General features: G+C 36.6%; 5 protein-coding genes and 1 non-coding gene across 15 annotated transcripts; 4 read left to right on the forward strand and 2 right to left on the reverse strand.

Annotated features, from left to right (window-relative positions):
- Window positions 1–12298: 12298 nt before the first annotated feature.
- On the reverse strand, window positions 12299–147527 carry CDC73 (cell division cycle 73). 2 transcript variants are annotated; one of them, XM_012772412.3, is made up of 17 exons: window positions 147215–147527; window positions 144709–144814; window positions 140447–140516; window positions 132874–132936; window positions 132741–132793; window positions 128784–128872; window positions 123086–123302; window positions 114583–114681; window positions 110830–110908; window positions 108771–108835; window positions 53670–53727; window positions 45658–45693; window positions 44714–44801; window positions 28265–28426; window positions 25517–25617; window positions 14972–15113; window positions 12299–14089 (listed from the first exon to the last, which is right to left on the reverse strand). In XM_012772412.3, the coding sequence occupies exons 1-17, from the start codon at window positions 147343–147345 to the stop codon at window positions 14053–14055; spliced, it is 1596 nt and encodes a 531-aa protein (XP_012627866.1). In that variant the 5' UTR covers window positions 147346–147527; the 3' UTR covers window positions 12299–14052. The 2 variants fall into 2 exon arrangements, with proteins under 2 accessions (XP_012627866.1, XP_012627867.1); XM_012772413.3 differs by lacking the exons at window positions 12299–14089; window positions 14972–15113; window positions 25517–25617 and adding an exon at window positions 25624–26615.
- Window positions 72204–79153, forward strand: B3GALT2 (beta-1,3-galactosyltransferase 2). Its single transcript, XM_012772415.3, has 2 exons — window positions 72204–72821; window positions 77612–79153. Exon 2 carries the CDS (start codon window positions 77736–77738, stop codon window positions 79002–79004), a length of 1269 nt encoding a protein of 422 aa, XP_012627869.1. The 5' UTR covers window positions 72204–72821; window positions 77612–77735; the 3' UTR covers window positions 79005–79153.
- A 28887-nt stretch (window positions 147528–176414) lies between the features above and the next one.
- GLRX2 (glutaredoxin 2) lies at window positions 176415–185334 on the forward strand. Its single transcript, XM_012772409.3, has 4 exons — window positions 176415–176756; window positions 180908–180971; window positions 183977–184153; window positions 185052–185334. The coding sequence occupies exons 1-4, from the start codon at window positions 176665–176667 to the stop codon at window positions 185184–185186; spliced, it is 468 nt and encodes a 155-aa protein (XP_012627863.1). The 5' UTR covers window positions 176415–176664; the 3' UTR covers window positions 185187–185334.
- Window positions 185335–190715: 5381 nt separating this feature from the next.
- RO60 (Ro60, Y RNA binding protein) lies at window positions 190716–218221 on the reverse strand. Of its 2 annotated transcripts, none has more exons than XM_012772400.2 (9): window positions 218137–218221; window positions 208451–209052; window positions 203318–203538; window positions 202718–202864; window positions 202304–202441; window positions 198392–198508; window positions 197375–197488; window positions 196974–197120; window positions 190716–196370 (listed from the first exon to the last, which is right to left on the reverse strand). In XM_012772400.2, exons 2-9 carry the CDS (start codon window positions 209028–209030, stop codon window positions 196218–196220), a joined length of 1617 nt encoding a protein of 538 aa, XP_012627854.1. In that variant the 5' UTR covers window positions 209031–209052; window positions 218137–218221; the 3' UTR covers window positions 190716–196217. The 2 variants fall into 2 exon arrangements, with proteins under 2 accessions (XP_012627854.1, XP_012627853.1); XM_012772399.3 differs by lacking the exon at window positions 218137–218221 and adding an exon at window positions 217931–218088.
- Window positions 218222–218289: 68 nt separating this feature from the next.
- UCHL5 (ubiquitin C-terminal hydrolase L5) lies at window positions 218290–268542 on the forward strand. 8 transcript variants are annotated; one of them, XM_075997010.1, is made up of 13 exons: window positions 218290–218504; window positions 222376–222489; window positions 225800–225867; window positions 227975–228075; window positions 247118–247179; window positions 247795–247920; window positions 248006–248067; window positions 248144–248274; window positions 250493–250556; window positions 257065–257167; window positions 258253–258366; window positions 261081–261179; window positions 268281–268542. In XM_075997010.1, the coding sequence occupies exons 7-13, from the start codon at window positions 248006–248008 to the stop codon at window positions 268323–268325; spliced, it is 618 nt and encodes a 205-aa protein (XP_075853125.1). In that variant the 5' UTR covers window positions 218290–218504; window positions 222376–222489; window positions 225800–225867; window positions 227975–228075; window positions 247118–247179; window positions 247795–247920; the 3' UTR covers window positions 268326–268542. The 8 variants fall into 8 exon arrangements, 6 of the variants coding, with proteins under 6 accessions (XP_075853125.1, XP_012627857.1, XP_012627859.1 ...); XR_001155908.3 differs by lacking the exons at window positions 218290–218504; window positions 222376–222489; window positions 247118–247179 and adding exons at window positions 218511–218644; window positions 261821–261967 and having other exon boundaries at window positions 225800–225863; window positions 227970–228075; XR_001155909.3 differs by lacking the exons at window positions 218290–218504; window positions 222376–222489; window positions 247118–247179 and adding exons at window positions 218511–218644; window positions 261821–261967 and having other exon boundaries at window positions 225800–225863; window positions 227970–228075; window positions 258256–258366.
- LOC142864047 (small nucleolar RNA U109) lies at window positions 219937–220073 on the forward strand. The gene has a single exon (XR_012914640.1). It is a non-coding gene; the product is annotated as a small nucleolar RNA U109 (small nucleolar RNA).
- Window positions 268543–288358: the final 19816 nt, after the last annotated feature.

Raw genomic sequence — 288358 nt, forward strand, 5'->3', positions numbered from 1 at the left:
GGCCGGGCGTGGTGGCTCACGCCTGTAATCCTAGCACTTTGGGAGGCCGAGGCGGGCGGATTGCTCAAGGTCAGGAGTTCGAAACCAGCCTGAGAGAGACCCCGTCTCTACCAAAAATAGAAATAAATTAATTGACCAACTAAAAATATATATACAAAAAATTAGCCGGGCATGGTGGCGCATGCCTGTAGTCCCAGCTACTCGGGAGGCTGAGGCAGTAGGATCGCTGAGCCCCAGATTGAGGTTGCTGTGAGCCAGGCTGACGCCACGGCACTCACTCTAGCCTGGGCAACAAAGTGAGACTGTCTCAAAAAAAAAAAAAACAAAAAAAACCCTACCTATCGGTATAATGTCCACTATTCTGGTGATGCCCACCCTGAAAGCTCTGACTGCAGCATTATGCAATTCATCCATGTAACAAAAAACACTGTACTCCCTAAATCTACTGAAATAAAAAATAAATTTTTTAAGAACAAGACAGAAAAAAGCTGAAGCGATACACAATGATTTCCAAGGATAATACTATCAAATGAACTAAGATGCAGAAGAATGCTAATATTTGTGTGTGTGTGTGTGTGTGTGTGCGTGTGCACGAGAAAGGAGACAGATGTGGAAGACTGGGAGAGAAACTTACATACCAGTTCATTTATCAACAGAATAGCCCTGGAAGGTTCCTAGGAATCTGGACACAGTACTTAACTCTAGAAAGAGAAATTGGGTGCCTTTTGAATTTTGTAGCATGGGATCAAATCAATTTTTATTAATCTAAAGTTCTTTACTACCATCACCATGGTTTTATACTCATGCCAGCCACCAAAAGTCTATCAAATTGATATTTCCCCCCACCCTCGTTTCTATGCAATTGCTTTGCCAATGTTGTTTACCTCTTCACTTGCTCCTGACACTATATTTATTCATGTAAACCATAATTTTAACACATGGCCCTTCCTGATGCAACACAGCTTCTGGGACATGTTTTATTCACCACTCTGAAAGAAATCTCTTTTGAGCAGCATACCCCTTATCAGTTAGGATCCAATCAGGAGACAGAAACCACTCCAGTAATTTGAATAGAGAAAATATAGAAATTTGTTAATAAAAGATCATTTATTAAAACTGATATAAGATTCTAAGGGAGAAAGCAACCACTTCCTCCATAGTGTGGGAGAGTGAAAAACAAAGACAAAGAACTTAAGAGTCACCTGTACCCCAGGGCTGAGATTCAGAACTCATAGGAACTCAGCGTGTAGATGGAAGAAACCTTCTGCCTATAGTTAGTGTCTCCTGAGGTGGAGGAGTCACTGGAGGTGGTGGGTGGGTGATAGGTATTCTGTAAGAATGGTTTACCAGGTAGCAGAGAACCTGCAGGAAGGTTTAGGCTGCAGCTGATCTATGAAGGCTACTGAGGTGAGTCCCTACGAGGACTTCCGTAGGCCAATCTGCTGGTAGCCAATCAAATAAGCACACCATAACCCGAAAGCCCATTCCCCTGCTACTGCCTTATTGTGTCCTTCCAGTGACAAAACCTCACACTACCCAGCTGGCAAAGGAAAACCTGTACAGGGTCCAGTTTCAACATTACAAAGCAAGGCAGAAAGGGTAGATTTGGAGCTGGGACATGACAAATTGGTAACTGGTACATCCTACAATCTTGAAGTAAGATGAATTACAACACAGTGAGTGCTGTAATTGAAGGGTGTGCTAATGCTATGCAAGTTTAGAAGAAAGGAAATGGGGATTTTTAATTACTAGATATTGGTATGCCTTTGCTTAGTCTTCCATATAGATTTCATTTTTACTGTGTTTCATTTCTTTAGAGATAATCCCCATACAGGTAGATTTAAGCTACTTAAGTGAGTTGTGTCACATGTATTGGCAATGAAGATTTGTTTTTCTGTCTACAAATCAGTCAGAACATGGATAACACTAATGCAAACACATCTTTGCTCAAATAGTTTTAAGAACATTAATTCTGGTCTGATTTTTTTTCTCATATAGGATGATACTAACAATGGCAAATACCTTATGCTACTCATAATATGCAAAAAGAATCACAAAATCTGTTATTTGATATGTACAAATACTAAGGTAGATTTCATAGGTGTGAATTTAAGCTGAGGCTTAAAGGGTAAGAACACATTTCCCAAGCAGGGAAAGGAACACCTACTAAGGTATGGAGATGTGAAAAGGAATGGAATGTTGAAAGACTACAAACTGGAACCTAAGTCTTTGGGAGGCTGAAAAGATAATTAGGCCTTAGGGTTTCAAACTTGATATCTCTCAAAATAGTGCATCTCGAACCACTTGAGAATCTTGTTAAATATGTAGATGCCTACACTATATCACACAAAAGCCTATTTATTAAATTTGGGAGGTGGCCAAGGAATCTGCATTTTAACAATCACACAACCAGTCCCCACCACAGGACGCTAACGCTGATGATCCATACACTACTACTAGATAAATACTGTATTAAAAGATTTTTACTTAGTGCCGTATGTTTCCAAAGTAGGGCATACACACCTCAGGGAGCATGCATGATTCAGTGGAGTTCTGTAAGAATACATCTAAATATGTATTTGCATTTAAATTAAGCTTTATTAATAGTCAATATATGGATACAGATGCCTTCACTTGATCTGTAAACGAAGTGAAGTGAGGAAGAACAATACCTAACAGTGAAGTCCTCATTCCCTTATCTAGCATATTGTGACAAACAGCTTATAGACATTTCACAAAATGGAAAAGTGACACAAAAAGATCTCTAAGGAAAAAAAAAAAAACACCCATAAAGATAACAGTAATAATGCAAGCCCACAGGAACAAAGAAATGGCAGAGTTGACTCTTTTCCCAAACCTAAACTAGCTCTTTGCCAAATTACAAGGTTAAAAATTATTAAAGCAGATAGCCAGAAGTCTGCCTTAATGAATTAATAATTACTTTTAGAAAATAAAACTGTGCTATGGAAAGAACACTGTGAAACATTTTTAGTATTATTGAAAATATTTTGTGCTTTTGTGGCTGAAAACATATTACCTATCAAAATTTTCAAAGCTACACAACTTGGAAATAATTTCCTGACCTATTTAAAAATCTCCAAAACCTCACTACATTTTGTAACATATTCCACAGTGCTTCAGTGGGTTTAAGGCTATTTATTAAAAACATTCAACTTCTGATTAGTTGCAAGAACTAATGTTTTTCATCTTCCATGAAGTCAAACATTTGTTCTCAGCAGGGATGAGAAATTCAGAATGCTTTTATTCCCTGGATTCCCTGGCTCAGCCCTCACGGCAAAGCTTTGCGGGAACAGCTTGCTTGGTACTGATGGCTACTAGCATGAGACTTCCCGTGTAGTATGTCTTTTCTACTTGAAGAATACTCACTTAACACTTACTATTTTAAGTTCCCAGTCACTTTTTCATAGCGCACAGGTCTTTGTTTAATTTGTTGCTTGTTTTAAGCACTTGGGGCCATTTTCCTTAGGTGAGGTCGCATAGGGTGTGTAGTCTTTGGATCCTTGCATATCCATAGAATGAACGATCTTGCCTGGGAAAAGGATTCTTGGTTGCAGTCTATGATTTTCTATTCTTTTTCCTTTGTAAATTCCTCTTTGTACCCTGAAATTCGAGGATTTGAATATCTCCTCCTGCATATCTAATAAGCATCTCAAACTCAACATTCCGAAGGTAAACTGATTCCCCCAGCTGCTACCATCCCAAAATCTGATCCTTACACCATCTTTCCCATCATAGTGAGCAAAAACCCCATCCTTTCAGTTACTCAGGAAAAAAATAAATAAAACTTGAAGTGCTGTTGACTATTATCTCACACACCATGTCCTACACATCTACTTTCAAAATATTCCCAGAATCTGACCATTTGCCATTCCTCCACTGATACCACACTAGCCCAAACCCATATCATTTATCTAAATTATTGTAATATCCAATGATCTTGTCTCCTGACTTCTCCTGTAATAGTCTATTGTTCAGCAAGGTTCAGTCAGTCTTAAAACTGAAAACCACATGGGTGTTGCTCTGCTGAAAATCCCTCACACGGCCTCTGTATGTGGTAATGAACAAAAGCCAAAGGTTGTACAGTCGGCTACAATACTGTGCATAACCTTGTTTCCTGCTGTCTCTCTGCACTCATCTCTTATTGTTCTTGTTCCCTTATCACTAGCCAGGGGATTGTCAGTCCTTGAAAAAGCAGGCATGATTCTGCCTCAGGGTTTCTAAACTTCCTGTTCCCTATCTGGAGTGCTTTCTCCATAGATATTTACAAGGTTAGATCCACTTCCTTCAAATTGCTGCTCAAATGTCACCTTGTCTGTCTCTGACCACCCATATAAAATAGTAAACCCTGCTACTGCCTTATCTCAACATAGCCTAGTCACTCTACTCTGCTTTAGTTTTCTATATCGCTTATTACCATCTGAGACATATTTGTTCATTTACTTATTATCTCTCTCTTCCCACTCAACAAAGGTATGGCCAGTGTTTGTGTTCCGTGCACCTCCAGCAACTGAAACAGTGCTTGCCACTGGCAGGAAGTAAACAATAAATATTTGAATCAAACATCTGCCCAGGTGTCTTTCCCCCCCCCCAGTGTTGCCTGGAATCTACACAGTGAGAGCTCTTTCAGACTAATGAAAATTTCCTCCAGTATTTAGTAATTGTGCCCTCCTAATATGTTTCCTTTTCTCCTTGTGGTTATGTTATTCACTTAGTCACATTAAACATCCTAGAATTCTCTTCTAGATGTTTTCAATTTTGAAATCTTTGTCTTTGGGTTTTGCTTTCCTAGAGATAACTACTTGAATATGATATTCTAGGCCACTAATTTTGTCCTCAGTAGAGGCCATCCCTCTCTTTTTCTACATTTTAATGTATTTTAATCGCCAGAAAGCTTTTATACTGCTTTTCTTTGCTTTTTCAAAATTAAAGTTGCTATCTACCTCCACCAGCAATTCTTTTTCATCACCTATTCCTTCTCTCTCAATGGTATTTTTCTTTAGGTTTCCTTAGACTATTTTCCTTTGTTCAGTCATTCCTCCTTTAGCACAAGTCGAACTATGGGATATTTTGACTGGCAATAAATTCATGAGCAACAGAAGCTTTCTGTAGGGTGATGATCTGTCAATCAGCAAGTTGCCAGTCACCATCACAGATGACAGGAGGAAAATCTCTTTCATCTTGTTTTCTCTATTTACAAGTACTTGTCCTCCCCCAGCCTCACGGGGAGATGCAGAACTGAGCCCACCATGCTGCAACCAAGCCAGTCAGTCTGCCTAGGACCACACGTGCCAGCTATGCCACTTTTTCTCTAAGTCCTTGGATCTTTGAAGCGGGGATCTTTTAGTTCAGACCCTTGCTGAAGATATCATAGCTGCTGCTCTATAGGCTCCCATCTGGACTAGACAGGAAGAATATCAAAGACAAGCTCCCCCCTCTGTGTTCTGGTAGAATCTGAGGAGCAGTAACACGCTACTTGCCCAAAGGTCCCAGCCCCACAGCAACTATTCAACAGGTAGCTAGCAGATGGAATCACAGTTAGAGAAGACAGAGTTAAAGACACATGATCAAGCCATTTCCCTAGAACATGGTTATGTTTAAGAGGAAAAGGTGCAACCAAGTTTAAATGTGAGTGGAAAGGGATAAATACAGAGTGACAAGACGGCAATACAAGGAAGAGGAAACAGTAATCATGCAAAATATGTGACAGAGTAGAAGTGGTAGGAGAAATAGATATGAATGAACAAGTTCCTGATGGGCGACAGGATATTTAAATGATTGAAATAGGAGAAAAGAAAATAAAGATACATATTATATGCATCCAAGTTTTTAAGGTTTAGTATTGCAAAGTCCACGGCTTCTGTTTCCTTTGTCAAGAAAAGATAAGGTCACTTCTAGGTGAAGACAATGGAGTAAAGCTGGATTACAGCTGAATCACAACTGAAGAATTAGCAGGAGAGTGAAGGAGGAGGAAAAACTCGAAAATCAATCACCAAACAAGAAAAGGTATACAACTTAATGCTAACAAGGAAAGAAATGAGTTCAGGTAAGATTTAGACAAGGCTCAGAATAGCATCTAACCCACCTCACTGAAGGAAAAGAAAGGTAACAACCTCCTGAGAATTCTCCCCCCAAACCTAGAACAAAGCAAACTATGGATAAAAGAAGTAGCTCATAGAAAAAGCCAAAGAAAAATCTTCAAGAATGAAAAACTCTTTGTTTCCACCAGTATTTGCAGGTATTCCTTTTTTTCTAGCACCCCACCAGTTTGGAAACCATTTGGGGTGTTTCCCCTTACTAATGCATTGCGCATACAAGTAGGGAAGTGACCCCAGTATTGACTATTGGCACTTAATGAAAGCTCAAAATAACAGTAGCCTTCGGGGGTTTCCAACAAAGGCTTTACCTACCCCCAATATCACTGAGCTACAGAAGAGGCAAAGAATACAAAAGAAATAGCCTCACATGGGAGCAAATTGGGGGGAAAAAAGACTTGGTATAGCAAAAGCCCTTAAATCTGGGCCACAGGGACAAGCACACAAAATTTTTTTCCAATTTGGATGTTGGAAGGCATTAAAATGATCTCTACCTTTAACATTTTATTAATTTATCCTGGAATATCTAAATGTACATTCATGTGCTGATCTCGATATAAAATCAGGTGTTTGGTTTTTTTTTTTTTTTACTAAGTATGGATCCTGTAAAGCTCATGCTATTTAGTTACCATCTTACCCATACTCTTGTCATTCTAAGTTATTTCAACACTCACATGATTAACCACAGCCTTGTAGATCCTTGATTCCTCATTTCAAAGATCACCTCCCTCTTCTCTATCACAGCTACTTTTTATTTTTTAATTTTTTTTTTTTTAATTTTTTTTTTGAGACAGTCTTGCTCTGTTGCTCAGGCTAGAGTGCCATGGCATCAGCCTCGCTCACAGCAACCTCAAACTCCTGGGCTCAAGTGATCCTCCTGCCTCAGCCTCCTGAATAGCTGCGACTACAGGTATGCACCATCATGCCCGGCTAATTTTTTCTATATATTTTTAGTTGGCCAATTAATTTTTTCTGTTTTTAGTACAGACGGGGTCTCACTCTTGCTCAAGCAGGTTTTGAACTCCTGACCTTGAGTGATCCACACGCCTCGGCCTCCTAGAGTGCTAGGATTACAGGCATGATCCATTGCACCTGGCCTATCACAGCCACTTTTAAGGGCTTGACTTTTTCTTGTCAATATTAGATCACCTCTGAAATTTTGATTTTACACATCTCATCTTCTAATCACCTCCTCCTCAAATCTTTCAGGCTCACTTCACTGAAGCTTTCAGTTCATGGGACAGCATCACTGTCTCATCATCCATCTCCTTTCTATCATTTATTCTTTCAACTTAGCTTCCATGTTCTGGTACTACAATTATCACCTTGCAAGTATCTTCAACTCCCTGGCCTGTGTCCAATTCCATCAAAATAGTTAAAAGTCTAACTGCAATTCTCTACACCTTGCAATCAAGCAGCTAACCACTGCGGGAGAAAAGTCATACCATAGGTTTGCTTAAATTCATGAGCACAACCCCCAAAGTATGTAACTGTCCAAATCCTACTATATTTTCCCATTGAGTTGGAGTTCCCACATAATTTTTTCACTTGAAATTCCTACATCAAACTGTTTTAGCCTTAAACTACTTTAATGCTCCTCAATTTATTTTATTTCATCATTAGTGACCCTTATACTTCCGTTTTATACTCAACGGTGCATTATGGAATAAAAATACATTATGTAAAACTACAAATATTTTTTAAAACTGTTTTATAGTCAAAACCACCATAAACATTAGTGATGCTCAACTGTGCTAAAACAATTGAATGAGACATAAGGAAGCTCACTTGATCTTCCCCATACATTAGACACACTTAATAAACATTTTCAAACTCATTATAAAAAAACTGTTTACATCATTAATCAATTTAAAAAAGAAGAGATGCCATTACCACATTTGTAATTTTAATACTGTAAACTCCATGAAGGCAGTTCTTCTGAGAGTATACATTAATATATTATCAAAGTGAATGTTGTCTAACACATCGTGTTTCCACTTGGAATTTGTTGGCAAATAAAGCACAGTCCAATAAAATATCCAAATGTGATAAAAAGAATCTTTCAAATGTCTTCTGCTTCACTATGGTCTCAGCCCTATTTATATTAGCTATATAATATAAATCAGCATTGTCTAGATAACGGTGAATTATAAACTATAATTCTGTGTCAAAGGAACTACAAATAATTATTAGACTCAACAACACAGCTTTTTCCAGAGCTTCATTATAATGTTTTCTATGGTCACTTAAGAAAATTAAGAGAAAACAGTCTTTCTACTCACCATAAATGCTGATCATTACATGATAAATATAAAAATGTTTCAGAAAACAAGAGGAAAAAAGCTTATTTGGCAATGTGCTTTTATTTATATACTAACACCTTTAAGCCTTAAAAACATGCAATAGCATGTAGAACTCATGCTGTGTCTATTTTAGTTATGTGGCTGCTCCCCCAAGGGCAGATGATCAAAGGGACAGAACAGCAGAATAAAATACATATTAAAGTGGGCACTTACGAATTAAATGGAAATTAAATTTGAATACAGCCTATTAAATTGTTCATTAAAGAAATTTTGTTGCAAAAGATTCACACTACTGGTACCAATGATACGATGCTGCTGCTAAAGATCTGATTATATGAGAGTACAGTTTGTTTTGAAACTATAAAATGTTAAAATCTAGATGCTCAAACTGTAAAGATGATGTATAATAATTTACCAAGACACACTCTTAATTCTATTACAATAATAACAGAAAATTTGAGCATAATCAAACTCAAGTTCAGCAAAGTTTGCAGCTTTTGCTACCATGCTATTATGAACTATGATTCTTCACGATTTAACTCAATAACAGAGACCGTATATGGATTTAGCTCATTAGTTTTCAAAGTGAAAACTTGTATTTCACTTATTCCCAAAACAGAGAAATACTATGCCTGACAAATCTCAAGATTCACTTCATGTTAAGATGACATTATACAGCCCATAATACAGCTTCTGCCTTCCTGGTATGAACACTTTTTTGGTTAGGGACAAGGAGAGAGTGGAAATGTCCCTAAGATTCTTAAATATAAAGTACTAGAAAATGTTTTATTTACAATTAAACCTAAGACTTAAAAATCTGCTGAAGGCTGGGCGCAGTGGCTCACGCTTGTAGTCCTAGCACATCCTAGGAGGCTGAAGTGGGAGGATCACTCAAGGTCAGGAGTTCGAAACCAGCCTGAGCAAGAGTGAGACCCCGTTTTCTCTACTATGAATAGAAAGAAATTAATTGGCCAACTAAAATATATAGAAAAAATTAGCCGGGCACGGTGGCACATGCCTGTAGTCCCAGCTACTCGGGAGGCTGAGGCAGGAGTATCACTTGAGCCCAGGAGTTTGAGGTTGCTGTGAGCTAGGCTGACGCCATGGCACTCTAGCCAGAGTGAGATGAGACTCTGTCTCAAAAAAATAAAAAAATCCGCTGAAATGGAATCAGAATGAGAAGAACATTTTATCAGGTCACACAGCGCCCAACACTTAAGCTCTCTTCAAGAACCACTGTTTGAGAAACATTACCAATTTGTGGTAAAGCAATCATTTACCACTCAATACACACGAACTGCATTACTTATTAAGCACTATTATCAAACCTGGAAGTTAAGTAGCTTTTAGTGAATTTAAAGTGGATGGAAACAGAATTCAATGGCAAACAAAATCCTTGGAAAGATAGATCATTTGCTTAAATTTGACATAGTATAACCTCACTTTTGAAATTTTGGCAATAAAACTAGTTTTATTTCATTAGCTTTATACATATAAAAATGCGTACTGCTTTTCAGTAAATGGCACATATTTATATCTTCCAAGATACTTTTGTAAACACTACCTAAAATAATACACACAAACCCAAACAGATCAATAACCTGCAAGTATTATTACCTTTTATATATTTACTAAACATAATTCTTTATACATCTTCTATACATTTTCAATTTTTCCTCAGTTATTATTCCAACATATATAGAAACAATGCTGGGGCACATATACTTCCAAATGTGGCAATGAATATGCCAAAATATATAGGACTTCAAATTTCCTAATCTAATTCTTAATTTAAATCTAATTCAGTCATTTTCCCCCCTTTTGTTTCTAAAGTTAATATATTACCATTAGAATAACTAGGTGAATCTCAAACACAAGTAAATAAATAGTGGAAATTCAGTCAAATAATATTAAGGCTAATGTAATTAATTTTCATGTTGTCTTTTCTTTTAATTTTAGAAGAACAGCAGCTGCCAACTTTTCGGTTGAAAACAAATTTCTATAGTTCTTATTTTATAAATTATTTCTTCTCAGGATTCTATATGGGCTTCAACCAGAAAGACCAACAATCTCTTTATTAAGAATCTGTGTTTAAAAAACATGGGTGTATGAAGGCTTTAATAAGGTTCTCTGAAAAAAATTAAAAATAAAAATTAAAAAAGTATCTGCCTTAGTTATAATTTTGCATTTAAACAAGCAATTTCAAAACATATAGTTTAAAGCTACTTTCTAAGCCATTAACTTTGGCCAGTTTTTTAAACTATATTTGTAATTTAGCTGTATTTGTAATTTTACAAAATATAAGGCCAGTCTCAAAGAATTTTATTTACTACATTAAAGTTCAACAAATGTTTTCTCCCACCCTTCAAAAAAGAACAGTGTCATCAATTTAATTTTGTTAGGAGTCACAAAATTTTTATTTAGGAAAAATATTCCCTTCAATGTTTATTAGATAATAAATCTTATTTAAATGAATAGTTTACTTTTAGTTTTCTGCTAGATTAAAAAGTATGCCTCTTTCCTTTCATAAGCAAATTGTGTTTGTCTCACTCTGCATGGCAGATAAGAAATTAATACTTTACCTCTTTCTACCTTAAAAATTAATGAGATTTTTCTCATTATGAAATAGCTGTTGCTGTATGGATTACTGTTGTATTGCTAAAAACAAAAAGTTAGTAAAGGATATGGATACCTGGGGAACAAATCATAAACTATAATACTAGTTAATAATGAAATATATTAAACATTGTTTAAATATTAAACAGCAAAATACTCATCCTATATTAAATAAATAATTAAGATTTGAATTTGTCATATGGGAATATAAGCCAATATCACCAATAATGTGGATGATCTAGTGCAAAGGGTAACCAAAAAAAAAACAAACAAACAAACAAACAAAAAACCAAACACACATACACACAGACAAGAAGAAGAAAAGGAGAAGGAAACAACATTTAATACTGGTATTGTTTTGAATAACAAATTAAACCAGTGATTCTGAATCCTTCCTGAACATTAAAATTACCTGGAGAACTCTGAAAAAATACTGATGATCAGGTCTCATTCCAGACAAATTAAATCAGAATCAGAATCAGGATTCAGGCACAGGTGTATTTTAAAACTTCCCAAATGATTTTCTATATGTAATCTGGGTTGAGACCTACTAACTGAAACCTACATGCCTCTTACTATTTATTATCTGACTCAGAAGAGTATCTTTGAATAAATAAATAGAGCTTTCCTTTACAGACAGGGCAAATAAGGGTGTCTCCAGTTAATAGTAACTCATGGGTACGTCAAGTTATTAATGCACACTTCATTTCCATTAAAATATCTACTTATGCCTCTTTACTGCCTGTAATTCTGTATTCACAAACTCCAAGACGAAGTACAAACTACTTTCTGTAATAAATCAGCTATACTGAAAATACATTGTTCACTCACGCATGCATTCACTGAGCGCCTGCTCTGCGCAAGGCGCTGTGCTAGATGTTGCTAGAGGATCGAGTCATGGGACAATGAAGAGTGATTGGCTGAAAATTTTGTTTTCTGTTTTTGATTTTTAGAATTAATGGCTATAAAATTAACCTCATGGACTTAAATAAGGGACTAAACTGTCCAAAACAAACAAACAAAAAGTACATAATAAGGGTTAGATTTTAAAATACATGGTAAAGCATATTTGTACTTTTCTTAATGTTCCATACAGTATCTCCATAAGCTTTCGAACATACATAAGGCAAATTCAAATTAGAAAAATAAACCCTGTTTCAAAGTAGATGCTCCCAATTTTAACCATACTCTGTTATCAAGTAAATTTCATATATAAGTACAAATACCAAAAATCTTTACGGAAAGGTAGTTCATGTCCACTTGTAGTAGTAGTCTTAACAAGTAATCTTACATAAAAATATTACAGATTCTAGTCCTTGACAATTTCATCATAGAGAAAGTTTACACAATACATAATTTATTTTGAAAACAGATTTATATGCTGAGAAAATCTAAGGTGAACAAAGTTTGAATTTTCTTTTATCCTCAAGGAATGGGGATGCAGGGAAGAAAGGAAAAATGGGAGCAGAATCTGTTCAAACCTTATAAATACACCAAAATATAGTAATTTAAAATGCTAACTGTTTTCTTCTGAAGAGCCTTGTGCATTCCATGTGAACAAATATCTTTTCTATTTACTATTCGTATGGACTTTTGTGGTGACTTAAAAAATAAATAATAATTGTTTCTCACTTTTATGATAGTATTAAATTTCAAAAAGAGATTTAGGTAATGTCAGCTGAAAAAAGAGCTAACTGTTTACCAAAAACGTTAACCTAAGAGGAAATCACTGGGGAAAAAAATAGAGGAAAAGATGAGGTAAGACTGAATGATTAACAAAAATTCTAATGGCAAAAACAGTTAAGAAGAGTTAAGGTTCCCAGTTGCTTCTAAGTAGTAAAAGGCGAAAATCAAGACTCAAGGAAAATGGTCATTCATTGTACCTTGGATGCAATACTCTATCTAAAGTAGAGAAATAGTAAAATATTTTACTAGGTTAAAATATAAGCTTTATATTTTATACCATATTGAATACACACATAAAAATACCAGTGATTTCATCTTGCTTCTGTTCAGACGCTTAATTAAGCAATTGTGTTCTTTGGTGCCTGGGAGTTTATCAATATTTAGGGATAATGGAAGATAAGAACTCCAAGATCAACAAGCCTAGAACTAGAAGACTCAAAATCCTATACCATATAAAATAAGAAATCAAAGGTAGACTTATAAGAAAAATTAAGGAACGTAAAGTTATACTGTAATAGGGCTGATACATATTCCTTCCCCCAAATCATACTCTGGCTTCTCAAATAAAAAGTACTACAGCCTATTATTTTTTTAATTTGTTTTGAGATTTTGAGTGGAAAGATATTACAGATAGAAATATATCATTCTAACTTTTAAAATCATCAAAGTCAGTGAAAAGAATGTACATTCATTAAATGTATTCATTTATAAGAAGTTTTGAAAAGGCTGAACAGTTCAACCAAAATTGAAGAATTGTTCTTGATTTTTCATTATTCCTTTTTAAATAAAGAGTAAGTGTAGATATAGTATACATAGAGGTTGACATTTTGATTCACTCAAAATAGTCACATCCTTTTGCTTGGTTTTGGAAGTTCCAGAGACTAAAATGTAACACCATTCATAGCACAGTATTTTCAGTAAAAGGAATTATAGAGCAATGAAAAATCAGAAGCAAGTAAGGCTCAGAGAGCCTTATATCCTCTAAATATACACACATTTATAACCTGCATTTATTTTCTAAGGAAACAAATTTTAAGTAATGCTTATTTAACCAATGGAGAAAAAATTTCTATCAAAATATACAATTTCCATTACAGACTAGAAGGCTAATATTAAAAAAATAATTGTAAGCCAAAAAGTTTGCTTATATGGATGACGAGCATCACCCCTTTGAAGAACAAAGAATCAAATAAGGTCTTATAAAAGATCCATCTATGACCTTCTTCATTTGTAAGTTCCTGATAATTCATAAAACTTGAGTCTCAGTCTTTAGATCAAGGTATATCCACCATGCTTCTTAATCCAGATTTCCGGAAATAGAGGAACCAAATAACTCAGAATCTTAAGTGGGATTTATGCTTTACCATGTACCTGGAAAACAATATTATAATAGGTTATAATAACTATAGGAATTTTAGAATTTTACACATAAAAACAAGCTGACATTTCTTAAAACTTCAAATCAGCAACATAACAGGATGTTTTGTTCTATCAAAAATTGGAAATTTAGTATTGTGATCTTTGGGAATTTAAGGATTTCTGAAATAAGCTAGAAAATACATTCCTCTTACTAAATTCTATATAAGCTTCTAAGCTAGAATGATAAACATTTCTCTTAATCAGTCATAATTAGACTGGATTACCTCAATCATTTATGACTTTGAGGAAACCTATAACATCCAGTGAGAAAATTACAGCAAGAAAGTTAACAGATTTTAAGGAGTACCTTAAAGAGAACAACAGATTTAGTGTTATTAAATACGATCATATGCTGTTCTGAAATTGCCAATTACAAAACTTATTAATGTAAATAGCTTTAAGAACTTTATTTGTACTAGCAATTAAAATAAATTTTAAAACTGAAATCTTTCATGAGCTATATAACTCAAATAAATCCAGAGTTTTTCAGTGGTTGCAAAAATCATAGGGATCACTTAAACCAAGCTCCTTGGATAGACAGAAAATAATATTCAAAAGGGTCACACAGTTCATTTGAACCAGATCATAAAACCAAGACTAAAATCTAGGTTTTCTGGCTCAGTTTAGTGTTCCTTCTACCAGGATATAAACCCTTTATTTCTAAAGTAAATATATCAAAGACATTTGTTAATTGATCAGCATCAAATGAAACAATCTTCAAGGAAGGGAATTGGGAAATAAGGTTAACAACTTAAAGAAACTTAAAATTTAAATTAAGGAGCCAGAAAAATTACTACAATAAAGCGAACAAGCAAACTTTAGACTCAGAATTACCTGTCTAATGTTTCCCAAAACCGTAAGAAAACTGGTCTATCCAAATGCCGTTTGTGATAGCTGAGTTCTAATACTGTTACATCCCATTTCTGAACATTGGGATCTAGACGAACTTCATCATACTTGAGATGGAAGGCTTTAACTATATGGGGGAAGGGGGGATGGAAAGATAAGTAATTATTTTTTAGTCAAACTACAATCAAAATTACGAAAACATAAACTAAAAAAAAAAAAAAAAACAAAAAAAAAAAACTTAAAAAAAAAAAAAATTACGAAAACATTTTATAGGTAAATTTTTAAAATTCCAATCCAGATATTAACCAGAAACCTAAAAAACAAAAAAATTCAATCTCTCTTCCACCAATTAAAGCAATATTATAACCAAAGTGAATCTTTTAAATAGATGCAAAACACTATAGTATACTCAAAAATAATAAATATTTAAGTGAGGGTTTATAAGTGCCAGCCACTGGGGACTGAAATGAGGTCTAAGGGAAAGATACAATGTATATGGTCTGGTAAAGGAATAGTAAGAAAAAGATTATTCGTACAATAAGGAAAGTAGGGTAACACAGATAAAGAAGAGTATAGAAGCATACCCTGGAGATTATTGCCAGTTGAGTTCCAGACCACCACATTAAAGCCCATATCACAATAAAGTGAGTCATACAAGTTTTTTGGTTTCACAGTGCATATAAAAGTTGTTTACATTACACTGTAGTCTATTAAGTGTGCAATAGCATTATGCCTAAAAAAACAATGTACATACCTTAATGAAAAAATATTACTAAAATATGCTAACAATTATTTGAGCCTTCACGTAAGTAATAACCACATTGGTGGTAGAGGGTGATGCCCTGATGTAAATGGGTGGTGAAGGACTGCAGTGATGGTTGCTGAAGGGTGGCTGTAGCATACCCTGGGGAAAAGAATCCCTATTCAAGAAGTGGTGCTGGGCAAACTGGATAGTAATATGGAGAAGAGTGAAACAAAATCCGTATATCTCACCACTCACAAAATTAATTCACAATGGATAACAGACTTAAACCTAAGGCATGAAACCAATTCTAGGAGAAAATGTTGGAAAAACTCTTATAGATATTGGCCTAGGCAAAGAATTTATGAAGACTCCAAAAGCAATCACGGCAACAACAAAAATTAATAAACAGGAACTGATCATATTAAAAAGCTTCTGCTCAGCCAAGGAAACTATCATTAGAGGAAACAGATAACCTATAGAAAGGGAGAAAATATTTGCATGTTATACACTGATAAAGGGCTGATAACTAGAATCTATCATCAAGAAAAAAACAACCCTATTTAAAAAGTGGGCAAAGGACATGAACAGAAAATTTTCAAAAGAAGACAGAAAAATGGCCAACAAACATGTGAAAAAATGCTCAACATCTCTAATCATCAGGGAAATGCAAATCAAAACCACAATGAGACATTACTTAACTCCAGTGAGAAGGGCCTTTATCAAAAAGTCCCAAAACAATAAATGTTGGCATGGATGTAGAGAGATAGAATACTCCTACATTGCTGATGGGACTGCAAACTAGTGATACCTCAAACTAGTGATACCTCAAAGTAGATATACCATTTGATCCAGCAATCCCATACTGGGTATATTTATCTAAAGGAAAAGAAGATATTCTATAAAAAAGATATCTGCACTAGAATGTTTATAGCAGTATAATTCACAATTGCAAAAGTGTGAAAACAATCCAAGTGCCCATCAATACATGAGTGGATTAATAAAATGTGGTATATGTATACCATGGAGTACTACTCAGCCATTAAAAACATTGTGTACTACCTCTTGTACTATCCTGGATGGAGCTGGAGCCCATTCTTCTAAGTGAAGTATCACGAGAAGGAAAAAACAAACAGCACTTGTACTCACCATTAAATTGGTGCTAATCGATCAAAACATATGGACACATATGGAAGTAACATTCATCAGATGTCTAGCAGGTGGGAGCGGGGAGGAAGAGGGGAGGGGAGGGGTAAATTCCCACCTAACGGATGCAGTGTGCACTGTCTGGGGGATGGGCACGCCTGTAGCTCTGACTTGGGCAGTGCAAAGGCAATTTATTTAACTAAAGCCTTTGTACCCCCCGTAATATTCTGAAATTTAAAAGTCATGAAGTTTGTTGTATTGACACTTCCTTATATGAAAGACATCTCTGTAGCATATGATGCTATTTGACAACATTTTATCCACACAGCAGAACTTCTTTCAAAACTGGAGTCAATTCTCTCAAACCCTGCTGCCAACTATTTAAATGTATTCTTTCTTGTCATTTCAACAAAGTTCACAGCATGTTCACCAGGCGCAGGTGCCATCTCAAGAAACCACATTCTTTCTCTCATCCTTAAGAAGCAACTCCTCTCCATTTATGTTTTATCATGAAACTGTATCAATTCAGTTCCATCTCCAGGCTCCATTTCTACTTCCTAGTTTTCTTGCTGTTTCCACATCTTTAGTTACTTCCTCCATTGAAGTTTTGAACTCCTTGAAGCCATGCATGAGGGTTGGAATCAATTTCTTCTAAATTTCTGTTAATGTTGATATTCTGATCTCCTGCGATGTATCATGAATGTTCACAATGGCGTCTAGAATGGTAAATACTTTACAAAGGTTTTCAATTTACTGAGATTCATGAGAGGATTCGCTATCTATGGCAGTTGTGGCCTTATGAAATGTAATTCTTAAATAACAGGGCTTGAGAACTGAAATTACTCGTTGACCCATAGGTTGCAGAACAGATGTTGCATTAGAAGGAATGAAAACATTAATCTCTGTGTACATCTTCATCAGCACTCTTGTGTGACTAGGTGCACTGTCAATCAGCAGTAATATTTTGAAAGGAATCACTTACTCTCAGCCTCTGAGCAGCAGACCTCAACAGTGGGCTTAAAATATTCAGTAAACCATGTTGTAAACAGATATACTGTCATTCAGGCTTTGATGTTCCATTTCCAGAGCACAGACAGAACAGATTGAGCATAATTCCAGACAGGGTACTGCTCTGTTGCCCAGGCTAGATTATAGCAGCCCAATCATAGCTCACTGCCAGCATTGAAATCCTGAGCTCAAGCCATCCTCCTGACTCAGCCACCCAAGTAGTTGGGATTACAGGCACATGCCACCATGCTTGGCTAATTTTTCCTAGAGACAGGGTCTCGCTATGTTGCCCAGGCAGTCTCAAACTCCTGGCTTCAAGCAATCCTCCCATCTAAGCCTCCCAAAGTGCTGTGATTACAGGCATGAAGCACCATGCCTGGACAGATTTAGCATGATTCTAAGGACCCTAGGATTTTCGGAATCGTAACTGGCTTCAGCTTAAAATCACCAGCTACATTAAACCCCTAACAAAAGAGTCAGCTTGTCCTATGAAGCTTTGAACCAGGCATTGACTTCTCTTTTTTGGCAATGAAAGTGCTAGATATAATGTTCTTCTAATAGAAGGCTATATTATCTACACTGAAAATCTGCTGTTTAGTGCTGCAAACTTTACAAATGATCTTAGCTAGATATTCTGCATAACTAGCTGCTGCTTCTACATCAGCACTTGCTGCTTCACCTTGCACTTTTATGTTATGGAAATGGCTTCTTTCCTTAAACTTCATAAACCAACCTCTGCTTGCTTCCAACTTTTCTTTGCAGCTTCCTTACCTCTCTCAGCTTCCACAGATTTAGAGAGTTAGGGCCTTGCTCTGGACCAGGCATTGCTTAAGGGAATGTTGTGGCTGCTTTGATCCTTCTGTCCAGATCACTCAAACTTTCTCCCTATCAGCAACAAGGCTAATGTGTTCAGTGGAGCAGCACTTCTATTTCTTTCAAGAACTTTTCTTTTGCATTCACAACTTGGCTAAGTGTTTGGCTCAAGAGGCCTAGCGCTTTCAGTCTATCTTGGTTTTTGACCAGTCTTCCTCACTAAGTTTAATCATTTCTAGCTTTTGATTTAAAATAAGAGTTGTATGTCTCTTCTTTTCACTTGAACACTTAGAGGCCATTGTAGGGTTAGTAATTAGTTTAATTATAACATTGTTGTGTCTCAGGGAATAAGGACACTCAAGGAGAGTGAGAGGGACTGTCAGGTTGGTGGAGCAGTCATACGCACACAACATTTACCAATTAAGTTCACAGTCTTCTATGGGCATGGTCCACAGTGCCTTAAAACAACTACAATAGCAACACCAAAGATCACTAATCACAGATCACCATAACAGATATAATGAAAAAGTTTGAAATATTGTGAGAATTACCAAGATGGGACAGAGACACCAAGTGAGCACATAATATTGGTAAAATGGTGCCGATACACTTGCTTGACACAAAGTTGCCACAAACCTTCAATTTATAAAAAACACATTATCTGCAAAGCACAATAAAGCAAAGCATAATAAAATGAGGTATGCCGTTACCTTACACAGACCATAATTCAGTCAGAACACAACTGCATAGGCGGTGATGTTGATCTAAGACCTAAAGGTCAAATAAGAATTAAGCAAGCACAGAACAAAAGTAACCCAGTGAGCTAGACAACTATGCTCAAAGAGAAAATGGATTAGCCTAAAAACTGAAGAAATTTCACAGAACTGCATCATGCAAAGAAATGTAGGGAAGGGATTCATAAGACCACAGAGGTTCAAAATGTTGGGCTTGTAGGCTACAGTGAAGAGCTGACTTTTATCTAAGTGACATGGAAAATGATTGCTTAGCAGAAACTAATGATACAAATGAATAATCTAGAAGATGAAGAGACTTCTTCAATAGGGTAGAAAATATAAATGGTAACAGAATATTCAAGAGATAACTGGGGAATGAGAACTAAGAGAACTTAGTTAAGAAACTGCAAGGTATTTCTTTCTTTTTTTTGGTACATATTGTATATGAGATTTCCTTCTTGATTTCTTTTTCAGCTAGTTTGTTGTTTGTATATAAAAGCTCTACTGACTTTTGTATGTTAATTTTATATCTGTAACTTTACTGAATTTATCACTTCTAATAGCTTTTTGATAGTCTGGAGGACATTATGTTATATGAAATAAGCCAGAACAGAAAGTTAAACATTGCATGTTCTCATGCATATATGGAAGCTAAAAAAACACTGATCTCATAGAAGTAAAAAATAGAGCAGAGGATACAAGAGGCTGAGAAGGGTAGGGGGAATGGAGGGATATGGAGAGACTTGTTTAAAAGATACAGAATCACAGCTACACAGAAGGAATAAGTTCTAGGGTTCTATACCACTCTATGGTGACTATATATTTAATAATAACAAAGTTTTGGCTGGGCGCGGTGGCTCACGCCTATAATCCTAACACTCTGGAAGGTTGAGGCAGGAAGATAGCTCAAGGTCAGGAGTTCGAAACCAGTGTGGGCAAGAGCAAGACCCCATCTCCACTATAAATAGAAAGAAAATTAATTGGCCAACTATAATATATAGAAAAAATTAGCCAGGCTTGGTGGCACATGCCTGTAGTCCCAGCTACACGGGAGACTGAGGTAGAAGGATTGCTTGAACCTAGGAGTTTGAGGCTGCTATGAGCTAGGCTGACGCCATGGCACTCTAGCCCAGGCAACAGAGTAAGAGACTCTGTCTCAAAAAACAAAACAAAACAAACGATAACATAAAGTTTTAAATAGCTAGAGGGAGAATATTAAGTGTTCCCAACACAAAGAAATGAGAAATGTTTGAGATGACAGATATGCTAATTACCCTGATCTGATCATTATATATTATATGTATCAAAACTTCACTGTGTATGCTATAAATATGTACAATTGTTATGTGTCAATTTTTAAAATTGCAAACAGAGATATACCTAACATTTAGTGAGTGCCTGCTACATATCTGAGTGCACTATTGTAGGCACTGAGAATACAACAATGACCAAGACAAAGTCTCTGCCCTCAGGGAGTTATATTCTAAGACTCAACAATTAAACAGATAAATTTACTATATTCAGACAGTACATATGCTACTGCAAGAAAATAAAACAGGAAAAAGGAAATACATAAAAAGTGTGTGAAAGTTTCTTTCAACAGAGTGTTCAGGGAAGGCCTCTTAAGGTGATCACCTAGAAATATAGATAATCAAAAAAGTCTGGACAAGATATGGGAAAAGGATTTCAGGAAGAAGAAAAAGCTGACACAAAGGTCTGAAGATGGGGGTAAGCTTGGAATGTCCTATGAACAAGTATAATTTTTAGAGACAGGATCTCACTATGTTGCCCAGGCTAGCCTCAAACTCCTAAGCTCAGGCGCTCCTCCCACCTCAGCCTCCCGAGTAGCTGGATTATAAGTGCACGTTACCACAGCCAGCTTAAGTATAAGAAATCTGAATTTTATTCTAAAAGTGATAATAACCCACTGGAAAGAAGGTAAACTGATGTGATTTTCATTTTTGAAACACAGTTTAGTGTTGGGCAGATGACAGACTCTAGGGCAAAACTTTTCAACTGATGTGTGTTGAAAACAGTTAAGAGGTGGCCCATAAAATAATGTTTATAATCTTTCTCTGGGTAATAATCCAATTCAATCATCCCACCAGTTTGTCATTACATTTCCCTTCAGTTTATCATCAATGAAGCTTTTATTGTACATGGATACATGTAAAATGTTTACTTTTTTCCAAATTTTTATTTTTTTACCAGCATACGGTCACTATTATCACCTGGTATTAGGGGTTTCTAAAGAGAAAACATTTTACTGTGCATTGTTTCTGATAGCTACTTTATGGATTGCTTGTTACATATTGGTTTTTGATGTTAACAATGAAAAATTCTTGATGAAAGTTTAAAATGAATAATTTGTATGCAGAAAAAACACATAAACATTGTTTCTATATTATTTACTTTTAGAAATAAGTATCTCAAGGACACAAATTATTCATTTTGAATTTAAACAAATTCTTTAAAGTAGCTACATGTCATAAGGTTCAAACACCCATTTTTAAAATACTTATTTTATAGGTGTAAAATAAATAATTGTCAATTATTAAGTTAAACGTAAATAAACATTTTAATACTTTCTATACTCTTACTACATGTTTTCCTTTCTAATTTGTTTGATGATTTGCTTTAATTCATTCTTAAGAATTCATATAAGATACATTTTAAACAATGACTTAACTGCTACTACCACTGGGGCCTGAAGACTGTATCAGCTGGCATCCAAGTCCCTAGCGAAACTTTACCAGTCTCAAATAATAACCGTACCTAAGCTATCAAGGAAATCATAGATACCACTGACCCCGTGTACTTCTGAGGAAATCATATAAAGGTCACACAACTGCTGCACCCAAAATCAAATCCAAAGTGTCCTACTCAACCAACAACACATATACATCTTCAGGAAAAAAATTCGTCCCTATGAAACCAATTTTAAAAAACTGGAAGAAGTGAGTGCTACACCAGATGTGCAGATATCAACAGAAGGAAAGAGGAAACTTGAAAACGCAAGGAAACGTGACACCACCAAATGACCACAACAATTACCCAGCAACATATTGGAATCAAAAAGAACTCCTCGAAATGCCAGACAAAAAATTCAAACTACTGATATTTTAAAAGTTTATATGAGATGCAAGAGAAATCTGAAAACCAATACAAAGAAATCAGAAAATCAATTTAGGATATGAATAAAAAATGCATCAAGGAGATAAATACTTAAAACAAAATTCTGGAACTGAAAAACTCATTAAAGGAAATACAAAGTACTTTTTTTTTTTTTTTTTGAAACAGAGTCTCACTCTCTAGCCTGGGCTAGGGTGCTGTGGTGTCAGCCTAGCTCACAGCCACCTCAAACTCCTGGGCTCAAGCAATCCTCCTGCCTCAGCCTCTCAGGTGGCTGGGACTACAGGCACGTGCCACCATGGCTGGCTAATTTTTTCTCTTTTTAGTTGTTTGGCTAATTTCTTTAAATTTATAGTAGAGACGGGGTCTCGTTCTAGCTCAGGCTGGTCTCGAACTCCTGAGCTCAAGCAATCCTCCTGTTTCAACCTCCCAGAGTGGTAGGATTACAGGAATGATCCACTGCACCCGGCAGGAAATACAAAATACTTTTGAAAGCTTCAATAATAGACTAGACTAGACCAGACAAAAGAATGAACCTCAGAACTTCAAGACAGGTCTTTTCAAATAATCCAATCAGACAAAAATAAGGAAAAAATAATAAAAAAGAATGAAAAAAGCTTTTGAGACATCTGAAACTACATAAAGCAACCAAACTTAAAAATTCTATCAGTATTTCTGAGGGGGAAGAGAGCTCAAAAAGAGTATTTAGAATTAAAGGAGAAGAAAAATGGGAACATAAACATATGCAGTTGCCCTTGAACAACAGAGGTTTGAACTGCCATGCCCACTTACACACTGATCTTCTTCTACCTCTGCCAGCCTGAGACAGCAAGACCAACCCCTGCTCTTCCTTGTCCCCTGCTCTTCAGCTTACTCAATGTGAAGACTATGAGGCTGAAGACCCTTTATGATGATCCATTTCCACTTAAGGAATAGTAAATATATTTTCTCTTCCCTGTGATTTTAATAACATTTTCTTTTCTCTAGCTTGCTTTATTGTAAGAATACAGTATATAACACATATACAAAATATGTGCTAATCAACAGTTATCAGTAAGGCTTCTGCTCAACAGCAAGCTACTAGTAAGTCAGTTTGGGGGAGTCCAAACGTAGAGATTTCAGATGCACAGAGAGTCAAGTCAGTGCCTCTAACCCCCACGCTGTTCAAGATTCAAGCATGGTAGATAGCAGAGAAAAAGTAGCGAGGGAATCTGAGATAAAGTACAGCAAATACTTGGAAAATAACTTTCAAAAAGGAGGGCATGAGTCAACAGAGTAAATTTCTAACAAGAGGTCAAAAGTATTCAATACTTAGGTCACTAGTGGCTTTAGTGGGAATAGTTTTAGTGGAAAGCAAGGGCCAGACTATAGCGGATTTGAATAGAAATTGAATAGAAAGTGAGTTAGTAGAGACAATTCTTTCGAAAGCATAGTTGTAAAAAGAAAAAGAGAAAAAACTAGAGGGAAAGGGTAAGGTCAAAGGTAAGGGTTTTGTCTAATTTGTTTGAAACTGGAAGGGGAAAGAGTATTCTTAAATGCTGAAAGAAAAGATCTAGAACTGAAGGAAGGTTGAACAGAAACAACTGTTCATAAAAGAAAATCAATGATTACTGTTGAAAAAATTCTCTAAATTCTTATCTAAATTTTGGAAGACGAACAATTTGAACAAAAACAAAACATGGTTATATTCTTACAGAAATCCAGAAAGCATCTACATCTTGAAGACATTCTAATTTTTTTGTTATAATACTATTCAACAAGGCAAGCAAATAGGTAAAACACAGAATTTGCATTCAATGACATTTTACTTTCATTAAAATTCCCATTCTATTTAAGCTTTCTATTTACCAACTCCTTATGTATTGCTGAAGTTTCAGAAATAACATTAGAAGCTATTACAATGTCACTAATATTCAAATTCATTTTTTAAAATGAATGAAGGTACTAGAACAACAAACGATTTAGAACTTTCAAGCTTGGGCAGTTTCTATGGAGGAATGGTGTTATCACTAACAAAACTGGGGCTGCTAAAAATGCTGGATATTTCACAGTTGACATTCATAATAACAAAATTTATAATTTCTAATAAACATTTATTAGAAGTCATAAGAATGACTTTTTGAAATTAAATTTGCCAATGCTAATTTAATTGAATACTCAAATAATTGTTAGAATACTGCAAATAAACAGGCTAAATTAATCTACTTTTGTTACATCAATTTATGCTAATATGTTTAATAAATATATAAACTGCATGAAATAATTTACTCAGCAGATATTTAGTGAAAATATGCCAGATACTCTTCAGTGCTAAGGACACAAAGGTGCATAAGGCAGAAAAGGTATTTTGTGGAACTTACATTCTGGCTAGGGAACACTTACAAAGAAGATATCAAAATTAGAAAATGTCAAGGAACAGTAAGTGCTATCAAGAAAATAAAACAACTTAGAGAGCAACTGCAAGTAGGTGATGGCTACTCTTTAGAGAAGGATTCTCTATACAGAGAACACTGGAGCTGAGATCCGAATGAAGAGAAAAAGCCATTCGTGCTGCCATCATTCCAAATGATGGGAATAGCTAGGAAATGTCATTATGGCACTTTAAGTTATGGCTAAACATTTCTGTTCAACAAAAGTCAATCCATTTAAAACTGGCATCAATTTTAATAACAATGTATGAACATGCAACAATATTGATTTTGAAGTGACCTAAAAAATAATTATTAATGTTGCAGGATAGGCAATACTCACTTTTAGATGTAACCATAAAGTATTAATGGACAAGAAGACTTTTTATTAAATATTTCACAGGTGCTGAAAAGTTCACATTATATGATCCTTAATAGCAATTCATTGATATACATGTCATATATGCAAAGCCATATGGCTTTTTCTCTTAAATAAAGTGAGAACATTTCTATATTGGATAAACAGTAAATACAAAGAGAATCTTACTTTTAGCAAATATGTCAACTGGTGATCCATCAGGCAAAAGCCATGGCCAACCTTTGAACTGCCATGCAGGACCCTGCACAAAAACTGCTACAACCCGGTCCCTACAAGTAGAAAAGGGGATGGTGGGGGAGAGAGGGAGAATATCCCAAACTTTAGCTTTAAGTTACTATAAATCCCTAAGGAAAGAGTTTCATAATTATCCACGTGATATAATCTCCTATTGATCCTTCTGTGAGACAAAAACAATAAGTACATGACCAACTTTTCAAGGTGATGTTACCACTACAGCACATTAATGATTGCTACACTTCCACTCCCATGCATGTACACCTAAGTCACCTAGTATGTTTAAACATAATTATATAGACAATACTTTTGTGTAATCTTTTTTGCCTTTTCTCTTCCCTTCTATTAATTAGAGTAGGTGCCCACTTTTCCAATGCAATAGGAACAGTATTTGATCTATTAATCAAAGTTTGGTTTTTTAAAAAAATCATTTAAAATTCAAAAACATCTTAAATATTGTACTTAATTAAAAACATGACATTACACTAACTCAACAACCGCTTTATGAAGCCCCAAGGCCTTATTTTAGAGTTCTTCTGATTACTTGGGAAGTAATCTTCTGATTACTTGGGAAGTAAACTGAGGACAGAAACCCACCATGTAGACTTTTGTAATTTTCCAACTGTTTTACAACTGTCTCACTCATTCTAAATTCTTTAAGATTTTTTTTTAAATCACTTGTTTTTCCAGCCACTCAACCAAGTTTTCCTGGAAAGAACAAATCTTTTTGTAGGCCCTCATATTTCATTATTTTACATAGTATTTAATTAAATTGAGAAGTTATAGTAAGTACTGCCATAAAGAGTGTTTAAGCCTACAAGTAAAGAGGTGGGAACAAAACAATAACATCAACAATGATTATTAACATTAGTAATATGTATTATGAGCATTTACTATGTGCTAGTGCTGTTTTTAAGTAATGCTTTACACATTACTCATGATGTTAACACATTTAATCTTCAAACAATCCAGTGAGGTGAAAACTATTACTATCCTCATTTTACAGATGAGAAAACAGAAGTGCACGGGCATACTAGACAACAAAACAGGAAGCGAGGAAGAAATAAGAGGAGAAAAAAGGAGGAAAGAAGGTAGGGAGGGAGGGAGGAAAGAAAGGAGAAGAATAAATTATTAATCTTGGCACTATGTATGGTATTATTTCTACTTGAGGATGGATAAATCATGAGAATAGCCACCTTAAGTATTACCATGAAGACAGTTTTGACCTTGCAACTCTGTGGAAGGGTCTTGGGAATGCCTAGGTCAGTAGGCCACACTTTGATAAGCACTGCATTAGATGAAAATTCTATTCATCTAACAAAACATTAAACCAGGGTTACCTTCCATTCAAGTGAAAGACCTATAGCAGCTATCAAAACTGCTGAAAAATGGAGAGCTTAAAATTCTTAACCTGCTCAAAATCTCTGAGGCTAAAATTAAATCTTAAGTAAAAAATGTCCCCCTTTCACTGACACATGTCCCCAAATTGTCGAAATCATCTTTGGTAATGGAGCACACTATTAAATAATCTCTCAGTTTTGTGATGTAACTTGTGCCACACAAACAGGTGCCTGCCAAACTAAACAGAATTTGCTAGACAGAGGTCACCAAGATCCTATTAGGTCCCATAGGATCAACAGGGGAGAAGGATAACATAAATGCTATTCCCCATGAATTCTTTAAAGGACCATTAAAGGAAAAGAAAAGGAGGAGGTAGGGGAAATGTTATTCCTAGGGTATGACACCAATGGCTGGAGACCTCAGCTAATATAGACAAGTGGTATTTTAAATCATGGTAATGGCAATTATACACACTGTCTGTATTATCATTTTCTACAAATAACAGCAAACATATATTAATGCAAATGGTGTAACTTTCCTACTTGGTTTTAAGCTTGATATCTGAAATTCTCATCTTATTCACTTTATATATTACTCAAAGTACCTGTTGGGTACCAGTAGAAAATTATACTAAAAGAACCCTTTATTCATTAGTAAATTTTTAACATACTAATATTATCAATGACTGGACTTTCTAATGTCTGATAACTAACCAGTACTAACTACAAAAAGGTACATTTCATCTAATGTGCCATGTGTTGCATTTCTCTGTATCACAGAGACCTACTTTCACACTTTGAATTTTTATTCCATCTTAGATTAATGAATAATTTAAAAAGTCATATATCTGAATTTATAGGTACTTTATATTATATTATAAAGAGCTAATATTTTGTTAAAGAATATTTTAATGTAATAAAAGAGCTAAACCATAACAAAAGAGTTTATCAAGTTATTTTTCTTAAATTATTCCCTTACAAGAAGTAACTATGCCCTCACTTATCATTTCTTAGCAGAAAATTTGAATTCTCCAAACCAAAAATCTAAAATATAGGACCTTAAAACACTAGTCTAATCTGTTGCGTTCTAAAAGCTGATACAAAACAAATGAACGAGCAGAAAGAATTTTTTGTATGTATGTTTTCCAGAAGTTAGAGTGTTTCTTCTCATAAGATAAAGTTTACCTACCCAAAATAAAAGGTAATTTAGGTGTTACTAGAACATTAACATTATTGATGACCCAATTAGGTCTATATACATTAACCCAGTTTTCAAGGATAGTTTCTATTTAGAATCCATGACAAAAATTAATGAATATTTTAAAAACACAGAGTATCTTACCAGTCTTGAGGCATGAGTTTAAGGGGCTGGTCTACTACTCTATAAGGAACTGTGACACTGATTGCAGTGCCCCCTGGTTGCATCTGGTCTTTTCTTCTCTGTATTAGAGTTTCATTTTCTCGTTGACAACCTTGTTTCTTTTTTTCATCTGATGGAACAAATCTTTGAAAAATAGATGAGAAAAAGTCAAATGTATTCAATGTGATGAAAATGGCAAAATAAATTATATTTTGAAATAATTTCTAAACCTTATTTTAAACTAAAGACATTTATTTTTAAAGAAACCTACTCTGCATATACATACCATAGTGCTCAAAGAGTATGGGTCTCTCCATTGCATGCCAAATAGAACTCAAGCTCACTTAGACTCTAAGTCGGGGTGTTGGTGTGTGTGTGCGCGTGTAAACACACAATTTATATTCCTTCAACTAACACTTCGCATTCTCCACACTAATCCTTAATTTCTCCAATGCTATTTCAGGGAAACTATATGACAAAGGGAAACTTTATTAAAAATCAAAAGGTCACTTGAAATGAAAATATTGTTATGGATACTACGCTTCTTTACTGCTTTACTGGTTGACTCAGCCAATTCAGGAGCTTCACAAAACACCCTAAATTCTTAAGTATAATGCTGCAAGCTTTAGAAGCTTTTTCAAGCTTCTAAAATTATAATATTGTGTGAAAGTATAAATTTACCTATATAAAATTACTTATAAATTTTAATAAATGATAAAATACAAATATATGAGTGATCTAGTATAATACCCAACTAATAAAAAAGTCTATCAAACACCTAATTCAATTTCTGATGCCTAAGTAATAAGAGTTACATAGGAATGCATGTTTATACAGTGGTTGATATGTCTTATTAAAGTTCAGAGTCATTTATCATGGTTTTTAAAATTAACCATAATCCTAGAATTTCTACATGATTTAGCATTTTAATTTCTGCAAATATCTATGTATTTTCTTAGCATAGTACCCTTCTCTGTTAGCAGAAAAAAATTTTCAAAATGCTTTTCAGCTTTGATCCCATTAGATAATCAAAAAGATTGATCTTATGACCTCTTCTCCTAAATTTAAGTCCACTAAAAAGATTAGTATTACACATCTAGTCAATATAAATTTTACCTGTTCACTCTACAGTAGCTCATCAAATCTAAAACACCAATGACTGTGAGATACACCATTATATTGTACCACTATGAAAGAAAAAACCAATACTGCCAATTATACTATGACAATGCCTTAATGATATTCTACATTAATCACAGTCATCATCCCTCTAGAAAACTGGCTGTTTCTCCTAGCTTGGAATGCACTGCTTGATGTGTGTGATAGACAATCATTTCGCATGTGTCTCAGGAACAACAACAACAAAAAAAACAATACAGCTTCAACTACTGGTATCTTTCTTTCTTACGTTCCCTAAAGCACCTGGTTATTACTTGCTTTGCAAGAAAATATGGGATTGAGGTCATTTCTCCAACAAGGAGGAATTTAGGTGTATTTTGCATATACAACATTCTCGCTGGCATAAAATTTACATACTGTGAAATGTGCAAACAGACCAGTATAAGTAAGAATCATTCCAGTCAAGATAAAGAACATCTCCATCAACCCAGAAAGTTTCCTTATACATTTTTCAGTCCATCATCATCCCCCTTCTCCCAGTAGATAACCACTATTCTGCTTTCTATCACCACAGATTAGTTTTGCCTGTTTTGGGAATTCCTACACAAAGAATCATAAAGGATGTATTCTTCGGCACTTGACTTGTTTTCACTCAATTTAATGTTTCTGATAACCATACATGCTGTGGGGTATATCAGTAGTTCATTCTTTTATTTATTTGTTTGTTTGTTTATTTTATTATGTTTTGAGACAGAGTCTCACTTTGTTGCCCAGGCTAGAGTGAGTGCTGGGGCATCAGCCTAGCTCACAGCAACCTCAAACTCCTGGGCTCAAGAGATCTTCCTGCTTCAGCCTCCCGTGCAGCTGGGACTACAGGCATGCGCCACCATGCCCGGCTAATTTTTTCTACATATATATTAGTTGGCCAATTAATTTCTTTCTATTTATAGTAGAGACAGGGTCTCGCTCTTGCTCAGGCTGGTTTGAACTCCTGACCTCAAGCAATCCGCTCGCCTCGGCCTCCTGGAGTGCTAGGATTACAGGTGTGAGCCACCGCGCCCGGCCCATTCTTTTTTATTGCTGAGTAGAATTCTACTGTAAGACTACACCATTTTCCTGCTGGTGGCATTTGAGTGGTCTCAATCCATACGGGATGTTGTAACAAAAATAACATATGCTGGGTGGCTTATAAACAACAGAATTTTTTTCTCACAGTTCTGAAGATTGGGAAGTGCAAGATCAAGATGCTGACATCTTTGGTGTCCAGTGAAGGCCCACTTCCCATTTCACAGACCACTGTCTTTTCGCTGTGTCCTCACATGGCAGAGGGGGCAAGGGAACTCTCCAGGGTCTCTCTCATAATCCCATTCACACGGGCAGAGCCCTCATGACCTGATCGTCTCCCAAAGGTCTTATCCTAACATTGATGATTAGGTTTTAATATAAATGGGGGGGGCAACAAACATTCAGTCTAAAGCAGGGAAGTTACAAAATCTGGGTTATTACAAATAAAACTAATATAAACATTTCTGTATAAGAGCTTTTTGTGAACATACGCTTTCATTTTTCTTATATAAATATCTTTGAGTGGAACTAGTTTTCCAAAGCAGCTGTCCCATTTTATACTCTAACTAAAATTGTATGACAGTCCCAGTCTTTTGAATGTATCTTTCTAATGAGTTACGAAGTACTATCTCATCATAATTTGAATTTTTTATTTCCTCAAAGACTAATGACGCTGGCCATTTGTATATCTTCTTTTGTGAAGAGTCTTTTGCTTATTTTTAATTGGATTGTCTTTTTAATACTGATACATAGGAGTTCTTTACAAATTCTCTCTATAAATCTTTTGTTAGAAATATGCAAGGAAAATATTTTTTCCCAATATGTAGTTGGCCTTTCCATTTTCTTAGTGGAGTCTTTCAAAGAGCAGAAGTTTTAAATTTTACTGAAGTCTAATTTATCTTTCTTTTTTCTTTTATAGTTCATCCTTGAAAAAAAAATTTGTATATCCCAAGGTCACAAAGACATTCTCCTATGCTTTCAGAAACTTCACAGTTTTAGCTTTTAAGTTTGGCCAGATGATCTGTCCTAAACGTTGTGTATGGTATTAAGTAATGGTTGAGAATTATCCCAAACCCATCAGTTAATCCACTTGTTCCAGTACCATTTGTTGATATCATTTTTCGTTTCTCAACTGAACTGCCTTAACATCTTTGAGAAAAATACTATAGGTCCATTTCTGCATTCTCCATTATTTTTATTCATCTACCTGTCTATCTTTACATCATTATCATAATGTGTTGATTACTGCAATTTGATAGTATATCTTGAAATCAGGTAGTTTAAGTCCTCCATAATAATTGTTTGTTTCAATACTTAGTCAGTGTATCTTTCTGAAGACATTTTAAACTACATTTAAACTCATATATAGTACCATCTATGCACACATCTAAGAAGAACTGATGAAACTATGAATTGCCATCACAATTTTATGCATGTGCATATAATAAAAACTATGTCAGGACTGCCACCTAGCCATAGCAACTCTAAGATACATCAATTACGAGACATACTCCAATTTCAACGTAGTACATCATGAAAAATAATAGTGTTATCTTAGAATCGATAAAATATACAATGCTCTAGCTAACTAAAGAGTGTGACTAAAGTGCTATATAATATAGCACTACCAATTCAGCTGCTTTATGTCAACTGTCAATGTATCCTGTTCCATTACAATTCTACTCTCAGCTTAGAAGCATCAGCTAACAGCAATGGCCAATGGAATAGACTTAGGATGCTAAAGAGTATGAAAATTAATCTTATCAAGTACTGCCCACACTTGGGTCTTAAAATAACACACAGTAGTACTTTATGCCCATGCCTCCTCTTGCATAAGAAGTTTGAGTAAATCAGTTCTGGTCTATCAATATAAATACAGCTGTCAAGTTTATAAGATGGTATCTGAAGGAACAATGCACCTGACATTCAAGTAAGATAAATATAATTTTGGTTTTTTAACTTATCAAACTTTAAATATATCTCTATGGATGTATTTAGACATTTATTTAACTCTAAATTTAAGCCATATTTGTTTCATTATGAATTTATCTACTTTATTCAAAGTAGAATTCAAATTTTTACAATTTTATAAGAGTTTTTGTTTTATTATGGTAATTTCCAAAATCTGTCACCTCCCTGCTAGACTTCAGGTTTCTTTAGGGCAAAACCAGTCATTCAGATCTATGGTACTCATACCAACTAGCATGCTGCTTTACATTTAGCATCCTCAAATACTGGTTGAACTGAAAAATCAGTCTGAAACACTTATTTAGATAAATCCATGATATTCCTGAGACTTCCATTCAGGATTATTACAATTATCTTTTTATATACATTTTTAAAAAGATTTAAGGAGTAATGGCATGAGTCAACACTATTCTGTTTCTGGTATGATAATACGGCAGATCCCTACGTAACTGGAACAATACTTCCAAAGAAAACTAAAAATTGTAAACCATAAAAAAAATCTCAATTCTACCCAAAGCAATTTATAGATTCAATGCAATCCCTATCAAAATACCAATGACATTCTTCACAGAAATAGAAAAAAAAGTACTAAAATGTATATGGAATCACAAAAAATGATGAATAAACAAAGCAATCCTGAGCAAAATGAACAAAGCTGGAGGCATCACACTACCTGACTGTAAAATATACTAAAAGCTATAGTAACCAAAACATGATGGTACTGGCAATGAACAGAATCAATGAACAAAATAGAGAACCTAGAACTAAATGCACGCGTCCACAATCAACTCATTTTGACAAAGGCAACAAGAACATACATTTAGGAAAAGGACAGGGTCTTCGATAAATGGTGCTGGAAAAACTGAATAACAATATGCAATAAGAATAAGAATGAAACTAGAGCCCTCTCACCAAATTAAAAAAAAAAAAAAAAGAAAGAAAGCAAAATGGGTTAAAGATCTAAATCTAAGACCTGAAACTATGAAATCACTAGAAGAAACATTAGGGAAATGAAACACTCCAGGACATTGGTCTAGACAAAGATTTTTTGAATAAGACCTAAAAGTATAGGCAACAAAAGCAAAAGTAGATAAATGGGATTATATCAAGCTAAAAAGCTTCTGCACAGCGAAGGAAACAATCAGCAAAGTGAAGAGACAACCTACAGAATGGGAGAAAATATTCATAAACTATGCCGTGAACAAGGGATTAACAACCAGAATACATAAGGACTTCAACAAGTCAACAGGAAAAAACAATCTGATTGAAAAATGGGCAAAAGATCTTAATGGACATTTTTCAGAAAACAACATATAAATGGCCAACCAGTATAAGGAAAAATGTCCAATATCACTAATCATGATAGAAAGGAAAAAAGAAAAAATAAAAAAATAGAAAAAAAAACCCATCTTACAAGCATCTCTGAGCTAGCTAGCAAGAAGTGAAGAATCCTTGTGCCAAAGATGGAGTAAAGAGGGGGACTCAAAGAAGTAAAAATGACACTGCTGGTTGCTATCCATGGAAGGCATTTGTCAATTAAACTTGAGCTTTCTTTTTCACTATATTTCACTGGAGTCCTGGAACAGAAAACAAAGTCCAAATTCTGGCCAAGGTAGGGATGCTAAAGGAGTTCTCTCCCTCATAAAGGGGAGTCTCAGGGGTTAAGTTTAATATAATGGCAAAGTAGAAATAATCTCATTGCCCAACCTCTTTCCTCCCATACTCCTAACTCCTACTCTGGCAACTACAAGTAAAAACAAATGTCTCAAAACTGTAAAGTGGACCTCATTCAAATTTGCAGCAAGAACAACAGTATCTAAATGTTAAAAATCTCAAATACAGAATTTAATTTAAAATGATGATAGATTGGTAATGCTCCCGGATGCTTAGCAGACACAAATACAAATATTATTTGGTGTCCCCTTATATTTACTCAGAGTTAAAAGATTTCCACAGGAAGAAATTCCAAGAAAAATGAACAATAAATGAGTAAATGAACTCAATGAAAAATGAACAGTAAAATGAACAGTAAAAAACAAAATACAGACGGAAACAAAGTATCATGAATGAAACATTAAAACAGAACATAACTAAGGACTGCAAATGCTACAAATATTAAAGATCAAAGCTTATAAAACAATCTTGCAAATATATATGGGGAAAAACAAATTATGATAACAGACCAAAGATTTGAAAAAGAACTAAACAGAGCCATTAAAATTGAAAAATAAGATAACTGAAGTTTAAGATATAAAGGAAAGGCTTAAGATCAGATTAAGGCATGACCAAAGAAAGATAACTATAAGTTAAATCTAAAGAAATGATCACAGCCAGGCGCAGTGGCTCATGCCTGTAATCCTAGCACTCTGGGAGGCCAAGGCGGGTGGATTGCCTGAGGTCAGGAGTTCGAAATCAGCCTGAGCAAGAGCAAGACCCCCGTATCTACTATAAATAGAAAGAAATTAATTGGCCAACTAATATATATAGAAAAAATTAGCTGGGCATGGTGGCACATGCCTGTAGTGCCAGCTATTCGGGAGGCTGAGGCAGAAGGATTGCTTGAGTCCAGGAGTTGGAGGTTGCTGTGAGCTAGGCTGATGCCATGGTACTTACTCTAGCCTAGGCAACAAAGTGAGACTCTGTCTAAAAAAAGAGAAATGATCAAAAATGCAGGCAATGGGAAACAAAAAGATGAAAAATAGAATCACTTAAGAAACATGGAAGATATAATAGAATGAAGTGCTCTAAGTATAGAAAGAGAAAAGAGGGATGGGGAACGGAAGTAATAACGGAAGAGATTAAGGGCTAACATTTTCAGAACTGATGAAAAACACCAATACACAGATTTAATTCTAACAAATCCCAAGGGAAATACATAAAGAAGTCAATATGGCTATACCAGATAACATGATCTTTAACCACACAGAGATTTCACAGGACTGATTTATCACACTAATAGCTAACTTATCATCATCAACAGGAAATTATAAGACAGTGCAGTAATATCTTCAATGTGTTGAGGAAAAAATAAGAAACTACCATATTCTTTTCCAAAGTGGCTGTATCATTTTGCATTGCCTATGGCTGTTGAGAACAAGAACTATACTCAGCCCACCGTAAGCTCCAGTAATTTTCCTGCCTGCTTCTTTCACAGTGGTTTGTTTCCCAGGCCTCCAGTAGTTTTTTCACATGTGTTGAACAATATTTAGAGAGTACAAGAGGAACCCCTTTGTACAGCTTCTGAGCACTCTCTATGCACAATCTCACCTCTTTGGAACTCTGCCCTGTGAGGCTGCCATCATGACCAGAATCAGGAAGTTGCACCCAATCAGTTTATTTTTAATAACCTTACAGTCCCACTAAACTCCTCTCATGATCATGTTTACAGATGTAATGGGTATTTTTTTAATACTTCCATAATATAACCTTAATTTTGTTATTCAGGATGTTAAAGATTAAGCTGGGTTTCATTTTGTTTTGTTTCATTTACTTACTGAAAGGTTAGAAAACTAAAGAATCCTCAATTTTACATAAAACCAAATAGAATCTATGCCAACTTGAGCTATGGGTTACAGCCAGTACTGTTATTGTGTGGAGGAGGTTTCAATTACGCATTAATTACATAGCAAAGCCTCCAGATAACTCAAACTGTAGAGGAGATGTCAGCTGCAATGAGGTGTTAAACAATGGAGTGTTTTAAACTTGGAAGAAAAATTAGGCATGGTCTATCCTAAGAATGTAGTCTGTTTAATTGTTTGGCTTCTCTGTAGTAAATAAATAAGATTAAAGAGAATAACAGTAAAATTTACTTTGTGATTTCTTTGCAGTATTTACTATCTTCTACTTAAGATAATATTTAAATATTAGATTTATAATACATTCAGATGTACACTGCAAAGGTTCTGGAGAGTAAAGGATTAAGCACAGAATTTCTTTTTTAACATTTTACAAAGTTACTGTGAAATTTTTGTAACCAACCAAACACATTTATAAAAAATATAAAGAGATATAAATTATTAAAATTTGTGAGAACTAGATCATACCAATTCACAAATCATAAGAATTAGTTAGAAAGAGCCTGAAAGAGCCTTGAAGATCACCATACCCAAATACAGTAAATGCAAAAATCCAATACCAAATGTAATGAAGCTTCATGAGAACTAAAATCAAGTCCCAGGTGTATGACTACTATGTAACAAAAACAGAGTTCCAAGTTGTAGATAAATGCATTAAATTAAATTCACAGGTTGTACAAACACACAAATTATGAATTTCAGGTACACAAGTCTCCTATTCTCCAATTTTCTCAGTGTTTCTCCCTCCTTTTTTTCTCAAGCATTTACTTAATACTCATTATTAGGCAAACTGTTTTAAACAATGTAGCTACAAATAACAATAAAACAACAAGCCCTTGACTGTGAGGAAATTGTAATTTAGCTGGAAAGACTAGTGATAGATTGCAAGACACAGAAACTATCACAAAAACAAAAAACAAACAAAAAAGGCATTTATTTCACAGATTAAAAAATAAAGTATGAAAGGTGGAATGCCCATAGAAAACTGAAACAATTTTTTAAAATAATGCATTCTGGCTGGGCGTGGTGGCTCACGCCTATAATCCTAGCACCCTGGGAGGCTGAGGCGGTTGGATTGTTTGAGCTCAGGAGTTCAACACCAGCCTGAGCAAGAGTGAAACCCTGTCTCTACTAAAAATAGAAAGAAATTAGCTGGACAACTAAAAACATATATATATATAAAATTAGCCGGGCATGGTGGCACATGCCTGCAGTCTCAGCTACTTGGGAGGCTGAGGCAGGAGGATGGCTTAAGGCCAGGAGTTTGCAGTTGCTGTGAGCTGGGCTGACACCATGGTTCTCTAGCCCAGACAGCAGAGCAAGTCCGTCTCAAAAAAAGAAAAAAAAAAAAATGCACTCCACTTTGGAGTGAGTCTGACCGTTTTAATTATACTTTCAAATCTATTTCAAGGACCAAAATTATTGTATTTCTTATGCACTCAGTGGTAGATCATTTGAAGAATCTCATCATGTGACATATGCTATCAAAAGACACACATCTGCCAGAATACTAATACTATAAAAGCCTAATATAAAAATTTCTTCTTTCCATACTATCAATTGAAAAAGTTCATTGACTATTTTGATTTGAAAGTACTTTAAAAAAATCTTAATGTATGAATATACTTATCAACGTGCCAGGCTACCTAGATTTTATAAAGAAAGCTATTTAAGTTAGAGGCATTTAAAACTGAACTCTGCATTTAAAAGAATCTGAAATCAGCAAGTATTGCAACTTACTCTGTTTCTCATTTTTCATCTGTCATAAGTTACTTAAAAGCAGTATGATTTTCTTTCTTAAAGAATTGTTACTCTTGGCCGGGCACAGTGGCTCACGCCTGTAATCCTAACACTCTGGGAGGCCAAGGTGGGCGGATTGCTCAAGGTCAGGAGTTCAAAACCAGCCTGAGCAAGACCTTATCTCTACTATAAAAAAATAGAAATTAATTGGCCAACTAATATATATAAAAAAAATTAGCCGGGCATGGTGGCACATGCCTGTAGCCCCAGCTACTCGGGAGGCTGAGGCAGTAGGAACACTTGAGCCCAGGAGTTTGAGGTTGCTGTGAGCTAGGCTGACGCCACAGCACTCACTCTAGCCTGGGCAACAAAGTGAGATTCTGTTTCAAAAAAAAAAAATTTGTCACTCTTACTTTATTGAGAAAAAAGCCAGAGCACTCACATTCTTCTTTTAGATATTATGTTACTAAATAAAAGTATTTTTCTAGTTACCACTAAAAATATTTAATAAGAAATTTTCAACAGGAGACCAGATTATAAAATAATTATCCTAATACTGAACTTAGGCCTTGAATTTTGTATAAGAGTTTGTTTTGTTCTTGATTGTTATCAGATAACAATCAGAGCCAGAATAAAACCCAAATTCATAATTCTGAATGTTTGTTAGGTCTGTCTCTCTGCTGTCCAAATGATAAGACTACTAAATTGGTCATCAGGAAACCTGGATTTATTTCCTGCTCTGCAACTAACTAGCAGAGTTAAAAGGTTCAGATAGTTTATGAGATTCTTTTATCTGTTGGTATTTTCACTCAAGAAAAAGAGTAGATCAAGCTAAATGTATTATATATCCTTTTTAGTTCTCAAATTGTAGAAAAATAATAAATTTCAAGTATTCTTTAGATTATGAAAATCACTCTTATGTACATTTTCATCAATACTACATAATCCATGAGAGGAACTAAGTAAAGCTTTTAATGGCTGATAATTGTTGAGGTTCAATTCGGTTTTGAACTTATCTTCAGGATGTGATTCAAGTTTGTAAAAAGCCAAAGGACACTGTATTTTTCACTTTGAATAATAAGGCGTAAAGCTGGTGTAGGGGAGGAGGCAGAGATCACCCCCAATCGTTCTTGTAGTTCTTTAAGTGTGCCCTTCAGCTGTATATAGAAACCAAACTGACAGCAGCAGATTAACAAGAGAAAAGTATATACATTAGTTTTACATGTGCATGGGGAACCTCACAAGACAATGAAGTACAAAGAAATGACCAAGCAAGATGCTTTTATACTTTTTAGACAAAGAGAAATAAATATAATAAGAAATGATAGGACATAAGGCAATAAAATTTTCTACCAGAGTCAAGAGGAGATATACAGGGGTAGTGCGGGAATGTAAACCAGGTATAAAACAAGGGTTATTTCATTAAGAATGTTTATTTAGGTCCACTGTGCCTTCAATTCCTGGTGATAAAGGCTATTTTCTCACCCCAGTATGGAAAGGGTACACCCCATCCTGAGTAATCCTTTTCACTGACTGCATATAGGAAAAAATAGGTCAGCTTACCCGCTTTCTTTTTAATTTCAAAATATTAAGGGGGTACAAATGATTTTGTTACATGGATAGTAACAAAATGCTTATAATGCTTAAGTCAGGGCTTTGAGTGTGCCCATCATCTCAACAGTGTTCATTGTACTTGATATGTTATTTTTAATCCCTCCCCTTCACCCCTACCCCCCACTTCTTGATTTCCTATGATCTTTACATTTCTTTGTGCCCATGTGTGCCCATCGATTAGCCCCCAATTGTTACAGAGTACATGTGATGTCTGTTTTTCCATTCCTGAGTTATTTCACTTAGAATAATGGTCTCCATTTCATCTAAGTTGCTGCAAAAGATATTTCATTCCCTTGTATGGCTGAGTAGTACTCCATGGGGTGTATATATATACACCACATTTTCTCAATCCACTCATGAATTGATGGGCACGTAGGTTAATTATACATCTTTGCAATTGCAAACTATGCTGCAATAAACATTTAAGTGCAGCAGGCGTCTTTTTGATAAAATGGCTTCTTTCCCTTTGGGAAAGATATCCAGTAGTGGGACTGCTGGTAAGTGTACACTTATTTCTTTGAGGAATCTCCATACTGTTTTCTATAGAGGCTGCACTAATCTGCAGTCCCAGCAACAGCATATAAGTGTTCCTTTCTCTCTGCATCCACACCAGCATCTATTGTATTTGACTTTTTAAAAATGGCCATTCTGACAGGGGTGATATCTCATTCTGGTTTTAATTTGCATTTCCTTGATGATCGGTGATGTTGAGCACTGCTTTCTGTGTTTGTTGGACATTTGTCTATCTTCTTTTGAAAAACTTCCATTCATATCTTTTGACCACTTTTTAATGGGCCTATTTTTTTTTCTTGCTAATTTGTTTGAGTTCTTTGTAAATTCTAAATACTAGCCCTTTATCAGATGTATCATTTGTGAATATTTTCTCCAATTCTGTAGGGTGTCTATTAACTCTACTGATTATTTTCTTAGCTGTGCAGAAGTATTTTAATTTAATCAAGACCTATTTATTTATTCTTGTTGTTTTATTTGCTTTTGGGGTCTTAGCCATAAATTCTTTGCCTGAGCCAAAGTCTAAGAGAGTATTTTCTACATTGTCTTCTAGAATATTTATGTTTTCATGCCTTACATTTAAGTCTCTTATATAAAATAATCACCATGGTCAAGTGGGATCCCATCCCTGGGATGCAAGGATTGGTTCAACATATGCAAATCAATTCATGCAATTCACCACATAAACAGAAGCAAAATCCAAAACCTATGATCATCTCAAAAGATGCAGAAAAACCATTCGATAAAATACAGCAACCTTTCATGATAAAAACCCTCAACAACCTAGGCTTGGAAGGAACATACCTCAAAATTATAAAAGCCACATATAATAAACCCATAACCAACATCATACTCAATGAGGAAGAGTGGAAAGCCTCCCCTCTAAGAGGTGAACAACCCAAAGGTGCCCACAGTCACCACTTCTATTCACAACAGTACTGGAAGTCCTAGCCAGAGTAATCAGGCAAGAGAAAGAAATAAAGGATATCCAAATCTGAAAAGAGGAAGACAAACTATTGCTTTTCACTGACGATATGATCTTATATCTAGAAAATCCCAAAGACTCCAACGAAAGACTCCTAGAATTTATAAATTCAGCAAAGTCTCAGGTTACAAAATTAATATATGCTAATAACAATCAAGCTAAGAGTCAAATCAAAGACTCAATACTATTCATAATAGTTATAAAGAAAACAAAATACTTTGGAATTTACTTAACCAAGGAAGTGAAAGATCTTTACAAGGATAATTATGGAACACTGAAGAAAGAAATCACAGATGACACAAACAAATGGAAAAACATCTTGTGGATTGGAAGAATCATCATTGTTAAAATGTCCATACTGCCCAAAGTGATGTACAGATTCAACCCAACCTCCACCAAAATACCAACATCATATTTCACAGATGTAGAAAAAATAATTCTATGCTTCATTTGGAACCAAAAAAGACCCTGAATAACCAAAGCAACCTTAAGCAAAAAAAAAAAATCTGGAGGCATCACATTATCTGACTTCAATTATATTATAAGGTTATAGTAACCAAAACAGCATGGTACTGATATAAAAGTAAAAATAGAGACATACACCAAAGGAACAGAATAGAGAACCCAGATATAAAACCATCTGCCTAAAACCAACTGATCTCCGACAAAGCAGACAACAACATACATTAGGGAAGCGAAGCACTATTCAACAAACGGTGCTGGGAAAACTGGATAGCCACATGCAGGAGAATGAAATGGAACTCCCCTATCTCTTGCCATATACAAAAATTAATTCAGCTCACCATTCTGAAACTAAAATTTCTCCAATGTTTTCAACTCGAAATAATCAATATACCTATCTGGCATATTTTGGGATGGTGTGTCCTTCACTCCTTCACTGGGTTTTATACTAAGTGCTGGAACAAATTTTATTTCTCATCAGCTACAATTAGTAAATCCTAACATATCAACACCATTATGATGTGACCTCCTAGAAGGTTGGGCTTGTGGTATATTTATCTACAGACTGGGTTGCTTTTTAGTTACTGCTATATAGATCTAGTTTGTTTAATGAACAAACTCAATATAAACAGCAATCTCCCCGAAATGAGTGTTATCACTAAAATCATCCGAATCTTTCTCACAGCTGAAGCATCAGCATGAATGATTAGAGAAAGATTAAAATTTATTTCTAATGTTGAATTTACCCCAAACTCAAACAATCTATTTATAGCCAAGTAGGCAAATATTTTATGAAACATTCCGTATTTTTAATTTTCCTCCGATACCACTCAAACACTTACAGAACAGGACTTAAGAAATTTGCTGCGTTGCCTTAATAGATTAATACATTTGGCAGATTAATAACTTACTATTAAGAGGTTAAATATACCTTATAAACTTCCAATTCCAATAATACAGTATACCAAAAGTATAAAATCCTCCAACTGTAAACACCTAGAAATGCTAAATACAATATAACATACACACGAAATGCATAGCTGATCTAAAACGGAAATAGTCAAGGTCTACAAACAAAGAAAAAAGTGATAATCAATCAAGCGCACTGGTGTTTCAGAGGAGGAAGGTATATGCATTCTCGAGAATTGGTTCTTTACTACCCACACAGGGAAAGGACACAAAGAAGCTAGAACTAGAACTCACAGAACAGTCACACAATCGATAAAAGGATAAACTAGGGGAAAAAACTGTTTCTAATCAAGTGACAGGGAAGCATATCCATCTTGATCTGGCTCTGGAGTAGGGCCAGAAAAAGGGTTTCTGATTAATTTGTCAGCCAAGGGCCAACTCCAATATCCTTCACTTCTGACATGAATTTAAATTTATACCGCCCTAGTGGACCAGAAATCCCCAAGTTGATATTTAACACAAAAATCAACTTAAGGCTTGGGATATTCTTGGAGCATGTGGCAAAAGCAATCACAAAATCACTCCAGAAGGTCATGCCTTCCATCCAAGATTTCTTCAAAAAAACCACATTAAGAGTAGTAAGCAACAGTCCAAACTCATAACATACATCAAGATTAAACAACCAGATACATGACACAACCGGACAATTTGAAAATTTCTATTTAATAACAAGTACCATAAGAAAGTATCAAAACAGTATTAAAATACTATAGCAGAATACAGTTAACTCCCTTCTCTCCAACTAGGGATCACAGCACCTCCCTTATCCCTCAAAACACTGTTATTAATATAATTTTGAGTTCTTCCATTTTCTTTCCCCTATTCAACGAAAAGCATTCTGGCAGAAGGAACTATCTAAAAACCCAGTATCAGCCACCAGTGTTTAACACATTACCACACTAGAAAAAAAATTTTTTCCTTGCAGCCATGGTGTTTTATTATAAAAATAGAATAAAAACTTCAAAAACAATACAATCCTTTCTAATATAATGAAACATTTGTTATTTTTTACTGTTTTCTGTGTGTGAATTATATAGTTCTCATGGTTCCCAAAGTGAAACACTTGTAAGGTACATATGCTTCACAAGGCCCCAGGCTCAAAATGAGCCTGAGTTAAATACAACTGACATGGCAGTTAACGTGCTAACTGAACGTGTAACGTATTTACCTATTTTAACAATCCATATGACTGAAAAAACTCTATTGAAAAAACTGCTTGCAATGTTGAGTCTAAAAAACTTGACGGCATTCTGAAAATCATTTAACCATGGCTCATTTAAAAATTTGCTAATGTATATATCACTGAAAATTATTTAAAATAATTTTAACATTTCTATTTTTCTTCTGTAAACAACCACCAATCCAAGAAGTAGTGTAGTTTTTTAATAGTCATAATCTTTAAAACTGTTACACCTACTCATATTCATTAATATAAGGAGAAATGCTGCTGGAAAACATATGTAAACCACTTAAATTTTAAGTCTGAAACTGGCTGGGTAGGGAAAAGATTATTTTTATACCCATCGCTGTGATACCTGTTTATTAGAACAATTGAGCACAAGTCCAACTGTATTCATTTTAAAAAGGAAATGGGGAAAGAAAAGAGACATTAAAAATTTCAAAAGGTTAAGCAATGGAAGTTTTAATGTAGAGTATAGGTTTCATTTTCACTTTTTTTAACTTTTACTTTTAACTAGGTTAAATAATTATGTCTCCACCTACTGACCTTCTCCTCCTTGGAAATACATCAAATATACAGAAAAAAACATGAATTTGTTTTATAAACTCCTCAAACTTTTCAGGAAAAAAGAAAAACAAAACAGTTCACATTAAAAGTTAATACAATGGTACCCTTTTCATTAAGATATTAGCCAGAAGTTTTTGTAATTTTCCCTATAGGATCTAGATATAAAATAAGGTACTCTGGGCCGGGCGCGGTGGCTCACGCCTGTAATCCTAGCACTTTGGGAGGCCGAGGCGGGCGGATTGCTCAAGGTCAGGAGTTCGTAACCAGCCTGAGTGAGACCCCGTCTCTACCAAAAATAGAAATAAATTAATTGACTAACTAAAAATATATATACAAAAAATTAGCCGGGCATGGTGGCGCATGCTTGTAGTCCCAGCTACTCGGGAGGCTGAGGCAGTAGGATCGCTGAGCCCCGGAGATTGAGGTTGCTGTGAGCCAGGTTGACGCCACGGCACTCACTCTAGCCTGGGCAACAAAGTGAGACTCTGTCTCAAAAAAAAAAAAAAAAAAAAAAAAAATAAGGTACTCTGTTTTGAAAAATTATACTTCAGACTATCTGTAAAGCCTATAGCATAGAAACTAAAATTTTGTTTTCTGTAAATGGGTAATACTTAGTTAACTACTCCTCCTCAATGATATCTCAAAGTCCTATGAAAATAGTTTAGTAAATCACTTACTTCAGGTCCTGCAGAAGGTCTTTTGCATTAAGCATGGTTATTAAAGACGTGGTAGCTGCAGGAATGATGATAATGGGTGTTCGTGATCCTGTAAAGACAAAATTTTACAGGTAGCAAATATATTATTATTACCGTGTTTCCCCGAAAATAAGACCTACCCATAAAGTAAGCCCTAGCAGGATTTCTAAGCATTTGCGCAATAGATGCCCTACCCCTAAAATAAGACCTAGTGATGGGCGTGGCTACGCAGCGCATCTGCACAACCCACGCATTTCCTCACGGAGCGGGAAAGAAGATGAGCAGCCCTTCTCATCTGCCCCATCGTGACAGCTACTATCCCAGAGGTGACCAGAGAGGTGCAGGCAGCCCCACCAACAAGGTCGGCTCCCCCTGTCAGGTCCCGGCCATCCTGTGCGTGCTGCAAGCTGAGGCGTTGAGGGGAAAGTCTCCTCAGTGAAGTGAGGAGCGAGATGCTGCTTCAGGTATTGTGTGTCCCCAGGGGGAAGGAGGAAACCTGTGGCTGCCATATTACTATGATGATGTTCCAGAAGACGACAACTTAACTATATTTGAAAAATAACACATCCTCTGAAAATAAGCCCTAGGGTGTCTTCTTGAGTAAAACTAAATATAAGACACTGTCTCATTTTCGGGGAAACGCGTTATTATTTTATTAAAAGGAATTACACTTACTTTCCCTACTAAAAGTTAAAAGTTTACAAATTGTAACTTTTAATTCTTTTGAGCTAAAAACTATTTTAAGCCACAGTGATATTTGAAAACATTTAATAATCAGTGTGGTTTGAACAGTGACTAATCAGAATGGATACCATGCACAAACATTCAATATAGCTATAAAAACATAACAACAGCGCTGGTTTTGCAATCTAGTTCATCCATATTTACTTTTTAAAGAAAGTTTAAAATCACATGCACAACCTCACCTTTCTTCTGATTTGGGGGAGGTCTTGCTTGAGAAACTATAAAGAGGGGGAAAAAATAATAATTGAATGTTAAAAACCACATTCTTATTTTCACACTTACAAATAAGGCCAAAAATTACTTGTATTCACATATGACTAGTTGTAAAATAGATAAACATAACTGTAATCTTCTCAAATTTCTCTGCTTCATAAAAATATCAAAATGTATAATTATTCAACAACCTGTAATCACAATGAAAGTGGATATACAGCATTCCTCCCCCTTATTTCAGTTTCATTTCTGCAGTTTCAGTTACCTGCAGTCCTCTGTGGTAATATTACATGGAAAAGTCCAGACACAAACAATTCATAAGATTTAAACTGAATGCCTTTCTGAGCAGCGTGATGAAATGTTACCCTGGGATGTGAATTTTCCCTTTGTCCAGCTTACTGCGGGGCTCTATGCCACCTGTCCTTTGGTCACTTAGTAGTTATCTTGGTTATTCAGAACCACTGTCCCAGTTTTGCAGTGCCTGTGTTCAAGTAGCTCTTATTTTACTTAAGAATGGCCCCAAAGTGCAAGAGTAATGACGATGGCAATTCAGATATGCCACAAAGTGCTTCCTTTAAATGAAAATGTGAAAGTTCTCGCATTCATAAGGAAAGAAAAAAAAATCACATGCTGAGGTGGCTAAGATCTAGGATAAGAATGAATCTTCTATACATAAACTTGTGAAAAAGAAAAATTCATGCTAATTTTGCTGTTGCACCTCAAACTGTAAAAGTTATGGCCACAGTGCATGATAAGTGCTTAGCTGAGATGGAAAACACGTTAAATTTGTAGGTGGAAGGTATGTACAGAAACGTGTTCCTACTGACTTAAATCAGTGTTTGGTACTATCTCCAGTTTCAGGGATCTTGGAATCTATCCCCTACAGATAACGGTAGACTACTGTACCGTTGCCAGGCACTACATTGCCAGGCACTGAGTATCTATGTTCATGGACATTCAAGTCTAACTAAAAAAAAAAACACAAATAATTTCATAATAAACTTATTACCACTGTAATAAAGGTAAAAACAGAGTACTACAAAAGCAAACATAGTGCGGGGGGAATGTGTTTAACCATTTTGGAGGAAAGAGAAAGGAGTTAATGGAAACTAAGACCTAGAATAAGTACTTCTTATATTTTTCTCTTTTAAAAATTGTTTTTTGTATTTTATTAGGAGAGAAAGAGTGCATTAAAGATAATGAGTCAGGTATATATTATCTGGAAATCACCATATCATTTATTGTGATGTTATAAAAATGCAAATATTGGGCCAGGAACAGTGGCTCATGCCTATAATCCTAGCATTTTAGGAAGCCGAGGTGGGAGGATCCCTTGAAACCAGTTTGAGACCAGCCTGAACAACATAGCAAGCCCCTGTCCCTGCAAAAAAATTAAAAAAAAAAAAATTAGCAGGGTGTGGTGGTATGTGCCAGTTGTCCCAGCTACTCAGGAGGCTGAAGCAGGAAGATATTGGGCGTAAGCCCAAGAATTTAAGGTTGCAGTGAGCTATGACGACACCACTGCACTCCAATCCAGGCAACAGGGCCAGGTGTGGTGGCTCACGCCTATATTCCTAGCACTCTGGGAGGCCGAGGCAAAAGCTCAGGAGTTCAAGACCATCCTGGGTAACAGTGAAATCTGATCTCTACTAAAAATAAAAAAAATTAGACAGGTGAGGTGGCATGCACCTGTAGTCCTTGCTACTCAGGAAGCGGAAGCAGGAGGATCACTTGAGCCCAGGAGTTTGAAGTTGCTGTGAGCTAGGCTGACACCACAGCACAACACACAACAGAGCGAGATTCTGCCTCAAAAAAGAAAGAAAAAACAACAACAACAACAAAAAAAAAACAACCCAAGCAACAGAGAAAGACCCCATCTCAAAAAAAATTTTTTTAAACCCATAAATATATGGGTTTAAACCCATAATATATGTTATTATCTGTATATACAATGAACTTTATAATGCATAGAGATATTTATTGGTATGAGGGTAATCCAAGAAAAATATATTTTAAATTTCAGCATAAAAAATGCTACATATTCAATTATCATTATTTATCCATACAGTAAAAATTTATTGATGGCCTTCAATGTGCCACATGCTATGCTGGAGTTTTGTTTTTTAAAATCACACACACACACAAAAATTAGGAGATTTAAACTGCTAATCCAACATCATTCTGAAAAACATATACCACGTTTAAAGGGCCTCACACGGGCACACACATTTTTGGAATATGTTCCATTTAAAAGGTAACAAAATGCTACATTTTAACTAATGCTTTGAAATCCTCTATAGTGCTATTTATTTCATTGTGATAAAATATTATAGCATTCAGTAGTGTGATCTTTCCAGCAACATAAATACAAGCCCACAATTATATGTATCTGTTACAGTTTTCTCATCTTCCTTCTTGCTGAAAAAATACTAAACTTTCTCAAATCATTTTGAAAAATAGGGTTCATAGATAAATGAGATTAGCTAGATAGTGTCATCTATAACAATATAGTCGCAGTAAATATTTGGCATTTGTTGGCAAGATCAAGGGATGACAAGATGGATAGATAAATGGATAAACAGGAGACAGGAGCTGCTATGAAAATGACTAATGGGAACAACAGAAAAGAAAAAAAGAAAGGAAAGAAAACAGAAATTTGTGACTCAAATAACCATTGATTTGGTAAGGAAACCTACAAATGGGATCAGGAATTCACACAAACATTTACTAAATTCAAGGCTGAGAAGACCCAATATAAGCAAAAGGCAAAATATAAAAGCTTTTATTTAAAAATAAAATTTAGAAGTTTACAGATAACTGCAAAGGAATATAAACAGATTCCCTAGTATCTAGGGACCAAGGCTGAGACACTGTGGCAAACATGAGAATGACAAGCTTGATTTTAATGAGGGTCAAGGTTACCGGGTGGGTAGCATAACACAAGGAATTTGCATGACACAGTGATCAACAGCAAGGGTCTGTACTCCTGATTTTTAGTTCATATCCCTATTTTGCCACTTCCTAGGCAAGTTAATTAACTTTGCTCCGCCTCAGTTTCCTCAACTGTAAAAGAGAGAGAATAGTTTCTATACCTTGATATTGTTGTGAAGATTTTTAAAACAATAATGAACGTTAAGTCTTGGCTGGTATTTACCATTTACTGAGCCCTGCAGCTACAGCTGATGCTACCTGCTGCCGCTTCTACTACCACCACCACTACTTAAGCAAATGCACTGTTCATTTGCAAGCTAAGAATAAGCCATAAGAAAAATTATTATTATTGCTTTGTTTGATTTCAAATATAGTTATAAAGAAATATTTATTCAGAGCTTATATGTACAAGGCACTCTGCTAGGTTATTATTAAATGGCAAATAAAACAGAAGCAATCCCTGCCCTCAAAGAGCTTTCAGTAGAGTAGGGGAGCTACACCATAAACAAAAACACAAACACATAAATAAATCTATCTGAACACATATTAAGAAACAAAATGAGTATATACTGGCAGAAAAGTGTCCTTTAGATAGAACACTTAGAAAAAGCCTAAAAAAAGTGACATTTAAGATGAAATTTGAAGGATGAAAAGAAGCCAACTTGCAAAGAACAAGTGGGCGAACAGTCCAGATAAGAGGTGGGAATGTGGCAAATGCCAATGGCAGGAAGAAACTACTATGTTTTGTGGAATTGAAACAAGGCAAATGTGTAAGCCATAGGGAAGAAGAAAGGAAGAATGGCAAAAGATGAGGTTAAAAATATATGCAGAGATCAATTCAAGTGGGGCCTTTTATGCAATGTTAAGTTTGTATTTAAGTGCCATCTGAAAGTCCTATAACTTTTAAGCCAGAAAGTAACATGATTTGATTTTCATGGCATACCTTCTGTAAGGGAAAAACGATGAATTTAGACAAGGGATCAAAAGGAGTGTAAGAGTGAAAGCAGAAAGCACAGTTAGGACTATTACAGTAGTGCTATTCAAATTGTGTGTGGTTAAGAATGAGTTTTTGTTTTCATTTTAAATTCCAATCCAAAGCAGTAGCAATGAACTTCTAGAAAAATGATCATGTTACTTAGATGCCGTGACAGTATTTTATCTTCCATTTCTATATGTATCTTGTTAGGGACCAGAAATAAAAAGGCTGCAGATTGACACTGGTCTGCAAACCACACTTTAAGATGTGCTGGTCTACAAAAATAATGATAGTTTCAACTTGAGTCATGGTAGTGGAGTTAAAGAGAAATAGACGAATCTGGGATACAGAAAAGTTAAATCCGACAGAACCCACTGATAAGAAGGAAATGCGATAAATGAAAAATAAGTCCTAAGTTTTTTACATAAACGGAGCTGATGGTAGTGCCACTTATTTACAAAGAAGCAGAAGAGTGTGGAGTAAGAGATCTCAGGGAAAATATCAAGAAAAAAACGTTTTTTATCTTAGTATGCAGATGGCATGCCCACATGTTACACAGACAGTTAATGTAAGATTCTAGAGATAACAGATGTCTGAATTGGAGATAAAAATTTGGAAATCATCAGTGCATATATTTAAAACTATGAAATGAGAGTAGAAGTACTTCGACCAGGACCTAGGTTATAAAATTGGATGATTGACTAGCATTAGAAATCTGTATAAAATATAGAGGGGCTAACTCTTTTAATCTCACATGAGTGGCATTAAGCACATAAATTAGAGCTATAGGCCAACTAATTATCTCAGAAGATCTATGAGTTAGAAGAATTAAAGCTGAAAAAGTATGGACTGTGTATGCATTAGAAAGAGGGAGAAGAAAGATAGGGATATGTGTAAGAGATTTAATCTGGCTATACAAAGGAAATGACAGTGAAGTCTAGGACTATGGCTTATCAAATGCTTGTATTTCTAAATCCATTGGAAAACATGTGCCTCATGTTAGTCACAGTCCCTAAATGAATTTTTAGAGGTTGGGAATTTTTAGAAATTTCAAAGTTTAAAGTGTTTAGCTGTGAACACCTTAAAACATTAAATTTACCCAGGGACTTGCCTGGCACAAGAGCACTAAATAAAAAATATTTGATGAAAAGGGAAATAAAAAGTTTTAAATGGTCAAAAATGGAATTCCATCTAGATTTATCTCACTCACGGAGAAAATAGGAGGTTCAGTCCCCCATTTCTAAATGATCTAAAACTCTAAACCAACAAACAACAATTATAATTCTATAATCCTTCATCTTATACTGCCAGATATATTTTGGGCACTCGTATTTTTTCAGATTTTAAAAAGGTGAACATGCCAGATATTAAACAATATCCTTTTAAAACTGGGCTGCACCCCATAAGCAGATACATTTAACATCTCTGCAACAAAATAATACACTAATCAGGACAAATAAGGACTTCAAACTATTACCACCTATTCAAATCAGGTCTTACTGCCAAGTAAGAGCTAAAAACTTAATTTCTTTTAGAATGGAGGATAGAAATGTGGAACTATGAATGTCAAGTGGTTAAGTGGAAAAAGAAAAAGGAGAGTTTTCATGGATGAGCATCGGAATATCTGAGATACTAAGAGTTCAGATTAATTTCCATCAGTTTAATCCTCAGTGTACCTTGGCAGAGTGACTGAAAAGTATGATAGAATATTAAGAGTAGAAAAAGACTCAGAACCCCTTTACATATAATCTTCCACTACATCATATAACTGGCTAGTAAAACCTAGCCCCTTTAATTTCATTTTATCACAAGCACACCTGAGCATAATCATTTGTTTAGATATCAGTGCCTCCCCCAACCCCTTTCCTTAGTATGCTAATTTTGAGAAAATGGGAAATTGAGACAAGTTTACATCACAGATCAAAAATGGGAAAGGATCCGAAGGTGGTGATTTTTCCCCTTTTATGGCATTTCTGAATTTCTCATGAGATCTTCTTTAGATTGATAATCCGTAACCTCCCATCCCTCCCTTCCAAAGAAAACAAACAATTCTGTATCTGTGATTCAACTGCCTCCATAACATTCCTACATTTCATAAGCAGTGAAATGGGCCCAAGCACATCCGTCCATACCTATTTCCTTCACTTTTTTCTTCCTTCCTGTAAAAGGCTCCTTTAGCTTCTCCTAGTTTCTGGCAAATAACCTAGTACATGGAAGGCATTCAAACAGTATTTGTTGAATTGAACTGTTCCTCCTTACAATCTAATGATGGCTTTTGGTAGAGTCATCTCTACCTAAATTACATACAATCTGTACTCCTCTTCCCCACTCCTACTCAAACATAAAAATGAAAAGGATATCCAACAAACCCACTATCCAAAAAAAAAAGGAAATACTAGCCATGTCGAAGGGCAGTATAGATATACAGGTTCAGGACATAGTGAAATTGACTGCAAAATCACTCCAACATATACCCCACATAATCTTAACATCATACTTGTGAAGTGCTTTCAGAAATAATATTTATAAACTACATTTTAGAATTTGCCTGTGTGCAAACATACTGTGGAAAAAAATATACCCAAGGACATTGGTATTTTGGAGACAGGAATCTTCCAACCTCCTCATTGGCTGGCAAATTAATAAACTCCTCTTTCCTTCTCCTCAAAAAAAAAAAAAAAAAAAAAATTCCACATTCCAAATCTATACTACTGATATCATCAAATTTATGGGCAAGACTGCCCAGTTAAATTTTTGCCTGTGCCTTTTCTAGTCTTATTTTCTTTATACTCACTTTCAACATCACTGATGGGGCTTAAAAAAAAAAAAAAAGGTAGTACAGCATCATACTGAAATTATGCTAAATGTAAAAATAAAACAAACAACAAAAACCAAAATCAAACTCAAAAGACCTCAAATAAATAGTGTTGGTATCTACATGCATCTATAAAGATCAATCTTTTTAGGTACTAGGAAGAGGGAGGAAAATCTTTCCATAGTAACTTTAATACTATCATTGTTTAACACATTTTTAAAAAATGGTACAGAATTTAATGTACTCAATAACACAGATATATGAAATTGTAAGCATCAAAGGAGCATATCAGTCTATTAAAATTATAATGTTGTGCTTTTGTTGGAAAAATTCACATCTGCATGTACTTTCACGGAACTAGGACAGGGAATTGGTGAGAGGATGAATACACATAAACAGCCTATTAAAACATCTGTAATAAAGTCTTTTTTTTTTTGAGACAGAGTCTCGCTTGTTGCCCAGGCTAGAGTGAGTGCCATGGCGTCAGCCTAGCTCACAGCAACCTCAAACTCCTGGGCTCAAGCAATCCTGCTGCCTCAGCCTCCCGACTAGCTGGGACTACAGGCATGCGCCACCATGCCCGGCTAGTTTTATATATATATATATTAGTTGGCCAATTAATTTCTTTCTATTTATAGTAGAGACGGGGTCTTGCTCTTGCTCAGGCTGGTTTCGAACTCCTGACCTCAAGCAATCCGCCCGCCTCAGCCTCCCAGAGTGCTAGGATTACAGGCGTGAGCCACCGAGCCCGGCTGTAATAAAGTCTTAACCAAAATAAAAACATATTCTTAAAAATTTTAACTCTTCAACTATACTTATTTAGTCAAGTAAATGTTCTTATGTTTTAAGTTCATTATTCAAAAGCAGTGTTTTATAATCTATTTTATCAAGAATCTTTGAATCAAATTAGGGAAAATAATATTATAGTAAAGAATATTACAAAATCCAGTTGAGCTATTTAATGCAGTACAGAAAAATAAATAATTCAACATGGTTTTCATTTTAACTTCTTTAAGTTTTTCTAAGAATATAAAGTTTTATTAATGGTGTTGATTGAAGTTTAACAAGCATTTTATGTACATTATCATAGTTTTGAGATCCGCTTAAGCAATATTGACAATCTGAAGAAAAATAATTTTTCAATGTATTTTAAGTAAAATTTCAATTACTTCAAAGTATTATACATACCAAAAAGGGGAGGGGGCACTGTTATCATCATTTGGGGGGGGAAAAAAAACACCAAAGTTTTACATTTTTACCTGGTCTTGGTACTGGCTGGGCTGCAGGAGTCTGAGTCTTACGGGCAGATGCACCCTCCTTTAAAAGAATTAAAATTGATACATGACATTGAAGTTCCTTTACATAACAGTTCAACACTTTAGTTACTGTAAAAAAAAATTTCTTATCTCTTACGCTCTTTCTGCTTCTATTACGCAGTTACTCCACCGAATATGCTATGACCCAAAGAGTTGTTAAAAAAAAAAATTCTTCTAAATTTAAACAGTTAACATATAGTAGTTACTGTAAGAACATAATTTTTTAATGATTTGCTTAATTGCTGACAATTTTAATATTCTCAGAAATGCCATTATCTGTTTTCAAATCAAGTCAACCTTTTTCCCTTAAACCATCTCAAAATGAATAAATGATACATAACCTCATGTTAGAAAAATCTAAACAACGCTACTTTGGAGTGCATAAAAAAAACACAAGCATTTCAAATAAATGCCTACCAAATAATCAAAAAAGTCACGTTTATAAATATGAGATTTGTTACATTTGAATTAAGAGCAGATGAGAGTATCTTAAAAGCTAAATAACAAATCTCAACTAATTACTGAGCATGTAATATGCACAAGAAAATATGCTAAGTGTTGAAGTATATCAATTATATACTCAAGAACAGATGCCTCTGAAATGCTTAAGATACGCAGTAAGTCTGTCATTAGTGCAATAGTTTCTATCATTCACATTAATTTTTAGTAACACATTTTTCTTTAAAGAAAGCTGCAAATGAAAATTTTTTAACAACTATGAATTCACAAAGATTTTACTCTAGTTGTACTTAATATAAGGAAATTTGATAAATATCAGGGAGTTACATGAGTCCATAATAATAAAAATCAGTACCAGCATCACAGGAAACATTTCCAAGGAAATATTGCTAAATAATATTTATTGTAATTATACTACATTCTTGTCAAAAATTTGAGATTTCATATAGTAAAATCATTTCACCACAGTATATTTTTTAAATAAATGACTATAAAAATTAGTGCCAACAGAAAAAAATACTTTCACTTCAATGTTGAAGCAAATACAGTGCTTAGATATTCCTGGCATTCAGTTAGAATGTCACAAAAACCATTCTTTACTAGAAAAAACAATAAATAGCCAAAGTGGCAACTAGTAAAAACTCCTTGAAGTTAAAAATAAATCAATAAAAATAAATAAAAGCACCTGAGGACAGTAAAATATTTTTTCCAATATTCTCATTATTATGCATTTAGTTATATACTGCTATATTTAATATTGAGTCATTTTGTGTGCTGGTTTCATGGATATATTGTTTGTAAAAATTCATCAACCTTATTTAAAATATGGACATCTTTCTCCAAAATAAAAAAAATTTAAACATAAGAAAAGGTGAGTCATAATTAAGGTGGAAAGCATATCAAATATTTAATATCCCTATAATGTGAAGAAATTTTCTGATTATATTTGTTTCTAAATCCACGTTGGGGACCTGTAATCCCAGTACCCAGAGGCTAATAGGTACTCAACACATGTTGGTTGAACTGAACTGCATCTAGATTTTTTTTTTTTTTTTTGAGACAGAGTCTCGCTTTGTTGTCCAGGCTAGAGTGAGTGCCATGGCGTCAGCCTAGCTCACAGCAACCTCAAACTCCTGGGCTCAAGAGATCCTTCTGCCTTAGCCTCCCAAGTAGCTGGGACTACAGGCATGCGCCACCATGCCCGGCTAATTTTATATATATATATCAGTCGGCCAATTAATTTCTTTCTATTTATAGTAGAGACGGGGTCTCGCTCTTGCTCAGGCTGGTTTTGAACTCCTGACCTTGAGCAATCCGCCCGCCTCGGCCTCCCAGAGAGCTAGGATTACAGGCGTGAGCCACCACGCCCGGCTGCATCTATTTTTAAAAATCAAAAACCAAGGAATAATCATTAAATAGGAATCAAAGTAAAGAAACCCTAACCCTACCCCTGCATAAAATCAACTAGACATTATAATAAAATAATACAGTGAACTTTAATCATATTACTTATCTATTCTAGTAAGTATAATAAATACCATCTCCTGAGAGTATGGTCTAACTGCAAATATAAAGGAGAGGAAAAATAAAGGAAATGAGACAGGAAGAACAATGCACAAACACATAGGCAGGCATCTTCTATCCACATTTGATTGTAAATCTGGATAGAATCAAATCAAATACCTTCTTATTTTGGAATACAGTGGACTAAATCACCAAAATACAACATTATGTACATATAAAGAGAACTACACAAACCAAAAGTGATCCACTTGACTACTGAAATATACCTATAATATTAATATATGACCAAAGAGTATGGCTTTTATAACAAGGGTCAGGCAAAAGGTGCAAGCATATGTAAGTAATAAAAAAAAAAACCCTTTTCCATTACAAATTATAACTCTTAGGAATTTTTGTATACTTCTGAATAAGCTCAAAACTTGATCCCTTTAAATACCAATAATGGGTATTTTCTGTTTGTGCAGTAAGCAATCTTTGCTTGATGACCCAACCACTCCTTCCTGGCAATAAATCCTATTGCCAGGTCACTGGGGAAGGTACATGTTATAAACTAGGCCAATCAAGTGTCCTTCTTCTCTCAGATTACTTTTTTATAAACTAGAGCTAGGTGGGCAGGCTCATACATCACAAAGCTACAAGGAGATATGCCTAAAATTATGGATGATCATATGCCCCTTCACTCATAGAGAAAAACTGACTGGCAGAAGGAGAGAATGGAGCTAAAATGCAAGAAAAGAGGTGGAATACAACACCTCTTATATTAGGTTATTAAGTATGGAATGTCCGATTTCCTTAAGTATTATATTTGACAGTTGATATCTCTGACATTTCACTTTGACACTTCTTTGGTTTTTGTTATTGTGAAGGTACATCCTCATTCTTTCAAATGCACTTTTGGCTTGTAATTATCTTTCAAAATTTTTTGTAGTAATTTTTATGAACCCATGGATAAGTCAAAAATTCATACTATATTTGAATATGAGTTCTGTTCTGGAACCAATGCAGTGCAGACAGTTCAAAATATCAACTAAGTGTTTGGGGAGGATGTGGCTAATGAATGCACAGTACATCGATGGTTTGAAAAGTTCCATTCTGGTGATTTTAATCTTGAAAATGAGCCATGTGGGTAACCTGAGAACAAGGAAGATAATGATGAGCTGAAAGCTGTAGTGGAAGCAAATCCATCTCAACCTACGCACGAATTAGCATCAAGGTTTGACATTACTATTCCAACAATATTGGACCGTTTGAAACAAGTTGTCGGCAAGGCAAAGAAGCTGCATAGATGGGTTCCACATGAATGAAACAAGCGTTAAAAGAGAAATCATCTCAAAGCTTGGCTTTCTTTACTGTTATAACATAAAGGCAAAACATTCTATACCATATTGTTACATGTAATGAAAACTGGGTTCTTTTTGATAACTGCAAGTGTTCAGCACAATGGTTGGATAAAGATGAAGTGCCAAAACACAGTCCAAGCCTGGCGCGGTGGCTCACGCCTGTAATCCTAGCTCTCTGGGAGGCTGAGGCGGGCGGATTGCTCGAGGTCGGGAGTTCGAAACCAGCCTGAGCAAGAGCGAGACCCCGTCTCTATTATAAATACAAAGAAATTAATTGGCCAACTAATATATATAGAAAAAATTAGCCGGGCATGGTGGCGCATGCCTGTAGTCCCAGCTACTTGGGAGGCTGAGGCAGGAAGATCGCTTGAGCCCAGGAGTTTGAGGTTGCTGTGAGCGAGGCTGACGCCATGGCACTCACTCTAGCCTGGACAACAAAGCGAGACTCTGTCTCAAAAAAAAAAAAAAAAAAAAAACACAGTCCAAAACCGAATATTCAGCAAAAAAAGCTAATGGTGTCGGTTTAGTTGGTCCAGCATCAGTATTATCCCCTACAGCTTCATGAAACCTGGTCAACTGATGACAGAAAATTCACCAATTGGATGAAATTATGAGGATGCTTGTGATTAAGCAGCTGAGACAGGTCAGTAGGAACAGGCCAATCCTCTTGCAAGATAACGTCAACCACATGTCACACAAACAACATCGCTCAAACTAGAGCAGCCGGACTTGGAAACTGCCATAAACCGTATTCACCAGATCTTGCACCAACTGACTACATCTTCCAGGCTTTGGACCACTTCTTGCAAGGAAAAATATTCAATTCTCAACAAGCTGTGGAAAGTGCCTTTTGCAATTTCATTGCCACTTGCTCTCTAAATTTCTTTGCTGTTGGCATAAAAAAGCTACCATGAAGATGGCAAGACTGTGTCAGTAGTTTAGGCACATACTTTGATTAATTGTACTGCTTCTTGTTTGAAATATAATAAACCACATTTTTATTCAAAATCAGACATTTCATATTTAATAACCTATTAGCCACTGTGTAGTTCTAGTGGCCTGCAAGGCCTACTTTATCCCAAACCATTCTGATTATATGAGCCATTAAAACTCCCCATCTCACCACACTACACATCCCATATACACCTTTTCTGCTCTCAACAGGTTGAGACAAATTTCTGTCAACTGTCACAGAAAGTATTTTATCTAATTATTTTCTTAGATTTACTGAAAATACGAGTTGTCAAAGTCCCTATAGTAGCATTACTTTAATTTTTGAGTTAGTACACACATACACAGAGAGAGAGAGTTATACAGCTATGACATGACAGCAACAATGAGCTTTTTGAAAGAAAATTGGGAAGATCCTTGCTTATCATGCCATTAGTTTATAGCCATTTCTAGGACACCCTAGCTAACATCAACCCAAGGGCTAAAAGCACATTCTACTTTGATTTCCATTATTTTGAAATAAAGTTGTAGCAGTCACTGCATAAGAGACCTCAAAAACACTTAACACAATCCCGCCCTGCTTCACTCTAAAGATGAAGAGTCAAAAGTGAAATAGTTTTTCAAAGGCTACACAGCAGTTATTACTGGCATGTATTAAGAAGTAAGAATAATAACTTGGCAATAACACAGAATAGACTGACAGTTATATTTTAAAGATATCTAGATTGGGGGAAAAAAATACTACCCAGCCAGGAAAAGAAAGGTATCAGCACAAAACCACCAAAAGAGCTGACAACTTGTGCTAACTGGAGAGGAAAACTTGCTTTCTCTTGGAAAGTAAGGAGCATTACAATTTCACCAAGACTTGAGGCATTCTGGAAAAGAAATAACTGAATTAAAATGGAAGGGGAAAAAAGTGATAGAATAGTATTTGCAACGCATAAACAACACAAAACAAAGTATGCTGTTTACAAGCAATCCTTGCTTGCCTTATTCTAGCAAACAATCTAAAATCTTCTGGTACTGGGAGACAAAATACAAGTATCTGTTGCTTAAACAAGTAGGAAAAATATCTAATATCATAAGAAAAAAATATTTGTAGCAAGTGTCAGTCTGAAAAAGAATACATTGTATTTAGTTAATTTTGAAAAGTTCTGTTTAGATGAAACAGTGAAATACTGAAAACTTTTAATGAAGAAAATACACAGAATATATGTGCAGACTCTAGGAGTTTATAATTTATTTTCCTGACTTGTATTAATGAGCAAAAGTCACATGCTTTAAAAATTACATAAATACAAACTATACCCTTGTATGCCTTTGCCTTTATTGAAAAAGTAACTTATTCCTATGAAATATCAGTTTGATAAATTAGAATTCCCAAATATGAGGATGTTTAAATAAGCATGTGAATTTCTAAGTATAATATACCGAATAGGTCTTTTTTTTTTTTTTAAAGAGTGTTTTGGAAAACCTGTTGTAGTAAGGAAATCTGTTGCGGCAATTCTGGGGCATATTACAACAAGGCTAAAAAACACAAAAGATTTCAGACGCGAAACACAAAAGATTTCAGACGCAAAACACTTCAACACAAATTGTAAGCACAATCTTTTTTTTCAGACTTGTTAAAACCCAGAGGCATGTGAACACAGTGTTTGCCAACACAGAGAATGGTTCACATATTTAGAAAGCACAGCACTTCTTTCCCTTTAAACATAAGGGGCTCTGGAATTTGAAAATAAATAAATAATGTTCTCTTTCCTTGCCTATGCCCAGCAACCCTCTCCAAAGATGTAACAACTTAAATGGCTGGATTGTGTTCTATCATCCAACCTCAAAACAAACTGATTAAGGTAGATAATATATCTATTTTAAGGCCGGGCGCGGTGGCTCACGCCTGTAATCCTAGCTCTCTGGGAGGCCGAGGTGGGCGGATTGCTCAAGGTCAGGAGTTCAAAACCAGCCTGAGCAAGAGCGAGACCCAGTCTCTACTATAAATAGAAAGAAATTAATTGGCCAACTGATATGTATATAAAAAATTAGCCGGGCATGGTGGTGCATGCCTGTAGTCCCAGCTACTCGGGAGGCTGAGGCAGGATTGCTGGAGCCCAGGAGTGTGAGGTTGCTGCGAGCTAGGCTGACGCCACGGCACTCACTCTAGCCTGGACAACAAAGCGAGACTCTGTCTCAAAAAAAAAAAAAAAAAAATATATCTATTTTATAGATAAGAAAAATTAAGCTGAAAAAGCCAAGTGACTTGCCCCAGGTCACATGGCTAGTAAGTACCAGAATAAATCTGAGCCTTTTTTATTCCAAAGCCTATGCTTCTAAATACTGTACGTCATTACCTCTGGTTTGAAAAATTTTCTCAGCAAACTTTAGTTTCTCTCCTTCCTCATTCTCTCTTTCCATAATGCAAATGTTTCTCCCTTGTGACCTTTCAGTATTCTGTATGTACCTCCATCAAATCGCTCATATCTTAGTCCATTTGTGCTACTACAACAAAATACTCCAGACTAGAAAATTTATAAATAGAAATGTATTTCTCATAATTCTGAAGATTAGGAAGTCCAAGATCAAGGCACCAGGAGGTCTGGCATCTGGTGGGAGTAAGCTCTCTCTTATTCCAAGATGGGCCCTGTCATTGCATCCTTTGGAGGGACCAACACTGTGTCCTCATATGGCAGAAGGTAGGAGGGCAACAAAGGGCCTAAGCAAGTTCCCTCCAGCCCTTTTATAAGGCACCAATTCATTCATGAGGGCTCTGTCTTCACGACTTAATCACTTCCCATCTTTTACTACCACCACAATGGGGATTCAGTTTCAACATATAAATTTGTGGGACATTCAGATCATAACACCTCATTATGCTATATAATTCTTGTCTGCTTTCCCCAACCAGACCGTAACTACTTTAGGTCAAGAGTTATTACTCCTCCAAAGCCTGACACAGAGTCATGTGCATGGCAGGTGCTTAATCAATATACACTAAAACAAATCCATTTGCCTTTGAATCACTGATTTACCACTATTAAGCAGAGTAAATTGTTTTTATCTATTAAAAGAAGATGGCGAAAATAACTATCATACAGGATTATCAAGAGAATTAAATAGCACTCATTCATTTCACATACATTTATTGAAAGCATATTATGTGGCAAATAATAAAATGGGAATACAGAAGGATAAACAAGAGCAATGAGGTCCCTGTCCTCATGGGGCTTATAATTTAATGGAGGAGACTGGTAAAAATAAACAATATAAATAAATGAAAGTTAAAATTATAAATACAATTACATACATATCTAGTAATTTGTAATGTACAAGAGCATTTGTCTTTATGCCTTCAGCTCAATGCCAAAAACAAAGTGGGACTACTAACTGTTAAGCCATCTTCTTTCCATAAAGAAACACTCTTTGTATGAGAATAGGCAAAGAACTAGCAAACTGAATTCAGCAGCACATTAAAAGGACATATACCATGACCAAGTCAGATTTATTCCAAGAATGTTAGGACGGTTCAACATATGAAAATCAATCAATGTGATATATACTACATTAACAGAATAAAGGAAAAAAAAACTCATGATCATTTCAATTGATAGAAAAACAGCATTTAACAAAATGCAATCACCTTTTAAGAACAACAAAAAAAATTCAACCAACTAGGAATTGAAGGAAATGTCCTCAACATAACAAAGGATACATATGAAAAACCCACAGCTAACATTATACTCAATGGTGAAAGACTTAAAGCATTTCTCCTAAGATTAGGAACAAGACAATGATGCCTACTTTTGTCACTTCTACTCAACATAGCATTGGAAGTTTTAGCCAGAGAAATGAGGCAAGAAAAAGAAAGAGAAGGCATCCAAATTGGAAAGAAAGAAGTAAAACTATCTCTGTCAGCCAGGCATACGCCTGTAGTCCCAGCTACTTGGGAGGTTAAGGTAGAAGGATCACTTGAGCCCAGGAGGTCAGGCTGCAGGGAGCTATGGATCATGCCACTAGACTCCACTCTGGGCAACAGAGTGACACAACATCATCATTTTTGGGGGGGAAAAAAAGAAAAATTATCTCTGTTTGCCAATGATGATATTGGTATGTATAAAAGCCTAGAGATGCCACAGAGAAAAGTTACAAACAAATGCTGCAAAGTTGCAGAATACAAAATCAACACACAAAAATCAGCTCTTTGTGTACATAGACAATGAACTATCCAAAAAGTATCCAAAAAGTAAATTAAGAAAAAATTCCATTTACAAAGCGTTAAAAAGAATAAAATACTTAAGAAAAATTTTAACCAAGAAAGCAAAAGACTTACACACTGAAAACTATAAAACACTGCTGAAAGAAATTAAAGATACAAATAAATAAAAAAAAATCTATGTTCATAGGCTAGAATTAAGATTTCCCTGAAAAAACCTGTAAATTCAACACAATCCCTATAAAAACACCAAAATTTTTACAGAAAAAGAAAAATCCATCCTAAAATTCACACAGAATCTCAAGAGACCCCAAATAGCCAAACTAATCTTGAAAAAGATCAAAGTTCAAGGACTGAAATTTCCAGATTTCATAACTTACTACAAAAACACAGTAATCAAAACAGTGTAGTACTGGCATGAAGACAAACATATCGATCAATGGAACGGAAAAGAAAGCCCAGAATAAACTCTTGCATATATGGTCAACTAATTTTTGACAAGACCTTTCCTTATCAACGAAGAAAGGACAAGTCTTTTCAACAAATGAAAAGACTTTGGGAATATTGGACATCCACACACAAAAGAACAAAATTGGACCATTAGTTTATAATATACCATATACAAAAACTAACTCAAATGAATTAAAGGCCTAAATTTAAAAGCTAAAACTATAAAATTCTCACAAGAAACAGAGAGGAAAAAGCTTCATGACACCAGATTTGGCATTAATTCCTTGGATATGAAACCAAAAGTATAGGTAACAAAAGAAAAAATAAATAGACGTCATCAAAATTTAAAACTTTTTTGCAAAAGACACTCTCAACACAGTGAAAAACAAACTCATGAAATGGGAAGAATATTTGTAAATCAAATATATAATAAGAAATTAATATCCAGACTATATAAAGAACTCCTATGACTCAATAACAAAATAAACCAACCAATTTAAAAATGGCCAAAGGACTTAAACAGACATTTCTCCACAGAAAATATACAGAAAGCCAATAAGCACATGAAAATACACTGGACACCTCAGTAATCACTAGGGAAAAGCAAATCAAAAACCACAAGACACCACTTCAAACTCATTAGGATGGTTATTATCAAAAAACAGTAATAAAATAAAACAATATCAACCTCCAAAAATAAATAAATAAGCATAGATAAGAATACAGAGAAACTGGAACTCTTGTGCATGGCTGGTAGGAATGTAAAAATGGTACTGCCATACAGTACCTCAAAAAATTAAAGAACTACCATACAATCAAGCAATTCTGCTTGAGTGTATATCCAAAAAACTGAAAGCAAGGACTTGAACAAATATTTGTATACCCAAGTTCATAGCAGTATTAGTCACAATAGCCAAAAAGTGAGAACAATCCAAATGTCAACACTGACAGATAAATGGATAAACAAAATTAGATACATACAATGGAATGTCATTTAGCCTTAAAAAGAAATAAAATTCTAATGCATACTACAACATGGATGAGCACTGAAAACATGCTAAATGAAATAAGCTAGACATAAAAGGACAAATACCCTACCATTCCACTAATATGAGGTACCTAGAGTAATCGAATTCACAGACAGAAAGTAGAAAGGTGGTTACCAGAAGCTAGAAGTAGACAGGAATGAGGGGTTTTAATTGGTTAATGGGTACACAGTTTCAACTTGGAATGATAAAAAGTTCTCAAGATGAAAAGCAGTGATGGTTGCACAATGTTGTGAAGGTAGTCAATGTCACTGAATTATAAACTTAAAAAATAGTTAAAATGATAAATTTGATATATACTTTACCAAATTGTTTTTAAAACAAACAAAAAACCCACAAAATATGCTTAAAAGAATAAAGTCCAATTATAAATTGTAGTAGACTCATTGAGGAATATCTGCTCAGAGTGTGAGGTCCCTTTTCTCAGAAGTATCTATGCTCACAAGGGACAAATATATGAACTAAGTTTACCCAGTCAGATTTCTCTCCCTGGAAGTTTGAAATCCATACTGAGATACGCTGAACAAACTGAACTGCAGTTATATGTGGGCTTGCTAGCTATGAGGATGGCTATGTACACAAAGAGTCAGAGAGTTTATTATGTACAGATACAGAAAGGGACAAGTAACCATGTGGCACCAGACAGAAACAGAGAAAAGCTTCTTTGACTCCTAATAGTTTTCCAATTTCTGTGTTGTTTTAAAGGCTAAGTTATACTTCTCAGTCTTGGGTCTTATAAAATATTCCTATAGCACTATAATGTATTTCTTTTTCTTATTTAAGCAGACTTGAGTGAGTTTCTGCTACCTAAAATACAAAAAGCCTAGGCTAAAATAAATATTTTAATCTCAATTAAGGAAAAAAGAAAAATTCCATTCACACCCAAATGGAATCACAGTAAGTAAAACTTTGACCTGGAAATACAATATTCATTTTCTTTATAGTCACAGACAAAATTGGAATACATAGGTGCCAATCAATAACATTACAAAAAAGCAAGATATTTATCAATTAAAAACTTAAATTAACACCAGTTTTCCACGCATCATTCTTTAGAATGCTTTCTTGACTGAAAATTAAGCTGGTTCAAAAATGAACAGATCGCACAAAAAGAGAGATTTGTAAGTAAATTCTGTTAAAAATTGGAAGAAGAATTAGGGGGATCATGAAAATCTTATCTCCACAGATTCACTAAACACATTCTAAAATGTTTGGCATGCTGAGCCAGTCTTTATATGCGTCACTGAATCAAGTGTACATTCTTCTAGCTGGCAATAAGATGAATGAAGACAATTATCATGATTAATTTTAATGTGTCAACTTGACTGAGCCATGGGGTGCCCAGATATTTGGTTAAACACTCTGGGTGCGTCTGTGGGGGTATTTCTAGAATGAGATTAACATCTGAATCATTAGCCTGCATAAAGCAGATTGCCAGCTCTAACGTGGGTAGGCCTCATCCAATTCGCTGAAGGTCTGAATAAAACAAAAAGGTAGAGTAAGAGAGAAAGCACTCTCAGCTTACTGACAACAGATCCTGGGACTCTATAGGCTCTATAACTGTCTGACCTAATTTCTTATAATAAATCACTTTATATACACTATATATAACCTACTAACATACTAATAAATACTAATAACTAATATACTAAATCTCTTTACACATATATGTAACACACAAAGAGATTTATTACATAAATTATAAACAGATATAGATACAGATTCCATTGGCTCTGTTTCTATGGAAAACCCAGAATATAGCAAATAAAATTTTAATCAAAACAGAGAAAAAGAGTTAGACAGATTACAAAATCTTTAAAAGTATTCTTCTATATAGGAAAATGCCCTTTTTTTCATTTATTTATCTGATATCTTGATTATTTATTCATTTATTTGTCTGATGACATCCATGTGAATGTAGTTGAAATGTTTTATCACAGAATTGCAATTAGTGACAATTCAAAGAATGTGCATTGATCTCTTTTAATATCAAAGTCTATAATGATCTCATATCTTCTGGCACAAGCGAACAATTCTTTTATACATCTCTCTGAGGTTTAATAAAAGCACTATCTTTCTTCATTTAAAACTGGCAGAATTATTTTTATAGTGGCAGAAAGATGTGGGTAAGGTAGATGGTCCACAACATCATTTGTGTAACTTATGGGTCCATGAACTAAAAGAATAAATACAATGATATAACTAGAGGCATTTTCTCAAGATCTAGGTTCTAGCTTTGGCTCTGCCATATTAAGTGTGGAACACTGAGAAAACCACAACCTCTTAGAGTCTTAGTTACTTCATCTGTAAAATGAGGAAAATCAATTCTTAGATGACCTCAGAGGTCCAATTCTGCTCTGAAATTCCATTTTTCTAATGTAAGCAATACCTTTTCACTAAGAACAATGTGATTATAGTACAACTTTAATGTCTAATTAACTGATCAAGTGTGAAGACATAATCCAATATGGGTTTCTTCAAAGAAGACGGTATAATGATATAGGCATATAAACTTGCTCTTCTTTTGTTCTATGTGAATAAAAACATATTCCCTGCCCAGCTCCTTCTTTCAAAGGACACGTGTTTTCAAATCTGTTATTAATTTGGTTGTTTGGGGAATCACAGAATAACAGTTACTGGTAATACAGCTAGAAAGAGAAATAGCAATACTGTAAGTTTTAAAAGAAAACATTTACTCTGATTCAATACACTGACTGAGGAAGGTACACTGTAACAGAGACTTAACTACCTGAACCTCCGCCAACACACACACACAAACACAACAGTCAACTTAAGTGTTTTCTGGAACATCATAAATTCTAGAAATACTAATAAATACAAATTCTGTAAAAAGTCAGGAAGGAAATATAGATAAAAAAGTCAACTATGAGAAAATTAATGAAAAAGAAATAGATAACATTATTTATAAATAATCAAGGAGATAAAAGGAGGATACAAACAAATACAAGAACATTCATTTTATTTTGCTAAAACTCAGCAACTGTATTTTCTGTGAGATCTCATCTTATTTGGAGGAGATTAAAAATATTGGAACTTCATGAGAAATTAAAAGGATAAAAATGTTAATACTAACCAAGTACAACTGGAAAGACCAAAAGTATCAAAACCTTGTGAAATTTGGGTGACACCATCATAACAGATGGCAAAAGAGTTTTTACATGAAGGCAAAAATTTAAATAACTATATAACATTTATTTCCAGTTATTTTACATCAAGGCTATCAATTCTTGAAAGAAAGGAACCTAATGCTGAATCTCACCATCCCCCTGCAACCTGCATATAAAAATTGCTCAATGTATTTGCTGAATATAAGTGAATCCCTTACAAAGCCCAAGAATGGGGTAAGGGTGTCGCAGAGATAAAACAATAATCAAACATTACCTTTCCATTATCCTATAACCTTTGCATGCCTCTTTTCTGCTTTGCAAAAGTTTCTTTATATTAAAGTCCCTATTTTCAATCAGACTATAAACAATTATACTGAATATAGCTACAAGAATTTAGAATCAAGTAAACTCAATGCTCCCTTCTTTCTTCAAAGAAGCCCTTTGGGGAAAACATCCTTTTACTTACTTTCAACACTTACTTTCTTATCTATTACAGCTATTAAATTAAGGAATATTTTCTGATACTAATAACTTATTTTTGGGTAATTACGCTTCTTTCTGCAGTTTTAATGGAGTTTTTTAGTTTGAATATTTTATGTCTACCTTGATTTACAATTATTATTATACTGTGTAATAAATTAATAGTGTTAAAGTTTTTAAAGATAGACAATGTGTTGGGTTTGCAGGGAGTTGGGGGGGAAAGTGTCTGAAATAATTTATTCAAAGATGCTGACCCAGCAGTCATCACAGCCCTTTCAAATTTAATACATCCCCTTTATATAAAAAATACTTTACACTGACCCCCTCTAAGTACCTGAAAGAAAACACAAAGGTAATATAATCAATCTACACATCTATTTTTTAAAATCAATATACTAATACAAAGAAGAAATTTTTAAAAAGAAATTTATGATAAAAATATGTATTTTAGTATGTAAGTCTTAGACATGATTAAGACATAATGAACTAACCAGATGCTAATTACCTACACATAAAGTCACAGTGAATATGACAATTACAAATGCCCACAGACTAGTATATTGTATTGGTGATTTAATTATCACGAACATCATTTGGTTTCTGAAATGGTGCACTACCGGCCAAGTTCAGAACAATTTAAAGTATAAGCTTCCCAGTTACATTCCTAAAGAATTTAGTACATGTTAAAGCTGTGCAAAATATACTTTATATTTCAATTACGTTTTAGATCACTTAATTATAAAGGTCTTTCACCCACACAGATATCCAACAGGAAAGTCAGAAGTCCTGCAGAACACAGAACTAGTCTTTGTTTACAAAGACTGTTCCACAAACTACAGGACTACTACCTACCCTGGCCTCACTCACTAAATGCCCTTAAATCATTCTAGTAACCAGAAACACTCTCACAAATTTCTAGAATACTTCCTTAAAAGCAGTACTACTACCTCCAATACTACCCCCATTGAGAACCATATCTCTAACCAAGAACAGTCCTGACTGAAATAGCTATGCTACAGAGAAACCAAAGAATATACAAGTATAATAAAGTATTTTGCCAAATCACTGATGATTTTAAATGCTTAATTACTGTTAATAGTTTGCAAGGATTAAAGCAGATAAAGGTGTCTATAATTGGTCCTGAAAAAGATATTTAAATTTAGGTTTGTTTTGAAGCTCAAAGAAATTCTTAAGCAACATGAGTATCTGCTGCCTAACTTGGTAAAAACTGGAGGAGAAAAGTAAGGCAGGCAAACACTGACACTTGTGGCCATTCTGAGATTGCTAATTTGCACTCTGTCTAATGTCTTGCTTTGTAAATTCAAAGAAACATTAAACTGGTTCACAAATTATCTATTGACTTTAGAGGAAAATCATAATCTTTTAATAAACAGTTTTCTTCAAAAAGGAAAAACTATTTACTAACAATAAATAATCAAAATAAACAATTTGTCTAGATGTAATGAAACAAGACTGCATCTGGTTCTAAATCAAAACAGTTAAGAGGGATAAACTCCAAGCAAACATTACTATGCAAAATTGTTTAGTGACCTCAATAAAACTAAAACTATTCTCTAAATAACTGTGTCAAATGAGTTTTCAGAGTGATATGGTGGAAAGCACACCTAACCCAAAACATTAAGACTTCTGTTCAGCATTGGAAAAGATAGCTAGGTCTTGTGGTGAGCACAAGCTGAAATAAATGAATTCAGGAATTCAGTAGCCAATTACTCATACTAAAGCACAAACAGGAATGGAGACCAATGTAGGTAAGACCAGATTTATGGCTCCCTTCTCATATTACTCAAGGATATTTGTTTATTCCCACTAAATGGGAATCACCACCCTAGCTGAAGTGTTCTCCCCCTACCTGTTTCTCTTGCAATCTTTTTATCATGGACATACAGTTGAATTTATATACCTATATAAAAAGATGATATAACTCCACGAGTGACTATTAGTGAGTACTGGAACAGAAAATTTGTATCTGATTCATCATGATGAATCAATCATTCAGAAACAATTAGCTCTCTGAGTAAAATGGTAATTATTTCTATACCCAGTAAAAATTGAGAATTAGGAGGCATTACAAATCCTGTCCTTAAATTCTGGCTACTTAAGGGGTATTCTAGACATGCCCAAGAGAATCCTAAAATTAGCCTGGAGTTCTAGCCATACTATATCTATATCTATAGTAATGGCTACCTCTTTTTCCCCTGGGGATGTGTTGTAAGATTAAAAATAGACTATTCAAGTAACAATTACAAGCCATTTATAACCATAAAACTTAACAAAATAGCTGCCAGTTTGCAGAGTCTGACAAAGAAACCTGTCACATTTAGTGACTTAGTTTAACCATAGAATTCAGATGTTAAAAGAAACCAGACTAAAGGAAGAACTTCTACAAGCTTGCCTGTCATAAGATTTTTACAGTTTCTCTTGACTGGAACATGTAGGTTGCTAGAAAAACTCACTAAAGGAACTTTTATCTCATGCCTGCTCTGTTATTCTGTACTTTTATGTAAAGTTCTTAACCAGCTTAACTTAAACTTAAAAAATAGGTTGCAGTATACTTAGGAGTTTAAAGTAAATTCCAGTTAAGTACACAGGCAGCTTTTGTTAAGCAATTTTTAGAAGGCTCTTGCTGTATAAACACTTGCCCCATAGCAAACATAGGTAAGAAAAACTTACTGGAAACTCAAGAGTTCAAACCAATACTGGAGGGAACCACTAATGAACAGATTACCCATATAACTCTCTTAATAATCAAGATCCATAATAAACCCAGTAAGGCATCAAAAAAATAAAGTCCCATCAAAAGAATTGGCAAAACTAATTGTTTTATCTCTCCCTGGATAAAGGGGTAAGGAATGTGTCAAAATCATCTTTATATCCCCAACATTTAATAAGCTGTGCTTAAATGCAAATGTTGACAGGCAGTAATTGACCAATACATATTTGTTTATAAGGGTGAATAAAGTGAAAATATAAATATGCATTTATATTAATAATTCTATTTATGATTCCTGGGTATGTTATACCAGTGTTATCAAAAAGAAAAATTCCCTCAATTTCTCCAGCAGTGCCATGTACTGTAATGTTTAACAACAGAGGATAATAACTTAATCTTGTTTCAATTCCCAACTTGGCCTCTTTCTCATCACTATTTAGCTGATATTTGAGTTAATTAGTTAACAACTCTACTTAATGGTTCTTCATCTTTTAAATGGGTATTACAATAGTAAAATTATTTTAAGGAAAAAGTCACTTACATAGCAGGTAAGCTCAGGTAGGCTTAGTACACAATCTGATTTTAGGTAAACAATAAATAGTCACTGCTGCTAGCTTCATAGTCAAATCCTATATAAGGAATCACCAATAAATAAATATGGTCTACAAAAATCCATTTGTACTTTTGGAAAATAAGTTATTTTAAGTGGATTCTTAAGCATTACTCTGTTACCTAATTTATCTAACTTAAAAAAAAAAGCTGTGAGCACTGTAGTATGAGTGTATATAGGGACTTAAGCTAAGAAATCTGAGTTTTAGTCCTGTCCTTCAAACTTAACTAGGAAAAGTCAAAGCTCTAGGGCCTTAGTTTCCATTTATAAAATTATCTGTTTTTTCTGTAATATTCATTCTAACATTCCTAAGAAAGTCAAACAGTCTTGGGGTTCCTAAAACTACAAAGCACATTTCATCAGCAAAGCTCAAAAATATAATTAGAACATGGCTAGTGGCCACTGAATTAAAAATAAAAAATATGAGAATAAAGATATCTAGAATATTAGAGAAAATATAAATCTATATTCACTTGAAATAGCAGGCAATATTGGGAGAGACAGATGAGATGAAGAGTATGTACAACTATAAACATAGCTTCAGCTCCAAAACCATAAATTTCTACGAGTTATTTACTGTCCCTAGAGTCTCAGAGGAAAAACTGATAATAATAGCTATTTAAGAAACAGACAGACACACACACACACACACACACACACACACACACACACACACACCTGCACCAATGCTCTGCAGGAAAAAAGAAGCAAGGTGCCAAAGTGCCCAGGAAACTAACCTTATTAAAGAAAGATTTCAGAGTATGTCGTGCTTACAAAATCTGCTTCATGGTAAGTTACTAAATCATCTTGAAATATTAGAGTAAGTAAACATAATTAGTAAAATTTCATTACTCACCGAAAAGATTCTGCATAAGTGTTCTATATCTATTATATTATTTTGTTGAGTTCTGCTATTAATAGATGTAATTTTAAAGAATAGGAAAAGTAAATAAAAATTAAATGCCAATGATTTAAACTAATCTTTACTCGTTTCAAGAACACCAGAAACCACATAAAAGCAAAAAAAAAAAAGGGCTGTATCACATCACACATGAGTAAAGCAATCCACAGCAACTGATTTATATAAACCCCAGAAAACAGGGGAAAGTCTAAATTACAAAGATAAATGATTTATGAGTCTTAACTAGATGTTATTAAAACCAGAGCAATTTGAGGAAAAAAACTTCAGGAGGAGGGGGTGCACTGAAGGGGTTAAATTATATCAACTTATATATAAAAGCTTATATTGCTTATACCCTATAAAAGCATGTAAGAAACATGAAAAACAGCATCTAACAGAAAACATTAAGTCTGTACTTAAGCATAAAGTAAAAAAAGGAAATATGCGGCAAAAAATAAAATAGCCATTCATTTCATAAATATCCCATTTTCATATTATTCACTCATCACTATACTTGTACTGAATGTATATAATTTATCACAGGGAAGCAAAATCTCTACACTTCTCCCTACCTTAGATTTTTAGTCAAAATGAATGCAAACAATCACGTGGGATTCAGCCAAGCAGTGACGTTAAATTCTGCTCTGTCAGAGAGAGCATCTGTCAAGCCCACATTTAAACTGCTGCCTGCCTGTGCAGCAGCGGAGGAACCGTGGATTTCATATTATAGACTAAAACCTCAGCAAAACTGCTCAAAATCCTTCCTGCAGCTGCCAGGCAACAACGAAAGAAAAGAGGTAAATCCTATTCTTTTCCAATACAATCGAAGCACTACAGTCTAGCTCTGGCTGCTTTACATTGCAGCTCAGTGTTATTACTAGAAATATGGATACTGAGAAGAGAACACAGCACTGCATTGTCCAGCCAGGAAAACAGCAGATGTAAAAACCTTCAATGCATCAACTGTCGGGAAGAGTCAACAGTGCTCCAAATAGAACAGACAACTACAGCTCTTTTGTTTAACAAAAGAGAGAGAAAATGAAAGAAAGGGAAAATTTCGGACGTCTAGGACCCATATGAACAAGGAGGGTAACTGGAAGACAAGCAGACAGATGGACACTTTGGATACTGTGAAAAGCAATCGCAGGAGGCAGACTGTTGGGGGATGTGCGCATGTTCGATAGCATCTTTTTTGCTGAAGTGATGGCGTGCCAAAAGTATTTTCAGTGGGCATAATCCTCTGCACATAAATGGCCTGACCAAGAAAGGTATGTCGATATCTTGTGTATGATATTCATTTAAATGTGTTACCTTTTTATAGCCCTGGAGGCACTGAAATCTGATAAACAAGTTTATACAGTTCACTGCCCTTGAAAGTATGAAAGGGTTTCTTAATATATAATTTTAAAAATTGTCATTGTTCAGAAGACAAGCTGTCACTGCTTTTATTCAGCTAAATATGTACCTTGGAGTAATTCCGTATTATAGACATATAAGAGGGAAAAGGTAAATAATAATAGTATGTGCTTAAACGATTCTCTGAAAAATTAAACTTAAAAAAAAAAATCTGTAGCCCCCCAATAGAAAACATAGCAAACCTTTATCAAATTAAGTCATTCAGAATCCTTATCTAGTAAATTAAAGTGCTCTCTTAAAAATGGCTATCAAAAGAGACAATGCAGTGAAATTACATTAAATAGTATCTAGGATAATCTTAATATTGAGTTTTTCCCAAAGTCTTTTTAAAACAAAATCTTAATATAAAACAGCTTTTAGCAACAAAACCTCCAATATCTCCCTAAATAAAGATAATGAATACAACCTCATAGTATCAACAAATTTTAAGTATTCCTGAGCTATAAGAAGATACTAAAAGGAAAGCCTTAGCATAGGATCACATAAGGTAGTGTAAGTTTATGCATAACCACAATAGAGTCACATGTTATTACAGTGTCCATGAATACAACTTTCAACAAAGAGATATCAATAGTTGCTAAAAATTCCACTATCTGATATACTGAGGTTTTATTTTAGGTAATAGACTGATCTAAAAGACTATACCTAAGGCTGTTCCTGGTGATCATTTTAAAAGTGAAATTCAAAAATATAATATGAAAATACTTTGAAATATAAATATCCACAAACAGTAATACAAGGTCAAAAAAATTAAATATAAATCTAGCTAATGTACTTCCAGGCTACATTAATATGCAGTCTAACTGCTGCCACTATACGTGTGTGCAGGACAGAGATAAATCAAATAAACTATTTTAGCAACAACCATAGTTAGAATAGCAACTCAGAGCTCAAGAAATCAAAGATATTTCTAAAATTTTACAAACCTATCAAAGATCCTGATTTTTCCTCAGTTTCACACCAGAATTCAACAGCTTATTATTTAATAATCACAAAAGGCAAACATTTTTAAGACATACGTAAGCACTGCATTCCGAAATCAAGATGGAACAAGTTTACCAGGCCCTATTACATCTCAACATCAGCTCTCACTCATAACCATGAATTTTTATTCTAATCTAAACACTAAAATCAAATAGTACTGGAAATATATGGTTGTAAAAAATCTCAAGTACCTCTTGATACCTTTATCTCTCAATGGTAAAGTCATCAGTTCAGTAGTTTTATAAACTAGACATCTCAAAACTAAAGTGTATAAGTTTCTCTATTAAAGCATCACTTAAATCTAGGACTGTTTGTTCCAATAGACTAAAGATATCAACTTTTTAAAAGCCAAATGATAAAAACTGTAGTTATGTATAATGAACAGCATTTTACAGTGACAATATCTCCATGAACTTTAGATGTAAATATACATTAATAACTTGAAAATATTATCAAAAAAGAATAAGACAGAATCAAAACTATTTCTATTCTGAAAATGTAAGAAGTGCAAAAGTATTTTGCATACCAAAATATTTTAACTTTCTTTCTTGTTCTGTTCTCACTTTTCAAGAATTAAAATAAAATAGGCAATAACTAGAGAATAATTTTATCATTTAATAAAAGGAAAAAGTTATTTCAATTTTTTTCTTTTTAACAGAAAAATTATAATACCTGAGAAACTTTTAATAAAGAATTTTTAAAAGCTAGAAACACAGACTTCATTTAGCCTCAACAGCTTAATATTTACAAATGTACAAATATCACGAAGTTTAATTAAGATGCATATTTACCACACAATGTTATAAAATACTAGGACCAAAATTACGTATGTTAGATTACAATATATAATAATTTGCTGTTTTCTGTAACAATGAAATACTTTAGAGACATCACGTCAGATATACTGTTTTCATAAAAATAATTATGATTCTTTTCCTCCATTCATTTTAGTCCTTTATTCAGTCATTCAAACATCTAACCTTATATTTATTGCTTTTTAAACCATCAAATTTACACTTTCAAAAAATCTAAATGATTGGACTTCAACCAGATTCCAAGCATTATTATATCAACAGAAAGCTAATACATTTATCTCTGTAATACTTAGACCAGATAGATAATCAAATAAATTTAAAAAGCAGCTTTTCTTTCTTTTAAATTTACACACATAACTCTTATATCTACTGGTCTCTTTATGAGGTAGAGGGGGAGTCATTACTATTTATCTAATATACCATTCAGAAATAAAAGCTTAAAAATAGTTCCCTGGTCTAAACAGAACGGGTAACTATTTACAAGTACAAGAAGGAAAAAATTAGTTTCTAAATCAGAATGCTCAGCTGTATTATTTGCAGCTTAGCTCATAGAAAAACTATGTTTTGTTGGTACAGTGAATAGCCTTGGTCTTCATTATAGTAATGTGAGATTAAAATTCATGTAAATAAACTCTAATAAATAGCAAAATAGATGTTTTTTAAATCCCAAACTTAAAAACACTCAATTCATATCTCTCAAAATGATTAAATGATTTTTTACATTTGAGAAATATTATAACTTCTAAAAGTACTATGTAATCTCAGAAACTAGAAATTTTTAAACGCTGGTATCTATACTATAACACGTTAGAAATTCGTTCAAATTCCCACCCACTTGCTCCTCCTAGTGGCTGCTACTAGAATAGTACTTTCATTCATTTATGCCTAACACTTTCAATTAGTATTTTCCAAGTACTTAACACTATTTATGAGTTTTACTCTGTAACTACTCAGTTACATGAAAATTTCCATGTTAATTAAATATTATGTCAGAGTTAAACAAATTTTTTTAACCATGAATCTCTCAATATCACATGATACTGAATGTGATTATTAAATAATAAGCTGTTGAATTCTGGTGTGAAACTGAGGAAAAATCAGGATCTTTGATAGGTTTGTAAAATTTTAGAAATATCTTTGATTTCTTGAGCCCTGAGTTGCTATTCTAACTATGGTTGTTGCTAAAATAGTTTATTTGATTTATCTCTGTCCTGCACACACATATAGTGGCAGCAGTTGGACTACATATTAATGTAGCCTGGTGGTACATTAGCTAGATTTATATTTAATTTTTTGACCTTGTATTGCTGTTTGTGGATATTTATATTTCAAAGTATTTTCATATTATATTTTTGAATTTCACTTTTAAAATGATCACCAGGAACAGCCTTAGATATAGTCTTTTAGATCAGTCTATTACCTAAAATAAAAGCTAAATGAACACATGTATATACATATATACTATAATTTCAAATAAGCAAATGATTCTGCATTAAAATTATTTAATTAGTTTTATTTTGCTTAAAGACATAATTTTCATAATAAAAAGTTGAAAAAAATAAAAATTACACATTCATTAGTCCCTCTTCCCAAAATGCTTTTTTCTCTTAATGGAATTCAAACTACAGCTCTTTGCCCACCTCTACACCCCTCATACCTTGGTCCAGAAAAACTAAGAACAAACAGAAAAAAGTAAGAACAAACATATACAACTTTGTGCTGTGCACAGAAAACCTTGTTGCAAGACAACGTAACCAGTTCTTCATATGTGGCATCATGAATCTCCCATATTGACATCTTATAACCTTTTTTAAAATCTTGAGCACTATTGTGCTATTTTAGAAGTCCTAAAAATTTAACAAATTCTTAGAAGACAGCATAACTCAAGAACTTAAAAATATATTTCAAATAAATGTCAAAAGTTAAGTACTTAGATATATCAGTAGCTATTACCTATATTTTGTAGGAAACCTGGAAAGACTGTTCAAGGTAGTTCTTGGCTTAATTCTAACACAGAGATAAGTGATAATGTTCTGGCAAAGCCATAGATATAGATAATTACATGCTTTATTTTATAATCAATTTTAAGTCTAAGTAAGAACAGTGATCTCTTGAATACTTCATACATGCATAAGGTTAAAATCAGAGAGGAGTACTTTAAAATGTTCATCATTTCTTATTGTCTAAAAATCCTACACTGAAGTTACTGGACCCTGAAAATTAATTTTGACAGGTACATCTTCTCATTGACTTTCTCAACACAGTAGGAGCCAGTGGAAACATGCCAAGCAGTGCACTGTGACTAACAGAACTCTGCCACAACCAACCTTGCACCGTCTGTCCCACAACTGATACATGACCATTTTACAAAAAAGGCCACTGACTGTGCACCATACCATCAATGGTATGTCAAATCAATTTTAATTAATGCCAATAAAATTTCCATCTGCTCTCCAGGCCTTCCTACGTGGCCTTTTTCAGGAATCCAGAAACATTTTTCTTCTCTACATGCATACAACTTTTAAATCTTTAACTTGGGTCAAAAGTATAAATAACTGGAAGTACTAAGACATTGAAATAAGTAGAAGAAAATTAATCCAACATATCTCTTTTAAATGATCCTTTTGCAACAAAGGTATATTGTTAAAGAAATTAATCCTGTTCTCAGTGATGTTGTTATGCTGCCACAATGGGAAACAAATTATAAGTTTTGTTCCTGGGTTATCATATTTCCACAGCTTAAGAAATTTGTATTTGCCTTAATTTTATTAGCATCCAAAGTCCCTTTTAGGTAGTTATGTAAGATTTAGCATTTTGTAAACTTTTATGCTTCATCTTTATAGCATGACTGCGAGGGACACGACGTGATCAAATTAGAAAATGATTGCCAAAGAACAGTATTGATTCAGAAGAAGATAACATTTTCAGTCACCAATATCTCATATACCACTACCAGACATTTACAACATGCTTCAGTGCAGGAGAAGACACTGCTGCTTTGCAAAGATGACCTGGAATGCCAAAAGGTCTCTGTTCCGTACCCATCTTATCGGAGTACTTTCTTTAGTGCTTCTTTTTGCTGTGTTTTTGTTTTTTAATCATCATGACTGGCTGCCAGGCAGAAATGGATTCAAAGAAAACCCTGTTACATACACTTTCCGAGGATTTCGTTCTACAAAGAGTGAGACAAACCACAGCTCCCTTCGAAACATCTGGAAAGAAACAGTCCCTCAAACTCTGAGGCCTCAAACAGCAACTAACTCTAATAATACAGACCTGTCACCACAAGGAGTTACAGGCCTGGAGAATACACTTAGTGCCAATGGAAGTATTTACAATGAAAAAGGTACTGGACATCCAAATTCTTACCATTTCAAATACATTATCAATGAGCCTGAAAAATGCCAGGAGAAAAGCCCTTTTTTAATACTGCTAATAGCTGCAGAGCCTGGACAAATAGAAGCCAGAAGAGCTATTCGGCAAACTTGGGGCAACGAAAGTCTAGCACCTGGTATCCAAATCACACGAATTTTCTTGTTGGGCGTAAGTATTAAGCTAAATGGCTATCTTCAACGTGCAATACTGGAAGAAAGCAGACAATATCATGACATAATTCAACAGGAATACTTAGATACATATTATAATTTGACCATTAAAACACTAATGGGTATGAACTGGGTTGCGACATACTGTCCACATATTCCATATGTTATGAAAACTGACAGTGACATGTTTGTCAACACTGAATATTTAATACATAAATTACTGAAGCCAGACCTGCCTCCTAGACATAACTATTTTACTGGTTACCTAATGCGAGGATATGCACCTAACCGAAACAAAGATAGCAAGTGGTACATGCCACCAGACCTCTACCCCAGTGAACGCTACCCTGTCTTCTGTTCTGGAACTGGCTATGTTTTCTCTGGAGATCTGGCAGAAAAGATTTTTAAAGTTTCTTTAGGTATCCGCCGTTTGCACTTGGAAGATGTGTATGTAGGGATCTGTCTTGCCAAGTTGAGAATTGATCCTGTGCCCCCTCCCAATGAGTTTGTTTTCAATCACTGGCGAGTTTCTTACTCAAGCTGTAAATACAGCCACCTAATTACCTCTCATCAGTTCCAGCCTAGTGAACTGATAAAATACTGGAACCATTTACAACAAAATAAGCACAACGCCTGTGCCAACGCAGCAAAAGAAAAGGCAGGCAGGTATCGCCACCGTAAACTACACTAGAAAAGACAACTTTTTTTCAAATGTGCAATCTGTAAATATTGCTAAAAGCATGTATAATTAAAATTGATTATACCCATAGGACAAGTTTTAGTTAAAATTCATCACATAAAGGAGTTCAAAAATTATTTTTTTCATTTCTGGAAAAGGTAATTCTTAAACTACAACATTATATGACAAAAAAGTATCCCAAAAGAATCTATAAAAACCTGTGTAAGGGGATTCTGTGTATTAACATGCAATAACAAGCATGCATAAATTAACAGTTCAAGCTCCATGTTAGGGGCCAATAAAACATATTTGCATATATTTTCCACATAAATTTTAATTTAAAAAATGAAGATAGTCAAAAGACTCTCCATTTTATATTTAGCTTTTTGTTTTAATACATAATTAAGTGTAAATAAAACATTAATATCAATTTTAAGGAAACTTTGTAACTGAGCAAAGGACAAATTTTCTGACCTGACTATTCTAGGGTTCTAAAAACTGTATTCCATGCAATAAGATTTAGTTGAGTTATTCCATAAATACATTCATAAAGCTCAGATGTTTCGTCAATGCACTTCTCATCAAAGTATTTACTTTTTGAAAGTAATTGAAATATTCATTTTAATTTCCTTTATCAATCCACATATTGGGGGAAATTATTTTGACATGATGTGGTAAAATGTAAAAAATGTGTCTCAGGCTCAAGTTTTTATAAAAAAAGTTATTAAATGTTTCAAAATAGACAAACTGTTTCCTCATTGGTGTTAAGGGCCAAACTAGTTTTTCAATGAGTTATTCAATTAGATCAATCATTGCACTCCTAAAGAGTATCACCATTTAACTTCAAGTATATCTGACTTCAAGTACATCTACAAAAATAACTGAAGCAAAAGCAATCACCTAAAGGCACAAATAGGTTGTATTGCTGAAAAAAAAAACAAAGAGGGCAGGTGCAATTTCATTCAATACATTTTTAAGATGCATGTCTGCCAAACTGCAACATACGGGAAGTTTATTTCCTGACAGCAGGGGTACAAATGCCAATACTTAATCGTTTTATGGCACCTATTTCTTTATCTGAGTGCCGAGTTTACAAACCTGTAGTTTTTAATTTGGTAGATGACAAATATTCTGCATCACCAGTTAAAAACCTTCCTGGGAGGGATGGGGGAAACTACAAATGTTTGATGAACACTTGATTCTAGGATGAACAATGTATACAATGGACTTTTATCAAGTTTTTAATAAAAAATGGTAAACAAAAAACTTTACTGAGTGTTATAATACAAATATTTTCACAGTAATTTTGTTTGGCTCCATCATAAATTTTCAAATCAAGAAATACCAACCCAGTAACTTTAAAATAGTGTTTTTATTCTATATAAGTATGTAAATTTATTCATCTTAATTTAGAATGTTTCTTAGTCTAATAATAATCATTTTTATCCCTGATTCTACTATGAAGGAATAAAACACGAGAACAGAACTGTTAACATCTGTTAAGGTAGAAAATCAAAAAAACTATTTAAGTACTTATTTACTATGTTGAATTCTATTAACATTCAATTTCTCTCTGACTTTCAAATCAATAGCCTAAGTGTTCTATTCTATTATATGTCCAGTAATCCTGAAACCTGATATATAACACCCCCTAGTTCTTGGTTCAAGTCTGTTTCTCTCTCACTCTATATGATTACAGAAACATCAAAATCACTAAATAAAAGTTACACTGAGAAGGTAACACCAAATTAGATCAGTAAGTTTGATGAAAGACAAAAGGAATCCTTCTCTCAAGGTAATGTTTTCTGATTTATACTTCAGAAGTTTAAAAAAAAAAAGGAGTATTTGTGTGTGTGTGTGTGTGTGTGTGTGTGTGTACACAGAAACAAGAACCCAAGTGCTATTTGTACAAATTATGATTATAGTGCAGGATCTTTCAAGATAGTAATTTCCTTCTGGAAAAATTCAAGTTTAAAAAAAATTGGCTTATGAAAAACAGATTTTTTAACAAACACCTAAATTCCTCCTATCTCAGGTATCAATTTAAAATCATTTCTATATTCCTAATAATACTGTCTTGGAAAATAATGATAACCTTATGACATTCCGAGTCCTCAAAGGGGTCTGGATCAAATAAAGTCTGAGTACTGTTGAAAATCCTTATTTTAAAATAAATATTCTACTATTAATTTATTTTTGACTTTTCACTCTCAACAATATGCAAGTTGATTTCTTGAGCAAAATGCTCAAGATAATGTATTTAAACATCTCACCACTTTTTAATTGTGCCTTCTTCATCCCAGTACTATGTAGTTTTTGCAGACATAAAAATATAAAATTAAATGACAGTATTACCATTTGGTAAAAGGAAAGATTACAGCAACAACTATGTAATTTTTTGCTCAAAGTGTTAATAGGTATTTTAGAAGATGAAAACACCAAAAACCTTCAATACTTACAACACTAGTTTATTTCAATCAAGGTTTGAAGTAATGAAATTGTAATTCGACCAAATAATTTTTTAGATTTCTCCTCACTTCATTGTATATAGCATAATCACATATAATCTCAACTGAAATTTTATTAATATCTATTTCCAGCAAATCCTTCAAAAACAGTACCAATAGCAGCAGCACAGTCAGCAATTTACTGTGTAATAAGCAGTGTGACTGTACTGTATTAAAACACTTCACATATATGATCTCATATAATCCTCATAAACAACACTAAGAGATAAAAAAGAAAGATTCATGGGAGAGGTTAAATATCTAAGATCACACAGCTAGTAAAGCAGCAGGTTTCCATTTCAAAGACTATGTTCTTAATAATTATGCTGTTCTGCTACATATTTCACATATGACAGTTGCTAAAAGTCTAAAGAGCTAAGCAAAACGGGCCTGTGCCTCTATTCTCCCACTCTCTGCTTGTTCTTCCTCCTTTGCCAGGGCCTCCAGGCTTCACAGCCATTTTCACATGATGGAAGGGCACCTGAGGCGCAAACAAAGAGAAGGAAAAGGGGAGAATATCTGATCCCCAGGTTATTTTTCTCTTCTTTTCAGTTGTTTATAAATGGTAACCAGAACCTTTGAAAGGCATGTGCATTACTTGCTTATCTCTTGCTACTTAGGGCCCTAAGGTACATCTGTAAACACAGACAAGTGGCACTTAAAAAATATAAAATGTGGTTCCTTTAAAGCACAATTGATAATTTTTAAAAAACAAAAGTGGCACTACATTTATTCATCCTACTGTTATTCACCTACTGTTTTGCTATGAGGTGGTAAAGCCTGTTTAGCTTATTTAGATAAAATTTTTTTCCTGTTTATCTAAGAAATTTCACTATTTAAATTTATCTAGGTTTTAAAAGCTCCTTCCCCCAAAATCCCTATCTAAATATATTTCTAATATACCTCAGAGAATGTCAATGTGGCATTACTCCCATAAAGCAGGTAATGTACAGCAAATATTAAAATGGGACAGAATCCCTACCACCAGCAAATTTTACAACAATACAATTGTTCCTAGCTCCTGTGAGGATTCCATAATGTTCTGTAAGACAATGCCCTCTGTGTGCCCTGCCAATTGAACAAATCAGGGTGTGAAGGGATCTAAGAACAACTTCTCCGTTAAAGACCAGCTGAAGATTTCATTATCTGTTCATAATCAATATCCACAGCAAGCCTCAGAAAAGCAAAAAAGAGCTTGTGTATACAACATAATGGAGCTGAGACTATGTTGCAATAAATGCCTTATTATTAGGAAGAGATCAGGGAAACAAGAGTTTGGGGCTTGTGTTCCTAAAGTCGTGCCACCATGAAGGAAGGCCAACATATCCCCAAAGTAACCACAAAGATGATGGTCTGGGCCTGATATAATGTAAAATGTTGTTGGAGCCTAGAAATTAATGAACAGAAAGAACTAGCCCATTGTTTCACATTTGCTTAAAATTTGTTTAAAATTGCATTCCTTTGGCCGGGCATGGTGGCTCACCCCTATAATCCTAGAACTCTGGGAGGCCAAGGCAGGAGGATGGCTCGAGGTCAGGAGTTCGAGACCAGCCTGGGCAAGAGCGAGACCCCGTCTCTACTATAAATAGAAAGAAACTAATTGGCCAATTAATATATATAGAAAAAAAAATTAGCTGGGCATGGTGGCACATGCCTGTAGTCCCAGCTACTCAGGAGGCTGAAGCAGGAGGATCACTTGAGCCTAAGAGTTTGGGGTTGCTGTGAGCTAGGCTGATGTCATGGCACTCTAGCCAGGACAACTGAATGAGACTGCCACAAAAAAAAAAAAATATATATATATATATCACACACACACAAAAATTGCACTCCTTTATCAGAGATCTGGTTGTATTATGACAAGGTTAAAAAAAAACAAAACAATAGCTACAGCCTTTTTCCTGACAGAAGAGAATGTCTCCTATACACCTAAGAGAGAAAGCTAATAACTGGGCAAAAAAAAAAAGATGAGTAAATATGAATTTTACAAAAATAAAATAAAGCTTGTAATTAAAGTTTGTAAGCAAAACTTCTAATTTAAAGTACAGTTATTCCTTGTTATCTGGGGGAATTGGTTCTAGGACTCCTTGTGGATACTAAAATCCACAAATGCTCAAGTATCTTATATATAATGGCAAAGGGCCGGGAGTGGTGGTTCATGTCTGTAATCCTAGCATTCTGGAAGGCTGCAGGCGGGTGGATTGCTCAAGGTCAGGAGTTCAAGACCAACCTGAGCAAGAGTTGGCCCCTTCTCTACTAAAAATACAAAGAAATTAGCCGGCCAACTAAAAATATATAGAAAAAATCAGCCGAGCATGGTGGCACATGCATGTAGTCCCACCTACTCAGGAGGCTGAGGCAAGAGGATCGCTTGAGCCCAGGAGATTGAGGTTGCTGTGAGCTAGGCTGACACCATGGCACTCTAGCCCAGGCAACAGTACAAGACCCTGTCTCAAAAATAAATAAATAAAATGGTATAGGGTTTGCATATAACATATGCACATTCTCACATATGCTTCAAATAATCTCTAGGTTGCTTATAATACCTAACATGATGTCAATGCTATATAGTTGTAATACTGTGCTGTTAGGGAATAATGACATGCAAAAAAGTCTGTACATGTTCAGTACAAATGTTTTTGGGTTTTGTTTTTGTTTTTTAGTATTTTTGATCCACAGTTGGTTGAATCCACATGGAACCTACGGACACAGAGGGTCAACCATATTTGTATGTCTGCATGAATGTCTGTAAGTATATGAACATTTAAAAAATATATATATATAAACCCAAGTTATCTTCTCTGATCCCCAAATTTAATACTTTTTCAGCATTCCTCATCTCACTGAATGGCTAATGCCAGACAACTGATCACAAAGGAATACTAGAAATCACCTTCCATCTATCCCGAAGACCTGGATCCTTACTGGAAGCTACCTGCTTTCTTCATCTTACCCCTCTAATACAGCATCTCTCACTTTTGAACTACTACAATACCTTTATAACAAGTTTCCTCATAGCCACATAATCTGTTGCCAGTATTACAGCCCAAACGGTACTTTCAAAACACAAAGTTGTCAAGCACAATGGCTCACACCTGTAATCCCAGCACTTTAGGAGGCCAAGGCAGGAGGATTACTTAAGGCCAGGAGTTAGAGAACACCGTGAGCAACATTGCGAGATCCCATCTTGACAAGGGGGAAAAAAACACACCCAGGCATATACTCTACTTCTAGCTACTTGGGAACTAAAGCAGGAGGATCACTTGAACCCAGGAGTTTGAGGCAGCAGTGAGCTGTTATGCCACTGTACTCCAGCCTAGGCAACACAGCAAGACCCTGTTTCAAAATAAAAACAACAACAAAAAGCTGTTCATGTCATACACTGCTTCAATAGCTTCTCAATGCACTTAGGATAAATACCAAAATCCCTAAAACCCTTGGCCAGCTACAAGGCTCATAAATGATTATCTTCCTTGTTAAGGCTAATCTCTCAACCTAATCTTTTGATCCCATATCCATCTTCTACCTCATTCTAAATTATTGTCTGTCTCCCTCAAGATTGATTTTAAAAGCAAAAAACAAAAAAATCCTGAATGAGGAACAGTGAACTAAAATCTGACTCAATAAAACAGTCTCACACTTTTGTTTAAAGGAAAGTTTTTATGGTATCAAATAAAATTCTCTCTGTAGTGAGAACAAGTATAATAGTGATATGGAGAGAAGGGATCCCAGAGATGTTAGGAAAAAAGGTTTATAGGTCTTAATGATGCCTAGATCTTACTGGAGATGAGGGAGAGAGTACACAGCAAGGATGAGGCCCAAGATTCTGGCCTGAACATTGGAGAGATGACAATGCCATTTACCAAAAGAGAAAACACTGTATTAAGAACCTGATTCACAGGAGGATAATCAAGATGGCAGACGAGAAACACCGCCAGACAGAGTGTCTCTGCAGAAAAGACAGATTCTAGCAGAAATTAGAAGAAAGAAGCAAGCAGACGAGCATACATGGACGAGGGTTGGAAGGAGGGGTACCTGAGACCACAGGAGACTCCACGGGAGGAGGTTTCGGAGGAGAACTGGAAGCAGAGACCTCCGGGGCAGCCAGGAGACCAGCGGCAAGGGTAGGTACAGTGGTTAACTTTCCCCTCCCCTGCATCTGGGACTGCTGGTGGGCTCCGCAGCGGGTAGAGAGACCTGCGGATACCACCCCAGAGACGGCCACCACCAGTGAGCGGTAAGCCTGTAGCGGAAGCGGCACCAGGCTCCCAACTCCCTTGGGGCACTTCCCTGTGCACAGACTGGAGCCCCGTGGCAGACGCCATATTGCTTCATTCTCCCCTCCCCCATCACTATTCCAAGGCTGCCTACAGAGACAATATAGCCACCAGCCAGAGGCAACTCCAGGAAAAGGGACCTTACCTTTTGGGGCCCTACAGCTGACTGAAAGGAACTCAGACGGTGAGCTCCCTACCCACCAGCCCTCCCAGGAGCTGCTGGCCCATTGATCCCAGGAGAACACGGGGCAGACCCTGAGGCTGACAGACACAGACCCAGCTTGGGCTCCCTGTGGGTGAATTCTCTCCCTGGTGGGGATATAGTTTGAACTCTGGGGCCCAGAGGTTAGACCTCCAGAACAGATCCATGCACCCAGGTCTCGCATTGCCCGGGGCACAGAAGGGATATACAAGAACAGCCTACTGAGGTGTGTGTGCCTTCAGGGGCAGATCAGCATCCTAAAGGGCAACCCTCCTCCCAAAGGAAGGCCACACGCCCAGCCCAGGTGGCGTTCCTGCGCAGGGAAACTCCCAGCCAGCATCACAGTCAGGGGAGGCCCGGTGGCATGAGGTCTGGCCTACTGGCAGAGGTCCAGGATTAGCCGCAGAGTTGGGGAAGGTAGAAAGAAGCGAGGCCTGCCCCAGAGGCCACCCCCACACGTAGACTTTCTGACTGAGCGGGGCCATTCCAGCCCCTCCGTGACAGCTTTTCCTAGAAGCAGAGAACAGAATTTTGACCCTGCCAACGGCACTGGTGGTGCCTGATGGCAGCCTTAACCAACCCAGCTCGGCCCAGACTGACTCCCAGAGCAGCACTCACTGAGGGGGAGAAAAGGACACACCTGGAAGTCCCACGGCCCCACCCACCACCTGAGGCACTAGAGTGCCTCTCCAGAGGAACTAGAGCTGGTTAAAGGACACAAAAACAACAGCATAGCCTGTTCCCCCAAGCTAGTGCAACTACTGACAGGGAAGACATTCTGCACAACCTTTTCATGGAACCTACTGACTCATCATACAGGGAGTGGTCAAATCTCACCCACAGATACCACCTACCGGCTCAGAAACTAAACAAGGCATGTGAATACCCAAACAAAAACCTAAAGGAAAGAAACAACCACTTATCGACATGGGAAGAAATCAGCAAAGGAACTCCAGAAATATGAAGAACCAAATGGAAAACATACCCCCCAAAGAGGAGCACCAACCCCTTAGAAACGGACACCAACCAAAATCAGGCAACCAAAATGACAGAAGAGGAATATCAAATGTGGATCATAAGAAAATTCAACGACCTGCAATACCAACTCAATAACAACACAAAGAAACCACAAAAAGACTCCAGGACCTGGAACAAAAATTCACTAAAGAAATAGACACAATGAATAAAAGTTTAACCAAACTCCTGGATATGAAGAATCAATTCAGGGAACTACAAAATATGGTGGAAAGCCTCAAGAACAGGGTAGATCAAATAGAAGACAGAATCTCAGAGATTGAAGATAACACCTTCCAATTAAATAAAGCAGTCACAGAGATATAGCACAGAAACAAGAGAAAAGAGCAAAGCCTACAAGAGATATGGGATTATGTGAAGAAATCTAATGTGATGGTTATAGGGTTACGAGCAGGGGAAGAGTAAGACACTCAAGGGTTGGATAAGCTATTTGAAGATGTAATAGAGGAAAATTTCCCAGGCCTTGCTCAAAATCTCGATATACAAGTTCAAGAAGCTCAAAGGACCCCTGGGAGATTCAATGTAAACAGGAAGATGTCACGACATGCACTCATCAGACTGACCAAAATATCAACTAAAGAGGCCCTCCTAAGAGGTATAAGACGAAAGAAGCAAGTAACATACAAGGGAAAGCCAATTCGAATTAACACCAGACTTCTCTACTGAGACTTTACAACCAAGGAGAGACTGGGGCCCCATTCTCACTCTTCTGAAACAAAATCATGCCCAGCGTAGAATCATATTTCCTGCAAAACAAAGACTTATATATAAAGGAGAAATCAAGACATTCTCAGATAAGCAAAGACTGAGAGAATTCACCAAGACAAGACCAGCCCTTCAAGAAGTACTGAAAACAGTGTTACCCACAGATCAGTACAATAAACACTCACGAATGTAAATCTACTCAAAAGCTAAAGATCAAGGCCCATCTGGGGCTTTGAGCCCACAATGGCTCAAGAGAGAAAACAAAGCAACAAAGTTAAACCCAACATAATGAACAGAAATCTGCCCTACCTATCAGTTATCTCAGTAAATGTTAATGGCTTGAACTCCCCGCTCAAGAGACATAGGCTGGCCGAGTGGAAAAAAATATAGGCGAAGTATCTGCTGCCTTTAGGAAACACATCTAACATGCAAGGATGCAATTAGACTAAAGGTAAAGGGGTGGAGAGCAATATTTCAAGCAAATGGAAACCAAAAGAAAGCTGGCATGGCGGTGCTAATCTCATATAATTTCATTTTTAAATCAACAAAAGTAATAAAAGACAAAGAAGGTCACTATATAATGGTAAAAGGAACAGTTCAATAAGAAGACATAGCAATTCTAAATATATATGCACCCAACCTTGGTGCACCGAGATTCATAAAGGAAACTACTGGATCTAAACAAAAGAATAAACAACAACACCATAATAGTTGGAGACTTTAACACCCCACTGACTGCACAGGACAGATCCTCCAACCAAAAAATCAACAAAGAAATAATGGACTTAAACAGAACCCTAGAACAAATGGGCCTGACTGACATTTACAGGACATTCTACCCCAAAACCACTGAATATACGTTCTTCTCATCACCTCATGGTCATTCTCTAAGATTGACCATATCCTGGGACACAAAGCACCTCTCAAACAATTTAAAAAAGTAGAAATTATACCATGTATCTTTTTCAGACCACAATGGAATTAATATAGAAATCAATCCTAACAGGAGTCCTCATTTCTACACTAAGTCATGGAAACTAAACAACCTTCTGCTGAATGATCACTTCATAAACCAGGAAATCAAGATGGAAATCAAAAGATTCTTTGAACTAAACGACAAAGGTGACACAAGTTACCAAAACCTGTGGGACACAGCTAAAGGAGTCCTGAGAGGAAAGTTTTTTTCCATAAATGCCTATATCCAAAAGTCAAAAAGATCACAAATGGACAACCTAATGAATCGTCTCAAAGAGCTGAAAAAAGAAGAACAGACCAACCCCTAACCCAACAGAAGAAGTGAAATCATTAAGATCAAATCAGAACTAAATGAAATTGACAACAGGGAAACTATAAAGAAGATTAATAAAACAAAAAGTTAGTTCTTTGAAAAAATAAACAAAATTGACATACCTTTGACTAGACTAACGAAAAGCAGAAAAGAAAAGTCTCTAATAAGCTCCATCAGGAACAATAAAGGAGAAATTACAACTGATGCCATGGAGATACAAGATGTAATTTATGAATACTACAAAAACCTCTATGCACACAAACTGGAAAATGTGGAGGAAATGGACAATTTCTTAGGAAACACACAGCCTCCCTAGGGTTAACCAGGAAGAAATAGAACTCCTGAACTGACCAATATCAAGTACTGAAATTGATACAGCAATAAAAAAAACCTTCCTAAAAAGAAAAGTCCTGGACCAGATTGTTTTACACCCAAATTTTACCACACCTACAAAGAAGAACTGGCGCCTATCCTGCAGAAATTATTCCACCACATCAAGAAGGATGGAAACCTCCCCAACACATTTTATGAAGCAAACATAAACCTGATACCAAAACCAGGAAAGGATGCAACAAAAAAAGAAAACTGCAGACCAATATCCCTTATGAATATAGATGCAAAAATTCTCAACAAAATCCTAGCCAATCAAATCCAGGTGCTTGTCAAGAAAATAATTCATCACAATCAAGTGGGCTTCATCCCAGGGATGCAGGGATGGTTCGACATACACAAATCTATAAATGTAATTCACCACATAAACAGAAGCAAAAACAAAGACCATATATGATCCTCTCAATAGACACGGAGAAAGCATTTGACAAAATTCAACACCCTTTTATGATAAGAATGCTAAACAAAATAGGCACAGACGGGGTTTACCTAAAAATGATGCAAGCCATAAATGAAAAACCCACAACCAATATCATACTGAATGGGGAAAAATTGAAAGCATTCCCACTTTGAACTGGAACAAGACAAGGTTGCCCACTATCTCCACTTCTGCTCAACATAGTGCTGGAAGTACTCGCTACAGCAATAAGACAAGAGAGTGGAATTATGGGTGTCCAAGTGGAAGCAGAAGAGATCAAACTCTCACTCTTTGCTAATGACATGATATTATACCTAGAAAACCCCAAGTATTCAACCATGAGACTCCTTGGTCTGATAAATGAATTTGGTAAAGTCTCAGGATACAAAATCAATACACAGAAATCAGAGACATTCATATACACCAACAACAGTAAAAGTGAGAACCAAATCAGAGACTCAATTCCCTTCAAAATAGCAACAAAGAAAATAAAGTATCTTGGAATATATTTAACTAAAGAGGTAAAAGACCTCTACAGGGAGAACTATGAAACACTGAAGAAGGAAATAGCAGAGGACGTAAACAGATGGAAGAGTATACCATGCTCATGAGTCAGCAGAATCAACATCATTAAAATGTCTTACTACCCAAAGTGACCTACAGTGTCAACACAATCCCGATCAAAATATCATCATTTTTCACAGATACAGAAAAAATAATAGTACGCTTCGTATGGAACCAGAGAAGACCCCGTATAGTAAAATCAATCCTAGGTAATAAAAACAAAATAGGAGGTATCAATTTACCAGACTTCAAACTATACTACAAGGCTATAGTCATTAAAACAGCTTTTTACTGGCACAAGAACAGGGACATTGACCAGCAGAACAGAACAAAGAACCCAGATATAAAACCATCCTCATATAGCCAACTAATCTTCAACAAAGGAGACAAAAACATACACTGGGAAAAGAATCCTTATTCAATAAATGGTGCTGGGAAAACTGGATAGCCACATGTAGAAGACTGAAACAAGACCCACACCTTTCACCTTTCACAAAAATCAACTCACGCTGGGTAAGACTTGAACCTTAAGTGTGAAACTATTAGAATTCTAGAGGAAAATGTTGGAAATACTCTTCTAGACACTGTCCTAGACAAAGAATTTATGAAGAAGACCCCAAAAGCAATCACAACAGCAACAAAAATAAACAAATGGGACCTGATAAAATTAAAAAGCTTCTGCACAGACAAAGAAACGGTCAAGAGAGCAAACAGACACCCCAAAGAATGGGAGAAAATTTTTGCAAGCTACACATCCGATAAAGGGCTGATAACTAGAATCTATTTAGAACTCAGGAAAATCAGCAAGAAAAAATCAAACAACCCTATCAAAAAATGGGCAAAGGCCATAAACAGAAACTTCTCAAAAGAAGACAGAATAATGGCCAACAAACATATGAAAAAATGCTCAACATCTCTAATCATCAGGGAAATAAAAATCAAAACCACAATGAGATTATCACTTAACTCCAGTGAGAATGGCCTTTATCAAAAAGTCCCCAATCAAAAATGCTGGCGTGGATGTGGAGAGAGAGGAGCACTCCTGCACTGCTGGTGGGACTGCAAACTAGTTCAACCTCTGTGGAAAGCAATATGGAGATACCTCAAAGCGATACAAGTAGATCTACCATTTGATCCAGCAATTCCACTACTGGGCATCTACCCAAAAGATCAAAAGTCACTTCATGAGAAAGACACCTGCACTCGAATGTTTATAGCAGCACAATTCACAATGGCAAAGCTGTGGAAACAACCCAAGTGCCCATCAATTCATGAGTGGATTAATAAAATATGGTATATGTACACCATGGAATAGTACTCAGCTTTAAGAAACAATGGTGATATAGCACCTCTTGTATATTCCTGGATAGAGCTGGAACCCATTCTACTAAGTGAAGTATCCCAAGAATGGAAAAACAAGCACCACATGTACTCACCAGCAAATTGGTATTAACGGATCAACACCTAAGTGGACATATAGGAGTAACATTTATGGGGTGTCAGGAGGGTGGAAGGGGGGAGGAGGGGATAGGTAGGTACAACCACGAGTAAGATGTACAACATTTGGGGGATGGACATGCTTGAAGCTCTTACTCGAGGGGGGAGGGGGACATGGGCAATATATGTAACCTTAACACTTGTACCCCCATAATACGCTAAAATAATAAAAAAAAAGAACCTGATTCACCACGAACATAATAAAGAACCATCAAGCAACATATAAAAGGACTGTCAAGTGGCACTGAGGACCTATATACTACCAAGCATCAATAACAATGATAATAAATTATAATTACCACTCCAAACACATGAAAGAATAGGAAGTAACTAAAAATATAATGCATAATATGAGTTTGAGATTCATTTGATAAATACTTTTCAAGTGACATCTATATATTGAAGTACTCTGTTCTTAGCTCTGAAGATACAGAGGAAGGCAAAAAGGACATGGTTTCTACTTTTAGACTCTTATTTTAAAAAAAATAGTCAAAACAAGAAAACTACTCTTAAAAAGTGACTACAAAACTGAGATCTGAATTATGAGAAGGAACCAATCTTATTAAGAGCTAGCAGAAGAATGTTCCAAGAAAGAGATCTGGAAGGATGAAAGCCAGGAGATAGAGAAGAAATTGACAAGTTGTTGAAAAACTTAGAAAAAGCCAGTGATTGCTATATTTGCCTTTGGGGTCTTAGTCATAACTTCTTTGCCCAACAGAAATAAATAAATGGGAGTTAAATTTGAAAAGTTTCTGAGCTAAATACATAATCAATATAGTTAATGAACAACCTACAGAATAGGAGAAAATATATGTAAACTATACATCTGACAAAGGACTAATATCCAGAATCCACAAAGAACTCAAACAAATAAGCAAGAAATAAGGAAACAGCCCCAGTTAAAAAGTGGGCAAAAAGGTCAGGCTCAGTGGCTCACACCTGTAATCCTAGCACTCTGAGAGGCCGAGGCGGGAGAAAGGCTCGAGGTTAGGAGTTTGAGACCAGCCTGGGCAAGAGTGAGACCCGGTCTCTGTGAAAGAAAGAAAGAGAGAGAGAAAGAGAGAGAGAGAGAGACAGACAGACAGACAGACAGAGAGAGAAGAGAGAGAAGAGAGAGAGAGAGAGAGAGAGAGAGAGAGAGAGAGAGAGAGAGAGAGAGAGAGAGAGAGAGAGAGAGAGAGAGAGAGAAAGAGAGAGAAAGAGAGAGAAAGAGAGAGAAAGAGAGAGAAAGAGAGAGAAAGAGAGAGAGAGAGAGAGAGAGAGAGAGAGAGAGAGAGAGAGAGAGAGAGAGAGAAGAAAGAAAGAAAGAAAGAAAGAAAGAAAGAAAGAAAGAAAGAAAGAAAGAAAGAAAGAAAGAAAGAAAGAAAGAAAGAAAGAAAGAAATTAATTAGCTGGACAAGTAAAAATATATAGAAAATATTAGCCAGGCATGGTGGCACACGCCTGTAGGCTGAGGTAGGAGGATCACTTGAGCCCAGGAGTTTGAGGTTGCTGTGGGCTAGGCTGATGCCATGGCCCTCTAGCCATGGCATAGAGTGAGACTCTGTCTCAAAAAAAAAAAAAAAAAAAAAGTGGGCAAAAGACATGAACAGAAGTTTTTTGAAAGAACATAGACAAATGGTCAAAAAACCTATGAAAAAATGCTTAACATTACTAATCATCAAGGAAATGCAAATTAAAACCACAATATCACTTTACCCTTACCAGAATGGTCATTATTAAAAAGTGGAAAAAATAATAGATGTTGGCATCGATGCAGAGAGAAAGGAACACTTACACACTCTTGGTGGGATTGCAAATCAGTACAACCTTTAAAGAACACAGTATGAAGATTCCTCAAAGAACTTAAAGTAGTTTTACCATTCAATCCATCAATCCCACTACTGGGTATCTACCCAAAGGAAAAGTGTATGTCTTATTGACACCTGCTTTCGAGTGTTTATTGCAGGACAATTCACAATTGCAAAGATGTGCAATCAACTAAGTGCCCTTCAATTCATGAGTGGATAAAGAAAACATCATGTGTATATACCGTGGAGTACTACTTAGCCATAAGAAGCAATGAAATAATGTCTTTTGTGGCAACTTGGATGGAACTGGACACTATTATCCTAAATGAAGTATCTCGAGAATGGAAAAGCAAACACTATATGTTCTCACTAGTAAGTGGGACCCGATAATAGATGGATACACAGAGGCACAAAGCAATATAAAGGACATGAGAAACCAAGGGGGGAAGGAGGGAGAGTAGGTGCAAGATAAAAACTTACCTATTGGGTATAATAAACACTATTCCGGTGATGAGCACACCAACAGCCCCAACTTAAGCATTATACAAGAACATCCATGTAACAAAAACACTTATACCACCTTAATTTTTTAAAATTAGAAAAAACTAATCAACTTTTTTTTTTAAAAAAAAAAGGCAGTGAAGCAAAACTGCAACCAAGACTTTTCTTAATAAGTAGTGTCCCTTTAATTAAGAGCACCTACTTGCACATAGAATTCAAAAGGTCCTTGAATTTTCAGGAGAAAAAAAATTATACAATTTTATTTTCATCAGCCTCTAACTGAAATTAACATTTCCCTCCTTCATGAATGTAGATAAACAAGCCACAGAAATATGAGTAATGAATGGTTGAGACTTTGTCACCAACAGAAATCAGATAATGAAATCATATGATTTCATTAACAATAGAAATCAGATAATGAAATCATCTGAAATCAGATAATGAAAATTATTTTCATTATCACCTTACAACAGTTACAGATATCTTGGTATATTATGTATGCTCACCAAATTTTAAAATGTTGGCATTTGTCAAATTTGCCACCAGATCTTGTAATTTAATACATTAGTAAAGAAGCACAAATTATTATGTCATAAATGTGTATTTTTAAAATATCTGGATAATTTTACTTCAGTATAATTGGTTTTCTTTATCATATGCATTCTATTTTATGCATTAAAAACAGCATTCAGAGAGAAGATTCATAAGATTCAGCAATCTGCCAAATAGGTCCATGGCACAAAAAAGATTATGAACTAGAATAAAAGAAACAAGATACCTCACAACCAAATGCAACTTATGGTACTTGATTGGGTCCTATTTTCAATAAATTAACTACAGAAACAGTTTTTAGAAAAATCAAAGAAACTGGGAAACTATTTGATAATAAATTTGAGAACTATTTGATAATATCAACATGTTTATTTTGTTGTGTACAATAATGGCACTATGGCTATGTAAAAAAAGTCTGTATGTTTTAGAGACACAAAGTATGCAGTAACAAAATGACAATGTCTGGATTTTGCTTTAAAATGTTTCAGGAAAAAAGGAAGAGGTAGAACAGATGAATAGTTTAAAATGGTAATGACAGAATCTCTGTGATGGGCAGATGGAAGATCATGTGCTATTTTCTCAAATTTATGTTTGAAATTTTTCATAATTAAGGCATTAAGAAAACAAAAATAAAAAAGCATCCCCTTTTGGTAGCTGCTTTGCAAAAAGGAGCCCCTCTAAAGGAAAAAAATAATTACAAAGAGGCATTACCTGTCAGAGAACAAACTAGAGAATGATGCTCCTTTGTCTAAGCTGATGTCCTATGGCAGGTTGCCTGACGCGAGGAGTGTGCAAGCTAACTAGGGATTTTCCTCTTTCCTGTTCCATTACGTTCAGGGAAGACAAGAACCCTTAAAATTTGCTATGGTATTATTTATATTTTATGAGTATGCACATACAGCAGGCACTCAAGAAACATTTGTTGAATGAATTGCAAATAGCATTTTGTGTGCCATGCATTTTGCCATACAGTGATGTTTGAATTTTATTTTTTTAATTACCAGTGCATATATATATCATATCAAAACAAGAAAAGTACTGTGTTCTTAAGGCAGAGTGAAATGTAGACTTTGTTAATGAATTAGATGGCAAAATACTATTTGTAAAGACACTAAAACTGTGCTAAAAGAATACAAAATATAGGCCGGGTGCGGTGGCTCACGCCTGTAATCCTAGCACTCTTGGGAGGCTGAGGCTGGCAGACTGCTCCAGGTCAGGAGTTCAAAACCAGCCAGAGCAATAGCGAGACCTCGTATCTACTATAAATAGAAAGAAATTAATTGGCCAACTAATATATATAGAAAAAATTAGCCAGGCATGGTGGCGCATGCCTGTAGTCCCAGCTACTCGGGAGGCTGAGGCAGCAGGATCGCTTGAGCCCAGGAGTTTGAGGTTGCTGTGAGCTAGGCTGATGCCACGGCACTTACTCTAGCCTGGGCAACAAAGCAAGACTCTGTCTCAAAAAAAAAAAAAAAAGGAATACAAAATATATCAGTATTACCAGACTAAGTACCCATCACAACATTCCCAACTCACGGAAAAGCAGTGGTCAGAAAAATTAGGGTGAAATATCTTATCACAGTAGAATTTTTTACAAAAATCAAAAATTAAAATTAGGCTGCAAAAGCAAATTTGAAAGGTTCATTTGTTAGCCATGTAAGAAAAATAGTTTACCCAATGTAAGTTAAATAAGTTCTATCTGAAAGAAGCAGGCAAAAAAAAATGTAGCCAGAGAAAATAAACTTGTTTAAGACTATTAGCCTTTCATCAAGAAGTACTGCTTAAAGAGTTGAGGACAGTGGGTGAAAGAGCAAATGTCAATCAAAAGTCAAGACAAATGATTGTGTAATTTTCTTTGGCTATTGCTGAGTTAACAGATGTTATTACTACTACTCAGTTGTTTATTTGAGGAGTCAATGTTATGTTTTGAAACGACTGAGGAATTAGTCCCTATTAATACTCTACATGAAACAACTATAGGCAAAAATAATTTCATAGTTCAGAAAACACTAATCAAGTACGACCTGCAGTAGAATCTGTTAAGATGTATTACAACAAATAGTGGTGAATATGTGAGGAGCAGAAAACAGTTTAGATGGACAAATTTACAAAGCTTGTAAAAATGTTAGGCATCTATAGCCTACAATTATATTTATCAGCAAGTATTTTGAAGAAAATACTTTTATTTATCATGTGCTGCCAAGCCATTACCATTTGCAGTGACTTTATTTGCTCTCATAGATTAACCATCACAAGTTCTATGAATTTTTGTTAGAAATAATTGATGTGCCCTACCACACATAAGTCCAATGGTTTATTAGTAGTAAAGTTTTATTGTGATTTTTTTGAGCTTAGTGCAAAGATTAAATTTTTCTGAATGAGAAGAATGAGAAGCCTCAACCACTATTACTAAACACTGAATGGCTTTACAAATTAGATTTTGCTACAGATTTGATGGTTGTTTTTAATGAACTCAACTTAAATTACAAGAGAAAATAGTGATTATATAAGAAACTATTATTGTTGTTTTGAGGACAACTAACGTTGTTTGCATTACAGGTAATCTCATGCTACTTTATATACTTCCCATGTTGTCAAAAATTAAAACAAGAAATGAGAATTCCATTCTCATACAAATCAGCACTGGATATATTTTCCAAACTCATCGTAGAGTTTAGGCCTCATTCTTCAGACCTTAATACAAATGCAAAAGACATTTCCTTATTTCAAAATCCATATAACTGTGCAACTGGAGAACTTCCACCTAATCCTCCATTGACAATACGTCTCTAATGATAAAAAAGGCAGATATCAAGAAAATAATCTAGTAGAAGTCTAGAAATGCCTTCCAAGAGACAAATATGCTCAATCAATAACATATGCTCATGAAATGATAGTATTTAGCAGTACCTATCTGTATGAAAAGATATTTTTTTCAAAGATGAAATATACAAAATCTCATTATAGATCATTAATAGATGAATACAATCAATTTGGACTAACTTTGAAACCCAATTAAGCAAAATATCATCCCGTTACAAAAGAAATTTCATTCTTCTCATCAGCAAACCAATATTACACATTGTTATCATATATATTTGTCATTAAAAATTTGTGGAAATTTGATTTATCTCTTGTTACGTAAGTAGCTAATTTCTTTGATTTTTGTCTACTGGCCAATAATCCTAAAATATTTACTAGCTGTAACCGGGCATAGTAGCTCACTCCTGTAATCCTAACACTTTGGAAGGCTGAGGCAGAAGGATTGCTGAGGCCAGGAGTTTGAGGCTGCAGTTGGTATGATCCCACCACTGCACTTCAGCCTGAGCAACAGGGCAAGACCCTGTCTCATTGGTACCTGACCTTTTAAAGAAAATACTTGCCAATCCTCAATTTAAATAATTACACTTAAACCTTCTTAAATCACGTGTAGATTAAAAAATGTAAGATAATAATGAAAACACAAACTATACAAAATCCTGCTGTAGTACCTATCTTCGTTCATATCCAATTCTTCATTTGTGTATTCTCATTAAAAACACTTTGGCACTCAAGTTTTTAAGAATTCAGCTAGAAATTAGCTTTTATTACAAACTTGATAATTGTTTTTTAATGAATTCAACCTAAAATTACAAGGCAAAATAGTGCTTACATGTAAATTTCATACTGTGGTAAAACATGGCTTCTTTATTTTAATGTGCTAACACCGAAAATCAATATAGCATAAGTAAATAAAAGTCCAAATAAAAATGGTAGATTTTCATTACAAACCAAATGCAAATGTTAGCATACTTGGTTTAAATGTACCAGTGGAGACATGGTACATTTAAACATTGAGGATGTACCTCGATCATATTTTTATCAGTTGTATACATGTATGGGACGGGGAGGGAAGTATATGTACATGGAGGGGGAAATGCAGGGGGGAGAGAGTAGGAGAAACTTTTCCTTATTACTGAAAATAGTTTTGCTAACTTCACTAAATGAAATTTATATAACCAATTAAGTAAAATGTGAACAAACTATATAATCTACCAATTATTCTTATTAAAATACTCATACTTTGTAATTATGCTATATATGTATCTTCAGATTTTCAAATGAATGTCGAGTAGAATTTTTTACTACTGCTGCCACCCCGAGGCTGTGTAAATGTTCGTCCAAACACAAAATGATTATGTCTATTTATAATAAAGTCTTCTACAATGGTACTCATATTAGTACTTCTCTATTTGTGCTTTATATGGTTTTATACTCATTCTGACTGCATTCTAAATCTTAAGTACTTTTATACAATGCTAAGAAAACACTTAAATTGTAGTGTCTTTGTACCACTGAAATTATGGAATTAATCAAGAGGGTGAGATATAAATTTGATCATTGACCTGCAATAAGTGAAAGGTAGAAATAAGTGATTTCTGTGCCAGGCAAGGTGGCGTGTGCATATAGTCTCAGCTACTCAGGAGGCTGAGGCTAGAGATCAGTTGAGCCCAAGAGTTCACATTCAGTGGGGCAATATAGCAAGACCTCATCATAAGAAAGAAGGGTGTGGGGAGGGGGAGAGGGAAACAGGGAGAGTGAGAGAGGGGGAGAGGGGGAAAGAGGAGGGCAGAGAGAGAGAGAGAGAAAGAGAGAAAGACAGACTTCCAGAATCCAGTAGGAATTTCTTGCTCTTCTCTTCCCTTCCAAATCAGCAAAACTAAATGGAATCCTAGGAATACAGTTCAAACTTGAAGCATGATCATTCTATAACTCCTACCCTCTCTAATGACAAATCAAATCCCTTGGATACCTACATTATGAATTTCAAATTCAAAAGAGCTGGCTGCCTCACCAACACCTTGTAACAAATCAAATAGAACAGAAAGAGATGTTAATCCTTAAGCTGAATTGGCAGTCTACACATCTAAAGAAATAATACACCATATATTCATCTGGAGAGGGATTTTTCAGGACAAGGAATAGAAGTCACAATGGCAAATGATGACAAAGTCTATCTATCTAGGCAGTCCCCAAGGAGAAAGACACTCTGGCCTTAAAACAGGTCTTTCTTTAATGAAGAGATGCAAATATAAGACTACTCTAATACCATTAAACATTTAAAGTATGTAATTTATTATGTGCTCATTGTGCAACTGAACTGTGACTTCCAATGTAGCTTCTTTACATGGACAATGTGTATGTTCTAGATAGAAGTGAGTATTCAGTGCCCTTGGCAATTACATTCTCACTGTAAATTAATAAATCAGCTTTTGATTTCAGATGCTAACTCTCATAAACTTGATTAAAATGATTCAATTTCTCATGCTATACTAGTATCACCAAGTTTCTCAGCCTTTCTTTGGGCCATGGTAAATCACTAAAGTAATGCCACCTTACAAGGCAACTTGGAATCCAAGCTGACCTTCCCCAGGCAATAAAACCTTCTGTACTGCTGCTCATCACCAACAGTCATTTATCTTTTGATCTATTACATAACAAAAAGGCTAATAGAAATTATTCAGGCACTCAGAACCAGATTCTATGACGATAAATTGGTGTTCAGTAACCTACAAGACAGTTCCAGTATAAAATGTAAATAACAGGCAGGGTGCGGTGGCTCACGCCTGTAATCCTAGCACTCTGGGAGGCTGAGGCGGGCGGATTGCTCAAGGTTGGGAGTTCGAAACCAGCCTGAGCGAGACCCCGTCTCTACTAAAAATAGAAAGAAATTAATTGACCAACTAAAAGTATATATACAAAAAAATTAGCCGGGCATGGTGGCGCATGCCTGTAGTCCCACCTACTCGGGAGGCTGAGGCAGGAGGATCGCTTGAGCCCAGGAGTTTGAGGTTGTTGTGAGCTAGGCTGACACCACGGCACTCACTCTAGCCTGGGCAACAAAAATGAGACTCTGTCTCAAAAAAAAAAAAAAAAAAAAAGTAAATGACAGTATAACATACTAAAGCATTGTTTTCATAAAATCTACACTATAGCACTGATTGTTAAAGCTTTAAAGGTTTATATAAACTTTTAAAATATATTAATGATGACTCAGAAAAGTTAGAAATAATTCAAATATATCACAGGTCTCCCCAAAATTGACATCTATCAACTTATTATAAAGTATTAGATCATTTATTATATTTAACCCAGATAAAGAAAAAATATTTCCCAATACCATTTATTTAGTTTTTTAATTTTTTTCATAGTCATTGATCTATATAAAGTTTTTAAAGTCTATTCTCTTGTTACTGTTAGAGTAACTTTTATCGGAAAAAGGTAATATATATATGTGTGTATACATATATATATTTATATATGTATATATACACACACACACAAAGTTCTTGATCAATTATAATGTACCTGCAAGCTTACTATAAGAATGATTAGTTATTACTGCTACTCTACCTATTTGAAATTCAATAATTGCTAAGGACACTGAAATTATTTTGTATAGACTTTTAAGATAAATTATTAAAATATTATAATCATATCAAAAGCTGAATTTGGGGGCTTTTGTTTTTTATAAAGAAAACTAAAAGATATCTACAGAAGAGAAGTTAGAATCAGTAATTTCTGAAAGATCAAAGAGCTACTTAATTTTAGTTCTTAAATTTGGTATACTGAAATATATTAGGAATTTCATTCTAGAGTATTTAAGGCAACACATCTAAAATAGAAATGACAAAAAGATACTTCATGAAACTGAAACAGGTATTTAAAAATATTAAATTTGGAAAATTAAATGATTACAGAATTGATAGTATACCCAATTCACTATTTATAGATGATGAAAGACTGAATCAATTCTAACTGTAATTTGTAAAACTTAAATTGATTTCCAAATAACTCTACTTGATCTTATAAACTGTTACAAAAAATTTAAATGTAAAGAAAAGCTTTTTCAATGACACAATAAAATATGTCAACTTCAACAGTGAGACGATTATCCAAGTTCTATAGTAAGACCTTTTTTTTTTTTTTTTTTTTTTAAGACAGGGTCTCACTTTGTCGTTCCAGCTAGAGTGCAGTGGCTTCAACATTGCTAGCTGAAACTTCAAACTCCTGCACTCAAGTGATCCTCCTCCCTCAGCCACCTGAGTAGCTGGAACTACACGTGTGTGCCAATGAGCCCGGCTGATTTTTCTATTTTTTGTAGAGATGGGGTCTCTGTTTTGTTCAGTCTGGTCTCAAACTCCTGAGGTCAAATGATCCTCCCACCTATGCCTCACACTGTTCTAGGATTATAGATGGGAGCCTATAGGCCACCACACCTGGCCTATAATATGACTTTTGTCTCTAGAACAAAAAGAAGATCTTAAAAAGTTTTAATTTCTAAGTATTTCAAATGAATGTCTTCAACTTACTCACAGTTTGAAATTTCAAATAAAAGCTTAGTAAATAGCAAGATTTGTCCAGACCAGAAGCAAGTAAGAATTTAAAAACAGATATTTAAAATAACCATGGGGGCCGGGCGCAGTGGCTCACGCCTGTAATCCTAGCACTCTGGGAGGCAGAGGCGGGCGGATTGCTCAAGGTCAGGAGTTCGAAACTAGCCTGAACAAAAGCGAGACCCCGTCTCTACTATAAATAGAAAGAAATTAATTGGCCAACTAATATATATAGAAAAAATTAGCCGGGCATGGTGGCGCATGCCTGTAGTCCCAGCTACTCGGGAGGCTGAGGCAGGAGGATTGCTTAAGCCCAGGAGTTTGAGGTTGCTGTGAGCTAGGCTGACACCACGGCACTCACTCTAGCCTAGGCAACAAAGCGAGACTCTATCTCAAAAAAATAAATAAATAAATAAAATAAAATAACCATGGGAACAGTCACTCACAGAGAGGAACATGAGAAGCAGGAAAAACAAGAAGAACAACACTAAAATAAACATCTATCAAGAAAAAGAGGACCAGGCGCAGTGGCTCATGCCTGTAATCCTAGCTCTCTGGGAGGCCGAGGCGGGCGGATTGCTCGAGGTCAGGAGTTCGAAACCAGCCTGAGCAAGATTGAGACCCCCGTCTCTACTATAAATAGAAAGAAATTAATTGGCCAACTAATATATACAAAAAAAAAAAAATTACCGGCCATGGTGGCGAATGCCTGTAGTCCCAGCTACTTGGCAGGCTGAGGCAGCAGGATTGCTTGAGCCCAGGAGTTTGAGGTTGCTGTGAGCTAGGCTGACGCCAGGGCACTCACTCTAGCCTGGGCAACAAAGCGAAACTCTGTCTCAAGAAAAAAAAAAGAAAGAAAGAAAGAAAAAGAGGCCGGGCGCGGTGGCTCACGCCTGTAATCCTAGCTCTCTGGGAGGCCGAGGCAGGTAGATCGCTCGAGGTCAGGAGTTCGAAACCAGCCTGAGCAAGAGCGAGACCCGTCTCTACTATAAATAGAAATTAATTGGCCAACTAATACATATAGAAAAAATTAGCTGGGCATGGTGGCGCATGCCTGTAGTCCCAGCTACTTGGGAGGCTGAGGCAGCAGGATTGCTTGAGCCCAGGAGATTGAGGTTGCTGTGAGCTAGGCTAAAGCCACGGCACTCACTCTAGCCTGGACGACAAAGCGAGACTCTTGTCTCAAAAAAAAAAAAAAAGAAAAAGGACAAAGACCTGGAAAAGAAACCAAAACTTACAATTAAAGATCAAATGAGGTTTGGTAGGATGGGTAAGGGGAATAAAGGAGTGGATGAACTAACTAGACAATCCATGAATACTAAGGCTAAAATACTAAGACAGCTAAGAAAATAATATTTGAATGCAAGATTTATATAAAAGATTGAAAATCCACTGAAGATCTAAGTCAATTCACAAAGACCTGGAAACTGACATAGCAAATTAAAGCTCAGCCAATGGAAAAGTACTCATCAGGAACCTACCTAAACACCAAAATATAGTAAGCATGTTATTAAATAGACTAGGTATTTTTTCATATGAACAAATTGGTTCAAATTATGTCATGAAGGCCGGGCGCAGTGGCTCACGCCTGTAATCCTAGCACTCGGGGAGGCCAAGGCAGGTGGATTACTCAAGGTCAGGGGTTCAAAACCCCCCTGAGCAAGAGCGAGATCCCATCTCTACCATAAATAGAATGAAATTAATTGGCCAACTAATATATAGAGAAAAAAATTAGCTGGGCATGGTGGCACATGCCTGTAGTCCCAGCTACACAGAGGCCCGTCTCTACTATAACTAGAAAGAAATTAATTGGCCAACTAATATATATAGAAAAAATTAGCCGGGCATGGTGGCGCGTGCCTGTAATCCCAGCTACTTGGGAGGCTGAGGCAGTAGGATTGCTTGAGCCCAGGAGTTTGAGTTTGCTGTGAGCTAGGCTAAAGCCACGGCACTCACTCTAGCCTGGGCAACAAAGTGAGACTCTGTCTCACAAAAAAAAAAAAACACAAAAAAAACCAGAACATATATAATGAAACAAATTTCACAGTATAAATTTTTATTATGTTGTTAACAAAACACTATCACACTTCCAAACTAGTTTCTATTTTCTCCTATTATTACAATGATCAATATTAAAACACTTTGAGCAAGGCAATGTTAAAATTTATTTAAAATTATACAACGGTTTCCAGATTACTCCTGACATATGTGCCAAAAATAACTGTGTCTATGCATCTTTCAACAGTAAATCTCAGGTGTTATGTGATAGTGGCATTAACTATATATGGTCTCTGGCTGATTAATTTTAAAAGGTATGCTACAGATATTAACTAAAATCACTAAGATGTGTTGAGTAAAACACCTACCCTTTAATGAAATGCAAAGCTAAATTTATGGAGTTTAATTGTATAGGCTTATACCAAAAGTACATACAGTATGCAATAGATTTTCAATAAATCTAAATAAGATATATAAACTGAAAAACATTATAAAAATAACATTCACTTTATATGTATTTAGATTCCCTGACACCTGTTAGTATGCTCTTTTGCTATAATTCATTTATCTTTAAGTATATTGCCTCAAAATGCTGATTATGCTCACCAAATATTACACTTAAATAAGATTCTAACACCTCTCACCACAAAGGTATAAGTGTAATGAAATTAATATCTACCCATCTAAATAAGTCTCAATTCTAAATACTAGCCAACTAGGAAAAAAGTATTATCTATATCATTCAGTATGAAAAGTTTACACAATAGTTTATAAATTTAATATAAAGACATTTCTGCAATAGCCACAATTACATGTTACAATGAAAAAGCACTAAAAAGAACAATGCTAAACAAAGTATAACCGTACGCATTTTAACCTCAAAACAAATCCCTAAGGAAATTGTACCATTTTTCAGACGAGAAAAATAAAACTGATGCTTAATTTGCCACAACAAATAAGCCAATACATCATAATAGAAAGTTCTCTCTTGTACCTCTCCTATATAAGATATGGTCCGAGTCTATAACTAGAACATTACCAAAAAAAAAAAAAAAAGCTGGAATAATCAAAAAGAAACTAACTATAAAAGGGACATAAGGGATGTTTTATGAGTACAGAGGAAAAAATACTGCTTATTCAATTCAGTGATGGCTTCTAAAAAGTCTATGAAAATGCAGATCTAAGAACTATGTACAAAACATTATGTTAATACTGACAAATTACTTCATGTAACAAGTATATAAACTTCAAAAGCTTACGAGATATATGTTATATATTATTATATATATTTTAATTTTTATATTTTATAAACTATTTATATATAAGAAACCAAATAATGTTGTTTTGTTTAGGAGGCACACCTTAATACTGTTCAGGCTGGCTTAGGATAGAAAACCCTGTTCCCTGAAATCAAGACAAATATCAAGACAACCAACAGTTTTGAAAATTATTTCAAATGTAATATAATATTCTCAAGCAGAATAATATTCCCATCTAAATGCAGAGTGCCCAAAATCACATATTATAAAACTAATATTCCTACTTATAATTGTGACTACATATTTAAATACACTTTATATTACCTAGTTCAAAGTAAATAATTTAATCTAAATAAGTTACATTTCTTTCTATATATGAGCCCTAACAGATGGAAAAGGCTAACCTAGTTATTCTCCTCTTTATAAAACTTCTTTGTAGCTATTTTCTCTATAAGGCAAAAACTCTTTGCTATATGATAAACATACACAGCTATAGTAAAAAATACCCCAATTACCTGAGAGGAAAATAATTCTCTTAGTATTTAAATAAGTGAGTCTTCATAACTTTGAATGAGAATTGAATCATCAAACAGGTAATGTTAAATACATCAATGAAGCTATAGCTGCCTACATTAACATATAAGTTAAAATAAGATTATTTATAGAATCATTAACTCATAATATATAAGTAGCCATCATTTGTTGAGCTCTCATTGTGTTAAGCATTTTACACACAGTGACTCCTTTACTCTCCAACATTACTATAAGTTATATTATATTTACTATAAAATAAAAACACCCCTAATGGAAAGGTTAAATCACCTTCTTAACCTAATCAGCAGCAGAATGAATCGCAGAGCTGGGATTCAAAGCCAGGACTGACTTCAAAGCTTTACATTTGTAGTGTTTCCAACTGATTAACTTCTCTTTAATAATCTGGCACTGCTTATCAGGAATTTCACACTGAAAGGCCAATAGCACAAGTAAGTGAAGAGGGCCAGATAAAGGACAACACAGTAATGAGGCCTCTGGCAATCTAGAGAAATCATCTGATCTAGAGAAGGTAGCCACTACTTAGGCGGATGTGGCTGTGGCCATGCTGTCCCTGTGAACCCAGCACCCTGTCATGCCAGACAGCTTCTTGAAAGAAGCTAGAAATCCAGACTGTTCATGTGACAAACTCTTATTTTTAAATATTGGTGAATAAAATAAAAATTTAAATTATAATGGATGACTAATAAACATGTCTGGGGCCACATTTAGATTGGCACAATGAATGATTCCAGAAGTATGCTAAAAGAGACACACTGTGTTAATGCACTGACATTTATGAATAAGCAGGCTGCACCTAACCCTAGAAGAAGAAACTGTCCCACACCCATGCCCTCAATCTACACAGCACAGTCTTCTTTCAAATCTTCTTACTTGCCATGCTCTTCCCATCACAGGGCCTGTACCCTTGCTTTTTGTTCACCATTCCTAAAATGTGCTTTCCTGTCATCTTCACCAATTTAACTCCTACACAGACTTCAGATCTTACCTCCTCAATGAAGTATTCTGACTAATGCAACAAAACTCCTGATTTTAGGCTCTCATGACACAGCATACCTCTACATACTTGGCATAGCCACAATCTTACATCTGAGTGACTGACTAATGTGTGTCTCCTCAATCAGACCATAAATCAAGTCCACAGAACACATCTGGTTTTGTTCATCTTTGATGTTCCAGCACCCAGCACGGGGCATGGCACATAGCATATACTCAGCAAGTATTTGCTTAAGGAAGAGAGCAAGGAAAAACAGGGAAGAGAGCACTAAGGAAGAAAGCCTTAACCAACCAATTCCATCTTCTGCAGACCTGGGGTTAGACATGACTCCAGAATACTGCTGCTACTACAGCACTCCCTTAACACTTCAGTCAAAGATGACCAACAAATTAATCAACAACCAAATAAGAATGAAGGAAGGTTTATAAAAAGGATGTATAAAAGCTTTATAAAAAGGTAGGGTGAGGAAGTTACTAATGTATGGATTCCATACATTAGTACATGTATGGAACATATATACTTTTAAGAATATAACCTAGTTGAGAGACTGAGACCCTCCTGAAAGTGAGAATTGATGGTGATATTATTACACCTCTTAACATACATATTGGAAATCTAGATAAGTTTGTTGCCCAGGCGGGAGTGCAGTGGCACAATCATAGCTCACTACAGCCTCAAATTCCTGGGCTCAAATAATCCTTCCACCTCAGCCTCCCAAGTGTCTGGGACTATAGGCGTGAGCTACCATGACCAGCCAATTTAAAAAAAAAAAAATTTGTAGAGATGGAAGTCTCACTATACTGCCCAGGCTAGTCTCGAACTCTTGGCCTCAAGTGATACTCTCGTCTCAGCCTACCAAAATGCTACCACACCCAGATTCATACAATTTTAATAATACAGAAACATATCTGATGATATTTTAAAACAAGTACATTGACAAAATAACTTGAAACCCCATCCCAATTTAAAGTCCAAATAAATTTTTTAAAAATTTTAACTTTTAAAATCAGATACCGTACTCCTATATGCTATCTGCTTCTGGAAATGAGTAAATAAAGCATGGTAAATTCCTAGTAGGTATTATCTTAATTCTGAGAAATCATGTCAAATATATAATGATTCCATGTCATATAGAGTCCACAAAGATCTGATAATTCACAAGCAAAGACAAAGTTTAATATTAGTGTTTTAAGTATATATACACACTCTAATTAATACATATACATAGTATTTTATTTAAGGTATAAAAGGCATAATACTCTAGAATATAAATATGCAAAATGAGGTCAACAGAATTCCTGCTCTACATTACCATGTCCTGTCATTGACTAAATAAAACTTAAAACTGTTAAATGTGGCTTGGGCAGAACATCTAGAAACAAACAACCTTAGGGTTTAAAAAAGAAAAAAGAAAAGTTTGCTAAAATGAACCGAAGACTTATATTCATGGACATCCAAGTATTTGATTCTGTCAAGTATGTACTTTATAAGCATTACATCAACCACTGCAATCTGCCTTTTTAAAGAACGTAAGGTATTACATTTTAAAGAACATAAGATATTACGGCAAAGAACCCTCCCAAATTGACCTTCTATCTCAAAGGCTTTAAATAATCTAACCAGATAGCATCACCCTATTTGTGAGTTAATCAAAACAGCTTTTATTTACACAGACTCAACTCAATTTGAAAAAAAAAACAACAAAACAGGATACCAATGAATCAAACAATACACTAAACAGATCAATCACCACAACTGATCATTAAAGACAAATGCTCAAATACGAAATACTAGAGAACAAAGATTTTTTTCAACATCTGCTATCAGACATAATACCTGGAACAAAAGAACATGTGCAGTCAAAATAACTTACCGTCACAGATTTCAGTGTCATACCATGGTAGGTGCCCATAGTGTCAATTTTGAAGCCTTCCGTTTCTATAAATAAAAGGGGTTTCCTGTTAGATTTTATAAATCATGCATTTTGTGATCTATAACAAATATAAAATAATAATCTACATTATATCTGACAGTCCAACAGTATACAAAGCCTATATATAAAGTTGAATTATATACTTGTGAAGATACTAACTTTAAAAAGGACACCAACCTCAAAATATATTTCATATACACCAATAAGCCTATTGTATAGAGCTGGTTAAGACTATCTCTGCAATGATGTTCAAAAATTACATTGAATAAAATACTTTATAACCTCCAAATTGCTTACTACTAATACTCAATGATAGTATAACTAAAAGTATCTAAGATAATAAGAAGTTCCTGAGTTATAAAAAGTTGTGTTCAAAAACTATAATAAGGCACACATTATACATTTTGTAGAAAGCAATGTTGTAAATAATAATGGGAGTTCCAGGGCAGAGTCTCAATATTCCCTTCTGTGAAGGGTTATATGGCAAATATTTTACACATTGTGGGCCATAAAGTGTCTGTCACAACTACTGGATTTTGTAGTTCTAGTGCAAAAGCAGGATAAACAATATGTGTATTCAACTGAGGGCAGCCCAATTTGGCCCACAAAAGGTCAAATTTGGTCTTTGGGCTATAATCTGCCAATCTCTGCTTTTTATAAATTCATCCGAAAAGAAAAACACTGCAGTGAATAGTGCACTGTTTTTCTATGACACATATTCAGCAAGTGCCTTTATCTAGTAATGAAGTCAGCACACAAAATTTGCTGCATCAAGACAACATATCCTTTAAAGAAACTTAAATGGAGATTTCAGGGTATGTGGGAAAAAATCATAATTTTTTCTCCTTTTTTTTGAGACAGAGTCTCACTATCTTGCCCGGGCTAGAGCGCCGTGGTGTCAGCCTAGCTCACAGCAACCTCAAACTCCTGGGCTCAAGCAATCCTCCTGCCTCAGCCTCCCAAGTAGCTAGGACTACAGGCATGTACCACCATGCCCGGCTAATTTTTTTTATAAATTTTTAGTTGTCCAGCTCATTTCTTTCTAATTTTAAGTAGAGACGGAGTCTCGCTCTTGCTCAGGCTGGTCTCGAACTCCTGAGCTCAAATGATCCTCCTGTCTCGGCCTCCCAGAATGCTAGGATTACACGCGTAAGCCACCACACCACACCCAGCCAAAAATCATAAATTTTAAACTTCCACTTGCTTCTATCTCCCATTTTCATAAATCAAAATCAACATGAACGAAGATCTCAAGAAGTTATGCTCCTGTTGGTCCCACCTCAGCAATCACCTATTACAGAAATGGTTCATTACTGCCATAATACCACCTAGGCTATCAAAAATAAGTCCTTACATCATTGCTCCAAGTCTATGTTTCCCAAGTTCTCAATATATACATTTATAATTTGGGAAACATGATTTGATATATAGAATCGCCACTCTAAAATAAATTTTTTAGAAACCGAACTAGTATTAATAACAGCAAACATTTACAGAAAGCTTATTACATAATAGACACTATTCTGGAGAGTTAATAATTATTAACTAGTTCAATCCCCACAATAACCCTAAGAGACAGGTACTAATACTATTAGTATTGTAACACAGGAGAAAACTGAGATGAACGCAATTAAAGTAACATTAAAATGTGCACAAAAAGTAACTGTGACATAAGCTATCCAGATCTAGAATCCATGCTACTAACCAAGAGTTGGCTGTATTTTTCTATAAAGAGCCAAATAGCATTTTTAGGCTTTGCAAGCTATGCAGACTCTGCTGAAACAACTTAATATTGCTGTCACAGAGCTCAAGCAGCCATAGAAAATACATAGATCAATGGGCATTGCTGTGTTCCAACAAAACTTTATTTACAAAAATATGCAGATTTGACCGGCAGACATTAATTATTTTGTCAAACATGCTCTTAAACATCAGGCCACATTGTCTCTTAAGTTCAGCACAACCACAGTAAGGGCAAGATAAAAATTAAGCAACTTGCCTTCTTTTCCTTTGAATCTTTCCTGGTCATATCTGTTATAGGCAGCTGGGATAGGCTGTTTAGTACGCAATGTGGGATCCTATAGAAAAATAAGAGTTAGATATTAATATTTTTAAATGATACTTAATACTCATAATTAGAACCATAATAGGGATATTTATTTTCTAAGCTTTTTTTGTTACTAGAGACAATAAGACAAAAAGTTGGAAGTACACCACTAGTCATTTGATGCTTATTTTCATGATACTCTTTACTGCTAGAAAATTAGCATCCCTATCAGGAACAAGGGCAAAGGATCCTAAATATACTTACACCAAGGCAAAAGGCAAAACTCTCAGCAGAAATAAAACAGGTGAGTCTAATAATTTCATTCTGGTTACTTCAGTATTCTTATGAAATAATATTCTCCAAATTATGATTTTTAACCAAGAAAGAAAAAAAAAACCTTTAATTCAAAGTTAATTGAGCTACATTTTAGGGTCTTTTAAATGAATTACACACCGAGTTGTTAACCCTCAAATTAAATAAATATGAAAACGGTAACAATAAACCCATTATAAATGTATAGGGTATGACTCTAGTAACAAGTGTTATTTTTTAAATACTTAGAAAGGGTTGGTAACCTAATGATGCATTATTTTATTTACAAATACTTTATCCAAAACTTATAGTCTATAAGAAACTAAAAGTGCATATTTAAAGAATAATCCCAAAGTTGCTTGGGAAATTCATGAAGAATGAAATACTCTTCATTTTGTTATGGTAGAATTCCATCCCGAGTATTATTCCAAATAAAAGATACTTATCAAGACAGTAACTAGGTATACACTTCAATAATCAAGTACCAAACATTACAAATTTCAAGTATTCTAATGATTATGTAAATACGCAAAGAATATTTATAGTGACAAAGATGATGCTTAAAGTGTTTTAAGGTTTGACATTATTTCCCACCAACTGCTATTTAAAATGTCAACCAATTCATAATTATAAGTACCCTGTACTTACCCGACGTTTTTTTTTACATCTAGTAAGTCTACCTTACTAGACTATAAGCCCAAAGAGGGCAGAGACTGTGGATCTTTCTCACCACATCTCTAGATCCCCAGCATACTGCCTGACAAATATTACACTGGAATAGTTACTGCAGAGTCAACTAGAAGTATTTATCTAATCATCAGCAAAAATTTAATACCTCTAAAAGTTAAATACCAATGATTTCATGAATAATACAACCCCATCAATAAATGGGCAAAGGACATGAACAGAAAACTTTTCAAAAGAAGACAGAACAATGGCCAGCAAACATATAAAAATAATACTCAACATCTCTAATCATCAGGGAAATGCAAATCAAAACCACAATGAGATATCACCTAACCCCAGTGAGATTGGCCTTTATCAAAAATCCCCAAACAGGCCGGGCGCTGTGGCTCACGCCTGTAATCCTAGCTCTTGGGAGGCCGAGGCGGGCGGATTGCTCAAGGTCAGGAGTTCAAAACCAGCCTGAGCGAGACCCCGTCTCTACTATAAATAGAAAGGAATTAATTGGCCAACTGATATATATATAAAAAAATTAGCCGGGCATGGTGGCGCATGCCTGTAGTCCCAGCTACCCGGGAGGCTGAGGCAGAAGGATCACTCGAGCCCAGGAGATTGAGGTTGCTGTGAGCTAGGCTGACGCCACGGCACTCACTCTAGCCCGGGCAACAAAGTGAGACTCTGTCTCAAAAAAAAAAAAAAAAAAAAAAAAAAAAAAAAAAAAATCCCCAAACAACACATGCTGGCGAGGATGTGGAGAGACAGGAACACTCTTACACTGCTGGTGGGACTGCAAATTAGTGCAACTTCTGTGGAAAAGAATTTGGAGATACCTTAAAGAGCTAAAAATAGAAATACCATTTGATCCAGCAATAGCACTATTAGGCATCTACCCAAAAGAGCATAAGACATACTGTAATAAAGACATATGCACACGAATGTTTATGGCAGCACAATTCACTATTGCAAGGATGTAGAAATAATCCAAGTGCCCGTCAATTCATCAGTGGATTAATAAAATTTGGTATATGTATACAATGGAATATTAATCAATTGTAAGAACGATGATGATCTAGCATTTCTTATATTTTCCTGGATAGAGCTTGAGCCCATCCTCCGAAGTGAGGTATCACAAGATCAGAAGAATAGGCTCCACATGTACTTGCCATCAAATTGGCACTAACTGATCTACGCTATGGTGCTCACGTGGTAGTAATATTCTTCAGGGACTGGGGGATTGGAGTGGGTAAACTCACAACTAATGGACACAGTGAGCATTGTAGGGGGGAAAAGGCACACCTCAAATCATGGTTTGGGTGTGGCAAAGTCATAACATGTAACCAAAAATGTTTGTACCTCCCCCATTATATCCTGAAATAAATAAATAGAGAGAGAGAGAGAGCGAGAGAGAGAGAGAGAGAGAGAGAGAGAGAGATAGTACTCTACCATATTTCAATATGCTTTTTAAAACTCTATATAAAATAGAAATGTGATTTTTTTTTCCTTTGTTAACTCACATGGAAGTATAATAGCTCCAAGGATTTAACAAACTTGAAGGGTACATTTGAGTTTAAATATAGGCTATTACATAACACGTAAAATTTACTTTGGGAGGGTCTTTTGTGGCATCTCAAAGAGTAAGGCAGTCAATCTTCAGAGCAGTTGAAACTGAGGCACAATGAAAGGGCCACATCAGTAGAAATACATTCACCAAAATGTCACAGATAACAATCATATCAAAGGGAGCCCCAAACTGGAAGGTAATAGGGATCTATATTTTTACCAATGGTTAGTGATGTTCCCAAGCAATGAGCAGGCCATATACATTGTGCTTAAAATAATTACCCAGAGGGCTTTTTCCTAATTAACCCCTTTCAGACTTAGACCCAGGTAAGACTTCAGTTAAGAATTACTGCTGGGCTGGGCGTGGTGGCTCACGCCTGTAAATTCTAGCTCTCTGCTGCCATAAACATCCGTGTGCATACGTCTTTATTACAGAATGTCTTTTGTTCTTTTGGCCAGATGCCTAATAGTGCTATTGCTGGATCAAATGGTATTTCTATTTTTAGCTCTTTGAGGTATCTCCAAATTCTTTTCCACAGAGGTTGCAGTAATTTGCAGTCCCACCAGCAGTGTAAGAGTGTTCCTGTCTCTCCACATCCTCGACAGCATGTGTTGTTTGGGGATTTTTGATAAAGGCCAATCTCACTGGGGTTAGGTGATGTTCCATTGTGGTTTTGATTTGCGTTTGATCGCTCAAGGTCAGGAGTTAGAAACCAGGCTGAGCAAGAGTGAGACCCCATCTCTACTAAAAATAGCAAGAAATTAACTGGCCAACTAAAAATATATGAAAAAATATATGAAAAAAATGAACTGGGCATGGTGGCACATGCCTATAGTCCCAGCTACTGAGGAGGCTGAGGCAGGAGGTTCACTTGAGCCCAGGAGTTTGAGGTTGCTGTGAGCTAGGCTGACACCAGGGCACACCCAGGCAATACAGGGAGACCCTGTCTCAAAACAAAAAAAAGAATTACTGCTGAAGCAAGTAACTTTGAATGCTGGGAATGGCTTTCACATCTTTCAGTGACACTGAAGCAGCAAAAGGTTTAGAACCTATTGATTTTAAAACATTAAGATGTCTTCAAAATTACAACACTGAAATATACATGGCACTTTTATTAAATTTACCATAAAGCAATAAAACACCCTTACCACAGGTGCTGTATTTGGGGCTGGTCGCTGTTCAGGTGCACGTCCTTCTTCTCTGGCTTTTACAGATTGAAGAATTGCAAAGATATTCTTCGAAAAATTCTAAAATATAAATTATTTTAATTAACTCCACTTGAACATAAACGATAGTAAATTTATTTAATAAGTAATTTAGAACTACATTTTCTTCCTATTAGTTCTTCCTTCCTAGTGTATCATGATGATGTATCATCATTCTACACATCAGTAAAAACAAACTACTAAGAAACTGACCCAGAAACTGTTATAAACCCAGTACTATTCATTTTATTATTTGTTTTACTTAAACTGCATTGGCTACAACACTCACCTCGTCCACTAGTTATGAGTTTACCCACCCCAATCTCCCAATCCCTGAAGAATATTACTAACATGTGACCTCCATGGCGTTGATCACTATGTATTCATATTCTGTATCTATTCATATATGTAACTAGGAGACAAGTTAACATTTAAATAAAAATATAACAGACTTATCAACAGAGGCTTCCTAATTCAGAAAGAAATCAACTACTATATCCTTCTCTGTATAATAAACTCCAGTGCTAATTTGAGATTGCTACAGATTACATGAGATGTTGAAAGTTTTGGGATACTGTTAAAAGTCAGTACTATCCTGTGGAAGTAATTCTTCTGGCTGCCAGCTGCCCCAGTACCCAAAGGGGCAGGCAGCTGGAGGTTGAGGGGGTGGCCCCGGGGAAGGGGCTGTGACTGTACACTGGGACTCAGCCGTGGTGCGTACAGGGCTGATAAAGATGGGGTCTCACTGTGTTGCCCAGGCTGGTCTCAAACTCTAGCCTAAAGTGATCCTTCCACCTTGGCCTCCCAAAGTGCTGGGATTTCCGGCATAAGCAACCATGCCTGGCCACGGAGAGTTGTTTTTAAATAAGATAATGCAACTACTAAAGTTCCTAAGGAAGTAAAGTAGAACTTCCTAAGAACATAATGGATGGATAGGAGAAAACCTTTCGTTGCTGTGAAGGCCCTGATGCCATGTATGTCAAATTGGTATCTCCTGATTGTCATGAATTTATTGTTATAAGGGAACAGCACTAACATCAGGAACAACAAAACCACATTGAGTAGCTCAGGTCAGTTTGCTGAGAACAAAACCAGTGAAGTCAATTTTAGAGGGAGCCCTTCAAATGTGCTATCAAAAGTATATATGTGAGGCCGGGCGCGGTGGCTCACACCTGTAATCCTAGCTCTCTGGGAGGCCGAGGCGGGCGGATTGCTCGAGGTCAGGAGTTTGAAACCAGCCTGAGCAAGAGCGAGACCCCGTCTCTACTATAAATAGAAAGAAATTAATTGGCCAACTAATATATATATATACAAAAAATTAGCCGGGCATGGTGGCGAATGCCTGTAGTCCCAGCTACTTGGGAGGCTGAGGCAGGAGGATTGCTTGAGCCAGGAGATTGAGGTTGCTGTGAGCTAGGCTGACGCCATGGCACTCACTCTAGCCTGGGCAACAAAGCGAGACTCTGTCTCAAAAAAAAAAAAAAAAAAAAGTATATATGTATTTTACTACAAGGTTAGCTATACTAACAGCTCTACTGAGATTCCTGAATTCACAATTCCACCTAATATTGCACTGGAACTAGTAATGGCTGCAAACTTTTTATACTGTTAAATAAATTATAATAAAAGAAAAAAGTCAGTGTGTACTTTTTAAAGATTTCCAAGTTGGAAGATGTAGGTGCTCTTCAACTTACAATGCAGTTGCATTCCAACTCTAAGTCAAAAATATCACAAAGTCAAAAATGCATTTAATACCCACATAAACCTACTGTAAAGTTGAGGAATTTCAAATCAAATCATCCTAAGTCCAGATCCTTACCTAACAATGGGTTTACTTTCTGATAAACACACTGTAAAATCAAAATATCATAAGTTGAACAATCGTAAGTCCATCTATATTTATAAACAAACTTCAAACAAAATTTTGCATAAACAATCTCAGCAACATTCAACACAGCTAACTAATCTGATTATCCTTTCCTTCATGAAATATTCTTTCTTGGGCTATCATTTGAACATCCCCTCCAAAACTTCAATTACCACTGTTAACAGTAATAAAAGGTTATCAGAGCCCTCATGAATAGATTAATGCCATTACTTGCAGGAGTGGTCTCCTGTCAAAAGAAAGTTTGGCCCCATCTCTCTCTTGTCTCACATGCTTGCTTCTGCCTTCCGCCATGGGATGACCATCAGATGCTAGCACCACATTCCTGAACTGTGAGATAAATTTCTTTTCTTTATAAATTGCCCAGTCTGTGCATCCAGCAGCAAAAAATAGACTAAGACACTTGGCCTCTAAGACACAGCTCTTTCTTAGTTTTCCCCCCTAATGTCTAACAGTGTCTTTGGGGCTCTTCACATTCTGCCTATCAATCACCAATTATTTTAAGGAATATGTATTGAGAATATATTACAACCCAAACATCTTACTTGGCACTTCGATACAGAGATGATCAAAAAAGTCATGGTCCCTACCCTGATGAAACTCAAATATAACATTATTTCTCTTATCTAGACAAGCATTTGATGCTCCTGGTTTAGATCACTCTTCCCACCTTAATACTTCACCTACCTCACTTGTCTTTCTTTTTTTTTGCATATTCATTTTTAATATTTTTATTTCAGCATATTACACAGGTACAAACATTTAGGGTTGTATATATTGCCTTTGCCCCACCTGAGTCAGAGCTTCAAGCATGTCCATCCCCTAAATGGTGCACACCATAACCATTAGGTGTGTATATACCCAGCCCCTCCTCCCTGCTCTCATCTGCCTGACACCTGATGAATGTTGTTATTATATGTGCACTTAAGTGTTGATCAGTTAATACCAATTTGATGGTGAGTACATGTGGTGCTTGTTTTTCCATTCTTGTAATACTTGACATAGTAGAATGGGCTCCAGTTCTATCCAGGATAACACAAGAGGTGCTAGATCATCATTGTTTTTTGTGGCTGAGTAGAACTCCATGGTATACATATACCACGTTTATTAATCCACTCTTGTATTGATGGGCACTTGCGTTGTTTCCACATTTTTGCAATTGGAAATTGTGCTGCTACAGACATTCTAGTGCAGATGTCTTTTTTATAGAATGTCTTTTGTTCCTTTGGGTAGATGCCCAGTAATAGGATTGCTGGATCAAATGGTAGTTCTACTTTGTAGCTCTTTGAGGTATCTCCCCATAGTACTTTCCACAGAGGTTATAGAGGTTTGCAGTCCCACCAGCAGTGTAGGAATGTTCCCATGTCCCAGCATCCATGCCAACATTTATTGTTTTCTGGCTTTTGGATAAAGGCCATTCTCACTGGAGATAAGTGGTACCTCATTGTGGTTTTGATTCACATTTCCCTGATGATTAGAGATGTTGAGCATTTTTTCATCTTTCTTGGCCATTAGTCTATCTTCTTTTGAAAAGTTTCTGTTCATGTCCTTTGTCCACTTTTAGATAGGGTTGATTTTTTTCTTGCTGATTTTTCTGAGTTCTTTATAGTTACCAGCCATTTATCGGATAAGTAACATGCGAATATTTTCTCCCATTCTGTAGGTTGTCTGTTTGCTCTAATGATAGTTTCCTTGGCTGCGCAGAAACTTTTTAATTTGATCAGATCCCATTTATTTATTTTTGTTGTTGCTGTCATTGCCTTTAGGGTCTTCTTCATAAATTCTTTGCCTAGGCCAATGTCTAGAAGAGTTTTTCCAACATTTTCTTCTAGAATTCTTGTATGTATCATTCTCTCCCTTTACTCTCAATTAAGCTAACTGCCCTTGCTGGATGTCCACCCTATAATGCATGTCATAATTATGGTTTATTTAATTTCTATCTTCTGCTAAAGAATATAACCTTTGTGACAACTAGGACCAATGCATCACCGGTTAGTGCCTAACACTTGCCTGGTTGGTAGATGTTAAAAAAATATTATACAAATAAATATGTATACAACATAAGAGGGCAGCTTGAAACATAACTATTACCACTGTACCAGTTATAGTAGTAACTAGTTCCTACAATTCTTTACAGCAGCAAATACAGGTCTCTCAGAAATTTTACTAAAGACCCCAAAGAACTTTAGTTTGTGTAAGGTACAATATTTATTGCATTAAAGATGAAATCTGGGCCAGGAGCGGTAGCTCACGCCTGTAATCCTAGCTCTCTGGGAGGCCAAGGCGGGCAGATTGCTCAAGGTCAGGAGTTCAAAACCAGCCTGAGCAAGATTGAGACCCCGTCTCTACCACAAATAGGAAGAAATTAATTGGCAAACTAATATATATGGAAAAAACTAGCTGGGCATCGTGGCGCATGCCTGTAGTCCCAGCTACTTGAGAGGCTGAGGCAGTAGGATCGCTTGAGCCCAGGAGTTTGAGGTTGCTGTGAGCTAGGCTGACGCCACGGCACTCACTCTAGCCTGGGCAACAAAGTGAGACTCTGTCACAAAAAAAAAAAAAAAGATTAAAACTGAAAAAATTCTTAAATTCCTTTAAAAATAAGAAAAAGAGATTCCATGTAAACATAGTATATCTTATGAAAAATTATTTTCCAAAATGCACAAAAAGTAGTGACAAGAAAGAGTGGCAATGTTTTAAATTTTTTGCAAAGTCCCTTAATGCCTGACTTAATAGAAAACAGCTGTATCCTTGTTATCTGCTTTCACATTCCACATTTGTTGTGCTATCTTGTTTTGTCAAAGAATATGAAGAAAATCTATACACACACAGTTGAAAAAGGGAAGAATAATGTAATAGCTTTTCAGATACTTGTGGATAGTCATCTTTACTATCATACTAAAACACAATAAATGCCAGTTTCTTAAAGGTTAATGCAACGTGGAAGCCACATCCATACACTTTCTTTATTATTATTTTAAAATCCTTTAGTCTTGGCCGGGCATGGTGGCTCACGCCTGTAATCCTAGCACTCTGGGAGGCCGAGGCAGGAGGATTGCTCGAGGTCAGGAGTTCAAAACCAGCCTGAGCAAGAGCAAGACCCCATCTCTACTATCAATAGAAATAAATTAATTGGCCAACTAATATATATAGAAAAAATTAGCCGGGCATGGTGGCTCATGCCTGTAGTCCCAGCTACTCGGGAGGCTGAGGCAGGAGGATCGCCTGACCCCAGGAGTTTGAGGTTGCTGTGAGCTAGGCTGACGCCATGGCACTCACTCTAGCCTGGGCAACAGAGTGAGACTCTGTCTCAAAAAAAAAAAAATCCCATCACTACTAAAAATAGAAAGAAATTAATTGGCCAACTAAAAATATATAGAAAAAATTATACAGGCATGGTGGCACATGCCCGTAGTCCCAGCTACTGAGGAGGCTGAGGCAGAAGGATTGCTTGAGCCCAGGAGTATGAGGTTGCTGTGAGCTAGGCTGATGCCACAGCATTCTAGCCTGGGCAACAGAGTGGAGACTCTGTCTCAAAAACAACCACAACAAAATGGTTTTCTGTGAAAAAGCAGGTAATTTAGCTTGCAGCTCAAACAATGGCACCAGTGCTATTTCATGCAGATAACTATCATATTTCGGTATGATGCTTTATACATTCCAATTTCATCATATAAAAAATTAAAAAGCCATATTAAAGGGTCAAGATTTAACAAAATTAATAAATTTTAAAACTTCATAAAGGACATTACTAGGAAGTGAAGAATACAATTTCTAGTAAAGTTCAGTGACACTGCCTTGGTTCATGTCACAGTGCCAGCAGTTTCACCAACCCTTGCTTTCGCACCATCACTGCAAAGGCCAACACAGTGAAAAAGACAAATAAAATCTTAGTCTTACTATAAAAGTAGTCCAAAATATGTGAAAAGCAAATCTCACTATTTAAAAAATATTAATAATAAAGTACTAAGAGACACACTATATAAATGTCAATCAAAATGTTATTATCTGCTATCATATGGTAGAATTACAGGTGATTATTATCTTTCTTTTACTGATACCTTTTTATCAAATTTTCAGCAATGAACATATACTAATTTATACAATTTTAAAAGTGTGTTTTGTTTGTTTTTGAGACAGGGCCTGTCACCCTAGGCTGGACTGCGGTGGTGAGAGATCATAGCTCACGGCAGCCTGGAAGTACCGGTCTCTGACAGTCCTCCTGACTGAACCTCCCAAGTAGCTAGGACTACAAGCACATGCCACCACACCCAGATTTTTTTTTTTTTTTTGTAGAGACAGAGTATCACTATGTTGCCAAGGCTGATCTTGAACTCCTGGCTTCAAGTGATCCTCCCACCTAGGCCTCCCAAAGTGCTGGAATCTCAAGGATGAGCCATGACCTCCATCCTAAAAGTATGTTTTTTAAATGTCATTATAAAATCTGGTTGTTTTATTTGGGGTGCTTACACTAATAACATAACAGTATAAAGGGACATATTTATATTTCTTACAGAATCTTGAAACTGTCTTTTGTTCCTCAAACTCAAAAAATAAGAAGGCCATAATAACTGGTAATAATAAAAATTAGACTAAAAACTATAGGGCTGTAAGTACCTAAGAGTATTTCTAGATTTTAGTGGATAAAAACAGCACACAGACTATCAGTCAAAATATTTTTTTTTATTTTTTTAAATATTAATACTCATAGAGGTGAACCTAGTTATCAAAAAATTCTTAAATTATTAACTTATCTTTAAAAAGATACAGTGGTACCAACAATATTAAATTAAATGAGAACACTGTTTTGAAATGGTGGTACAATCCTGCCACCTAGAGCTCAAAGAAAATTGTTCATCTCAGTTACTTGAAAATTTAAATGTTTGGTCTAAGAGCAAGGTAATGTTTATCACCTGTTTTATTCCCTTACTATGAGTTTCAGATTTTTCAATAATTATAATGAACACTGGTGAATCAACATAAATCACAGTAGCATTCAAGTATTAGGCATATTAAGCAGTGAAAATTAGTATCAGCAGACCATTTTACTGTAAATAACAAAAATGGACATTTATTCATAGCCTCAGATTTTCTGTAATTCTAAACTTTGGAGACTAATTCCTAATATCAACCTTCTACGTATTGTGTAAAACAAATCAAAGTACAAAAGAAATTTCTTTAAATGCTCTTTGCTAGCAGTTTTATTCCTAATAGAACAGCACAATAAATTTAAAGATAAAAATCCCAAAATTCTACAACTAAAACTTATCTACATATAGCAATGTTAAAGCTCAATTTCATCAGTAATCTTGTACACTTATTCAAGCATTCTTACCACATCATTACTACTAACAACTGTGCATCAATTGAAAATTAACAGTTAAGAGAAAATTAACATTTATGGGAGAGAAAAAGATGGATGAAAATAAGTATGTGCAATAGAATCAATGCATTCTTTTTGGAGATCCATTAAAATAATGGATATCACTATCTTTCAATTTTTTTTTTTTTTTAGACAGAGTCTCGCTTTGTTGCTCAGGCTAGAGCGAGTGCCGGGGCGTCAGCCTAGCTCACAGCAACCTCAAACTCCTGGGCTCAAGCGATCCTCCTGCCTCAACCTCCCGAGTAGCTGGGACTACAGGCATGCGCCACCATGCCCAGCTAATTTTTTCTATATATATATTAGTTGGCCAATTAATTTCTTTCTAGTTATAGTAGAGACGGGGTCTCGCTCTTGTTCAGGCTGGTTTCAAACCCCTGACCTCGAGCGATCCTCCCACCTCGGCCTCCCAGAGAGCTAGGATTACAGGCGTGAGCCACCGCGCCCGGCTATCTTTCAAATTTTTATTTTTCAAAATTTAAAGCATACATCTCCTTTGACCAACAATTCATTTCCAAGAATTAATCCTTTGGCTATACACACATATAAATGCACAAAGATATGTACAAGAATTTTTTTAATGCATTACTTGTAAGAGGGGAGAAAAGGAGAAAGAGAAAGGGATGGAGGAGAAAGGGAGGAAGAAAGGAGAAGGTAGGGAGGAAAAGGAAGGTCAGAGAAAGAGAGGAAAATCCCACAATCCTGGAGGCACAAAGAAAACGAAAAAATCTCCATTAATAACAAACTAATAAAAAAATTAGTTGCTACAGAATTTATAAAATACACTCAAGTGTTTGTTAACTGATTTCCATAAGTTCTCTACTTTATGGAAAAATATTAATGATGATACTAATAACCAGAGAACTTGCCATCAATATTCCCTGTTCACTAAGTTAAGCAAAAATCTGATACAACAAGAAAACTGGCCCACTCTTTGATTTACAAATGATATGTGAAGGGGCTTGCATTTTGATTTCAACTTTTTCATCAGCTTCTTTCATGACCAACAACCATATTTAAGAATGGAATGGTAAATATGGCCATTTAGAAATCTATTATTACAGATCTTTCAAAGAGATAAAACTTGAAACCTCTTCCTAATGACAAACTTTAACCAATTCTATAATTAATCAAAGATTAAACACACACACTCTAATGAATAAGCAAAACAGTTTAATTACCTTGCCTGTGCTCTGTAAGATAGTTGTTCGTGTCCTCCATACTCTCTCTCTGCTAACAATATCTCGGGTCACATCTACCTCAGCATCCACAAAACTCCTCTGTTTAAGGGCAGTTATATCATCATCTAGATCAGTCTTGATAGTAGATCTTTTCTTAGCCATAATTTTGGCTTTGATTGCAGCAATTTTTTCCACCGACATAGCTTCAGACAAAGACCTAAAAGCAATTTCTTTTTTTAATTTTTACAAAAAGGATTCCTGAACACATCAGAAATACATTTTGTTACATTTATAAGTTTCTGGTAAAAACACCTTAATGGCAATAATTAAGGTTTCCTTATCTGTCAAATTGACTTGATATTTTGTAATCATATAAGATTTTTATAAAGAAATCATGTAAAGATATTACTCTACGAGCAAATCTATAATTTCTTAGAAGGGTCAATGCAATAAAATTCTTCACTTTTTTTCATCTCTTCTTCCCAAAAAAGGACTCATAAATATAGGTGCTTTTCTTTATATTTTTTGAAACTTTGTTAGCTAACCCACCTCTATGTATGGAAATTACACACACAGACGCCACCTTGGAAGGAGGCTGAAAAATTCATTCTGTAGAAAGCTGAAAGTTTAGGTTTTCTTTGAAATTTATTTCAAGGTGTCAAACCTGTATGTCATAGTGTACAACATATTTTATAGGTGACAGAGACTTTTACATGCCACAAAAACACTACTCCTTTTAATCTCTGGAAGATGAAATCATATTTTGAACAGTTTTCTTTTTCTTCCCTTACTTAATTTTCAAATAGGCAAAACAGCAAAGAGAAGCTATGCTTACAGAACTATAAAAAAAGATGTAACACTGAAAGCACAGATTTCATAAGATGATAATCTCAAGCAACATATCTTTTTTTATCATATAATATGAGAAAAAGAATTAAAAAGTGTTTGGGTACCTTAATAACAGTAGACAAAAATATTACTTTAGTCACAAGATGAAAATCTTGAAATATGTTACACAAAAGCTGGAAAAAGGATGAAAATTCCTGCAGGTTTAAATACAGTAGTATTATATAGTATTCTAATTTTATTTAGATTAGGTCTGAAGGTACTTTATAGCAGATGCTCAATATGCATCTGGTATTTGACTCATTATGTATAATACTGTGTAACTTTCTATTAAAATCTAAAGCATACCAGCATACTTTAAGCCAAATCCAAATACACTAGTCCCCCAGTTTTCCACAGTTTTGGTTACCTACTGCCAAACACAGTCCAAAAATATTAAACAGAAAATCCAAGAAATGAACAATTCTTTAACTTTTAAATTGCCTGCCATCCTGCCTGGGACCTGAATGATCTCTTTATTAAACATATTCATACTATACACACTCCCTGTCCCATTAGTCACTTGACAGCCATCTTGATTATCAGATAGACCACTGCTGTACAGCAGTGCTTATGTTCAAGCAACCCTTATTTAATAATGGCCCCAAAGCACAAATATAGAGACGCTGGCAACTCAGATATGCCACTGCCAAAGAGAAACCATAAAGTGCTTCCTTTAAGTGAAAAGGTGACCCTGTCATTCCTTGATAAGGGTTAGATACTATCCAAGGTTTAAGACATCCACTGGAGGTCTTGGAGCATATCCCCTGAGGATAAAAGGAGACTATGGCACTTTCCTAAACTATAATTAAGCCTGCATTGAACTTTCAATCGCAGGACTTTTACTTCCAGCCAAGATGAAGTAACAGAAACTGGATAAACCATCCAGCCTTGAAATGACTAGTCAAAATACATAAAACAATGGTTTATTAGACACTAGATATTAAGCACTAAAGGACGATGATTCTCCAACAAATGAGAAACAAACAAGGAGAGCCCTACTACCTCAGCTTACTGTCTAGAAAGTTTCCAAGACATGATGTAAGGAGGAAAACCCAGGTGGAATTAGTAGACTCCCTGACTTGAGGAAATGGAGCTGAGATTACAGCAAGACCAAGGTGGTTGGAATTCATAGGCCAGGGTACCTGAGTAGAGAGCTGCACACAAGATCTCCCTCAAGTATTCCAACAGAACACTGATTAGCACATAAGTATGAGGAAACTATCTAAGACTGGGTAAAGAACCACCCAAGAGAATTAGAGGGAATAATGCCCAGTGCTCACACCAAGTGAAGAATGGTACCTGCTCCCACCAGCCAGAATGAAACCTCATATCCATGGGCCATTAGACAGGGTACTCAGAATGGTCTGGTGTCAGTGGAGTGAGGAATAATGATCCAAACCGACCACTGCTGAAATAACAAATCTTAAAATCAACACCTAAAAGTAACAAACTGTTTTCAAGTGATGTAACTATGTCCCAAAGCAAGGCTAAAAAAAATGTGGAGGGAAAAAAATGTGTAAAAATACAAAAATATTTAGCACTCAACAAGGTAAAACACACAATGTCTGGTATGCAATCACAGATCACAAACCATGCAAAGTAGAAGGAAAATATGGACCAGAATGAGAAGAAACATCAATCAAAGATATTAAATACTGCAAAGACATTAAAATAAGTATAACTATATTCCGTATATTCAATAAGTTGAGACTTTGAATAAGATTTTTTTAGAGCAAAAGCAAATTTCTAGAGATAAAATCTACCATGTTTGAAACCAAAACATGAGATTATAGAAAAAATAATACTCACTTGAAAATAAAACAAAAACCTATCAAAAATAATTTTTTTAAATTCAAAAGAATATAGGTTAAAAAAAAAATTCAAAGAAGAACATAATGAGCTTCAGACAACTTCAAGCAGCACTTGAGTCCAGAAAGATGGAAATAGAAAAAAAAAAATTGAAGAAACAATGCCAAATGTTTTCCAAACCTAACGAAAATTATAAACTCAAAAATTATCCCAAGAAGCTTAATGGACCTCAAACACAAGAAACATTTAAAAATAAAAAATAAAAAACCCAGGGACATGACATAATTAAATTGCTTAAAACCAGCAAATGAGAAAAATTTTAAACAAGCCAGAAAAAAGGATACATTTCATTAAAAAATAAATAAGGATGACAACACACAAGCGAGCTAGGAAGCAGATCCTTCCCCAGTCAAGCCTACAGATGAGGCTTGGTCCTGGCCAACATTTAACTGCAGCCTTCCAAGGGACTCAGAAACAGAGCCCAAGCCATGTAAAAACAACAAACCCACAAAAAACCATGAGATACTGAACGTGTGCTATTTAAACCACTATGTTTTGGGGTAATCTATTACATTGTAATAAATAACTAACAAAAGGAGCAATAGAGTTTATCCATGGAATGCAAACTTTCAAAAAAATCAATTTAATTCATCATATTGACAAAAATGAAAAACCATATGATTTCAACAGAACCAGAAAAAGCATTTGGCAATATCAACATTCATTTCTGATTTAAAAAAAAAACAACCCTTTCAGCAAATTAGGAATTTGCCCTCTCAACCTGATAAAGAGAATCTACAAAAATCCAAAGGCATATCATTATACTTTATCTAAAAGACTGAATGCTTTCTCCCAAGATCAGGAACAAGAAAAGAATCTCTAATATCTCACTACTTCTACTTAACATTAAATTAAATAAGAAAGCCTAGCCAGTGCAATAAGAGAAGAAATCAACAGACTTCCAGTTTGGAAATAAAGAAATAATATGTTATTTATGTATAGAAAATGTGACTGAGTACTTATAAAAACTGATAGAATCTACAAAAAAGTTACAAGAACTAATCAATGAGTTTATCATGAGTGTAGGATACAAGAATACATAAAAATCAATTGTATCTCTATATTAGCAATAAGCAACCAGAAATCAGCATTTTAAAAAAACACCACTTACAACAGCATTAAAATATGAAATATTTATGAATATGACAAAAAGTAATACATGTACACTGAAAATTATGAAACATCGCTGAGAGAAATTAAAGAACTAAATATGTCTCCACTAATAAACAAATACACCTTGTTTGTATCAAAAGACTCGATATTTTTAAATATCAATTCTCCCTAAAATGATCTATAAATTCAATGAAATCTCAACCAAAATCCCAGCAAGCTGATTTTGTAGAAATTGACAAGATAATTCCAAAACTCATATGGAAACACAAAGAACCTAAAATAGCAAAAACATTCTTCAAACAGAAGAAAGTTGGACAGCTAATTCTACCTGAATTCAAGACTTACTATAAAGATATAATAATTAAAACAGTGTGATATTTACTATAAAGATACAATAATTAAAACAGTGTAGATCGATGGAACAGAATGGGGCAAAAAATAGACCTAAACATTCATTGACAATTGAACAACTGATATCTCACAAAAGTGCAAAGACAATTCAGCAGAGATTCCATAGTGCCGACACAAATGACTTACCCATATGCACGAAATGGAACTTCAACCTCTATCTCGTTAATAATAAATGAACTTTGGTCAATACCACATACCATATATCAAAAAGTTAACTGAAAGTGGATCACAGTTTAAATGTAAAACTTAAAACTGTAAGTACTATTATTAATAGAATCACTAAAATTATAAAGCCTGACCATACCAACTGTTGGCAAGGATATAGAAAACTAACTCTTTTACACTGCTGACAGAAACATAAAATGGGACTAGCCCTTTGAATGATAGTTTGGCAGTTTCCTAAAAAGTTAAATCTGCACTACCATATGATCCCACTATTCCTCTCCTAGTTACTTACCTAAGACAAATGAAAGTATTATGTCCATGCAAAAACTTGTACACATTATGTTCAGAGCAGCGTTAGCTATAATAGCAAAATTTGGTAATGGGCAAAATGACTATGACCAGGTGACTGGGGAAACTGTGGTACATCCATGCAATGGAAGAGTATTTATTTGGCAATAAAAGGAATAAATTACTGAAACATCCAACAACATAATGAATCCCAAAATAAACATGCTAAGAAACCAGACCAAATAAAGAGTACACACTGCACAATTCCATTTACATACAATTCTACAAAAAAAAAACCTAATCTGTAACAGTAACTGGTTGCCTGGGGAAGAAAGGATACAGGGATAAGCAGAAGCAGGGAATTACAAAGGTACACAGGTAATTTAAGGGAGTGAGGTTATATTCTTTATCTTGATTTGGATAAAACTTCCACAAGGATTATACTGTGCTAAGGAAATATTATGAAGTGATTCTAATTACAGTAAAAATCAGGGGTCAGCAAACTTAAGGCCACAGGCCAAATCTAGCCATTCCCATCCATTTCTGTGTTGTCTATAGCTTCTTTCCCTACCAATAAAGAATTGAGTAGTTGCAAAAAAGACCCTATTACCTGTAAAGCTAAAAATATTTAACATGTGGCACTGTGCAGGAAGCTTGCTGACTTCTGCTATAAATCAACAAGAGTTTACATGATAAAATGACTGTCAGATTATGAAGTAATTTTTAAAAAGACTAATATGGTAACAGAATCAAGAAGGCTTTCCAGAAAGCATGATAAGCACAAAGGCTTCCAATCCACCCGCCATCATAAAACATGTCCACATGTATTCATATGAACTTAGGGCACAGAAATATATAATGGATGAAGAGGAAAATGTAAATGTGGATAGCATTTTAATATACCCTTTTCCATATACATTTATATATACCTAAATTAATTATTTTCTACTTTAAAAATCCTTACCTAATCTGTTCAGTCTGTACAATTCCTTCCTTGTGACCCTCCAAACGAGCAGCCAATCTCTCTTTATCAAGGCGCACACACTCTTCATCCTGGAAAAAATCACTGGTGAGTATTTTCAATTTTTATCTAACTTGTAGAAAGAAAAACACTACACATAACTTGGGTTCCCAAAATTCCCACCTATACAATTCCAGGTATCACTGTCTTTAGGTTAACTTTAAGACCACTTTTAGTTACATAAAGATAATAATAGTAAATATACGTTGGATCATATATAAGACTGAAATCAACTAGAAGCTTGGAAAAAACTTGCTTAGTCACTTTTTTCCTACGATTAAGTGTTTTTCCCATAATAGCTACCTTTCTTCAGAAAGATAACATACAACAAATAAATTCCTTCTCTTTGAGAAAAATTGTAACCAAATTATATGAGAAGCATTCACCAGGGTCAAATATTTCATTGTGAAACTTGATTTTTTTTGTCTGTTGCCCAAGTCCTGTATCCATCAGCATAGATCCAAATAATATAAGTGGAACTTTAATGGTTTTCAAAGCATGTTCCTTAAAACATTAGAAGTTTCATACAAAGTGCCCCATGGGCTACTTCCAGATCTTATCTGAAATTTAACCTAGGTTAAACCTAGGTTTAACCTAGGTTTTTTTTAACTCAGCTTTTATCTAATCTACGTATTAGGATGACAGGTAAAATTTAGTCTGAAAAGCATTTGGTTGCTTAAAAACGAAACTTGGTAACTGATCTAGCGTGACATTCACATTCAATAAATAAACTGAGGAGCTGAGTCAGTATCTATAGCTAATGGAATATGAAGCTGTATAGCAAGCATCAGCACGCTCAATAGATTCAAAAAATGTTGAACCCCAATTCATGTCCTATTATTAATCTAATGTAAAAATCTTGGAACACTGTAATCCTAGCACTCTGGGAGGCCGAGGCGGGCGGATTGCTTGAGGTCAGGAGTTCGAAACCAGCCTGAGCAAGAGCGAGACCTCGTCTCTACTATACATAGAAAGAAATTAATTGGCCAACTAATATATATAGAAAAAATTAGCCGGGCATGGTGGCACATGCCTGTAGTCCCAGCTACTCGGGAGGCTGAGGCAGGAGGATCGCCTGAGCCCAGGAGTCTGAGGTTGCTGTGAGCAATGCTGATGCCATGGCACTCACTCTAGCCTGGGCAACAGAGTGAGACTCTGTCTCAAAAAAAAAAAAAAAATCTTAAAACAGACATATCACCTGAAATGAATGTAAGGGTAATATTTCGGCAAATGCATTACATTTTTCCCATTTGTAATAAAGCTTACTGTAATTACTTGAGAAAATGCTGATTTTAAAGACAACTGTGGCCTAGATTTTAATCAAACCAGAATCTCTGCTGTCCTCAAAGTTTCCCTCTCCTAGCATAGTGCCCTTTAAGTCCTCAATGGACATATTCTGGGAATAAAAACTTTATGTAATACAACTGTATTTAACCCATTTAAACTCTACAAATGATCTGGAAAGAATTTTATTATGCTATTTCCTGCTGATTTTTCCAGTTATCAGAATCCTACCAAATTAGCATCTCTGCCGTATTGAATTTTTTCAAATAATTAGACTGTGATGTTCAGGTTTTTCCAAGTAAATGGTATCCCTAGACTCTCTCACTTTGTTCATGGTGGGCCACAACTGCCTTTCATACAAGCGAAGTTGGGGAATTTTCAGTTTTACCGCCACAAAATTTGTGCCCAGTATAGCAAAATGGCTAGGAGCCGGACTGCCCAGGTTCTAATCCTGGTTCTTTGAACCTCAGCAATTCACTTACTCTGTCTGCACCTGTTTGCTCACAGGGGACACGCACAGTACTACCAACTTCAGGAGGTTGTGGTGAGGATGAGTTAATATACACAAAGTACTTAGAACATCACATAGCACACACATAGCAATAATAATGAGTCAGTTATTACTATCATTACTTTTTAAAAAACAGCTCCATGTCTCAGAATACACTTAAAATTACATTATGTTAGCATGAAATTTTGTCACTGATTCTACTGTACGTATATGCAAACCAATCTTGTCCCTTCAAGTTACCTTTCTTATCCTTAATTGTGGATGCTTTGCTGTTTATGTGACAGACAAAATGTATAGACACTTAACTGTTTGATTTTTATAGGAGTCTGAAATGAAAAGATTTATGGTTTCTAGTAACATTAACACTAGTGATGACTATAAATGTTATTCCTTTATCTGTTTTAATTGACATATGACAAGTTTAATCATTTCTCAGATTTTAAGTGTGCCTGTAGTACATTTTTCACTACTTCCAGGGGGTTTTATGTGTATGTGTAACTGATGGGCTTATTACATATTTATATAAATGATATCATAAGCATATAATTAAAAGGTTTAATTGTCTTATGTAGTATAGTAGCCGATCAACAAATTTTTCTTCCAAAGGCAGTGGCATTCTTTTTAATTGACAAATAAAAAATCTATTTATCATATACAACATGATGTTTTGAATATGCATATACTGTGAATGGCTCAATCAAGCTAATTAATATATGGGTTACTTTACATAATTAGCATTTTTTATGAGAACACATAAAATTTACTCTTCTAGCAATTTTCAAAATACAACAGACCGTTATTAACTATAGTCACCATGTTATACAATAGATCTCTAAAGGTAACAGTATTTCTTTTGCGGCTTCTATTACCCATGAACTATCCTTATGAACAAATATTAATATTCTACTTGTTGGCTATAAAATGCTACAAGAAATCTGGAACCTGCTATGTCAATATTCTAATGAAGTAATAATAATAAGTACTTCATGTTCACAGCTCTGAAAAGTAAAGCAAATCCCCATACCACCTAATTCCAGAGGTAAGCAAACTACATCCCAAAAGCCAGTTATGGTCCACTACCAGTTTTATAAAGTTTTACTTAGACACAGCCACACCTGTTTGTTTATGTATCGTCTATGACTGCTTTCACACTGCAATAGCAAAGTGGAATAGTTGCAACAGAGACTGTGCTGCCCCACAAAGCCTAAAATATTTACTATCTGGCCTTTTATAGAAAAAGTATTCTGATTCTTGATCTAGTCTAATATTTTGATTAGTAAGGATATAAAAGAAAAGAAAATGATTTGCCTACCATATAGCTTGTATGAGAGAGAGCTAAAATTATAGCTCAAGCTACTTATTAATCAACTGTTCTTTCTACTATACAAAGTTTTCCAGGAATACAAAAGGCTCACTCCTACAGCCAGGAAGGGTGGCACAGGCCTATAGTCTCAGCTTCTCAGAAGGCGGAGGCAGGAAGACGGCTTGAGCCCAGGAGTTCAAGGCCAACCTAGGCAACAAAGCAAGGCTCCTGTCTCTTAAAAAAAAAAAATTTAGGCCAGGGATGATGGCTCACACCTGTAATCCTAGTACTCTGGGAGGCCGAGGGTGAGCTCAGGAGTTCGAGACCAGCCTAAGCAAGAGCAAAACCCCATTTCTACTAAAAAAATAGAAAGAAATCAGCTGGACAACTAAAAATATATATACATACACATACATAAAAAATTAGCCTGGCATGGTGGCGCATGCCTGTAGTCCCAGCTACTCTGGAGGCTGAGGCATGAGGATCGCCTGAGCCCAGGAGTTTGAGGTTGCTGTGAGCTAGGCTGACACCACGGCACTCTAGCCCAGGCAGCAGAGTGAGACTCTGTATCAAAAAAAAAAAATTTTTTTTAATTAATTTGTAGCTGGGTGCGATAGTAGGCACCTATGGTCCCAGCTACTTGAGAGGCTGAAGTGAGAGAATAGCATGACTCAGGAGTTTGAGACCTGCCTAAGCAACAAAGAGCAACCCCATCTCAACAAAAACAACAGAGAATTCTTGTTACTACACAATTCCAATTTGAGTAACAATATGTACCACCTTTAAAATAAAGTTCCATTACCTCAATTCGTGGTTTCTTTGCTTCTGCTAAAACTTCATCTGCAGCTCGTTTGACTATAAGAAAAAGTAGTGAATAAATGTATAGTTTGGGATGGGTTTTACAAAGTTCAATATAAACATGTGACAAGACATACCTTGAGTAGATCGCTGAAGACCTATTTCTAGGGGAGCACTTCTATCTATACTTGCCGATGTTGCTGAAGATTTAAAAAGATTCATATAAGAATGTTAATATTTGAATACACACAATGGATATTATTATAAGTGAAATGCTCAAGGTTATATTTCTTAATTCTAAATAGTGATTTCCCTTACAAAAATATTAAGTTTTAAAGCAGCTTTGTAAAAGCATTTTATTAAAAATATTAATCTGTATTAGAATGTCTCTAAGACGACAAACTGTTTTTGACATTTTAGCTTACCAGTTACTGAGATGATCTAACTGAAATTAACTGGTCACTTCAAAGAATACACTCCAATATTATAGCACACACACAATAGTGTATCTAAACATAAATATTAGGTTATTAAGTATGAAATGTCCAAATCCTTAAATACTAAGTATGACAGTTGATATCTCTGATATTTCACTTTGACACTTACTGTTTTACATTTATCGTGAAAGTACATCTCAGTTTTTCAAATATATGGTTTGGCTTGTGATTAGCTTTCAATTTTTTTTTTTTTAAGAGCAATTTTTGTTAAATCATGGATACACCAAAACTTCGTTTTATTTTGGAATATGAGTTGTCAGGGAACCAATGCAGCACAGACAGCTTGAAATATCAATGAAGTGTTTGGGAAGAATGTGGTTAATGAACACTCAGTACGTCAATAGTTTGAGAAGTTCCATTCTGGTGATTTTAATCTTGAAAATGAGCCACCTGGACGACCTGAGACCAAGGTGGATAATGATGAGCTGAAAGCTGTAGTGGAAGCAAATCCATCTCAACCTCGGTGTGAATTAGCACCAAGGTCTGACGTCACTATTCCAATAATATTGGACCATTTAAAACATTCTGTACCTCAGCAAGGTACAGAACCTGGATAAGGCCGGGTGCGGTGGCTCATGCCTGTAATTCTAGCACTCTAGGAGGCCAAGGCGGACAGATTGCTTGAGGTCAGGAGTTTGAAATCAGCCTAAGCAAGAGTGAGACCCCATCTCTACTATAAATAGAAAGAAATTAATTGGCCAACTAATATGTATAGAAAAAAAAAATTAGCTGGGCATGGTGGCGCATGCCTATAGTCCCAGCTACTCAGGAGGCTGAGGCAGGAGGATCGCTTGAGCCTAGGAGTTTGAGGTTGCTGTGAGCTAGGCTGACACCACGGCACTAACTCTAGCCTGGGCAACAAAGTGAGACTGTGTCTCAAAAAATAAAAAAGAAGCTGGATAGATGGGTTCTACATGAAGTAAATGTCAGAAGAGAAATCATCTCAAAGATTGGCTTTCTTTGCTGTCATGACATAAAGGCAAACCATTTCTACATTATATTGTTACATGTGATGAAAAATGGATTCTTTTTGACAATTGCAAGAGTTTGGCACATGGTTGAATAAAGATGTAGTGACAAAACACAGTCCAAAACCGAATATTCATCAAAAAAAGCTAATGGGGTCTGGTGGTCCGGTGCTGGTATTATCCACTACAGCTTCATGAAACCTGGTCAACTGATTGCAGATGTCTACAACAACCAACTGGATGAAATGATCAGGATGTTTGTGATTAAGCAGCCAAAATTAGTCAATAGAGACAGGCCAATCCTCTTGCGAGACAATGCTCGACCACATGTCACACAAAAAGTGCCGCTCAAACTATAGCAGCTGGACTTGGAAAGTCTCTGTCATCCGCCATATTCACCAGATCTTGCACCAACTGACTAGCACTCCTTCCAGGCTTTGGACCACTACTTGGAATGAAAAATATCCAAGTCTCAACAAGCTGTGGAAAATGTCTTTTGCGATTTCATCGCCACTTGCTCTCCAGGCTTCTTTGTTGCTCGTATAAACAAGCTACCATTTAGATGCCAAAACTGTATCAATAGTTTAGGTACATACTCTGATTAACTGTACTGCTTCTTGTTTGAGATATAACAAACTATACTTTTGATTAGAAACCAAACATTTCATATTTAATGACCTAATCAGTAAATACATAAATGTATATACATGATAAAAAGTTTTAAGTTAGCATTCACTTTATTTTTTTATTTTTTTGAGACAGACACCATTAGCTTTTTTTGTTTTTTGGTTTTTTTTTTGAGATAAGAGTCTCGTTTTGTTGCCCAGGCTAGAGTGAGTGCCGTGGCGTCAGCCTAGCTCACAGCAAAGCTCTGGCTTTGTTGCCCAGGATAGGTGAGTGCCCTGGCATCAGCGTAGCTCACAGCAACCTCAATCTCCTGGGCTCAAGCAATCCTCCTGCCTCAGCCTCCGAAGTAGCTGGGACTACAGGCATGTGCCACCATGCCCGGCTAATTTTTTTCTATACATATTAATTGGCCAATTAATTTCTTTCTATTTATAGCAGAGACGGGGTCTTGTTCTTGCTCAGGCTGGTTTCGAACTCCTGACCTCAAGCAATCTGCCCGCCTCAGCCTCCCAGAGTGCTAGGATTACAGGCGTGAGCCACCACACCCGGCCTAGCATTCACTTTAAACATGCTTAGTTATTCACAACTGGTAGAAAACTAAATTATTTTTATTTTTTTTGAGACAGGACCTTGCTTTCTCTCCAGACTAGAGTGGAGAAGTGTCACCAAAGCTCACTGCAACCTCAAACTCCTAAGCTCTAGTGATCCTCCTGCCTCAGCCGCCCAAGTAGCTGGGATTTCAGGTGCCTGCCACCATGTCCAGATAGTGTTTCTGTATTTTTGTAGAGACTTGGTCTCGCTCTTGTTCAGGATGGGCTCATACTCCTGGCCTCAAGTGATCTTCCAGCCTTAGCCATAGTGCTAGGATCACAGGTGTGAGCCACCACACCCACCCCAGATTATTTTAAAATTAATCATTTGATTTTTGAATGGCTCAAAATAATTAAACTATAAAAAAGAGGTGTACCTGTCCCCATCCACCTAGTTCCTACCACCCTAAGTAACCAGTTAATCTCCTGTATATCCTTCAAAAGTTTCTTTCTATAAATACGAGAAATACAAAATTAGACTTTTATTTTTACTTTTTATACAAAAGGTAGCAGGCTATACACACTGTTCTGAACCTTGGTTTCTTTCTTACCTAACAATTTTTCTTTTTGAGACAAGAGTCTCACTCTGTTGCCTGGGCAAGAGTGCCGTGGCGTCAGCCTAGCTCACAGCAACCTCAGACTCCTGGGCTCAAGCAATCCTTCTGCCTCAGCCTCCCAAGTAGCTGGGACTACAGGCATGTGCCACCATGCCCAGCTAATTTTTTCTATATATATTTTTAGTTGGCCAATTAATTTCTTTCTATTTTTAGTAGAGACAGGTCTCGCTCTTGCTCAGGCTGGTTTCAAACTCCTGCCTTGAGGGATCCTCCCGCCTCGTCCTCCCAGAGTGCTAGAATGGCAGGTGTGAGCCACCATGCCCAGTCCTTTACCCAACAATTTGTCTCCCACATCCTTCCATATCAGTACACGAGGCATTTCCTTCACTCCCCCTTTACAGCTACTTATTATTCTATTACATGAATTATTATGATTCATTTAACTAGGTTCCTATCAATGAGCAGTTCAATTTTAAGTCTTGTCATCACAAACCATGGCACCATGAAAATATATATACACATATATAGACACACACATATATGTCACTTCATACATTTTCAAGTATACCTCTAAGATAAAGTCCCAGATATAGGATTTCTATGTAAAATTTTTAATGACAAATCACTGCCAATTTCTTCAACAAAGGTTGTATCAATTGACATTATAACCAACAATATAGTATAACACCTGTTTCCTCATACCTTTACCAGAGCATATTATCAAATTTATAGTTTTTTGTCTATCAGGTAAAAAAAAAAAGATGCTATTTCTGTATAGTTTAAATTTGCAATTCTATTATGAACAAAATTAAGCATCTTTCATATGATTTTATCATCTTTTCTGTGAAATGTATGACATAATCCATTTTATTGTTGGTCTTCTCTTCATACACTAGTGAGATTAATCTTTAGCTTTGAAATCATTTGATATATCTATATGTAATATTTACAATATGTGATGTGAGTTGAAATACCTTTCCCCAGTCTTATTTTTTTATAATATAGAACATTTTTACTTTTATCAATTTATAACTAAATAACCCTATCTTTCCCTCCATTATTTGACATGTCTCTATACTCATATATAAAATTCACATATGTGTTTCTAATCTAACAGATAAAAAAATTTTATTAGTAAATCTACTGATCACAGTTTTTAAATTTGGGGGGTTTTATTACAAGTTCTAAACTCTAGAATGGCTTGTCTTTTCTCATTACACCTCTACAAATATTTAGGATGCTTACTTTAACAAACAAACTTTAGAATCATCTAGTCTAGTTCTGCCCCTTCCTCAAGAAAAACTAGAGAGTTTTATTGAGACCTGGCTAAATTTATAAATTAAGAACTAGTATCTTTAAGCTGCTATGTGTTATGTGTTCTTATCTAAGAACATGGTCTTATTTGTTCGATCTTTTTATTAAACTAATAAATTAAAAATTTTTTTAAACTGGCAAAGCAAGATACTTGATGACTAAATGTATCTGTCCTATAGAAATTATAGGAAATGAGATGCATGGATAAATGACAATTTATTTGGGGGTTCTAAAAAGAAAAGCCATTTGCTCTAAAGAACTCCCCCAAAACTAACCTATTTCTCAGGCCCATCTCCCAGGATACTTACCTATTAAGAATAGAGTACCCTAGACCCACACCAGATCTTCTAAAGCCAAAAAAACCCCACTAATTTTAACACCTGTATCACACAATTCTCATGATTTAAAAAGTTAGGGAAACACTGCTCCAAAGAGTTAAATTAGCTCTGATTTTAAAAAAAGGCCTTCCCCTATTCTCCCCAACTCCATCCTCTTCATAGGAGAATTGAAATTCCCTTCTCAACCCTCCTCTAGGGTTCTAACCTTCTGTGTATCATTTCCTTTGCATGAGAGTAAGTATGTTTATATGTTTACAATAGGGATTCTCCAATTTATATAGCACCTAGCATAAGGCCTTTAAGAAAAAGCACTCCAGGCCAGGCGCTGTGGCTCACGCCTGTAATCCTAGCTCTTGGGAGGCCAAGGCGGGCGGATTGCTCAAGGTCAGGAGTTCAAAACCAGCCTGAGCAAGAGTGAGACCCCGTGTCTACTATAAATAGAAAGAAATTAATTGGCCAACTGATATATATATATAAAAAAAAAATTAGCCGGGCATGGTGGCGCATGCCTGTAGTCCCAGCTACTCGGGAGGCTGAGGCAGAAGGATCACTCGAGCCCAGGAGTTTGAGGTTGCTGTGAGCTAGGCTGACGCCACGGCACTCACTCTAGCCTGTGCGACAAAGCGAGACTCTGTCTCAAAAAAAAAAAAAAAAAAAAAAAAAGAAAAAGAAAAAGCACTCCATAAATACTTGCTGAATGAGGACAGCACAGGAAGAAAACATGCCTTTAATCCTAGCACTCTGGGAGGTCGAGGCAGGTGGATTGCTCGAGGTCACGAGTTCGAAACCAGCCTGAGCAAGAGCGAGACCCCGTCTCTACTTTAAATAGAAAGAAAGTAACTGGCCAACTAATAAATATAGAAAAAATTAGCCAGGCATGGTGGTGCATGCCTGTAGTCCCAGCTACTCAGGAGGCTGAGACAGGAGGATCACTTGGGCCTAGGAGTTAGAGGTTACTGTGAGTAAAGCTGACGCCACAGCACTCACTCTAGCCTGGGCAACAAAGCAAGACTCTGTCTTTAAAAAAAAAAAAGAACCTACTATGTACCACTATTCTAAATGCTTGATGTTTAACAATAAACAACACAAACTACCCCCTTAGTGTTTACCATCTGGTGGAGAAGACAGACAATAAGTATACATCAACAAATGTATGTAATTGCAGGTCAATGGATGGGATTTGATGAGAAGTAATCAGATGGTACTCTAAAGACGGGGAGGAAGGGAAGCAATGCTATTTTATATTTTAGACAGAGTGGTCAGAGAAGCTCTCTCTGATCGAACAACATTTGGAGCCACATTTGAGCACAGATCTAAATAAGATAGTAAGGAAGGAAGCCAAGTAACAATATAGAAACAATTAAAAACAGAAGAGCAAATGCAAAGACTCTAAGATTAGAACAGCTAAAAGACCAATAAGACTGACTGCTGAAAGCAAAGGAAAATTGGTGGAATATGAGGTCACAGAGATTTAGGCAGAAGCAAGACCATATAAGCCAGTACAAGGAAAAGGAGCTTTATTCTAAGTGTGATGGGAAGCCATAGGATGGCCTTGAGGAGATGAGTAACACAATCAAATTTACATGCTTTTTCAAAAACAGGACACTCTGAATGCTAGGCAGAACTACACTGTAGGAAATAGAGTGGGGACCTGTGACTAAGCTATACAATAACCTAAGGAGGAAGGAGAAATAGGGTAGAGGTGGAATGGTAAGAGGTCATCATACTTTCAAAGTTAGAGAAAAGGACTTGATCATAGAAGGGGTGTGAGATGTGAAAGAAATCAAAGATTTGACCACAGTTCTGGCATAAGCAGCTGCATGAGTAGGGTGCCAACTAAGATGGGAACACTGCAGGAAGAGCAGCCTCATTTTGTTTAGTGTAAGGGGAGATGGGAAGGAAGTAACTGGGCATTCTATTTTGGATAGGTTAAATTTCAGATGCCTATTAAATATCCAAGGGAAGATTTAACAGTGAATTTATAAATCTGAAACTTAAGAAGAAGTTAGTGCTAGAGAAAAACGCTTGGAATTTATCAGCATACATAAAAGATATTTAAAGCATAAAACTGGAAGAGGTCACCAAGAGATTAAGGATTTAAAAAGAAAGGAAAAAAATCAAGTCCTGGAAAACTTCAAGAATTAGAGGTCAGGCACAGCAGTAAGCAAAATAAACTGAAAGGTGGACAATGAGTAGAAAGAAAACCAAGAGTCTGGTGTCTAAAAAGCCAAATGAAGAAAGGCTTTCAACACAGAAGTGGTCAATAGTTTAGAATGCTGTTTAGAGGTCAAGTATGGTATGAGAGACGAAAAACTGTGGTAAGCCTTAAGTTAGTGTTGACTTTACAAACAGTTATTTTAGTGGGATGGAGTGGCCTCACGAAAGAATGAGAGGTAAAGAAGAAGCAGTGATATCACAGCAACTCTTGCAAAGAATTCTGCAGGAAAAGGGAGAAGACAAATGAAGCAGCAGACAGTGGGAATGTAGGGTCAAAAATATCTTTTAAAGATGAGAGATCCTATGTATTCTAAAAAGAAATGATACAGAAGGAAGGAGAAGACTCATGATGCAATTTACAAAGACAAAGCCTTTGAGACTGTCAAAGATGGAATCTCTACACAAGAAATGGGTGACTGGCCTTAAAGAGCAAAGAGTGCATTCACTGTAAAAAGAAAGAAAAGTCATATGGACAAAGCTGAAGTGGGTTAATTTTTCAGTGGGAATATAAATTCTCTTCCCACTACTCTTTATTTCACAGGGGTGAGGGGTGAAGAAACAATGTGTATTTAAAAGGGGGAGCAATTTAAAAAAATACTCACATGCTTCACCATTGAGATATCCAAGTAGATCTTTTCGGTCAGGTCTCCTAACCACAGGAATATTTTCAGTCTGAAGACAAAATTTTAAATTAAATATCAAATGAATAACTATATAAAACTTGATAAAAATCAACATCATATAATGTCTGAATTTTTTTTTTTTAGAGACAGGGCCTTGCTCTGTTGCCCAGGCTCCGGAGTGCAGTAGCATCATTTATAGCTCACTGTAACCTCAAATTCTTGGGCTCAAGCAATTCTCCTGGCTTAGCCTCCCAAGTAGCTAGGACTACGGGCATGTACCACCATACCCAGCTTTTTTTTCTTTTTATAGAGAGACAGGGTCTCCCTGTGTTGCCTGGGCTGTTCTTGACTCCAGGCCTCAAGTGATCTTCCTGCCTCGGCTTCCCAAAGTGCTGGGATTTTGAGCCACTGTGCCTGGCCTAATTTTATTCCAATGTATTTTGGTAATGTATATTTAAAATCACATTTGTAAAAAGTGAGTAGGCTAAAAGAAACTAATAAAAATCTTGAAAATTTTTCAACATGTTAATTTTTAGTAATTTGATTTTTAAAATTCTAGGAAGATATACAAAAGATAATCATAAGAAATGAAGCAATGACTCTATCCCTTTCAAAATATCAATTCCAGTCTATTTTCTTTTCTCCTTGGCTTACTCTAAGTATTTGTTTTTTAATCGCACACATGATGGTGCACACATGTGGACTGATCTCTTTTTAGCCCCACTGCTTTCTCATTTACTGCAGTGTCTCCAAAATGTTTTCTTTTCTCACACACAAATAAGGCCTCTTCAAAATATTCTACTTAAACTCTTTCAAATAAACTAAATTCACCACTAAAACTAAATTTTGATAATAGGCACATGTTTAGGCATAGGAATAAGTATAGGAGAGTATATAGGAAAACATCAGTGGTGGTTGTTTAATTTCCACATTACATATTTCTTTTTTTAGCCTTGAGTGTGAATAAATTCTGTAAGCAGGGAGAAAAAATTAAAAACTTAAATCTGAAAAAATATCCTTTTTACCAAAATGTGTGATTTTCCTTTAATTGCCTACCTTAGTTATTTGTAAAGAAGAAAGCACCAAGTCATCTTTGGGCCATGAATTAATGAATCTTGTCTTTACCACAATTTTCCACATCATTTTTCTAATGCCAATAAACAACACAGAGCAAGAAAAACTGGTGGCCAGGGGATTATATAGTGTAAATCCTCTGTCATCTTACACAGCAACAAGGAAGAAGAACCCTTAGTATCTTTGGCCAATTATCTTATATTGAATACTAATTATATTTCACTGCACCAAACCTGCACTGACTCCTTGATGATTCACATAAACTATATTTAATCAATTAAAAATTTACCTTAAAGCTTAGGATAAATTTTAGGTTCTACTTATGAGTATGAAAGTTTAAGTGTCCATAGTTTTTGTGTGTTGTATCTTTTTTAAACCTGTCTACATAAATAGTTAAAATATTTGAACTAATTTTCTTTTTTTATGGGACAGGGTCAGTGGCATCAGCATCAGCATAGCTCCCTACAACCTCTAACTCCTGGGCTTAAGGGACACTCCTATCTCAGTGTCTCCCAAGCAGCTGGTACTACAGGCATATGCCACCACACCCAGCTAATTTTTTCATCTTTTGTAGAGATGGGGTCAGTTTTGCTGTGTTGCTTAGGTTGGCCTCAGACTCCTGGCCTTAAATGATCCTCCCACCTCAGCTTCCCAAAGTGCTAATATTACAGGTGCAAGCCACTGTGCCTGGTCAAACTTACATTCTTTACTGTTCCTACATCTGATATTTCATCATTTGGTTGCTACTGAGTTATGTACACATTATAGCTAACTGGAAAGGAAGTACATCTACTCACACTAAAATAGGAGGTATGGATTAAGAATACCCATTTCAGGAATGAATGGTCTGCTCACAAGAAAGAGCAAATAGCACAAAATAATTAGGAAACGACCACCTCAAATTCATAGAACCCTAGGTTTTGGAACTCTGTCCTTTCAATTTGGCAACTATTTAAGAAAAATAAGAGTTAAATTATGCAACTAAGGGTCCTAAGGACCACTGTAACAATTATAGCTATCAATTATGTGCTACAACCATTCCTCTAAAACATAATCTGAAAACCTAAACCAACTATCTGAATCTTTATTAACACAAAATGAATGGCTATATCCAACAAAACATTCTAATTACTGCCTAATTCAGTTTTAAAGATCTAATGAGTTAAAACAATCTTAAAGAGAGAGATGTCACTATTTTTTCCCCATTATTTCCCAAGTAGTTTCACTCTAACTTTATTTTTTTAAATAAGTATTTAACACTAAATATGTATTTCTTGTTCAAAAAAGCAGAAGCCTTACAGTTTAATACTTACAAAGCCCATTACATGATGGGATATTTTTCTCAGATACTTTAAATAATAAGGTACTGTTTGAAAGACACCTCAGATAAGCCAGAAACCTCAATTATTGCTAGCAGGGAGGGAGGGAAAGGGTATGGAAGTAAATTTCACACAGCTTAATGAGTGATCTAGCAACTGCGTTAGATAACTCAAAAACTGGCTCTAGTGATGACAGGATAATGATGCTTGTGAAAATTTGAATAAAATTGTTTTAAGAACTGTAGGAAATGGGAAAAAGTAGTTATTTGTAAGTTAATACATTTCATACTTAATTTTAAGTATGGACTTATAAAGTAAAAATGATAAATAGTAAAACCAGACATTTGATTATTTCAATTATGTCTCCAAAAAGATTTTATGTTCAACTCTACCAAAATTAATCTGAGGGATGGTCTCATTTAGAAAATTAAATATCATCTTTTAAGGGCACTTTTGGTAATTTGCCATGTCATACAGCTATCATATCCAAATAATTCTGAAGCCCATTTACTTACTAATTATAATACACTGCTTCCCTACAGATGAAGAATCTCACCAACATGAAATCAGTTATTTTCTGTTATTTCTAAAGATTTCCTCTGAGTAATAAATTTCCAAACACTGAGAAATCAGGAAAAATTAAAACCAATGTATCAAGAGTATGAAAATAGTTGTACTGAGTTGATTAAAAAAATAATTTCAAGGCCAGGTGCGATGGCTCACACCTGTAATCCTAGCCTTCTGGGAAGCCGAAACCGGAGGATCGCTTGAACTCAGAAGTTTGAGACCAGCCTGAGCAAAAGCAAGACCCATCTCTACTAAAGATAGAAAAAGTAGGGCCTGGCACACTGGCTCACACCTACTCTGGGAGGCCCAGGTGGGAGGATCGCTCAAGCTCAGAAGTTCGAACCAGCCTGAACCACAGCAGACTCTGTCTCTACTAAAAATAGAAAGAGGCCCGGAGCCCTGTGCCTGTAATCCTAGCACTCTGGGAGGCCAAGGTGGGCGGATTGCTCAAGGTCAGGAGTTCGAAACCAGCCTGAAAAACAGTGAGACCCGTCTCTACTATAAATAGAAAGAAATTAATTGGCCAATATATATAGAAAAAAATTAGCGGAGCATGGTGGCACATGCCTGTAGTCCCAGCTACTCGGGAGGCTGAGGCAGAAGGATTGCTTGAGCCCAGGAGTTTGAGGTTGCTCTTGGCTAGGCTGACGCCATGGCACTCACTCTAGCCTGGGCAACAAAGTGAGACTCTGTCTCAAAAAAAAAAAAAAAAAAAAAATAGAAAGAAATTAATTGGCCAACTAAAAATATATAGGAAAAATTAGCCGGGCATGGTGGCGCATGCCTGTAGTTCCAGCTACTCAAGAGCCTGAGGCAGAGGGATTGCTTGAGCCCAAGAGTTTGAGGTTGCTGGGAGCTAGGCTAATGCCACAGTACTCTACTAAGGTCAACAGAGTGAGACTCTGTCACAAAATATAATAATTTTAAAAAGATGTGTGTTAATTTGATCCTTACAACCAAAAAAAGTTTGCTTCAGATTAAACTAGAGTTCTGAAATATTAGAGTCCTTCCACAGGCTTGTAAATTTTTAAATCATCCCTATAAATGCCTATAAAAACTTCTGTTGTTATAAACACTGACCACATTTTACATGAAAAAAAAATCACAGATTAAAAAATTTGTATAAATCACACAATAGACCAATTTTGACCCTCCAAGAGACTAATAGAAACCTTTCACTCTTTTGATTTGAAACCCATGAGGGAAGTTATCCACACTGAATGATACCTACTATCGTGAAGTAAAACAAAACAAAAAAGCTTTAAAATGAATTCTACTTACAGCTGCACGTCGGACATAAACAGGATGAGAAAGGTGTACATTATTAAGTAAAAATAAGATGGAATCCAATGTGTAGTACTCTCTGGGTTGGCCTTCTTTTCCAGTCCTGAAATAATTAAGGCAAGATTTTTTTTACTCAAAATTCTAATTCAACTCTTTGTGCTTAATTACATATATTCATTAATCTATACAACTTTGCTATTCAACAATGGATCTAACACAGCTAATAAAGATACAAATAAAGTATAAAATCTAATAAGTGGAATGTCATTAGGGCAAAAGGAACACAAAGGAAGGCAATGACAAAAAACAAAAATAGAGAAGGTACACAAAATTCATTCTCTAAGGTACTATATGCTTTTTAGAACTAGGCCCAATTTATGCTCTGCGCTTTGTCAATAAAGAGAAAATACTAACCAGTTACAGACTGATGAGGATACATCAGAGAAAACAAACTACTTAGGAGAAGCACAACCATCACTGGTGCTAAATGTATTAAAAAAACTTATCCTGTGGCTCCCTCAAAATAAGATACTGCTGAACAACATCCTTAACAACATTCTTACAGTAAATATAACATTGAATTTCACAAGTATGATTCTTAGGACATCCCTCCAATTAGACCAATGATACAAAATCAAAATGTAATTCTACCTGTGATAAAACAAGTAGTCTGGGGGTGCAAGCTCTCTGATCCAAGCACATATATTACCTAGTATTCAATCCCACCCTACTCCTACATTCTCCCCATCTAGAAATGTCAATGTATTATCAGAATTCATCTGAATATAGCTCATTATAATCTGCCCTAAACCTACCTGTCTAATCTCTATTCCCACTTTTTCTCTAAACATATGCATTTTAAACCACACACCACTATCAATTATTGTACTGTGAAATCCAATACATGGGTAACAACCATACCTTGGAGAATGCACTGCATGCATAAATGTCTTTAGTGTTTTTTATATATGCACATATTTAAATGTGCACACAGCATACAGAAAATAAAAATAATTTCTTGGTGTGAATCACTGTTGAAAAAGTTTGAAGTCTACTGTTCTAAGTATTCCTTTTTCACTGGGTTCACTGAATTTCTGTCAACCCATTTCCTTTCCAGATCTTATTCCTTTAAGCATAGAGTTCACTTATCCTGGAAGACTTAATCCACCATTTCACCCAGAGAATTCCTATTTATTCTTTAAAGCTTATTCATTTGTTCATTTATTCAAGAAAACTTTGTTTGATACAAACATGTCAAACACATTTCTACAGAATCTTCTCTAAACACCTCCAACAAGAAGTGATTGTTCTCTTCTTAAAAGCTAGAAAACATTTCATATCAAGTTATCTGTTTAATCTCCTCAATTCAGATTAAGTTCCTGCCTTTCAGGCAGGAATCCCCGGATGTTAGAATTTATTTTTATTTCTCAGAATGAACTCTGTATGGAAATACACTCTAGATACTCCTTAACCAATTTTTAAAGAAAAAAATCCACTAAAAACCCAATCAAATGTAATTCTATCTATGCAAATTCTTTCAAAGAGTAAAAACACAGGAAACTCAGAATAACATCAATCAACATTTCACAGAGCTAACTAAATCACAAGGCCAAAAGCAAACAAACAGAAAAACCACAAAACCAACCAACAAACAAAAATTTCCACTAGTTTTCATCGAGTCTTAAAGCTCGCTCCATTCAATCAAACAAAATGAGCAGGGAATTCTGGCTAAAGGTTCTAATGAACCAAATGAAGCACCAATGAAAGTGACTAGATGTTTTTCTTGAATGACTTAAATTCATAAAACTCCACGTGGACCAACATTCCAAAACACTTCCCTTTAAAATACACTTCGCAAAATCACACTCATTATCAATTTCTTAGATCTGAAAAGCTCACTCTGTTTCACCAGTAACTTTCTCCCGAGAAACTCCTGCCTTCACCTCTAACACAGATTTTGACGACTCTTCCCAACACACCAAATTTCCTTCCCGTCCTGACTTCACATAGTTGATGCCCTTCTCTCTTGTCGAGAGGCAACCCCCTCCCCACTAACCAAAGGAGAAACAGACCAGAAGCTTCAAGGACCAGCGGAGATGGTTGCAACACATGGCAGCCTCTAAAAAATAAAGACGAAAAAGAGACGTCTCCGGCCCGAGACGGCGCGCCCTTTGTGCACCTCTGCTCAGGTACACGCGCGCACCAGCTCCACTCGCCGCCCGCACCTGGTGCGTGCGCGCAAAACCGCGCTGGACAACTCGGAAACTCGCGGGGTACCTTTCCCTTTGACTTCTCAAAGATGTAAAGGGATGGGCCGCTCCAGAGGAGCTCCTAGTCCTCTCCCTCCTCACCCTAGAAGTGCAACTTTCGCTCCGGAGAGAAACTTTTTCCAGAGCACCGTTTCGGCCCATCCCTAGGGAAACGGGGGGAGGGGTTACAAAGAGGTCGCCTGGGGGCGCCGCACGCCGCGCTGCCACCCAGACCTCGGCCACGCCGGACTCACCCCCAAACCACGTAGTTGGTCTTCACATTCTTGGGCCAGGAGAACTCCCCGAAGATCACTTCGTCCCCTTTCACCACAATCTCCTTCTTCTGGATGTTGTACTGTCGCAGGACGCTGAGCACGTCCGCCATCTTCCCGCCGCCGCCGGCCCGGCGTCCCCGCCGCCGCCGCCTCCTCCTCCCGCCGCCTCGCCCTCTCCTCTCCTCCTCGCCGCCGCCGCGAACCAACAGCAGCAGCACCCGCGGCCGCCCGCGCCGACGACAGCAGCGGGGAACTAGCCACCCGGGCCGCCGAGGACCCCGCGCGATCGGGCGAGGCCCCGCCGCCGGCTGCCCGCGGAGAACGCCTGACTGCGCTCCTGCGGCGCGCTCGCCTGCCGCCAGGGGGAGCCGGGCCGCCTGGAAAACGCCGCCCGGGCTCCGCACGCGCCCGCCCCCGGCCCGAGCGCCGCGCAGGACACCGCGCCCGCGGACGGCGCACGTACGCGAACACTGCCGGGCGCGCGCCCGCGCGGAGCTCCTGCCCTCTGCCCCGCGGCGCGCGCTCGGGGCGACAGGTGCGCGCGCACCTGCGCGGGCTGGCGAACTGCCGTCGCGGGAGCGCGTGCCGAGTGCTCAACGATAGAGCTCGCGGCGGCTGCGGGTTGGGGCCGGGTTGGGGACCCCCCTGGCCAGGGTGCGGTTTAGCGAAGGATTTGCGGAGCGCTAGCCTTACCTAGCCTTCCGGACAGGACCCAGGCCTCGCCAAGGCCTCCGGGTCTCGGTGCTGGGACGCGCCCTTCAGAAGGGGGGTGGGGGATGGAGTGGGGTGGGGTGGGGTGGGGTGGGGGGCATGGGGAGTTGGGGGGCGCGGAGTGGGGGGTGGAGTGGGGTGGGGTGGGGGGTGGTGGAGTGGGGTGGGGGGTGGTGGAGTGGGGTGGGGGGTGGTGGAGTGGGGTTGGGGTGGTGGAGGGGGGTGGGGGTGGAGTGGGGTGGGGTGGGGGTGGAGTGGGGTGGGGGGTGGTGGAGTGGGGTGGGGGGTGGAGTGGGGTGGGGTAGGGGGTGGAGTGGGGTGGGGGCAGAGGGGGGTAGGGGGTGGAGTGGGATGGAGTAGGGGGTGAAGTGGGGTGGGGTAGGGGGTGGGGTGGGAGTGGTGTAGGGGGTAGAGTGAGGTTGGGGGTGGAGAGGGGGTTGGGGGTGGGGTAGGGGTGGAATGGGGGGTAAGGGGGTGGAGTGGGGGGTGAAGGGGGTGGGGTGGGGTAGGGGGTAGAGGGGGGTGGGGTAGGGGTGGAGTGGGGGGGTGAAGTGGGGTGGGGTAGGGGGTGGAGTGGGGTAGTGGGGTGGGGTAAGGGTAGAGTGAGGGGTAGGGGGTGGAGTGGGGTGGGGGGTGGAGTGGGGGTAGGGGGTGGAGTGGGGCGGTGGGGGGGTGAAGTGGGGTGGGGTAGGGGGTGGAGTAGGGTGGGGTGGGGGTGGAGTGGGGTAGTGGGGTGGGGTAGGGGTGGAGTGGGGGTAGGGGGTGGAGTGGAGTGGGGGTAGAGGGGGGTAGGGGGTGGAGTGGGGTGGGGGTAGGGGTGGAGTGGGGTGGGGGGGTGGGGGTGGAGTGGGGTGGGGGGTGGAGTGGGGGTAGGGGGTGGAGTGGAGTGGGGGTAGAGGGGGGTAGGGGGTGGAGTGGGGTGGGGGTAGGGGTGGAGTGGGGGGGGTGGGGGGGTGGGGGTGGGGTGGGGGGTGGAGTGGCGGTGGAGTGGGGGGGTTGGGGTGGAGTGGAGGTAGAGGGGGGTAGGGGGTGGAGTGGGGTGGGGGTGGAGTGGGGGTGGAGTGGGGGTAGGGGGTGGAGTGGGGGTGGAGTGGGGTGGGGGTGGAGTGGGGGTAGAGGGGGGTAGGGGGTGGAGTGGGGTGGGGGTGGAGTGGGGGTAGAGGGGGGTAGGGGGTGGAGTGGGGTGGGGGTGGAGTGGGGGTGGAGTGGGGTGGGGGGGTGGAGTGGGGGTAGAGGGGTAGGGGGTGGAGTGGGGTGGGGGTGGAGTGGGGGTAGAGGGGGTAGGGGGTGGAGTGGGGTGGGGGGTGGAGGGGGGGTGGAGTTGGGTGGGGGGTGGAGGGGGGGTAGAGGGGGTAGGGGGTGGAATGGGGTGGGGGTAGAGGGGGGTAGGGGGTGGAGTGGGGTGGGGGTGGAGTGGGGGTGGAGTGGGGTGGGGGGTGGAGTGAGGGTAGAGGGGGTAGGGGGTGGAGCGGGGTGGGGGTGGAGTAGGGGTAGAGGGGGTAGGGGGTGGAGTAGGGGTAGAGGGGGTAGGGGGTGGAGAGGGGTGGGGGGTGGAGTGGGGGTAGAGGGGGTAGGGGATGGAGCGGGGTGGGGGTGGAGTGGGGGTAGAGGGGGTAGGGGGTGGAGTGGGGTGGGGGTGGAGTGGGGGTAGAGGGGGTAGGGGGTGGAGCGGGGTGGGGGTGGAGTGGGGGTAGAGGGGGTAGGGGGTGGAGCGGGGTAGGGGGTGGAGTGGGGGTAGAGGGGGTAGGGGGTGGGGTGGAGTGGGGTGGGGGGTGGAGTGGGGATAGAGGGGGTGGGGGTGGAGTGGGGGTAGAGGGGGGTAGGGGGTGGAGCGGGGTGGGGGTGGAGTGGGGGTGGAACGGGGTGGGGGTGGAGTGGGGGTGGAGGGCGGTAGGGGGTGGAGTGGGGTGGGGGTAGAGGGGGTAGAGGGGTAGGGGGTGGAGTGGGGTGGGGTGGAGTGGGGGTGGAGCGGGATGGGGGTGGAGTGGGGGTGGAGCGGGGTGGGGGTGGAGTGGGGTGGAGTGGGGGTGGAGTGGGGTGGGGTGGAGTGGGGGTGGAGCGGGATGGGGGTGGAGTGGGGGTGGAGCGGGGTGAGGGTGGAGTGGGGGTAGAGGGGGTGGGGGGTGGAGCGGGGTGGGGGTGGAGTGGGGGTAGAGGGGGTGGGGGGTGGAGCGGGGTGGGGGTGGAGTGGGGGTAGAGGGGGTGGGGGGTGGAGCGGGGTGGGGGTGGAGCGGGGTGGGGGTGGAGTGGGGGTAGAGGGGGTGGGGGGTGGAGCGGGGTGGGGGGTTCCTTTTCGATGCAGGAAGACTCAGCTTTGTTTCTGCCGGTTTGAGTGGAGAGCCGTCGCGCCGCTCTTCATCAGTGCAGTGTGCCCTGGTCAAGTCGCGAACCTTCTCACCGCGTCCGCTGGTTGCTGGAGAACAGGGGTTAACACCAGCGTAAGGGGAAAGCCTCTGGCAAGTCAACAAAGTATCACAAATGTTGGATCTTCCAGCTCGCTTTCTTACATGTTTTTTCCATCGCGGTCTCTTCTCTGCGCCAATCACAAAAGGTGATGGCCCTGTTCCAAGGTGTCAATGGGAAACTTACTCTAACAGAACCCCAAATTTTCCGAATTAGAATACTTTCTGACTACCCAGTTTTTTTATGGCACTCAAAAGGCTCAGTGGTGCCCTTACAGTGCTGAGAACGCTGAAGTAAATTTATGGCCTGTGTACGTTAATAATCCATCCCACGGGTCCCATTTTTTCGAATACCTTTTACTATATCAAAAGAAAAAATATGACAACTTTGTTGCTTATATAACCAAATTCCTTGACATGTTTTGGAAAAAGAATTTTTATGTGCAGCACAGAGAAGTGTGGCTATAGAATACATCGTTCATTTCCTGTTATCTCTAGCGATTTTGCAACTGTGAATTGGCGAAATTTTTCTGTTCCACTAATGTTCTCACCTCTGTGGAATTTTCCTGAACCTCACCCCAAACACACGCATTAGAAAGAACTGACTGCTCTTATCTTTCCCCCACACTGTGTTCATACCAGTAGTGGGGCACCCAGATCCACATTGCTTGATTGCCGGTATTAGTTTACTTGCCCGCCTCCTCCTACAAAACCGAAGGGCTGTAGACTTATGCCATCGTATCCCAGTGTCTAGCACAGCATTTGGGTACTAGGAACCTAGTAATATTGATAAATGGATGAGGTTAATAAATGGGTAGAGGCTCCTAGTAAATGTTGAAGTAATAAATGGATGAGTGCAAGGAAGTCAAGGTTTTGTGATAGGAGAGTCAACTATAGCCCTCTCAAATGATATTTAGTTTTATTTCATACTCAAGTAATAGCCAAATAATCTCTCTTTTTGGATGAATTGTGTTTTTGAGATTGATTCTTAAAATAGTGAGATATGTCGTTAGTAATTAGTTGCTTTTAACAGCTAAATGACTGAAATTTGCAGATCATTTTTGTTTTTATATAAATATCTATTTAAGTGACCCACTACTATTGGTTCAATGGAGGATGTCAAGATATAACAAAAGATAGTATTAGTAGTAGCAGACCCCCCCCCAAATTAGAAAAATAGTCTTGTTTCTTTGTTTTGGGAAAAAACTGCCTGCTTCTCCAGTCATCAGCTCTGGAAGAATTCCTAACAATCCTTAGTTTGAATTCTTCTGATAGAATAAATGTCTGGCAATCAGAAGAAAGTGGTAAGTTAGATCCAAGATCATTACCTTGGAGTTTAATCACTACCTCAGTTGTTAATAGTACTTGATAAGGTACTTTATGTCTATGCCCAATGGCAGTTTTATTCTGGCGCTGTTTCAGATGACTAGATCCCCAAATTTTAGATTAATTATGGTCTGTTTAGGCAGTTATTTTGGAAATACACTTGAACCTGCTAGCAATAATTCTAGAAGTAACCTAAGTCTCATGAAGCATTTATTTACATTAGTCTGTAATGAACAGAACCTAGAATTGGAAGAAAATTTTTCAAATACATGGGTGGGGAAAGGCTATTGATTGATGAAGATGTAAACTGTGGGTACCAAAAGGGGTAGATTATTACCATCAAGGCTAATGGCAGCATGAAAGACCATGAAAGTTCAAATTTTTGAGAACTTTGATAATTTTAGTTTTAAGACTTCATTAGTTCTTTTACTTTTTCTAGACTTTGTGTAAGGGCATGATGTTATAGCTCTCCAACAAGGAGAAGCCTCAGCCCATTTAGAGAATAAGCAAACAATAACTTGGACATATTCATAGCTTATTCCTGGGTGAATTGGTGTTAATACATTTTGCAGTGTTCAAAGGGCCCTCAAAGACTTGGCTTCTTTCTGTGTCCTACCTTTAGTCTTGCCTGCATTATGTCCTTGGCCAATAGAATGCTCATTGGCCAAGGACATCCTCAGCAAGCCCCCTACAATTGCCCCACTAATGTCGGTTCCAGATCATTGGCAATTTATTTCTGATACTGTATTTAATATCACAAACTATAATCATTAAGATCCATTTTTATTATGGCTTTGTCCTTACATAATAACAAAGCATCTGCAAATTTTCGTTATCCATTTTATAGGACTTTTTACTGTCTCCATAGTTTCACCTCTTCCACAATGTCAGTTGGTACCATACAGTCTACAGCCTTTTCAGATTGGCTTCTTTCACTTAGTAATGTGTGTTTCAATTTCCTCCATGTTTTTTCATGGCTTGATAGCACATTCCCATTTAGTTCTGAATAATATTCCATTGTCTGAATGTACCACAGTTTATTTAACCATTTACCTACTGAAGGACTTACTGGTTGCTTCCAAATTTTGGCAATCATGAATAAATCTGATATAAATGATCTGTGTCCAGGTTTTAGTGTGGGTGTATTAATAAATTTTCTATCCCTTTAGGTAAGTACCAAGGAGCAAGATTCCTGGATCATATGGTAAGAGAATGTTTAGTTTTGTAGGAAACTGGCAAACTGTCTAACAAAGTGGCTGTACCACTTTGCATTCCCACCAGCAATGAATGAGAGTTCCTGTTCCCATTCATTGGGTGTTGTCACTGTTTTTGATTGTAGCCATTCTAATCAGATTGTAGTGGTATATCATTGTTTTAATTTGCATTTCCCTGATGGCATATGATGTGGAGCATCTTTTCATATCCTCCTTTGCCACCTGTATATCTTAGTGAGATACCTGGTGAAGTCCTTGGTCCATTTTTAACCAAATTGTTTGTTTTCTTATTGAGCTTTCAGAGTTCTTTGTATATTTTGGATAACAGTCCTTTATCTGTTATCTGATATCTGTTGCAAATATTTTTCTCCCAGTCTGTGGCTTGTATTCTCATTCTCTTGACAGTATATTTCACAAAGGAGGAATTTTTAATTTTAATCAAGTCTGTCTTATAATTTCTTTCATGGATCACACCTTCAATGTTATATCTAAAAACCATCAACAAACTCAAACTCATCTAGATTTTCTCCTATGTTATCTTCTAGAAGTTTTATAGTTTTGCATTTTAGATTTAGGTATGTGATCCATTTGGGGTTAATTTTTGTGAAGAGTGTAAGGTCTGTGTCCAGATTCATTTTTTTGTGTGTGTTTCTACTTGTTCCAGCACCATTTGTTGAAAAGACCATCTTTTCTCCATTGTTGCCTTTGCTTCTTGAAGATCAGTTGACTATATTTATGTGATTCTATTTCTGGGCTATCTATTCTACTCCATTGACCTATTGTTTATTCTCTTGCCAATACCACACTGTCTTGATAGTAGGTCTTAAAAACAGGTAGTGTCATTCCTCCAACTTTGTTCTTCTTTTTCAACAATGTGTTGATAAGTCTGGGTCTTCTGCTTTTCAGTATAAACCTAGAATCAGTTTGTTGATATCCATAAAATAACTTGCAGGGATCTGGACTGTGATTGCATTGAGTCTATAGATCAAGTTGGAAAGCACTGACATCTTGAGAATATTGACTCTTCCTATCCGTGAACATGGACTAGCTCTCCATTATTTAGTTTTTTAAATTTCTTTCATCAGAGTTTTGTAATTTTCCTCATATTGATCTTGTACATATTTTGGTAGATTTACACCTAAGTATTTCATTTTGAGGGATGCTAATGTAAATAGTATTGTGTTTTTAATTTCAATTCCACTTGTTCATTGCTGATATATAGGAAAGCAATCAACTTTTATATATTAACTCTGTATTCTGCAGCCTTACTATTAGTATAATTGCTAATTAGTTTCAGGAGTTTTTTGCTGTGATTGTTAATTCTTTCAGATTTTCCATGTAGACTACCATGTCCATCTGTGAACAAAGATAGTTTCTTCCTTCCAATCTAACAAGACTTTTATTTACTTTCTTATTGCATTAGCTAGAATTTCCAGTATGATGTTATAAAGTAGTGCTAACAGGGGATATCGTTTGCTTATTCCTGATCTTTGTGGGAAAGATTTCAATGTCTCACCATTAAGTATGATGTTATCTATAGGGCTTTGTGTGTGTGTGTGTGTGTGTGTGTGTGTGTGTGTGTGTGTGTGTGTGAATATTCTTTATCAAGTTGAGGAAGTTCCCCTAGTTTACTGAAATGGTGTTTGATTTTTGTTAAATGTCCCCCCCCCTCAGTCCATTGATGCAATCATGTGATTTTTTCCTCTTTAGTTTATCAATGCAATGGATTACATTAACTGATTTTCAAATGTAGAACCAGCCTTCATACTTGGGATAAGTTCCATTTGATATTAGTTATGTAATGCTGGCCTCATAGAACAAGTTATGACTCATTTGACTCTTCAATAACAAGGAGGTTAGGGGTGCTGACCCCTCGCATAGTCAAAAATCCTTTTATAACTTTTGACTCCCCCAAAACTGAACTACTAATAACCTACTATTAACAGGAAGCCTTGCTGATAACAAAAACAATCAATACATATTTTGTGTACTATATGTATTATATATGTTCTTACAATAACGTAAGCTAGAGAAAAAATGTTAAGAAAACTATGAAAAAGAGAAAAATGTAATTACTATTTATTAAATGGAAATGGATCATCATAAGGCCTTCATCCTCATTGTCTTCACACTGAGTAGGCTGAGGAGGAAGAGGAAGAGGAGAGCTTGGGCTTGCTGTCTCATGGGTGGCAGAGGCAGAAGAAAATCTGCAGTGGATACACACAGTTTAAAGCTCTGTTGTTCAAGTGTCAATTGTATTACCTCTGCTTCTGTCTTCTAAACGAGACTGTAGAGAATTGGTATCATTGCTTCCTTAAATATTTGGTAGAAGTCACAAGTGAATTTGTATAGATCTGGTAATTTTTGTTTTGAAAGGTTAATTTTTTTTTTTTTTTTTTTTTTTTGAGACAGTCTCACTTTGTTGCCTAGGCTAGAGTGAGTGCCGTGGCGTCAGCATAGCTCACAGCAACCTCAAACTCCTGGGCTCAAGTGATCCTCCTGCCTCAGCCTCCCGAGTAGCTGGGATTACAGGCATGCGCCACCATGCCCAGCTAATTTTTTCTATGTATATTAGTTGGCCAATTAATTTCTTTTTTATTTATAGTAGAGACGAGGTCTCGCTCTTGCTCAGGCTGGTTTCGAACTCCTGACCTGGAGCAATCCGCCCGCCTCGGCCTCCCAGAGTGCTAGGATTACAGGCGTGAGCCACCGCGCCCGGCCCTGAAAGGTTAATTATTTATACGATTTCTTTAATAAACATAAGTCTATGCAGATTGTCCATTTCCTTTTGTGTGAGTTTTGGCAGATTGTGTCTTTCAACTAGCTGTTCCATTTAATCTAGGTTGTCAAATTTGTGGGACATAGTTGTTCATAGCATTCCTTGATTATTCTTTTAATGTCTAAGAGATCCATACTGATGTCCTTTTTTTTTTAGTTTTTATTTATTTATTTATCTTGAGAGACAAGGTCTTGCCCTGTTGCCCAGGCTGGAGTGCAGTGGCAATGGCATGATCATAGTTCACTAGAGCCTAGAATTCCTGAGCTCAAGAGATCCTCCTGCTTCAGTCTCCTCAGTAGCTAGGACTATAGGTGTGCACCACTATGCCCAGCTAATTTTAAAAAATTTTTGTAGAAATGAGGGTCTTGCTATGTTTCCCAGACTCATTTCAAACCCCTGGCCTCAAGTGATCCTCCCACCTTGGCCTCCCAAAGTGCTGGGATTACAGGCATGAGCCACCATGCCTGGCCTATTTCTGATGTTAGTAATTTGTGTCCTCTCTCTTTGTCTTATCTAGCCTGCCTAGAAGTTCATTGATTTTATTGATCTTTTCAAAGAACCAGCTTTTGGTTTCCCTGATTTTCTCCATTGGTTTTCTATTTTCAGTTTCACTGATTTCTGCTCCAATTTTTACTATTTCTTTTCTTTTGCTTCCTTTGGATTTAATCTGCTCTTTTTCTAGTTTCCTAAGGTGGAAGTTTATTTTATTTTATTTTATTTTATTTTTGAGAAAGAGTCTTGCTTTTTTGTCCAGGTTAGAGTGCCGTGGCATCAGCCTAGCTCACAGCAACCTCAAACTCCTGGGCTCAAGCCATTCTCCTGTCTCAGCCTCCTGAGTAGGTGAGATTACAGGTGTGCACCACCACACCTGGCTAATTTTTTTCTATTTTTAGTTGTCCAGCCAATTTTTTCTATTTTTAGTAGAGACAGGTTCTCACTCTTGCTGAAGTTGGTCTCAAGCAATCCTCCCACCTCTGCCTCCCAGAGTGCTAGGATTACAGGTGTGAGCCATCACACCCGGGTAAAATGGAAGTTTAGATTATTGATTTCTAGATTTCTTTTTTTTCAATATATACATTCTAATCTATAAATATTCCTAGAAGCACTGCTTTTGCAGTATCCCATGAATTTTGGTAAGTTGTGTTTTCCTTTTCATTTAGTTCAAAATATTTTAAAATTTCTCTTGAGATATCTTCTTTTGCCCCATGTGTTATTCAGAAGTGTGGTGTTTAATCTCCACATATTTTAGAATCTTCCAGCTATGTTGATTTCTAGTTTAATTCCATTGTGGTCTGAGTGATTTCTATTCCTTTAAATTTGTTAAGGTATGTTTTATGGCCCAGAATGTGTTCTATCTTCGTCAGTGTTCCATGTGTGTTTGAGAAGATTGTTTATTCTGCTGTTGTTGATTGAAGTAGTACATAGATGCCAAATATATCCAGATGATTATGGATGATATTAAGTTCAACTATATTCTTACTGATTTTTTGCCTGCTTGTTCTGTTAATGTCTGATACAGAGGTGGTAACATCTCCAATTATAATAGAGGATTCATCTGTTTCTCCTTGTGATTCTTTTAGTATTTGCCTCATAATTTGACTATCTGCTGTTAGGCACATGCACATTAAGGACTGTTATGTCTTCTTGGAGAAATGACCACTTTGTCATGGGTAATGCTCTTCTTTATCCCTCATAACTTTCCTTGCTTTGAAGTCTGATGTATCTGAAACTAATATTACTTTGCTTTCTTTTGATTAGTGTTAGTGTGGTGTACTTTTCTCTACCCAATTACTTTTACTCTATATGTATCTTTACATTTAAAGTGCATTTATTATAGACAACATGTACTTGGGTTTCATATTTTAATCCACTCTTACAATCTCTGTCTTTTAGTTGGTGCATTTAGACCATCGATGTTGAAAATGATAATTGATATAGTTGGATTAATATCTACCATATTTGTTACTGTTTCTATTTGTTGCCTTTGCCTTTGCCTCTTCTTTATGTCTGCCACTCTTGTTCTGCCTTTTATGGTTTTAATTGAGCATTTTGTATGATTCCATTTTCTTAGCATATCAGTTATACATTTTTTACTTCTTTTAGTGGTTGCCCTAGAGTTTGCAATATACATCTACAACTAATCCATTTTCAAATAACACTATATTGCTTCCCAGGTAGTATGAGTACCTTGTAACAATAAAGTAATCTTAATTTCTCCCTCCTGTGCTTTATTATCATTGTTGTCATTCATTTCACTTCTATATAAGCATACATAAGAATATATACATATACATATATACATAAGATATCTGCATAAGCATACATAATCATGTACATTTTTCATCTTTTCTTTATGAAGAACTGAGTTTCTGACCTATATTACTCTTATTATTGCTAAAAAATTATTTTACCATTTCTTGCAAGGCAGACCTGCTAGTAAAAATATTCCCTCAATTTTTATTTGTCTGAGAAAGTCATTATTTCCCCTTCATTTTGAGGGATAATTTTGCAAGGTACAGAATTCTAGGTTGGTGGCTTTCTTTTGCCTCAGCACTTTATTTTTTTCCCTTTTTTTTTATTTTAGCATATTATGGGGGTACAGATTTTAAGGTTTCAATAAATGCCCATTTCCCCCCTTCCCCCACAAGTCTGAGTCTCCAGCATGACCATCCCCCAGATGGTGCACATCTCACTCATTATATATGTATATACCCGCCCCCCTCCCCCCTGCCCAATACCCTATTACTGCAGTACCTATGTGACCACTTAGGTGCTGTTCAGTTAATACCAATTTGCTGGTGAGTATATGTGGTGCTTGTTTTTCCATTCTTGGGAAACTTCACTTAATAGTACGGGTTCCAGCTCTAACCAGGAAAATATAAGATGTGCTATGTCACCATTGTTTCTTAGAGCTGAATAGTACTCCATGGTATACATAGACCACATTTTATTAATCCATTCTTGGATTGATGGGCACTTGGGTTGTTTCCACAGCCTTGCAATTATGAATTGTGCTGCTATAAACATTTGAGTGCAGGTGTCTTTTTTGTAGAGTGTCATTGGATCTTTTGGGTAGATGCCCAGCAATGGGATTGCTGGATCAAATGGTAGATTCACTTGTATTGCTTTAAGGTATCTCCATATTGCTTTCCACAGAGGTTGAACTAGTTTGCAGTCCCACCAGCAGTGTAGGAGTATAGAATTTTTTTTTATTTCCATCTTGATTTCTTCATTTATGAAGTAATCATTTAGTAGGGAGTTGTTTAATTTCCACGTTTTTGTGTAGAAATGTGTGCTTCTGTTAGGGTTGATTTCTAGTTTTATTCCACTGTGATCTGAGAAGGTACATGGTATGATTTCTATTTTTTTAAATTTCTTGAGATTTACTTTGTCCTAGGATATGGTCAATCTTAGAGAATGTCCCGTGAGCTGATGAGAAGAACGTATATTCAGTGGATTGTGGGTAGAATGTCCTGTAGATGTCAGTCAGACCCAGTTGTTCCAAGGTTTTTTTTAAGTCCATTATTTCTTTATTAATTTTCTGTTTGGAGGATCTGTCTTGTGCCGTCAGTGGGGTGTTGAAATCTCCGGTGATTATGGAATTGCTATTAATCCATTTGCTTAGATCCAGTAAGGTTTGCTTTATGAAACTGGGTGCACCTACGTTGGGTGCATATATATTTAAAATTGTTATCTCTTCTTGTTGAAGTGTGCCCTTCAACATTATATAATGACCCTCTTTGTCTTTCACTACTTTTGTTGCTTTAAAAACTAAATCGTCTGAAATTAGAACAGCCATGCCAGCCTTCTTTTGGCTTCCACTTGCCTGGAATACTGATCTCCACCCTTTTACTTTTAGTCTATATGCAACCTTGCAGGTTAGATGTGTTTCCTGAAGACAGCATATACTTGGCCTGTATTTTCTTATCCATTCAGCCAGCCTATGTCTCTTGAGTGGAGAGTTTAAGCCATTCACATTTATTGAGAGAACTGATAGGTAAGTTAGATTACTGTTCATTCTGTTGGGTTGGATGTTGTTGCTTTGATTTCTCTCTTGAGCCATTGTATTATCTGGCCTTTAATCTTTGGGTTTTGGTTGTTTTTATATTCGTGAGTTTTTATTATGGTGTTCTGTGCATAACACTGTTTTGAGTACTTCTTGTAGGGCTGGTCTTGGTGAATTCTCTGAGACTTTGCTTGTCTGAGAATGTCTTTATTTCTCCTTCATATATGAAGCTTAGTTTTGCAGGGAATAAAATTCTAGGGTGGGCATTGTTTTGTTTCAGAAGAGTGAGAATGGGGCCCCAGTCTCTCCTTGCTTGTAAAGTCTCATTAGAGAAGTCTGGTGTTATTCGAATTGGCTTTCCCTTGTATGTCACTTGCTTCTTTTGTCTTACAGCTCTTAGAAGGGCCTCTTTAGTTGATACTTTGGTCAGTCTGATGACTGCATGTCGTGACGTCTTCCTGTTTGCATTGAATCTCCCAGGGGTCCTCTGAGCTTCTTGAACTTGTATATCAAGATTTTGAGCAAGGCCTGGGAAATTTTCTTCTATTATATCTTCAAATAGCTTGTCCAACCCTTGGGTGTTGTCCTCTTCCCCTTCTGGTAACCCTATGACCCTCCCATTAGGTTTCTTCACATAATCCCACATCTCTTGTAGGCTTTGCTCTTTTCTCTTGTTTCTCTGCTCTATCTCTGTGATGGTTTTATTTAGTTGGAGGGTGTTATCTTCAATCTCTGAGATTCTTTCTTCTGTTTGATCTACCCTGTTCTTGAGACTTTCCACTGTATTTTGTAGTTCCCTGAATTGATTCTTCATTTCCAGGAGTTCGGTTAAACTTTTCTTCATTGTGTCTATTTCTTTTTCCAGGTCCTGAAGGCTTTTTGTGGTTTCTTTGTGTTGGTTATTGAGTTGTTGTTGCAGCTCGGTGAGTGTTCTTATGATCCACATTTGAAATTCCTCTTCTAGGCCGGGCGCTGTGGCTCACGCCTGTAATCCTAGCTCTTGGGAGGCCGAGGCGGGCGGATTGCTCAAGGTCAGGAGTTCAAAACCAGCCTGAGCAAGAGCGAGACCCCGTCTCTACTATAAATAGAAAGAAATTAATTGGCCAACTGATATATATATAAAAAAGTAGCCGGGCATGGTGGCGCATGCCTGTAGTCCCAGCTACTTGGGAGGCTGAGGCAGAAGGATCGCTCCAGCCCAGGAGTTTGAGGTTGCTGTGAGCTAGGCTGACGCCACGGCACTCACTCTAGCCTGGACAACAAAGCGAGACTCTGTCTCAAAAAAAAAAAAAAAAAAAAAAAAGAAAGAAATTCCTCTTCTGTCATTTTGGTTGCCTGATTTTGGTTGGTGCCCATTTCTAGGGGGCTGGGGCTCCTCTTTGGGGGAGAGTTTTCCGTTTGGTTCTTCATATTTCCTGAGTTCTTTTGCTGATTTCTTCCCATGTCGATCAGTTATTGTTTCTTTCCTTTAGATTTTTGTTTGGGTATTCACACACCTTGTTTAGTTTCTGAGCCGTTAGATGGTGTCTGTGGGTGAGATTCGACCACTCCCTGTATAATGAGTCAGTGGGTGCCGTGAAAAGGCTGTGCAGGATGCCGTCCCTGTCAGTAGGTGGCGCTTGCTTGGAGGAACAGGCTATGCTGTTGATTTTGTGTCCTGTTATCAGTTCTTGTTCTGGGTGGAGCTGGGTTGGGTAAGCCTGCCCTCAGGCACCACCAATGTCGTTAGCAGGGATCAAAGTTCTGTTCTCTGCTTCCAGGAAAAGCTGTCAGGGCGGGGCTGGAATGGTCCTGCTCAGCCAGAAAGTCTGGGTGTGGGGGTGGGGCTGTCTGAGACCCGCAGTCTGGAGCGGGCCTCGCTTCTTTCCACCCTCCCCAACTCCGCAGCTACTCCTGGGCCTCTGCCAGCAGGCCAGACCTTATGGGACTGGGCCTCCCCGGACTGTGATGCTGGCGGGGAGGTTCCCTGCGCAGGAACGCCACCTGGGCTGGGCGCATGGCCTCCCTTTGGGGGGAGGGTTGCCCTCTAGGACACTGATCTGCCCCTGGAGGCACACATACCTCAGGAGGCTGTTTACAAATATTCCTTCTGTGCCCCAGCAATGCTAGACCTCGGTGCACGGGATCTGGTCTGCAGGTCCGACCTCTGGGTCCCAGAGTTCAAACTGTATCCCCACCAGGGAGAGGAGTGCCGGTCCCAGTTCACCCACAGGGAGCCCAAGCTGGGTCTTTGTCTCTTAGCCTCTGAGTCTGCACCGTTCTCCTGGGAACACCGTGCCAGCAGCACCTGGGAGGGCGGGCGGGTAGGGAGCTCACAGTCTGAGTTCCCCTTAGTCAGCTGTAGGGTCCCAAACAAAAGGGAAGGTCCCGTTCCCTGGAGGTGCCTCTGGCTGGTGGCTGTATTGTCTCTCTGGGCAGCCGCGGGTAGGGTCGTGGGTAGGGTCGGCAGAGGGTAGAAGGAGGTAATATGGCGCCTGCCGTGCGGCTCGGGTCTGTGCACATGGAGGTGTCCCAAGGGAGTTGGGAGCCTGGTGCCGTGTCTGCTACAGGCTCACCGCTAGCTGGCGGCGGCCGTCTCTTGGCTGGTGTCCGCAGGTCTCTCCACCCGCTGGGGAGCCCACCAGCAGTCCCAAATGCAGGGGAGGGGAAAGGTGATTTATCCGCCTACCCTTCCCGCTGGTCTCTGGGCTGCTCTGGTGGTCTCAGCCTCCAGTTCTCCTCCGTAGCCTCCTCCCGTGGAGTCTCCCGGGGTCTCAGGTACCCCTCCTTCCGGCCCTCGTCTGCTGTATGCTCGCCTTCTTGCTTCTTTTTTCTAATTTCTGCTAGAATCTGCCTTTTCTGCAGACACACTCTTTCTGGCGGTGTTTCTCGTCCGCCATCTTGATCAATCTCTGCCTCAGCACTTTAAATATTTCACACCACTCTTTAGCTTGCCTGGTTTCTGAGAAGTCAGATAAAAGTCTTTATTCCTCTACAGGTAAGGTTTTTTCCCCTCTGGCTTTTTCCAGGATTTTTTCTTTATCTGTGTTTTTCTGTAGTTTGAAAATGATATGCCAAAGTGTAGGGTTTTTGTTTAATTTCACAATATTATGGGGGTAAGATCATTTTGGTTACATATACTGCCTTTGCACCACCCAAGCCAGAGCTACAAGCAAGCCCATCCCCCAGACAGTGTGCTCCGCACCCATCCCCTCCACCCCCTCCCACATGCCCGACTCCCAATCAATACTACTTCCATGTGTGCACATAAGTGTTGATCAATTAGTACCAATTTGGTGGTGAGTACATGTGGTACTTATTTTTTCATTCTTGTGATACTTCACTTTGAATGGGCTCCAGCTCCATCCAGGATGACACAAGGGGTGCTATAATATCACCATTGTTTCCTATAGCTGAATAATACTCCATGGTATACATATACCACATTTTATTAATCCACTAATTATTGATGGTCACTTGGGATGTTTCCGCATATTTGCAATTGTGAATTGTGCTGCTATAAACATTCTAGTGCAGATGTCTTTATTATAGAATGACTTTTTTTCCTATGGGTAGATGCCTAGTAGTGGGATTATTGGATTAAATGGTAGTTCTATTTTTAGTTCTTTGAGGTATCTCCATGTTACTTTCTATAGAGCTTGTACTGATTTGCAGTCCCACCAGCAGCGTAGGAGTGTTCCTACCTCTCTACATCCACGTCAGCATTTGTTGTTTCGAAGTTATTTTGCCTGGTGTTCTCTGAGCTTCTTGGATATGCAGTTTGGTATCTGATGTTAATTTGGGGAAATTCTTGGTTATTGTTTGAAACAGTCTTTTTTTCTCTATTCTTCTGAGATTCCTATCATATATACATTACACCTGTTGTAGTTATCCCACAGTCCTTAAATATCATGTTCTGTTTTTTCAATCTTTCTTCTCTTTGCTATTCCATTCTGGAGGTTTCCTCTGAGAGATTCTCAAGCACAGAGATTCTTTCCTTGGCCATGTTCATTCTAGTAATAAACCCATCAAAGGTATTCTTCATTTCTCTTAAGAGTGTTTTTGATCTCTAACATTTCTTTTTGGTTCTTTCTTAGGATTTTCATTCCTTTACTTACATTGCCCATCTGTTCTTGCATGCTGTCTACATTATCCATTAAAGCCCTTGCTTATTACTCATTGTTTTCAATTTATGGTCTGATAATTCCAACTTCCCTGCTATATCTGATTCTGATACTTGCTCTGCCTCTTCAAGTCTGTTTTTTGCCTTTCAGTAAGCCTTGTAATTTTCTTCCTGATAGCTGGACATGATGTACCAGATAAAAAGAGTTTATGTAAATAGGCCTTCAGTAATGCAGTAGTATGGTGTGGGGGAGGGGAAGTATTCTATAGTCCTGATTAGGTGTCAGTCTTTCAGTGAGCCTGTGCCTCTAGACTATGGATTGCACAAGTGTTCCTGAGTTCCCTCTCCTCCCACCACCTATCAGTGGGACAAGATGACTAGAGCTGGCTAGAGCTGGGTATTTCCCATCCCATTGTTCAGTTAGGCTCTGATAAAACCCCAGCAGCTTAGACTCTGGTTGACTAGTTTTTCCTGAGGGCAGGCCTCGTTAAGAAGAACAGTGCTCTGGTATATTTCAAAATGGTTACTCTTCTCCTCCCATACATACTGTGAGAACCTGGTCAAGCTCCTGGACATAAGAATCACAGAAGTATGAGGCTGCCACCATGACTGGATCACTCTGGAATTTTCAACTCTCTAACTTGTCCACACTGAGCTTCCAACAATTCATCAATTACAGTTGAAATTTCCTACTCTGGCCCTGGTTCCTGTGGCCATTTCCACACATGTGTCTCTGCTTAGGTGAGCTGTGACTCCCTGTATTCACCTGTCTCTTCCATCTTGGGACAGTGTTTGATTTACATCCTCACTTCTTTTATCGATCCAAGAAGTTATTAATTTTTCAATCTGTTCACCTTTTCATTTGATGTTAGGACAGAATGGCAACTTCCAAATTCCTTACGTGCAGAACCTGACATGCCTATATTTTACTTAGAAATTGTTCAAGCATTGAAAGATTATTTATTGGTTAACTTTTCAGCTAAACATCCTAAAGATAGTTAAGTGTCTGGAATTCACAATTTTAGCTAACACATTAAATCCTAATGTTTTTAGCACTGTAAGATTTTAATAGAATTTAACCCTTAAAAAGGATATGTTAATCCCCTTTCATTTCATTGAATACAATCTTATATATTTTATTTATATATGTATATACACATATATACATTTGCATATGTAAATTTAAACATGTTATAGAAACAGTGATAAATTATTCAATTCACAAAACCAACATAGGAAACTTAGGAAGCTCAAATCATACGAAATTTAACCATGGTCCTGTTCGAAACAAAATATTTTATTGACATTTTTTATATGGTATTAAAATTTAAAGATTCTGAATCATGCGAAAAATTTCTTTCTTACCTTGGAATTAACTAAATCCTTGTTTTCTTACCTTGTAACTATGGTAACCAGAGCTATTCAGTAAATATTATTTTCAGAGTTCACAACATCAACACAAAGAGTTTGACAACTTATTTTACTTTTATACATTTTGACTTTATCTAAACTAGATATTCTTAGAGTGAGCACATAGTAATTGAAAGTTTTTGTTTTTTGATCCATTAATCTTTAAAATTTTTGAAGACAGAGCTAAAATAGAGAAAGAGAAACAATACAATGAGAAAGAGTTGGCTTCAGACAAATATGAAATTATCACTATAAAAAGCTAATTATGCTTTTTCTGGAAAAGACAAAAAGGAGAAAGTTTAGATACAGAAATACTCATTGTAGCAAGTACACACACACAAAAAGCATAGTTATAACTGATTTAAATAATAACTTCATTTCTTGACAATTTTATAAAGCCATACAATGAAAAAGCCAGCACTTACTAATTTTCAAAATAAGAACACAAAGGAGGAGTTGTCTCCTACCTTAAAATGTTCTTTCTCTGTTTTAGACAAACAAGAAAACTTCTTCATGAAAGCCTCTTTCTTTTTTGTTCTAAAGCACCTCTTACATGAACAATCTTGTTCTTTTTTTTTTTTTTTTTTGAGACAGAGTCTCACTTTGTTGCCCAGGCTAGAGTGAGTGCCGTGGCGTCAGCCTGGCTCACAGCAACCTCAATCTCTGGGGCTCAGCGATCCTACTGCCTCAGCCTCCTGAGTAGCTGGGACTACAGGCATGCGCCACCATGCCCGGCTAATTTTTTGTATATATATTTTTAGTTGGTCAATTACTTTATTTCTATTTTTGGTAGAGACAAGGTCTCGCTCAGGCTGGTTTCGAACTCTTGACCTTGAGCAATCCGCCCGCCTCAGCCTCCCAAAGTGCTAGGATTACAGGCGTGAGCCACCGCTCCCGGCAACAATCTTGTTCTTGTCAAAAGTAGCTAAAGTGGCTACTGTAACCCCAAATTGTCCTTGTTAAAACTGTGCTGGTTAGAGTAGTAAGCATACAAGTTAACATAACAGTGTGAAGACATAAGGCATATAGGTTTTTGGCAAAGAAGAGGCAGGTTGGTTTCAATTGAGAAGACCCTATGAGTACTACAATGTTCCCCAAAATGGTAGTTGTGCACTTCATATCTCTAGAAATTGGCCAAAGGCTAATAGTCACCAAATACAGATTGGACAAAACTCCTGATCAAAGCAGATAAAATTAAACAAAGAGACACAAAGGCAAGACCAAGGAGGATGTCTTTGTATAATCTATAATGGAGACTCAAGGCAAAGTTGGCTCAAAGACACTGGTCTGGGGAGACCTGAACTTCTCAGCCGTCAGGACCAGCATAAGGGTAGACTTATAGGGCCTCTGCCCGATCTCTTTCTATGGACTTTTCCTCTAATCAACAACTAGACAAGCAGACAGATCATAGGAGAAAATGTTACAAGGCTAGAAAAAAATTTCACTGAGGAACAATACAAGTCTGATAAGATAATGGAAGGATCCCAGAGGACCTTATTTCTAGGAAAACCGAAATAAAATCCAATATGAAGGACTTCAACGAAACATTGGTGCTCAATTCAGTGTGAACTTTTCTTCAGACTTTGGGCCTGGGAGGATATGTAAGATTCCAGACGTCCACATTAGGGAGTTTAAGGTCCTACTCTGCAGCGGCAAGGGTCTCAGCTGAATCTTGGTGGAAACTTTACTTCTGTCAATGACCTACAAACAAACACAACTAGATGCACACTGTGGGGAGAGGGAGTCTATCATCGGCCCTGAGCATCCCTGCAAGTTCTTGCTGAGGGTGCCAAACTGCAAGCCAATCTATCTCCTGATCCTGAGTAGTTGTAGCTAGTCACACAGGGTAACTAAACGCATCAAGGCGAACTTCAGCATGACTACTGCTCATTCCTCAGGAGAGGAGGGCTAGCTTGATTGCATCTTGCTGGAATATTTGCTGCTTGCTCAAAAAGTCCTCAGCCTTTGGCCCTGCTTTCTTCTTTTGTAAAGCAACCTGCTGTGTATGCTGGTGTCGTCTGACCCTCCATGTCTTCCTGTGGAATTGGGACTCAGGAAACCAGTGCAAATATGTCAACACTCTGGCTACTGCTTTCAATAATAGAGTTCAGCCGGGTGTGGTGGCTCACGCCTGTAATCCTCGCACTCTGGGAGGCCGAGGTGGGCAGATCACTCGAGGTCAGGAGTTTGAAACCAGCCTGAGCAAGAGCGAGACCCCGTCTCTACTATAAATAGAAAGAAATTAATTGGCCAACTAATATATATAGAAAAATTTAGCCGGGCATGGTGGTGCATGCCTGTAGTCCCAGCTACTTGGGAGGCTGAGGCAAGAGGATTGCTTGAGTCCTGGAGTTTGAGGTTGCTGTGAGCTAGGCTGATGCCAGGGCACTCACTCTAGCCTGGGCAACAAAGCGAGACTCTGTCTCCAAAAAAAAAAATAATAATAATAATAAAGAGTTCTTCATTGTTGACCCAAGAATCTTGTGTCTTTGCCAGCATCCACGAAACTGTGACAAACTAACTTGTCAGCTTGCAAGTAAAATAAAATCTCAGACTCTTCACAGTTCTTGACTAAGTGGTGGCAATTTTTTTCTAAAAAGGGCCAAATAGTAAACATGTTGGGGTTCATAAGCCATACCTGGTCTCTGTCACATATTCTTCTTTGTTTGTTTTGAAACAACCCTTCAAAATGTAAAAATTATTCTTAGCTTTCAGGCCATACAAAAACAGGCCACAGACAGGATTTGGCCCCAGTTTGCTGACCCCTGTTCTTGACACACGTCTTAGTCAAACAAAGTCGGGTTTATTGACAGATTGCTATAAAGGAGACAGCACAGGCCGGGCGCTGTGGCTCACGCCTGTAATCCTAGCTCTTGGGAGGCCGAGGCGGGTGGATTGCTCAAGGTCAGGAGTTCAAAACCAGCCTGAGCAAGAGCGAGACCCCGTCTCTACTATCAATAGAAAGAAATTAATTGGCCAACTGATATATATATAAAAAAATTAGCCGGGCATCGTGGCGCATGCCTGTAGTCCCAGCTACTCGGGAGGCTGAGGCAGGAGGATCGCTTGAGCCCAGGAGTTTGAGGTTGCTGTGAGCTAGGCTGACGCCACGGCACTCACTCTAGCCTGGACAACAAAGCCAGACTCTGTCTCAAAAAAAAAAAAAAAAAAAAAAGGAGACAGCACATTATGTGTATCTGTGCAGTACTGCTGTAGGAGGATGCTAGAGTGCACTCACTCAACTTTGAGTCTGTGATAGGTAATTCTGAAGAGCACTGGAAGATGTGGGCCTTTGATCTGCATTGGTTCCTGTCACAAAGCAGAAGTAATTTTATAATTGGGTATCTTCATTTTCTCTACAACAGAGATTGGCAAACTTTTTCTGTAAATGGCCAAATGGAAAACATTTCAGGTTTTGCAAGCCACATATAGTCTCATTCACATATTCTTTTTTGTTTGTTTTAACCCTTTAAAAATGTTAAATCCATTCTTACTCAAAGGTTGTTAACACTTCAAGTTAGAAGTTACCTCCTACGGTATGCTTTTTCAAATCCTCAAATTCAATCTAGGCTCTCCTCGTATGCATTCTCCTAGATTTTCATAAATGCTAATATCATTTCTGTACTATTCACTACAGTGCCTGGCATATGGTAGGCACATACAATTTATTGAAGTCAGGAACAAAAGTGTAACTCTTTGTGGAATCCCATCATTTAATGGTGAGAGACTGAAGATAGAAACGGGTAATGGCCAGACTACACAACAATAGAACTCTGGCCCATAACTGCTACAGCAAACAAACCAGAACAGTCAGGACTGTCCAGTCATACAGGATGCTTCCCTTAGCTTGACTCCAGCTTCCTCAAGCCAATGACCTCTAATCAGTGCATAATGAATCCTTCCTTTTTTCTCATGATGAAGCTTTCCCACTCCCTTGCCACCCTTTGAGTTGCTGTCAACCTGCAAGTTATGATGGCCTCCCTTGCAATAGCAAGCTCTGAATAAATTGTCTCTTCTTGTCTTATTGGGTAGTCTTCATTTATTTTCACAGTGGGAAATTACTTTTTGAGTACAGGCTCTTTGGTTTTAAATCATAACTGTATTCTTTTTTTAAAAAAACTATTTTTATTTTATGTTTGAAAAAACATAAAAACTATGTTATGAAATAAATGAAGAATCCATACTAAGTGAATTCACCTTATATCAAGGCAAATAAGTAAAAAGGTATAAAATATATGTCATGACAAGAGTTATTAAAGGAAAAGAAAACATCACAGTTGAATGTTTTCAGTTATTATTACTAAAGGAGATTTTATTTGTAACAGAATTTTAGTTTGAGAATTATACAGTTGCTTAATTGTAGGAACCATCTCATATATGCTTAATATCTTTCTACTTGAATATAGCTTTGGGTCCACACAAAATCATCTGCTGTGTTTAAAAAAATCACATTTTTTAATCCAACACTAAATAAGAGTAATCATGATGATTATTAAGTAGTGTGTGTTTTTTTAAGCAGTATATGTTCTTAACTTTTTTTTTTTTGACAATTTAAAGGAGATTCTACAGCTACTAATGGCATTGATCTCACTTTACACATTTTGAGATAAAAGGAAATAGGGCAGGGGTGGGGAGCCTTTTCATGTTGAGAGGCCATGTTACTTTAGCTATAATCAATAAGGCCCCATTCAAGAAGCTTCAGTTAGATATACTTAAAAATGTACATTATTTTGTAAAAATCTAACTACTATGCACTTAATAATTTCAAAAAATTAAAACTATTTGTTACTTTTAAAGTTAACTAAACTTTTTTTTTTTTTTTGAGACAGTCTCGCTTTGTTGCCCAGGCTAGAGTGAGTGCCGTGGCGTCAGCCTAGCTCACAGCAACCTCAAACTCCTGGCTCAAGCAATCCTCCTGCCTCAGCCTCCCAAGTAGCTGGAACTACAGGCATGCGCCACCATGCCTGGCTAATTTTTTCTATATATACATAGTTGGCCAATTAATTTCTTTCTATTTATAGTAGAGACAGGGTCTTGCTCTTGCTCAGGCTGGTTTCGAACTCCTAACCTTGACAATCCCCCGCCTCGGTCTCCCAGAGTGCTAGGATTACAGGCATGAGCCACCACGCCTGGCCTAACTAAACTTTTAATGACTTTATGTCTGCTTTTTGTTGGAAATAATTTGAATATTAATATTTGGTTGCAGCATGGATGTCCACAGTTTCAGCTGATCCTCTGCATGGGTATTAGTCATTTGTGACCTTAAGGGCATTTTTTATTTGGGTGAGGTAGGAGAATATAGATTCATAGCAATAAGTGGTTGAAAAGCAAGAAAGCATTTTTTGGGGATGTTGCTAAGGTGTGGATATTCCACTACATTTTTCCAAATTTCAGCTGGATCTTTCTTAGCATCAAACAATGAAATATCATCTACTTACAGCTCAATCAAGTCCATCTGTAGTTCTTTAAGTGCCTTGGTGATATCAAGTAGGTGAGGCTGAAATGCTGATCTGAACGTGGTGTCATGATTCTCAAGGTCAATGAAACTTTCATTGTATTCTCCAATTAATAAGTCTGTAATAGCTGTGTATTCTTCAAATAATTTGCATATATCATCCTGCTCATCGATGACCTTTGATGACTGGAAAAAATGTTCATCTGAAATTTCCTTTTGAAGAAGTGTTTTGAAAAAAGATAGCTCTTTTCAAAATGCTTGGATTTGGGGCCATATATCATGTATAGACTTAATTTTACCTTGCAAAGAAATATTCAAGTCATTTTGATTTGACATGATATCATACAGAAATGCTGCATTCCTATACAAATCTTCTTTCAATAATTCACATTGCTGATTCTGTTCCTCATAAAATTTAACTATCTTTTCTCACAGAGATAAAATTTTGGCTAACTCCTGTCCCAGCAATAGCCAATGCACTTTAGAATAATAGGGCAAATCCACTCTAAATATGTCATCCTTAAACTTTAGCATGTTATGAAACTGAAGATGCTGTGTTGCATTGTGTCACTTAAAATAGTAGCTTTAACACAGAGATTTGGCTGATGCAAGATACAATGAAAAGAATTGAGAGCATCTGGATCTGTTAATAGTTTTTTTTATCTGTGCAATAAACCCTTCATGTTTTTCTGTCCTGAAAGGTTCACCATCTGTACATACACACACTACATTTACCAAATTCAGTCCAACTTCACATTTATCTTGAGAGTTGTTGAAGATGCCTATCCCCATGTTCAGTTCCCAAGAGCACCCAAAGAAAATCTTCTGTTATGACCCAAGTGAGGTATAACCTTCATCGAGTCAGTAGTATCAACTCATCCAAAACAATTGAATAGTATATTTTTTCCTTTTGGAGTACTGCATGAAGTTGTTCTGTTCAGTCAAAGGCTAATTCATGCTTCTGATCAGTTATGGTTCTCCTTGAAAGATGCAGTTGTTTGTAGTTCCGAACGTCGTCAGGGTGTCAGCATCCTACAACTTCACCAGTGCATCATTCTTTCACAGTTTCTACATCACTGAATGGCTTCCCTTTTTTCCTCTGAGTATATAAGCTACTTTATAAGTTGCTTCTGTGGCATTATTTCCGGGTCTTACTCTTGCTTGAAATAATTGTCTTTGCTTTTGCTTTTCATCTTTTAATTTCTGCACTATAACCTTTCACATCTCTCCAATTTAAAGTATTTGCAGTCCTTATGAGTGTTTTAATGATGATGAACATTGAATTTTTTAATGTTGATATTGCAGTATCAGACAGCAAGCAAATAATCTTATTTTTAGCAGAAACAAGATAATATTGCAATTGCCAATCCCCATTTAAACATCTGTTTTCTTCCTTCAGTGTTCTCTTCATCTGCTTTGACAGGATGGGCTGTTAAGTAGACAGAATTAAAAAATGCCATAGAGCTCTGCATCTATTCACAAATTCCACTTTCAACAGAAACATAGTGCATTGTTGTCAAAAGCTGATAAAAGACTGGCCTACTCGACCGCCATAAACTCTGGTCAACAAGCCTTGTGTGGTAGTGGCGCCAGTCATGAGGGGGAAGTTAGAACTAAACCATTAGCATAGCAGTCGCCAAGTTCTCCCGTATATGGCTTACTTATGTTCTAATTGTTCTGGTCAATCTGGGAGGATTATTTTGTTGAAACTTATTTTATTCTTTAGTATTTTAAATACATTCATTTAAAAAATAATATAAAAATATAAAAGAACAAAAATGTGTTAATAAAAATAAAAGGATTTGTTATGTAAAATTTGGATTTAGTCAAAAGTCTGCACTTATGGACCTAGAAGTCCACATGTGGCCTTAAGGCCACGGGTTCCCCACCCCTGAACTAGATGATCTAGTTTGGATAAGCAAATGATAAAATTTTCATTTCTTGAAATGTTAGAGTTAAATACTTCTTTTTCTATGATTTATGTACTAGAACTAAATATTAGGTTAACCATAGTAAAATAATTACATTATATAAGATATTGTAATGAAAATTCTATCATTTTTCAATAGATAGCAGTGAATTTGTTTTTGATGACTACTAAATTAAAATGTTATGTTCTAGGCTGGGCACAGTGACTCATGCCTATAATCTTAGCACTTTGGGATGCTGAGGCTGGCAGATCGCTTGCGGCCAGGAATTTGAGACCAGCCTGGGCAACATAGTGAGACTCCATCTCTAACAAAATTTAAAAATTAACCAGGCATGGTGGTGCATGCCTGCAGTTCTAGTTATTTAGGAGGTTGAGGTAGGAGGATAGCTTATGCCTAGGAGTTTGAGGTTGCAGTGAGCTATGGTGATACCACTATACTCCAGCCTGAGTGACAGAGCAAGAATCTGTCTCAAAAAAAAATATATATATATATTCTATACTAAAATGCAATGAAATAAGTCATGTATTTATCAAGTACTTATTGAATGTCTGCAACATGATATGCAAAGTTCTGGGACCTGGAAATCTGGTAGTGAACCAAATAATTGAGGCCCTTGCCCTTAGGGAGCTTATATTCTTTGGGGAAGACAGATAATAAATATAAATACAAACAAGCAGAAGAGATAAAATAGTCTGGAGGAATATAAAGCAATAAGAAGTATAGGGAGTGTAGAATGTGTTAGCTATTTTATGTAATATTACAAGAGAAGGCCTCTTTGATAAGCAGTTCGATTAAATTAAAAGGAGCTAGAATGGATTCAAAGAGTTTGTCTAGGCCGGGCGCTGTGGCTCACGCCTGTAATCCTAGCTCTTGGGAGGCCGAGGCGGGCGGATTGCTCAAGGTCAGGAGTTCAAAACCAGCCTGAGCAAGAGCGAGACCCCGTCTCTACTATAAATAGAAAGAAATTAATTGGCCAACTGATATATATATAAAAAATTAGCCGGGCATGGTGGCGCATGCCTGTAGTCCCAGCTACTCGGGAGGCTGAGGCAGGAGGATCGCTTGAGCCCAGGAGTTTGAGGTTGCTGTGAGCTAGGCTGACGCCACGGCACTCACTCTAGCCTGGACAACAAAGTGAGACTCTGTCTCAAAAAAAAAAAAAAAAAAAAAAAAAAAAAGAGTTTGTCTTCCTATAGCATTGCTCTCTTCTTTCCCATATTTGTATTGTAGAAATAATTATAGATTTTAACTAATTATGAATAAAAAGATCATTATAGTTCCTTTTTTTCCTGAAAATCATCAGCATTCTGTTCTAACAAATGTTATTAAATTTCCAATATGAACTTATATATACTGCATTTAATGTTACTTTTTTTTTTTTTTTTAAGAAAGGGTCTTGCTGTGTCACCCTGGCTAGAATGTAGTGCTATCACCATAGCTCACTGCAATCTCAAACTTCTGGGCTCAAGCAATCCTCCTGCTTCAGCCTCCTCAGTAGCTGGGCCTACAGACATGCAGCACCACTCCTGGATAATTTTTCTATTTTTTGTAGAGATGAAGGTCTCACACTTGCTCAGGTTGATCTCGAACTTCTGGCCTCAAGTGATCCTCCCACCTCAGCCTCCCAAAGTACTGGGATTATAGGCATGAGCCACCGTGCCCAGCCTACATATTTAATTTTAAAATTAAATAATTTTAATATATGTATATGTGTTTGTTTCTGTTGCTTATAGCACAATACCTGAAATAGTAATATATAAAGAGACAAAACTTATTTCTTATAGTTATGGAGAAGTACAAGGCTGATAGGCTCATCTGGTGAGGGCGTTTTTGCTGGTGGGGACTCTGCAAGGCACGGAGTGACCAGGGAACTGAGAGCAGGCGAGCTCAGGGCTCTCTTCCTCTTCCTATAAAGCCACCACTTCCACTCCCATAATAACTCATTAATCCACTAATCCATTCATTCAAGGGCGAGCCTTCATGATCCAATCACCTCTTAAGGGCTCACCTCTCAATACTGCCACATTGGAGATTAAATTATAACATGAGTTTCAGAGCGGAGAAACATTTTAAACTGTAGCAGTACATAATTGTATAATAATCACCACAATTAAACTAATTAACATATCCATCACATTTCACGTTTACCATTTTCTCTTTTTTATGAGAACACTTACTATCTACCCTCTTAGCAAATTTCAAGTATACCATATAGCTTTTTTTTTTTTTTTTTTTTTTTTTTTTGAGACAGAGTCTCGCTTTGTTGCCCAGGCTAGAGTGAGTGCCGTGGCGTCAGCCTAGCTCACAGCAACCTCAAACTCCTGGGCTCAAGTGATCCTTCTGCCTCAGCCTCCCGAGTAGCTGGGACTACAGGCATGCACCACCATGCCCGGCTAATTTTATATATATATATCAGTTGGTCAATTAATTTCTTTCTATTTATAGTAGAGACGGGTCTCGCTCTTGCTCAGGCTGGTTTTGAACTCCTGACCTTGAGCAATCCACCCACCTCGGCCTCCCAGAGAGCTAGGATTACAGGCATGAGCCACCGCGCCCGGCCCCATATAGCTTTTTAAACTACAGTCACATTGCGGTACATTAGCTCTTTAGAACAACTCATAATTGAAATTCTGTACCCTTTGACCAACATCTCCTCATCTCCTCCTTCCCCCAACCCCTGACAACCACTATTCTATGCTCTGCCAACACACTTCTTAATGTGTTATTGTAATCATTACAACTATAACCAAAAGTCATCACTTCTGTAGCTACTCCATGAAGCACAAAGATGTTGAAAGTCATCAATATATTTTGCTTAATTCAGGCATAACACGTTTGTCTGAAGTACTTGGATTCTGGAATCCTTTAAAAAAAAAAATCTGTCCAATGAATTATGTGCTTGATATAATGTATCTATATGGTATTAAAATTAAATTGTAACATGATTGCTTCAAATTTTTTATTCTGTAAAAATTTGACACTAAGGTAAAATTCTATATCAATAACTAAAACAACATAGTAAATTTCCCAAATAGGTCTTTGTTGTAAAAAAAAGCTCCACAACATTATAGATAACATACCTAATTTTTAAGTTAAACTTTTAAGTTAATTTTTAAGTTAAATGTGGATTTATGAGGAATGACTTCACAACCTCTGGAAGCATTTGCTTTTGCCACTAACTTCCATTCTTTTATGAAGTAGTCAAACATAGCCCATTTGAAAGTAGAAAAAGAACTTTCAGAAATAGAAGTTCTAATTTTGTACCTTGGTAACATGAATTTTATACTTAGTTGAATATGAACAATCACAAAAAAGGTATGGATCGTTTTAATAATTGCTTAGAATTGTAGACATTTGACCTTTGACTTTAATAAATAGATTTCAGTGTCTTCAGTGAATAAAAATAAAGGCTAATCTCCTTGACCTTACACAAAGAGCCATTATTACCATCACTGAGAGGCCTAAACAATCTTGTCATTAGCGGCTCTCGCTCATTTTTAAAGCCCTGGAAAACATCTCTGAACTATTTTATTTTCTTTTGTTTTCTAATTTTATTTTTATTTTGAAACCATAATCTTTGTTAATAAACAATGAACACTGGATTGCTTTTCTCTTTTAATTCTGAACGTAAAGCCCAATACGCCCACGATGTACACGGGCCGCCGCTCCAGCCCTCACGTTAAGATGCCGCAGCGAGGCTCTCCCTGCGTCCTCACGGAGACCTGAGCGACAGGAGGCTGGAGCCGCGCCAGGCACCGCGAGCGCGCCTCGCGCCCTCCTCCCTCGGCCGCCTCGCCAGAACGTCGGCCACGCCCTCCCGCGCGGCGTCCTGCGCCTGCGCGACCGCGCCCACCCTGACGGAACAGGGGCGGGGCTTGGACGGAGGCGAGGTCGGCGAGGGGCGTCCGGGACGCGCCGGACTCCGCGCTCCCCGCCGCGCGGCGCCGCGAGCCGCCGAGGAGGCAGGACGCGCGGCGGCGCCCGAGAGGCCGGCGGGGCGCGGGCAGCCCGGCGGGGCGGGGCGCGGAGGAGGCGGGCTCTCCGGCGTCGCGGTCTCCGGCCGCCTCGCTCGCGGCTGCCGAGGGACGTGACCATGTACTGGCGCGGCGCGGCGCTGGCGGGGACGCGGCTCCTTCGGAGCGGGAGCTGCTCGGCAGGCCGGCTCGGCGGCGCGGCGGCCTCTGGGTACTGGCCGCGCCGGCTGCGCGGGGCGGGTCTGGGGCGGGGCGGGCCGGGCCGGCGGGCAGGAGGGAGCCCGGCGGCGTGCGCGGCAGCCCGCTGGGCCTGGGGACGGGCCGGAGCCGCGCTCTCCTCGCCCGGCGCCCTAACACATCGCAATTTCAGATAGACAGTGAGTGGTTTTAGGCCGAGCGCGTCTCGGATGTCGCACCGGACGTGCTTGGAGCAAAGGAGGCACCCTGTCATCTGAGATTCCAAGTTAATCGGTCGTCCTGCGTTTCTCTGTTAGACCTGGCCACCGCTCCGCGGGCGGGGAAGGTGACGAGTCCTACGAAGTGGCCAAGGACCTGAGGACCGGGGCCTGTGCTGGTGGCGCCCCCGGCGAGACGAGAACGGTGCTATCCGCACCTCCCTGCAGCGTGTGCCCCGCGGCCTGCCACGGCGCATGCGCGCTCGGGGGCGCTCCCCGTTGTCTTCGTCTGGGCCCTCTGCGGGTCCCGGGCCGGTGGGGACCCCCTCGGGAACGCGCTGACCACGTGGTGTTAACTGTTTGGTAGATCCTTGAGGTCCCGTGGTGCTTTTTCTGATATGTGTCCCTGGGGCATGTGGCACTTTGCCCACTTAGCACATGCTGGGCACTCCGTAAACGTAGCATGACTAGTTGGTGCTTCATCAGTGTTGAAATGTTCGCTGTGCACTCACTTCCTCTGTGGATGCATAGGTGATAATTTTTACAGAGGTCAACTAGGAATCGAAGAGGAAGGCTGCCTTCCAGAAACTTTCTCTTTTATTTGGCTGGGAAGGGGATTAAAAGTGCACCTACTATCTCCTGTCACTACCCAAGGAAGCAATCTGTTATCAAAGTTCTACTGGAGAGCCTGTTCGATAATAGTGTGGAAAAATAAGTAAATAAAAAATGCCATTACTCCAATGGGCTGCTAAAAAAAAATTAAAAAGAAGGCTGTGACACATGGTTTGGGATGACAGTTAAATGCTGGACTTGATGAAAAGGGTTTGTTTTCTTAGTTGATAAACCAGATACAGATTGCTGACTTATTCCACCAAAATTCCTTCTTAGGTCCAGGCCCCCGCTGCCTAACCTTTTCTTTTCTGGTTTAGGCGTCAGGAACTAACCCTGCTTTTTTCTTAACCCTTTGCACTCACTTGCTTTTTTCTCAATTTCTTTATTCTACTCAGGATTTAATTTTTTAAATACCCCAGATTTTATAAAGCGTGGCAGTAGAATAAAAAACTGGAGTTTCTTTTCATACAAACTTATTTATTTGGATTTTTTAATATTTCAAATTATTGATACATTCAAAGAGTAATTTTAATCTCTATAATTTTTCATGGTGTATTTTTTGAAACATTCACCCACATGAAGACCTGGTTTACATTCACATGCTTCACAAATATAAAGCGTCTCTCTTCTTCCTCCTTTGATTTTTCTGTTAGAACAAACAACACAATCTTTGTGTTTTTTGTTAAGGTGAGGTGTGATTATATGGAGCTTTCCATCTAAACGTTGCTCTAAGTTAGTGGATAATAATCTACCCCTGGAAGTTAGTGTACCATCTCTGCATTTACATTTTACTTGTCCTTTCATGCTAATGAAAACAAGAAAAGATACTGGACAAATAGACAAAAATCCCCCTTCCCCCCCGCAGTGAAACTACGTGTCAGGTGTGGCTAGTGTGGACATACGAGTTGCTACAGCTACCAATGTCGAGTCACACTAGACATCTGAGTGCAAAGAGTTAAAGCTGCACTCCCCCCCCCCCAATTGGCTGCAGTCCCCCCAGCTTGCTGCTCCTAACTCCTTCCTTAGTTAAACACACAGGACTTTTTTGTTTTGAAGATTTTCTTGCTAATCTATTGGGAAGCAAGGAATAATAGATTGTAAGCATTGGGTAGTTATAATGTTTAGTTGCAGTAGTTCCTGTCTCTCTTACTCTTTGTTATAACTGAAGGTGATGTTTCTTATAGCTTCCTTATTCTAAGTGTGTGGAGTATCGCTATACAGTATTCCCCCCACTTAACCCATGAGGGATACATTCCAAGACCCCTAGTGGATGCTTGGTCCCCTAGTGGACCCCTAGTGGATGCTACAGATAGTACTGAGACCTGTCTGTCAGGGAATTCTGGGAGAAAAAATAAAATAAAATAGAAAGAAAGGGGAGGGAGGGGGAGAGAGAAAGGAAAGGAAGGAGGGAAAGAGAAAGAACTGGACCCTGTATATACTATGTTTTTTCCTATGATAAAGTTTAATTTATAAATTAGGCAGAATTAAGAGATGAACAATTATAACAATAAAGCAGAACAATTATTTTCATAATAAAACAGTCATTTCAAGAGCCCCTTGCTGAATCTTTGTAGAAGCTGAATGCTTTCTGGCTTAACACATTGCCAACATTGTAACACATTTTCTGTTCATGTGTCTAAGTTTAATGCTTTACACACTTATCATGGACCGGTAACTTTTGTGGTTCGATGTGTGATAGCAAAACTAGCATGTATTTCTTTTCCTCTTCACAATTGCACAGAAGCTTTGCTTGTCCTGCAGATCTTAGTAACCTTAGCATATGATTTTTTCTTTCTTATTAAGTGGAGAACTTTTACTTTTGCACTTAAGGGAAGCATTTTAGGGCTGCTTTTTGGCATATCCTAATTGCCAGCATCATTATTCTTGTTCTTTGGAGCCATTACTAAGTAAAATAAGGGTTACTTGAACACAAGCACTGCCATACCCAGAGGGCTACTAAGTGATTAATGGGTGGGTAGGGTATACAGCGTGGATGTGATAGACAAATGGAGAATTTCCATCCTGGGCACAACACAGCTAGATGGCACAGGATTTCATCACGCTACTCAGAACTTAAAACGTATGAATTGTTTATTTCTAGAATTTTCCATTTGATAGTTTTGGACCACAGTTGACCTTGGTAACTGAAACTAAAGATAAGGGGAAACTTATATATAGCAGATGTTCATCATCCAAGGATCACATTTATTAGAGCCATTTAGAGTGGATTAACTTTGAAAAAGTGAAAGAAAACATTATAAAAAGTAACTCATATTTGAGGACATTGAAGTTTAAATGCACTCACTAATGAATGACTAAATTGTTAATTTGGAGAAAAAATTTTTCTATCAAAATTCGAGTTTTGCAAGATAATCAGGATATTTTTTTAAAATATTTGAAGCTTTAATTCTTTACTCTCTTCTTCAATATTTGAGTAATTCTCTTTTGAAGCATCTGTTATATCTTATGCTGTTGTGATATTTGTATAATAATTTCCCTCTGCAGTTAGTGTGCATCATGGTAGGTGACACTGTTCCAACAGTGCAGCAAGGCCTGGCTGGCCAAGAAGTCACGATGCGTGGATGGGGAAAGAAAGGTGCTAGGGACAAACAGATCTGACAGTGTTAAATGGAATGGTGTTTTAGTGAATATTTTCCTGACAACAAATGCTTTCTTTTATAAGCTCCCAGCAGCTAGGTTTTGGATAATAAATACTGAGATAATGAGGGGCCCTATAAGCAGTAAGTAATGGTAGTAATGTCAAAGGTTATTGAACACTTACTATATGTAAGGCACTCTTCTACTTTCTGTATATCAATTCATTTAAGCCTCACAAAACCCTCTGAGAGATGAGAGTGATTGCTGTACCCATTTTATAGACTGGAATATTTGGAGCTATAGACTGTTGTGGTTGAGCTACCTTAGTTTCCTTAAAATCTTTAAATATTTGTAGGTTCTCTGCCTCACAGAATGTTCATGGAGTTCTGTCAAGTTTTAATAAGAAAATGGAAACTATATTTTTAAACCAATGGTCAGGTCATATGGCCAATAAATAGGACACAATATTTGAAATTTGATGGTCATAAATGAAAATGTGACGGGCTTTAAACACAGTAAATATGATATTATTAAATAATTTAGGGCATTGGAAAGCTAGTTAGATAAGCACCTAGGCCCTTTTGGTTTTAGTAAACAAATACTTTGTAAACTGATTTTTTGTACTGATAATAAGTAAAATTTTTTTCTATTTTTTAGGTTAGGATATATTTATGTATAAGATTTTCTTCAAATAGGACTCATGATAAATTACCTTCAATGCTTAATGAACTATGTTGACCTTTTTAATTCCATTTAGGATGGGGAGCAGCATATCATCATCTTTGGGGAAGTCAGCAACTGCTCCTATGAACCAGATCCAAGTGAGTGATACGGGAGATGTGGGAAAAAACTTTCCTTTGTGGAAAACGAATTATTTTACATATTTACTTTGCTTATTCACTATCCGGACTTAATATAATTTAGCAAAAAATGAATTACTAAATTATTATTTTAAAATCTGTCAAAATAATCCATGTAACAAAGAAGTCCGAGATCATTTTGTTAACAAAATTTGTGAGATTTATTTGTAATGAAGTATTCACTCCCTCTAAGTTGGATCTATGAGCTTGACTGCTCCTTTTCATCAGACCCACCTCAGGCCTGTTCCTGATACCAGTCAAGCTGCCCTTAGCTAGGGATCCTATTTGATCTTGGCCTGGGCAGCTGCTTAACAGCTTTCTTCCCTACCATAGAACAAGCAGTAGTTACTCCATAAATGATCCTCTCAGGCATGCTATACTGTGTTCTCTTGTCCTCTCTCTTTTACTGCAAAGCTTAGTTATTCTGCCTCAGAAACTTTCTCTTATATATTTTTCTTCCCTTGCAGCTTATAAGACATATTCTTTTTTTGTTTGTTTGTTTTTGTTTTAAGACAGAGTCTCACTGTGTTGTCGGGGCTAGAGTGCTGTGAAGTCAGCTTAGCTCACAGCAACCTCAAACACCTGGGCTCAAGCGATCCTCCTGTCTCAGCCTCCTGAGTAGCTGGGATTACAGGCATGCGCTACTATGCCCGGCTAATTTTTTTTTTATATATATATTTTTAGTTGGCCAATTAATTTCTATTTTTAGTAGAGACTGGGTCTCGCTCTTGCTCAGGCTGGTCTTGAACTCCTGACCTTGAGTGATCTGCTCACCTCAGCCTCCCAGAGTGCTAGGATTACAGGCGTGGGCCACCTTGCCTAGCCAACATATTCATTTTTTTCTTTCTTGCTTACCACCCACTATCACCACATTAAAAAAAAATTTGCCTTTAATTGAATTGGCTAAACGTATAGCTGTTGAATGTAACAGTAATACTAGAAACCTGAGAGGGAATTGCCTTTTTTAAAAAATAAATATATCATGAAATATAAAGTATAAAAAATACATCATGAAATATAAAGTTCATAAAAAATACATCATGAAATATAAACTTTTGGAAAAGTTGGGAAGAGGGTTCAAGAAACCCTGACATTGTCATCCTGAGTTTCAGCTCACTTTGGAATCTCTTTGTCAGCGTTTTTACTACGCATCAGCACCCATGGCACTCGTCTCTCTCTAACAGTGGTCTCAGTGTGCCTGGAACCTGGAGCAGCATGGTGGGGGAAGAGCACTGCTTTGGTATTATAACAGGGTTGGGTCAAATCCTGGTATTGTGAACCTGTCAGCCTGTTTTGTCATCTGTAAAATGGATTCATTAATATTATACATCTCTCTTTTATGGCTGGCCCTCCCTGAGATAGACTTTTATACTAAATATTATGAGTAAGCAGAAGGGAAAGTATAAAAACAGAACAACTTGCAGACAGCTAGGCTATAACTTAGGACCCTTATGACACCCAAGGGTGGGTACAACTTCTGAAGCGCTTTGTCTGGGTACTATACTTTCTGATATTTGGCCTTCATCTCGAAGGTGCTGCTATGACCACTTACCACAGAAGAACAACTTAGACAAATGCCTGGTTACTAAATCTATCCATTTAAAATTTCTTAAAGGACCTAGCCATTCATATATCTAAAAACAAAAAAACCAAATAAACTTAGGCTGTGCAGATGCATAGCAAAATCTCATGGTCATTGTGGTAAAGGTCTGGAGACTAGTTTCCAAACCAGGATGATATAAGTATCATCTGGGAAAGTTTTCAAAAACTATAGTTATTGACTTCTGTCTCAAAGTCACTGAATCAGCACTTCTGGAAGTAGCTTTTCCAGGACCAGTGGTACCAGAATATCAATGCAGTAACAACAGCATTCGCACTATAAATATGTGTAGGAAGGCATGAAAGTGGAGGAGTATGTGATTGTTTATACCTGCATCAGTGAAAGCCTCACATTTTAAAGAGAGCTCACACATTATTCCTCGCCACTGAAAGTTATGGAAGGTGCCCTCTTGGCCTTAGCATCATCTTTCTAGAAACTTCTGTGCCATGAGAGCCAAGTGGAAGAAGAAATGAATGTTCAGGCTGAAGCACAAAAGGAAGAGATCCAAGTGTCCCACTTTTTGTGCACATGTGAAGGCCACAAAAGCAGAAACATGGAATGCCAGAGCCTGGGGACGCTGGTACAGGTTATTGGGCTGCATGCTACTGTCTAGAACTAACCTCTCAGTGGATCTAGAACTTCATTGTCATCCGATCGCCAAGACCATCTCTAAGAGAGCCATCTTGCTCATACCAAAACAGTCCTTGTTGGTCCTTTGCCCTGGACCTGACATTTTGGACTAGTTCTAGTCTCAGTTGTGGCTCAGTGTAACAAGTATACAATAAATCATATCTTCTGGTGTTTAAAAAAAAAAAGAAATGTATAGAAGGTAAGGAGTTAACTCCTTCTGAGTGCCTACTGAATATTAGAGAAGCAGTATATCAGAGAATAAGTAGCTGGACTGTAGGGCCAGATTTGCCTGGGTTCAAATTGCAGGTCTCCCACTTACTATTTTATCTTACTCTGTACTTCATTTTCCTCATCTACAAAGTGGGCATGATAACAGGACCTGTATCAGGATTATAGTGATGCTTAAATGGCCTAGTAAAAGGTAAAGTATTGAGAATGGTGCCTGGCACATAGAAATGTTTGCTCAATATGAATTGGCTATGATTATTATTTGTCATTATCATTAACATTTACTATTCCATGTCTGGTACTTTCTATTTGTTATATCTTTTTTTCCTAATAGCATTCCTTTGAAGTGAATAATACCCTCAGTCTACAGGTGAAAAAATAGATGATAGAGACTTAGTTTGAGCCTGAATTATGAGACTCCAAAATCTATACCCTTGCTACAATAGTATGATATTATTCTAAGAGTTAATGTCTAGAATTAAGATGATTTTTTAAAATTTTATTTCAGGAAACAATTTCTGATCATTGTGTAGTGATTTTCTCAAAAACATCCTGTTCTTACTGTAAAATGGCAAAAAAGCTTTTCCATGACATGAATGTTAACTATAAAGTGGTGGAATTGGACATGCTTGAATATGGAAGCCAGTTTCAAGATGCTCTTTACAAAATGACTGGTGAAAGAACTGTGAGTATAACCTCTGTGGTACTATTCCTCATTAATAGGCTGTGCCCTGGATTACCCAGAGCTTAGAATCTGTGTTAGGAAAATGAGCCAGACATTGTCTGAGTATCTTACATTGATAAAGAAACTGCGGATCTGGGAACTAGATTCTTGGAGTAGCAAACAGCAGAATTAATTCTTTTTTTTTTTTATTCTTACCGTGTGTGTGTATGCGCACCTGCTTGCATGCGTGCGTGGGGGTCGACAGGAGCAGGTGGGGTAATGGTGCTGTCATAAGAGCTTGTCTATGGTGTTGAAGGTCCTCTTGGAAATCTTTGCAAGATAAAGGTATCCCTCCTGCCCTTGGACAATACAGACCAGAAGTTGGCCTTCAAGTACTGTGCTAATAGGAGTGCTTTAATGCTTCATGTTTATAGGCTCTTACATGTAGATTTTTCCATAATATGCATAATAAAAATATACAATATTGCCACTTTCCTTCTTGTTTATTATGCATGGAAGAAGTTTATAGCCTACTCTGCCCCTTTAGTAAACAAATGTAAGACATAACCATTTAAACATTATTAATAATTAGACTGCTTAGTTTGTTTATCTTTTATAAACCATAGTGATTAGGAAGAAAGGTTTTAGAATCAAATTGTCCTGGATTTGAATCTCAGCTCTTTCATTTACTATCATTGTGATCTTGGGCAAGTTCCTGGGCCTCATTTTCTTCCAAAATCATGCTAAAGTGATACCTACTCCAAGAGTTATAAAGATTTAAAAAGCTAATTTTTGAAAGAGCTTAGTGTGGTGTCTGGCTCATAAAAGTACCCAGAGTGTGAACATCTATTATTATGTGAAATGATCTTACAGTTCTGATGCTGGGGGAAGCCTAATCTATCTTTTATTTGTCCAACAGGTTCCAAGAATATTTGTCAATGGAACTTTTATTGGAGGTGCAACTGACACTCATAGGCTTCACAAAGAAGGGAAATTGCTTCCATTAGTTCATCAGTGTTATTTAAAAAAAAGTAAGAGGAAAGAATCTCAGTGACATAGGTACTCAAAACTTTGCTAGTAAATATCAGTTATTTAGAGTGATAATGCCTGAGAGTGTCTTTATAATGAGGATGTTTTAACTATATTAATTCTCTTCATGAAGATGTAAAAATAATGAACAATAAATTGCAGTGGAAACCTCATCTTCCTACTTGCCAATTCTTGAGTAAAAGGGATAGTATTTAAAAGATAAGGAAAGAATATGTTTTATTAGGAATTTATATATGAATTTTACAACTGATAGAAGATAAGCATTTGGAATTCTTTATTCTCTATAGTTTTCAGAGTTAATTCTTTACCTTCCATAGCTTTCAGTGGTAAGGACTGATTTGTGATTTCTCTTTAGAATTTAATGTCTCTCAGTGATACAGTTGTGAAGTAGGTAGGGATATCTTGTACCATTTTGTGACAAGCCTTCACATCTTGTACTTGTAGAATAATAGAAGCATATTAAATTTGTAGCATGGAATGAAATTTATCTTAGAGAAACTACTCATTTAATGTGTCTTAGTAGTTCCAGGGAACAGAACTATACCTATGAGCAGAAATTAAATGGAAGATTTCAGCATTTTATGAGGATGCACTTTTGAAACAGTTCAGGAATATACTTGAGTTATATTCTGAGGTGAAGAGTTCTGCTTTCCAGAATGTGTTTAACGTCTGTTGGACATTACATAAGGGAACCAGGTATTGGATGGGAAGCTAGACTGAATATCCCTAGAGTCATTTCTGATGTTGATATTGTACAATTCTGTTGGCTGGGAAATCAAACTGATTTCATCTCAGATAGATTTATCAAACAAGATTTATCTTATAGGAAGCCTTATTTTATTTATTTATTTTTTTTATTTTATTTTTTTTTTGTGGAGGACTGAAACAGGAGGAAGCCTTATTTTAGAATAATTGAAAGTACTTTTTTTTTTTTTTTTTTTTTGAGACAGAGTCTCGCTTTGTTGCCTAGGCTAGAGTGAGTGCCGTGGCATCAGCCTAGCTCACAGCAACCTCAAACTCCTGGACTCAAGCGATCCTCCTGCCTCAGCCTCCCGAGTAGCTGGGACTACAGGCATGCGCCACCATGCCGGCTAATTTTTTCTATATATATTAGTTGGCCAATTAATTTCTTTCTATTTATAGTAGAGACGGGGTCTCGCTCTTGCTCAGGCTGGTTTCGAACTCCTGACCTTGAGCAATCCGCCCGCCTCAGCCTCCCAGAGTGCTAGGATTACAGGCGTGAGCCACCACACCCGGCCTGAAAGTACTTTTAATACTTTATTGAATAAGTCATATATTTAACTTCATATCAACAAGATTTTTTTAAGTGCCTAGAATAGAAAGTCATTAGTTGATACCACATGTGAGGCAGATTGCCAGATTCTGAGAAGAGAAAACTCTTCCTTTGAAGTGGAAGGAAAATGGATTTCAAGAGTGAATGCTTCTGCTTTCTGGTCAGAAAGACCAGGGAATCTGGTATTGTCCTGAAGAAGAGAGCTGGTGGCTTTCTTGGCCATTTGCCATCAGTGATATTTCCTACATAAACTTAAACTGCCATTAGGAGACTTGGTAAAGCAAGAATTTAGGTTATTTCATTTTCATGTGATAATCTGAATTATAACACAGAATAGCACAGAAAATGGAATGTCTTTAGTTCTTTATTTTGCATTATGTCATGACAAATTTTACATGCTTGCTATGTTGTAAAAATCTTTGATAGAGTTGAAGAAGTCTATTATCTATGAGAAAGATAAAACTGTAATTGTATGTCATCATTATTAATCATATTAGGTATCAAGGGTAGAGGCAGTTTGCTTCAAGGTGTACAGACACTGACCAAGTGGTGTTGATAGTGCTCAACTGTGAAGAAACATATTTTCCCAACTCTTCCTAGAATGGTAAAAGGAAGGAGGGTGAGGGGAGAGTGTTGGTTGATTCTTGATTGTGTTTAGATCTTGAAATAATTCAGTTTGAAGGAGAGAAACCTTATCATCAAGAGGCTCAAAAACTCTAGTGAAGGTAATATGATAAGAGATTCTCACTTGTAGCTTTATTTATTTATTTGTCCTTTTTTAAAATAGAGATGGGGTCTCACTCTTGCTTGTCTTGAACTCCTGAGCTCAAGCAATCCTCCCACCTCGAGTCCTAGGATTACAGGTGTGAGCCATTGTGCCTGGCCCAGTTGTGGCTTTATTTAAAAAAGAAGAAATAAACCCTTCTAAAGCCTGCCTCTTAGTCTTCTGGTCTTTATACTTAGTGAATAATAAAAAAAGATTGTGGCTGGGTGTGGTGGCTTACACCTGTAATCACAGCACTTTGGGAGGCCGAGGCAGGAGGATCATTTGCGGCCAGGAATTTGACCCCATCTCTACAAAAAGATAAATATTAGCCAGGTCTGGTGGCATGTGCCTATAGTCCTACCCACATGGGAAGCTGAGGCAGGAGGCTTGCTTGAGCCCAGAAGTTAAAGGCTGCAGTGAGCTATGATTGTGCCACAGCTCTCCAGCCTGGGGTGAAAGAGTATTCCCTGCCTCTTCAAAAAGAAAATAAAGATTGTTAACTTTTGAGGGCTTTGAAGGTCTAGCACTGCATTAAAAACCATAGCAAGATTCTCCTAATTGCTAAATGCTGAGGGATGACAAAAATATGAGAAATCTGACCTCTTTTTGGCCGTATGGCACATTAAATGCTTTTGGAAAAAAACCCCAAAACAATAACAAGAAAGTTGCCACATTAAAACATTTAAAATGTTGGATACAATATTAAAAAAAATTTATTTTTTTTTTAAATGCAGGGCTAGGCTGGTTTAAAAAAAGTACATGATCTCTTCAAGAGGGAAAACAAAACCAGTATACACAATCTGAGGATGTAAGCCAACAGCTACCCTAACATGTCAGTTCTGGAATACTAAGAGCTTTAATTTTAACTATTTATTCAAGGGACTAATTACAAAGCTGGGGGTTAAAGGAGAGGGATTTAGATAGGGGACCACAGCATAAAACCACTAAATCACCAATGAAAAAATATTGGGTACTTTCTGAGTATATAATAGCTATTAGAGCAAGACAGACAAGAATTCAAATCACTAATGGTGTAACCAGTAGGTAAGTGACTTAACCTCCCAGAACATCAGGTTTCTTATAAAATATGGATAATAACATCTTTCTTTAGGATTTGTGTTGAGGAATAGAAATAATACAGGTAAATTACTCAGAATGGTGTTCACGGGAGAGTCGATGCTCAAAATGTAATGGCTACTGTTAATCATGATTGTTCAGATATATGTGTGGTTTTTTTGTGGACCCATCAGAGTTTTCCAGGGTGCCCCCATGCCTGACTAGTCAAAGTTTTAGAGGGACAGGGGGGAGCCTTTAAGCTTTCATGTTGCCTTGGATGTTGATTTCCATTTCTTCTCCCTTTCCATACCTTATAGCTGGATAAAAGTACAATATAAACCTAAAGCACACTAGGTTGTTTGAGCAGATCTACTTTTTTTTCCAGAACCACAGCTAGAAAGAAGAGAATGGTGACTAATCTAAGGAAATTTAATTTTTTCTCTAGTCCTCTAATTTATTTTTAATGTTAAGATCTGAAAGAAAAACTGTTTATTACTGGAGTCTATTAATATTAAAAAATGGGCCATTTGTCTTCATTTTTATCACTAATTTATATTTTAATTGCCAAAATATCTGTAATTAGGAAGGTATTGAGGAAAAAAAGGGATCTTTTGTATCTAGATTTTATTGTTTACTAATATTGTAAAAGTCATTATTTGAATAATAATATTTTTAAAGTCAGATTTGCTTGGTAAGATTTAATATTGTTAAAATTTATTAAATATAGTTTTCTTTAAGAAGATAGGTAGTTTGGAATCTTTCTTTTTCCTTACAACTGTTGACTCTATCTTTAAATAGAGAACTGTGAAATCAACGAAATGTTTGAAGTTTGGGTGGGTATATTCTGATGTAACTTGCTGTGACTCACCCTTCTGTATTACCTACAACTAGATCTTAGAACTTTGTAGAATTTATGGGAATTGAGAGAAAAATTTCTGCAAATTGGCACTGAAGCAAAGTTTTTTTATTTGCATAGCTGACTTTTTTTGTGTTAGCATGATTAATTTTTCCCAAAGGCAATTCTAAGTAGATTTTTTTCACAAAAAAACGCTGTTTTAAAACTCTTTTAAGAATTTGCATTTGGATTAAATCTTATTGTTTTGATCCTGTAACTGAACTCCACTGGAAAAGAATCCTCAACCACATATACTTTACTTAAATAATAGTTATATACAATTAGAGGCATTAAAAGGTCAATGTTAATTATTAATGTAATAAACTTAATTTGAAAAACTTAATTTTACCTCTTCAAATATAATAAATTAATTCCTAAAGGCCTTAGATAATCCTCAAATTCATACTTCTTGAAAGAAATAAGAAGTCAGTTATTTGATGTGCATAGAATTTATTTGGTATACCTATGAATTTCTACAATAATAAAGTGACCAGAACTGGATCACATAGTGCCCACCTGCACTCCATGTCTAAAGTGATTTATTCAGTAGGATATTTTGGAAGGCTAGAAAAGTCAAGATTTCACAGTATCAGTGAAAACTGTTTTATCATGAAATAAACTTAATACATTAGTATATTCATCCATTCCCTATCAGACAACAGCAAAGTTACATTGTTAAGTGTATTATTTACAGTGAAAACTTGGAAGACTTGACAAAGCATCAGTTAAGTTTGTCAACAGACCTAGGAAATTCCCTGGCCCCCCTTGCCTTCAGGATCCTTTCTTTGGAAATGAAATAAACTTGTTATAAATAAAACTTTATATACCTTTAAGCACCAGCTTGACAATTTAAAAATTTCTTTCAGTTTTATAAAGTATTCTTGCTTTGAAAGGCAAAGTGGATGTAAAAATATGAATGTAATTAAACAAATCACTAGCCTGGATACTTTTTACTGCAATAGTCCTGATGTTTTATTACTATATATTCACTTTCTTGAATGAATACTTGTAGCTTTGAAACAAAATATTTCCTTTTGTCTTGAAAAATTCCCTTTAAAAATTAATCATTTTTGGAACTGTACAACTGCATTTGTCCTCATAGCATTAAATATGCATCTTGGTCCTTAGAGGTCATATTATTGTCATAAAGTCCAGCTTCTTGGATAATTTGTTATACAAAATGATAAAAAAAAACCTTAAACGACCACAAAATCTTAACAGTCATGTATGTATAACACATCAGTGTACCCAGATTATACTGTTAATGGGCTTTTAAATTACCAAGATACAATCAGGTTTTAAAACTTAGTAGTTAAATTCCCATTCATTATGTAAAATTAAAAGCTCTAAAAGACCTTTTGAGTTCTTTCTGTATTTCAGAAACATTAGAACACTATTAAGGCATTAATTAATAAACAGACCCCAAGGAAAGTAACTAGTATGCCTGAATTGGAGGAGCAAGTCATATTTTAAGGCAGTCAAAAAGTTCATTTTTTCACTTTAAGGCTCTTGAGTACTTAAATTTATTCTATGCAGACTTTATTCTGTGTAATTTAAATACTCATCAAATGGTCAATTTTGAAAATCAAAGCCTTTATACAAAGGAAATGGACAGCTCAGAACTAGATTATAACACTCTCCTCTTTACCTCCCCACCCCCAGCAAATTTTTACTTTTTAGAAGATGAGTTCACATATCTCACCCCATTGGATAATTTCTTTATTATCAGAAGGTGGCAATAAAAGGAAGAAAGTATCACCCAGATACATTACGAAAGTTAAATCTAGTCACACGGTACCAAATATATGAAGTCCATATTTAAAATAATATTGTAACAAAAACATTTTCTCTATCCATAATTACTTGGTTACTATCCATAAATTATATAATGATTTTAGTTTAATTTGGCTATGTATGGATTCTAAATAGTTTACGTTGCAAATAAAGTCTAATTTAAATGGAAGTTTCAATGCAATATTTGTATTGATATATTAAATTATACGTGGTAATGATCTATATAAAACAGCAAGGTTCACTCTCCTTAACAATCCCTATTCATTAAGTGAAACCAGCAGAAATGTAGAAATTTACTATTTCCTTTGTTCAAGCACAGATTCTGATAATTTCTAAAAGTGTACAAATTTAAACATTTTAAAATCGAAATTCACTATATTCATAAAATCAACATGATACATGGCAGGGCTAAGTAAATAGAAGCAAAGGGAAAAATCTTTAGGATCAGAAATAGTTAACTTTTGTATATTTTCATTGTATTTACAAATTCATTCTCACTGACAATAATCACCTTAATTTCAGCAACAGAATTTCGTAACATTCTCTTCCGGTTTGTTTCTTTCTGCCACTTTCCAATATAACTTGGTATTTTCAGAGTTTAAGAAAATGTGCCATTTATTACAATTTTATTCAGATAGTATGCTTATGTTATTAGTTTTTCTACATGAAAAACATTACCTTAGAATTTTTTAACTTCATAATTTTCAAAAAAGCAAATAAAAAATATACCAATGAAAAAATACTGAATGTCAATACAAGTTATTTACAAGGTTTTTAATGCTACAAAGCATGTATCTACATATGTTCAGTGAACTATTTAGTAAACCAAAGATTTTGACAGTGGCACTTATAATTATGGAAATATAAGCATTGGGACATGCTATTTTCTGAAAGAGTATGCAGTTAATTATTTTTTTAAGAGTGCTTAATAGTAGAGCAATTCTCTTTTCAATACAGCTAGATACATCTATAATTGCAAACAGTGGCTGAATAATTGATCTTAATCAAAAGCCACAAAATTTCTGCAAACAACTAATACAAAAAGTATATAACTTGATTTGGGGAGAGAATATATCAACCCAATTATTGTTCTAAGAAACTTGCCCATTAATTTGAAAAAATATCTTACATCTGTATGAAACAAAAAGCAGTCTGTAGAAGATTCATCCCAAACCTAAATGTGGGTGACTTTCCTGTTGTTCATTTTATTACCTGGCTAGAGCAAGACTAGAAAAAAAAGAGGACAGAAATGTCAGAAGAAAGGAATTTTAAAAGAAAAAAAAAAGAGGTATAAAAGTAATCTTCCAACAAATAAGAGATTAGGGAGTAGGTATCTGGGAAACAATAAAATCCACACAGTAAATATAACTAAGCTCATAGCTTAACCTGTCATTTTTTGACCTATCGTTTTTTCTAAATCTTGTGCATGTTTACGTTGAGGCTATACATTTTTTAGAGGGGATATTGTCTTAACAAATCACAGCAAACCTGTGATATATGCAAGACTAGAATTTTGATACTTATTGTAAGGGCATCACTTACCAAGAAATTTGCATTTGTGGCTATAATACCTTTAGATCAAATTAAAGTAAGTCCAACAAAAGATTACAATGATCTAGCCTTTAATTACTGTTTTGTTTTAACTTTATTGTGCTTTTCAAGATGTTTCTCACTTAATTGTCAGCCAGGGAATTCTGCCTTATCTTTCCAAAGTAATTTTAATACTGTTTTTACAAAATCTAGAAAATGAGGGAAAAGAAACCCTGATAAAATATTTTATCATCTGTAGATTTACTTATTTTAAAAGATTAAGCAAATGTTTGCTAATAGCATCTCCTCATTTAGAATACGAGTTTTTCTATGTCTATTCAAGATCTTAGACTTGGAATATGTTTTTTCCCCTTTATCAGAGAATAGTGACATGTTAGTCAATAATTCAACTGTAAAAAATTTTCTTCTACATTTTCCCACTCTGAACAGGAATGTTTTAAAAATGTATTGGGCCTATTGAGCTATTTTTTTCTAAAACATTTTATCTTGCAAAACATATCCTATTAACAAGAACGTTTCTAAGTAAAAAAATAAAAAAAATAAAGTTCTAACTTGTATTGCAAGCTCTCTTCCCAGTTTCAATTTTTATGTGAATACTGTCATTGATTCTTCTATGATTCAAGCATCAGATAATGTTACTTTTTAAAGACAGCAAAATCGAATCACTTAGGTTAAACTGGTTGTCTACAGTCACACAATAAGTTAGATACAGCAAAAGAGGTTCGAAAGGGGTAACGCTAAATTCCATTCACTAGCATTTGCCTTACTAATATTCTCATAAAAGTTACTAAACTAAATGTTTTAATAAATGCAATTTCCAAGAAATTTTAACTAAGAAGAAAGGGTGAGGTTATATGATTAGTTGCTGTCTTATCCTGGAAATATTTACATAAGATATAGGAAATAAAGTTTATTTACTTAAGAATGCTTTAAAAAGCAGTATTTCCTCAAATATTAAGGTAACAATAATCCTAAAAGTAATTCAGAAAATAAAAAACTTGTTTATCACTTAAGTATATTTTATTCATAATGAGGTAAAGTTTTTGTTTTTTTAATAGGACTAAGTTATATAGCAATGCAGGTTATTAAAACATTAATTGTGCTTGAGGATTGCTATGAATTAACAAAATTATACATGTTCACGATCTTTTTGTACTCCTAAAAAAAAATCATGTATATACATTACTTCCTAATAGCTATAAAGAAAAGTCTTGACATATTCTCTTTTATACCTTACTTTTCTGAGTCAGTGTGTTCCCATGTTGAGGGGAAATAAATACTGGAATGGGAATGAAGAGACCAAGATTTCTACGTCATGGTATTTCAGAATCATACTGTCTTGGACCTCAGCTCTCAAACCAAAATTAAAATGTTAGTTTTTACATTTCTAAGGTTTCTTCCAGCTCTAATGTTCATCATTTGGAAATAAAGTTACCTTCAGTGGTGGTTTCTTTCAGTTTTCATTTCTTTGTTTTCTTTCTTTCTTTCCTAAATGTTATCCTAATCTATTTCATTAGACCTTCCCTCCATACTTCAAAAAGGTCATATCTAATCTTATTTTCCTGATGGAAGGGGGGTGATTTGGGGTTTGGGTTTTTGTTTGTTTTTAAATGTGGAAAAGACTGAGGCAGGTGAAGAACCATCCTGGACGCCGACCTTTGTTAGTTGCTGTTTGACCTTGGTAAAGTGATATATCTTCTCACAGCATCCACTGGTTAATAGAGAATATGGGGTTAATACGAAAGTATTAACACTTAGATATATTTGTCTAAAAGCACTATTGAAAGAGTACGTAGCTGAAGGAAATAAATTTTTATCCTATATTCAACATTTATATTAGGAATAAAATTAGATGTCATAATTTTTAATTTCAGAAGATCTTGGGTTTATTTAAAGAATGTAATTAGGTTCTTTAAATTCAATCTGAACATAATATATTAATGTATCAAAAGTAGCTGACATGTTAAATCTAATGCTTGACAGAGGTTAAAAACAGTAACATCAGACGAAATACATATTTGTGGGAAAGAGGGGTGCCATGAGCTTTGCTGGCCAAAAACATGTCTGTTAAAATCTGCTACCAGTTGCCTTGATGGAATGGGTACATATCAAAGCCAGCATTAATATGTCAAATAAATTTGAATGGAAAATTTTCTTACTCCCGCAGCCCAAATTTCCCATGAAACAATACACAAATCCTCACACTACTAAAGTCCCCCTTTCCCAAAAAACATAAAACCTCTAACACCCAAGCACCTAAAAGGCTGTAATTTACATTAACTAAAGTTTGACTTTTCACATAACAGCAAGAAGGACTTTATAAACCCTTATTAAATCTTTAATTAATATTTAAAGAACAATACATACAACTGAAGTTTTAAGTGTGAGCTATCTTAGACGTAATATAATTATGAGCAAAGGTAATGGCATTTCAACAGATTAATGTTAAACTTCATAAGGAAAAAAGGATACTTGCTCAAGAAAATAATGCACTTTAGTGTAATGATGAAAAAAGTTTAACACATAAATAAAATTGAGAAAAAATGTCCTACAGATGGTTAATTGGTAATACGATACTCAGAAATTGCCTTTCAAACCTGAAGGGCCTAGATTGCTTTATTTCTTTATACTGTCAAAAGAACGTTTTGCCACGAAATGAATCATGAACAAAAGAGATAGGAGGCCATTGACATGTTTACAATTAGAAAATATCTAAAATCCCTTTTTTACAATTGACTAAAAAAATAGTTAAGAGTAATTGAAACAATTTTTATTTTAAAAGGAAACAGCTAATCTAGTTATAGTTAATACCTTAATTGTTAATTTCAATATTAGAATGAGAGACTTAAATGCTTAAAACATTTGTGTTATTTTCATTTAAGAGTATGAAAAACAGGAATGTGTGACTATCTGGCTATAAATCACTGTCAAGTCAAAACCCTCACTCACTGAGATAAAATACAACAAAACAAAAAAGTAAAACATAGAATTCCTCAACCAACACAAATAGTCTCTTCTTAGGGGCTGCCATTATATTTCTGGTTAATGGTAACATATTCTACAAGTACAAATAAAACATTAGAAATGAAAGTATCTTTTCATTGAATAAGAAAGCTGTTATTTATGTGATCTTAGAAAACTCTGAAAGGAATTTGTAAAACTCATTCATAATGTAATCAAATGTCTTAGTTTTTTTTACCCTAGTATAAAATTTACAGATGAGTTTCATATTCCATCACAGTACATGGTCTAGTGCATTTCAGAGTATTTGGGCATTATCAAAGCTGTCTTTCCCAATGAAAACATTTAAGAAAATGTAAGCACTTCTCAAACAAGTGACATGATATGGAATTACACTTTTGGCTCTCACCTCTTTTAAATACAAATGTATTATTCATCAAAGCAAAACTAGTTTACATTGTCTATTAACAAAAAATTCTCCATTAGATAGAGGAATCTACATTATCCTGAAGCTATTTCCCAAGAGCTAGTTTAGTAGACAGAACTTTGGGCTCTTCTTCTGCTTCTACTTCTTCTTTTTTTTTTTTTGGTACGTAACTTTCCATTATACACATACTATACCATCATCTTTAGATTGAGATTAGCTGGGAAGTAGCTGCATATTTTTAGCAAGATCACTGATGGCAATGGACCTCTAAGATCATGCTGGTGCTTATGGTTAAATCACATCTAATGTGAAATTTCGAATTACATCCAGAGCTCCAGTATCAAAGCCACACATATCCAACATGCCTCTATCATCTGGGTCTGCAATGGTAAAACCATTTGATGTCATTCCACAAACAATCAATTTAGCTGGAATATCCATTTTCTGTAAGAAAAAGACCCAAAATATATATTAAAAACTTATATATAAGGAAAAGCAAACCTCCAAAATTAAAACACTTTAGGGCCGGGCGCAGTGGCTCATGCCTGTAATCCTAGCACTCTGGGAGGCCGAGGCGGGCCTCCTGCTCGAGATCAGGAGTTCGAAACCAGCCTGAGCAAGAGTGAGACCTCGTGTTTACTATAAATAGAAAGAAATTAATTGGCCAACTAATATATATAGAAAAAATTAGCCGGGCATGGTGGCGCATGCCTGTAGTCCCAGCTACTTGGGAGGCTGAGGCAGGAGGATTGCTTGAGCCCAGGAGTTTGAGGTTGCTGTGAGCTAGGCTGACGCCATGGCACTCACTCTAGCCTGGGCAACAAACAGACTCTGTCTCAAAAAAACCCCAAAAAACGCTTTAGTATCTCTCCTAAAGCTTTTTATTACAAAGTCAGTGTTTTTTTGAGTCAATCTTTTAAGGCCAGAAGAATATGTGAGCTTTAGAAGAGCCACCACACCTGGCCCATTAGTAACATTTTTTGAAAAACATGGTAAATGAGAATTGAGTATTACATGGGTAAGAAACCATATTAGAATTAGTTTTACCTTTCGATACTCCCTCAGAGCAACAGCAGGATGGACACTTCCAGCAAAGGTCTCATTATCAGTGAATACAATGAAGACGTCTGCAGCTGTGTTTGTCTTCTGAGCCCAGATCATTGGAAGAGAGCAATCAGTCCCACCTGCTGGGATCTTACTCAGAAAAAAACATGAATAAGAATAAACACTTAAAAATACTATATTTTACATTATTGTTTTGTTTAGCACCAATACATAGGACTTCCCAAGGCTTGTATATATTTTTTGGTTTTTGTGCTTCTCATGAGAAAATCAAGATAAAACAATTTGTTCTTATAAATTAGTACCATGCATGACATCAATATGAAATCATACAATACATGTTAAGTAAACTTACTAATTTAAGAAAACTTAAAACAGTTTCTTACCTGATTCATAGCCATTAAAACCTGTTGTAAGGTCATATCTGTAGTCAGTGGACATTGTACCATTTCATCTGAAAAAGCAACTATATAAGAATCTTTTTCTGTTCGTGTGACAACCTGAAAAATTCAATGGTAGTAATTTTCAGCAAATTGGGATAAATACCATATATTGAAGTTTATACATCTTTAAAAGAAACACTGTGATGTTTATTATTTCTAATGTGTATTACTGTGTTTTAGAACTATATAGTAACAGTACTATAGCTTTCAAAGTATTTTCACAAACTCTTACAAAGAAGCTGGGTTTCACAATAATCCTTTGAAGCAAACAGAGTATATATTCTTATTTTACTAAATAAATAAAGCCACCCCCTGTCCTTCTAAAGGATAAAATAAATTTTACTTTTATATGTCTTGGAAAAAAAAAAAAAAAGAAAGGCACAGAAAAGCTAAAAAAGAAGCTAAAAAGTTTACTTATTCATCTGCTTGCTATTCCACAACAGAGTCAGGGTAGATCTACAATCTCCTGACTCTTATTATTAGTTCTCTGATTTTTTTTTTTCTTTTGAGACCAGGTCTCACTATGTTTCCCAGGCTAGTCTTTAACTCCTGGGCTCAAGTGATCCTCCTCCCACCTCAGTCTCCAGACTAGGTGGGACTGTAAGTGTGTGCCATTATACTGTTTAGTTCTCTGATCTTTTAACTTTTCTATCATTAGATAAGTTTTCTAAGCATTATCTGCTTTCTAAAAAATACCATTAATATTTAATCTTTTGTTGTAAAAATTAAAATTTCTATTCTGACTATTCTTTAGACATGCTTTTCCAATACACTTAAAAGTTGGCTTTACAAAATTATCTTTAGATACAAAATTTAAAAAGTGCTAAATAAGCTAAAATGACAAAAATAGGTGAATATATACTTTTTTTGAATATATATTTCTTAATCGTATCCAACTTTATAGTTTTGCTCCATAGTAAACATTTTTTAGAGTGGCAAAATTGTCTTAGGTGTTCTCACCATGCACATGGCTGCGGCAACCGTACTAGCGTTGAGTACACTACCTAAAACTCTTTGATTCATGGAAGCACTGACATCAACAGCTAGTAAGAAACGCTTTCCAGTTGGCTCAACTGTCTAAAGAGAAAACAAAATAAAACAATTTTCATTAAAAGCAACCATAGAAATTATAAGTAGATTAAATTTCTAACAACTCATATTTACTTATCTTACATTCAAAAGACTAAGGTAAAAAGACCTTCTGATTTTTTGATACACCAGTTAACTGACAACTATTTAAAAATGCTTAGCTCTTACTATAGGCAAAGCAAAGGAAATAATATAATGAATTCAATAATTTTATTTAAAGAAATAACCATCCTATTTTTTTTTTTTTTTTTTTTTTGAGACAGAGTCTCACTTTGTTGTCCAGGCTAGAGTGAGTGCCGTGGCGTCAGCCTAGCTCACAGCAACCTCAAACTCCTGGGCTCAAGCGATCCTTCTGCCTCAGCCTCCCGAGTAGCTGGGACTACAGGCATGCGCCACCATGCCCGGCTAATTTTTATATATATATCAGTTGGCCAATTAATTTCTTTCTATTTATAGTAGAGACGGGGTCTCGCTCTTGCTCAGGCTGGTTTTGAACTCCTGACCTTGAGCAATCCGCCCGCCTCGGCCTCCCAAGAGCTAGGATTACAGGCGTGAGCCACAGCGCCCGGCCACCATCCTATTTTTTTAATCTTTTCTCATTGAACTAAAATGAGAATTTTGAGCAAGAATTTTTTTTATTGTGGTAAAATATAAGTAACATAAAATTCACCTTTTTAACCATTTGAAGTGTACAGTTGTGTGGTGTTAAGTACATTCACAATGTTGGGTAACTATCACCTCTATCTATTTACAGAACTCTTTCATTATCCTAAATAGAAACTTGTACCAAAAGTAGTAACTCCCCATTTACACCTCTACCTAGTCTCTGGTAACTTCTATTCCACTTTCTGTATTTATAAATTTGCCTATTCTATATACCTCATATAATGGAATCATATAATACTTGTCCTCTTATATCTGGCTTATTCCACTTAGCATAATGTTTTCAAGGTTTATTCATGGTGTAGCTTGTATCAAATTTCATTCTTTTTTTTTGAGACAGAGTCTCGCTTTGTTGCCCAGGCTAGAGTGAGTGCGTGGCATCAGCCTAACTCACAGCAACCTCAAACTCCTGGGCTCAAGCGATCCTTCTGCCTCAGCCTCCCAAGTAGCTGGGACTACAGGCATGTGCCACCATGTCCGGCTAATTTTTTCTATATGTATTAGTTGGCCAATTAATTTATTTCTACTTATAGTAGAGACGGGGTCTCGCTCTTGCTCAGGCTGGTTTTGAACTCCTGACCTTGAGCAATCTGCCCGCCTCGGCCTCCCAGAGTGCTAGGATTACAGGCGTGAGCCACCGCACCCAGCCCAAATTTCATTCTTTTGTAAAGGTGAATAATATTCCATTGTATGTCTATGCCACATTTAGTTTATCCATTCATCTGTTGATGGACCCTTGGGTTGTTTCTACCTTTTGGCTATTATGAATTAGGCTATAATGAACAATGGTATACAAAAGTATCTGTGAATACCTGTTTTCTGGATGGTACGGTAATTCTATATTTAACTATTTTGAAAACTACCAAACTGTTTTCCAGATGGGAGGTACCATTATACATTCCCATCAGCAATACATTAGGGTTCTAATTTCTCCACATCCTTCTCAATATTTGTAATTTTCTGCTTTTTTGTTATTAGCTATCCAACTAGGCGTGAAGTGGTATCTCCTTGTGGTTTTCATTTGCATTTCTCTGATGATTAATGATGTTGAGCATTTTCTATGTGCTATAACTCATTGGTGTATCTTTGGGAAAATATCTATTCAAGTACTTTGCCCAGTTTTAAATTGGGTTGTATTTTTGCTGTTGAACTGTAGTTCTTTATATTCTGGATATTATGAACATGGATGTCTTTCCATTTATTTATGTCTTCTTTAATTTCAGTAACATTTTTAATAATTTTCAGTGTATAAATCTTGCAGCTTCTTAGTTAAATTTGTCTTTTATTCTTTTTGATGCTGTTACAAATGGAAATGTTTTGTAAATTTCCTTTTTGGATTGTTCATTGCTAGTATATAGAAATACAATTGATTTTTATGTGTTGGTTTTATATTCTGCAACTTTGCTGAATTCATTAACTCTAATAGCTTTTTTGTGCATTCTTTAGAGTTTTCTACATACGAGATCACAATATCTGAGGTCAGAAATAATTTTACTTCTTCTTTTCAAATTTGGATGTTTTATTATTTCATTTTCTTGCCAAATTGCTAGAACTTCCATTACTATGTAGAATCTAAATGGAAAAGGTGAGTGGCCTTGTCTTGTTCCCTATCTTAGGGGAAAAGCTGTCAATCTTGCACTATTGAATATATGATGGGTTTTTGTTTTATTATTTATTCTATGACTTTATCATATGTTGAGAAAGTTCACTTCTATTCCTAGTTTATTGAGGTTTTTTTTTTTATCATGAAAGGATGCTGAATTTTGTCAAATGCTTTTTCTGTATCCATTGAGATGATCTTGTGGTTTTTGTCCTGTCATTCTACTGTGATGTATTACATTGATTTGTTTTCATATGTTGAATCATCCTTGCATGCGAGGGATAAATATCACTTGGACATGGTAGATAATCCTTTTAATTTGCTGCAGAATTTGGTTGCTAGTATTTTCTTTTTTTTTTTTTTTTTTTTTTTTTTTTTTTTGAGACAGAGTTTCGCTTTGTTGCCTAGGCTAGAGTGAGTGCCATGGCGTCAGCCTAGCTCACAGCAACCTCAAACTCCTGGGCTCAAGGGATCCTTCTGTCTCAGCCTCCCAAGTAGCTGGGACTACAGGCATGAGCCACCATGCCCGGCTAATTTTTTCTATATATATTAGTTGGCCAATTAGTTTCTTTCTATTTATAGTAGAGACGGGGTCTCGCTCTTGCTCAGGCTGGTTTTGAACTCCTGACCTCGAGCAATCCACCCGCCTCGGCCTCCCAGAGAGCTAGGATTACAGGCGTGAGCCACCGCGCCCGGCCTGCTAGTATTTTCTTGTACAGCAAGAAACTTTTTTTTTTTTTAATATTTTTTACTCTTAAGATATCTGTAAAAGCAAGAAACTTTTTTTTTTTTTTTTTTGAGACAGAGTCTCACTTTCTTGCCCAGGCTAGAGTGAGTGCCATGGCGTCAGCCTGGCTCACAGCAACCTCAATCTCCTGGGCTCAGCGATCCTACTGCCTCAGCCTCCCTAGTAGCTGGGACTACAGGCATGCGCCACCATGCCCGGCTAATTTTTTTTGTACATATATTTTTAGTTAGTCAATTAATTTCTTTCTATGTTTTGGTAGAGACAGGGTCTTGCTCAGGCTGGTTTTGAACTCCTGACCTCGAGCAATCCGCCGGCCTCGGCCTCCCAGAGTGCTAGGATTACAGGCGTGAGCCACCGCGCCCGGCCAACAAGAAACTTTTAAAACCAAAAATTTTAACTTATGTCTCTGAAGTGAGATTGCCCTCCCTAAAAACTCACTTCCTATCAAGATTGATGAGATCCATCTACCAATTAATGGGAAAAATAGAGGACAAATACCAAGTTAAAGGACCCCATGGGAATGCAAATTTTTAAATTTAGTAATTTTAAAATTATCAAAGGGATCTGAAGGGTAAGAAAAAATACTTTACTCATAAACTTACAATGTTAATTATATGCCCACCTCACATGAACTAAAGAAAAACAAAGAGTATCCAAACAAAGAGTAAACCATAAAAAATGATTAAACCATTGATGCTACTTTTAAAATGTATTTTTACAAAAGATATTATGCACTGAGTCATTTGTTTTAAAACAAAAATCAAACCATCACCTTAAATGTTTTATAAAAAGCAGCATCCAATGCTTTCAAAATTTCTTCATCAGGGCGCCACTTCAGTTTTCCTCTGAGCCCATGACCTGTCTTGTAAGTTTCTAATGCAATTAAAACATGAAATGGATGTATACGAGCCTAGAAACAGACAAAGAAAAAGTAAATGCAAAATTTCAGTAAAAAATAGTAATTATGTGTCATTAGATTTTTATGTTATTGTAGTTAATAAATACATTTCATAGAAAAGGAGAAAAATGAGGATGTATTAAACTTAGATTTAAGAGTCAAAATGCAATTTGGTATAATAAAAGTCTCAGAACATCTAAAATATGCACTGATTGTATTTCCAAAATTTAGGAGCTAAATTTTTCCAGTTAGCAGTAGTAGCTAACAAAGGGCACTGATAATGCTTACCTTTTTTAACAGTTTTTCATTACACAGTTTTTCACAGACTAATGATACTTCCGAATTTCCTGGTTCAAGCACTGAATTTGCAGTCATTTTTCCTAAATTCCTTAGTAATGCAGTAAGAGGCATTTCTTGTAACAAAGCCTTCCATACCTATTGCAATAATGTTGATAGAAATATCAGGAATTAAGGGGAAATGAATCAGTATAACATAACTACATCAATAACAATATAATATATCTATAAGGCTTTCATCTGAGGTTCAGAGTAACTTTCCGAATGAAAATTTATCTTAATTGGTCAAAGGCTTTTCAAATAAGCTAAGTTATTCTTTACTAGAATAAGGAAGTGAAGTCTATTTTAGGAAGGAAATACGTAGATGATTTTTTTTTTTTTAATTAACAAGGCAGCATACTGTCTGAAGCAGAACTAACATTTATGAATGCTAACTACATTAGGGCATCATGTTAGGTGTTTTAAATAAACATCAGTTTTAAGATATATTTTAATTAATTTCTCTCTCTTAAAGTATAGTTACCCAAAATTTATCCTTTTAACATTTATAATAACTCATGTTTAATCACGTTGTAACATATAATAATTTACCTCTTTAGACTTTAAGTGATTTGTTAGAAGATGTTCTCTAACCAATCTATGTTCTTCTATCAGATGAATGACTTCCAGTTCATCTTTTGTGCGCTTCACTTTCTCTACAGCCTCAAGATACTTTAATAATTTTTCAGTCTCCACAGAAAGTGCTTTTTCCTTATACAATTCATGGACTTCTTTCCAGCCCTTTGTAATATATTTGGTTACAACTGCAAGTCCTTCAACAAGATAAAAGAATTGAAAAAGCATGTAGAGTTACCAAGTAAAAAACAGAACATATTTCCTAAGAATGTATCATATGGATAAGCATAACTAGATACACAGGAGTTAACACCCTTAAACTAGGATGCTGTTTTCTATGATATAACAAACAAATTTAAGTAAATGGGAGAGTTAATTAATTTTGCTTATTCCATTATTACAGTCTATTCCATTATTCCAATTTTGCTTATTCCATTATTACAGTCTATTCCATTATTCCAGTCTAAATGTGAGACTTTGTGGGGGGAAAGCCTTCCTGTATCCTAAGTAATTTAATTAGAGGCTTTTTTCTTTTCTTGAGATACTAGCATTAAAAACTTTGGTAGACAGTGCCTGTATCAGGTTTACAATGTCAGAACTACTCACAACAGTACAGAGCTATCTCAATTGAGATATTCACTCATCCTTTATTGTTGTTGCATAAATATACATTTACGAACAGCAGAGATAAGTGGAAATGGATGGGTAGATAGGTCCTTTTTAATTGTGTTTTAGTAGCTGAGTAGTATAAGCCAAATTTTTTTTAAAAAGGAAAGTAGTAATTTGTTCATTTCTTCTGCAATTTCTTCTAACAGAAGAAGAACTTTGGATTGGAGTTGAGAAAATCTGGGTTCTTATCTACACTGTCAAGAAGTAGGTCTTCCTTTCCAACTCTGTAAAAGGTGTGGGTTGAATTATCAAATTCAAATGTTTATGAGGGAAAGGCAAGTGAAAATAAAAAAATGAAACAAGCCATGGTGATATAGTAGAGAGTTGTCAGCACTGTGATGAACTGAAGAGAGTATGCCTTGGCAAGTGTTTTAGCCAAGTATTGGCTTAGTGCTGCCAAAAAAATGTATTTTCAAGAAAAGCCAGAATATGGATTTTTATGTCTTGTGGTTTTTAAAAATACTGACAAAAAATTAATTTTTTCCCCTGAAATACTGTAGGTCAAATGAAATACATTATCTAAGCCAGATTGAGCCTATGGTTATTTTTGAACTCTAATTTAAATAATCTGATCAAAAGTTAACATTAACATGCAGGAACTTCTAAAGTATTATGACTCTTGCTATCTTCCAAATTTTGGTACAAAAGATGATTTTCTTTCCAATGAAAATAAAAATTCCTTAAAGCAGTTTTATTCTACCCAGTTTATAACTGTGCTGGCCACATAGTAGTCGCACAATAATACGAGATTAACTGAATCATATTTTGACTTGTTTTATCTGTTATAAATATACATTTCAGTTAAGGCATTAAAATATTACTTATTCTATAGCTTATTTGGAGTTTGTTTCAAAATTATGTTCACTCTGAGAAACCAAGGGATTCTATATGTCCAACATGACATTGCTATTTTTTTTTTTGAGATAGAGTCTCACTTTGTTGCCCAGGCTAGAGTGAGTGCCATGGCGTTAGCCTAGCTCACAGCAACCTCAAACTCCTGGGCTCAAGCGATCCTCCTGCCTCAGCCTCCCAAGTAGCTGGGACTACAGGCATTCGCCACCATGCCCGGCTAATTTTTTGTATATATTAGTTGGCCAATGAATTTCTTTCTATTTATAGTAGAGACGGGGTCTCGGTCTTGCTTAGGCTGGTTTTGAACTCCTGACCTTGAGCAATCCGCCTGCCGTGGCCTCCCAGAGAGCTAGGATTACAGGTGTGAGCCACCGCGCCAGGCCCATTGCTATTATTAACAAAGTTTCGAGTATGAGTTCTGCTCTCAACAATTTGGAATTAAAGAATCCTATGTATGAGAGTAAGTTTAGGGAGCATCTGCTAATTCCTCATTTTATAAACCAAGAAAACAAAGCACAGATGATAACTTTCTTAAGTTCAGAAACTAATTTGTCCAATTAGAACTGGGAGTAATGTCTTAACAAACAAACAAGCTGGATGTGTATATATTTCTTATAATGGATCAAAGATTTGTAGGTGAAAAATAATGTTTCTTAATTATGAATATGTAAGGAAAAAACCATAGGTAAGTATTTTTATGACTTTAGGTTAGAAACAGCTTTTATAAACCTAACACAAAACAGAAACCTATGAAGACATAGAGTAATTTGATTACAGTAAAATTCCAAACTTCAGTGTGCCAGAAACAACCTCCCCACCAAAAAAACTAAAAGACAAAAAAAAGGAAAAATGCATGTATTGCATATAATAAATTATTAACTCCTATAATATGAATTCTAAATTTGTATATTTTCCATCTATAGTAGGTATTCAATAAATATTTGTTTACAACTTATGATGATAGCTTAAAAAAAAAATAAATATTTGTTAAATGAGTAATGACCATAATCAATATTTTTAAAAACAATAACTAAGTGGATAAGGAGCAATACAATAATTCACACACAAAAAATTGGTAAACATGTGAAAAGATGAGTTTTTGCCCAAAAATGTAAATTTATAGAATAAGATGTAATTTGTCGCCTATTCTATTGGCAGAGATTTAAAAACAGTGACAACAGTTAGTATTCAAGTGTGGGGAAAGTGATCACTTTTCATATATTGTTTGTGGTTTTAGCCATTATAAAAAAATTTATTCTATGCATGTTTTTCCATTGTAGTAGTTTTATAATGTATAAAAAACTAGAATCTACTTAACTGTTGTCTCTTACTATAAATTATAGTGTATTCATACACAGTATGGAGGTTCCTTTAAACTAAAACTAGAACTACCATATGACCCAGCAATCCCAATGCTGGGTATATACCCAAAGGACGGAGATTCAGTATATGGAAAAGATATCTGCACTCCCATGTTTATTGCAGCACTATTCAGAATAGCCAAGATTTGGAATCAACCTAAGTGTCCATGCACAGATGAGTGGCTAAAGAAATTGTGGTACATATACACAACAGCATATATATAGTCACAAAAAAGAATGAAATCCTGCCATTTCCAACAACATGGATGGAACTGGAGAACCCTATGGTAAGTGAAATAAGCACAGAAAGACAAATCTTGCATGTTTTCATTCATGTGGAGGGAGCTAAATATTAAAAACAATTGATTTCATGGAGATTGAGAGTACAATGATGGTTACCAAAGGCTGGGAAGAGTAGCCAGGAGGGGGGATAAAGTGGGGATGATTAATGGGTACAAAAATATAGTTAGATAGAATGAATAATATTTGATAGTATAACAAAATGATGATAATCAACAATAAGTTAGAATATACTTTAAAACAACTAAAAGAGTGGAACTGGAATGTTCCTAACCCAAAGAAATGATAAACATCTGAGAGGATGGATTCTGCAATCACCGTGATTTGATTAATTCACATAGTATGCCTGTATCAAAACATTACACATACCCTATAAAGATATAGAAATATTATATATCTGTAATAAATAAAATTTTTAAAAAGGCAAACCCAAAAAACAAAAAATAAAATCATGTTAGGTAGCATTAGTACTATTAGACATATCAAACTGTTTGGGCATACAGCAAATAAACATAAAAAAAATGTTAAATAACTTTAATAGAAAGTTTGTCTAATTAAGAATATGAATAAAGGTATATTTCTCACCAGTAAAAAAAACAAAACATATCATATATAGTGATTTTTTTCTTTCCTTTTTTTTTTTAATTTTTTTTGAGGCAGAGTCTCACTGTGTAGCCCCAGGTACAGTGCAGTGGTGTCATCATAGTTCACTGCAACCTTGAATTCCTAGGCTCAAGTGATCCTCCTGCCTCAGCCTCTTGAGCAGCTGGGACTACAGGTGTGTACCATGACACCTAGCTAATTTTTCTATTCTTAGTAAAGACAGGATTCTCTCTCTTGCTCAGGCTGGTCTTGAACTCCTGAGTTCAAGCAATCCTTCTGCCTCAGCCTCTCCTACAGTGATTTCTTTTGAACTCCTGAGTTCAAGCAATCCTTCTGCCTCGGCCTCTCCTACAGTGGTTTCTTTTGAACTCCTGAGTTCAAGTAATCCTTCTGCCTCAGCTTCTCCTACAGAGATTTCTTTTGAAGGGCAGGACTCGTACTTGGAAGAGGAGTGGGAGGGAACCAACAGTGTACTTCTACATGTTAGGAACTTTGTGCTAAGTTTTTAAATATACATTATCATATTCAGTCACAATAGTTGAAAGGTTATTCTTTTTGTGCCTTTTTAAATAGATGCAGGTACAAAAACAGGTTATTTGGCTTAAGGACACAGAATTGAAATCTGAACCTACCAGTTTGAGTGGCTATCTTTTCAAGTTTTATTTCTGGAAAAAAATGTCAAATTTTGGACATGCTGATTTTTGTGGAAGTCTATACTTCAAATTATATCTGCCTAAGAGTTTTCCTTAAGGACTAGTAATTATTACTATTATAGATCCAAGTAACTTCACAAAAGTCTCTTCCCGCAGATATAGAAAAACTACCCCAAGTTACCATGTGCCCCGGCTGACTGGAGACAATTAACATCCTGAATTAAGTTCATCACTATTTCAGGTAGCCTTTAGGTTCCATGGAACATATGTCCTATGAAGACAGGGAGGGGAAAAAAATAAGGGGGGAGCACTACGTACAGCTTGGCCACCTGCCACCCACAGACAAGGAGCTGTTTTGCTATCTTGTCCATGCTGCTTTCACAGTCCACAATCACCTGGATGAATGTTCTAGTTAGCATGGTGATGTTTTAAGATTTAGAATATTAACCTGTAAATCTGTCATTCGATTCTTAATTATTAATGTCTGGATTGCCTGTGGTAGGTGTTTAATTCCAGGTTGGCATCAAACATATTTGAATTCGACAATCAATGTATATTTTGAGAATGAAAGGCTATTTCTAGAAAATATTACATAATTATCTGTCAAATAAAAATTTGCTATTTTTGGAAAACCCTCACCATCCCTCACCCAATGAAGATCTTATGCTTACCTTCACTGGAAGGTTTAAGGTGTGACAATCTTAATAGATCTTTGTGAGACCAGCCATTTCTTTGTTTATATTTTGTAACTGCCAGAGCAAGGGCCATGCCACCTTTCTCATTGTACCAGTCTGCTATAGCCTTCCGGAGAGCACGACCCCACATGCCACATTTCATGCTTTCTTTCAGATCTTTCTTAAACTGGATAAAAGTAAAGAGATGGGTAGGAATGCGACAAACTTCAGAAACAGCTTTAAATGCTGCTTGTTTTGTGCTTATGTCAGAGCACTGGGAACAAATGGCAAGTGCAAAGAGCATAGGTTCTTGCTTTGCGGTTCTGCCTTCTTGACTAAACGACTTTATTTCCTGTATCACTTCACATCCTCTGCCATCTTCAATCAATCTAATTAAAGCTTCAGCATTTTCAAGGCCCAACTTCTGTTCTTTGATATAGTAAGTCCCACCTTCGGAACCAAAACACAAGAACCGGTGTAGTCGATTCATGTCAGTGACTTGCCATACATATCCATCTTCAGAATTGGCTATCTGCTTCTCATTCAGTGGTTGCATTTGGTTTACAGATTCCTCCATTTTTTTCTGTCTTTTAGGAAACCTGTCAAAAAGGCAAAATGTTACTACAATTAGATGGGCACAATAAAATTACAGAAACAATTATTTATTAATCTATGCTTATTAATATGAGTTATGAACTTTTAGTTTAAAAATATCTCTTAAGCTCATTAAATTTCTCTCTTTGTACAAAATCAATATAAAAAGTCCTGAAGAAAAATTAGAAAAGGCAGAAAATGAAAGAAAAAAACCCACATCTGACCTCCTAGAAATGACTACTGGTAATATCTTAAGTTTTTTCAAAGTTTTTTTGTTTTGTATATATTTTCATAATCTAAGAAAACTCAGAATTCTTGAAAGTAAACAATTAAGCCAGACTATAGGCACAGTGGTATGATAATCAGAGCAACAACTAAGGAGTCACATTTTTGTGGTATGCTGTGTTGCTTCAGAGATTAAGCAGGTAGGTCAGTGTGGTGTTTTGAGGTATAGAGAAGAATAAAAGGGAGAGGAAGGGAAGGCAGCACTAGTAGCTGACACTAAGAAAGATCTCACTCCCTGAAGAACTGTGTAGCCTTGGCTGCCTATCCAACATTCATTCCTCCCCCTTCTTGGTCTCCTGCCCTTTCCCTAGCCCCAAGGGTTGAATCTTGACTGCTCTAAGTCAGTGATTATCAAACTCTGTATCGGCAGTACTAGTTAAAACACAGACTGATGGATCACCACCGGCACATCCCTCCCCTCCACACCCCACCCCTTCCACGTTTCTTTCATAATTCAGTAGGTTTGGGGTGAGGCCTAAGCATGTATACTTATCACGTTTCCAGGTGATGCTGCTGATGCTGAATCCAGGTCCAATAATGCTGTTCTCGTTTCCCTTGCCACATGACTAGTACAGGCAATTGAGCATGAATCATGACTCTGACCAGTATGATAAGTCTGCTAGGAATACTTTTGAGATTTTCTTCATTCTTAAAAGGGGGTTCAGGCTCTTAAAAAGGAATGTTCCCTTTTCTGCCTTGAGACATTTTCATTTGCAAGTGAGCCTGGAGTGGTGACAGCCATATTGAGATCTTGAGGGGAGCCAGTTTAAGAGGACACAGCGACATATAAAGACAACAGAACAGAAAAAACAGAAGGAACCTGGGCCCCTGATATCATCAAGATACCTGAAACTCTCCTACTTACAAGTTTCCTATTATGTCATAAAGGTATCTTTATCGTTCAAGCCATTTTTAGATTTTCTGCTACCTGTAGTTGAGCATATCCTGATTAATATGCTATCAACTGTGCTTGCTTATAGTTTAGGTCATCTGTAACTACCCTCAATTTCTTCCTTCCATTATCTCTAAAACTACTAGAACTAGCCATCTGGCAACAATATCCTTCTCTACCCTCCCAATGGAGCAACCACAACTGTTACTACTTCATTAGTCCACTAAGATTCTCATTGTAGTAGAGCCGTTTATCCAGGTCTCTCTATCTGTCCTATACTATTATAGTGCACTGGGCTTCTGCCCATCCGTGGCAAAAAACAAAAACAAAAAACAAACAAAAACACAACCAACAAAAAACCTCAACTAGTATTTATTGAATACATACAATGTGTAGGATATGAAGGAAATTAATGATCCATTAAAAAGACCAAAAAATTTTTGTTTTCCTGCTCTTAGGGGAAGTCACATTCTTTTGGAGAGGTAGAATTAAAATGCAAACTGTAATTAAGTGCCATAGTAGAAAATTACTATGAGTAAGGGAGAATAAAATAATGCTGTCTCATAACCCAGAAAGACTTGTGCAGAAAAGGCAAACTAAAAAACTAGTAAATTTGGGGGAGGCATTCTAGGAAGAGGTTTCTGAAATCCTGTTCTGTGTCTTTATATTCCAGAAAAGGAATTGTCTAAAGGTACTGGCATAGCCATAAAGACATGCTGACAGATTGAGACAACAGCTTAAAGAGGAATACAGGGTAAAAGAAGTTTTGAAAATAAAATCTACTTGAGCATGTTTATATATTGTGAGGAATTCTAGGGATGGAATCCTGGTGAATATTAACAATTAAGAGTTAAGGAAGGAAGGGCCCTTTAACGTGACAGAAAAGGAGGCAACAGAGTTAAAGAAAACCAGGAGAGAGTAGTATCATGGACCACAAGGAAGAGAATTTCAAAGAGTGAATGGCTGGTGATGTCCAATAATTGGAGATCAAGTAAATAAGGGTTGGAAAACAACCTTTGGAATTAGTGAACAGGAGTGACTAGGAAAAGCAATTGCAGTGGAAAGGTACAAATAGTATCATGATTACAGTGAAATAGGGAGGGTATGCAATGAGCAGGAGACTTCACAGGTAGACTACTCTTGTAGAAGCATAGTTATAAATAAACTATGAAGGAAAGGTAAGAGAGAGTATGGGACCTAGAGAAAAACTTCTTTACTTTTTTTCAATGAGAGAACACTGACTTTGAAAGATTCAATTTGGAGAGCTGAAGACACAGTGGAGATAGGGCATAACTGAGGGAGTGAGAGTCCCAAAAGTCAAACAATGAGCTTAGAGCATCCAGGTTGAAACTGGCCTACTAACATGGAGATACCTTCTTCACCCTTCAATGAGGGTAAAGGGTATAGTGAAGATAGAGATTTGAGTGAGGGATAAGTAAACTGAGGAAGTTCCCATCTGATAGAGATGTAAAGTCCCAAATGGTAGATATGGGAGCAATGAAAGACTGGGTCTCAGAGGGAAGACATAATGGTGTGGGGATAAGTGCATGGGAAGATGGAGAGTCTGACATTTTGAATGTGACTAAGGGGGGACAGTGATTTGAACTGTGTTAGAAATATTAGTGTCAATATTCCAAATAAAAAGCTAGTATAAATTTGCTTATGTTAGTGCAGTAATAGGCCTTAGGTGGTATCAGAGACGTAATGATCACATTAGTCATTAGGGATGTATTTATATTTACTGAATACAGCATATGCTGAAACTCCTGGTACAGTGGATGCCTTTTGTATTTATTCTTCTCCTCTTTTCAATTTGGCTTTCACCTCTATCTTTCAATCCAAAGAACTCTGAGAAGATTAATATGCTTCTCAAAGACTGACATCTTAACTATCAATTCTAGTAAAAAATTTTTATCTTATTTGATCTTAACATTGCATCAGATATTGCTAGCCTCTCCCTTAGCTTTTACAAAAACAGTCTCAGGTGGTACTTCAATCTGCCTATTCCTTATTAGTTATATTTATTAGATAAATAACATTGAAATGACATTTAACACTAGGTTATTCTACTACACCTGCTTTCCTGCACAAAGGCTCAAGGGGGGGGGGGGGTGGGAACTGAAAGGTTCCAATCCAAAACTCAAAATTCTCTTTCCTTGTATTATTCATTGTTACCATGTCTAGTACATCATTAGTTCCTTTGAGAATAAGGATCAGGTCTTTTTTTTTCCTTCCCTCTTTGTACTGCTTTTAAGTAATTAGTAATAAATACATACTTAATGAAAATTAAATAGTATCAAAGGTGATTTCCTAAACCATTTGCCTAAGAATTACGTAAGATGGGTTTTTCTTTCCTAGAACATGTTTATTTTGAAAATAAAACCTCAACATGTATAATGAAAAACTTAATGTAAGCCTTTAAGATAAATTCTGTAATGAGAAAAAAAATATATACATATGTAAGTAATGGAAATATAATTAGAAAAAAAGTTACAAAGAAAAGTAAAACTGTCATCAGAGAACAATTTCTTTGTAAATTTTTCTTATATATTTAATATTAGGTATTCAAGTATCTTTTCGAGAGCAAGCAGCAAAATGAACTTTTAAATCTAGGAAGGATGTCTTGAGAGGTAATCCCTAAATGTAATCCTTGTAATCTCTATTATAAGAAATGAAGTTAGTTACTTATTCATAGCTATATCTACCTAATCTTCCCTATGCATATTATCATATTAATGACAACCATGAAGACATACGCTTTCAATATTTCTGCAGCAGAACTACTTAATTTTCATATGGTTCTGTGACTATACTTTCCAAGGTGCAATATGAAACAGTGGAAAAGAAGGTCACATTATTAATAGCCAGGGCACCTCTCTACTTGCTTGTGTAAATGTGTCAGGGTCAAATTTTTAAAGTGAGAGATGGAAAACAGAATGGCAGCATGTCCCAAGCTAGGTCTAGTAACCCCCACCCTTTCCCCTTTGTTCTCACAACCCTGGGGGTGGGTTGGGGCTGGGGAGTGAGGGGTGGGGTAGGGAAGTAGGTAGCTTCCTGAATTTATTACTCAGTGTCTCTTTTGTGCCTTTGGAACATCAGGACAACCAATTCCCTACATTTTAAAATACCTAGAGTGATTTCTCTTTTTTGTCATAGAGTGCTGATATACAAATTAAAATTGGCTATGTAGCCCGGCTAGTTCAGTGGGTGGAGCATGAGATTCTTAAAATCGGCTAGGTGACATTAGGAGAATAAAGAATATCTGGTCTTTGTACAGGGTTCCTGGGTAGAGTTTCAAAAACCCTTGGAATTTCCTAAGTGATTGTTATGCTACTGAGGTGACTCACTGTAGGACCCTAGATAGGTTCAGGATAGAGGCTAGTCACCAGAAAGACCAACTATGTGATTAGAGGAATAAACTGGCTAGACCAACATCCTAGGAAGGGATGGGGGCTTGGACTTAATCAATCATGCCCATGTAATGAAACTCCATGCAAAAATTCTGTTCACTGATGCTCAATGGAGCTTCCTCATTGGTTAACAAACTGATGTGCTAGAAAGGTGATGTGCCTAGATTTGCCCCTGGACCTTGCCCTATGTGTCTCTTCCATTTGGCTGTTCATGAGTTGTATCCTTTATAATACAACTTTAATCAAAAGGATAGCACTTCCAGTAAGTGAGTTATGTGAGTCATTCTAGTGAATTATTAATCTTGAGGGGGTTATGGGAAGCTGTGAATTTGTAGTTGCCAAGACAGAAGTGTGGGTAGTCTGGGAACACAACTTGCAGTTGGTGTCTGAATTAAGGGCAGTCTTGTTGGATGCCTTGCTCTTTAACTTGTGGGATCTGATACTAACTCTGGGTAGTTACTGTAAGAATTAAATTGAATTGTAGGACAGCCAGCTGGTGTTGGAACATAGAATGAAGGCACAAGTGACACAATAAAAAAAAAACAACTGTACTTTATCAAAATTTAAAACTTATGATTCAAAGGACACCACCAAGAAAGTGAAGACAACCCATGTAATAGAGAAAATATTCGCAAATCACACATATAAGAGACTTATATCTAGAATATTATATATTCTAGAACATGTACAACTCAATATTAAAATGATAACCCGACTAAAAAATAGGCAAAGGATTTGAACAGACATTTCTCCAAAGAAAATATACAAATGGCTAAGGAACATAAAGGTATTTTTCCAAAGATTATCAAATGGCCATTAACACATAAAAAGATGATGAACATTATTACTCATCAGGGAAATGCAAATCAAAACCACAATGAGATACTACTTCACATCCACTAGTATGGCTACAATCAAAAGAAAAATAATATTTAGTGTTGATGAAGCTTTAGAGAAATTGGAACCCTAATACACTGCTGGTGGGAATGTAAAAGGATACAGCCCCTTTGGAAAATAGTCTGGCAGTCCCTCAAAAGGGAACATAGCTAGCACAGGACCCAGGAATTCCACTACAAACCCAAGAGAAATGAAAACATGTATCCATAAACTTGTATACAAATGTTCTTATAAATATTATTCCTAATAGTCAAAAAGTGGAAACAACCCAAATGTCCAGCTGATGAATGAATTAAAAATATGGTGTATATATATTTATATATACACAAGGGATTACTATTTGCCAATAAAAAGGGATGAAGTACTGATATATGCTACAACATAAACAAATTTTGAAAACATGCCAAATGAAAAAAGCCAGTCATAAAAAGTCACATATTATATAATGATTCCACTTATATGAAATATCCACAATAGTTGAATCCACAGAAATAAAAACCATTAAGTGGCTGTCAGAGGCTGGAAGGAGGGAAGACTAGGAAGTGACTGCTAATGGGTAAGGGATTTCTTTTTAGATGATGAAAATGTTCTGAAATTAGTGGTGGTGGTTGTACAACTCAGTGAATATACTAAAAACCACTGCACTGGATACTTTAAAATAGTGAATTTTATTGGCATTAATTTATATGCTAAAAATCTCATAAAAATATGAAAGTTAAAAATTGGCTAGTTGAAATATATTTCGGAAGTTATATAAACAAATAAGCATTTATTTAACTCTATTATCTATAGAGTGGAGAGCAGCAATAGTATTCATTACACAAAAATGATACTTAGCCCTACAAATTTTATATTTGATTTTAGAAAGCAATTTGAGATACACAGACATATACAGCAACTTAATTTCTTCTCTCTCCAAATGCCATCATCTGCCTCCTCAAAGCTTAAGCTCCATTATCAGTGGTTTAGAAGGCAGTTGGGTAGCAAGGGAGGTCAAAGCCTGGTCATCAGTTAATCTATTACTGAATAATCAAGTGTTGTAAATCCAGATTAACAAATAAACAAAAAAACAGTTAATACTTCTTTGGGTTGACCTGACCTATCTAGTGCTCTTAAAGCACACCACTCCAAAGAATTTAATATAACTAAACTTGCATATTATACCTCTATAAATTAAAATTTGGGAAAGAAGTTGAAGAGATCACAATACTAATAAAAGCACAGCCACATTTTAAATTGGTTGTGGATATTTTATACATTGTCCATTTCTCTGTTTCTTGACTTAATTTAGAATACAAAATCAGTAAATGCTAGTAAAACACATTAGATAATAGCACTTTTTTCTGTTTCACATTCATCAGAACTACAACATGTATAGCATCTTCTAACAGCACTAATGATATGGTATTTCTAAGGATTCCCACATTTTTCTTGAATTTACACATCTTAATATCTTTCCAAAGTCTCTTAATAATTTATTTTAAAATGCTACTTTTCATCCCAAGAAGTCAAACAAATTTGCAGTTTATTATTTTAAAAATGAAGTCAAAGCTGACATTATCTGTGAGAGTGCAAAACAAATGAAAAGAAATAATACTACAAAAACTGGGTCCACAAATTCAAATACCTGTATCATACTGGTCATGTAAATGAGTAGATCAAGTCAAGTGTGATGCAATAAAAAGTGGTTGAGGAACTGTGGCAAAAATGACAGCACGATAGTCTGAAGGGAGCAGGCAACTGATGTGGACCTAGTATTTATTGCCAGATCTCATTTTTATCAAAGATCCAGAAATCTGGCTTTTTAAGTGAACCCTCAGGGCCAAATGTTATGTATGCATGTATGTTTGTTAATTTAGAGAACGTTATTTATTTATTTAGATAGGGTTCACTGTCACCCAGACTGTAGTGCAGTGACATCATCATAGCTCACTGCAACCTCAAACTCCTGTGCTCCTGGGAGGCAGTTCTCCTGCTGGGACTACAGGCAAGGCTCCGCTAATTTTTCTGTTTTTCTTAGAGAGGCAGTCTTACTCTTGCTCAGTCTGGCCTCAAGCGATTCTCTCATCTCAGGCTCCAAAAGTGCTAGGATTTACAGGCATGAGCCACCTTGCTCGGCTGGGACTAAATGTTATCATAAAGAATTTATAGCCCCCTTTCTGATTACTTCTAGATTGTGTTAAAGGCTACATTTTCAGGTTGGTCTTTCTACAATAAGTACCACATTAAGTTGGGTATCACATAAAATTTACTTTTGATGTATTTATTTAGCTCAGAAAACATTTTCGAGCAATTGTACAGATTAAAAAATACTGCAAACTGCTTTGGGCTCTGATACCCATCATTCTAGCTATGGTTCATAGCGAAATAAGGCAAGACACCCTTGCATTTCTCAAACTTTTCCTATTAAGTATCTCAAGGGCAGATATGGTACTGAACAGAACACCCCCACCAACCTGAGGGCAGAGTGTCTAGGAAGAAATTAAAAAAAAAATTTTTTTTAACCAATACTCCACACAAATTTTGGCTTCTACTCCATACCATATTCATGATTATTTTAATACAAAAGTTGCTTTATTGTTCCCCTCGTAAAATTTACCATGTTTGTTTTGTGGCTTCACATATTCCTTAGCACAATGCTCCCTAACTCGAGGGCACAGGTCACCTGTTTAAGAAGGAGTCAGAATTTCATCCACTAAAACATTCCTGGAAGCCAAAGTCCTTTCTTGATACATGTGGATTTTAAGAAGTAAAATATAAATATACTCTTAACGACTACAATATTCTGTTAGAGCCTGTTGAATGATAACGATTTAGTTAAAATAGATATTTTTGGTTTAATTTATCATGCAGTCTTACAACCATCCCCAATGTTTTTAGATTAATATACTACACTTTTTTTCAAGCTCATTTTCCTTTGAGCATCGCATGCCCTTGGCCAATGTATCATCCCCATGGACTACAGGACAGATCTTTCTCCTCTCCCCATGTTATTCCCTCTAGGATAAATTCGCCTGTCTCCCACAAAGATCCTTCTCCCAAAACCCCGGATCCGGGTCGACGCCTCTCGGCGCAGAAGCCGCGGGAGGAGGAGGAGGAGGAAAGCAGGCCTCCTGCCGCCCGCCTGCGCGAGCCGAGCGAGCAGGAGCGGTACCGGGTTCGGGAAGGCCCCACCCTCAGAGCGGTCGGCCCGGCCCAGCGAGGATGTCCCCACAGCGACGCCGGTTCCGCTACCCAGCGTGGGCAGGCGCAGACGCGCAGCGGGGAGAACGACGGTGTCGCGGTGTCGGCCGGGCCTCCGCCGGCGGGACGCGGGATGAGAGACGGAGGACTGGTCAGACCGTGAGCTGCTCAGACCGCACAAAGGGCCCGGCAACCAGCCTCCCGCCATTTCCTCACCTGTGCCTCGCAGCCAGCCCAGCAGCGCCGCCGGGAGAAGCCCTGCGCAGCGCCGGGAAGCGACAAGACGCGGTGGCCTGACGGGCGGCCACAGCTCCAGCTCCAGCCTCACTGCTGCGGGGACTTCCAGGTTCGGTTCCCGGGAACGAGTCCCACCCCTTTCCTCTTGCCCCGCCCCCCAGAGTGGCGAGGATCCCGGATGTTACCTCCTTCGGCGCTCTGGCTCCCCGCCCTTTCTTCTCAGGCTCCCGCCCTTCTGAATCGCTACGGGTCCTGCAAGGCCTAGGAAGAGTTTCGACGTCTCCTGGGTGGCTAGAGCGTCCTCCCGCGCTCCGTCGCGTAGCAGGTGACGGCGCCCGGAGGCTGTCGGGAAGTAGGCGGGGTGACGTGGGGTTGACGAGCGCGGCGGCGGGTTTGCTGAGATCTGTGGTCGGCCGCAGCCGGTGCTGGGGGCGGCCGCGACCAAGAGGTGGAGAGGGGCGGTGTGAGGCCGGGGCCATGACGGGCAATGCCGGGGAGTGGTGCCTCATGGAAAGCGACCCCGGGGTCTTCACCGAGCTCATTAAAGGATTCGGTGAGAACCAAGGGGACTGTCCTGGGCCGAGGGTCACGGGAGGAGGCCCAAGCTGGGCATGGAGTGGTTCCCTGCAGCCACCGCCGCCTCGCGTCTGAAGAGAGGGGACTTCAGGAACCTGGAGTCAAGGCAGGGGAAATGTAGGTCTTCCGTCCCCTTCTCAGCCCGTGGCAGTCACGTTTCCACGGTAGCTTTGAGAGCCACACCATGAGGACGAGGATCGTGTCTGCCTTCCGCCCTGCTATATCATCAGGTCTTAGCACCCAAATGCTATAATTGACTCGAGGGCCTTCCCTACTCGATCCCTTATGCATATATTTTCCTTTCCGCTGTCCCTTCTCTGCGGAGCGCTCCCTGTCGCGGGCTCGTGTGGTCAGGTGCATCGCTCGGGCCATTAGTCCTGCGGGAGAAAGCCAGCTTGGGGTGTGCCTTCTCTCAAGGATGGGGTGTGTAAGGCCCAGGCCGCCAAGGAACTCGAGATTCTAGTTACTCAAAGCAGAACACCTTGAATGTGTGACTAGCTCTTTGGGACAGGACGTCCGCACACGCTGACTGGTTCAGCTCTCTGCTCATTTCTGGCTTCCGGTGAAGTGAGTTTTCTTGAGCTAGCTCTATACTAGAGGCCACCTACTTACCTCATGATTTCTCTCTGGCTATATTTATTGCCTTCTATTGTAAATAATCAACACGTTTGGCTTTTTATCCTTCCCTATTTCTCTTGTTCCCAGCCTCTTTGGGCAGCAAGTTTTTTATCTGTTCCATTTCCCAAGTATTATTAATTCTACCTATTATGTTAAAACTTGTACTCTAGATAACAATTAAATGTTGATATAGGTATTGAATATTTGGAATATCATTTATCAAGCATATATTGTTTACTATATCTTAGGCACAGTGGTAATGACTGGCAATTTTTAATGTGAATAAACCATGACTGCTGTTCTGAAAATCTCACAAACTATAATATGGTATGTAATTGTATGGTACTTGCTCTGTTAGAGTATGTACAAAATGTAAGAACACAGACTGTGGAAGAGCATTGGCAGAAAGAAAAGCATGGTGTTAGTGGTGTTAAAGTATATGGTTTAGGCAACAGCTAGCAAAAGGACTAAAATGTAACAGATTGGAGGAGTGTATTTGGATCTGAAGCTGAAGAGATAAACTAAGGCCAGATTGTATTCCCTGTTGTATAGTTTGGCTTGCCTTGTAGTAATTGGGGACTTAACTGTCAAAAATATTTAAATGCTTAAATGACATTACTTTTATAATTAAGGTTTACTATGCTTGTAGGGGGCAGGGTGGATTGGAATGAAGTGAGAGAAGCTAGAAGTCTCTTAAAATGGTCAGAGTCTGAGGTGATTGATTTCACATAAAGTAGTGGTTTAGAGAGAAGGCAGTAGATTCAATAATTTTGCAGAATTTAAATCAACATTTGCATGGTTGGAAATGTCTGCTCCTCCTTCCTTTGGGAGCAGAAATACATCCATAACATGCTACATTAAAAAAGGAGTTCTCAGGGCTGCCAACCTTACAGTAAAGGTTGAGTAGTAGTATATTACTCTTACATAAAAGAAAAAAAGTCATCAGGACGTTGCTGACTGAGTTGATGTGGGAAAAAGAGACAAAAATGACTCCATGATTTCTAGCTTGGGGGGATGGTGAAGTACAATTACAAGTGAAGAGCTAGCTTGTTCAGTTTTGGATATGCACTGAGTCTCAGATGTCTGCAGGTTTAGCCATAAATTTTACCTTTAGAACCTTAACTATTATGACGTATTAAAGTTAACTTTCAGAAATATTGTACTAGGTAACTTTATTTTAAAATTAATTCAGTCTTTTAACAGCTACTGCTGTCAATTTCATATGTGCAGAAAATCTGTAATTGAAAATTATATAGTCAGGCATCAAAAATGATATGTAAATGTACCTTATGCATTTGCACATTTGAAAAATAAAGCAATAACTGTTAATGAATTGGCTTTATTACCAGAAAAACTTTGCAAAAATTTAAGCGATGGCAGTCTTATCAAATGCTTCAAAGAGAAAATCAGTTTATTCCAGTCATTTCCATCATTTCCATTTTTTTCCCATCTAATTCATGCTTTAAAAAAGCTTTTATAAGTTGATTCTTTCAAAAGTGTAGTATCTGTGAGTGCTATTGTAAACTCATTTTAAAAGTTCCATCATTGAGGGGAAATTATTTGTGGATGCAGTGAAGATATAAATACAAAGATTAATGGAAACCAAGCTTTTATTCAGGTAGGAAACTAATGAAGCAGAACTATACTTTTAATTGGTATGGTGCATACATAATACATAAACCTGCCAAACAAACTGTGATAGTTTACTAATAAAAATAGATGCTATAAACATCTGCTTCCGGCTAAGATGGAGTAATGGAAACTGGATTTACTTTTCCTATGATAAATCAATGACCCCAGATTTCATTTTAAGCAACTTGAAAATGAAGAGCACATTAAAACTGAAGTTAGCAGATAAAAGGAAATAATAAAGATCAGAGTGGAAATTAGTGAAAGATCAGAGTGGAATTAGTGAAGAGAAAAATACCAATGGAGAAAATAAATGAAACCAAAAGCTGTTTCTTTGAGATCAATAAAATTTGGTAAACTTTTAGGTAGACTGAACATAAAAGGAGGAGACAAATTACCAGGAATGAGAGGTGAGATCACTACATATTTTATAGGTATTAAAAGGATAATAAGGGAATATTATGAATAACTTTACCCCAAGGAATTGAAATTGTAGTTTAAAATCTTCCCACAAAGAAACTCAAGCCAAGATGGTTTCACTGGTAAATTCTATCAAATATTTAAGGAATAATTCAAATTCTATAAAAACTCGTCCCAAAAAAATTTGAGAGGAAGGAATACTTCCTAACTTATTCTGTGAGAGCCAACATTACTCTGACACCAAATCCAGACAAAGACATTACAAGAAAAGAAAACTGCAGGCCTATATACATTAACATAAATGTAAAAATTCAAAATTTTAGGAAATTGAATCCAACAAAATACATTAAAGGGATAAATATACATCATTACTACATGGGATTTATCCCAGGAATTTAGGATTGGTTTCACATTAAAAAATTAATGTAACTCACCATATTAGGAAACCAAAAAGGAAAAAAATCATGATTATGTGAATAGATAGATGCAAAATGCATTTGACAAAATCTAAAATCTGTTAAGAATTATGAAATGTTGTATTTTATACTCCTTGCCAGTTAACAGTTAGCTTACCAGTTTCATAGATGCTAGTAGACAACTTTTGGTTTAGAGATAAAGGATTTTATTACATACGTTGTGGTAGGCAGCATGAGATTACATTTGCATATTGGTTCCCTTGTCCTACAAGTCCATGGGGATGGAGGCAGAGTCAGGTGGAGGCTGCACACATAGTAAGTATGTACAATACCTGAGGAACTCTGAGCTTAGGGAACTTGTAATCTTATAAAGGGGCTATTAGCAAACCTGCTCAACCTTTGCTTCTATGTAGTTGTTCTTTTTATTATCTTGGACAGCAAATAAATCTTCCCTCTGCTCCAGAGAGAGATGCTTATCTCTATATTCCACGTCTGTTTACTATATGAACATCCTTGAAAAGATAGTCCAGAGCAAAGCTGGTAATTTCTCTCAGAAAACATGTAGAAACAGGAGAAACCCATTGAGAATTGTGTCCCCCAAATACCCACCCTTTCCACATGAAATGTGCTATTCCCTCAGCCATTCTGACTAATCTGACCTGACTGACGGGGTTGGTGCCAATTCTGTTTATCTCTGGTAGTGTTTACCTTAGAAAGCCAGGTAGCTTTTTAAAGTTTTTGTATTGACCTTTCCTCTTGGCTCAGTCTGTTTATCCAGGTACTGCAAGGTGTATTAGTGATTTTGCGGCCTCTACCTTGGCATGCAGAGGAAGTTAGAATAATTCCATCATCTATAACAACTCTGACCCATAAGTTAAGGTAAATGTGAATGACTTTGGGGTCCAAGGTGATGTTGCCTTAACATGAAGGTGTATTATGACTGCTCCTAAGGTGAATTTCACCTTATTTTGAGGAGAGAGGCAAGTTAATGCCTAGCTTTCACACAAGAAATAGAAATATATTCTTGGGGGTGCATATGGTGCCCCTGGAAGCAAGTTGAGGCAGACTCAGTTTAGAGGTACAAGTTAACAATGCCTCCAATTTAGGGCTGCCAATTCTGTTCAGATAATTGAATCTTTGTTTTTGGAGAGATGCTTGAGGACTGTTAATTCAGATTTTTCTATTTGGTCACATTGCCACCCAAATGGGATTTATCTGTACCAAGGAATGTCTGAGTATGGGGTTGGGGAAGACACCTGGGGGCCCTGGGAGTGTTTTTTGTGGAAGGTGCAGAAGCTAGGATCCTCCCTGTTGCTTCTGATGGACTTGTTAGTAAGGTTAGGGGAATGACAAATTATTGTCAACATTGTTGGAAGATAGCCTACCTAGCAGTGGATTACATTTAAGGCACTTGGCAACAATTTGGGAGAGCTCAACAAGAGTACTTTTCTTAGGGAGGAATGCTCCAGGTATATTTTTAAGAAAATTAGTTTCTGAATAGAACTATTATAGACCTAACGTACCAATACGAATGTGTTAGTCGATCCATAAATATTTCAGAATGTTTTAATTTTAGCACCCTCTTTCGCTTTGTAACAGTGTTCTGGTTTGGATGACAAGTCATATATGATCATCCTTTTTAAGACCCAGTTCAATTATCCATTACAGTTTTTCTGACCAGCACAGATAGTAGTGTTCTTTCCTACCTCTGAACTTCTAGAACATATCCTATGTACCCTTCATATGTAATTTATGCATGCTACACTGTCTTTGAACTGTATATGCTTGTTTCCTACTAGATTGTGAGGTTATTAAGTACTGTGGCAATAGTTTATTAATTTCTCTTCTTCCCAGGGCCTAATCCCATGCTTGGCACACAAAAGATATTTGGTAAATACTAGTATTTCATTAACTTTTAAAAACCTCTCCTCCCCAACTTCTTAGTTAATACATATTAGGGGAGTCTATATTAAGTGATTCTTAGTGTTTAGTGTTTGATAACCTTATATACTTCATGAGAATTTTGTGCTTTGGATGAAGCAGGTAATATTTTATATATACATGAGGAAAGTGAGGCTCAAGGAAATTGTATTCTTTCTCAAGGTTAAGAACTTTGAGGCAGTTCTGAGATTAGAACCTAGGTCTCTTGAGTCATTGCTTATTTCTTTCCATTATGCCATACTGTATTAGATATTGAATATATAAGGAGATAGGTGCTAGTAGTTGAGTACTATATTTTCCTTAAATAAAGAGACGTGTGTATGTTTAACATGTGATTATTTAAACAGCGTCACCGCTTGAAATTCTAACTGCAGAAGATTTTGGGGCACTTTTATTTAGTGTTTTTTTGTTGTGGTGGTGGTGGTATGATATGTAGAATGTTTTAATGTTTGGCTTTTTTGTTTTGTTTTTACACAGTTGATTTCCCATAAGAGTAACCAATGTTAACAATTGCATTAGCGTCTTTCCATGCCCTTCTTACACTCACACAAGCATAGGTTCACATTTATGAGGTTTTTCCCACCTTGATATATATGAATGTCCATTATGGTCAATATGTTGCTAGACATTCAGGTTTTTTTTTTTTTTTCCAGTTCTTCACAACATAGCATGTAGTAACTCTCCTTGTACAATATTTTTAATACCAGAATGGGCACTTAGTAGATATTTGCTAAACAGAGCAAATTGAGGTACAGAATGATATGAATGCCCAAGGTCACATTTTTGGTTGACTCAACTTTTTTTTTTAAACCATTGGGTTTTGTAGGCAGCATAAAGGTATCTCTAGCTCTCATTTGAAAATAATCTGAAATATTAGAAAGTGCCCACACTTTAGAACCAGATGTGGCTTTTAATTAGTTTTCTGGCTCCGACTAGCTGTAGTGAATGTAGGCAAACCACTTAACATCCAAAGCCTCTTTCTTTATCTTACCTTTCAGGGATTGGGGAAAATGCATTTAAAGCATTTTACGTAGACATAAAGACATAAAAAACCCTGGTAAATATGGTTGTTTTTTGTATTGTGATGGTAATTCTAGCTAACATATGGTGGACCCTTAGGGTATGCTGGGTACTATGTTAAACATATCCCATGCATTATCTTATTTATTCCTCACAACAACTCTGTGAGTATGAGGAATGGAGAGGTAAATGATCATACAGCTAGTAGCTAGTAAATGGAGAAGCCAGGATTCAAACTCTGGCAGAAAAGGCCAACTTCTTAACCACTACACTATTACAGTGATACATGCTAGTAGGACAGTGTTTCTCAATTTTGGCACCGTTGACGTTTTGGGCCAGATCATTTTTTTTTTTTTTTTTTTTTTTTTTGAGACAGGGTCTCATTCTCTTGCCTAGGCTGGAGTGTAGTGACATCATCATAGCTCACTACAACCTCAAATTCCTGAGCTCAAGCTATCCTCCCACCTCAGCCTCCCAAGTAACTGGGAATGCATGTACCAGATAATTCTTTGCTGTCAGGGGCAATCTTGAACAATGTAGGATGTTTATCTACATCCCTGGCCTCTACCCAATAGATAGGGGTAGCAAACTACCCTCACTCCAGTGGCAATAAAAAATGTCACTCACTTTGCCAAATGTTCCCTGCTGGGTACATTCACCATAGTTGAGAACAACTGTTCTAGAAGAAGAACATATTTAGGGAGGGGGTAGGGAGGTGACTTTGACATAGTTGAAGATGTATAATTGTAATTTAGGAAAAGCGTCAGAACTAAAGATTTGATTTGAAAGTCACTGTTAAGTGGTAGTTATTTACTTCTGCTCTCCTACCCACCCTGACCCCCAAAAGGTGAACAGTAAGAAAAAGAAGGTTAAAGACAGATGGGGAAACTTAACATGTGAGTAAAAAGAGTGAAGAGAAACCAGGGATTGAGAGAGACAGAAGAAATAGTCATAGGGTGGTGATTCAATGAAAACTATTGAAACCTTTTAAAATTATGAAAGTAATATGTTGCCATTGTTAATATTAATAATTGGGAAATTTTAAAGGAAATAATAGAATTTGCGAGCTTTATCAGTTTTGCCATTTTAATTTATCATTTCTTATTGCTACCAATTGTGCATTTCTTTCGATTAATATTTAATAGTAAAGAAAAAATGAATTATTTTTTTCTGAAAAGAAATAAAGAAGATAATTTGTTTGTCTTCTGAGGATAATTTCTTATTTCAGGTTGCCGAGGAGCCCAAGTAGAAGAAATATGGAGTTTAGAGCCTGAGAATTTTGAAAAATTAAAGTAAGTATAATTTTGGTTGTGTTAAAAATAATATGTCTATACTTCAGCAAACTTTTAAAAGATACTCAAATTTGTCTGTTTATTTTACTTGGATTACTCTAGGCTGAATACATTGTCTCCTTTATGTCTCTTTTCAATCCTCTGAGATAGGTATTATTATTTACATTTTATAACCAAGAACCTGAGGCTGATAGATAAATAAATTGCAAGGCATTCAAACCTGTTTCTGTAATTCCATATCCACAGTATTCGTTGGTTGATTTTTTAATTCACTTATCTATCAATAGTGTTAGAACATGGAAATTTTAACATAAAAAACATGAATAATAGGTCAGTCTACAAAAGCATATTTAATAGAAAATATATCTAAGTATTAATTCATAACTTATCTACACATTATCACATTGCTTCTTGGGAAAGTTACAGTTCAAGTTTCAAATGTTGATGCCAGGAAGAACCTTCCCCTATCCCCAATTTTCAGACCAAAATCACCTCTCTGAGCTTCTTACTGCTGACCTCCATGCTCTCAAACACTGACACTGTATCTGCAAATGGAGGGCTATCAGAGTTTTCATTGGTGGGAGAGTTCTTGGAATTTTGGAATAGGGACAAGGAATAGGCTTTAAAAGGGAAAATGGGGACTTAGGCATATGACAACTGGTTTTTTTTTTAGAACAGAGTGTCACTTTGTTGAACAGGCTAGAGTGAGTGCCATGGCCTCAGCCTAGCTCACAGCAACCTCAATCTCCTGGGCTCAAGCAATCCTCCTGCCTCAGCCTCCCGAGTAGCTGGGACTACAGGCATGTGCCACCATGCCCAGCTAATTCTTTCTATATATATTAGTTGGCCAATGAATTTCTTTCTATTTATAGCAGAGACAGAGTCTCGCTGTTGCTCAGGCTGGTTTCGAACTCCAGACCTCGAGCAATCTGCCCACCTTGGCCTCCCAGAGTGCTAGGATTACAGGTATGAGCCACCGCACCCGGCAGACAACTGTTTTTAATAGAAGGTGGTTTGCTGCTTCCTACCTTCCTCTTCCCTTCAAGAAGAACAATCACTTTAGATGGAATGAGATCAATTCTGTCTGAGATCAGTGAAGGTTAATTTAATGTATCATTTGAACTATCTTTAAAAGGATAGGAAAGATTTTTTGTTTTGAGTAGAAGGCAGTTGTGAAAGACTGTAGGTAATCCTAAAGTAGTGATTTAATGTTTCATTGGCAACAACAGTTCCTTTAGGAAAGTGGATGACTTCATTATGTATGAGATGACAGCATCCATTCGTACTGTAGTATGAAGGATTGTACATGAATCTAATAATATAGAGAGGTAGCTTCCTATATTTAATATCAGTTATATATATTCACACATACACTATCAGCCATTTATCTGTAAACAGCCTACATGAACTTTATTGATATATCTTTGAATTCAGTCTAGGGTTAACAGCTTCTAGATTTGCTATGTTTTAATTTTTTGTTTTTAAGAGAGGTGATATAAGGCAGAAATGAGTAGTCCACAGATCTGAGAATAAACCTTTAATTATGATTTTATTGTAATTGATGTAAAGTTTTTTTTTTTTTTTTGGAGACAGAGTCTCACTTTTGTTGCCCTGGCTAGAGTGAGTGCCGTGGCGTCAGCCTAGCTCACAGCAACCTCAAACTCCTGGGCTCAAGCGATCCTCCTGCCTCAGCCTCCCAAGTAGCTGGGACTACAGGCATGCACCACCATGCCCGGCTAATTTTTTGTATATATATTTTTAGTTGGTCAATTAATTTCTTTCTATTTTTAGCAGAGACGGGGTCTCGCTCAGGATGGTTTCAAACTCCCAACCTGGAGCAATCTGCCCGCCTCGGCCTCCCAGAGTGCTAGGATTACAGGCGTGAGCCACCGTGCCCGGCCTGATGTAAAGTTTTATTAGCGTATTATAAGGCAACATTTTAGTAACTATGAATGGCAATATCAATCTTTAAAAATTTGTTCATATTTAATTAATGTACTTCATTTGCATTGTATTTGTTAAATAAGTGACTAAAATTTCATATATTAACAACGTGTTATAAAAGAAGCAAGGTTTGGTGTCACTAATTTGTGTTTTATTTTGTAGGCCAGTTCATGGATTAATTTTTCTTTTCAAGTGGCAGCCAGGAGAAGAACCAGCAGGCTCTGTGGTTCAGGACTCCAGACTTGACACAATATTTTTTGCCAAGCAGGTATGGTCCTTGAATACTCTGAAAAGTCTCAAGAGCAACCCTTTTTCGAAATAGGAGTCCAGTCTACTACTGTGTGTCTCTAGTATAGCAATCCTCAAACTTATTTGTCTCAGGACCCCTGTATACTCTTACAAATTATTGAGATTCCCCAAAGAGCATTTGTTTATAGGATTATGGATCAATATATTAAAATTGAAACATTTAAAAATATTTATCAGTTGAGTTAAAAATAATAAACTCATTACATGTTTACATATATGACATATTTTTAAATGAAAAATAACTTTTTACCAAAACAAAAAAATCAGAAATATATATTGTTTTACATTTTTGCAAATCTTTGTGATATCTAGCGTAATAGTACACAACTGGATTCTCCTATCTGTTACTTCATTGAATCTATTGTAGTGTTTTTGTTCTGTTTTGCTTTTGCTTGAAATATATAAAGAAAATCCATTCTCACATGTATGTGTAGTTGGAAAGGGAGGATTATTATCTTTTTCTGATAAATGAGATATTCTTTGATACTATGTCAAAACTTTAAAAGTGTTGCTTTCTTAAAGGTTAGTTGCAATGTGAAATTTGTACTTTGTAAAATCCTTTTGTTAAAATCCTCTGGATTATCTTGCCCTTCAGATGGGTCTTTTATTCCTGCATAATTTTGTACCATTGTACATTGGTCATTTGGAAAACTTACTGATTTATGTACATCTTCTAAGTGTTGATACATTTGATATGCTTTGACAATGATATGATTTGACAAGAAGTCACATTTGTTAATATCATCTATGATATCATCAGAAAAGTTGTTAAATATCAAGGAATTTTTAAGCTCACAGTGATGGATCCAAGTTTTATAAAGTTGTGATTTTTACTTCAAAGTTCAAACTTTATCAATGACAACAAATATCATCAGGTGTTTTCTCCGAAGCCACAGACTGATTTCACTCATTTTGAAGAAAATATCTGCCAAATACCCTTGTCTGGAAAACCGTATTTGTCTGTCATTTCTTCTTTCAAGTAAAAATGATGTTTCAAGAAAAAAGCTGCCGATTTAGTTCACAACTAAATTGCTCAAGTGCCTTTCCATGAGATAGCTAGCATACTTTAGTATGCAGCAGCAGTTCTTTAGTACTACTTTCTGTTTCATTTCACAGCATATTAAAGACTTGTACTCCAATGTAGGAATTTAATAAAAATAACGTTTACTATTTTATCAAAGACATTTTTCAGTAAAAACTGACTTTTTGTTTTATTACTATATGTCGGTGAAGTAGTTTAATGGCACTGTCTAGATTTGTGCTAAAATACCACCAGTTTTATATACTATTGCTTTTGTGCCAACAGTGCAAATCGAAAAGCAAGGAAAAAGACAAAAACTTTCTTAGAACTATAATGGAAACAATTTTGAGCTCACAGACCCTTTGAAAAGGATCTTAGGGATTCCTAGAGATCCATGGACCACACTTGAGAACTATTGTTCTAGTGTATACAATGATTTGAAAAAGTTTTAACTCACATATTCGATGCCTCCATATATCTGGCTTGTTATTTGGAAAAGCTGAAAAAGAGAATGGTTAATTTGATTAATTAGTTTAATTAGTTTGATTAATGTTTGAAATGCAAGCTAAATGTGATTGCACCTGTTTTAAAATTACACTTAGTTCTGAGACCCAAAAAATTGCTTAGAATAATCTGGCTAACCTTTAGAAAGGTGGAAAAATAAAACTGCTTATTCTCATTATTGCCCTTGAGATAAAGCCTTTGCTGTTCTATTAAGTAACTTGTTTTCCTTTTTTCTTTTATCATATTGCTTCTTTCCATTTTCCCCTGATTTTTTTGAATTGAATGTTTTAGAGAAATTAGAACTTTCTTGCTTTTACTTTAAGGAAAATATTGTTTTATTATTGTTTGGTTAAAAATATATCATTTGGTATTTTTTCTGATAGCAGTACTTACATTACAGAATTATATATATAGTGATGAAAGCAAATATCCTTGTAATTGAGAAGTAGTTATTAAGTATCTACTTTGTACAAGACATTGTTTTAGGTAATAGGTATATAATACTGTGTTTCCCCAAAAATAAGACAGGGTCTTATATTTATTTTTCCTCAAGAAGACACCCTAGGGCTTATTTTTAGGGGATGTGTTATTTTTTTTTAAGTATGGTACAACAATCTACATTTATTCAAATGTAGTTAAGTTGTCTTCTTCTGGAACATCATCCTAACTCTTCAAACCCCGAATTCCATCCTGTATTGCTTGCGACTCTATTTCCTTTAGAACCATTGGCCCCAATCTCTCATGTCGAGCAACAGAGCTCTCATGGGGCAGATGAGAAGGGCTGCTCATTTTCTTTACTGCTCTGAGACGAAATGCATGGGTTGTGCAGATATGCTGTGTAGCCACGCCCATCACTAGGTCTTATTTTCGGGGTAGGGCTTGTATTGCGCAAATGCTTAGAAATCCTGCTAGGGCTTATTTTATGGGTAGGTCTTATTTTCAGGGAAACATGGTAGTTAACAAGACATTCATGTTTTTTCTTATTAATAACAATTATAATGATGATAATACCAAGAGTAGCCAACATTTACCACTCTTATTATGTGCTAGATATTGTGTGTTGTGCTTTAGGTATATTCTTTATTTAATCCTTGCAACAACCCCATGAGGTTGTTACCCTCATTTTATAGGTGAAGAAATTGAGGCCTTGAAAAATTATTTGCCTGAGGTCACACACATAGTATGTGGTGAGTCCAGAACTAAAACCCAAGTTTGTGATTCTACATGTCATCCCACCTCCCACATTTTCTAATCATATGCTAACATGTTCTCCTTATAATTTTTTTTACTAAAATTGGATTATTTAAAATATTGTGTGTCTTTTTTCACTTAATAATAAAAGTTTGACTTTGTATCATTTCAGTACACATAACAGGTATTAGTTAACATTTATCAAAGGCTTGTTAAGTGTTTCTATATATTTTTTAAGTTATTAATTGGTTTATAGTAACAAACAGCAGAGCTGGGGTACAGACTCAAGCACCTGGGCTCTAAAGTTTGTACTCTTAACCTTATCACCACACTGTTTCTTTTAAAAGTATTCTTGGTATAAACGCCCTATAATTTATTTAGCTAATCTCTTAATGGTCAACATTTTGAGTTTCTAATTATTTTTCTAACACAAATAATCAATTTATATGTTATAATATTTGTGTACTTATGTGAGTATCATTGAACTTACAATATTATAATTTTAAAACCACTGTTAGTGAATTTTAAGATTAGAGTAGTAGAGAAAAGATAGGGGACAGATAGTTTTAAAAGTCCTTCATACCAATGGCATTGTTGGGATAAAAAAAAAATAAAAAATAAATAAAAGTCCTTCAGGTGATTTTTCTCCTTTTAAAAAAGTTTTTATTTTTTTCAATGTATATAAGAATATATACCCATTATAAAAATTTAAGCATTATAGAATATATTATACAGAATACAAAAGTATCTTAGAACTCTGCTTTAGAGAAAACTGCTGAAAACAATTTACATTCTTACAATTTTTTTTCTACTTATTTGTGTGTGTATTTAATTGTATTTCGTTCACACTAAACTGTAAACATGGGCATAGGGATTTTATTTTTATATACAGACCTTGGCGTGGTAGTTATCTAATAAATGCAGCGTGTTCGTATCTAAGAATATTACAACAAAGAATGCTAGAATTCACTAATACTAAGATGCTAATGATATCTGATTTATAGACAGGCCTATTTTTTTTTTTATTTTGGCATATTATGGGGGTACAGATTTTAAGGTTTCAATAAATGCTCATTTCCCCCCCCTCCCCCCAAAAGTCTGAGTCTCCATCATGACCATCCCCCAGATGGTGCACATCTCACTCACCATGCATGTATATACCCGCCCCCCTCCCCCCTCCCACCTGCCCAATACCCTATTACTGTAGCACCCATGTGTCCACTTAGGTGCTACTCAGTTAATACTAGTTTGCTGGAGAATATATCTGGTGCTTGTTTTTCCATTCTTGGGATACTTCACTTAGTAGTATGGGTTCCAGCTCTAACCAGGAAAATATAAGATGTGCTATATCACCATTGTTTCTTAGAGCTGAATAGTACTCCATGGTATACATATACCACATTTTATTAATCCATTCTTGGATTGATGGGCACTTGGGCAGTTTCCACAGCCTTGCAATTATGAATTGTGCTGCTATAAACATTCGAGTGCAGGTGTCTTTTTTGTAGAGTGTCACTGGATCATTTGGGTAGATGCCCAGCAATGGGATTGCTGGATCAAATGGTAGATTCACTTGTATCGCTTTAAGGTATCTCCATATTGCTTTCCACAGAGGTTGAACTAGTTTGCAGTCCCACCAGCAGTGTAGGAGTGTTCCTCTCTCTCCGCAACCACGCCAGCATTTATTGTTTGGAGATTTTTTGATGAAGGCCATTCTCACTGGGGTTAAGTGATATCTCATTGTGGTTTTGATTTGCATTTCCCTGATGATTAGAGATGTTGAGCATTTCTTCATATGTTTGTTGGCCATTCTTCTGTCTTCTTTAGAAAAATTTCTGTTCAAGTCCTTTGCCCACTTTTTAATGGGGTTATTTGATTTTTTTCTTCCTAATTTTCGTGAGTTCTAAGTATATTCTAGTTATCAGTCCCTTATCGGATGCATAGGATGCAAAAATTTTCTCCCATTCTGTAGGTTGTCTGTTTACTTTCATGACTATTTCTTTGGCTGTGCAGAAGCTTTGTAGTTTGATCATGTCCCATTTATTTATTTTTGTTGCTGCTGTGATTGCCTTTGGGGACTTCTTCATAAACTCTTTGCCCAGGCCAATGTCTAGGAGAGTGTTTCCAACTTTTTCCTCTAGAGTTCTAATACTTTCATATCTTAGGTTTAAGTCTGTTATCCAGCGTGAGTTGGTTTTTGTGAGAGGTGAAAGGTGTGGGTCCTGTTTTAGCCTTCTACAGGTGGCTATCCAGTTTTCCCAGCACCATTTATTGAAGAGGGATTCTTTTCCCCATCGTATGTTTTTGTCTGCTTTTTCAAAGATTAGATGGCTATATGAGGATGGTTTTATATCAGGATTCTCACATCTGTTCCACTGGTCAATATTCCTGTTTTTGTGCCAATACCATATTGTTTTAATTACTACAGCTTTGTAGTATAGTTTGATATCTGGCATATTAATGCCTCCCATTTTGTTTTTGTTGCCTAGAATTGCTCTTGATATTCGGGGTCTTCTTTGGTTCCATACGAAGCGTAAAATTATTTTTTCTATATCTGTGAAGAATGCTGATGGGATTTTAATAGGTATTGCATTGAATCTGTAGATCAGTTTGGGTAGTATAGACATTTTGATGATATTGAGTCTGCCGATCCACGAGCATGGTATGGATTTCCATCTGTTTACATCCTCTGCTATTTCCTTCCTCAGTGTTTCATAGTTCTCCCTGTAGAGGTCTTTTACGTCCTTGGTTAAGTAAATTCCTAGGTACTATAATTTCTTTGTTGCTATTGTGAAGGGAATTGAGTCTTTGATTTGGTTCTCAATTAGATTGTTGTTGGCGTATATGAATGCCTCTGATTTCTGTGTATTGATTTTGTATCCTGAGACTTTACTAAATTCATTGATCAGTTCCAGGAGTTTCTTGGTTGAATCCTTGGGGTTTTCTAGATACAATATCATATCATCAGCAAACAGTGAAAGTTTGATCTCTTCTGCCCCTATTTGGATACCTTTGATTCCATTTTCCTGTCTGATTGCTGTAGCCAAGACTTCCAGCACTATGTTGAACAGAAGTGGAGATAGTGGGCAGCCTTGTCTGGTTCCAGCTCTAAGTGGGAATGATTTCAATTTTTCCCCATTCAGTATGATGTTGGCTATGGGTCTGTCATATACGGCTTGTATCATTTTTAGGTATGTCCCTTCTATGCCTATTTTCTTAAGTGTTCGTATCATGAAAGGGTGTTGAATTTTGTCAAAAGCTTTTTCTGCATCTATTCAAAGAATCATGTGGTCTTTGTTTTTGCTTCTGTTTATGTGGTGAATTGCATTTATAGATTTACGTATGTTGAACCATCCCTGCATCCCTGGGATGAAGCCCACTTGGTCGTGGTGGATTATTTTTTTGATAAGTGTCTGGATTCGGTTAGCTAAGATTTTGTTGAAAATTTTTGCATCTATATTCATTAGGGATATTGGTCTGTAGTTTTCTTTTTTTGTTGCATCCTTTCCTGGTTTTGGTATCAGAGTAATATTCGCTTCATAAAAGGTGTCAGGGAGGTTTCCGTTCTTCTCAATGTTGTGGAATAGTTTCTGCAAGATAGGTACTAGTTCTTCTTTGTAAGTGTGGTAAAATTCAGGTGTGAAGCCATCTGGACCGGGACTTTTCTTTTTAGGGAGATTTTTAATTGCTGTTTCTATTTCAGCTCTTGTGATTGGTCTGTTCAGGGAATCTATATCTTCCTGGTTGAGCCTAGGGAGGCTGTGTGTTTCTAGAAATTTGTCCATTTCCTCCACATTTTCCAGTTTGTGTGCATAAAGATTTTTGTAGTATTCATAAATTGTATCTTGTATCTCTTTGGGATCAGTTGTGATATCTCCTTTTTTATTCCTGATGGAGCTTATTAGAGATTTCTCTTTTCTGCTTTTCGTTAGCTTTGCCAATGGTGTGTCAATTTTGTTTATTTTTTCAAAGAACCAACTTTTTGTTTTATTAATCTCCTGAATAGCTTCCCTGTTTTCAATTTCGTTTAGTTCTGATTTGATCTTGTTGATTTCACTTCTTCTGCTGGGTTTGGGGTTGGTCTGTTCTTCTTTTTCCAGCTCTTTGAGTCGTTTCGTTAGATTGTCTATTTGTGATCTTCTTGTCTTTTGGTTATAGGCATTTATGGAGATAAACTTTCCTCTCAGAACTGCTTTAGCTGTGTCCCAGAGGAGTTGATAACTTGTCTCTCCATTGTCGTTTTCTTCATAGAACTTTTTTATTTCCGTCTTGATTTCTTCATTTACGAAGTAATCATTTAGTAGGAGGTTGTTTAATTTCCACGTTTTTGTGTAGAAATGTGAGTTTCTGTTAGGGTTGATTTCTACTTTTATTCCACTGTGATCTGAGAAGGTACATGGTATGATTTCTATTTTTTTAAATTTCTTGAGATTTTCTTTGTGTCCTAGGATATGGTCAATCTTAGAGAATGTCCCGTGAGCTGATGAGAAGAACGTATATTCAGTGGATTTTGGGTAGAATGTTCTGTAGATGTCTGTCAGACCCAATTGTTCTAGAGTTTTGTTTAAGTCCATTATTTCTTTATTAATTTTCTGTTTGGAGGATCTGTCTCGTGCCGTCAGTGGGGTGTTGAAAAATCCGGCGATTATGGAGTTGCTATTAATCCATTTGCTTAGCTCCAGTAAGGTTTGCTTTATGAATCTGGGTGCACCTAAGTTGAGTGCATATATATTTAAAATTGTTATCTCTTCTTGTTGGACTGTGCCCTTCACCATTATATAATGACCCTCTTTGTCTTTTACTACTTTTGTTGCTTTAAAAACTAAATCGTCTGAAATTAGAACTGCCACACCAGCCTTCTTTTGGCTTCTATTTGCTTGGAATATTGATCTCCACCCTTTTATTTTTAGTCTATATGCATCCTTGCAGGTTAGATGTGTTTCCTGAAGACAGCATATACTTGGCCTGTATTTTCTTATCCATTCAGCCAGCCTATGTCTCTTGAGTGGAGAGTTTAAGCCATTCACATTTATTGAGAGAACTGATAGGTAAGGTAGATTACTGATCATTCTGTTGGGTTGGATGTTGTTGCTATGATTTCTGTCTTGAGCCATTGTAATATCTGGACTTTAATATCTTTGGGTTTTGGTTGTTTTTATATTCGTGGGTTATTATTATGATGTTCCGTGCATAACGCTGTTTTAAGTACTTCTTGTAGGGCTGGTCTTGTCTTGGTGAATTCTCTGAGCCTTTGCTTGTCTGAGAATGTTTTTATTTCTCCTTCATATACGAAGCTTAGTTTTGCAGGGAATAATATTCTAGGCTGGGCATTGTTTTGTTTCAAAAGAGTGAGAATAGGGCCCCAGTCTCTCCTTGCTTGTAAAGTCTCATTAGAGAAGTCTGATGTTATTCGAATTGGCTTTCCCTTGTATGTTACTTGCTTCTTTTGTCTTACAGCTCTTAGAAGGGCCTCTTTAGTTGATACTTTGGTCAGTCTGATGACTGCATGTCGTGACGTCTTCCTGTTTGCGTTGAATCTCCCAGGGGTCCTCTGAGCTTCTTGAACTTGTATATCAAGATTTTGAGCAAGGCCTGGGAAATTTTCTTCTGTTATATCTTCAAACAGCTTGTCCAACCCTTGAGTGTTGTCTTCTTCCCCTTCTTGTAACCCTATGACCCTCACATTAGGTTTCTTCACATAATCCCACATCTCTTGTAGGCTTTGCTCTTTTCTCTTGTTTCTCTGCTCTATTTCTGTGACTGATTTATTTAATTGGAGGGTGTTATCTTCAAGCTCTGAGATTCTTTCTTCTGTTTCATCTACCCTGTTCTTGAGACTTTCCACTGTATTTTGTAGTTCCTTGAATTGATTCTTCATTTCCAGGAGTTCGGTTACACTTTTCTTCAATGTATCTATTTCTTTTCCCATATCCTGGAGACTTTTTGTGGTTTCTTTGTGTTGGTTATTGAGTTGTTGTTGCAGCTGGGTGAGTGTTCTTATGATCCACATACGAAATTCCTCTTCTGTCATATTGGTTGCCTGATTTTGGTCGGTGTCGGTTTCTAGGGGGCTGGTGCTCCTCTTTGGGGGTGTGTTTTCCGTTTGGTTCTTCATATTTCCTGAGTTCTTTCGTTGATTTCTTCCCATGTTGATCAGTTGTTGTTTCTTTCCTTAGGTTATTGTTTGGGTATTCACACACCTTGTTTAGTTTCTGAGGCGTTAGGTGGTGCCTGTGGGTGAAATTGGACCGCTCCCTTTATATTGGGTCAGTGGGTGCCATGGAAAGGCTGTGCAAGATGCCGTCCCTGTCAGTAGGTGGCATTTGCTTAGAGGAACAGGCTATGGTGTTGATTTTGAGTCCTGTTATCAGCTCTCGTTCTGGGCGGAGCTGGGTTGGGTAAGCCTGCCCTCAGGCCGTTAGCAGGGGTCAAAGTTCTGTTCTCTGCTTCCAGGGAAAGCTGTCAGGGCGGGGCTGGAATGGTTCTGCTCAGCCAGAAAGTCTGTGTGTGGGGGTGGGGCTGTCTGAGACCCGCAGTCTGGAGCGGGCCTCGCTTCTTTCCACCCTCCCCAACTCCGCAGCTACTCCTGGGCCTCTGCCAGCAGGCCAGACCACAAGCCACCAGGCCTCCCCGGACTGTGATGCCGGCAGGGAAGTTCCCTGCGCAGGAACGCCACCTGGGTTGGGCGCACGGCCTCCTCCTGGGTGGAGGGTTGCCCTCTAGGACGCCGATCCGCCCCTGGAGGCACACACACCTCAGTAGGCTATTCACGTATAACCCTTCTGTGCCCCGGGCAATGCTAGCCCTCAGTGCAGGGGATCTGGTCTGCAGGTCCGACCTCTGGGTCCCAGAGTTCAAACTGTATTCCCACCAGGGAGAGGATTTCCGGTCCTAATTCACCCACAGGGAGCCCAAGCTGGGTCTATGTCTCAGCCTCTGAGTCGGCACCGTTTTCCTGGGAACACGGTGCCAGCAGCACCTGGGAGGGCGGGCGGGGTCCCAAAAGGGAAGGTCCCGTTCCCTGGAGGTGCCTCCGACTGGTGGCTGTATTGTCTCTCTGGGCAGCTGCGGGTAGGGTCGGCGGAGGGTAGGAGGAGGCAATATGGCGCCTGCCGCGCGCGGCTCGGGTCTGTGTACACGGAGGAAGTTGGGAACCTGGTGCCACGTCTGCTACAGGCTCACTGTTGGCAGGCGACGGCGGTCTCTGGGCTGGTGTCTGCAGGTCTCTCCACCCGCTGGGGAGCCCACCAGCAGTCCTGAATGCAGGGGAGGGGAAACAGCAAATCCACCTACCCTTGCCGCTGGTCTCCGGGCTGCTCCGGTGGTCTCAGCCTCCAGTTCTCCTTCGCAGCCTCCTCCCTTGGAGTCTCCCGGGATCTCAGGTACCCCTCCTTCTGGCCCTTGTCCGCTGTATGCTCGTCTTCTTGCTTCTTTCCTCTAATTTCTGCTAGAATCTGTCTTTTCTGCAGAGACACTCTGTCTGGCGGTGTTATTCGTCCGCCATCTTGCTCCGCCCCCCAGAAAGGCCTATTTTTAAGGTGTAAGAAAATACTCCATAAAAGAAAAAAAATGATACTAGGGTATGAATTTTTAATTTCTGGTGTCCCTTAATATTTTTTTAGTTCTGTGTTACATTTCTATTTTAGTGCAATTTAATGTTTTATTTGTATTATAGTATTCTAGCTGCCTTTATTAAGATGTCAGATTAGTGATTCCCCAATAATATCACTCTACTTTATTATGTTAACAGTTTTTATTAAAATGACAAGTCAATTCATCAATAATATCTGTAAATCTTGTTAGTATATGACTCTTAGGAGTCTATGCTAGGAATTTATAGTATATAAATAAATATATAATCCTTAGTTTAAGGCTTTAAGGGCTTATGGTAATGATTTCCAACCCAGGGTATCTGAACTCTTAAGAAAATTTTCAGAAATTTAAAAAATTTAACTGAATCATATTTATTTGTGATAATGTTATACTGATTAACTAAATGGTATTTATACATGGAATCGCATCAATTTTGAGAAGTAACGCTGGCCATCTTATGTTGATCATATGTTCTAATTGGAGATGTTATGTGCATGGATCATTGATATTTTATTTATCAAGAAAAGAAATTATATCCTACTAATTGCAATTTGTATATGAGCATCCCAAAATGATATTTTAGTAATGCTTCTCCATTAAACAGTGTTGTCTTGTCACCATTTCATTGATGAGAAAGCAAGGTATGATTCACGCGTAAAATAATGCTGCAGTGGTACTGGGTTTGTCTGACTTTGTTCAGTCTTTTGAGACAGAATGATTGAATACCTACAATGGGCCAGATACTCTGCCAGGTGCTCTTTGAAGAATGAAAAACTCTCATTATCCCTCCCCTCTAGGGTGCTTAGAGTTTAGTGAAGGAGATTGATATTAATCAATTAAATGCAAAATTACAGTGGTGATAAGTGCTGCATGGAGTGAAATGAAAACTATATTATGAAGTTTGGGAACCACCCAAAAGATTACCCTCATTTTGAACATCAACTCTAGAGTTTTGGGTCTCCAAGATCACCTTCACTTCTAACAATTGCAAGTTTGTAAGAGGCCACAGGACCATCCTCAGGTTCTATAATTTGCTAGAAGAAGTCACAGATCTTACCAAAAGCTGTTATGCTCACAGTTATGGCTTATTACAGTGAAAAGATATAGATTTAAATCAACCAAGGGAAGAGGCAGGTGGACAGAGTCCAGGAAAGTTCTATGGGCAGAGCTTCCAGTTGTCTTCTCCCAGTGGCATCACAGACAGTGCTGACTTTCCTGGCAGTGCTGTGTGACAATGTGCAGAGTATTGCCACCAAAGAAACCTTACCCAATTCTTGGTGTTCAAAGTTTGTATTGGACCTTGGTCACATAGACCTGAGTGACCAACCATGTGGCTAACCTCAGTCTCCAGCCCTATAGGAGGTTGAGCTGTTAATGTTGACCCAGTATTGCTACCCCTAAGTCACATTGTTAGACTACCGGTGTGGCCCAAACCCCCCAGGTAAACAGGTACTTTTCTCAGGTATGACTTTTCCAAGGCTTGGAGATTGCCTCCTAGGAGCCAAGGGCAAAGGCCAGATCTTTCTTAGTTCTTTACTGCACATATAAATAAAAATGGGACTTGACTTTGTTAGGGAGGTCTGAGAAAGCTTCTCTAAGTAAGTGATAGTTCAGCTGAAATCTAAAGGTTAAGTAGGTATTAACTAGGTAAGAGAAGTTAAAGATCATTCCAAATTAGTAACAGCTTTATAGCAAAAGTGAGTAGGACTAGTACAATAAAAGGCACTAGAAGAAAGCCAGTGTAGCTGAGGTGTGGAGAGCAAAGGGGAGATGTTGCGAGATACGAAGCTGAATGGGCTGTATGGATTAGGCACAGGTAGGTTTAGAGAAACAAATAGTTTGTAAGAAATAGTTGTGTTTTTTTTCATATTCAAGAATTATTAAGGCGGCATACTCTTTCATTTTGCTCCTTTGTATATGTCTTCTATTCCAAAGGTTGCTTTGTAGTACAAAATAATTGCTGGATCTTCAGCCATTCTATCTCAATTCCACATCAGACAGCAGGAATGGGACAGCATATTCCCTTACATTTTGGACAAGAATTTGTCCATGTCACATGCTTACTTCTCTTTGACCAAAACCCAGTAAATTGGGTTAGCAGCAAAGGTAGTCATCTACCTTTATTGCCTTTATTCCACGTTGCTATAGGCCCAGATAAAATTTGAGTACTCTAATCCTTTGTAAGAAGGAGAAGATAGATATTGGACAACAACTATCAGCCTACAGATACAGACAGAAGTCAGATCATACAGGGTATTTAGTCTGTGATTGAGAGTTTTGTCTGTACCTTAGAGTAATAGAAAGTTAGTGAAGTGTTTTAAGGAGGATGGCATGATCAGATTTTCATTTAGATCACTTTGGCTATGGTGTTGGAAATGCATTTGAAAAGTGTGTAGGGTATAAAAGTAGATAAGAGTAGATAACAGGAAACTTTTGCACAAGTCCCTGTCAGAGTGAACAAAAGACTGGAAATAGAGATAGATGTGAATAGATTTCAATAATACTGAGGAGGTAAAGTGTTAATACCTTTAATGTGTAATGGATTGGAATATGGGGATAAAAGACGAAGACATCAATGATGATGCCTGATTGTCTTTTTTCCTTTAAAAAAATTGCTCTTAAGGTACAGAGAATGGAATTATAATAATCCTTGGTTGATGGACACTTATGACTGGTCCACTCATGGCCTATTTGGCTATTTGGTTGGTTATTTTAAGAAACATAGTAAGTGCCTAAGAACTCACCACCCAAATAAACTTTATGTAACTGAGTTACATCCTTATATCCTACCCATTGTCCAGTGTAACCCTCATCTTCCCTCCCTCCATCTAGTGTAGCCCACATGTTGAATTCTGTTTATCATATCCTTGCTCTCCTTTTTTATGTATTTTTTGTAATCTTAAAAAGGGTATATATGTATATACAATTTTAACTTCATAAAAAGTATCATGCCTCTGTAATTTTGGGAGACTTATTTTTTTCACTTAATGTTATATTGTTAAGATCCATCCCTAAGTTGTTTATTATGATAGTTCATTAATTTTGCGTGCTGTATAATATCAATTGCATAAACATACAACAGTTTACTCCTCTGTAGATTGTCATTTGGGTTTTGCATTTGAGTTACTGTGAGTTGTGCTGCTATAAACATTTTTGTACATATGTCCTATTTTAGTTATGCATATTTCTCCTGGTGTATACCTAGAAGTGGAATGACTACTTCATCTAATATGTAAATGTGCAACTTTGGGAATAAATAGCAAAATGTTTTCTGAACTAGCTGCTCCAATTTATACTCCCACTGGCATGTATAAGAGTTGTTACAAAGCCACATATTCCAAGACATAGCATTGTTAGGATTTTTAATTTTTGCCATCTAATTGGTTTTAAAATGCTACTTTGTTATCTTGGCTAACATATTCCTGATCACTAATCATATTAAAATACTCTTCATGTGCTTAGTGGCCATATATATTTCTCTGTGAGATTCCTGTTTATATTATTTTTCTCCAGGGCTAATGTGCTTTTCTTTTTAATTTGTAGGAATTGTTTATGTAATATGGACACTCTTTCTCCAGGTTGGCACCTTATTGTTTCACATTGTTTGAGGTGTCTTTTGATGAAGAGACTTTTATGTTTTAGAGTTAATACTTTTTGCATCTTATTTAAGAAATTGTTATGTATCTGAAGTTATAAAAGATACTTATATATTTACATTTTTATTCTTGATATCTATGTCCTTACTTCATCAGGAGTTGGATTTTGGTATATGGTGTGAAGTAGAGGTTCAATTTTATCTTTTTCCATATGGATTATAATTTTTTTCTAGCCTCATTTATTGAACATTTGTTTTCCCTGTTTATCTGTTAGGCTATCTCTGTTGTATACCAAAGTACCATACCTCTATGTGTGTGTGTGTGTTTTCTGGATTTTCCTCTGTTCCACTGATTAATTTCTCTGTTTCTGTGCCATTACCACACTGTCTTAATTACTTTCACTTCTTCATAAGTTCTGATATCTAATAGGTCATGTTTCTTTTCCTTGATGTTTTTCAGAAGTATTCTTGCTATCTTTGGCCCTGTGCAATTCATGTAAATTTCAGAATCATCTTATCAAGTTGTATAAAAAATTTTGTTGGAATTTTGACTAGAATAGCCTTAAATGGCAATTGGTGGAAAGTTTATATCTTCATGATATTAAGTCATGAACATAGTGTGTCTCTATTTACCTTCTTTTATTTTTTTATTTTTTTATTTTAGCGTATTATTGGGGTATAAGTGTCAAGGTTACATATATTGCCCATGCTCCTCTCCCCCCTCTCTATTTAAATTCTTTGCTATCTTTAATATGTTATATAATTTTCTCTGTAGATGTCTTATGCATCTTTTATTAGATTTATTTCTTGTTCCTTGATCTCTACTATTTTTGTAAATTTTCTTCAATTACATTTTCTAGGTGTTTGCTGTTGGTATAAAGAAATGCAATTCACTTTTATGCATTAATGTTACATTTAGCCATCCTGCTAAACTCTTCTATTATCTCTAATAATTTGTTTTTTGGGCTTTTTTCAGGGAATAAGGGGGGGTTTCTATCAAAATTACTATATTATCTATAAATAATAACAATTTTATTTCTTCCTTTCTAATCATTTTGGCTTTAACTTATTTTTCTTGTCTCATTTCTTGGCTAAGACCTTCAGTAAAACCATTTGCAACTTTAAATGGAATGCTTCTACAATTTCCCCATTTAGGATGATATTTACTCCAGTTTTTTTTTTCTTTTACTTTTTTAGATTCTTTTTCAGGTAAGGAAGTTCTATTACTAATTAGTAAGTATCTTTATTATAAAAAATATTAAATTTTTTCAAATGATTTTCTGCCTCTATGGAGATGATTATGTTTACATTGTCCCTTTTAATAGATTGATTATACATAAATTATATTTATGAATTTTTCCAATATTAAATTATCCTTCCATTCTTGGGATAAGCCTAGTTGGTCATGATGTATTCTCTTTTATGTACTGTTGGGTTAAATACAGTATTATTTTGTTTAGAGTTTTTGCATCTATATTTATGAATGAAATGTGCCTTAATTTTTCTTTCTTGTAATGGCTTTGACTAGTATTAGTATTTGGGTTATGCTAGCTCAATGCAATAAGTTGGAAGTTTCTCTTTTTTTATTGTCTTGAAGAATTATGTAAAATTAAGATGATCTATTTTTTCAAATTTTGGTAGAATTGGCCTGTAAAACTATCTGGGCCTGGTATTTTCTTGTGAGAATATTTTTAACTATTGCTTCAGTTTAATATCTAAAAGACTATTCAGGTTATTTATTTCTTCTTGAGTTGGTTCTGATAACATATATTTTTTCAGAATTTCTTCATTTCAGCTTAAGTTTTCAAAATTGTTTCATATTGTTATTAGTAGACTCTTATTCTTTTTAAATTTATTTTATTTTTAGGTATATTCCTGACTCTTAGATTGCGTACTTGCATAGTTGTGTGAGGGTAGTTTTATATATTTTTATTAATCTATCATGCTTTGTTTTATACTTGCATTAGGGTAGAAACCCAGCTGATCTTATTTTGATTTCCAGCCACTTTCAGTCCTTCCTGTAAATTGACTTAAACTGAATCTTTCTGAAGCACTATTTTTATTATTTTATTTCCCTATGCAAAATCTCTTACTATTAGGATAAATTCCTAATTGTTCGAGGCCAGTGATTTACAAGGAAAAGAACAACCCCCGCTATGACTGCAACCATACTAATACAAGCCAATGTGCTCACTGTCTTTTGAACATATTATGTAATCTTAATTTATTCCTTTGTTCAATCTCTTCTCACTTGTTAGGATGAATTTTCTTCTATGTTCTTCAGATCCTACCAAGTTTTCAAAGCCCTATGAAAATTTCACATTAAGAGAAACCTTTGAATTTCCAATCTAAAATGATTCCTTCCTTTACTATTTTAATTTTTAGTTGTTTGTCTGTTTTATGTGTATGTATTTCTTTCCAGATTCTTCATGAGCATGGCATTTATCTTATACTTTTTTTTTTAAAGTATCACTTTTCCTTTAGAAGCCACAGTTACATTCTCAACCTTTTTTCTTTGACTAGTAATATTAAATTTTTATTAGTTTATATTGTTATAGTTATGACTCAATGAAGATTAACTGTAATTTACATATGCAGTACTTTAAGCTATTTTTGCATTATTACTCCAGGCATCTACTGTGTTCATTTGTATAAGGTATGAAAAGAAGTTATACCCTGTCAAAGGAATTCAAACCAAATTCGTACGGTTCTGGGCCGGCCCTACTTGGGACCCCCTACTTTAGCCTCGTTTCTTTTTTTTTTTTTTTTTTTTTTTTTGAGACAGAGTCTCGCTTTGTTGCCCAGGCTAGAGTGAGTGCCGTGGCGTCAGCCTAGCTCACAGCAACCTCACACTCCTGGGCTCAAGCAATCCTGCTGCCTCAGCCTCCCGAGTAGCTGGGACTACAGGCATGCGCCACCATGCCCGGCTAATTTTATATATATATTAGTTGGGCAATTAATTTCTTTCTATTTATAGTAGAGACGGGGTCTCGCTCTTGCTCAGGCTGGTTTCGAACTCCTGACCTCGAGCAATCCGCCCGCCTCAGCCTCCCAGAGTGCTAGGATTACAGGTGTGAGCCATCGCGCCCAGCTTAGCCTCGTTTCTATTATTGAACTCTACTACTTTATTTAAAAATGTATTAAAAGCCAGAATATAAAGTAGAACACTCAGGATAAATGAAAGATTTAAAAATTTGGGGACTACATAAATAATTTATAAAACTACAATAGATTTTTTTTGTGTGACAAGTTAAAGTTCTTTCAAATAGATGTTTATAAGGTGATTTTTATATGAGTTTTGTGAGGACAAGGACCACATCTTTCTTGTTCACTGTGTGTCTAGCATTTATCACAGTGTCTGGCACACAGTGGTTGTGTGGTAAATATTTGAATGAATGACTACACTGTTGTTTTTTGTTTTTGTTTTTGCTAATTTTGTGGTATTTATAGCATAACCACTTGGTGGCACTAAACTCATTTTTAAACTTGAAGGAGGGGATACTCTTATACCCACATACATTGTAATTACTATTCTTCACATACACACAAAATGAGGTATAATATATCACGGACAGTGTAAATTGTTATTGACATCAAAAGAGAAAATATCAGTAACTACAGGAGCTTTTTTTCTACTTCTTTTAAAAAAATTTCTAAAGTTGGCTCACGCCTGTAATCCTAGCACTGTGGGAGGCCAAGGTGGGCCGATTGCTCACGGTCAGGAGTTTGAGACCAGCCGGAGCAAGAGTGAGACCCCGTCTCTACTAAAAATAGAAATAAATTAATTGGCCAACTAAAAATATATAGAAAAAATTAGCCAGGCATGGTGGCACATGCCTGTAGTCCCAGCTACTTGGGAGGCTGAGGCAGGAGGATTGCTTGAGCCCAGGAGTTTGAGGTTGCTGTGAGCTAGGCTGACGCCACAGCACTCTAGCCAGGGCAACAGAGTGAGACCCTGTGTCAAAAAAAGAAAAAAAAAAATTCCTAAAGTAATGGATTACACATTTGCAGTTCTTAGATCATAGAAATGTTTGATAGCATTCTCTACTATAGCCTTACCACCTAGTCCAGCATTGGGTAGATATTATATCTTTGATGTGTCATGATTTTGAAAGAATTTATGAATAAGTATAAATTGTAACTTCCTGTAACTTTACTTCTAGCACCCTTATCCTCAGGTAATTTCATCCCAGGCAATTTTGGCTCAAGATAAGGGAGCACTAAATATTATAAAGTTTTAGTCAATCACATATATGGAGTCTCCTTTAACCATTAAAATTTTTCACCCAAATTCAGCTCAAAATACATATTTATAGAAATCAGGAGCAATGGTAATTGGTTCTAAATTTCCTTCTTTGCCTAATTCATCAATATGAAACAATATTGAATGCAAAATACTAAAAAGAAGAATTACAAAAGTATACTGGTATCATATTTGTTGAGATTTGAGAGTAAGAGAGTATTCCTTAATGTAGAATGTAGTTTTATCGAGGAATTTCTTAAACATAGTGTAGTCAAAAATTCAAGAACTGGTATATGTTCATAAGACCTTAAAAGCCTCTAGCAACACAAAAGTAGAGGACTCTAAGAATTAAAGAGTCAAATTAAGAATCAAACAATTGAAATTTTTTCTTTTGAAATCAGGCAGGATAAAAATAATTTACTAAAATTTAAAATCATAAGCTAATTAGCATTATTGGAAAGTCTAATTAGAAAATGGTATTTAATTACAATATCGTAACAAAATACAGTAGTAGGACTAAGCTATATTTTAAGAATCACTTAACTCTGTGATTAAGCTTACTGATGTCAGCAGTGATCGTCTGAGGTTCTTTCCAGCTGTATGATCTAAACACTGTAGGTGCTATAGGGAGTATGGAAGAAACTGTTGTCCATAGTAGTTTATAATCTTACTGGAGAGACCACATATATACATACACAGAGTCAGCCTAGCATGGTGACCAAGTGCACAAATTCTAGAACCAGACTATCTGCCTCTTGCTTAGCTGTGTGCCCGTGGGCAAGTTACTTAACTTCTTTGTGCCTCAGTTTCTACAAATGTAAAATGAGGATAATAATATTACTCCTTCTTCATAGGTTGTTGAGAGGATTAAAAGAAATAATACATGTGAAGTGCCTAGAAAAGTACCTGGCACATAGTAAGTGCTATCTAAATGTTTTCTCCTCTGGCTAGAATGTAAGGTCCACATAATTTGTTAAATGAACAGTTAACTACTAGATGATAGCACTGTAAAGACTGTACATAACTGAGTGAAAAAGTATGTGGACAATATTACACCCCTTTTAGGAATTCAAATGAGAATAGAAACTAACATAAGTTGTTGCACAATTTCTCTAAAAGCCACAGAGGTGAGTTGAAGCTTGTGCTGGGTACTAAAATATGCGATGCATCTGGGTAGGTAGAGATGAGTTTAGAACGAAGTAAATAGGAGGGGAGGACAAGTTTTGTGGCCTAATCAGCTCTGTTTTAAATCAGGAAAGATTCGTCTTGTTACTCTTAACTGGATTGGTTTTCACTAATGTTACGAGTTCATTCAATTTATTTGGTTTCCTAGAATCTTCAACTCCAGAATTATAGCAAACTCCTGAAAATAGACTAGAATAGAAATTAAACATGTTTATTATGTTTGTGCTAAGATCATGTGAGGTAAAATTTGAAATCTATTAACTTAATTCATATTTTGGGGGTCATTGTCACCAGTTAAAAGCTTCTATAAAAAGTAAATTGATATCTTCACTTTTGTTTTTTATAGGTAATTAATAATGCTTGTGCTACTCAAGCCATAGTAAGTGTGTTATTGAACTGTACTCATCAAGATGTCCATTTAGGAGAGACGTTATCAGAATTTAAAGAATTTTCACAAAGTTTTGATGCAGCTGTGAGTACAGTCTTCTTATTATTCCTAAAATGTCCTGTTTGTGATAGTTCTTATTTTAATAGGCTACTTTAAAAAATTATTTTAGATGAAAGGTTTGGCACTGAGCAATTCGGATGTGATTCGACAAGTACACAACAGTTTTGCCAGGTAAAGAGACTTTATATTAAATAAATACTGTTTCTTTCTTTGCTTCTTTGTCTCACTATGTTTATCTTTACTATAGACAGCAAATGTTTGAGTTTGATGCAAAAACATCAGCAAAAGAAGAAGATGCTTTTCACTTTGTCAGTTATGTTCCTGTTAATGGAAGACTGTATGAATTAGATGGATTAAGAGAAGGACCAATTGATTTAGGTAATGCAGTTCCTATTCCTGGTATTTCACTTTTGACAAGGGAAAAAAGGCTGGGAATTTACCTTCATTGTAGCTACAGTGCTACTTAAATATTGAAGGAGAAACTGACCACAAGGTATTATAATATCATGAAGACCTTAAGCTCATTAGTACTTTATGAAATTAAATAACATATAGGAAGAACATATTGACTGCTATAGTTCAGTTGAGGCCTGTGATTTTTCTACGAAAAATTTTTTTTTAACCCATAGGTTACATAATTTATTTTCCATTTAACTTTGAAAAACTACTCGTAAAAGTTATTCTTGTCATTTTAACTTACTGATAAGTGATAGCAGATATTTCTTACCATCTGTATTAAAATAATTTCATTTGGAATTGGGTCATTCAGAATTACTTTAATTTATTGTTTGACAATGAACAAAATATTTGTTTTCAAAAGTTTTTATTTAGATAGTGCTTTAATGTGCTATCCTTTGTGCCAAAGGATAGATTTATCCTGATCTCACCTCATCTCTAACCATGAGCAAAAATGATAATAGTTATTGAGGTTGAGGGTATAATCTATGGTTCTGAAATATTACTGAAAAAAATAGGCCCACAAAAGAATTTTAACTCCTTATTTTGTCCTCATTAAATTTTCTTTTTCTTTTTTTTAAATTAGAACAAACTTTTTTTTTTTTTTTTTTTTTTTTTATTTATTTATTTTTGAGACAGAGTCTCGCTTTCTTGCCTAGGCTAGAGTGAGTGCCGTGGCGTCAGCCTAGCTCACAGCAACCTCAAACTCCTGGGCTCAAGCGATCCTGCTGCCTCAGCCTCCCGAGTAGCTGGGACTACAGGCACGAGCCACCATGCCCGGCTGATTTTTATATTATATATATTAGTTGGCCAATTAATTTCTTTCTATTTTTATGGTAGAGACGGGGTCTCGCTCAGGCTGGTTTTGAACTCCTGACCTTGAGCAATCCGCCCGCCTCGGCCTCCCAGAGTGCTAGGATTACAGGCGTGAGCCACCGCGCCCGGCCTAGAACAAACTTTTTAGTTGAATCTGGTATTATATACTGTTTATAAAACTATGCTCTAATTTAAAAAATTTAACATATGTTCATTTTGTTGATAGTTTTTGCCATGACCCATGTATAGAACCAATAGTTTATCTAATGCAAATTTACATGTTCTATATTTTAAAATATTTATTTTTCTATGTTATAAAAATTAATAGAATGTTCTTTCAATTCTGTAGATGTTAGTTTTTTCTAGTTTGGTAGTTGATCTCATCTCTGCATTTGTTGGTTTCCATCCAGTCAGCCATTTTTTATTTATTAGAACTATCAAATAAATAACAAAGGAAAAGTAAAGGATATAATAGAACAGTCAGTTTTGCTATATATCTGGTGGCTATGCTATAACTTCTGATGAAAAAGAAGATTAAAACAACTGGGTAAAATTGGTTTTGCATTATGGGTGGATTTCAGTATTTTATATTACAGTTATTATTGTGGGGAGTCAGATGAGTTGAATCCTTATTTTGCCACTAACACGTGGGCTGGTTTTTCTTAGTTTTTAGTTTTGTTTTTGTTTTTTTGAGACATGGTCTTGCTTTGTTGCCCTGGCTAGAGTATAGTGGCATAATCATAGCTCACTGCAACCTCAAACTCCTGGGCTCAAGTAGTCCTCCTGTCTCAGCCTCCCAGGTAGCTGGGACTACAGGTATGTACCACCACACCCAGCTAATTTTTCTATTTTTTGTGGAGTCTTGCTCTTGCTCAGGCTGGTCCTGAACTCATGACCTCAAGCAATCCTCCAATATTAGCCTCCCAAAGTGCTAGGATTGTAGGTAAGAGCCACTGCACCTGGCCAGCCTTCAGTTTTATCATCTGTAAAACACACAGCGTTGTGGGTTTAAATGAGATGACTCCTAATCGTGTGAGTTTAAATGAGGTAACTCTCTAATTCATTACTTTCTCAAACATTTTTTTAGTACCTGCTAAGTGACATAGTAATATGGTAGTGCAAATTATCAAATTATGATAATACTCTTTTCTTTAACCATTATTAAGAAAGTAAGAATTGAAGTTAACATTGTTCTGCATGGTTTTTACTATCCTTTATTTGCAAAAGTATTTGCAAAAAATATATTGGACCAAACTTTGAAATAATATTATAGTTAATATTTCTTATTTTTATTGGTTTTAACTGTTTTAAAATTTCTTCCTAGGTGCATGCAATCAAGATGACTGGATCAGTGCAGTAAGGCCAGTGATAGAAAAAAGAATACAAAAGTAAATGCTCACCTAATCTTGTTGGCATAACATTCTGGTTTTTAAGCATTTTTTAAAAATCTTTTATTATTTTACCAGTGTGTATTAAACATCCACTCTTGAGTGACTTAATGCATTCAGAAAATCTCTAAATTTCACATAGTAACATGTCATCTTATCGAGAGAAGTTAAACATGCAGCTCTCTGTCAAGTTAGATATTTTGTACTATTAGATATTTGTAACGGATATTTTGTAGAGTTTCGTTTTAAGGATTTTTTATATTAAATTAAACTTTATTTTGAGATAATTATATATACTCAGTTGTAAGCTATTAAACAGAGAGATCATATGTACTCTCTACCCTGTAACAATAGCATCATGCAAAACTATAGTATAATATCATAGCTGGAATATTTGCATTGATACAGTCAGGAGACAGCAAAATTTGGTCACCACAAGGATCCTTCATGTTGCCCTTTTATAGCCACAACCACTTCCCCCTCTTTCCATCTCTCCATTCTCCTCACTCCTTAATCCCAAGTTTTGTAATTTTTGACATTTAAAGGATGTTATGTAAATGGAATCATGTAATATGTAACCTTTTTGCATTTGTTTTTTTCACTCAGCATAATTCTCTGGAGATTCATCCAGGTTGATTTCAAGTATATCAATAGTTCATTCTTTTATTATTGATGGGTGGTATTCTATGGTATGGATACATCAATTTTTTTGCCTATTCACCCATTGAAGGACATCTGGATTGTTTTGATTTTTTGGCAATTATGAATAAAGCTGCAATAAAATTTTTTATACAGATTTTTGTGAGAATGTATACGTTTTCATTTCTCTGGGATAAGTGCCCAGAAGTGTCATTGCTAGGTTGTAAGATAAATACATGTTTAGTTTTTTAAGAAACTACTAAACTCTTTTTCAGAGGCTGTACCATTTTACATTTCTACCAGCAATGTATGAGTGATCTAGTTTCTTTCCATCCTTGTTAGCATTTGATGTTATCACAATTTTTTATTTTAACCATTTTAAGAGGTATATAGTGATATTTCATTGTGATTTTAGTCTGCGTTTCTCTAATGACTACTGATGTTGAAAATCTTTTCTTGCCTTTTGCCTTTTTTCTGATTGGTTTATTTGCCTTTTTATTGTTGAGCCCTAAAGTTCTTTACATAGTCCTTCATCAGATACATTGCATGCATATATTTTCTCCCAGTCTGTAGCCCTTCCCCTCATGCCCTGAACGTGGTCTCTCACAGAGCTAAAGGTATTAATCTCTATGACGTTCAGTTTATCAGTATTTCCCACTATGAGTTGTGTTTTTGTTGTCAAGTCTAAGAATTCTTTATTTGGCCCTAGATCCCAAAGATTTTCTTGTGGGTTTTTTTTCCCTAAAAATTTATAGTTTAACATTTTGCATTCAAGCCTGTGATCTACTTTGAGTTAATTTTTTGTATGTGATGTGACATTTAGGTCAAGGTTCATTTTTTTGCTTATGCACATTCAACTGCTCTAGCACCAGTTGTTGAAGGCTATCCCTCTTTCACTGCATTGCTCCTATGACTTTGTAAAAAATCATTGGGCATATTTGTGTGGGTCTGTTTCTGGGTTCACTATTCTGTTCGTTGATCTATTTCCCATCCCTCTGTCAGTACTACAGAGTCTTGATTACCTGCTGTTAAGTCTTGAAATCAGGTAGACTGATGCCTCCCAATTTTTTCACATTTTTTCTAGCTATTGTAGTTCCTCTGCCTTCCCATATAAATTTTAGTATAATCTTCTATCTGTGAAAATCCTTACTGGGATTTTCATAGGAATTGTGTCAAACATTTATATCAATTTGAAAAGAACTGCTATCTTTTTTTTTTTTTTTTTAATTCCTCTTGCCACCCTCCCCATTTGCTGGCAGAGAACTGCTATCTTTACTATACTGAGTTTTCCAATCTACAAACATGGTATGTCTGTTTACTTAGATCTTCTCTGATTTTCTTTCATGACCATTTTGTAGTTTCTAGCATGCAAGTCCTGTACGTGTTTTTGTTTGATCTGTACCCAAACATTTCATACTCTTTTTTTTTTTTTTTTTTTTTTTTGAGACAGAGTCTCACTTTGTTGCCCAGGCTAGAGTGAGTGCCGTGGCGTCAGCCTGGCTCACAGCAACCTCAATCTCCTGGGCTCAGCGATCCTACTGCCTCAGCCTCCCGAGTAGCTGAGACTACAGGCATGCGCCACCATGCCCGGCTAATTTTTTGTATATATATTTTTTAGTTGGTCAATTAATTTCTTTCTATTTTTGGTAGAGACGGGGTCTCGCTCAGGCTGGTTTCGAACTCCTGACCTTGAGCGATCCGCCCGCCTCGGCCTCCCAGAGTGCTAGGATTACAGGCGTGAGCCACCGCGCCCGGCCCATTTCATACTCTTTTGAGTGATATTGTAGATAATATTGTATTTTCATTTTTGATTTCCATGTGATGATTGCTAGTGTGTAGAAATACAATTGAATTTTTTTCTTCTTTATCTTGTATCCTTTGGCCTTCCTTGAACTCACCCACATTCCATGGCATTTTCTAAATGGACAGTCATGTCATTTGCAAAAAGGGAAAGTTTTGAATTTGTCCGTTTTCCTTTCAGTTTTATCAGTATTTGCTTTATGTATTTTCCAGTTCTGTTGTTTGATGCATGCATATTTATGATGGCTCTATTTCTTCTTGGTGGATTAACCTTTTTATCATTATGTAATGTCTCTCTCTATGGTAATTTTCTTTGCTGTGAAATTTAACTGATAGTAACATATAGCTACTCCTGCTTTTTTTTGCTTAATGCATGATATATTTTTTTCTATTCTTTTATTTTCAACTTACCTGTATTATATATGGAGTTTCTTATAGGCAGCATGTATTGAGTCATGTTTTTTAATTCACTCTGAGAATCTCTCTTTTATTTGGTGTATTTAGACCATTTAAATTAAAGGTATTGGGTTTATAAAATTACATATAAAATTAAATGTACATTTAATATAATTTTATGTTATGATTTTATTCTGCCATTTTGTCTTTTTCTCTTTGATTTCTATTTTTTCCTTTTCCTGCTTTCCTGTGAATTCCTTGAACATTTTTCAGAATTCCATTTTTATTTATCTGTAGTGCTTTTTAGTGTATTTCTTTGTATGGCTTTTTCTTCTTTTTTGAGACAGAGTCTCACTCTCTTGCCTGGGCTAGAGTGTCCTGGTGTCAGTCTAGCTCACAGCAACCTCAAACTCCTGGGCTCAAGTGATCCTCCTGCCTCATTTTTCCCGGGTAGCTGGTACTACAGACACGTGCCATTGTGCCTGGCTAATTTTTTCTGTTTTTTGTTGTTTGGCTAATTTCTTTCTGTTTATAGTAGAGACAAGGTCTCACTCTTGCTCAGGCTAGTCTCGAACTCCTGAGCTCAAACGATCCACCCACCTCGGCCTTCCAGAGATCTAGGATTACGGGTGTTAGTCACTGCACAGGGCCTTTTTTTTTTTTTTTTTTTTTTTTTTTGAGACAGAGTCTTGCTCTGTTGTTCTGGGTAAAGTGCAGTGGCATCATCATAGCTCACTGCAGTCTCAAACTCCTGGCCTCAAGCAATCCCTCTGTCTCAACCTCCCAAGTATTGGGGTCTATAGACATGTACCATTACACCTTGCTAATTTTTCTATCTTTAGTAGAAACAGAGTCTCTCTCTTGCTCAGGCTGGTATTGAATTCCTAAGCTCAAGCAGTCCTCCCAGCTTGGCCTCCCAGAGTGGTTAAGATTACAGGCGTTAGCTGCTGCGCTGACCCTTTGTGTGGCTTTTTAAAATGATTCTTTTATGTATATTTTCAGATCACATCAAATATTATTATAATTTCTGCTTCAATGATGAAATTATTTGAAAACAAATAATTTAGAAAATTTAAAGAGAAGGAAAACATATTGTATGTACCTATATTTTTACTCTTTCCATTGTTCTTCCTTCCTGATGTTCCAGGACTCCTTTTATCATTTCCTTTCTGTTTAGAAAACTTTAATTGGCCATTCTTTTAGCGTAGGTCCTCTGTAAATACATTCTTAGTTTTTCTTCATGTGAGAATGTCTTGATTTCCCTCTCATTCCTGAAGGATATTTTTACTGCACATAGAATTCTATGGGTTGACACTCTTTTCTTTCAGTACTGGAAAACTGTTAGGCCGCTACCTTCTGGCCTCTCTGGTTTCTGATGATAAATCTAATGTCAGTTGTATTGTTTTCCCCTGTATGCATAATGTTGTTTCTCATCCTGCTGTCAATAATTTTTTTTTCATCTTTAGTTTTCAGAAGTTTGACTGTAATATATCTTGGTGTGAACTTTTAAAAGTTTATCCTGTTTGAGATTTACTCTGCTTCTTAAAATCATAAGTTTACATCCTGTCAAATTTGGGAAGTTTTCAGCTGCCATGTCTTAAAATACTTTTTCAACCTCAATAATTCTCCTCCTCTTCTTAGACTATAAGGATTTGAATGTTAGATCCTTGTTTTAGTCCCACAGATCCCTGAGGCTCTGTTGATTTTTTTTTTTTCCCAGTCTGTTTTCTTGTCTCTCTGTTCAGATTGAGTAATTTCTGTTGTTCTATCTTCTAGTTCACTGGTTCTTTCCTCTCTCTCCTTCACTTTGATATTAAGCCCAACACTGAGGTTTTTAAATTTTGGTTATATATATTTCAACTGTAAAACTTCCATTTGGTTCTTCTTTATATCTTCTATTTCTTTGCTGAGACTTTAAATTTTTCACTCGTTTTTCAATGTATTTATATTTGTTTATTGAATCATTTTTATAGGCTCTTTAAAAATCTTTGTCAGATAATTCTAATATCTGCCATCTCACTATCAAGTGTCTTTTTTATTCATGTTGAGATTTTCATAGTTTTTAATACAATGCATGATTATTGCTGTAAACTTTGAATATTGTATAATAAGTCTCTGGATCTTATTTAACTTCTGTTTCAGCTGGCTTTTATGGGCACTGCTTCTGGCAGGGTATATTGGAGGCATTGCCTCCTGAGTGCCAGGTGTGGAAGTAGAAATCTAGGTTCCCTAGTAGACCTTCCCTGACATCTGAGGTGGAATGAGGTTCCTTTATTTCTGGGCAGTGGTGGGAGTTCCAGCCCCCTCAGCAGGGTTTGTACTGATACCGCTCTGGCTGAGAAGGGTAGGAGTGCCTATTATTGCTCTCCACTGATCCTGAAGTGGTCTTGGCTTCCCATTTGGTGTCCTCTGATACCACAAATGGGTGTTGTCATTACCACCTAGTGGGGATGAATGTACTCAGCCTTTTTTAGTCCCAACCTAGGTACCTTGTTAAAGCCTGGTAAGGTTGGAAGTCTCCACTCCGTTTTTGTTTGTGTGGGTAATTACTGTCTAAAAGTTTTCTATTTTGTGAGGCTTCCCCCTTTCTGTTTGGCTAGAGATAGCAGACTTGTTGGGGCTTTCTATCTCTCCCTAATGATATTTCTGGGTTGCTGGTTTCTTCAGCTCCAAGTATGGGATATATGAGACAGAAAGAGAACCCCAGGGAATTCACCATTGTTTCATTCTTAGGTCCTGAGTTCCCTAGCTTGTCCACCTTTTATCCACCCTTCAGAATTTTCTTTCTCTGTCTTAAAAATATTATATATAGGGTTTTTTAGTTGTATTTAGTGGGAGGATTAGGGACGTGGAACGTCTACAAGTAGCATTTAAAAAAAATTTTTACGTAGTTCAGAGCACCATTGTTATATCGGCCATATTCTTTTCAATGAATATAACTATGTATGAGAAACTCTGAGAGATGAATTAATGGAAAAATGTTCTTACATTTTCTATATATTTTCATCTTAAGTGCCACTAACAAATGCTATGGATAAATTTTTTAGTGTCAGTCCCAACCATGAATAAGCTTATGCTAAGAGGTGTTTCACTGGTATCAGAGTAGTGAAAATCAAACAGCATTCAGAAATTTTACTGTAGAATATAATTACATACTATATTAATAAAATATTATATAAATATGTTATATATTTATACATAAAATATAAATAAAAATTTAAAATATATTAATTAAAATAGAAACTATATCATGACTTGCAAACAAATTGAATAGTAAAGAGTATGGTTAATTGCCATCTACATGTTAATATAATTAATACAATTGTGGAGTCTCTTTTTCGGATATTTTAAGTAAATGAATTGCCATATTTCTTATAAAAGTAGGGAAATTGATAAAAATTATTTCAGATTTATTATTGTAGATGTTTTCAGTGAATTTAACATTATTTTAGAACATTTAAAAATATTTGTGATTGATTAAATTTAGCTAATTTTTTTGCTGTGGTTGTCTTTCATATATGAAAGCTTTTTTAAAGTATCAATTTTTATTATTAGCCAACTGATAGATTTTAATTTGCCCCAAAGAATCATGAGGTAATCACAATAGATCATCTTAATAGTAAGTTTCATAATTCTTTATTACATTATAAACTTTCAAATAACTTTCTTCTAGGTACAGCGAAGGGGAAATTCGATTTAACTTAATGGCCATTGTGTCTGACAGAAAAATGATATATGAACAGAAAATAGCAGAGTTACAGAAACAACTTGCAGAGGTTTGTAGCCATGTTTTTAATTATAAAGTACTAGCTTAATTATTTTCTCAGGAAAGTATTTACGTTTTTTTTTTTTTTTTAACATAGATTTAATGAAGTATCCTGAGTGGAGGTTAAGAAAATATAATCTATAAGATTCAGTTACATTCAGGTTGCCTAGATTAAATTCCTGGCTTTGCCACTTAGTGGATATATGAACTTTAGTATATTTCTTTGTGCCTTGGTTTTTTCATGTACCATGAGGATAATAGTATTTATCTTATAAGGTTGTCATGAAGATTAAATGGGAAAATATATGTAAACCACTTAAAACAACGACTGACAAATGGTAAATGCTAAGTGTTAGTAATTATAATTTTTTTTTTTGAGACAGGGTTGAGCTAGAGTGCAGTGGCATCATCATAGCTCACCGCAACCTAAAACTCCTGGGCTCAAGAGATCCTCTTGCCTCAGTTTCCCAAATAGCTGAGACTACAGGCTCACACCAGCACACCTGGCTAATTTTTCTAGAGATAGGGTCTCACTCTTGCTCAGGCTAGTCTCTAATTCCTGGCCTCAAGCACTTCTCTCCTGCCTTAGCCTCCCAAAGTGCTATGATTACAGGTGTGAGCCACTGTGCCCAGTGGAATTATAATTATATTTTAACTATTTACTATGATTTTGTTACATAATTAAGCAAGCTAGAATGTATTTCTCAAAAAGTTAATTGGATACATTGAGATTCACATGTAATATTTCCTAGTCATTATGATTATCTTTCTGTGGTAAAGATGATTAGAGATTTAGTAACAAAGTCTTTTTTACAATCCTTTGATCACATTTTTATAAGTGTATATTTGAGAAAATTTATAGCTTAATAGGCAATTACAGCAACATGGTATATTACAGTATAGGTTATTTTTAAGTGAAAATTTGTATGTATTCTAGAATATAGAAATATGGAAGGCACTTTTTAGGGCTTTTGTCCTTTAATTGCTGTTGTTAGGCAGGTATTTGAAAATAATTGTACTATGTTTGTCATTTTAAAATATCCTGGACTTATGCCTCAATCATTAGGGTTGCTATTTCTTTTTCTTTCCTCTAAGGAGGAACCCATGGATACAGATCAGGGTAATAGTATGTTAAGTGCTATTCAGTCAGAAGTTGCCAAAAATCAGATGCTTATTGAAGAAGAAGTACAGAAATTAAAAAGATACAAGGTATGTTTTAAAAGCTGTGTTCTTTTAATGTTTTAATGTAGAGCAGTATATTTTGAGATAAAGGTATATTAAATGTTTGATTGCTTTCCTCTCGTTTGCTAGTTTTCCCTGTAATGTATTGATTCTCTGGCATTCTACCAAGATAAGTAGTGAGGTTTCTTTCTTTTTATTTTTGTGAAGTTTTATTAGAACAGATTTTTAACCTATTTGATATTTTACTTTATTGCAGTTACTATTCATATTGATGCTCAAATTATCTCATCTTTGGCCATTGGAGGCCATTTCAGGCTAACTCCTAAGTCCTTGGGACATAACCCTTTAAGTTTTTGATAGCTTCCTTGCTTTCTATTATGACAAGATGTTTCAGATTCATCGTGTACATTTCTTGCTTCAGACTTGGAATCAGCCATTTTTTTAGGAAGTCCTAGGTTCCCTCAGTGGGAAATGGTATTTGGAAACCACTATCTGGGTGCTCAGTGGTACTTAATTGGTGATTGTTTTTAGGTCTTTTCAGAGCCAAGAAATACAGTTTTTTTGTTTCTTGTTTTCTTTTTGAAGAGGAAATATATCGCAATTTCATATTAATACTCAAATAAAGGGCTTTATTCTTGAAGTTAAGAATTTACATTTCTTAAGCTGAAAATCTAGGTTTCCTAACATTAACTGCTTATTTGCTTTATGCCATGTATGTATAGTGTGTATATAATATGTGTGTGTGTGTGTGTATATATATATATAAAAGTATTCAGAATAATAGTACCAATACTATTAATAACAATTGAAAAGTTTTTTCTTAAATTTATTTTATTCCTTAGGATATATCCCATTTTGGATATATAATCAAATTACTACATTTTATTTTATTTTTAAATTAATTAATTAATTAATTCTTTTTTGAGATACAGTCTTGCTCTGTCACTCCAGTACAGTGCAGTGGCATCATCATAGCTCACTGTAATCTCAAACTCCTGGGCTCAAGTGATCCTCCTGCCTCAGCCTCCTGAATAGCTGGGACTACAGGTGTGTGCCTTGATGCTTGGCTAATTTTTCTATTTTTAATAGAGGCGGGGATCTTGCTCTTGCTTAGGCTACTCTCAAACTTCTGAGCCAAGCAATCCTTCCGCCTTGGCCTCCTAGAGTGCTGGGATTACAGGCATGATCTACTGCACCTGGCAAATTACTACATTTTAAATTTACCTAAATTTTTTTCTTCTTGATTTTGCTCTCAGATTTTTTAGGTCTTTAAAAAAACTCTGATTTAATTTTATTTAATTAAATCAAACATTTATATAATTCAGGGTTAAATATGAAAGCAAGATTATCTTTAATAATAATATTATTCACTTTTCACTTGCAATCGTCCGGTAAGCTTTTTTCACATACTCAGAAGGCTGAGGCAGGATGGTCACTTGAACCTAGGAGTTTGAGGTTGCAGTGAGCTATGATGAAATGATGCCACTGCTCTCTAGCCTGGGCAACAGAACAAGACCTATCTCCAAAAAAAAAAAACGGATTGTTTTTCATTTGAAGCCCAGTTGAAGGCAAGAATTGTCCTTTTTCTTTTTGTTGCTCACCACAGTGTCAGTATAGTGCTTTGCATTATACTTAACAGACAACAAATGATTGCTAAATAAAACAAATGGGCCTTGTAGGATTTCTTCAGGTGGAAATGGTAGGGACAGGCAGGTTCCAAAGTATTCCCGGCAAGAAAAATAACCGGCCAAGTTTATGGGGACAGGAAAGTGTGAAATGAAACCTTTAGCAGTTATTTTCCATTTCACATGATATTTTTTTAAAAAAACCCAAAGTGCCCATAATTTATATATTATTATGCAGAGTTATATAGTTAACTTTTAATATCTGCTTGAAATAAAATACAAACTAAGTTTTCAAAATGTTTGCTACATTGTTAGGGAATGCTTTGTTTAAAAAAATGTAAAATGGTCTTTCCTATTTAGGTCTTTAAAAAATAATAATAGTAAAATAAATAAAAAAGGTAAAATTCTCATACTGATATAAAAATAATCATGTGTTAAGATGTAATTTAATTAACTGAAGGAATCATATCACAACTAGTTCAAAGGAGAATTCAAAGTAGCTCAAACTTATATCAAAGTAAAGAACTGTTGAATGAATTTACAAAAGAGGGAAATTATTTTTTCCTATGGAAGAAGGGCAGTCAGTTAAACCTCTACCAGATAAAGTATATGATAGCTCAATAACAACAAAAACCTAGGAGTACCTAACTTGGGAGAGTGTCCTCTAGTTTTTTACTGAAGCACAAATTTTCTTCTTGCAGTCTATCTCCTTTTGATCAAAAATAATCTCAAAGATTATTCTTGATCACAAAATAGAGTTTGTCTCATTAGATTTGGCGTTATTATTTGCACGGGTGTAGTAGCAAGAATGTTGGATTTATCATGTAGGCCTTCATAAATTGCTTTTATAAGTTACATTTTCATAACTAATCCTAGATTGAACTTTTAAAAGCCTATATTTTTGGGAAACTAAATATAGAAAGCCAGGCCCAAGAAACTCTCTCCACATGTTTTATTTTATTAGTCTTTATTCTCAGTGGGAATAGAATCTCATTTCTAAAAGTTTTTCTTATGAATATGGAGGATTTTATCTCATTTTTATTTTAATTTGGATGCAAAAAAATTTTTTTTAAATTTAGAAATGTTAGTGTGGTTTGATGACTTTTTTATTTTCAGATTGAGAATATCAGAAGGAAGCATAATTATCTGCCTTTCATTATGGAATTGTTAAAGACTTTAGCAGAACACCAGCAGTTAATACCACTAGTAGAAAAAGTAAGTATTTTATTAGCAAATACTTAAATTAAATTTAGATTCTCCAAAAACTTAAAATACTTGCAGGGGGATGGGGGAATGAATAGAGATAAAATTTGTTGAAGCTTTGATTTTTTATTCTTTTGTTTTTGCCCCTTGTTTTATATTCTATGAGAATTCAACTTGATACTACAAAATAAGAATAAAGAATTTTCCCACTTGCTTTAGCCTTCTAGAATTCTTAGTGTCAAGAACTCAGATTATGCTGTATTAAAATTTAAAATACTATTCTTTCTTTCAGCAGAAACAGGTTTTTAATGCTAATGATTGCAGTAATAGTTTTTTCCTATTTAGCAAAAATTCGAGTTGATGTAAAATTTAGAACTAGAATGGACATTGAAGGAGGAAAAAGAGTAGTCTGCACTAGGAAATAGGTTTTATTATTCCTAATCTAGTTTCCTTTCCACTGAGGGAAAATAAGCATAAGTTAGTGAAAAATTCTGATTTCTGTGATTTTTTTTCTTTAATAAGAGTAACTCAATATTTGTTCAGTAAATGAAATATAGTTAAATTGTTTTTAAGTTTCATACTGTAAATTAGTGTTTCTGAAAGTGACCATTGCTGGATACTCTTTAAAATACATGTTACCCGGCCCCCTCCAGATATTCTGATATAGGGGAAGGAATCTTTAATAAATGCCCCAACTGATTCTAATGCAACTGGTCTGTGTACATTTTGAGAAACACTTTGAGAAGACACTACTAGGCAAATAAAATTTTGGACCATTAACTTAAAGACCAGAATACGTGGTAGGTATATTTTTCTTATTAATTTTAAAGTTTACAAAGCAAAGGTACATTTCAGCCAAGCTATTTCATATTATAAATCCAAATCATATGAGTTGTGACTTAATTTTTTGCATATACTGTATTATTTGAACCATGTGACCCAACTTTTGGCATTAAATGCAAAAATTATTGCAGAAGACTGCTAAATATTCTTTTTTCCACCATAGGTTTTTCTATTTATGTATCTCAGCATATTCCAAGATGGGAAACTGATTTTTAAACTTTTAGATTAATAATTAGGATCTTGTGGTTTTCAAAATTGTTTGGTTAACAAGAGTACCTAGATGTGGTGGTGTTTGTATGAAACACTATGAAATATTTCTCTATTAAAAATTTTGAACAAAATAACTATATAATGTACTAAATAGTGATAATATCAGATTTTAAATATAGATACGTGTTGTTAAGGACACCTAGACAAATTTTAAGTGTATAAATTTTGCTTTAAAATTAGCCTGTAAATATAATTTTTGGTGAAAATTAGGAAAAGGGCCACTCTTGTTGATTTGTAATGATTTTATATCCCTAGATTATTTTTGAGAGCATAGTTAGAGAACAGCAGCTTTCAACTTTGCATTAGAACCTTAATTCCTTAGTTCACATTATTTTTGACACAAGGTGGCAGTATATGAATACCTAATGTTAGTGGAACACCAGCCCAGTTATTGTGTTTGCATTTATTTTCTTAAAGGATGTAATTATTGACCTTCTATTTTGCCTGTTTTTCCAAACTGTTCTTTAATTAGTATTGCATAACCAATGTTGAGATACATTTATTTCTTGTATATATGCAATACCTGTAATTCCCCTAGGTTCTGAAGCTAATTCAGAGTCATCATTTGGTTGGAATTCTTGAAATGTTTCTAATTATTCATCAAACATTTATCTAGCTGCAACTATATTCCAGGCAGTCTATTAAGGTCTAGGAACACATAATTAAGACATATTCTTTTCTCTTAAGCAACTCATGATATGGTTTGGAAAAGGAATAAATAATTATAATACTGTGATGAATAGTATTATTTCGATAAGTGCCAGAATGAAGTCATGCTAAAGATCCTGGGTCAGCACAGAATAGCTCCTAAATAGCTTTTTAGCCACTTAAAATTTCAGTCCATAAAATTTTAAACCTGTGGTTGGAATTAAATGCTTGACTTGGATCAAAATATCAACTTCCTTCATACAGATATTATTTTGTTCATCTTATTTTGAAAAAAAAATTGTACAGCATTAAAATATCACTTCTTGTTGATAAATGAAAATGTAAATGATAAGTGAAACAAAGCAGGTTAAAAATTATTAGAATAGATTAAGATTAGATTTTATTTATATTTTAATTATGTAAAATGCTCTACTAGTGATAGTTAATTACTCAATAGTAATACTTCTAAGAAAAAATACTTACAGAATTCAAAAATAGATCATTAAATTGGAATGATGGGTTTTTGGTGTTTTTTTTTTTAAGGAAAAATAGGGTAAGAGAACAAAGGAACAAAGTGTTAAAGGGGTAAAAGGAACCAAACAGGAAAGATGTGGCTACCCTAAGACTGTCCAGGATCAGATTTTTGAGTAACAGAGGCAGTTGCCTATAGCCTATGATGGCATAATAGTATTTAAACTAAAATCTTTTCATTTTACAGAATGATTCATAAAGGGGTAAAGACTTTGATTCTTCCTTGGGCTTATGGCTATAATAATCATGGCTAAGATTTCATATTATACATGCTTTTATTCCTCCAGATGAGGCTTCTGTCCTTATCTGATGAGTTCATTGAGTATACATTACATAAAAACTGCTCAGGAGGTAACCTGAAAGTATACAGTTATAAAATTCCTTGTACTATATACCAAATCTATTCCTTAAAAAAATAAAATAAAATTACCTAGATTAATATTCCATTTGTGAAACTTCTGTTTATTTACATATAGTTATAATTCTTTAAACATTTTTTCTTAACCTTTATGTAATAACCTGTATGTAATTCTGAATCATTGTCTATCCCAAGTTTTTAACCACCAACCACCTACCATAATGTAACACAGATTCCCAGTTGCTATGGGAGACCCAAAGCAACTTCACGATACTGAATTTTGTGCACACTTTACTGACATTATGATATAATTGGTAATAAGTTACCAACCTTTAGAATTACTTTTTCTATCCCTTAATAAAAATAAGATAGGCCAGGTGCGGTGGCTCACGCCTGTAATCCTAGCACTCTGGGAGGCTGAGGCAGGCTGATTGCTCAAGGTCAGGAGTTCAGAGCGAGATCCTGTCTCTACTATAAATAGAAATTAATTGGCCAACTAATATATATAGAAAAAATTAGCCGGGCATGGTGGCGCATGCCTGTAGTCCCAGCTACTTGAGAGGCTGAGGCAGCAGGATTGCTTGAGCCCAGGAGTTGGAGGTTGCTGTGAGCTAGGCTGACGCCAGGGCACTCGCTCCAGCCTGGGCAACAAAGCAAGACTCTGTCTCAAAAAAAATAAAAAATTTAAAAAAAAAGATAGAAGAATAGTTAAAGCCAATCACAGTAATATTTACATTAATATCTGTTATTATAGGATTATCTGATTTGATTCAGTAATTTTCAGTATGTCATTGGCACACTGTGTAGAAGGAAAATATTTTTAACAGTGTATTTTTTCTGTGCTATTTAGAAATATAATAGTATTTTTTATTTTTTAACAAAGGCAGAACAGATTGTAGGCTTTGAGTTTAAATATCAGATATGATGGCTGGGCATGGTGGCTCATGCCTGTAATCCTATCACTCTGGGAGGCTGAGGCGGGTGGATCTTTTGAGTTCAGGATTTCAAGGTCATCCTGAGCAAGAGTGAGACCCCTGCCTTTCCAAAAAAAAAAAGAAAGAAATTAGCAGGACAACTGAAAAAATATATATATATATATAAATTAGCTGGGCATGGTGGCGCATACCTGTAGTCCCAGCTATTCGGGAGGCTGAGGCAGTAGGGTCGCTTGAGCTCAGGAGTTTGAAGTTGCTGTGAGCTAGGCTGATGCCATGGTACTCTAGCCCTGGGCAACAGACACTCTTAAAAAAAAAAAAAAAAAATGTCTGATATGTTATGTATTAGCAGTGCTTTTAGGCAATTATTTACTTATAGCATCTATTTCTCATTCTGAAATTGGGAATTATACCTATTTCACCATCTTGAGGATTCAATAAAATCATATATATAAAGTATACAATATGTGCTCAATTAATGGTAGTAATTATTTTTAATTTATTTTACATACCCCTTAATTTTATTTGAATTTTACAATTTTATAAATGTATGTATACTCTCTGCATTACATGTCTTTGTTCATTTAATTATGTTGTAAGGTTTATATCACAAACCAGTAAATTCATTTCTTGTTAATCCAGTAAACATTCTGTTAAGTATATTGAGAGATCAATAAGGAAAGAAGTACGTACATACTTTTAAATTATGCCTAAAACTGAATTGTGTTTTCATTATTCGAAAACAAAACTTTGTATGAGATATGGTATAGATATCTCATGTATTACAAATTACAAATTTAGAAAATTACAAATTATGCTTAACTGTAAATGTTCATGTAATTTTATTATGTTTTATATGATATATAACCTATTTGCTCTTAATAGATTAATTGTAGGTTATAGCACTCAATTTTATCATACTGTTGCATGATACTTATACTACCTAGTACATTATTAAAAAGATTGTAATTTTTCTAATTACTCTATTTTTTATCTAAGGAAGTTTTTAAAAAGTTGTATAATAGCAAAAGTCTAATTTATTGGTTTCTTTCTAATTCAAGTGGCACAGTGGAAAGAACATTGTATTCTAGTACTCTAAAATCTTGCTTTTAAAAGTATTATCTGGAAAAGGACATAAGCATCAAGTGCAATATGTGGACAATCCAATTATAAGACAACCCTTTTGAGACAGTTGGGAACATTTCAATACTGACTGGCTAAAAGATGGTATTAAATAATTGCCTAGGCTGGGCGCAGTGGCTCACGCCTGTAATCCTAGCACTCTGGGAGGCCAAGGCGGGCGGATTGCTCGAGGTCAGGAGTTCGAAACCAGCCTGAGCAAGAGTGAGACCCCGTCTCTACTATAAATAGAAAGAAATTAATTGGCCAACTAATATATATAGAAAAAATTAGCCAGGCATGATGGTGCATGCCTGTAGTCCCAGCTGCTCGGGAGGCTGAGTCAGAAGGATTGCTTGAGCCCAGGAGTCTGAGGTTGCTGTAAGCTAGCCTGGGCAACAAAGCGAGACTCTGCATGCATGCATGCATACATACATACATACATACATACATACATACATACATACATACATAAATAAAGTGCCTATGTTGTTAATTTATTAAGCGTGAGAATGGTATTACAGTTTTGTAGGAAAATGTCTTTATACTTTAGAGGCTCATACAGAGTATTAATGGGTAAATGATATATTGCCGGAGATTTGCCTTAAAATATTACAGAAAGGAAAAGGGAAAAAAACAGAAGTATTAGGAAAAGTACTGCTAAATTAGTTGTTCCACTAAAATTAATAGTAAATTCTTTTGAAGTGGTTAGTTGTCTGCTTCCTAAGGTACTATTGGCACTAGGAAGTGGGTTTGGCTCAATTATTCTATGTTCTGTAGTTGTTTTTACTTAAAGAATGAACATTTTAGTTTCAGAGAAAGAGAGACAGAGACAGAGAGCAGGATAGAGAGAGAAACATATAAGTAAGAAATATTTGCTAAGTAATGGCTCAATCAGCAGACATCTAGAACAACTGGGGTATCCTGAGATCTTTCAAGTGATTCATGAGTTCAAAACTCTTTTCATAACAGTACTAAGGAGATGGAGCTGAGATGGGAAAGCTAAGGAGTAGTAGTCCAGGCATAGGGAACAGCATGTGCAAAAGCTTTACAGAGCACTGTGCCTGTGGAGGTCTCACTCAAAGTGGTTCTGTGTGACCGGAACACACAGTTCACAGTACATTGGTAGCTGATGGAGTGGTTTGTGGGAGGATTCCTTTGCCTTACAATTGTTCCTGGGCAGAGGGTTGAAGCCTTAAGACTTAGCTCCAGCCTTCTTACAATGAGGTGGGAACCTGTCAGGGTTTGGAAGCCTACCTACCTCAAGGTATCAGATTCTGAAAATTTTTTCTCTTGTCTTTCCATACACCTAAAAATACTGTTCTTAAAGATATGCAGTTTTGGCACAATAATAGTAATTATCCCAGTCCACCCTATAGAACACTTGTGAGTTTATAAATCTCTTCTTTACAGGCATTTGTGCATTTGTATTTGAGCCAATGAAGTAGACACAGTAGGCATTATTCACAGAGCAGGAAACTAAGGTTCTAAAACATTAAATATCTTGACCAGGGTCATCTAGCTAATGAGTGGCCAAGCCAGGATTTGAAGCTCAGCCTCCAGCCACCAAATCATTAAAAACAAAAAGTATTTTCTGAAGACCAGCAGAATTGGCATCACCTGAGAGTTTGTTAGAAATGCAGAACCTTAGGCATTGTACTGAATCAGTCTGCATTTTAACAGGGTGCCTGGGTCATTGGTGTGTACAATGTACATGAGAAGCAATACTGTGGAACATGTCTTTGAGCTTTATTGAGGTGTTACTATATGTATGAGCTGTGTGCATTGGTCAAGTTTGATAATATCTGTGAGCTCTGGCTTCTTCATCTGCTAAAGAATAAAATAGAATTACTGTGTGTTCAAGCTATCTAATTGTTATGAGGAGCAATTGAAATAACATGTGAGAACATTTTTTAGATCATATAGGAAAGGTTTACTGACACCACGGATACATAATCCTTTAGTGACATTATGTTAAACTCACTTAAACTTTTTGTTAAACTCATTTATTCAAATATGCAGAAGCTAATATAGGGTTTTTCTTATACTTATTTGAATAAGAACAAATATGTATGTATATTGCTTTGGAATACTCTTAATGAGTTTGACTTTATGGAATGAGTAAGTACATATTTTTAAATTATTACATTGTAATAATGCATTTCAATTTAATAAAAGGAATAACTGTAAACCAAACATGACCCTTGTTTATTTAGGGCAAAGAATAACTATATAATTATCCAGAAATAGTTTGTTGCAAGTCTCAGGCTATAAAATATAATGCTCTAGAAATCACAGAAACAGTGCATTTCAAGTCTTTTAGCTTGAGAATATACCATCTTAAGCACATTTTATTATTGTCTAACACAGACTTTTAAGATTTTGTAACATACTGTCTTTAATTTTTAGGCAAAAGAAAAACAGAATGCAAAGAAAGCTCAGGAATCTAAATGAAGAGGATCTTTTGGAATGTATACACATTTCTGCTTCTGCACTTAATTTCATGGAAACCATTAAGTATAAAGAACTTTGAGCAACATTCTAATTGGCTCAGTGCACGTTTGTCAATAGTACCAGTCTGTCTTGTCTTTAATGCATGGATTCATAAACTTTTTCCCTACCTGCATCATGTGCATGTAGTGCATATTAAATAAAAATGATATTAAGAGTGCTTGCCCAAATTCCATTATTTGACATTGGATCTGAGAACTGTTAGTTCTCTGGATAGCTACCGTAATGAACCTAGAAAATGCACTAATGATATTCTGTGCTGGTAATTATTCTAATTAATCTTTTGATCTTTTAGCCCAGTTAAATACTTAGAATTTATAAATATCAGATCTTGATTGAACTGAATGTTCTATTTCTTCCCATCATTAATGGAAAATTATCAGTGTTTTTATCTTTGATATTGTTTTAACACTGAATTTTATCTCCAACGCCAATTATTTGAGAAAACATGATTTTAATGCAGATCCTTTGAAATGGACAAAAATATAATTTCTAGTGATTTGTACTGCTGTCAGTAGAAAAGGCAATAAACATCCCAATTTTATTTTAGCAAACTTTCTATATTTATGTATTATAGAATTATTTTAGGAAGGTCTGCATTTTATGCTTTAGAGCAAAATTTCAGGTGAAGAACAAATTATACATCTTAAAGAGTATTGGTGTTACTCTTAATTTGGCCATGATTTTCAAACAAGCTTTGTCATTATGAAAAATTGAAAATTTGACAGTCAAAAATTGAAATTTTGACTATATGCTTTTAAAAAAAAGGACTGCAGTGGTAATGGAAGCACATTGAAAAATGTGCAAATTTGAACAAAATTAGTACAGGCAACCGTTTTTAAGAGCCATGTATAATTTTATTACCATGGATTTTTTTTTTATTGCTTTTGGGAGTTGCTTTGGTTTTTGTTTTATAAAATAATACTGTATTCTTGCTTCTAATCTTCTTTTCCAAATTAAACTTTGAAGGAAATTTTATAAAACTTCTTTTTATAATGGAAATTATCTACTTTTTTCTTTACGAAGCACATTTCTGAAGTTATACATACCTTTTTTTTTTAACATTTTATCATTTATTGTAAAATAAATTTAACAGAATTCATTTTATTAGGAGGAGTATGTACTCACCTTCCATCTTCAACACATCAATTCTTGAGGATTGTTTTAAGCTTAGTAATTGTGATGTTATTAATTGACTTAGAACTAATGAGAGAAAACCTGATAAGATATTGAGTAGAAAAATTAATGAAATATTTTTCCTATATAAGTTCACTTGGAAGTAATAAAGAAGAATATGTAGTTTTTCAGTTATTTGTGGGTAAATATATTTTGCTCATGGTACAATAGTAATTATGTAGTGTTTTCAAAGCCATGATACAATTTTTAAAAATGTTTTCCTAAGGAAGATTCATCTTAATCCTATTCATTTATTTCAGCTTAATTTATATATCCTCTTTTATTGAGGCTTAAATTTTGTAAAACAATACAAGGATTATTGTAGTAAGTAGTATCTACTAGTCAATACATCGTACTAGCATAGGATCAACAAATAAATGAATGGAATAGAAGAGAGAGCCTAAAAACAGAGCCACATTTATATGATCACGTAACTTTTGACAAAGGTGTCAGCAATCTGATAGAGAAGGAAAGTCTATTCAACTAATGGAACCAGAATAGAATAGCTGAATATCCATCTGGAAAAAAATGAACAATGACCCCCTACTTCACAAAAATAAATTTGATATGGGTCATAGACCTAAATGTAATAGCTAAGAAGTATAAAGCTTTTTAGCAGAAAACATAAGTGAATATCTTTGTGACTTAAGGGGTTAGCCAAAAGGTTTCTTAGGTTGCAGAAAGCAATAACCATAAAAAATCCAAAATTAGAGTTCATCAAAATTGAAAACTTGTCACTGAAAGACACTGTTAACAAAAGTAACTAGTATCAAATGACATTTTAAAAATAGCTTTATAAAACTACTATGTTAATAGATAAAGGATTTTTTTCTTATTAATCTAATTCTAATGCAGTTCCTTGAATTTCCAAAGCTTAAGAATGGTTTATTTTATCTGCATCTTCTTTGGTGGTTGCAAATGCATTGTGATATTTCATGATTACTTCTGTCTGTGAATAAAAAAAGTGTGACTTATCTTTGTCTGCATCCTGTATATTGCTTAGTTTGAAACTAAGTCATGAAGCTGGTGGGCAGGGAAAATAGAAGACTAAAAGATCAATCCAGAAATAGATAATGTTAGTTATGTGGAACTTTTTTTAATAGTCCATGAATTAATATATAAGGAAGTTTTTTTAAGGAATATTTTAAAGAAAGTTTCTTGTTCATTTCATGTTTGCCCTTTCTTTTCTAAAATATCATTTAATGATTGGATAGGTGAATGCACTTCCATTCTGTTTTATGCCTTTTAAAATAGCCAATTCCAAGGGATGTACTTCTGCTATTACAAAGAAAGCTTGCCAACAGCTGTGGCACTGGCTAGTCTCACCTCGTATGTTTAGTTCTCAAGATAGCTGCCTTTTTTCTAACAGAGCAGGCAGCTTGACTGTGCCACTAGAATAGACAAATATTTGTTTTGGGATCATGACCATGGGAGCTTACTCCCCTATTTAGGACCATGATACGTACTTCTGTGTGTATTATGTTGTTATGTATGCAGATTGATACCTTTAGTTAATCATCCTAGTTGCCTATAAAATTTCAAGATACATTTATATATATATATATATATATTTTTTTTTTTTTTTTTTTTTCCCAGTAGGAAGATGTTGTTTCTTTTGTTTGGGAGAAAAAAATGACTTTTAACGTATTTTACAAAAACATTTAGAAAAAAACAGATAAGCAATACTAAAATTTAAATTACCTATAGTTCTACCAAGAGAAATGTCAATATTAACATTTTGGTATGTTTAGTAATCCTTTTTTCTCTTGTGGACACATATGTTTTTGTGTGTAAGTCTTGCATGCCCTCCCTATACTCTGAAATAGCTTTATGTGGTTTATATTATTTTTAAACTTGATAAAAAATTAAACAATTCTTTGTTTTGTATCAGTGATGACTTACTTTGTAGGAAACAAAGCACTCTAGCTATTTGAAGAGGATCGGGGATTAATACTGGGAATTTTGAAACTACATAATTTCTTACAAAGTCATTGGAAAGTTTGGAAGAGTGGGCTGAAGTTGAATCTTCAGAAATGATTCCCAGCAAAACATATAGTACTGGCCCACCACAGTACTACCTCTGCAACAGTAAAAGAGTCCACCATTGGAACTACTGATGTTAGAAAATGTGGTAGTATTTGTGTTCCAGGAGTGAGGAATCTGCCACAACTGTTGATATCCCAGTGATTGTGTTAGAGAAGGAGATTAGGAGACAGGGCTGAGACCAGATGCAGGGGCTTGCAAAGTGGGTGCAGGTATTAAGGTCTAACTAAGGGGGGTGATAACCACAGACAGGAACCAGCTTCAACCAGCTTGTCAGCCATCTAGGTCACCTTACATGAATTTTGGCTAATTGCAATATTATTTGCATTATGGTTTTAAAATTTCTTCCATGACGGTTCCAAAACAAATTATATAAAGTATAAAAATGAGAGGGAACCCAATCCTAGGAATTACTACCCAAGTTCTTAGTAAAAACCAACCTCTTAGCCTTGAATATCCCTCCCTTCAATTACTGAGACTTCATAAACCCCAAAACCCCTTCCTTTCAGGGTAGCTACTCTTTTCGAGCCTGCTCACTCCTTTTCTCTAGAGAGAGTGCGCTTTCACTTTTGCTGTTAGTAAAAGCTACTTGCTCTGTCTTATGTGGTGTGTCCTGAAATCTTTTCTGTGATGCTCACCAAGAATCTGAAAAATACTTCCATTTGGAGGACAATGATAATTGTATACTAGAATGCAGAAAAATGTAACCTCTCATACCTAAAATGGGAAAACTGGATAGTTTGATTTTTAGAGTAAGATTTCATTTTTTCCTATGGTCCCAGCTACTCAGAAACCTGAGGCAAGAGCATCACTTGAGCCCAGGAGTTTGAGGTTGCAGTGAGCTATGCTGGCGTCACGGCACTCTAGATGGGGCAACAGAGTGAGACCCTGTTTCCAAAACAAAGATTTCATTTTTTTAAAGTAGTGTGAATTACTAGATTAGTCAAACATGCATTTTATTTAATTTATTCTTTTAATACATTGTTAGCTGGCCTACACCCAATGAATGACAGAGTAAAGATTCACCACTTCTAGTATACTGGGTACTTTTTTTTTTTACTTAACTATAAAGTACTTTTTGAAAACAATTCAGTGATTTATTCAACCTGTATCTGAGTTGTTCTAGATGCTGGAGATGTAGTATAACAAGATCAAGCCTCTGCCCTTATGGTAAGACTGATAATAAACTGATGTATTACATAATTTTTCAAGTGGTAGTAAGAATTGTAAAAAATAAAGCAGGGCAAAAGGATGGGGGAGCTGAGGTGTGATAGGATGGTCCTGGAAGATCCCATTAAGGAGATGATGTTTGGCCTGGCGCAGTGGCTCACGCCTGTAATCCTAGCTCTCTGGAAGGGCGAGGCGGGTGGATCGTTTGAGCTCAGGAGTTCAAGACCAGCCTGAGCAAGAGCGAGACCCCGTCTCTACTAAAAATAAAAAAATAAAAAAGTTAATTGGCCAACTGAAAATGGAAAAAAAAAATTTAAAAAATTTAAAAAAAAAGATAATGTTTAAGCAGAGACCTAAATGAAGAGAATTTTTTTCTCTGTAGTACTGATTCAGCACTTTAAAAGTAGAATGCATACAGGCAGAACCAACTTGCAATAATTCAGAATATTAGTTTCCAATGATGTTTGATGATTAAATGGTTTATGAAAGTTGATCTGGAGTGTCAATATAAAAATAGGCTGGGCATGGTGGCTCACGCCTGTAATCCTAGCACTCTGGGAGGCCGAGTCGGGCAGATTGCTCGAGGTCAGGAGTTCGAAACCAGCCTGAGCGAGACCCCATCTCTACTAAAAATAGAAAGAAATTAATTGACCAACTAAAAATATATATAGAAAAAATTAGCCGGGCATGGTGGCGCATGCCTGTAGTCCCAGCTACTCGGGAGGCTGAGGCAGTAGGATCGCTTGAGCCCAGGAGATTGAGGTTGCTGTGAGCTAGGCTGATGCCACAGCACTCACTCTAGCCTGGGCAACAAAGTGAGACTCTGTCTCAAAAAAAAAAAAAAAAAAATATATATATATATATATATGTTGAATAAAAGTTAAATATAGAAAAGGCACTGGGTGTGGCGGATGGTGTCTATAAGCCCAGGAACCTAAGGTAGAAGGTTCACTTGAGCCCAGGAGTTTGAGACTGCAGTGAGCCACGATTGTCCCACTACAATCCAGCATGAGCAACAGAGTAAGACCTGTTTCAGGAAAAAAAAAAAATTGTCTATAACCATACCATCCGGAACACAGCTAGCTAATCTTGTCTGATCTCAAGAAAGTTCATCATAGTGTCATAGCGTTGTTTGCAATAGCAAATAATCAGAGACAATCTAAAAGCACAGCAATAGAGAATGGGTAAGTTATCGTATGTTGGAATACTATGCAATCACTGAAAAGTATGAGATGAATTTCTATGTCCTAACATGGAAGGAAGGATGTCTATGATATATTTTTCAGGAAAATGAAAGTTTCATTGTAGTAATGTGGTATGAACCCATTTCCTGAAGAAAGACTTTATATGTGTGTATATAAAATTAGAAAATATTAAAGTATCAAATTCTTAAGTTATTAGCCCAAGGGCTTAGGAGTGGAAGATTGAAGGGAACTTTCCCTTTTAAATTTATAGATTTCTGAGATGATTTAATTTTTCCTACCAGAACATGTTGCTTTTGTATTCTAAACAGTAAGTAAATAGCTGGGCATGTGGCTCATTCCTGAAATTCCAGCACTTTGGGAGGCTGAGGTGGGAGGATCGTTTGTGGCCAGAAGTTCAAGATCAGCCCAGGCAACATAGTCAGACCCCATCTCTATAAAAATTTTTTTAAAAAAAGGAGCCTGGCGTTGTGGTATATGCCTATAGTCCCCCTACTCGGGAGGCTGAGACGGGTGTCACTTGAGCCCAGGAGTTGGAGGTTGCAGTGAGCTATGATTGTGCCACTGCACTCCAGCTTGGGCAACCAAGACCCCATCTCTTAAAAAAGACACAGACCAAGACCCTGTCTCTTAAAAAAAAAAAAAAGTAAATCATATATATAAATAAGCCAATTGTTATAATAAAGTATTGGCAGGATTTCTTTCAGTAAGATGCTCTCTAAATGCATTTAAAAATATTAATGCAAACAAATGTGTGTGTAAATACACAGACACACATATATTTGAGTAATATATTATCTAATCCTGCAATACCTATAATGCCTTTCTAGCAATAATAATACTACTGATTATGGAGTGTTCCCATTGGTGGCCATTCTCCTAACATTTTAAATATATTTCAGTTTATTCTCACATTCACCCTATGAGAGGCTGGACACAGTGGCTCACGCCTGTAAACCTAGCATTCTGGGAGGCTGAGGCCGGCGGATCACTCAAGATCAGGAGTACGAAACCAGTCTGAGCAAGAGCGAGAACACGTCTCTACTTAAAAAATAGAAATGAGCTGAACAACTAAAAGTTTATAGAAAAAATTAACCGGGCATGGTGGCGCATGCCTGTAGTCCCAGCCACTCGGGAGGCTGAGGCAGGAGGATTGCCTGAGCCCAGGAGTTTGAGGTTGCTGTGAGTTAGGCTGATGCCACGGCACTCTAGTCCGGGCAACAGAGTGAGACTCTGACTCAAAAGAAAAACAAAAAACCCACAAAAACCGAAAAACCCTATGAGGTAGTATCTTTATTTTTTATAAATAATCCCTACTTTCTTTCTTCCAGTTATTTTTTTCGCTTTGAATCAAACCATCTGCAGCCTGGGTACTCAAAGTGTGGTTCACAGACCAGCAGCAATCACCTCCACCCGGGAACTTGTTAAAGATGCAGAATTCCAAGTCCTGCCTTACAGCAATGGAATCAGAACCTGCATTTTAACAAGATGCTCAGTTGGTTCCTTATGCTTATTAAAATTTAACAAGTACAACTTCATTTGTTATTTTTATAGTTATGGGAATAAATATCCTTATAATCAGTAGGCATTATGCTTTATTTTCTGCATTTACAAATTTGGTTGTAGGACTTTTACAGTTTCAGTAGCAAAATGCAGAAGTATAAGCCGGGCACGGTGGCTCACGCCTGTAATCCTAGCACTCTGGGAGGCCGAGGCGGACGGATTGCTCGAGGTCAAGAGTTCGAAACCAGCCTGAGCAAGAGCAAGACCCCGTCTCTACTATAAATAGAAAGAAATTAATTGGCCAACTAATGTATATATATATAAAATTAGCCGGGCATGGTGGTGCATGCCTGTAGTCCCAGCTACTCGGGAGGCTGAGGCAGAAGGATTGCTTGAGCCCAGGAGTTTGAGGTTGCTGTGAGCTAGGCTGACGCCACAGCACTCACTCTAGCCTGGGCAACAAGCGAGACTCTGTCTCAAAAAAAAAAAAAAATGCAGAAGTATAATTTATTAGAAATAAAATGCAAAGCTATTCACAATGTGCCAGGTACTATCCTAAGTTCTTTTGCATATTAACTGTAATCTTCACAAGTTATGAAATAGATCTTATCCTTCTCATTGTTCAGATGGGGGACAATAAAACACTAAGATATTAAGTAACTTGCCCAAGTTCATACAGCTAGTAAGTCTAGGATTCAAACTTGAACTTGTATTACCTCTCTTTCCTTCCTCCCCCCCTTCCTCCCTCTCTCCTTCTCTACTTCTTTCTTTTTAATGATTTCTTGTGATGCTCATCTGTACACTTTTTTTGTCTGTTTTAAAATTGGATTTTTATTTATTTATTTTAATTTCAACATATTATGGGGGTACAAATGTTAAGGTTATGTATATTGCCCTTACTCCCCCCCCTTGAGTCAGAGCTTCAAGGTTGACCCTCCCCCAGACAGTGTGCATCACACTCATTATGTATGTATATACCCCTCCCCCCTCCCCCCTCCCATCTGCCTGACACCTGATAAATGTTACTCCTAAATGTCTACTTAGGTGTTGATCTGTGAAACCAATTTGCTGGTGAGTACATGTGGTGCTTATTTTTCCATTCTTGGGATACTTCACTTAGTAGAATGGGCTCCAGCTCTATCCAGGAAAATACAAGAGGTGCTAGATCACCATTGTTTTTTATAGCTGAATAGTACTCCATGATATACATATACCACATGTTATTAATCCACTCATGTATGATAGGCACTTGGGTTGTTTCCACATCTTTGCAGTTGTGAATTGTGCTGCTATAAACATTCGAGTGCAGGTGTCTTTTTTATAGAGTGTCTTTTGTTCTTTTGGGTAGATGCCCAGTAGTGAGATTGCTGGATCAAATGGTAGATCCACTTGTATTGCTTTGAGGTATCTCCATATTGCTTTCCACAGAGGTTGAACTAGTTTGCAGTCCTACCAGCAGTGTAGGAGTGTTCCTATCTCTCCACATCCACTACAACATTTAGTGTTTTGGGACTTGTTAATAAAGGCCATTCTCACTGGAGATAAGTGATATCTCATTGTGGTTTTGATTTGCATTTCCTTGATGATTAGAGATGTTGAGCATTTTTTCATATGTTTGTTGGCCATTATTCTGTCTTCTTTTGGAAAGTTTCTGTTCATGTCCTTTGCTCACTTTTTGATAGGGTTGTTTGATTTTTCCTTGCTGATTTTCCTGAGTTCTAAATAGATTCTAGTTATCAGCCCTTTATCAGATGTGTAGCTTGCAAAAATTTTCTCCCATTCTGTGGGTTGTCTGTTTGCTCTCGTGACAGTTTCTTTGGCTGTGCAGAAGCTTTTTAATTTGTTCATGTCCCATTTATTTATTTTTGTTGTTGTGATTGCCTTTGGGGTCTTCTTCATAAATTCTTTGCATAGGCCAATGTCTAGAAGAATATTTCCAATGTTTTCCTCTGGGATTCTAATAGTTTCACACCTTAGGTTTATGTTCACACCCAGTGTGAATTGATTTTTATGAGAGGTGAAAGGTGTGGGTCTTGTTTCAGTCTTCTACATGTGGCTATCCAGTTTTCCCAGCACCATTTATTGAATAAAGATTCTTTTCCCCAGTGTATGTTTTTGTCTGCTTTGTCAAAGATTAGATGGGTATATGAGGATGGTTTTATATCTGAGTTCTCTGTTCTGTTCCAGTGGTCAATATCTCTGTTCTTTTGCCAGTACAAAGCTGTTTTAATTACTATAGGCTTGTAGTATAGTTTGAAGTCTGGTAAATTGATACCTCCCATTTTGTTTTTATTGCCTAGGATTGCTTTTGCTATATGGGGTCTTCTCTGGTTCCATACGAAGCGAAAAATCTCTAATAAGCTCCATCAGGAACAATAAAGGAGAAATTGCAGCTGATGCCACAGAGATACAAGATATAATTTATGAATACTACAAAAATCTTTATGCATACAAACTGGAAAATATGGAGGAAATGTACACATTTTTTATACACTTCCACCATTCTTCCCATGAAAATTATTCTTAAAGGTGAAAGTTGCACTATGGACAGAATTATATGGTAGAGGTGCTTATGTGAGAAACTTTGGATTCATTAGAAACCTTGTAGGAGACATTGATGATCTTTTCTGAGTTATTAAGGAATGCATAGGGTAAGTGGTAACCATGAGTTCTGGGATCCAGTGGGTCCCTGAGGGCTGGTAATTATAATGATTTTGATTAGAGGGTAACAAGCTATCTAGGTTGGGCCTCCTAGGCTATGTTTCCTAGTAAGGTTACTAAGCTCCAAGATCTGCCCTTTCAGCTTATGATTTGAGTACCCTCATTGAAGGTGATAAAGACTTTGGATAGTTAAGCCAACTTAATAAAACTTGCAGGAGACTAATGGACACCTGAAAGACAATTTATTAATTTACTTTGCAATTATAACTGCCAGCAGACCAGACATTCCTATCAGCCTATCAATACATTCTCTCCCTGGTAGATAAATTTATCAAGGAAACCAAATTAAGACCAGGAGGTTGGCTGGCCATAGAACTGGTCCAAAAGAAATGATTTGTTTTTCAGAGATAATGGCTGTGATAGCCTGTGAAATATTTTGCCATACTAGACAGTAGACAGATCTGCCTGGTACACTACACACCTCCTTGGTCAAAATGTTACTGCATCCTTCTACACATTGCTAGAGACACAATGACAAAATTTTAAACTCCATAATTTTCACTTTTCTGGTTGACATTTTCCTGCTTCCTCTCTTATGTCAATAAATGCTTTCAAATGTGTTGTAATTTAAGTTTGATTTTAATTTTATTCTAATCTGTTTTTTTAGTGATATCTGGAGAAGCTCTTTAATATAGTTTTTAAAACTGTCTCCAGATCAGCAGACTATTTCCTATAATCTATGAAATATCTAGGTATAAGAAACCAGTGTTTCTATTCTAATATTGCCAATATGACCTTTTTAAATATGTTCTGCATGAAATAGTCTACATCTAATTTACAAATTTGGAATGCTCTGCACAATTAGTACAATGTGGAAAGTTTTTCTCGTAGAGCTCACAGGATTGTTATTGGAGTGGCCATATGGTTAATGGGTGATGCAGTTACTCTTTTAGATTTCAGGCAGAAATTTACTTGAATTAATGTTTGCAATCAAAAACAATGGTGTGCTTTAATCAGACTTGGCTTCTCTCTCAAAAAAAAAAAAAAAGAAAAGAAAAATATATAAGAAATAAATTAATTAATTAAAAAAATGGTGTGCTAACTTGAGTGTCATCCATGAGTAATTTGGTCACTCCAGCTTCTATGGCCACTGTATTTCCTTGCCAACTTTCTTGAAGTTGGTAAACACAGCTTCACAGTTAAGACACTGAACTTTGTGCATACTATTTTATTCTCAAATGATAACTCCAATTGCAGTAAGTTGGGGGACAGACTCCTGGACTTGGACTTGTGAGACCTGGGATTCTAGTTCTGTTATGCCATTACCTATTGTGTGATCTTGGCCTATATTCTATTATCTGCTGAAAAGTACTTTGTCCTTTGTTATAAATTTCAAATAACACTTATAGAGCAAACAGATGGCTTCCACATCTGTTTATATGACTAAACCTTAAAACAAATATTGCTCCATTAAAGCTTCATTGTACTGAACACACACACACAAACACACTCTTTGGGGCCTTTCTTGTTCTCTTATGGTTAAGTTAAAACATAAGAAATCAGGCTTATAAAACTTAAAAAAAATTTTGAAGTTTAGAAAAAGTTTGGTCACATTTCCTAAACTATTATCATGCTACTTTGGGAACCTATGCCCCCCACTAACAACCTTACAAGCTTATAAATGTAATTTATATTATTGTCTTGAAGCAGTCTTTCTTGCTAATTTAACCTCTAAGATGATATAAAGAATATAAAGCTGGTGTGAGCAGTATATAATGCTCTGACAGAGCATTTCCAACTTGGTATGTAGTCATTTGTACATACAAATCTTTATAGCTTCTTTCCAAATGTATTCACAAGAAGGAAAACCAATTCTTCTCTGGAAATGTTTTTAAATAAATGTAGACAATTCTGGGGCCTAGTGATAGAATTACCAATTAAAAATTTTGGATTCCATATTTTAACATCAGTAAATATCAGGACAGAAGCACTATTATAAATACCACATGAATCCTTTCTTTATAATAGAAGAGTCGAGATTGAAGATATGCTTGAGCACCTGGTTATTCTTTCATTAATTCACTCAATCAAAAGGTATTTATTAATTACTTTGAGTTAGGCTCAATTTTATGTGTTGGGGATATGTGGGTGAAAGACATGTCTTGCCCTGTCTCATGTTTCCTTAATGATTCTGCAGGATTGGGCTGGGTTTTGACCTTGTGGGATTATGTTCATTGGTGGGTAACTTCCCCAAACAGTAGGGACAACATTATGATAAGCAGCTGTTGCCAGTGCACTAGACAGAGCAGTCTAAAATGGACTAATTTGCCCCAACATGCTGTAATAATGTTTATATACAAGCATATCTCATTTTATTGCACTTTGCTTCACTGAGCTTCACAGATACTGTGTTTTTTACAAATTGCAGTTTGTGGTGACCCTTCATCAAGCAAGTTTATCAGTGCCGTTTTTCCAAGAGCATGTGTCACTTACCAAACATTTTGGTAATGTTTGCAAGCATTTAAACTTTTTCCTTATTATATTTGTTACGGTGATCCCTGATCAGTGATTTTTGATGTTACTATTCTAATTATTTGGGGCACCATGAACTATTCCCATATAAGATGGCAAACTCAACCCATAAACATTGCCTACATCTCTCTCCCTCTCCTGAGGCCTCCCTATTCCCCGAGACACAACAATATTGAAATTAGGCCAATTAAGAACTCTACAATTGGCCGGGCATGGTGGCTCACACCTGTAATCCTAGCACTCTGGGAGGCGGGCAGATTGTTCGAGGTCAGGAGTTCAAAACCAGCCTGAGCAAGAGCGAGACCCCGTGTCTACTATAAATAGAAAGAAATGAATTGGCCAACTAATATATATAGAAAAAATTAGCCAGGCATAGTGGCGCATGCCTGTAGTCCCAACTACGCGGGAGGCTGAGGCAGCAGGATTGCTTGAGCCCAGGAGTTGGAGGTTGCTGTGAGCTAGGCTGACGCCAGGGCACTCGCTCTAGCCTGGACAACAAAGCGAGACTCTGTCTCGGAAAAAAAAAAGAATTCTACAATGGTTTTTAAGTATTCAAGTAAAAGGAAAAATCACACAAATCAAAAGCTAGAAATGGTTAAGTTTAGTAAGGAAGGCATGTCAAAATCTGAGATAGGCTGAAAAACAGGCCTCTTATGCCAAACAGCTAGCCAAGTTGTGAAGTCAAAGGAAAAGTTCTTTTTTATTCATTTTTTTTTTAGAGTCTCCCTCTGTTACCCCAAATAGAGTGCAGTGGCATCATTGTAGTTTTCTGCAACTTCAAACTCCTAGGCTCAAGCAATCCTCTGCCTCAGCCTGGCTAATTAGCCTGGCCAATTTTTCTATTTTTGGTAGAGACAGGGTCTCGCTCTTGCTCAGGCTTGAACGCCTGAGCTCAAGCAATCCTCCTACTTTAGCCTCCCAGAGTGCTAGGATTACAGCTATAAGCCACCATGCCCAGCCAAAGGAAAAGTTCTTAAAGGAAATTAAAAGTGCTACTCCAGTGAGTGCAGGAATGATAAAAAGTGAAACAGCTTTATTGCTGATATGAAGAAAGCTTGGGCAATCTAGATTGAAAATCAAACCAGCCACAAACAAAAGCCTAATCCAGAGCAAGACCCTAACTCTTCAAATTCTATGAAGGCTGAGAGAGGTGAGGAAGCTGCAGAAAAAAAAAGCTGGAAGCTAGCAGAGGTTGGTTCATGAAGTTTAAGAAAGGAAGCTGTCTCCATAATATAAAAGTTCAAAGTGAAGCAGCAAGTTATGATATCTAGAAGAGCTAGCTAGGCTCATTGATAAAGGCAGCTACTGAACAACAGATTTTCAATTACATGACCAAGCCTTCTGTTGGAAGGAGATGCCATCTATGACTTTCATAGCTAGAGAGAAGTCAATGCCTGGCTTCAAAGGACAGGCTGACTCTCTTGTTAGGAGCTAAGGCAGCTGGTGGTGACTTGAAGTTGAAGCCAATACTCATTTACCATTCCAACAATCCCAGAGCCCTTAAGAATTATACTAAATCTACTCTGCCTTTGCTCCAGAAATGGAACAACAAAGCCTGGGTGACAGCACACCTGTATATAGCGTAGTTTACTAAATATTTTAAGCTCATTGATTTACTGCTCAAGAAAAAGTTTCCTTTCAATGTATTACTGCTCATAGACAATGCACCTGGTCACACAAGAGCCCTGATGCAGATGTGATGAATGTTGTTTTCATTTCTGCCAACACAGCATCCATTCTGCAGCCCATTCATCAAGGAGTAATTTCAACTTTCAAGTCTTATTATTTAAGAAATACATTCTATAAGGATATAGCTGCCATAGATACTGATTCTTCTGATGGATCCAGGCAAAGTAAACTGAAACCCTTCTGGAAAGGGTTCACCATTCTAGATGCAATAAAGAGCATTTGTGCTTCATGGGAGTTGGCTAAAATGTCAACATTAATAGGAAGGAGTTTGGAAGATGTTGATTCGAACCCTCGTGGATGACTTTGAGGGGTTCAAGACCAGTGGAGAAAGGCACTGCAGATGTGGGGGAAACAGCAAGAGAACTAGAGTTAGAAGTGGAGCTTGAAAACAGGACTGAATTGCTGCCGCCTCGTGATACATTGTGAATGGACGAGGAGTTGCTTCTTTTTTTTTTTTTTTTTTTTGAGACAGAGTCTCGCTTTGTTGTCCAGGCTAGAGTGAGTGCCGTGGCGTCAGCCTAGCTCACAGCAACCTCAAACTCCTGGGCTCGAGTGATCCTCCTGCCTCAGCCTCCCGGGTAGCTGGGACTACAGGCATGCGCCACCATGCCCGGCTAATTTTTTTTTATATATATATCAGTTGGCCAATTAATTTCTTTCTATTTATAGTAGAGACGGGGTCTCGCTCTTGCTCAGGCTGGTTTTGAACTCCTGACCTTGAGCAATCCGCCCGCCTCGGCCTCCCAAGAGCTAGGATTACAGGCGTGAGCCACAGCGCCCGGCCAGGAGTTGCTTCTTATGGATGAGCAAAGAGGGCAGTTTCACGAGATGGAAGCTACTCCTGGTGAAGATGCTGTGAACATTGTTGAAATGGCAACAAAGGATTTAGAATATTACATAAATTTAGTTGATAAAGCAGTAGCAGGGTTTGAGAAGGTTTTGACTCCAATCTTGAAAGAAGTTCCACTGTCAATAAAATGCTATCAAACAGCATCACCTGCTACGAAGAAACCCTTTGCGAAAGGAAGAGTCAATCAACGTGGCAAACTTCATTGTCTTATTTTAAGAAATTGCCACAGATACCACAACCTTCAGCAACACGACCCTGCTTAGACAGTAGCTATCAACATCGAGGCAAAACCCTCCAGCAGCAAAAAGATTATGACTCAGGGAAGATCTTTAGCATTTTTAGCAAAGTAGTTTAAAATTAAGGTATGTACATTGTTTTTTACTCGTGATGCTACTACACAACTACACACTTAATAGACTGCAGTGTAATATAAACACAAGTTTTACAAGTGCTGCAAAACCAAAAAATTTGTATGACTCTCATTATTTCAACATTTGCTTTATTACAGTAGTCTGAAACCAAACTTGCAATATCTCCAAGGTATGCCTGTAGTTTGAACAAATGTTTATGAGAATCAACTTCCACTTGAGGCACGGACTTACTATTATATTTAGTGGTCACAGTGTAAACATTTCTGTCAACTTTTTCTTTTTCCAAATTCAGTAACAGCTTATTTGGGGGAGGAGCAACATGGGGAGAAAAGAGAACAGGAGTATTAGCTGAATTTACTTTACCTACAACATAGATATTAAGTAGCAATTGCAACTTTGAAATTTTATCAGCATTTGGGGGCTAGTGAAGTGCTTCCCAGGAACTTTGGAATTAAGGAAATAAGACTACATTCTAAAAGTTAAATTTTAAGGTTAAAAACCTAACAGATATAGCATAAATATAAGAAAGTCACTAAAAAGAGGCTGACTGCTCCCAGGCAATTTGGATGTGAGTATAACCCAGAATTCATCAACTTAATGCCTGCAGGTCGAGGCAGCTGACAGAGTAGCATAGTGACCAGGAAGTGACATTCTTCTCTTCGCAAGTGTATATACTTTCCCCCATTTCTCTTGACAGGTGGGCACCTCTGTGTCCAATTTTCTGTTTTCTTTTATCCGAGAGAATAGGACGTGGCCGGACGGCAGCAGCACTGGCAAGTCGGAGAGCACGCCTGTCTAGAGGGGCCGCCGTTCTGCCGCGGCAGCAGATTGTCGCCAGGGGAAAAGGTAGACCCAATATTGGCAGATAGTCCTACTTTTTTGAGGAAAGCCAAAAATTAAGATTTATTGAAGTAACCCAGTTTGCAAATGCTGTCTTCAATTTCTTTAAAACACTGAAGGCCAAACTAAATAATCTGTGGGTTGGCCGGGCGCGGTGGCTCACGCCTGTAATCCTAGCACTTTGGGAGGCCGAGGCGGGCAGATCGCTCAAGGTCAGGAGTTCGAAACCAGCCTGAGCAAGACCCCCGTCTCTACCAAAAATAGAAAGAAATTAATTGACCAACTAAAAATATATATACAAAAAATTAGCCGGGCATGGTGGCTCGTGCCTGTAGTCCCAGCTACTCGGGAGGCTGAGGCAGTAGGATCGCTGAGCCCAGGAGTTTGAGGTTGCTGTGAGCCAGGCTGACACCACGGCACTCACTCTAGCCTGGGCAATAAAGTGAGACTCTGTCTCAAAAAAAAAAAAAAAAAAAAAAATCTGTGGGTTGAATTAGACCCCAAGTCTCCACTCAGCAACCTGGAATATAACATGATTGAATATATGAATATTTTATCATATCTAAAGCAAGCGTTACTACAAAATAAATGGCCAACTATAGAAGTGCAGATATACTACAGTATCTGCTGAAGTGTGTCTTGAGGAAGACTTTCATCTACTAGATGCTTGAGTATTTCTCATCTCAACACTCAGACAATTCTAACGTTAAACCCTCTTTGCATTACTTGGATAAAGCCAATTTGGTACTGCTATAGTATGTATTTTCCTGTATTACTAGATTTAATTTGCTCATATCTTGTCTAGAATTTTTCTCCTATTTTCATGTGAGTGATATTTGCTTTCATTTTGCCTTTTCAACACACTGCTTTGCTTGGGTTTTGATGTTAAGGTTATGCTGCCACATTGAGTCTGATAACTCCAATATCTGAAGTCTTTGTGAATCTGCTTTTTATTTTTGTGGTTTCTGTTTGCTCTTGCTCAAGTTGTCTTTGTGTGTGCATGTGTGTGCCTTGTTATTGATTGTTCTTGAAAAATTATTTGTATGAATATTTTGAAGCCTAGGATGAAGGTAACTTCCTCCAGCAAAGACTGACATTGTCACACCAAGCACCTGAAGTCTCAGCAAGGTTGGGATGACCTTCATCCATGCTGAAGACGTGAGTTTCTGGGACTGCTCAGGCGATGCAAGCCATCAAGACGACAAGACCGTGGGAGGGCTGCTGCAAGCATTGTTCTCTCTGCCCCTGAGTGTGTAGTCCTTTGAGGGCCCAGTATTTTTTATGGCAAGGGTCTCCAAATAGACTCTTATTTTCTGGGAGACAGGGCTTTGATTTCTATTCCTGTTGACATGAGAGGCCATAAAAATAAGTTTGAATTTCAGAGTTTGGCAGATATTCATAGGGCAAAGGTATCTTTCATATTCTCTTAATTCTTTGAGTTCTTTTCTCTTCTCTTTTGGCCTGGTGGTTCCTTATTATCTACTGGTACTTTGTTCTTCATTTCATCTGGGTTTTTTTTTTTTTTAAGTTGTTGTAAGCAGCACTACTAGGCCAGCATCGCTAGACACTGGGATTCCTTTTCTGTTCATTTCCATAGTGTAAACACTTTCAAGCTCTACTCATAGTTAATTATTTTGAAAAATCAAAAATAATTTCAATAAAAATGTAGGAATATATGTAATCATCTCTACAGTAGTGGTATTCTTTGCGTTTTCATGTTCCTTGATTGCTAGTGGAGTTAAATCTTTTGCGTGTTTAATGGCCGCTTGTAATTTTTTTCTTTTTTATTTCAGCATATTACAAGGGTACAAATGTTTAGGTTACATATGTTGCCTTTGCTCCACCTGAGTCAGAGCTTCAAGCGCGTCCAGCCCCCATTAGGGGTGTATATACCCATCCCCTTCTCCCGCCTCCCATGTGTCTGACACCTGATGAATGTCATTACTATATGTGCACTTAAGTGTTGATCAGTTAAAACCAATTTGATGGTGAGTACATGTGGTGCTTGTTTTTCTATTCTTGGGATACTTCATTTAGTAGGATGGGCTCCAGCTCTATCCGGGATAATACAAGAGGTGCTGTATCACCATTGTTTTTTGTGGCTGAGTAGAGCTCCATGGTATACATATATCACATTTTATTAATTTACTCATATATTGATGGGCACTTGGGTTATTTCCACATCTTTGCAATTGTGAATTGTGCTGCTATAAACATTCAAGTGCAAGTGTCTTTTTTATAGAATGTCATTTGTTCTTTCAGGTAGATGCCCAGTAATGGGATTGCTGGATCAAATGGTAGTTCTACTTGTATTTCTTTATTATTGAAGTAGCTGTCATGTATTTAGCCCATTTTTCTATTGATGTGTTAGCATTTTTTTAATTCATGCATAATAGCTCTTTAGATATTAAGAAGTATTGGTTTTTAAGGAAAGCTTAAATCTTATTTATAATGCTTCTCTTCCATCTAGTTTTCTGTCAATAAAAAGGAGAAACCATTGATATAAATGGCATGAGGCTAATAATATCAATATTTATCTGATTGTAGTGCTGAAGACAGTGTCCTCTGGGTAAAGTCATTTAATAAATATATATTAGGTGTCAGTTACTGAGTGAGTTTCTGGGCATATATGGTGAAAACAACAGACATGATCTTTGTTTCTTGGAGTTTACCATCTAGTAAATGAGATGCGGTTGAGAGACATGAATCAGTCACAAAAGCCAATATCTGTGTGTGCAAGTGAAGAGTTCTGTGAGATCATAGAACGGAGGGGCCTGACCTACCTGGGGACAGTTGAGCTGAGATCTGAAAGACAAGTGAGAATTAAGTAGACAAAACCTGGGGTTTGTGCGGGGAGGGAAGTATTCTAGGAAGAAGGAATAAAAGCTATGAGAAAGGAAAGCTTAGTGCTTTAAAATCATTAACAAGACTGACACGACTGAGTGCACAACACTGATGCGCGGGGCGAGCTGGAGGAGTAACACTAGCCAGACTGCAAGATTCTGTGAGTTATGCCAAGGACTTTCATCTTTACAGTAAGAGCAATAGAATGACAGGTCAAATCTGAGTTTTTATAGGCTCACACTTGTGATAGAGACCTGGTAAGAGGGAGGAAATGTGGACGCGGGTGGATGGACAGGCGGACCATTAAGCTCTTCGCGCCTGTTCAGGTACTGGCAGGCGGCAGAGGCCCGCGCCCTCCCTGCTCATCGCCTCCGGCTCCCCCTGCCCCCGCCTCTCGCCCGCACTCCCCCGCCTCTCGCCCGCACTCCCCCGCCTCTCGCCCGCACTCCCCGCACCCCCACTCTCGCCTGCACTCCCCGCACCCCCACTCTCACCCGCACTCCCCGCACCCCCACTCTCACCCGCACGTCCCCCACCCCCACCTCGCCCCCACTCCCCGCGCTCCCGCCTCTCGCCCCCACTCCCCGCGCTCCCGCCTCTTGCCCGCACTCCCCGCGCCCCCGCCTCTTGCCCGCACTCCCCGCGCCCCCGCCTCTTGCCCGCACTCCCCGCGCTCCCACTCTCGCCCCCACTCCCCGCGCCCCCGCCTCTCGCCCGCACTCCCCCCGCCTCTGGCCCGCACTCCCCCCGCCTCTCGCCCGCACTCCCCCCGCCCCCACCTCGCCCGCACTCCCCGCGCCCCCACTCTCGCCCGCACTCCCCGCGCCCCCGCCTCTCGCCCGCACTCCCCCCGCCTCTCGCCCGCACTCCCCCCCCACCTCGCCCGCACTCCCCCCCCACCTCGCCCGCACTCCCCCGCCCCCACTCTCGCCCGCACTCCCACTCTCGCCCGCACTCCCACTCTCGCCCGCACTCCCACTCTCGCCCGCACTCCCCGCGCCCCCACCTCGCCCGCACTCCCCGCGCCCCCGCCTCTCGCCCGCACTCCCCCGCCCCCACCTCGCCCGCACTCCCCGCGCCCCCACTCTCGCCCGC

Source organism: Microcebus murinus, chromosome 23 (assembly GCF_040939455.1).
Source record: "Microcebus murinus isolate Inina chromosome 23, M.murinus_Inina_mat1.0, whole genome shotgun sequence".
Taxonomy (NCBI): Eukaryota; Metazoa; Chordata; class Mammalia; order Primates; family Cheirogaleidae; genus Microcebus; species Microcebus murinus.

What these genes read in the sequence shown, in the direction of transcription:
- B3GALT2 (XM_012772415.3), top strand. Translation starts at nt 77,736, where the DNA reads ATGCTTCAGTGCAGGAGAAGACACTGCTGCTTTGCAAAGATGACCTGG.
- CDC73 (XM_012772412.3), bottom strand. Translation starts at nt 147,345, where the DNA reads ATGGCGGACGTGCTCAGCGTCCTGCGACAGTACAACATCCAGAAGAAG. An exon ending in AAGATTCAAAGGAAAAGAAG is followed by an intron (nt 108,836 to 110,829) that starts GCAAGTTGCTTA and finishes TTTTATTTATAG; the next exon opens with AAACGGAAGGCTTCAAAATT. An exon ending in CCAGCCAGTACCAAGACCAG is followed by an intron (nt 45,694 to 53,669) that starts GTAAAAATGTAA and finishes CCCTCTTTATAG; the next exon opens with TTTCTCAAGCAAGACCTCCC.
- GLRX2 (XM_012772409.3), top strand. Translation starts at nt 176,665, where the DNA reads ATGTACTGGCGCGGCGCGGCGCTGGCGGGGACGCGGCTCCTTCGGAGC. An exon ending in CTCCTATGAACCAGATCCAA is followed by an intron (nt 180,972 to 183,976) that starts GTGAGTGATACG and finishes ATTTTATTTCAG; the next exon opens with GAAACAATTTCTGATCATTG. An exon ending in AAATGACTGGTGAAAGAACT is followed by an intron (nt 184,154 to 185,051) that starts GTGAGTATAACC and finishes TTTGTCCAACAG; the next exon opens with GTTCCAAGAATATTTGTCAA.
- RO60 (XM_012772400.2), bottom strand. Translation starts at nt 209,030, where the DNA reads ATGGAGGAATCTGTAAACCAAATGCAACCACTGAATGAGAAGCAGATA. An exon ending in CTTTTTATAAAACATTTAAG is followed by an intron (nt 198,509 to 202,303) that starts GTGATGGTTTGA and finishes TTTTCTCTTTAG; the next exon opens with ACAGTTGAGCCAACTGGAAA. An exon ending in TTTTAATGGCTATGAATCAG is followed by an intron (nt 197,121 to 197,374) that starts GTAAGAAACTGT and finishes TTTCTGAGTAAG; the next exon opens with ATCCCAGCAGGTGGGACTGA.
- UCHL5 (XM_012772401.3), top strand. Translation starts at nt 218,563, where the DNA reads ATGGAGTGGTTCCCTGCAGCCACCGCCGCCTCGCGTCTGAAGAGAGGG. An exon ending in ATAGAAAAAAGAATACAAAA is followed by an intron (nt 250,557 to 257,064) that starts GTAAATGCTCAC and finishes ACTTTCTTCTAG; the next exon opens with GTACAGCGAAGGGGAAATTC. An exon ending in TAATACCACTAGTAGAAAAA is followed by an intron (nt 261,180 to 268,280) that starts GTAAGTATTTTA and finishes TTTAATTTTTAG; the next exon opens with GCAAAAGAAAAACAGAATGC.